Raw genomic sequence first — 288,358 nt, 5'->3', positions numbered from 1 at the left:
GTTGATAATTCAACAGCAGCCATTCAAAGACAAGAAATTTATAAAAGAAATAACCTAACTTCTTGGTAATTTTTGATATTAAAATAACTTGACTTTTTCCATCTATGTACAAGTTATAACTGTTACATTAAATTATGCAATGTTTTCTTTATATTTTGTTTTAGATTTTACTAAAGTTAAGCATCTACATACTGGTGAAATACATTACATGTGAAATATTTATGATAAATAATTAAGTAATAGCTCATCAAATTATAAAACAAGGAACAGATTTATAAATAATTAAAGTGAAAATATCCATTAAATAATATGTTAAAATAACAAAGTCAAGTGTAATAACAAAAATCAAAACAATAAAATAAATAGTATAGACCTCTAAACAAAACTTGTTTTTTTTTTTTATAAAAAATGAAAAGTTAAAATATTCATTAAGCATAATAACAAAACAATTACTTAATGTTTATATAATATGTTAAAATAAAGTAACTATAAAATAAATGATCACTGTTGAACTTGTAAATAAAAAAAAAACATATTTATTATAATTTTTCCAGTTTTGATTTTTCTATTGAAATAAGTGTTTCCATGTAATTTTCCAATTTTTTTTTGGAACGGATCTCTGGACTTGCGGTCTTCTTTGAATTCTTCAAATAAAACATCTTAAAAAATTTTTTCTTCTTTTTAGGCATAATACTAGTTAATTCATCGTTTTCTTCATCATTCAGTTTTGATATTATGGTGGCTTCCTCATGTTGATTATCATTTCTAGTCTTTTTACAATTAGTTAAACTGCTTTTGTTCAGAGTAATTTTTTTTTGATGTTATGGAGTCTTTCTTTCCAAAATATTCTTTCATTTTACTATAATACTCCCAATTAATGCAACCTTCTCCAGGTTTATTAGCCTTTTGAAGATTGTCTTTAAATATTAACATTAAGTTTTTGAATTTGGTATGCAGCCTGGCCCAAAAATATCAATACCACTCTTACGTAATCTTTCTAATATTTTTTCCCAAATCTTAAAATTCTTTTTATTTCCATTGAAATCTTATTCAAGATCACTTCTATTTTCAATAAGAAGGTGTATAGCTCTAGAATTCCACGTTTTTATAGATGTATTAAGCCAAGTATAAATTACATTATTAACAAGTTCATACCAGTTGAAGATTGGGTGGAATTGGTGGATGTGTTTTTGGACGCTTGCTTTGTGTCTTTAAATGTTATATCATAATTCATGGCCCTAAACAGTTCAAATATTAAATAATTAGTATTATTTGAGTAAAATGAAATAACATGTAGATAATTAAAATGTATTTCAAACAAGATTGTGAAAATCGGTTTTTAAAAAATATAAAGTGTTTATTAAAGCATATAAATATACCAAATAGATTATGTGTACCATTCAGGAATTTCAATAGATATTACATCATTTTCTTTTAGCACTACACCATCACTCGCTAATACTGATTCTATACTTGACTGTATAATATTGTCATCAAGATCTAAAAAAAAAATATAGATAAATTATTATGAGAGTTTACTGAAATAATATATTATACCATAATAAAATGAAAATACTAACTATGATCAAATGATGTATAAATTGTATTTATGTCTAAGTACTTTATGTAAGTACAATCATGATGAATAAAATGAACTTCCATATTTTCACTTTCCATTTTAACGCAGTCGACTATCGAGTACTTCAGTGCTCGTAACTCGATTATCATATAAATGTGAAATACTGAAATATCTTGCAAATCACAAACATCTTGAATAACTGAAATACTGTAAATGATCATTTACAGTATTTTATAACTGTTATTCTGTCTTCACTCTTCAATCTTGTGCACGATTAAAGATATTATTATATTTATTATATCTTTAATCGTGGTCTTGTGCTAGTTGTGCATGATAAATTAAATATGGTGGTCTTGTGTCAATATCGATAATTATTATTGATAAATTATATATATAATTAGAATTTGGCGTGTAGTTTTTATCAAATCCATCTAGCTTTTTGTTTGTTAAGTCGGATAATTACGGATTCCTGATAAAGCAATCCACTTAATTACCTCCCCCGCCGGATTGAAGAAACGCTGAAATTAGGAACACTAAATTCTAGCGGCTGACCAATCTGCTGAGTTACGGAACACATTGAATATTAATATCATTATCATTATATTATTATTGTTATTATCACCATATAATTTTTAAATAATAACCAACATTAAAATTAATTTATGATAAAATAATGGCGAAAAGTTTCATGTCTCAATGAATAATAATTTTTGTTTAAAATTTAAAAATCCAATCTCATCAAAATTTATACTTGACATGTAGATAAGAAAATCATTGTGCATAATACTATTGTGATTTGCTTAAATAGGAAAATTATATTGCATTTTAATTCTCAAGTCTTAGCAATTAAAATTTAAAATTTTACGTTATCTAGACGAATATAATAACGCTGACCGTCAATCGATATTTATTTTTGTAGACACGCCGATTCCGTAATAATCTATTATCTTAAATCATCTTTTTTAAGATAATATCTTAAAATATAATATTATTGTAACAATAGTATTTTGCGCGCGTACTTATAAATAAACCATCTGTTTTTTTATCACTATATTGGGACTAATCGTTAATTAAAACTGATGTTGAAACGAACGTATCCGCCAATTTGGTTTATACGTCCATTGTTATTATTCAGAAATGGCTGATACGTCCATAAAATGATGCATACATCTAATTTATTTTATACCTGTTAATTAAATTGTCAAAAAGGCGGATACAGCGTTAAGAAAATATGGATACTGCTAAAAAAAATATTTAAATAACCTTGGGATGGTTGTTGCTACCTGTGGCGGCTCGAAGGAGGTAAATTTGAATCACGTGATTCACAGAAATGTTATGGGTGGGTGGGTGTCCTATGGTTGGAAAAGGTAACTTGAAGTATTTTTAAAGGTTTGTAGTTTGCAATTAAATTAGATTTCAATGTTCAGTTGTATATTATTATTGTATGTGTACTCAGTGTAGTCGTACAGTAACAAAAACCCAGGAATTGAACATAAACAATATTCTATTTATTAATTTAAAGAAATTATCGATGAAAGACGTTAGTTATAATAGTAGGTTATTATTATATAAAATAGTTGTTACTAGGATGTTATCTAATATGGGTAATAATATTTATGTCATACGTATATTATACGGGTATTGGGAACGTATGGTTATTTATAAATAGTCTGAATATTTTTATAAATAAAATGATATCTGCTTGATATTTTGATAGTCCACTTCGTGTTCATTGGCGGATCAGAAAATACGAGTGAATGTGTTTGATTCTTATTTAGTTATTTGTTCAATGTCTACCGGCAGGCACTAGGCTAGGCAGCGTGATTTATGAATCGTAATCCGCAGAACTGTACTTGTTAATTCTTTTAAGACTTTAAGTTCATCATTTTACCCACGTTACCCATATTATACTTTTACATTTTAAAATAATATATGCTATGGATGAAACAAAATGTGCGTGTGGTAAGATTAAGACATTAATGAACTTGACAAACTGGAACAGGCATTTAAAGGCTTGTAAATTGAAAAACCTTAAAAAAAGCGCTGGAAAAACGCAAAATATCAAATCTTTTTTTTCATCACATTTAAGTAAGTACCTATTATACTTCTATTTACACAATTTTACTCTGTTTTTAACTGAAATATTGGTAAGTATTACATGTTAAAAATTACAGAAATATTATGAAACCTAATTTACAGGGATTTTCAACATATATTATTTTTTATTGTCTTTATGACTTATTAGTAGGGTAGAGGACTTTTAGCATTTGAATATTTGTTTAACACAGTAGCACAGTCACAAAAATAGCAGAGTATGAAAAAATACCTCTCATGTTTTCACAAAGCTAGTTTTTATTTTGTATATAAATGCATATTTTACTTTTTTATTATAAGGCATATTTTACACTTAAATATGCACTTTTATATTTTTCTATTAAACCAATTAAACTATTAACTTAAATAAATTTTTTCCACAGAGAAATTTTTATATATATTATATTTTTATATATTTGTTATATACTATGGTTTTTGACTGTAAAATAAAGATATTTTAGAAAAAAAAAAAAATTTAAGTGCTTGCATCAAATGTAGAATGTATCTCAATAAATGATTCTACTCAGTGTGCTGGTAAGTAATATTTAAATTGTCGATTAATTTATATTCGTTTATTTTATATTTTTTATGCTTTGTAGCTTTGCAGTTTTGTACTAAATTACTATTGTTTTATTTAAGGAGGATCTACATATATAGAAGTCAACAAATATGCAAATGATCTAGCTTTGATTCCTCAATATGTGTCAAGTTCATTATTAAGTTATCTTGTTGACTTAGGACCTTGTCAGCCATTACCCAATGAATTAATTGGTAATACATTTCCTGTTAAGACAGACTCTATGGGTAGAAGCCGTTCTTTCCACGAATCATATTATTATATTAAAGAAACTGTAAATCAATTACCAACAAAAAGATTATGGCTTTCCTACTCTCCTTCTTCTGACCGAATATATTGTTATTCTTGTAAGTTATTTGGATTTACTAAAGCCAAAAAATCAGTCATGGCCAATGGATCAAATGATTGGACAAACCTCAATAGAAATACAAAAAATCATGAATGCAGCACTGAACATTTGGAATCCGAAATTAGTCGGGGATTGTACCAAAAAAATTATAGAATTGATTTGCATATAATGGAAAATGCAAATAGAAATGTTGCTGAGAATTGAGAAGTTCTTCGTGTCATCATTAAAATTATAATATTTACTTCACGACAGAATATAGTCCTTAGAGGACATGATGAAAACTTAACTTCAAACAATAGAGGTAATTTTTTAGAATTAGTAGAGCTTCTTAGTCATCATAATGCTGTTTTAAAAATACACTTAGATAAATTAAAAAATTAAATAGACTTACTTTTTTATCACAATTAAGTCAAACTAAAATTCTTAAAATTTTGGGAGAATTAGTAAGATGCTCAATTTTAACTAGAATTAAAAAAGCTGGATTGTTATCAGTCATTATTGATACAACCACTGATGTCGCAAATATTAAACAGTTTTCATTTATTATAAGATTTGTTAATATACATGGAGCTATTGAAGAAAGGCTTGTAGCATTAGAGGCTGCAGCTGATGGGACTGGAAAAGGATTGTATGAAAAGTTTTGTGAAATAACAGAGAAACATAACATTGATTGGAAGAAAAACTTATGTGCGCAGGTTTACGATGGTGCTGCTGCAATGCAAGGAACTTATTCAGGGTTACGTACATTTATTCAATGCGAAAACTCAAAGGCAACTTATGTATGGTGCTTTGCATACTTATTCAATTTAGTTGTGGTTGATACCTGTAACTCTTGTAGTGACACAAAAAATTTTTTTGGTCACTTGCAATCAGTGATTGAATTCATGAGGGCTAGAAAAAGAACTGCTGTGTTTATTGAACGTCAACATGATTTATATCCAGATGAACGGATTTGTCGTATTAAAAGTTTTTCAAATACGAGATGGACATCTCATGATCGTGTAATTAATGTTGTATACAAACGATTTAAAGCATTATTAAAATCACTAAATATTATGGAATCATTCAATGATAGAGTAACGTCTTCAAATGCTAGTATATTTAAAAATATTTGTTCAACATTTAGTTTTGTTTTAACATTAATTTTTATGAAAAAAGTTTTTTCGGTCACCACACCACTATCCAACTATTTACAGTCAAAATCACTGGACTTTATTGAGGCATTAAGACTTGTAAATAACGCAAAAGAAAATTTACTATTAATGCGCTCTGACATCATATATGAACAAATTATAAATGAAACCAAACAATTTTGTGAAGAACATGATCTGCCTGAAAAAGACTTTAAAACTATTAGATCGAAAAAACGGAAGAGGCAAATTGATGAAGATGAAAATACAAAAGAAGTAAATTTAAATTCACCATTTGAAAAATATAGAATAAACACATATTTTATGGCTTTGGATAAAATAACAACATCATTTATATCACGATTCAGTGGGGCTCAAAATATTTTAAACGACTTAGCTTTACTGTCACCTGAGCGTCTTATTGAATTTGGAAAAGATCCTGAGCAAGAGTTACCAAACAATTGCTTTAATTATGTTGCAGAATGGATAGATGGTATATCATTAGAAAATTTAAAAAATGAATACAAAGTGTTTAGTACTAGTGTAGTATCTTTGCATGATGGAAATAAATTTCCGGCCAATCTTCACAACACATGCATTATTGTTGTTTCATCAGAATTAAACCCAGAAACCTTACAAACCAGTGAATCGGAAATTGACCATGATGAAAGCGAATCAATATGTTTCAATAATACTATTACTGTATCCAGTATTTTACATGTTTTAACAAGTTTTGATTTAGTATCTGCATTCCCAAACTTATATCTGGCTTACAAGGCATTAGGAACAGTCCAGCATCTTCAGCATCAGCCGAACGAAGCTTTTCTAAGGTATATTAATTTTAAAATATTTATATTAATGTTTATTGCAAATTGTAATAACTGTAAACTATGAGTAAAGATTATTTATGATTGATGACACACTATTTGATTTATATCTAGGTAAAATTAGTAAAAACGAGACTACGCTCAACAATGGGTGAAGAACGACTTGAAAATCTCATTCTTTTAAGTTGTGAAAAGGATATAGATATAAATATTGAAGAAGCTATAAACAGATTTGGTTGTTCTTCGGATTTACTAAAATCACACCTTATGTTTAAATAAATAGTAATTTCATAATTTAGTTGAGTTATTTACTTTATTTTATTATTCCAAATGCCATTATTTAGATAAAAAAAAAAAAATTATATTAAAATTTAGTGATGTAAGTATGACCAAAAATGAATTGTCTTAAAATTTTCAAAAACTAGGTACAGTGCATATAAAATGTATTAATTGAATTTTTGTTATAGAAAAAAATACATTTAGATAATATGTATATTGATTTGTCATGCAGATCCTATAAGTATAATTTGTTTAGGGATCTAGAGAGCTTCCATGATTTACTGTATATACCAATATTATACCAATATTAAATAACCATTACTTTACCACTAACAACTTATCAATTCACTATTTGGAGAGCAGTGAAAAAATTTTAGGGTGGGTGGTGTAAAAATTATTAAATGCGAGTCAAGAAAAAAAAAGTTCAAGCCGCCACTAGTTGCTACTATTAGTTTTCCACAGGCACTTTTCTTTTTCAATTTTATGAATTAATAAATCAATGTCAATCATATTAAAAACGTTAACTTTAACTCTTTAAAAAATAATTGCGAAAAACGGAACCGCGTGTTGTAACCGCTGTAGTGTGTGGCGTATCAATGAAAATAGTATGTTTCAATAGCAAGCGACAAAAACGCAAAACCGTAATACACAGCGGTAGCACGCTATAGTTTGGCGCACTCTATTACATGGAGTGCGTTATCGGTTTCGGTAAATAAATTATTTCCCAGAACTCTAGTAACATTTAAAAATCCTAAACAGATTGGTTCTATACATTTATTTTATTTTTATTCGCTGTATTCTCTCAAACTACTCTCTAAATCATATAAATTGCTATTTTTAAAATTTAAAATTATTGTCGGACTTGGTGTTGTTTTTTCTGTTGCACAGTTGAAACATTGTCGTTTTTCAACGGCGGATGGCACACTTTACAAAAAACTAGTGACTATATAACTCACGTTGCATCTCGCGACCTCGCGTCTATGAGTTTGATATCTGTTACGCCGGTGTCTTCTATGAAAACATTTTGAAGAAGTGTTAACCGCTCTTTATATATATTTGTACAACACAGTTTAGTGGCTATAGCTTTTGACAAAATTTAAGAAAAATATTTGAGTTTATATCTATACAATTTTTATATGAAGCTATATGCCTGTATCTATGTATGCCATTGCAATTAAAACAGAAATTGAATCAAATAGACAAGTATTGTGAATCAGGTAACGTTTTTTTTTCATTGTTATGGGTGTAGTCTTATTTCCGTTGACTAAAAAATTATTTTTGGATGAACGTGTTGGTCTATTTGAAACAATTTTTTCAATTTCTGGTATCGATCCATATATTTTGTTTGTCTTCATTTTTTTTTAGCCTTCGTGCTTTTGACTGGAAATATTATTTCTTCGGATCCTTTTTTACGCAAATTTTCAATTTCATCTAGAGAATTCGTAGATATTTTAGATTCTTCACTTAAACTTGTTCCATCGTCATCTGATAATGTATAATCTGATTTTTGATTACCAATTACAACATTTTCATCGCTCAAAGTACAATTTTTTGTTTTTTTTTATAATTTTTAACAATATCTGTTGAATTTGCCAAATAAATATTTTCACAAGTCATATTTAGTCTAATTGTGGTGTTATATCATTGTACTGTAAAATTATATTTATAGGTTTGTAGAATATAATAAACAGAATTACAAAAACAATTTTATCTAAATACTTTGAAAATACTATTAAGTACTTGTACGGGCCGGGAACGTATAATATTAATACGCACGCCCGGTTACCTAACTTTATCGTGCGTTGCACTCACACACCGACCGACAAACGTGTATATGTGTGGATAGCACTTAACAGGAGTTGGACAGGGTCACCGAGCAAAACCTGTGAGTGCTTGTATGTGGGTGGTGTGTGTATACTTAAAATTAATGATAAAAGGGTAATTCAATAATAAATGATGGCAACTCAAATGTAAATAATAAAAAATATGTTGTATAATAGTAGTAATAAATACGGCCCTTTTGGCCCAACAGGTAAAAATGTAAATAATATAATAAGTTGCCGGTTCGGCACAACCACTAATAAGTATAATTAAAATAGTAATGTAAAAAATGATAATAATTGGCTATTAGAGCTGTATATAAAATGTATAAAATGCTAGCCCTTCTGACATAACAATAAAAGGATATATATAATAATATAAAATAATAGGTGGCCCTTCTGGCCTAACAATCAAATATAATATTATATGCAGCTAGTTGAGTTGTAAATTCGTATGTAATTGTTTAAATAAAATATTAATGTACAGAAATATAGCCCCTTTAGCTCAATATAAATTATAACAAGTGCAATGCCAATAATAATAAATTAAATAATAATCAAAAACTCACAAATTTGTCGGTGCGCTGCTGGCCAATCGCTACTTATACAGCTATAATAATTACACACACACAAATAATAAAATAAATAATATAATGCGGCGATTAGCGCCTGTAAAATATAATGAAAATGCGGCGATTTGTGCAGGCACAATATAATGAAAAATGCGGCGATTTGTGCAGGCACAATAATAAAAATATATAAGATAAAAGGTGGCGATTCGCACCCACGACGATAAATATAAAATAAGTTGCGATTAGCGCCACGGCAGAATATATAAATTAAGTGGCGATTTGCGCCCACAACAATAATTTTGGTCCGCGTAACAATAATGACTACGATCGAGACTGGTGAAAATTACGGCGACCGTGCTAATCTGTGCGCACCGGCGAGCCGGTACGGCGGCAGATAACACGCCGATATGTATATTTCACGTAATGCAATATTATATAATTTACAAGACAATAATAATTATAATAAACAAACAAAAATAAATATAAAATAGTGGCTGGTGCGCGTGAGTGTGTGTAACAGGTCGGTCGGTGATGACCGCGAATCGGCTTATTTATATTTGTATATTATAATTAATTGACTAACGGCGGCAACGATGGCGCAAACAGTACCTATAGGTACAAAAAATTACAAATAGTTACAAAAAATAACAGATACTTTATATTCACACTCAGTTTACCTCAAAAGTAAAAAAATATTCAATAAAAAAATCGTTATAATAAAATAATATAAAATATTCGAATAGATATCGAAAAAATTTTAAATTTTAAAACCCTGATACCTATTTCCAATTATGGCTAAGTAAATTTTCTGGTGTTTTATTTTTTAGATATTCTTCGTGTTGTTTACTCACAAATTCGATTTTCTTTTGTTCTTCCTTTGATTTTGGCTTGATTTTTCCTTTGAAAATGGTTGATAATTTAGTGACGGTTTCTGCCTGAGTTTCCATAAGCGTACTTATAACAACAGATGTCGGAGGATGAGCACTAATAAACTGGGCGTTGAATGTTCTATGGAAACTTTCAGCCCCGTTTGTAGTTCTGAAAATGTATGAATATAGTAAACAATATTTTTTTATACTTATTAGTATAAATATATACCTAGGATTAAGTGATGGCGTTTCAGCCCATAAAATAGGTGGAAATAAACAACCAGGTTCAACATACGTCTCCAAAACATAGTCAGAAAATAGTTGTCCATCTGCAATATTTGGACACGTACTTATAAGCTCTACAAAAGCATCCTCCACGTCATCTGAAGCGATGAAAGAGAGTCCAAAAATGATTTAAGCCATAATTGTAAATCGTTCTTTAGATCGTTATTTGCCATTCTTAGCTTTGTATTACCATTAATCTGAAAATTGATTTTGATTAATTATTTCTAAAAATATTCATATTAATTCAACTTACTTTGCGCCACCAAGCTTGTCCTAAGTGAAAACGGCATGTTTTAATTTTGACAACTGGAAAAACTTCTTTTGTTGCTTAAATAGCACCAATTTCAAAATCAATGTGTAATATTTCAATTTTAAAAACTAGTGATTGCTTTTCACATATATTAAATAAATATTTCCATACAAATGTATGTGTTTTTAAATTTATCCTTTAAAAAAAAGTATACCAAAGGTATGTAAACACCGTTTTTATAGCCATGAATGGTGTATAATTGCAAAAAAAATTTTGGAGCATAGTTGAATGTTCCGTCCGTAAATATATCTGTGCAACTTGTCAAACATTGAAGATTCTCTTCAGTTGTTAAGCAAATAAAAGTGCAATCATTGGGTAAATGTATAAATTTTTTCCCTCTAAACATTAAAAAATCTTAATTTTGTAATTCGTTCAGTTGCGTAATGGCATCTTCTAAAGATGAAGGGTAAAGAGGAAAGTTTTTTCTTCGTTGAATATACATAGCCTTTCTAACTGATTTTATATCATTATATTCTAACTCGGTACTCACGCTATTCATAAGTTGACATCTAATTATTTTTATTGGCCGGGTAGCTATGGAACTTATAGCTTTACGTTTACAGTTTTCTCTTAAAACTTGCCTTTCAATTGTTTGAGAAGAAACTACAAGGTGGTTATGCTAACCTTGTGGTCATTTTTTTTTGGTACCAAACGGATTTATTTTTGTGTACGTTAGTCCCGTGGTTTATTCACGTCTCAAGCTGACTACAATAACGGTCATTAAATTATTTAAATATTATTTGTGCTGTGCCTTCCCGTTTGCGAGTCCCAATTGTAAAGGACTTATACGTGTCCCCTACTTGCCGTCAACCAGGAAGCTGCTGCCAACCAGGTCGTCTTTTCTTTATTATTTATATATATTGTTTTGTATTAGATTTATTTCATTATTACTAATGTCATCGCAAGCTGTAACTGGACACCCATATAAAAGTTAGGTTAGGTTAGAAAAAAATTTAGTGTTCCTTATAGTGATTAAAGATTAAACCGTGTAGCCAAAAAAATGTAGCCAAGGACCTAAATACTTAATAGTTCTTTAAAATAATATAACTTGTTATTTTGAGCTATATACATTTAAAAATTACAAAAATCGAAATTTGAATATAAAACAAAAAAAAAATACAAAAATGGAGGGAAGCATACTTAAAAAATTACCTTATATATAGTATACTTATATGAAACGTGTTGTGGCGGGTAGTGCGGTGCGATAAACTATTAACATACGTTAATTTTATACAAAATCCTTCTGTTTTTATATAATAAATAATAATGCTCCTATAGTCTAAATTTTTTTCATTTTGATGAGACATATAATAAATTGTAACCATAATAATATTTAGAAAAAAGTTCCAAATAGTTCAGCCATAGGCCTATTGTTATAAATTAAATTTGGGCCCTAAGGTTTTTAAAACCCCTAGCACCCCCGGTAGTTGCGGCACTGCATATACGGCTAAACAGTATAACATATACAACATACGAAAACACTAATAACTAGGGTGTGGATTTATATGTATTATAAATTTAAAAATGTTTACACATATATGTATTTATTTTTATCCAAAAATGCAATTAAAAATAAAAAATATGTAAAAAAAAAAAATGTTTTTATTCTAAAAAAAAAATTATAAAATAAGTGTATAGGTACGTAATTATAAATTATACAACACTACATTAGATTATTATTTTATTAACATTAATTATAAATATATTCAAATTAAGTAGTTATTCATTGGAGTTATGACATTCTTTACAAAATATTGATTAACACTCCTCAGAAAATTAGATTTTCTGGAAAATAGGTGTTGCAAATTTCAAAATTAACGTTGCAAATTATTGCATATCAGTTGTAATATTGGTGCCAATTTTAAGTCAATATAGCTTAAAGTGGGGATAGAGAATATATACCGTAGTTAAAAGACACAAATCATAACTTACAAACACTAACGCTTGATAATTGATTGGACTCGACACTCCAGAAAACCAATTAAACTTGAAAATATAAACAAATTTTCAACTACTTGCAAATTATTTGCGAAATTTTGGGATTATATCCTTATTTTCGATCTTATTTTTTTTATACTAGGCAGAAATGTTTATACTGGGCATAATGTCATAATTGATGAATCGATTATGTATTATTCGTTAAAAATAATCTATTAAATTTATATTAATTAAGCTATGCATAGCTATAATTTTAATTGTTTTTAGATTTGTTATAAAGTACCAAAACTTCGGGAAGGAGCTATTCCTACAATTAGTATTACAACAGAGCAAAATGTATTTATTTTTATTAACTTCAGAAATGGTACTGTATTAAGTGTTATTTACTAAGAAACATATAATATGTAAATGTGAATGAAACTTGTTAATTAAATAGCTAGATGGTATGAAGGTGATTATATAGATTATATAGATAATTATAGAAAGAAGTGATCAATCAATGTTTATCAATTCTAATTGTAGACATTGTAGTAGCTCAATCATAGTGATGTCTGATAGTTGTACCATTTCAAGAAAAAGAAAGGTATACTTAACATATTATTAATAAACATATTAAAACAAAACTATTAATAATTATTCTAATTTTATTTGTTTGTACATAATTCAGATTATAGATTCTGTTTGACCAGTTGACCTTAGATCATGTTATCACATTTCGTCATCTAACCAGTATTATCTTAAATTATGTATAATTTCAGTGGTATAATAGTACAGAACAATAGTTAAGTGAAGTAAAGAGTGATAGAGCGATATTTTAATTCTTAAATTTATTATAACTATAAGAGATAGGATATAAATCACAAGTAAGTTTAAAACTTTCTTACAAACTTTGACATAACTTTTGTTATTTTTATTTGTTGCATTAAATTTGATATTCATTAACAAATTTACCTGGAATAAAATTTTAATAACTGAGTATTTCAGATTTTGAGAATGGTTTATTCATATTTGTTTCATAAGGTATAACAATAATAATAAAAATTTTAACATTATTTTTAAAAGTATTATGTTTGAAGATTTAACAAGTTATTATTACCATTTATTACCTATTATTTTAACATGTCACTGAAAGATGTAAGTATTATTTCATAAAATCGAATACTTATGAATTTATGATGTATTTAATTCTTTTGTTCTATTTATTTAATTTTCTGGTTTTTTAAAACCAAAATATAATGCAAAAATGTTAAAAATTGATCACCTGCGATAAGATAATTCACTCATTTGATTACATTTAAATATTATTATATATCTATAGCCTATAATCTAACCTATAATATTATAATCTTGTCGTTCTCACGCTGGTGCCAAGTTCGTTTTTTCTATATCAAACGGTTTGTACCTAATGGATGTACCTGATATTTTATCAAATATAAAATTGTATGTTCCTTAGGTTCCTTCTACTGTTCTAGAAATAGCAGAAACCATACATTTTTCTAATATTCTATATTCTACACATTTTTAATTTAATTTCTTATAAATACAATTAAACCAATTTGAAGAATGACATTTTAAATACACGAACAAGGATTATTTATTTGATAAAATTGTAATATACTCAATTGATTTTATTTTTTAAGCTATTTAATTTATAAAGTACTTAACAAATTACATAATCAATTAAACATAAATATTATTTCCTTAATAAAACATATTTACAATAATAATTACACAAATCAAAAAAAATATTCATTACATATTATAAAATTTAATCTGGATTCCGGAGATAAATACTTAATATTTCATAAAAATTATATAACACATAGTATATTATTTACAATTAAAAACAATACAATAACATAATGTAGTCCATAACATAAAAATTGGTCTATCACACCAGTAAAATTCCATGAATGGTAACCATGAGTTCTTAGAATAAATTAATTACCCTGCATATTTCGACTTTGAGTTTAAAAGTGTAAAATTCCTGGAACATCTGGAACGAGTTCAATAGAGAAGGTGAAATAAAATACAATGTTAATGTTGAATATAAGCATATTGGTCTACATGATTTTTAATTAATATTTATATTAAACAATTTTGTTTTAAGTGTAAAAATATTTTTTATATTAATTGATTTTAAATAAATAAATAAATAAACTAAGTACTAATCTAATACAATAACTAAATTCAAAGTTAATATCACAGCAGAAAGAATAATTATGCATCTCAAATATTCAAATCTTTTTTTCACAACAGTTTCCCACATATTTTTTATTACATTGAGATTGAAAATTTTTGTACCCTGCAAATAAGACGCAATAGTTACAAAACTATATATATGTTTTACCAAGCACAGAATCCCCCAAAAATAGTTATAAGTTATAAGTTGTTATTTACAAGTTAACTACATTTAAATAGTATAATTGGCATATTTGACTAACATTTAAAAATGCTTATAATTTAATGATAATTCTATAATCTTTTGGGGGCTGTCTATCAAAAGACAAATTGTGCATTTCCTCACTCGTTTATTTGTTTCTGTTTCTAATCTCATTATCTACTTTATTATTGGGAAAAGTGCTTAGGGAAAATGCAGGGTAGGCCATGGCATTCTTTTGCGGCCTGTAAAGCAGTTTTTTTGTTCTTTACTACTTGTTAGTGCGGTATTTTATAAACTTTGTTATAAACAGAAATCAGTTAAGAAATTTTGTCAGTTAAGCCTAATTTTTTTTTAAATTCTTATTACAGCTATAGGAAGGTTTTTATAAAAATTAATGATATGAAAACACAACATACCATGACGAATATAAAGGAAAGTGAATTAAAATTTCCTGTTTTCTTTGCTGTACTGTCTCCACAATTTGAAAATTGGTCTGTGATACTGGCACCATCCCATGATTAGTAACCATGAGTTCTCAGAATAAACTTATTATCCTGCATGTGTTGACTTCATAACATTTAGAAGTATGAAATACCTAGAATATCTGGAACAAGTTTAATAAAGAAATTGAATCATAATAATATGTATTTGAATAAATTAATTCCATATTCAAAAAGCATGCTAATTATTCTTACTGTTATGATGACCATTGACCAAAAATTTGATTTGTGAAAGTGACGGGCTAGTTTTTCTAGTTAATATCGTTAGTGGAAGATGCTTTTATCTAAATGTTATGTAATAAACAATTACATGGAACTAATAACAGCATATATTCCAAACACTATATATGCTTATGACACATCTTTTATTTTAACTTCACTGAAAGCAAACTTATTCCTCTGTTCAACATTGGACAAAATAAACTGATATATTTTAATCAAAAACAGCTTTTCTTATTAATTTAAAAAACAATAATCATTGGATCCTATTATGCGTAGCGTTTTATTTGATTGTAATTTAGAATGGTATTTTACAGTATGTTTGATATCTCTTGTCAAAAGAATGGTTTTAACTTATAATAATTGCATGTACCAAAACTGAATATTTACTGGAGTACAACTATATAGTATCATACTCAACATTTCCAAAAAAATACATTAATCATTTAGAGTATGAAGACAATTTTAAGTATATTAACTGTCAGTAAACATCATTGGATATAAACATTGATTTTTAAAACATAGATTTTTTTTTATCACGAGTTAATAACATTCATAATGAACGAATCAATATCTTTTGCATCAACATCTACATCCACTAACCTTTTCACTGTTAGCTCATATGCAATCAATTGCCTAAATGATTTCATGTTTTTTTGAGTGAAGTTGAACACAGCCCCTCTTGCTAAATATTCAGCAAAGGTACATACAAAAACTCCACAATCATGGCCATTCTCTTGATGAGGGATATTTTCTACAGTAACTAGTCTCCAATCTTTTGCACATAATGATGATCCTGTTTGGTCTAAATACTTATTATTCAAATAGTTGAATATAATATGTTGAGCTTCAAAATTATGCCCTCCAAGACTATCATAATATTGAATTTCTTTTGTCTCAAAGTTTACACACACCAAGACCCAGTGACTACTAATTTGTATATGTATAGGAATCATAAGTTTTTTCTTCGATAGTAAATCATATTTTCGAGCCCATCGTCTAACAAAATCATATCCTCTTACACTAAGATTACAATAAAAGAATGTGTTAAATACATATACATGTGGATAACGTTCATTAATTAGATCCACATAATCATTTATGACTTTGTCATTTAGATAAAATTGTGTACTTGAAAAACCTTTGCTGTTAGCCATATTTTATAAGTATTATGTATTTGTCCACAAACTAAAATTATAAAAATGAATTAATACATAATTTAATTTAATATACTTGTTATAACTAAACACATTACTAACATTAAAAAATAATAAAGTGTTAAATTTAAATTGTTTAAAATAAAAATAATATACAATATATCATAGATTTATACAGTATTCATACAGAAATATAATTATTTTACAGTCATTGCCAGATAAATTGAGATGGTGGCGGCGGCGCAATAATGAAAAACCAGGGGTTCTCCGTATTTAAATATTATTACCAAAAATATATCAACATTAGTTGTAATACATTTTAAAATTAATATTACTTTATGAATTTAAAATCAAATATTCTGATAATAATTAATTATTATTTTACTTTATAATAAAAAATAAAAATTGCATTAATTAATAATAATAATAATAAAAATAAAATAATAATAACCCACCGTGACTAGTTTGGCCTACACTTACTGAGAAGCGCTGCTGCTGCCTTTTTAATTTATCTAGCAACGACTGTAAATTATTAAAATAATATTATTAACTATTTTATCAATAATACAAGATGAAAAATAGTAATAGATAATATTATTTTCCATCTCAAATGTATTGTTTATTGTACAATAAAACTATTGTGTTACCTAACATTATTTTTATTACATTATATTCATTTTTAATTTTAAAACAAGGGCGTTATTGATAATAACAGTTAACAATTTTTTATACCATATTAGGCTCATTTACTAAAATAGAAAAAAATTTTTGAACCTTTCTACCTTTGAGTTAGGCAATTGATACTTGAAAAATGTATAAGATTTTATTTTAAAAAAAAATGTAATACAAGTAAGAATGTAAAACTTGGATAGATTTAACATGACTATTACAGTATTACACCACCACATTTTGAACAAATATATATCAAATTCTTAATACAATAGCTCTCATTTACCAGAAAAAAATCTGATTTAGTATTTCAGTATCTCTATTTTAATTTTAAAATGAGTTACGAATATGTAAAATATTAAATGCTTAAAACTGACTTCAGAACTGAAATAGAACTGAATTCTATAGTTTTACTGTTGTATTGTAAAAAAGTATAATACTGCATACAATAATAATTAATATATTTATATATTATACATTATAATATAAAACTTAAAATTAAAACAAAAAATTTAAAAATAATTGATCATGTTTCCTAAATTATAAAATTAAACTGAAAATTTTTAATTATCTATTTTTTTTTTTACATTTTTAAGTTTATTGGTACATAATATATAAGTACATATTTTAATGTTTTTTGTGCTTTAGGTCCCGAATACTAGTTATAACCTATTTTTTCTTCAATATTAAATATCAATGCTATTTCAAATTACAAGAGTAAATCTGTAAAGCATTATCTTCAGAAAAAAAAATATGTGCCTTTAACTTGGCAATATAGCATAGACTAAAATAGTAAAATCAATGAAATACTTTAAAACCTATAAGGCTATGAATTAATGATAAATACATGAGTAAAAGAATTTATCTACAAACAATAAAATAATAATTTTTTGTTTTTGAGCATTTATCGTTTTAGATTACGAGGCTATTTATTGCTTTCTTTTCTATTCGCACCTGAATTACCTCAAATAGTTTATAACCAATTATCTATGATGTTGTTCCAACTGCAAGTATACATTATTTACTATGTTTACTGGATTCATGTTTGACGTACTTGAACACATTATTCAATTTTTATTGTTGGTTTAGAAACTGATAAGACATACATTGACTTGATACAAATTTATAATAATTGTCCTAGTATCGAAGAAAAGTAAGTAGAAACATGTACATCTATTATTTGATAATAAATATATTTTCTATACTATAATGATCTATTTGAATAAAAACTTTGTTGACGTTGTTTATACCACATCACAAACATAAATAACTTAAAAACTCGAGTTATGAGAGACTGTGCACATCGACTTTTTAAAATCTCAGTTCAATTTATAATTACAGTCATATCATACTATATAATCTCAGACTGAAGATCATAGACCTTAAAACGATTCTAATTTGTTTCGTGGTACTTACTTAAAAAGATAGGTACGTTCTATGATCGTCGTACGCCGTTATCTATGTCTCTACCCGTTGGTTTTTCAATATGCAACAAAATCTAACATATATATTCTAATAAGCGTAATTTATATATGTAAAATAATAGCGATCTTTTTTATTACAAACTAGTCGTATTATCGTAAAAATGTATAATCATTAAGACGTAAAAAGAGACTGGTGTAATAGAATGACAAAAGTCTGTTCTATCGTCGAATTTTTAGCGAAATAGCGACAAGTAAACAAGTTAATAACTAATCGTTATCATGGTTATAGATCGTTTAGTTACTGTCACCGAATATGATGGTAATACATAAACTCTCTTATGGAGGCAATTCTTAAATCCGTGATTAAAGCTACTGAATTGTATTACCGAATTGGTACTGTTATTTATTAATGTCACCGTATTTCGTTTGGACCATTTTAAAATATTTTTGTTATTCACCAAATTAAATAATGTCGTTTCTGTGAAAAAAAATTTATGATGGGAGAGCGGTTACCTTCATCATTCGATTTTGTCAGAATGTGAAATTTTAAAAGAATAGAAAAAAAACAACATCCGTATAATACATCCTTATTTATATTAATTCTACGCGCCCAACTCGGCGAATGGTGCAGACTATTGACAGACTAAACTGCTAAAAAATGTGTAATAACTAATTGGTCTCTATTGTCGTCGTGGTCGGTCCGAATCGTATATAGACAATATAGTTATAGTAATATTAATAACAGACAAAAATTCAACAAATTATATAGCTGTGTTTTAATGGTTGGATGTTTATAATTTTGCATTTTTTTTCATGTTGTCCAATAACTTTCATTTTTATATAGAAATGTGTTTCATGATATCTATATTCAAATATCAAAATTTTATTTTGCATATAATTGCATATTTTACTATTTTTTATTTATAAGTGCATTATTTGTATTTTTTTTGTTTTTAAGCACGTATTTATCGGTTTTTGATGCAAAATGCTAAAAAATATATATTTTATTATCTAAGCGAATCTGAAATAAATCTGATTATCTGTATTATCAAATTATAACTTATTTATAGTTAAAATTATAATATGGTTATATGGAGTAAAGGTACCTACTTAAATATTACAAAATATTAGTATTAGCACCAAATAGACGAAGATTTACAACTGAACATTTAAAACAAACAATAATTACTGAATGTACCTCTTTTTAAAACATGTATTTTTATATTTAATTTAATTTTATATAATAAATAAGAAAATTCGTAAATGTAAATAATGTAATAGACAATACAACGAGCACATAATATTAATAATAGTACCGTCCCAATTTGTTTATATTCTATATTTTATGAAATATTTAGTTGTCCGTTTTGGGCGTTTCATTGGACACAAATGACTTCATGGGAATATGGATAACTCACTGACAACTGAATATTTTCATATAATTTCTTTTTTAATTAATAAACAACAATATTCTACACCCCGCATCGCTCAGATTTTTATTTGATTTTAAATAATAGTATATTAAATAATTAATAAAAAAAGATAAAAATCGTCTTTTTTTAAAGACTTATTATTAAGTTTGAGATTAAAATATTGAAAAAAGAAGTTCGACGCGGGCTGTAGAATATGTCTATAATTCTATAGGGCAGTATCATTATTCCCGTAAAGCGTGTTTTTGAAGACAAAATAACATTAACACCGGGCGCCTTAATATAAAAGTTTAAATTTTATATTTTAAATTTAAAATCAGTTCTACTGAATACAAATTTTCTACTGGGGTGAAACGTCTTCCAAACCCATATAATTATACTAAAAAAAATAATAATAATAATAATAACCTATAAAATATTAACGAGTTATATATTGTTTTATAATTTTAGCTCATCTTCAACAAAAAATTAATTCATGTTTAAACAAAAATTAAAAGTTTATATTTGATGAATAATTAAAACTTTAATAAAAGGTACTTAATGGCTAGTGATTTCTTCGTTAATTTGCAACTAGAATAGATTCGGTAACCAATTAAATGAATAGTGCGATCCTAATATTGCTCTTTCTTTATACAATATATGTTGTAAAATACTATTACATAAGTGCTAGCAAAATATTTTAGTATTAGTGTTTATTATAGATATTATTTGTTACTTTAATAAAATAAAATACATATTATTTTATAGTCATAATAAATAAAAGGTGGGCAAGTGGATATCGCTCTGCTGTATAGTAAAGATAGAGATGAGTAGGTCACTATAATGGATGTGTTAAATTTAAATGCAATGACATTGTATACGAAAAACGATTCTGAACTGATATGATTTGTCAGTCTAGGATAATTAGTAAGATATATTATATTATTAGTAATAATTTATTTCCTATATTTAAATTGTAATATATAGTTATTTTACTCGATTTCGTAAAAAAATCAAAGAACTATTACTAGGTACTCCAAAACGTGATGACAGGCACAAAAAAAAAAAAACATCATTGTAAAATCAATATATATTCCGTTCAGAATTTAAAAGTATCAAATGCTAATTTGAGTCAAATTTTGGAAAATAGTTATGTTCCTAAATTTCAACGTGATTTAATTTTTTAGATTGTAGAGATGAAATAAAATCAAAACAAAAAAGCGACCTAAAAGCTAATAATGTATTAGTTTTTATGTGGCAAAGTTTTGGTGAAAATGTGGCACAACCTAGTGCTGTTTTTACTTCACACGGTCTTGTATATGCTAAACACTATATTAATGACTAAAGATAATTGTTTAATATAGATTTTATTATACATAGGAATTGATCTGGCCAAGTTATTTGTCAAAGCAATTTTACTAATTGAAGATTCAGAAGAAGTAATCGGATTAACTTCTGATGGTGCTTATACCAACAAGGTTAAGACCATGTGTAATTCAAAAAATTGATTTGGCAAAAACTGATTGTGCGTAAGAATTCCCGTTTTTCCGTTACTTTTTTAGGATTTTTCCTGACGCTTATGAAAATTACTGGAATTATTTTACTTTTGACCCCCCCCCCCCCCAAAAAAAAAGTACCAATTAAATTAATTTTCCTTTTCAAACAAGTTCTGAAGTCAAAAATCAAAGCGCTATTACTACTCTAAGACACAAAAAAAAAATAAACAACATATAAATCATTATAAAATTAATACATTCATCACTCCGTTCAGAATCTAAAATAATATTATATAATTAATAATTAAAAGATTTATTATAAAACTTATTTAATTTTAATTTCTAAGTTAATAAAAAATAAAATATACAATATAACAATGATATAAGATACAATAGAAAAATAATTAAAAATATATATATTACATACATTTTAATTCATAAAAAGTATAAAAAGATCACAGATACAATATCATATAAAACATACCATGAGTATCAAAATTTGAGAATTTTTATAATATATATATTATAGGTTGTCATGCATAATCTTTGATAATAATATTATCATTAGTCTATAAAATTTAATATCATTAAATAAATACAATTTTTAAACATGTATTTAAATATAAAGTAAGTGTTCAACTATAATATAAATGTGTTCAATTTGTTTAAATTAAATAAATCTTCATTAAATATACAATATAAAATGCTCGAGTAAACTTGTTACAAAAAAAAAAAAAATTTATATTCTTTGTTCGATAATTAGTTTACAATTAATAAATCTTCTGTTTTGAAACTTTTCGAAAGTAAGAATAATATAATTCTGAAAAAATAAAAATTGCATTAAGTTGATAAATATTGATTATTTAAAAACCATTTAAAAGAGTAAAATAGGTTAATAATAAAAGGATAATAAAGGCAGTCAAGCTAAATAAAAATAGTTTACATTTACAGGCATTTTTTGTCTAATAAACTTAATTGTGAATACAACATATTTTACAAGATGAAATCAGTGAAATTATTTATAAAAATATATAATAGTAGCAAGGATAACAATGTGGACAGAAACAATGTCATTTTAAGTTAATCCATCTCGAGTGAAAAAAAAACTTTATATTGTCATTTGTATAGAAAATTTAAATAGGTAGTAGACAGTAACAAAAGGATAAGTCATAGTAATTGAAAAATATATAATGCTAAATCAAATATTTTCATTCACTACATTTAACAAGATTTTTCTGAAGATAAAACTATTCAAAAATTATTTGATTTTTTTCCATTGCTGTACAATACATTTTATAAACTAGGTTCGATTTGATTGCTCAGATACTTTGAAAAAAAAATTGATTAGCCAATATTATTAATCAGAAACAATGCTGTAACTGTCCTATAACTATGAAAATATTATTTTTATAGTTATAGTTAAATTATATTATTTTTAGAATATTTTCAACGTTTTTTTATACTAAGAATAATAATAAAAAAAAAATCATTTACTATTCATTATTTAAATTTAAAATAACTTACATGTATAAGCCTAAAACAAATGTGCCAAATACTGATGATAGGAGAAATATAAAATTGGCAAAATTATGGATTGTCATATTATACGCCGTAGTATATATCGGAGAACCAACTAATGTACCAAAACCTTCGATCACACTTATGAACGCATATATTTTACCTGTAAATTATTATTACTCTAATAACCAAAAGATAAATTTAAAAATGGCTTATTATTTATTTGTTGTAGTTTACCTAAATCTTCTGATGGAAAACTCTTGGATAATTGAGACCGAACTAATGGTTCACTGGTCAATACCACACAACCAAAAATCTTTGCTAAATAAAATTGCCATGTATATTGTGAATAAGCTAAACAAACTTTTTCTATGATTCGTAGTCCTGTAGCAGCTGTAGCAAGATACATATCTGGTATTTCAAGTTTAGTGCTCAATACATACAATCCAATTGCAGGAATACTAGCTAAAAAAAAAAAAAAAGCTTTGTTGATGCCTTATAGTTCATAAAATATTGACAAATACATTACAAACAATACAAACCACTTAATAATGTTGCATAAGCATTAAATAAAGTATAATTTTCTAAAGTCCATGAAAATTGTTTTTGTAGATACAAATACATCAATGAATCTTCACCTAAAATAAAATACAACATAAATGTTGAATATAAGTATATTTGTCTACATGATTTTTAATTGGTATTTATATTGAACAATTTTATTTTAAGTGTAAGAATATTTTTTATATTAATTGATTGAAAATAAATAAATAAATAAGCTAAGTACTAACCTAATACAATAGCTATATTAAAAGTTAATACCACAGCAGAAAGAATAATTATGCATCTCAAATATCCAAATCTTTTTTTCACAACAGTTTCCCACATATTTTTTACTAGACTGAGATTGAAAAGTTTTGTATTTATACCCTGAAAATAAATAAGATAAAATTAAAAACGCAATAATTACAAAACTATATATTTTTTACCAAGCACAGAATCTCTCAAAAAAATGTTTCAAATAAAATTTAATTTCTACTTTTAATTTAGAAAATAAAAATATTATAATTGATAAACATACTTTTTTTATGATAACAGTTTCTTTGAGAAATAGAGATGTGTAAAGAAGTCCAGCAATTGTGGACATTGCACTTAAGGCAAAAGCATAGGTAGACGATTTGCTGTTTAACATAGGACTTAGTATTGATCCAATAATTGAGCCCAAAGATATAAATGTTTGTAATACACCTAATCTATAGATAAAAATAAATTATTATATTACATATAAGTTGTTATTTAAAAGTCAACTACATTTAAATAGTATAATTTAAAAATGATTAAAATGTAATGGTAATTCAGTAATCTTTTGGGGGTTGATTATTGGAGACAAATTGTGCGTTTTCTCACTCGTTTATCTGTTTTTGTTTCTAATCTCATTATCAACTTTATTTTTGAGATAAGTGCATAAGGAGAATGCAGAGATCCCCTGTGATCTATAGAGCAGTTTTTTGTTCTTTACTTGTTAGTGAGGTATTTTATAAACTTTGTTATAAACAGAAATCAGTCAAGAAATTTTTCAGTTAAGCCCAAGTTTTTTTTTAATTCTCATCACAGCTATAGGTAGGTTTCTTTAAAATTGATGATGTAAAACACAACATAGGTACCATAACGAATAAAAAAAAAAGCGAATTGAAATATTCTGTTTTCTTTGCTGTACTGGATAATTTGATTAATGTTCTTAAAAACAGATTTAACCAGGAAACATAAAGTATTATAAGTGCAATTGGTCATTTAACTGAACTAAAAGCTGAACAATTTGACAAAGAATTGCTTTCATGAAAGCGACATCATAAATTTAAGCTTCCTTTATAAAAACCAAAAATATAATTTATTTTAATAATTTAAATACAAAAAATTATATTAAAAATCTTTTTATGAAGGAGGCATAATTTAACAATGTCGCTTATAATTTGAGTAAATAAACAGATGTTTTTTTTGTTTTTGTCGTCAAAGAAATTAATTTATGTAAGAATCTAATTAACATTGACCGATTGGTTCCTAAATATCTTTTACTTTGTTCTTTAGCTGATCGCCATGAACGCTCAATATTTTGAGTATGTGCTCCATATCTGGATAAAATTATATTTGTGATTGACCTGGCATATGCTAAAATGCATTATTATTCATATATATTAAAATTAATTATATTTTTGGTATTTATGTTTTACAATTTTTACTGTAATTATTTATAAAAATAAAGAATATTATTATTATTTTTATTATTTTATTTTTATCATACAGCACAGAGTATAATAACGTCTGATAACGGAATCGGTATTCTCGGCCACCGCGCTAGCCGTTGGAGTAGAATAACTGAAAAGTACCATTTTAATTTTAATTTATATTTTTTCTAATATTATACAGGAATATATATTGAAACATTTGAAACTAATATTGTTAAGCTCTTTTTTAAAGATCTATGTTAATCTACTTTATTACTTTATGTTTGTATTGGTGATAGGTCACTTTCATAGTTTCATCTGATATTAGTATCTAAATAGTACATAATAACTATACACAAAGGTAAATATAATTGGGGACAATGACTAAATAATTTTGATTTAGTAAAAGAAAACAATTTAGCATTTTTTATAAACTTATATACTAGGCTAATAAATGACCAGAATCATTCATGTCTCGATCATATATTTATTCACAATAGTTAAAACTTAATTACTTTAATATATGCTGGTATATTACAGACAGAAATTATTGATAATTATATTACTTTATTTTTATACCCACAGATACTCTTGATATATAATAGTAGATTTGTTTCTCAAATTCATCATGACAACATTAAAATATACATTACATATACTAAAAACATACTATATAAGAAAAATGAATTGAATTGAATGATAAAAATAATTTAAATGAGTGTTATTTTGAGTTTTAGAAAATAATTTCTAATCTTATAGATAATTCAACAATTTCCCTAAAAATTTGACTCAATGGATGAGTACTGGTCTATTACGCTTTATGCACAATAAACAATACCTATCTTTAAAATGCAAAACAACCTGAATAATAGGAAATCAGCCTTAAATTATAAAAAATATAAAAATAATTATAATATTTAATGTAAGATTTGCAAAAATAAAATTTATCAGAATACATTTATTGGTATTTCCAATAATTTCAAAGCTACCTAGTCACTCAAAAATGAAACTACTGATGCTAAAACTAATAATTAACATATAATCAAAATTATAATTAACAACCTACAAGTATGTAGTAAGCTATATGATACTAACAAAGATCCAAAGTGGATGGCTAATATTTTCAATGAATTCTTTATCAATGTAGGTAAGAAGATAGTTGAGATCTCTAGTTTTTTGACTATGATGTAATATTGTTACAACTCTACAATTCTAAAAATATTTCTTTTGTTTACTAAAAAAAAAATAGAAAACTCAAATATTATAAGCTTAGTTGATGGTTTGGAAAACAACACATTATTGAACTTATCAAATTAAAATTAGATTGATTCTCTTGTCAAGATTATATTTTTAGTAGGTCATGTTATATTTTTAAATAATACAATTTTTTAAACATAATATAAAAAAAAGTAATTTTATTTTATTGTGGATTACCAAAATTTCAAAGGGCCGTACCATAAAAATTTTGAGAACTTTTAGTTTAGTTGATGGTATCCTTCGTAAATTGCAAATAAACCAGAATAATATGATTAGAATTTGTCTAAATAAGTGGTCTATACAAAGATCTACAAAACTTAATAATAGGGAGTATGTTAAACTACATATTATATTTCTCTTTAAAAAAGTTGCCACTTTGCTACATTTTTAAAAATGTAATTAGGGGTAAAACTTGCAAATTTGTTGAAGAAAAAAAAAAGAAAGTGGACTATACATTATTTCCATTAAATATACCTGTAAATCCTTTGTTAAATATTTAGAGCCTATGTTTTACAACTCCATGCCATTTCAATTATAAAATATATTCACAATTCCAACAGTAATGTTAAAAAACTGTTTATATCTGGTTATTTTCACATCTAGTTTAAGTCATTAAGATTTAAATTTATTTTACTTTTGGTTATATATTTTTTGTTTATTTGATTACTTTATTTTTACTCTTTTTGCTGTTTTGTCTTTTTTAATTACATTTATATAATTTCTCAATTATTATTTTTTTCTTTATATTGCTAATACAAATTTTTAGCTTAAAATAGATATACATAATAATAATTTTATACAAATATAAAAATAATAAATGGTGAATTGGTGATATATTTATCATCTTTATACTTATTTATAGTTTTGTAGTTTTGTCATTGAAATATTACAATTGGACAATTTTATACACTATAATATGTACTACAGTGGTTCTCAACCTTTTTTGGTTCATATCACCTTAAATTACTAGCATCTAACACTGCGTCACCCTGACATAAATATAATAAACAATCTTAACTATATATTTTAGAATCATTATTTTATTGAAAAAGAATACAGTACGCAGAAAAATAATAAGTGTACACTTTATTTGAGTTTCTGAATTCAATAAACGTTGAAACTTTAAACTTTAAAGTGGCAAATAAAAAAAAATAATTATTTGTATAAATCTAATGGGAAATTTAATCCTGATGGAAATTTTGTGTCACTATTAAGCTGGGTCCATGTCTCCCCAATTGAGAACCACTGTATAAATACTATAATTATCATAAAATGTTGGTTAATCCTTTATAAATCTAAAATGTTTAATTCAATAAATGAAATTTGTTACCTGAAAGCTCTCGTTTTGAAATCAGTAATGTCAACAATATAACAAAATGAAGCTATAAACAATGCACCACCACCACCACTTATAGCAACAGGTATGCTGCACAGCAAAAACATAACTGGAGGTAGACTAGGTATTGTAGAAAATACACAGTACATACAGTTAGAAACTACTATACCTTTAATTTAAAAGATCATATTTTCAATAAATATAATATGCAAGTAAATTTTTTTAAGATTATTTCTCACCTGAGATCGCTGCTAAAAACAAAGGCAAACGACCATTTATATCACTCCATGGACCCAAAAACAATGCAGTTACACAAGGCACCAATGTTTCGATAAGATTTTTGATCATCTGCAAATCTGCCACAGCTGGTTGAACTATTTCTTGTTCTGCAGCAGTCATATTATAACAATTCACAGATTTATTTTTCCCAAGATCACTATGGAGGCATACACGTTCTTCAATTAGGTTAGTCTGCACCATCACTAAAATTATAAATAATACATTTAACAGATTTTCTTCGGACAAAATTGGTATTTACCAATATTACTAGGTTATTGTAAATTTGGGTATTAATGAGTCAAAAAGTTTATTTTATTTTAACTATTAAATTGACTAGTTACTTTTGGGTTTCAATCAATTTAATTATTAACTACATTTTTAATTAACGTAAAATCAACAAATTCAATTTTCATTTGGAAAAGTTTATTTAATTGATTTTGTTTTTATGTTAAAAAATATTAAGTAATGTTTGGTGAGAACTGTTTTTTTAGTTAAAAATATTTAGTAATAACTTTAAACTTAACTTAATTAACCAAGAATTATATTAATTTTTTCTTATTAACGTATATTAAGAGGGTTTCATACCTACATGTGTTGTCTTCATCTTACTAACATATAGCATGACAAATTTTTGTTAAGTAGGTTAGGTTAGGTTAATTTTGTGTGATAACTTAAATATTAGACTGAAATGACCTATTATCAAACTTAAAAGTGAGAAGATTATCACGTTCTCTCGTTGGATTTTTAAGATATTATAATTTTTAAGTGAGTTGTGAGTACGTAAAATACTCATAATTCACTTAAAAACTAAAATATTGTATAAAGCCGACAAAAAACACAGATAATCTTCTAAGTTTGATAAGCTAATCACACAAAATTGATCCTACTAAACAAAAATGTGCCATATTAAAGGTTTGTAAGACGAAGACAACTCATACAGGTACTCTTATTACTTAATGAAGTTAAAAAAAAAAATCATTAACTTGTCCAGTTTTTGGTTAAAGCAAAATTATATTAAAACTAAGAAGTATAGTCAGTATTAACAATTCAATTTTCATTAGTAAAATGAGTTTATAGTTGGGCAAAAAAGTTCTAGTTGACAGCAAAAGGCTGATGAACAAAAACCACATAGGTTAGATTAGGAAAATGCAAGACAAGGTTGTTAAGAGGATGTCAGCATAGTATTTGTTTTTATCTCTCAGACCCATGTGCAACATAAATACCTATCAGTTTTTTATTTAACTATTATTTGATTTAATATTTAACTTTAAAAATAAAAATATGATTTAACAGAATATTAAAAATTGCTTTGAGAAAATATTTAGACAAATCAATACATTATACCAGGAGTTGGCAACCTTTTGAGACAGCAGAGCCAAAAGTTACAATTTACATAATTTTCAAGTTTTAAAAAAAAAACCTAAAAAATGTTTATTTTAATATTTTAGTATTTACTTATATATGATTATAATTGATTTTTGATTTAAAATAAACTAATTTATATACAAAATAATATTTATTTATACAAAAACATACAATTATTTTTGGCAAAAAATATTCAAGTATTTTAGCAATAATAATAAATAATACAATTATTGAATAATATATGTATGGTAACATTAATGGGAGCATTGGCTTTGCATGCATTTGGAAAGTTTGGTACACACTTTTAATTTTAGTTCATTATAATAGCCTATATAGGTTAGGTAAAATAATATATACTTTTTTTTTGATACCTAATAAAATAATTATTTTTGTGTATAGACTATGGACCTAGAGAGCTGCAACTTAAGATCAAAAGAGTCGCAGGTTGTTGAACTCTGTGTTATACCATTAAAAATATTTTTATTTTACCAAAAGACATGAACAAAAATTAATTTGCGTGAATGCGTTGCCAAAGAAAGAAAACAAAGAGTGTGCTGAGCTGCTGATATCATAATATAATATTAACTCGGACCTCAAATACTGTTTTTGTTTAAAACAATATATGTATAATATATTAAATGGCAAAAGCACTCACTGCTGACATTTACTCCCAGTAGCAATAGCATCATTATAGGCTCCAAAGTCAGTCTGAATTTGGTCTTGTCTTCAGGCTCTAAGACTTCCACTTCACCATTGTCTTTCTCTGGCTCCTGGATGCTGCCCTCTAAGGACACCACAGCTGCACACTCACCGTCCTGCAACAATAATCATAAACATTAAAAATCGATGGCTTCTAAAAAAAATCGAAATTGTGGCGTACTCACATTTTCCATATTGATGAATGATGGGTCGATTGAAAACCGGAACAGTTTTTTTTAATGTTTTTACCTTGTCCGACGATAGGTATGTTGTTCTTCAAACGATACAATAGATGTAAAATAAGTACTGCACTCTTGGTATTTAAAAACCGTAGTACTATGAAATATTATGTTTTGTGTCGATACGGTAACAACAATATTACCTATCTATTAATAATATATTGTTATGTACTTGCTTTATAGATTAATGTTTATGAACAAAGAATTGACATTACGTAATATCAATGACACTTACAAACAAACGTCACGCGCTTTGTTCTACGGACGATCTACACTACTACAGTCGTACCTATATAAACCTAACCAACAGACGTACAACTGTTAATTCATAGATAACTATGGACAAGTAATAAAAATACAAGTTATTGATGACGATTTTGAAGGACTGTATCAGACATTCGTTGGTATCAATACAAAATAAGTTAAGTTACAACAGTCATTAGTTACTAGGTAGGTAGGTACTTATTACTATTGCCCTACTACTATAAATTACAATAGGTACTACGTACTACCACTACGTAATTACATATCTAATATAGTTGCTCAATAATATTGCTGTTATCGCGTCATCCGTTCGGTACTTCTGTCTAGTGTCTACGACAAGCTGCTGCTGTACCTCCATAATCCATACGTTACGATATTCCCTCCATAAACAGTTCGACCGCGTTTAGTAGCTCGTCTCCGTCGCTGATTTATACCTACCAATTGCCCGGAATGTTATATCCATACCACCAGTTGCTAGGGATGTCAAAAAATCAGTTTCTGAAATACAACGTAAATGATAGGTAGTACTAAGTATCTCTACTAGGAATCATAATCGTTATTCGTGGTAGTGTCTTATGAATAATAGATATGTCTATTAAACAATATACATGACGGACCTTGGACGAGTTGGACGCTTTATCGCTATTTAACCGTAAGAGTCGTAGACTCGTAGAACGAAGATCATTCGTGCCTGTCACTACAAGGTACACAGTACACGCGACAGCACGACAGCACTTCTATAGATTTATATTATTGTTGGAGTGATCAAATAAATAATGATTACTTAAATCGTCATAATGATATAATATGATTAGTTTTTGTTATATTATTATTAAATTTATAGAAAAATGAGGTGTAGCATGTCAAGACAATAATTTGAACTCAAATGTTATAAGAAATATAAATAAAGTACTTTTTAAATGCACGCAATTAAATATAAAATAAATTCACTTAAAATACCGAAGTATTTTCATTAGTTTTATTTAATGTTTTGGTTTTACTTTGTTATGGATTACCTAAAATATTTTATTTTGATTTTTAATGGCCCCCGAAAACTTTTTTAATTTTTTTAATGGACCTCTAACATAGTCATGATTACAAATATTTACTTAGGGGGCTGGACAAATTTTAGACATAGATCCATGGAGGATTTTGCCTCCTATACTCCCATAATACTTAGAATAATTTTTGACTAAGTCCTAAGTACCTACATACAATTTGCAATTACCTATTTGCAATTTTAAAATTATAAATTATTTTATTACACAATACAAAATTAATTAATGTGTTTTTCTTAATAAAACAGCAATTTTTAATAAACATAAGTATTATAGGTCTTACTTATTTATTTTTATTTTGCAAATGTTATTAGGCAGGTAGGCAAGAATGGTGATATAAAATCATATAATGTTAAAAAGCATAAAAATGTTATATAAGATTTTTAAACTTTTTTTACCACAAACGATTTTTGTTTATTTATTTATTATTTTAATTCAAAAAATATTATCGTAGATCAATCATAGTAACTTGAAACATTCGACATTCGGCATTCTTACTTTAATTAGGTAAGTATTTTTTTTATACATAATTATAATTTCAAAATATTTAGTCTAATTTTCAACTATTTGTAGTTATTATTTCCAAATCAAGTTTTTTTTTAGTTTTATTTTTATAAATTTTGATAAAAAATTGTTTTGATCAAAAAGCTGAAAAATGTAATATGTATAGAAAATTATTTTATAATTACGTGTTTTTATAAGCAGTTTTTATGAAACCACACTACTTGACATATGAAATTCTACTATTTATTGGAGTTACATTTTTATAATATTTAATTTGTATCTGTGAAAATATGCAATAATATATTCAGTTAGTCAAAATTAATAACAATATTTTAACGTCTCTGTCGAGTGTTTATGTAATGTATATATTAATATTATGTACACACTATAGTATTATACAGTATACATATTATACAAAATACTTGTCTTTTCGTTTATTTATCCACACAATTATTTTAACTAACATAAAAATAATTAAATTTATTTAATATAAACCATTTTTAGTGGTAAAATAATAAATGTAAATAATCAACCATTTAGTTAACCTAAATAGTGATCCCCTAAATCTAAATCCGTCAAATAATAATGATAACGATTTACGAATTTACGATGTATGAGATTCACCTTGTTACACGTATATATCAATCATAAACTATTATTTATATCTTATCTTACTCTTAATTATTTTTCGTTTAGTGTTTACATTTTAGCAGCGTATTGTTTATTATAGCACCTCCATTAAGTAATGCTGTTTTTAGATGTATATACGCAACATGCATGAATAAATTTAAAATATTGTATATTAGTATTATAATATGTCCACGGTTACTTGATATCACTTCAATATTCTCCGACATTATTGAAATTTTTTTAAATTTTTCGTTTATGTTGTCGTAGGCCAAACTAACAACCCGTTAATGATCAATTATCCGCGGATAACGCTGCGATGAAATAATGACTTTGTAGTAATCTCTCTATCTCCATCACAAGCTGCATAAGCTTAGACAGTTAGACGAAGTAAGTTAATAAAATCTATGACGTAATATCTGATCTGTAGTTTATGTTGGATCTTTTTTCAATAAAAACAAAATTAAATAACGCGGGATATAATTGATACAAGAGGTTCTCAAAAACAATCTTAAATAATTCATTAGTATTTTTGCGGTAAACAACCATGATGATAACGGGCGAGGGTCATCTTGGCGGAAAACGGTTACGTCCGTAATATATATAAATGTACAATATATCTAATATCTAAATCTAATAACTTAACCTTATGTATAATTACTGATCAACCAAAAATGCAAAATAAAAATTAGTTGTTCAGATTCACATGGCAAAGAAACACATTTGTGGCCAGGAGGGCATTGTCTAAAAAGTTTCAAAAAGAAATGTAAAATGCATCAACTTCCGAATCTAATAATCATTGATCATATTTTTTATAATTAAGTATAATACCTATAAAAATACAAAAGTGGTATTTTATAACTTAAAATGGATACTTTTAATACTTTTTAAATGGAGTGTGGACATTCTAAATAATTATCATAGTTATAATTGTACTTAGTAAAAACAGATAACAGTAAATTACAAACAATTTTAAATATTTGAAAATAATTATTAAAGGAGATAAAAAATTATGTATGTTTTTTTACTATCATTATATAAGTTCAATAATTCAGAATATTTTGTTTCCAGATTGATAAAAATCTTCAAACAGATTTGAATTCACCACGGAGGCCGATAAGATAAAATTCACTTTATTTTTATTTTTATCTCATAAAATTGTACAAAAGTCAATTAAAAATATTATTCTGTTATAATAACATAATCATTTTTAAATACAACAAATCTTTTTGTTCATCTCACCATTACTGGCATTTCTAATTAACAGAAATAAGACTGTACTGAAAACAATATAATATTGTATGTATTAAAATTTTCTGGTAGTAACTACGATATTTTAACAAACCAATTTAGTAACACGGCCCAATATATATTTTTTTAGTCTGTCAAGTATAATTACTCGATTTAGAGAGATACAATTAAAAACTCAAAAATCTCGAGTATATTTTGCATGCACTGAATTTAAGTTAGTACCTATTCAAAACCGCTTTACTGATGCATTGCTTTATTGATCGTATTGTTGAAATTAGATACGTTGCAAATTGTATACCTCGAATTGAGTGGGTCACTTGGAAATGTAAGGATATTGTATTATGAGAGTACATGATGAATACAATTTAACTTTATACTTTTAAAGTGGATTTTATAATTTTTTAAAAGTCATGTTAAAAAATGATTTAATATAGGTATATTTCAATATTATTTTTATATTTAACTCGTAGCTTTTTTAAAATTAATTAAAAAGTAGGTATTATATAATATATAATATATATTATTCACTATTCAATTCCTCGCTTCCTCAGCGGCAATATAATATAATAATATGTGACTTCTGTACAAAAAAAGTTGTAAGCATGTGTTTTTATTTTTTGACTGTTAATTTTTAGTATAAAGTAGCATTTAATACATACATATTACCTATAATTATTATACAATAATATTTGACCTTTCGCAGCTTCTGTTATTTTGCTGATTTTCTATTCAATATGTGACTCATTTAAAATTCTATAACCTATAGTTATATTATCGTATTTGTATAATAATTGTTTTATTTTTTTCACACATAACGATTAATAGGGTGCAAACATCAAATAAAAGAATATTATCATAGTAATAAATAATAATATTATTTTATCAAGACTATCGGAGAACACTACACTCGCATAGTCGTATGGTTAAAATTATTATTATAATTACATATATTATATTATAATATAGTCTAAAATCTAAATGGGCATGAAACTTTTTTCAACGTTGTATAATGCAATTCGGCGTATTTACACGAAGCAATTTATCTTGTACTAATTATCTCAAATAGGTATTCTAAAGTTTAGAATCTTAAGCCATCTATATATTATAATCTAAAAACATATGATATTTAAATAAAATGAATAAGATAAGTACAGTTGTAAAATATTATGCTTTATATGATACGTATGGTAAACGTATAAGTACAATATATTTATAACAGTTTTATTTTTAAATAATTCTGCATTTCTCCTAAGTTATTATTACAACAATTTTTAAACGTATGAAATTTTAGATTCTGAGCAGAGCGAAAAATAGGTAGGTATATTAGTTTTACAATATGATGTTTATATTTTGTATGTCTGTCATAACGTTTTTCAGCTAGAAACGTGTTCCAATGAGTTTCCATGTTTTGAGAATGTTTTCTAAAATAAAAAGTTTGATTTAATTGCTAGTTGGTTTTTTGGAGGATAAAAATTAAGATATTCTTAGAACATCCTTAAAAATTAGAAAAAAACTATCGAAAAACCACGGGAAAACTGGAATATAATCAATAATTGTTATAATTTATATTTAGAATGTAATAACCAGGGCTCGGGACTTAATGCATTTGCATATTTGTTCGGGAAGTAAATAGAATAAATCTGATCCGGTACAAATTTGTGTTGTAGTGTTTGGAGTTAAAGTTTAAAAGTTTATTGTGCATATGTTTGTATATTTTAGAATTTTTTTCTACAAATGCATATTTTTAAGATTTATTGATTTTTATTGCATATTTTAAAATAATTTTTGATTATTTACTCTTAAATCATATTTTTAGTAAATTAATCGATTTTATCTACATTGATTTTGTCGGCAATAATATCGATAAGGCGATAATCAATAGCGTTACGGGGAACTTATTTTATTTTTAGCTTTGAAAACAATATTATTTTTACTTACCTAACGCAGGTAAGTACATAATTAGAATTATAAAATTATTATTTTTTAATATATAAAAATTGTAATTGCTAGACATTTTGACATTTTTTTTTTAATAATATATAGTATATATAAAATATAAATTTTTAGTAATATGTACAAGATATATTTTTTTTTTAAATTAAATTTAAATAAGTATGTATTTTTTAATTAAAAATAAATGCATATTTTTAAGATTTTAAACACATAAAGTCCCGAGCCCTGGTAATAACCGTAGAGACTTTAAATCTAACCTTTTTAAAGATATTTTGGCTAATTTTAATCTATATTTATTATTTGTATTTTATATTATGATAAATTTACATAATAATTCTACATTTTTACAGTAGGATATCAGTATTGAATTATTATAAGTTGCATGCAATATTTTTGGTAAGTATTGATTCATATTAGTTTCCTTATTGGCTCTGCATAATTATTTATATTATTGTTTTTACTTTTTCGTATACCTAGGTATCTATTTTATAGTTTTATCAAGTATTCCTTAAATACGTTCGAATAAAAGTTTTAAGCAATTTTTTTCATTCTAATACTATTTAAAATAAAGTATTTTATCATGTACGCTTTTAAACTTGTATAGATATATTATTACTTATTAATTAAATAAAATTGAAGAATTTATTATATTGATGTATATATTATATATTACACTAATTACTAGTTATCGTTAATTTCCAGTATTATTATAAAACTAAAAAAATTAGTGGCGAAAAATATATGTCCTAAAGATATACTTTTTTAAATATTCAAATATGTACTTCATTAAAAATATTCAAAGTCTGAAATACATATTATATAAAACTTTTCTTTTCGTTCTATATTTATTAGATTTATTTTATTAAATTTAATTATTGTTAGTGTTACTTGCTGTAAGTCTGTAAACAATCATTCTTGTATGCATTTTTAATTATACTCAATGATAACAAATTACACTACAATTACTACCTATATATAATGTAATGTATCATTATTATTTCAGAATAAATGTGTACAAATAATATTGTAGATAGGTAGATATATTATATATTTATATAATATGTATATTGTATAACATATTCATATACAGAGTGTTCAGTGAGAATTTACTTATTGCGATATCTCCTGAAATAATATCATTTCATTAATCTCCTGAATCCTGATATTTAATATTTATCTAGTTTCGAGAAAAACACGGAAAGCGTTCGCCGGTCGTACGAGCACGTAGGCCGCATGGTATTTGATACATTAATACCCACCACTAAATAATTGGAAGTTTTTTTCGAAACTAGAAAAGATATTAAAAATCAGGAGATTAATGAAATTAAAATGTTGAAACGTCAATATTTTCAGAAAAATGAACTCTACAGAATGGCTATCTTCAATTTTTTTTTTGAAAATAATTAAATAAAAAAATATATTTTTTTAACTTTTTTACCAACATTTTAAAATTAAATATGAAATATTTGTAGTTCTTGTCCTTGTGAATCTTATAAAAAAAACCAGAATTATGATATTTCCATTATTTTTGCAGAAGATATCGCGATGGGTAAATTCTCAAGGAATACCCCGTATACATTGTAAACAAGAGTTTTGATAAAAAATTATAAAATATATAAATATTTGCATAAATTATTTTATATCTCTATATGAACCAGAAGTAATATGACTAATATAAGCTAAAATGAAATAATTTAAAATGAACAAAAAAAAGTTGAATGTGAAAGAAGATTGTTGTCAATACAGCCAAAAATAAAATTCACAAAATAAGATACGTATGCATTTAAATAATACATACCTATTAATATTTAATATGACTGCAAAATCTCAAACTATGACTGTATAATGTACAGTGTACACTCTCTGGCATTTATCATTTAGCTAAATAAAAATATTAAATAAAGTAATATTTATGAAATTATAGAATACAATTGTTGAAATTTTATAAGTTAATTGGTCTATTAAATATTGAATCATCATATAAATGAATAGAAGATTATATTATTATAATTTGGATATTTGCACCATTAGTGACGGCGTTAGGGGGGGGGGCTGGACTCCGTACAAATGACCGGGCTCCGTGTCTACTTTTATTATTATTATTATTATTAAGTATTTACCATCTGGTTCTATAATCATCAAGAGCCTCACCAAAAATATTGCCCAGAGCCCCAAAATACGTATATAGTGGCATAATGCCGTCACTGTGCACCACAATACCTACGTCAATGAATTGCGTGCAGGCGCGGATCCAGAAAATTTTAACAAAGGGGTGCTTGAAAAAAAAAATGTTACACCTTTCTATTTAATTTATTAGAGCTAACTTATTTTTCAAACATTAGTATTTATTAAATATTAACTTAAAAATAACATTTATTTCTTATAAATATAAATAAAATAAAAATATAAAGTTAATCACGAATAGCGATCTAATAATAATTATTATCGAATATCGATAACCAACTACCAATTTATAGTTGTACGACAATAGCGGAAAGTACCGGTATTATTATTTTTATTTAAAAATAATAAATAATACAATTTATAATATAACTTTATTCTGTTGGTGGTTTAGACGACAGGGGTGCCCGAGCACCCAAGCCCCCCCCCCCCCGAATCCACGCCTGGTTGCAGCGTGTGTCGGATAATCAGAGAGTCTTAACCTTAACAAATGGTGTTATTTATTGGCATGATAATTATTTTATATTATTATTTCCTAAGAAAATGTATATAAACCATAAAATATTATGTATGGGCAATGTTCGAAATTCTAAAAATCGATAAATTTTAATTTTCTTTATAAAAATCAACAAAAATATGCATTACGCATCCCTGCTATAAATCCTGCAAATACACATAATAGCGTAAACTATATCTATTACATATACAGTTGAATTAATCTTTATTATATATTTTATATATTATTATCGACAGACAAGACAAATGGAAAAATTAAACTGCTATACAAACATCATAAATCATAATATTATATCATTAAAGTATATTGTGAATAAGGATTTTATTATAAAAAAAAAAAACTAATCATGGAGGTCTATACACTGCGTATAACGTATCTTATAATGTGAAGTGTATATTATTATTAAGGAGTTCAGGACCATTAACTATATATATACTATACTATACTTTTTATAAGTATGCATATAAATTGAGTCCATAGAAAATGCTACCACTCAACGTATGTATTACATTGTACGAAAAATAGATTAATATACCAACATTGTTTAAAAAACAAAATTACGAAGAAATGCAAATGTCTGTACTATTTATTTATATGTACCTATATAAATATATGCAGTGTATTCAAAACGTTTTGGGAACTAGTTTATATATTAGAAATTCTGAATTCAGATTAATATAATATATAATAAAAAATAATGATTATTATAAAATGCATAGATATTTCAAAACATTTTTCAAAAGCCTCAAAGGTTAGGTAAAAAAAAAAATAAAAAAAAGGTTAAACTTTTATTTTACGAGAAGTCGTACTAAATTTTGACAATTATTTTGTTCATACCTATTCTTATAGATTTATATATATAAAAAAAAAATAATAATAAATTATTGGTTACAATTTTAATTTTGAATGTGCTATTTCTTTAAAAGTACAATTATTTAAAAATGGAAATAAAATAAATTGGTGATACTTTTTGTTAGTGTGTATTATATAAATCTATGATATTATTTTTTATTTTTTAAATTTAAATATTGTATTACATATCAGGTTACCAGTAGCCAATAGGTACTTACTTCAAGTCTTCAAAGAAAAATTAAAAATAACACTGCAGCTGTAACGGTGTACAAATTTATTATCATTGTGTGTGGTATAGTGTTACACTGTTACCTCATAAATTATATAATTTTATATGAAGTCCCAATATTAGTAAAATATAAATATACTTAAATTTAAAATAAATAACAAAATTAATACAACAATGCCTATTATCTATTATATGTATACTTCGTTCTTAACATGTAAAATGTCCTCCAATATATGTATATCCGTATTATAATATATAATCAATATGATCATTGGTATTTGGTGTGATGTGTAACCTAATAAATGTACCTATTTAGTTACGGTGTGTACCGAATTTCAAAACCATTAGTGCAAAAGACTCGACTATGGATCACTTACACACACAAACATTGCCTTTTAATAATTTATAAATAATATTGTATTGCATGCTTATATATACCAGTATTCGATAAAACGGTATAATAGCAGTTTAAGCGTCAAAGTGTATATTATATTATATAAAATATATACCTAACATTATACCTATACCATTCATACCTACTATATTAACGATATTAACCTTAGTTAGCTATTATTACTATCCTCATGTCAAATATCTTAAATATTGGTCGTAATTATTGTATATAAATAATTGTATAATAGTACTCGATGTGCGGAAACATTTCGAAACTACTAATAAATAATTAATATATAGTATATATATATAAAAAAAAATTATAGCATATTATGCAAAACAACAGCTGTGTTTTTTTTATCTTTCAATATACTCACCCCGGACACAGTGGTGCGAGTATTATAGTAGTGAGTATAGTAATCTCCTGCGGGTAGTGGCGGTTAGTATTTGTTGCTTGGTGGGGGTAAGGGGTGAATGTGACGCGGTGTGACAATAATAATTTTGGATAAGAGGACGAACGAACGAGCGAGCGAGCAATGGGGCTAGCGCGCGAACGCGAGCGGCTGCGGCCAATTTACTGGAAATCTGAGGGGAGCAGCAGTGGCGGCAAAAAGCTCCACCACCACTACCACCACTCTGTAACCGCCGCAATGGCACAGCTGACTCAACAACCGTTACGTTGTGACGGACTGCCAGCGCCGCCGCCGATGACGATCATTGTGCGTTCCTTTTCGCCATTGTAGGTATTGTATATATACGTATACAGTGTGTTCAACGATAAAGGTAACACGAAATATATAACGAACGCGTGGCCATGGATTTCATTGGGATTTTTCTCCACTGCATACAAATAGGACTTGATATTGTTATACACTTACTTTTTCAAAATGTTTTTTCTCGCGCGTTTCTCAGCAAAACAACAATTTTTTTCGCATGGAGGCTATACGTTATGAGTTGAATTAATTTTATCGAACGACTGACTTATAAAGATTTTTAAACATTTCCTCATTGAGAGCAGCGATTCGAGATTTCGATTTGGTATCAATAACCAGGTACCACACGTGTTTTATTTATGGTGATTTTTTTTTAACAGTCTGTTTTGATATGGTATTACAAAGTATAAGTACCATATTGTGTGATTTTGAACGATTTTTTTTTTAAAAAAAAACTCATGCGCGATGTCATAATTATTAGCAATAGAGCGCACGGAACTTTCTTTCGCGGAAAAAAATTTCCTGAAATGAGTGAAATGTCCTTAATTGATTCTGCAGTAAACAAACCTCGAACGAAATTTACGGTCATAAACGTTATTTACCTATATTATACGTATGCGTTTGAAATGTCTTGTGTTGCGTTTGAACACACTATATTATTATCATAACATTATTGGTGCTGCCGTATCTGCGTACGCGTTTGTCGTAATCGCATTATATCGTACAACGTAAGCGACTCGTAATTTCGTAGTATGCACCGCATTACCACTGTGTAGGGCGAAGACACCTAAAACGCCGCCGAGTAGTGGTACGGTTTGGTGAACAGAGGTGGCGGTCAGCGACTGCGCGCCGACGATGGCGCGATGTATTGGTTTGCGGTGGGGTGGTGTAACAGTGTATAGTGCTTTACGTCGTTGCCGTCTGGCGTAGGTACGAATACTATGTTTTATATGTATTACTAGCTGAATTACCCGTCGCTTCCAGGTTTAAGTATAAAAATGTATGTAACCTGACAAGATTAAATTTTGTTTAATCTATTGAAATTTAAATTAATTAAGATTGTTGAAATAATATTTTATTATACATATTAATTTAGTTTTTAAGAAAATAATTATTATCATAACCTATTCTATAAGTTATAGCTTTGGGCGGCCGTAGCTTTGTTCACGATAAATTTTAGCAGTGCAGGTTCTAAATAAATGTTTTATTAATAGTTTTTCAAAATGTTATTTACAAAACTTCTTTGTAGACAATGTTCTTCGCTGATCTATTAGTAGGCGACAAAATCACCAAGCTACTGGGTGAGCTTACGCGTGAGCAAGCTACGTAGAACTGCCCATGTAAAAAGCAGTTTTCTCGCAAATCTATTCCTGCAAATTTGAGAGTCTGGCCTTGGGACTTATTTATAGTCATTGCAAAACAGATTTTGAGGGGAAACAGTAATCGTTTTAAATCGAAGATCATTCGCAATTAAAGTGATACAAACACAGTTTTCCCTTTCGCACATCTAGTTAAAATTGTGGCTTCTACTATACTGCGATGTAAAGCTTTGGCTTTAAGCTTAGTCCCATTGCACAGTTTAGGTGGTTTCAAATTTCGCAACAACATAATAGGTGTGTCCACACGCAGAATAAGCTTATGATATGCAATACCTGGTGGTTTCAATGAATTTAAAAATTCAACCGGATAATTAGTGGCATCGTCTATGTTGACCACCGTATCTATCGAAGTATATACTTTTTCTTTCCCTTCAAAAGACATCAGAAATGTATCATTGATAGCCGCCGCTTGGTCATTTTTTGGAGTGAGTATAGCACGTTCACACAACCATTCCATAGGCTTATCATGAATATGAGCAATATCTGGATGCATTTTTAATATTAATTCCTGAACCGTAGTTACAACTGTGCATAATTTTCTGCTATTATGATAATAAATAATATATATAGAGACATGCTAAGTGTGAATGTGTAATCTAAACTTTAATTTTTATTTTAGCGTATTATCTAATAAACTTTCATGATTTACTAATAAAGATGAAATAAACTTTCAACTAAGTATTGAATGTATGATGTATCATGCGTGTTTATAAATAACCGAATATTTTTTGATGCAATGCCAACATTATTTAATATTTTCTAAGCTATTGTTTCAAGGTTAGGAGAACGATTCATTTGTTTTTATGTTAAATAAATTGTTTAGATATCTCCAAAATGCGTCCAATGGTTGAAAATACGTGAAAAGGGTATTGTCAGTTCACAGTGATTGATTATATGTTTGGTACATCTTATTCTTATTGTATCTAATTTGTTTGTATACTCACGTCTCATGTGTGTACATATGTGATTTGAATTCCAAGTTTGGCTGTTGTTTTTTCTAACAATTTCTTTTAATATGTTCTCTGAAAACTATATCGTCTTTTTAAGTCCAGCGTTTTGTATGAATTTTTCTGTTAATAACGATTTACGTTTTAAACAACAGTCATGTACTCATGTGTTTAATCAAATTATTTAAATTACTTTTAAAATATTTATCTATATCCTACAGTAAAATTAATACATTTATAACGGTTGATGTGATTAAAACGATGACAAATAAAGTTTCGTACCTAGAAATACCTACAAATTCACACATAATATTTACACATATCGACTGTAACTTATAAATAATAATATTATTTAAGACAATATCAAAATACGAAAATATTTATAATAATATGTTAGGTATTTGTAGTATCACAACCGCACACCTGCTTTATAATAAATTTAAAAATACGAAAAACAAAAATATAGGTACTTAGTTAATAAATATTTTGTAACATTTGTAATAGTCAAGTATAGGTACTGATTGTATGTTGATCAATATAATTATAAAATCATTAGTTATTAATATCAATATTGTATGTTATTATTCTAATACGTTTATAGTAATAAGTTTTTTTTAATAATATAATGGTATTTGGTATGATGGATTGCATCATATCTATATATATATATTATAATCAAAATTTAAACGGTTTTTTAATTAGTATTGTATAGAATACGCATGAATGCATAATAAATATTTTAGTAGTGACCTATTTCCCAATGATAAACATTGAGCCTCTTTAATATGTTATTTAGTAATTTATGATATAATTATTTCCAATAAGGTAACTCATGTATTTTATATTTTTATATTACTCTAAACTGGAAATGATAATTTCAATACATTTTTAATAAGCTCGATGATTGGATTCAATTCGTTTAACGTTGCGCATACAAAACAAAGGAAGTTTAAACAGCGGAGTTTGCCAACAGTGTTGGTAAATTCAAAATTGTATTCATTCTCAAACACCATCTGTTACCCGTATCAACAGCGATATATCGTTACAGTCTTGAAAAGCGCATTTCAGTTGTACGCGGTTAAAATAGTTTGTGTTTTTATAGATGGTGAAAGTTTAGTTACAACGTGCCTTTTATTGTCGCTAAATGGAAAATATACGGTCAATATATTCTTTTTAGAACAGAAAATGTAAACATAGTGCTTATACTATAGATTATAGAAAAAATAGTTATTAATAGTTGGCGTATAACAATAATTATTGTCTATAGGCTAAATGTTTAATGAAAGTAAAACAAAGTCATATCAGTGATGTACTTGTAATAGCCTACCCGAAACGCCGTGTGTAATTGTTTTAACATTATTAAAATTAGAAGAAAATGATATATTATATAATATTATTATGTATTGCAGTATTGGATATTATTGGACAGATGTATTGCTTACACAGTACTGGCGTACTAATTAATTGACAGCAATGTCATTTTGGTGGAGTTTAGGACCAGAGTGATACCAACCAACTACTTTTTCACAAGCATTTACTTTCTTGAACATACCATACATATTTTCAAGATAGTCATGATCGTGGAACCACACAGACTTGTCTTTATCGTTTTCATAAAATGGAAGTGCAAAACTATTAGAAATATCAAGCACTTTGTTTTGCTGCCAAGAACCAAGTAATACACCTACCACTCGTTTTTGATTGCCGATTTTTCCAAGTCGGGTAAAATGATCAACAACACTCAGCAATACCAATGGGTAAACTACTACTTTGGATATAGGCGATTCATTAGTCGAAATTGTTCTAAAAAAAAAAAAAAAATTAATTAATGTACAAATGCCTACAAAAATAACAATAATGAATTCAAAGTTATAATATCAATATTATTTAACATAACAATATTAATACCTACATCCAAAACATAATGAAACTAACAACACATTTTAAATAATGTAGATACAGTGAATAAAATATCATCATTTATATTTATCAATACATTAAAACATAACACATTATATTCCAACGCGGCCGCACTGGGGACGTAATATAATATAATAAAATGGTAGTACAATAAAAATAACAGCCCGCGTGCTACGACCACCTAGCCTCAGTTAGTACGATGAACTCAAAATGCACTATGCCTGCAATGACAATGATACAAATACGAAAACCACGACTCACAATAGCTGCTGGTACAATAATGATCACCCTAAAACTGGGGAAAAAATATTAATGCGTTGACAACATAGATTTTTCGAACGATAATTACCAGACAGCTAATTCACAAAATCACAACGTGGTTTTCAACGGCAGGCTTGAAAAACGAAGAACGAAATAACAGAAAAGCTCCAAAAAACACGTACTAAAGAAACAGATAGAAAAATGGAGGACGAGACGCCCGTACGCGCCGGCTTTTATAACCTTTCAGCCAAGTTCAATCTCCACAGTGTCAACCCACACCAAAGTGCAATAGACATGAACTTAGGCGACACTGCGAGAATGACTTGACTGAACTTGAGACTGAACATTGGAACTTTGAAGAAAACACGGACATATAATCGAGAATTTTAAATTAAAACGAGAATCTAACGGTTATTATCAAGCGACTGATAGTGCCACATCGCACAGCTAGCTGATCGCACACGATAGTGCTATCGCCGATCGAGGTCGCAACTTTCTGGGGCGACCCTACGTCACATAAAATGATAACATAAAACGAAATACATAAAGTGGCGCAAAATTCAAAAATACATAAAGCTCGAACAATATATATATATAAGATAGTGTTTTTATGTACCAGACTGCTGAATTACAATTTATTGAGATTTCAAATTTAATTAAAAGTTTATAATACATTTTCATTACCACACTACTAATAATTTAGAGATATAAACACAATTATGAAAACAAATACCCAGTTTTCACCGTAAGCACTTAATTTTCGGTAAGTTTAGCCGTTATCACTGGTCGGAAGTTTTTACACATAATTTGTACAGCAAAATGTATAGACAATTACAAATAGCACCTGTAGGTTGTAAGTCTTATATAAATACAATAAGAAGTGTGCAAATTATATAATAATTTTGAAATATTGTATTTATAGTGAGTTATTTGTATGTATATTATATTTTAATTTAATATTAATATTTAATATGTATTATATACGTAGTATTGTACCAAACAATATTAAATGGAAAAAAACTAAAATTAAAAATACATTTTATATTAGTAGTTAAGGGGACGTTAGTACGCTACCCGTCATCTATTTATGTAAATGTTGTTGCACGGAATAAATTCAAGCAGACAGTAAGTATTCACTATTCTCAATGAAAGGTATGCTACTATAAGGGTGGCTGTAAATGTATATCTCAACCTTACCAAACTTTTATCACATATTTAGAAAAATTAATTTATCTCGGAGTTTTTTTATTCTTTTGATAATTTAATGAATATCATAATTATTCATTCATACAAATTAATTTTTTTTGTTTTTTTATTTTTTTATTAAATATTATTTCGTTAGTTATCAAAAAAATAAAAATGCTAAGGTATAGATTAATTTTCATTTTATGTAGTGCGAACGTTTGGTAAATGCACTGCAAATAATGTAGGTACCCTTAAGTTTATCCCAAGCAAAATCATTTTAGTTTATAATTTCATTATTACGCTATAACCATTGTTAGTACTAACCCAGGTCTACTTTCAAAACATTAAATACTTTGAATTAGTATTTAAATATATTTAAGATTAAAACATTTTAATTATTCTAAAAAAATTTAAATTGCCTGTATTAAACCCCTTAAATAACGGGTATCTGGCGTTTTCTTAACAATATCTACACAAAGAGAAAACATTTAATGTTAATATTATTATTATTCTTTAAATAATGGCAGAGACTAGTAGAAAGTATAATTTGGTTATGGTATAATGGAAACTATTAAATTTTAAATCACCTAATTTTAGTACTTATTTAGACCAAATTGGATTTTTTTTGTTGATAAAAATGTGTATGATTAAGGAACACGTATGTAAATTATTAATTCTGAGTTTAGAAAAAACAAAATGTCTAGATAGTTTATTAATATCTTTAAAAGTATTTAAAAATAGTTAAAATTGTATGTACTGTCACAATTTTGTCTTATGAAGTTTATATATGTAGGTAGGTATTATAAATAACGAAAATATCTCGTCGGATATATTACTGTTACACATATTAAGTATTTAGTATATACTTACTATAATGTAAATATTGTGCCTATAGGATCACTATTCACTATTAATTCATATAATAAAAGGTTTTATTTTTAGACGTATCTAATATACCTACTTTTTATACAATACCCAAAAGTAAGATTAAAATAAAAATTCAGATAAAGATTACTTATACTTTGATATATTTATGAATTAACTAATTAAGTATTATAATATTATACTGCAAACATATAATTTATATAGTATTATTGGTGTATTTAATAATAACTACGAATTTATGTGTAAAATCATGTAGGTATAGTTGCCAGTTATTTTTGAAAGTGAATGACCTAGAGGCGTTAAGATCTACAGCCGTGTGTTTATAAATTATTATAAAAATCAATTATTAATTATAGATTGATGTTAGTGAATAAAATAAAAGTTTTTACGTAAACCTATATGTATAAAGATACGGAAAAGAAGTGAAATATACGTAAAAAAATTTAATAAAAATCTTAGAAAATTTTTTTTAGAATATTTTGAATTTTATTTACATCAAAATCCAAGCTATAATCCAGTGATGACCAATCCTTTTTCACCGAGACTGAGGGCCATGAAAAAAATCTTAGCGAACCAAGTAATCGTTTTATATTGATTTTTAAGAACACGATGATCGGAGTCGATTTTTCGTTTTTTTTTAAATATTATGAACTGCAATTATACCGGCCGTCTATACCATAACAATACAATAACAAGAAGCAACTAAATAATTTATGTTTAGTGAATAGTGAATAGTGATAGATGTTGACTAAGTATTCATAAAAAACGATAAATACAAAGTTATTTAAACTAAGACAAAATGTTAAGTTATTTTTTTCAATTTTGATTTAATTTTAATACTTTGGCGGGTCGGTTAATAAATGATCGCCGCCCAGATTTGGTCACTACTGCTCTATTCTCTAAAGGCAGTAGGTCATGACATAAATAAAATCACATAGTAATAATAACTAAAAAAATATCTCAGTTTTAATGGACAAAGTTAACACCTACCGAAAAGTGTTTGAACATTTACCTATATATAATATTATATTTAATTTTTTCATAATTTACCAATTGTTTTTATATTCTTGCAAAAAGAAATAAGATAATTTAAATTATTTATGTTAGACAACTTATGATTTAAACAACTTGACATTTAAAATTTTTTTTTATACATTCGAATTGTATTACTTTTTATTGCAACTTTACGTCAAGTTTTCATAAATACTTGGCTGCAGGTGACCGAGTGTGACTTCGACACTCCCTTTTTGTTTTTAAAATCGCACGTATTATTAACATTATTAAACAAATTAAAGGAATAATATTTTATTAAGAAGCATTTAAAGTTTATAATATAATATATAAACAGAGTGTAGATGAACTATAAATTTATGCTGTTTAATATTATTCGTTAAATATCGAAGTCTATAGTTTATTAAACTTGTGTGATTGTATTCTACATACGGTTATTTAAACAAGTCAAATCAAATAGCCAATTAAAAATGAAAAGTCGAAAATGTGATTTTACTATAACGCAAATTGGAGGATGAAAAAATAAGGACATTATTATGTTTTAATGTTGAAAGAATTAAGTGCTTATACCTATCATACATTTCCAATAAAAATCACACGGTGTTAGATAAAATTATAAAAGTATATTTAAACACCTATACAATACATTGTAAGCCTGAAACATATGATTTAGATCACTAAACAGTCACTAAGATTATTTAGGTCACATATGTGCTTACTGCCAAAAAAGTTATTAACAAAAAACACGTAAGTATATAGAAACATTATTAGAACTTATAAACAACTAGCATATAACTTCTAACTTAACTTTAGTAGACAATATTATTTATTACGGTATAAGACCCCCCCCCCATATTTATAATAATAGAAGTAATCTTAGCTGAGATTTAAAAGAAATAATTATTAAAATGATACCAAAAAACATTTAAAAAATCATGAACATTACAAATGTACAGCATTAAGAGTTATTTATGTACTCTTTTAAATATTATATTCATTAATACAATAAAAAAAATTATCTAAATTCCAAGAAGATATTATTTAATAATATTGACAAATTTTACGAAAAAACTAATAAGTAAATAATACAATAAACCATATGGTAAATAGTAAACACTGTCTTGTACTCTTATACATATATGCATAATAATTAAAATATAGACAGGTACATATTATTAAATATTATCATAGAAAATCAAATAAAGTAAGGTAGTGTTATTTGTTGACTGCTGTCATGTTAAAGTTTAGGTTAAATGTGGGTATCTATATAATAATGTTTAATATAAAAAATGTTCTTCTGAAATAATATTTAAATGAAAAAAAAAGTTAGTTTGAAAATTTAAATACCTACAATATATTATAGTGTTGTACATGTACACTAAACGTTTTATAAAATATAATTTGTACTTTAAAAAATGTATTTATTATAACATCATTAGGTAGTAGGTACTAGTGTAGACACTACACTTTATTAATGTTATTATCTATAAATTCAACGCGTAATAGGTGGTTCGAATTTTACCAGTTTTATTTTAAATTGATTCTTTTAGGGGGGGGGGGTATGATAAATATAATTTATATAGCACTGTTGGACTTGGTTTTTTTGTGATCGATAAATTTACCTATAAGCTCGTATTTTAGTTAACATATGTTTTTAAAATGTATTTAATAATTATTATATGTCACAAATAATCAGAAATATAAAATATATTTCAAGATTATATTAATAAACGATGTGGCTCTTTGCCCTTAGAAAATATATTTTTCATTAAACTTAGTATGTAGATAATAAATAATAATCAATAGATAATATTATAATATTCTTGTAGAAAAAATAATAATTTTACATTTACCTATACTTTTAGCTGCACATTATTCTAGCTCGAAACGTCGAGCTGTTACGAAAATAGTAATTATTACATTATAATCTAAAAACAAACTAAACATAATAATTTGGTATAATGGGCGGAAAATATTAAAATATCTTAATACATATTGGTATATTGAACAGACAGTTTCGGGGAAAAAAGGCTATATTATTAAACTCGTATAAAAGTAATTATTATTTATGATGGCGTCTGTCCGACAGCAAATGACGTGATATTTTAGAGAAATGTATTGTTTCTACTGGAAGAAAATAGGGTAGTACGCTGATTTTATGCATGTAAGCTACGCTCGTATAGGATGACTGTATACGATTAAGCGTTCAAATATGGAATTTACCGGTTAATGTTTATATTATAGTGGAACTGACATATTATATTATTCATAAATGATAAGAATAAAGTATCCGACGTTATAATTTATAATAATATTATTTCCCAATAGTTCTCATCATCGCTCTGTGTGACTGTGTACACGTGCATGTAATTCTTATACGCTAAAATTCCGCGTAAACATGATATTTTATATTATTGCAATGTGCGTGTCACGACTCACGAACCATTTGACTCTATCGATTTATAATTTCGTGTTCACGAATTTTTTATAAATAATATTTATTGTAACATTTGGAACTATGGGTAGGTATTGTTATACAGTGTATACTTTCATCTAAAAATAAAAATATATCCGAAAGAACGAGATCCTGTTGTCGCACAGTAAGCCATAAGATGTCATAACTCATAATAAGAGTGACGAAAGAATCTAGGAAAAAATACCCTAATAAATAGTTTTTTATTATTTTTATCGTCGCAGTTAAATATTAATTTGACGACAACTGCGTGATCTGTATTTAATCTATACCGCGTTAATATGCCGAAATATTAACTTATAGTCTATTTATTGTATAGCTATTCGTTAGTACATTTTTTCTACAAGACTAACATCTACAGTAGGTATTTAAAAAAAATATTTTTTCAATTTAAAAATATATTAAAATTTCAATCATTGCAGTTTTCTGTTATATTTATTAAATATTAACTATACATTTAATTTTCCATTTATTTTTGTACATATTATTATTAATAGCAGCAGATGTTTTTTCTTCAGAATTTTGAATAATTATTTGCATATTTTGCTTATTTTATAACTCCTGTAACTTTCAAGTCCTAGATTTTACGCTAAAATATTATTTGTTATTAGTTATAAAAAATATAGTCAATTATGCCTTACATACTTTTTTATAACTACACACATAAAATAGAAAATGAAAAATAATATTCCTTATTGTAAAAAAAAATAATTAATATAAATATAAAATATAAATTATTATTAAAATAGTAGTTTTAATTAATTGTTGAAAGATCCTAATTTATTAGTATAGGTAATTTCATATTTATTGTTTAAAAATTAAATGGTATCTTGTTCAACAAACAAATACTAGTTAAATCCGTTAAAGGATCCAGTTATTGTTGGCTTAATGTAGATCAAAGTTTGGTTTTTTAAATTTTAAGTTTTGAAAATAATCATTTACTTGTGTGCATTTAGAATTGTATAAAAACGTACCTATTTGAATACTATAATATATATAATGTGAATGTCATAATGAGTTGAATAAACCAAACTTTGTCATTAGTTCAAAAAAAATTTGAAATGTCAGTCACGACTCATAAATGATTTAAATATACACTCATTCATTTGGCTATGGGTCCCAATATTGAAAAATATCCAAATACCATCGGGTAGCCGGGTGGGCCAGACCGCGACACTGACGAGGTAAGTATAAATTCAATAAAATATTTAAAATATATATGTTATATATGGTACCTATATATGCTGGTATTGTATTGAAGTATAATGCGTTCTCAAATTTGTACGTGAAATAAACAATAGATATTATTATACATCTAAATATCTAATTTAGAAACAATAATGAGTACATAAAAATTTAATTTATAATGTTTCTCATTCCTCGATACATAGTCAACGTATGTAAATGTTTTATAGAGTAATTCTAACACCGAAGCATATGTGTTTATGTAATGGTACATTTAAGTCATCATCATATGCCCACTTGTTGGCAACGGAAAAACAATTTTTTTCCCATCAACACTTAAAGAAAGTATTTTTTAATTTTTATTCTTAAGGTTTTTGAGCTAAATCTACATTTTACATAAAATCACTTGCTAGTTACTAATAATCATAATATATATTATACAAACGAAATGACCATTTAAATGTATTATATATTTATATGTGTATATTAATATGGAAAGACACGAATTGAATTGCATTGTTATTTTAATATAGTGTTTTATACTATATACTATATTACATTTACGGTAGGCCCGGATTATACCTGTTTGTGGCAATGGTGCTAATTTTTTTAAAGGGCCCCGTTAAAAATTTTTTGTTTATACAACCAATATTTTTTCTTTGAAACAATTTTTTTCATTACAACCAAAATAAAACTTAATAAAAATAAAACTATAGTTCCACTAAATTATTAGTGTTCATCTATCTTATATAATATATATGCCATACGAAATAAATAAATAAATATAATATATATTATTAAATTAAGTTATATATTTAATATATATTAAAAACATTGTGTTAAGTTATTGTGCACTTGGAACATAGTTACAATCGTTGGATTGAGCTCCACTACTTAATTTTTCTCAATTCGAACACTGCGATATAGTATAGATTAAATATGACTAATTGAATATCTTTTTAAAGATTAGGATTAATTTAACTATCTTATAATTTTTATAAACTGTTAATTTTATAATACAATTGTTTTTTTAGGATTTAAAACATTTTTATTAAAAATTATTTTTTTACAAGAAGAATATTTATGCATTTATAAAAGATTATTTTAATGAAACTATAAAACATAAAAACATCTTATTTTTAAGGTACATATAAATCTGGCCTCTAGTTATAATAATATCTTGTAACATTTATCAATTATCACAAGTATTAATAATATTATACACAAATTATTAAAGTCTAAGTTTCATAATTAGATTATGTGGGAGATGAAAAAAATAATAATATAATTTTTAATTTGTAAAAGTTGTTTTATGGATTAGGAAAAGTATTAAAAATATTATCAATACTGTTATAAAAGCCGATTGGCGATAATTAACATGGATAAAAAATAAATACAGTTTATCCCTATAAAGTCCTGTATCACCCTTAAAATATATCCGTAGAAAATCAATATATTTAAATGCGGTTTTTTTTTACAGTAATAAGTAGGAAATTCCGATTGAATGGCATAAGATTCAATTTTGTATTCCTATTTCTTAATTTTAGATTCACTAACGAAACGTACGTTATCATACGTATCATAACGAAACAACGATAATTAATAATTATAATACTTAAAAATAAGTTACTAATTTAGTAGTTTCGCTTTTCAACTAACCTAACGATACAACACAGATATTGTTATTTTTATTCACGTCAAAACTTTAGATATGTACAAGTATTGTCAGGCTGAAATAAATTATTGTTTCATATTATTGAAATATGAAACAATTAATTTTTCTTAAATTATATGAATTGGCATACAAAGTATCGATTATCAAAAATCAAATTTTTTGTTTTTAACTGAAAGCTTCACTTATAATTAGAATAATTAAATTAGATAATTATAAATTGTCATAAAAAAATCAGCGTTCCTTTCGAAATTGACGAAATCACGCAATTCGTTTGCTTGGTAACAAAATTATTGATTCTAAAATATTATTGGCTCTAACTTGGTTAGTTTTTATTCAATTATAACTTTTTTTTAATCTTAAAAATTTAAATAACTTAATTGCATAACAAATTTTTTTGATGATTTTTAAATTTTTGAAAAAAAATTAATCTTATGGGAGTCATACTTTACATTACTATGAAAAAGCAAATTTTAAATATATTCATTTTATTCGGAAATATTAATTAAGGATGATACATGACTCTCGGGATAAACTGTACATAAGATTGTTTTCTTTCTTTATAGGGCAGTATACAGCAGGCTATAGACTCCTATTTCTCGTGCGTCCGATGGCTATGGCCCCCCTATCCCCCCCTAATCTGTGCCTTTTTAATGGTTATATTATTTAATTTTATAGGTATAGCTAAAACGTTTATAGGTACATTATACTAAAATTATGTCTTATAAGTTAAAAATACAATAAAATGAGATCGCAATATTTATAAAAATAGTTATATAATTTTAATTTGTTGAACACTTCAAAATAAGATGCAATGAAAAATAATGTAAAAAATAACCTAACCTTATATGAACATTATAAAATGTTTTTATAAAGCTCTAAATTTAATATAAATACAAAAATACTTTTTTCGTATTTGTTCTGGTTGATCTAATATATAATATATAGGAAAATGTATTATAGTATTATCGTCAGATGATGTGAACTGGGTATCGAGGGCCCCCCACGGGAGGGGGTTAATAAACTGGACCTATTATATTATCACATTTCAACTAATAAATATTTTTAGTTAATAGTGCTAATAACAATATTGTATATTTAGATATTTTAATATCTAATAGTAAATTAATTTATTTACTATTATTTTAGTATTACATTTTTTACACGAATATATATATAATTTTTTAATAATATATAATACTATCGAGATCTGGTAGGCGATTGTCCTTTTGTCTTATTGGGGGTTAAACGACAACATTTTTAACTTTAAATTTGTAATTTAACACCCGATACTCGACATTTTCAAAGTTTTTTGTAATATACTAGCTTGGTAAGTGAACAACAAATAACTGAAAAGCTTATAAAAAATAAATAGAAGGTAATTTACAAATTTTCGTGATTTGATGAAACAAAATATTTATTTATTGATTAAAAAATACTAATAGAATACATATAATCAGTGTCTACGATTATTCATTTTTAAATTATATTAAAATATGCTTAAACTATTTTCGTTTATAAATGGATCCATTAAATTACTAAAATCGGAATTTGAATAAATGTATTATTAAATAAATAAATGGGGGTGAACATGCTTGATGAATCACCCTGTATATACATTATACGCCATTATGAAATTATGCGATAATAATAATGTGTTGTATATATTATTTTTGCTGGCTGTAGTATAATATAGTATATACCTATCTCAACTCGAGTTGACCCCGGTTTGCTTTTATATACCTACTTAGACTTTACATTAATATATAGTGTATCGCATTTTCATACGGATGTAGCCATGTAGGTAGTAGGTACCCATAGCATATTTTTACTATGTGGGTGAATGTAAATACAGAGTGTGCCGGTCGCCATCGCGTTTTAATTCTGTAAGTTGATGACGAAAAAACGAAAAAAAAACAGACTCATTTTGTATAATAGATATGCAGTGTCCGTGCCATCAGTGCCGAATCGCGCAGGACTGAAGTGCAATAAATATAATATTTGGGAACACTATATAAAATGATATAAAAGAAAAAAAAATGTCTTGATTCGATCTTAATATTATATTATTATAATATCTATTAGTTTTTGTACATTTTTTTATCTTAGTTTTACTTACGTGATTATTTTAAAAAGCATCTACTAGATATTTCTAACTAACTAGTTTCAAGTTTGTATAACGTATCAGGTATAACTATATACAAACTACAAAGTACAACGTACAAACTATAAATCTAATTTTCTATACTAAACAACATTAAGCAAAGTGAAGATAATTTAAAAAAAATACTTGCAGTAGACACTTAAAACATCATAGACAATTGTTGATGAATATTAGGTATCGAGTTTTTGTTCCTCAAAGACGTTTTTAAGTTTTTATAATAATTGTCACGTAAAATCTATGTTAATATCATTACTTTATTTAAAAAAACATACAATGATTTAATGAATAATTCTGGGACATAAGACGAAAAAAGTTTTCGGGTGTTTTTGAAAATTAGAACTTTTTTTAATAAAAAATAAACAACAATTTTTTATGAAAACTAGGTATATTTATAATACTTTTTTAAATATAAACATTAATAACAAAATTAACATTAAAATTAAATAAGTAAAAAACTATACAAAAACGCAAATATTTCGGGGGATGTTTGAACACCCAAAATACCCCCTACGAGCTTGGAATAATTGAAAATAATAATTAATTTTTTTTTAGATTTTGATACATATAGTACCTAAGTATAATAATCGTGTAGTGACCAAGTGAATCCATTATAGTGACATAATATGTTTTCTATTTATATGTATATAAACTTTCTATTGATATAATAATAATAATATTCTAATATCAAATTATTTATAGGTATAATATATTATTATTAAATTATTTTCTGCGTAATTAAATCACGTAAGTACCTATATATGGATACATATTATATATATATGTATATTGTATATAGTAATTAAAGTTTTTTTTTTTTAATTCATAATAAAATATGAAATTAGTTACCAAAACATGTAAAAGGGATTGGAAGCGGTGACTTTCTGTCTTTGTCTAACACACGTGGAACATAGCTATACGCCTGACAAAAATTAAGGTACTTCTAAATTCTAGTTGTTCGATTTAAAATATGTAAAGATGTTTTACTTGGTATACAAGTTTACTTTGTATCAGTCGAAGCACTTTTTCGATTGTTTTATTATTTAAAATAAATATTTTGATAAGAATAAATATTTTAAATTTTATAAATTTGTTAATTTTTATTATTATATATTTTAAAAATATTAAAAATATGTTTCGACCGATGCAAAGTAAACTTGTATACCAATTCAATCATCTTTACATATTTTAAATCGAACAACTACTAGAAGTACCTTAATTTTTGTCAGGCGCGTATAGCTATTTTTCTATGTTCCACGTGTGTAAGATAAAGACAGAAAATCACCGCTTCCAATCCCCTCAAGGGTCCCGTTGCGATACTCCTCCTGTAGTACCCCATAGTGCTGTGTTTGTATAGGTAGTTCTATTTCTATACACAAGCATACGACTAGGGTATACAAAACGATATAATATGGAATAGGTACACGTCAACATGCTATATAAAAACTCAGTTTTTGCCGTAATGGGTGCATTACACGCACAACCTAACCTACGTATGCACAGTATGTTCAAGAAGTTTGGAAGCGGTCTTTTATCTTCTTTTTGAATTATGATTTTTGGATATTAATATAAGGAACGTATTTAACGCATATTTAAAAATATTTTTCAAAATCTCTCTTCTGTTTTTACGTGTACTACTTTTGTAATTTTTGAGTTTTAATAAATGGCTACAACATTTTTTTTATATTATATTATAATAATAGGCGTTAAAAAAAATAATGGTAAAAAAAACAATTTGATTTTGAATGTGCCATTTCTAAAAAAAGGTCTATTGAAAAATTGTAAAAATATATAGGTGGTACTATTTGTTGATATAGTTGCTTTTTGTTGCACTTTAAATATTATTGTATTGAAAATAGCAGTACCTTACTGTCACACAGTCATAAGTTGGGCCCAGATTTCAATACAAAGTGCATCTTTTTTGGTTGATCTTAGACAATGCTTTCCAAGTATATAATTTGTTTCATGTAATGGATGCTTCAAAGCTGAAAGTTTTATTTTGTTTTTTTTTTTTTAGAAATTTCGACGTTTTACCATTTTTAAAGCATTTTTTTTTTTTTAACATTATTGAGTTATTTTGTTAGTTTTAATGCATATTCGTTCAATATTCTATACAAATTTGGTCTATTCAAAATATTATCTAAAGTTAAAGTGTTTCCTAGATATTTAAGTTGTATTGCGTGTTCACATCAAGTCAGTTTTTAAAATTTCAGTTTTATTTAGTAAGATAATAATTATAGCTTATTTATAAATTAACAAATTGTATATAAAAAAAATTATAGTGCATTTTTAGCTATTTTTCAAACATATTCGTATGGTTTTAAGGGCATTTAAATCCGGACCATAATTATAACTTATAAGTAGTAAATAATAATACAGATAATACTGCTGCAATAACACTGTACGAGTATACACATTTATTAGCTGTCACATTGACATAGGCGCAAATAAAGTGAGGTTTAGGAAGGGGCTTAGCTCCCCTGGAATTGATATATTCTCCCCCAAAAAACTAATAATTTAACTACATAATACATTTGAAATCCAGTATAAAACTGAGCTACCCCAATTTCAAACACTATTTGCGCCTATGCCCATTAATTAATTATATTTCATAACGTTCAATATATTTATGAATATGATACCGTCTATGTCCAGCGATTGTTGGGTGTGATGTCTTATAAAGAAACAAACAAACAATATATTAGTTGGTTAGTTAGAACTATATCAAGGTCGAATTTATTTCCAGTATACTGAATTTTTTATTGTCCTTACCTAAGTTTGATATTTTGTTTTTATATTATAATAGTTTATTTAAGATAAAGAAGTTTTTAAAAATTCCGAAAGTCGAATCTTCGTTTCCCTATCGCAGTATTGCTGGCAAAATTGCTTGCCGATCAAAGAATTTAGATCATTTTTTAAGGGCATTATTTTATTGAAAAATATTTTCCTTTTTTTTTTTTTTAGGGTATTTAATTCCATATTTTACTTATAATTTTAGATATTTTTTGGAAACGCTGATAATTACAAATTATCGATCAAATTCGACCGCAAGAAAAATACATTTTTAACTATATTGTTTAATATAATCCACATCCAACACCTTGTTATCTGTCAAAAACCAATTTTATCTATTCTTGTCTTGATATAAAAAGTTTAAATGAAATGCATTTCTACATTAATAAACCTGCAGGGTTATTTCTTGTATGTTTTGTATTATTGAAAACTTTTTTCGTCAAATATCTAATGGTTATATAGGATCAGGGGCAGCGCTACACGGGGACCAAGGTGGGCAAATTCCCCGCCGATATTTAATTTTGCCCCTCCATTGCCTCTCTATAATTTCATGTTAAAATATGTAAGCAAATAAAGAAATTGTAAATAATTGTTAATATATAAAATAATATTAATTACTTTAAAGAGTTTTTAGACTTAAGTTATATATTATTTTAAGTTTGACTGTTATATTAAAATTAAAATATGTTTTTTTTGCACATTTAGAAATAAATATACTTAATAGAGTTAATATACTAATGGCACGCCTTCTAAAATCTTATACATTAAAAAATAAAAAGTTATGTATAATGTATTGTTACATACAAAAAATTCGGAATTTATATAAAGAAACTTAATAACTACGTTTTTCAAAAATATTTTAATTTATCATCATATTCATATTATACGCTAATATATATAACATAAACATTAATTTGGGTATAATAACTATAAATGTAAAAATTAATTTTTTTCTTTTATTCATCTAATTAAATTATCCATCACTTTCTTGATCCTATTTAAGATGGTTAATCAGGATTTTACTGTATATCAAAAAAACATATCATAAAATACCCATCATATAATTGTTGATATAGATTGAAGGCTGTCAGATGTCTCCACTCAGAGTTATTTTTCGCAAACAATGATATCATTAAATTCAAATTTAACACACCCATAATATTAACAAAATAACAACCCACTCAATACCTAATGTACAGCAGAGTGATACCCACTAGGCCATAACCCACTTGTATACAAATTTATATTTGACAAATGACGATTTATTTAACATTTTATGAACATGTAAATATTTTAACCTGAAAAAAGTTTTTCAATTGTTTTTAATTTCTTTTGTTATAGATTCTATAGACCATACCAATATTCAATAAAAATACTTTAAAATTATAAAAAGTAAAGCATATTTCAAAATAATTGGGAATTAAAAAGCACGAACATTTGTTAAAATTTTAATATTATCATAAAAAATAAATAATTCACGAATAAAATATCCACAAAACGCTATTGGGTATATATATATATATACAGTAGGTATTTTGTCTTAAATAAAACCAATGTCACGGGCGGCGGCCCTGTGCGTTATTCTTGATTTGTTCGTCGACCATGTTAAACTGGATCGACCCAAAATAAGTACTGTTTTAAAAAGCTTGGGCCGACGCCACTTCCTACGTTTTTTTTTTATCAAAAACAGTAAAATATCAAAACTCACCTGGTCAGATTTATGTGGCGAGACTGCGAGAGGAAACTGTAAATTAATCCCTGGGTGTAATGATTAGTATATAAATTGTTTACTTTTTATTTGTTGTTTAAAGTGTTTGTACATAAGCGAAAAATTGATTATAGTTATGTATAGCAAACCAAATTAAATATTTACAACATTGAAAACAAGATGAGTGAATTTCACAAATAATTTTTACATAAAAATTAACTTAAAATGCTAGATAAAATGCTAGATAAAAATAACATTTTCAAAATTCTCAGAAAAATGTAGAACTATATTATGATCAATATTATAATAATATATAATAATTAAAGCTTTTATTAAATTGTCAAATATTATATTAACAATTACCAATTTTATTAACCTTTTAAAAGTCAACGATTTTTCAAAATCTTGTATGAAATAGCTAAACAATTTGTAATACTACTTTTTGTTAAAGGTCTTTTTTAAAAAAAAGATAATTAAATAAAATTAAATCAAGAGCTTTAACTTATTATAATTTACTATTCGCCTGTAATAACGTAAAAATAAAAGAAAAAGAAATGTAAAGTTAAATGAACTAAAACAAGATATAAATAGGGATCAAGTCTAGGGGTTTTCCCTACACTTACAAGTTCTGGAGAATATTACCACCTATCAGATACTACTTACCTACTATATTACATTATTTACGCAATTACTTTCCTTTTAGTTTTCGAGAGGCTCTCGATGTCGTGTATTCGAGAGTTTAAATACACCGTTTATAGAATAGACATATAAATAATACTAATAATTTTATATTATTTAATAATATGAAGTATATTATAATCAAGCATCTAACTTAACTCGTAACTGTACATAATATATCATGATGCAGTAAAATAATGTAACACAAAAATCTTTGAACACGCGAATCCAAACAAATACAACACTGTTTTAGCTCGTTAAGTAGTCATTTAGTATTCACTCACAGGATTCGTTGAGACGTGTTGTTAATATGACTGGTGCGCATGCACTAAAAAAGATGTCAGTCAGAATGGCTGGTGGATTTATCAAAAACCTTTGTGTTTCAAACAATTATACGAATATATGAATAAAAACATTTATAACATTATAAATTTATAACATTTTAGTAGCGCAACGGCTGTCAACAATTAACATGTCAGTTAATAAGCTAGTTTGAGCTATTTTTAATATCCAACAATTTATTTTTTATTTTAGTGATTAACTTGCTTTTTTTACAATAATTATAGCAAATGGATTTAATAGATAGGTACTTAGTACTTATAACGTTACTTCTTAATATTTTATATATTTGTAAAGTGCACTTAGCTATTAGTTTAGTGAATAACACTATGTATATTTTATATTGCACAATTATTAGTTTCCTATATTGCATATTACAATAAAGTGAATAAAACTTGATCCTGCCCCGCCTTGTCACCGAATAAGCTATCATTATATTTCTCCTGTTTTATTTTCGTGTGAGGAACGTTTTGCTGTGATTAGGGGAAATCGAATGATAAAATCGCGCGGTTGGCAAATGGTGCTTAGGTGGTGGTGCGGTATAGATGAGAGGAATAGAGTCGAGACTTGAGTGATGATGATAATAATAATAGTAATAGTAAAAATAACGTAGGTATATATATGAAATAAATCATGCTTGCGTACGCACAACGAAATTGTTCGATTATTATTATTACAACGCAGAATTTATATTTTCGCTGGCCAAACGGCGCGGCAGTGACGGCCTTTATTTTATTTTTCTCTCTTCTCGGCTGTTTTGTCCGTTCGAGGCTCGGCACGAGCTATTATTATTGCTCGCGTCGGCGGTGCTGTGTAAATAATTCAATCTTGTCGAGAAAAAAAATAACAAAATGATTATTCACACACATACTACAAACACACAAACATACACACACACACACACACACACACACACACACACACACACACACACACACACACACACACACATACACACACACACACACACACACACACACACACACACACACACACGTCGTGTTTAATATTATTACAGTGTACTTTTTAACGCGTGTGCGTGCGCGAGCAGAACGAAATCTGGCAATCCGTCAGCGGGACCACTCGTTCAGCGTATAAACCCTGCTGCTGTACATAATTATAATGCGATATATTATGAAGACCATAATATACGTTTTGAGTACAAGAAAAAGAACAGCAGCTCTCTCTCTCACCCCGACTCAATATTATAATATATTTATTATAACAACGCCGCCGCACTGATTTATTCCGAAGTCCGTTTACCATTGCCATTTTATTATAATTAGGTACAAATAATAATTATAAATCGGCATATCGCCATCTCGTTTATCTAATAGTATAATAAACAATTATCATTTATCACGTAAACAGACCGTTGTATAATAATAATATTATTTTATGCAAACGACCGCTAAATGCTGGTATGTTAATCAATGATGTACAAATAATAAGTGCAATACATAATATAAGATATTAATATATTATTATAAATTATAATATTTTAATGTGCATTGTAAACACTATAGGCGAGACAGTTGTCGGCCGCGTTCCTTTTGCGTGGTATACAATATTATATTATGTTATAAAATATCAGAATACATCTCATTATATCCAATAAGTGACGATATTTTATTATGTTGTAGGAAGTGTTGCAGTGTTTGGTAGTGTAACTAGTGCGCGGTTAGATCCTTTTTACAATTTTCATCGGATTTTCCAAATAAAATTTCACCACGTCGTCGCTACCCACTCACACCGAATTATTAACATTTTCCAGCGCACGTCCAAAAAGCACCATAAACAAACAACGGTTGTTCGATTGCGTACGGGTAGGTAGGTAGGTTACTCATACTCTATAATTTTATGATCGATAGAGGTAATAAAGGTTTAAAACGTTTCGTACTTCTATAGTCGTTTCAAAGTCGCAGCGGCGGCTATAACATAGGTAATCATAATAATAACGTTGTCTGACGTCTATAGCCGTTATAATAACGTCGAACATATAATACATAGGTACCCCATGATATAAATATAATATGTAAATACTAAATTGTAAGTACATAATAATAATACTATATTGTATATCTTTGTATAAACGCCGCCGCTTGTGCGTGCACAGATACCGATTTCACGTCGTCGCCTTAACCCTTTTTTCCCTCCCCTACCCGCCATCAGCATCGAGGTCTCCGCACGGGCGCCTATTATTCCTTTGACCCTGCTGCCACCGAGTGCTGCTCGGCGCGAACCAGAACATTTAATCAATAACAAGATAAGGTGTTGTCCGCGCTGCTATCACGTCGAGTCTAGTCTCATCATGATAAAACCACCACTGCCGCCGCTTATTAATAATAATAATATTTAGATATATATAATTTTATCATATAAATTATAATAATGTAATATAATGAAACATCGTAATATTATTTTGAAAAAAAATATTTTATATTACCGGGCCTACGTCGCGGTCGGTAACGAATAGCCAGGATATGATGATAAGAATAAACGGGCTTTTGTCGACGATAGAAGAATCGTAGGTAATATTATTTTTATTGTCGTAGCGTCTCTACGGTACCAAGGCGTACGCAACACGGGAAATCATCGAATTTGTGGCCACGGGACGCACACGAGCACAGGCGCGCACGCGCGAAAGGTGTGTGTGCTGGGCGAATGTCGCGTGCCGCCGCCGCCGCCGCCACTGTCGATAGTGATAATGTACCGCGGGTTTTGAGAGGTTCTTTGCCGCAAACGACGATCGGATGACGTTCAGTTCGTTTCGTCGGCCTGACTACAATAATTACTGTTGATATTGTGAAATATCACTGTCTAACGATCGGTGAAATGAACGCACCTGTCGGCCACTGCTGCCGGTCCGTCGTTGTCTAGCGCGCCCTCATGTCTCGGTCCGGATCCGCTGCGGGAGGCGAGCAGGAGCAGTGATGTCAAACATCAGAAAAACCAAGTTTGTGACCGTTAACGACTATACCTAAGTCAGTCCTCATGGTGGTGGCCGACAGTGCTATGTTGTCGACAGCAAAGGAGGAGTTGTTGTCTGCGGTAGACGTGTATCAGCCGCACGTCAACGTGGATGGTATACCACCACTGCCAATGACACTAGCGCAGCCATCTACATTCCCTGGCAGTCCCATGTCGGCCAAGAAGCAAGCTCTCAAGTCGTTCAGTGACATCCAGAGCCTCCTTGCAGCAGGCTACCAAAAGGATGTCAAGAAGATATTGCGGGACAACTGCTGGCCGACCAACCATCCTATCAGGGCTCAATTATGGCCTGCACTTTGCAGACAACATGCATCCGAAAACAGTAACAACATGCAAGAGGGATTCTATTGGGATCTTGTACGACAATTGTTTGGGTCTACTGGTAAGAATAATATTATGCTTTTTCCAATATTATTATTTTTATTACCTAATAAGTAATGCAATTTTTTTTTTATTAGAAATCTATGCTGATAAATTTGTTTATCTAAATCTTTTCTTGGGTTGGTGTTATTGGTTACTGATAATTTAAAATTTAAAATTTAAAATATTTTTATTTTAATTTTAACAGATATTTAAAAATAAACAATATAATTTAATACTTTTATGAGTTATTTCAAATAATTAATTTACATACTCAATATTTTATGATCATATATTTTTTAAGATGTATTATTACACATAGGTATCTAAGTTTAAATGCTAATCAAAGATAAATATTATATAGGTATTTAGTAAACATTAAAATGACTTTTTTCATTTTATGTTTAAATATAAAAATTGCATATTATGCACTATCTTTTGTATTTGTTTTGTTAGACACTGATCTATCTATAAATTAATCTGGATTTACTGCATTTAACTAAAAAAAAAAAAACAATTCTATTAACATTTCAGAGTAAAACATTTAAAAACTGATTTAAAATGCCAATTATGATTACATTTTTTAATCAACCTTTTATTTTTGAAAATAATTTTTATATTTTTTACATACCAGATCTTCCAGATAAACCAATTATTTTACCAACATTTGTTGAGTCAAAACATAGACATTTACATCATCTTGATTCAACAGGCAAGAATATTACTGACAGAATTGTTTGTGTGCTGGGGTTTGCTTGTCCAGACATCACTTATAGCCCTGCTATATATTCGTTAACATCATTGTTGCTACATTTTATGCCTGGTTTGAATTTAATTTTATAATTATTTTAATGACATACTTTATCCAAGAAATTATTCATTAAATTTGTTTTTTGTATTTTGTATTATTTTTTTGTTTTTTTAGAAGAGGAATGCTATAATAGTCTAACAAGCTTAGTTTCGTCCAAGAACTTAGTATTTGTAACACAAACAAAATTATTGTATGAAGTTACATGGAAAACTGTATTAAATATATGTAGAAAACATGTTGTGCGTACCAACAATTCATCAAACTGTAAATGTTATAAGTGTTATTTTTTAATTTTAAAAATAATAAATTATAGAAATCTGCTGTGGGGCACATTGGCAAACATTGTCCTATAAAAAAAACAGAAAAAATGTACATGGATTGGATTTGGTGGATATTTCAAGGATTACCATTTCATCATGCAGTTAGTTAGATATAATGTGATGAAGATAATTTAAATATATATTATACTACACATATAATATTTTTATTTTAGGTTCGAGTTATGGATTGTTATCTTCACGAAGGCATAAAAGTGTTGTATCGTATTTCAATGGCTATCTTGCAACTTTTTTATAAATACTCAACTACAAGTAATTCTATTTGGGCTGAAGAAATAAATAGTCATGGAGTAGACGTGGCTTTGATGAATTTTTGCCGTCAAATGCCGGTATATAATTTAAATATCCAATGTCTTTAATGAAATAAATAATAGTTAAGATTTATACAATTAATTTTATTTTAGGCAAATCCACAGAAAGTGCTTAAAACAGCATTTAAAATTCGAGGTTTAAGTTCAGCATACATTCATAGAGTTTTTGTAAAAACTGAGATGATATTAAAGAGTAAAGCTGTTTTATCTGGTTCCAACAAATTAAACCGTTCCTGTTCTAGTGAAAATTTACCTACTAGTCAATCTCAAATGAATATTCAGATGTCCTCACATACACTTACTATACGCGAGGTAAGTTGTAAAACATAATATAATTTACTATGAATGTATAATAAAATAGTTATCTTATAATTGCTGAAAATTTTTAAATAGTAGTCATTATCTATTTATGATGAAAGAATCGAAATATTTAAATAATTTTTGCAAATTACTTTTCTTTAGTTATTTATAAATATTGTTAATCATGTTCTCAACTTACTGTTTATTCTATTTTACCAATTTCCTATTACATCTATATAATCTATATGAAACCTCTATAGTCCATATTAAATTTGAGATAGCATTTATAGGTACCTACCTACATTTAGGCGCATTATGTATTGTTTTCATAACTTTTTGCGTTATTAGTATTAATTTGACTAAGGGTTATTAAATTGTCAGCAATCATAATTATAGTTAATTTATTTTTACTTTATAAAAATTATAGTGTTGTCAAATAACAATTTTACAAAGAAGTAAAAAAACTTAAAAAAATTTAACAATAAAAAATAAAAAAATGTGTTTTATTTCAAATTAAAATTATGTAAAAAAAAATATTTTCTAAAACTTAAATAAAAATTAAATTAATGAGTGTTGTTTTATAAAAAAATCACTATTATTTTGTAAATTAATTTTATAAAAAGGATGTTCATGTATTTTCATATCTGCTATTAAATACTAAGTAGCATAGTTAATTGCTTCAAGGTGACAGGATTCAATGTATAAAATTTCAATTTTCATTTATAGGTAGGTACTTTGCATATTTCTGAGATTTTGTCATATTTGGTATATATTTTCATAATTATGCATTTTTCATATTAAAGTGCATTTAAAATTTTTTTAAGTTATTTTTAACATGTTAATAGTTTTAATAATAATCAAAAACTAATTTTATTTGAAAATATCAACATTTTAAAAGTCTAATCAATAAATGTATATAATTAAATATACCTATCCAGTCTATTATAAACAATTGCATGAACAAATAAAAAAATTATATTTATCATACAAGTTTTAAATAAATAAGTGTAAGGATGCAATAAGTTTTTTATAAATTAAAAACCATTTTTTTTTCATTTTTATAAGATTTTATGGCAATCAAAGGTTTTTACTACATATTTACTAATATTTGCATATTTTAACATAAACATACAAACCTTTGTTTATGGAATTATAACAAACTTATTTCAAAATAATAATATACCATATAAGTATAAGTACTTTTATATTTTGTTATGTTCATTCTATTATAGTTTTTAAATTATTGTTAAATAATAATATATATATATATATTATTGTTAAAATATAGCTACATAATAAACATGGTAATATGTATGTAAAAATAATAATTTCTTATTTGTAAAATGATACTACATGATTACATGATTACAAGACTACATGATTTTTATAAGAAAATTATATTTTATGTCTATAAGTAAACATACTAACTCCAAAAATTCATCTAGATTCTATTTTTCTAAAATACTTTCAATTGACCAAACAATACCAATTTGATTATTAATTTATTATGGTAAAAAAAATCTTAGTTTTTATTTTAAAAAGATCATTTTGATCGTAATTTTTTTAGTTGTATGCATACAATTTTTTTATAAATTTTTAGTTTAAAAATAATGTTTATTTCACTATTTTTACATGGAAAGTATACTTGGTAAAATGCGTTATGATTGGATCTATAAAAACTATTATATTTGATAATTTAATTATTTTAAGTTAATTTGTATTGTATCTTATATTTTTCTATAGCTGTTTTTTAGTCTTAAAATATATGAAATAATTATAATAAATACAATCTGGTTATTAAAATCTTCAAATGGTAGTGAATCATATTTGCATTTTATTAATAACATAACATTTGGTAATAAACTTGTGTGTGTTATGCTGACATTCAGGGAGAACATTCACCAAGCCCTCGGGCTTCCACGATGGCCAGTTATCCAATTAACAATATCAGATCTTTGATAGCTAATCATCAGGATGTAAGTTTATTATTTAAACTGCAGCTGAATTCAGATATTTTATACATTTTTATTTATTTATTTTTGCAGAACGTTTGAAATTAATTTATATTATTTTTTATCCAAGCTTTATTTTTTTATATTTTTGAGTATATGCAATTAGCTTATATTTTATAATTATGATTTTAAAACTCTAGAAATTAGATCTAGAGTGGTGCCCTTAGCAAAATATTTTAGTTTACTTTTTTAAATTTTAATTTTGCAAGATTAATTCCAGTGTTGTTATTAAATTGTTTTAGTAATTAGAATTTATATATATATTAGATATTTAGTATTATCTATGTATATGTTTACACAGACCAATTACTTAAGTAATCACTGTATATAGATAAATTTACAATTTTTATTTAATTACCATAAATGTACATTAGATAATTATAATTGAAGTATGTTATAAATTAATTTAGATTTATTTATAATTATTAATATTACAACTTATATGAAAATAAATGTTTGCATCTGATATTTGTTCAAGGATTAAGTATATAAAGAATCGTTTGTTGAGGTATTAATATTATTAGTTTATACTAGTTAAAGTATATTTTACGACAATTTTTTCAATATATTGGTTATTATTGGTGCTCAAATTTTGTAGTAAAATAAATAGTTAAAAAAATATTTATAAATCCAAAATAGCATGAATTTAATTTAAGCTTAAAAAATAAAAAATATTAAATTTATATATTAAGAAGTTAAAAAACAAATTTATTAACATAAATTTAGTTAAACTGTTTTCATTAAAATTTAGTTTATTGGGTAGGATTTGGGGTAGGGAGAGTGCTTATATATGTTTATACCTACATTAAAAATAGTAATTCTGTAGTAACCTGATGTTATGAAAGCACATTTCTTATAAACTAAGTATTTTAAATTATACACTCTCATTAATGTTTGATTTAGTGCTATTCATAGGTATTTACAGAATCTACAGCTGTATACTCTAAACGCAGAGCCTTCCTTCTAAAAAATAGTAAATATACTAGCATAAGATCCATATGGTTTTAATACAGCCATAAACATCAGATGTTTAATATTCATGAATAGTGTATTCATAAATATGAATTTATGATAATAATATTGTATTACAATTATAGTGCGTGGCTTAAAACTAAGTAAAAAATAACATAAAAATATTAGTTTTTTATTTAAACATTTTATATTGTGTATATTTTTTATCAAAACTTCAAATGCTTAAAATAATATTCAGGAGAGGTATTCTACGTACCCTGTAAAAGAGATTTGTGAACGTCAATGGTGTCACTAGGAATATTATTGATTGTATTTGTATCACTGATAAAATTAAAATTTGGGTATTCCAATAATTATTTTTTCAGACATTAATTATGTATTGACAATTCCATTTATTACCTAGTTAGTTTTGGCAATAGTATAGTAGTCTATTAAAATAAAATTATAAAAAAAATAGGTAAAATTGTACAAACATGGTTAATGGTTGAAAAAAGCTCATTTAGGGGAAGAGCAAAATTAAGTTTACTTCATTGTAATCACAATAATTTGAAACACATTTGTATTTAAGGAATTATTTGTATATATCACACTTATTTACGAAAAAAACTTGACCATTGTATTTCATTGTTTCATGGCTTAATATTTTCTATTGTTTTTTTTTTTTTTATCTGACTGATACTTTTTCTACGTTATTTAAGATGGCATTATATCCACATGTGTTGTCTATGTCTTACTAACGAACAATGTACATTATAAGAAATTTGTGTTTGGCAGAACACATTTTATGTTGTTAGCATATCATATGCTTTGATTGATATTATCATTTTAAAGTGAGTTATAGCAGTTATAGCTATGTAAAATATTACAATTTCAGTGGGCCAACAACAGGTTGTTGAAAACACAGGTTGTGTCGAAATAAAAAGTGTCAAAATATTACTAAGTGCCATTTATTGTTTTAATTGAAAATATTCTGAGTCTAAATGACTTAATTCTGATGTAGACTGACTTGAAGGTGCTTGTGCTAACTCTGGTAAATCACGTCTATCGGAGTCCTCTCCAGGGGCCCCCTTATATAGTCAGTGTCCCCCAACCTACTACTCGTGTCCCTTCTGGCCTATTCCTAAGTGCGTCATTTGTTCTCACATTAGACATTTTAGGATCCACGTGCGATGATAAATTCCAATATGGCATCCAGTGACAATCTGCCCACGCACAGGTGGTCAACCACAATCACTAAGTCCACGTGCACGTAGCACAATTTTAAAATGATAATATCAATAAAAGCATATACCATGTTCTAGATAATATTATAATATTCTTACATTTAAGTTTGATAATAGGTAAAATGACTTCATATTAAAGTAAAAACATAAAATGTATTCTGCCGAATGCAAATTTCCTATAGTGTACTTTAGTAAGACAAAGACAATATATAACGTAATGCATATAGTATTATATACTTTATGTATTGCGTATAATGTCCTCTTAATACATAAACCAAAAAAATACCTGGCTATAATTACCATAATTTTTATTCATTACATTTTTACTAAAACTAAGGTTGAATCAAAATAATCAATATTTTATTTTTTCTGATTGATGTTATTTGTAATTTTATTATTTAACAATAATTGTTACATGTTTAATTTTATTCAATAAAATTTGTTTGAAATATTATTTAATTTTAATAAATTGTGTATGTTTTAAATATTTATTCTACAGCAGATGTTTAAAATTAATTTAAATTACCGACAAAGCAAATATTATTTTATGAAATAGTTTTTATTTTATTGTCTTATTACTAAATATATTCTGTTAAAGTATTAAATTAAATTATATATCATATTGTACATTATTGAAAAAAAATCAAGGCAAAGCTTGTAACCAGAATTATTCATGCCATTACATGATAATATTTTTTTTTTATAAAATTGTCATTATTACATGAAATAAAAAAATTTTGTTTTGTTTATTGCATTGCAATATTATATTGTCAATATCCAAGATATTATTTAACAACATCAACATTTTAAGTGAAAAATTTACTTAAAATATGTACAGTTATTTCTTTAGTACATATTAGGTACTTTTGTTATGTAAAATATTGGTAAAAATACTGTGTATGATATTATTTATGTTACTTATTTTATTTAGCGTGTTGTTAAAACCTGAATAAATAAATTGTTTTGACATTATAGTTGATTTAGAGCCAACATTTTAATTGTGTTTTGATTTCTGATTTCATCATTGAATTACTATTCATGTTTTTAACAGTTTTACAAATTGATTTCATCATTATGGTTACATACCTTAAACTTAATATTTAAAATCAATAAAATTGTATTTTTATATTAATTAATTCCAGCTGTTCACGTTATGGTCTTGGTTACCAGTGAGGATAACAATGTACCAACCAATACTTCTTTACACAACTGAAGAGCATGGCTGTAGTTTGACTACATTCTATGTTAGAGTTGAACACCACGAACCAACACTTCTACTAATAAAAACTTGCACTAATGAAGTATAAAATAATATACCTATACTAAATAATATATTAGACTGTTTAATAATTCTTAAATATTGTATTTTTATTTTTAAGGTTTTTGGTGCATATTGTTCTTCAAAGTGGATCGAGAGAAATAAAAAGGATGATCGTGGGAATAGACAAGCTTATTTTGGTACTGGTGAGACATTCATATTCAGTCTACATCCTGGTAAAGCAAAATACCCATGGGTTGGAATGGAAGTTGATAATGTACATCATGCCAATGAGCTGTTTATGGCAGCTGATCAAAAAATGATAACCATTGGTGGAGGGTAAAATTATTGATTAGTTATTTCATTTAAGTACTAGTTTGAAATTTATCATGATTAATTTTATTATTGATGTTCTTAATACAGCGACGGCCAAGCTATATGGATGGATGAAAACGTTCGGTATGGAAAAACAGAGAGTTGTTCTACATTCAACAATCCACCACTGTGTAAAAGTCGTGACTTTGAAATAAAAGTTTTAGAAGTTTACGGTTTTGATGGCGTGTAAGTAATTCAAAAAATAATATGAATATATCAGAATTATTAAGTGTTAAATTTTGTGCCACAGGTTAATGTGACCTAACAAATTCAAATAGAAAATTGATTTTAATACAATAATACTGGTTTAATAATGTTGCATTGGTATAATGTTATACTATTTTTTTATTACAAAATTAACAATAATTTTATTTTATTTTTAGGATTCTTTAAAGCAAGTAGCAATTTAACTGAAAAGCGACAAGTCTACTAGTTATATATATATATTTTTTTTTTACCCGTGGTTACTTATTTAGTAAGTAAGAATAAGCAATTTTTGTAATACTAAATCCACTACAATTATAAAATGTTTGTTCCTGGATTTTTATAATAGGTACTTACTACTTAGTTAATAATTGTAATATGTTTTGAAGTTGCACAAGTACTCAAATTTAATTAACAAATTTGATCCAAGTTTGAATTATTTTTGATTAATGAGTACTTGAGTATGCAAATAGTTCTAGTACAAAATTTTTTTAACATATTAAACTATTTCAATTATTAAAATATTACTATCATAATATTATATGGTATATATTTTTTTATTGTAATAAAATAATAATTACACCTTAAGTATTCATTGCTGACATAGAGTTGGGGTTTTCATAAACAATTATTGTCGGTTCCTGCATATGATATTGAGTACAGTATTAACTATAAATGAAAAATATGAGTATGTGTGCAACTTAAATATTTAAAAAATATTATTCTATTTCATGTAAGTGATAAATACAACCTATTTCAGAAACAAAAAGCATAATATTAGACCAAAGAATTTTTGCTCTAGAGTAAATCACTAATTTATTAAATTAAATATACCAGTATTTTATCTAAAAATAATTATTGTGGATTATAGACTTGATTGACTAGTTCATAATTTATTACGGAAGATAATGTTTAAGTAATTTATACTAATTATATATACAAAAAAAAAACAATTTATTGGTTAGATATTTTTAATCCAACCATGTTTTACATTACAATATCTCTAAATGTGTTCAACAATTTTTAATTCTAATCTTAAGAAATTTTTGCCCATTAAATTAAATTTGAGTAGAATTATAAATCTTGTATTATGTTCCTGAATACATTTTTTTTGTGTTTTATTATTTACAGGCTGTATATAAAAAAGTATAGTCAATAAAAAATATTGTAATTTGTAATTGATAGCTTATTATATTAGTTGAAAACTAAAAAGTGTACTTAATTATTATTAAGTTTGTATGTATATTGTAAAAATTGATGCAACAGAAAATGATGAATTAGTGTTGAACTACTAATATACTGCTAACTTATAATAATTTTTAAATTAAGAATAATTATTTTCTGTTGCATATAATACGTCTTATAATTAATGTATTATTGGTATCGGAACACCAAGTAAATCACCATTTTATTATTTAATAATTGTTATATTTTATAATTACATTTCTATGATTCCTATTAATTTTTTTAAGGTATATCTTTATAATATTCGGTTTATTTCATATATTTCCATATTTGCAATTGGCTTATAAATGTTAAATAATATAATTTACATTTTATCAAAAAATATATAGAAGAGTTCTATGTATATTGGTGATTTATTAAAAATAATGGATCGATACTAATATAGTTTATTTGATCACTTGTATGTTCATTATGGGCATACAAAATTCATATTAGCGTGTGAAGCATTTTTAACTTATTATTTTGAGTATAATATACAAATTGCCTTTTCAAATTCGCCATTTTATTTGTTTGAAATGTTAAGTATTGTGTTTATTAATTTTATTATTCAGTTGAGTTTTGAGTTAAGATATAGGTTGATGATTTTAAATGATTCAAAATTGGAGTGTATTTAATTCTAAACAATTTAACTAATATTCAACTACTACTTTAAAAATGATTTTATATTTATATTATGTTATAAAATTGGTTTTGAACAAAATGTTATTTGATATAGGCTATTTAATATAAGCATGCGAGTGTTGTCGTATCCTAATTATTATTATTATACCATTTGTTAAATATTGAAAGTTAGTTTTCAATTATTATTATTATTTTTTTTTTATACATAAGTATACATATATAATACATTAGGCATTATTATTTGCTCGGCTATTTTGTTGTTACCAAGCTAATTCCAATTTTATATTTAAATATCAATATTATAATGGATTAAATAGTGTGTTTGAAATATCATGTTAGAATGTGAAATAATTTATATCGAGTATGAAAAAATTATACTATTTATGTTGTAAAATTGCATTTTGCATATTATATTAAATTATTATCATTATTATTATTATACGCTTAGAATGCTATACTCATAGAATAGTGATGTATATATATTCTATACATTATAGATGTTAAATTTTCCCATCGAGCTTTTTAGTTGGTTAAAGTATGAACTTGTTGATAAGTGCATTTAATGTGCACTTTCTTGTCAGTTTTGTGTTAATTAATTTTGTTAAGTTTTTTTTTATTACTAAATGTACACACCAATAGCTTTATAATATTGCGTTTTATCGTTAAACATTTATGATATGTATACCTTTGTTGTTTTATTCGTATTTTTGTGTGAAAATGTTCAGTCTCTGGTAAAATTGGTGCAACACAATCTCAACCTTTTTAAATTTAAAATTTTTATATACGTTTTATCATAACTATAATCAAGACTACAATATTATATGTAATATTATTATTCTGATAAGAAATAAAACTGTTGGTTACCTTTAAATACAATTTAACAATTTAGCTTTGTTGCGACTTCTTTACCAGAGACTTCCATTAGTTCCAACTGTATTGTTATAATATATACAGTAGAGACATTTTTAAAATATGTTTTTTATTACTATTATTATTATTATTTTTAATATTATTATTGTTTTTGAAGTCTAGTCGAGTCCTTAAGTGGTGTGTCTTTTTTAATTCCGCCCATTTTATTATATCCCACTCAGCGATACAATGTTGTTACCTTTTAATTGTTTTATATATCGTCGCCATCTGTGATATAACACCCATATTATAATATATTATGTTTTTCCCCTCCAGTCAATCCCTATTTTTTACATGCAAGTTTTTACTGTATTAATTTTATTATAGAGAGTGGGCTTTACTTGATTTTGGATGTATATCTCATTTTTTTTAAAACTAAAAATGTGTTATGTGTATCCCATCCAATAAGTTCCGTACAGTTTTTTATTATTATGTACCTCTCCTCACCATTGACCAACTATTATACGTGTCATTACTGTTTATTGCCGTACTTAGCATCTTACTGTACATTTTTGTTACAATTCACTTTGTTATTAATATAATATTATATTGATTCGTAAAAATGTTTTTTTTTTTTTTGAGATTTGTTACCAATTTAGTATTATTATAGACATTTTAATACCTTTATATGCATATATAATAATATAGAATCTGTACATAACATTAGGCTGTGTACTATTTGAAATGTGTGAGTTAGACCACAATGTATTCGAACTAAATAAAAATTGATTAACAGTATATTCGTCATATATATTACCTTGTTCTTTATTTCAAATAAAATGGTATTATTTAGTGGTCTTGGTGAATGTTTTTAAATAATGGCTTGAACTATTTATATTTACCATTAAAAATATCAATAAAAAGAACAGAAAAATAAATTTCTAATGAATTATAACACAAATAAATTTACCTAAATATTATGTTATACTGGAGAATATCAGAGCATAATTTTATTGTTCTATGAAACATGTTGCAAAACTAATCTTGTGATATTAGCTTTAATATTCGAGTGAATTAACTGATATATTATTATTTAAAATTGAGATCATATGTGTGATTGTATTTGTAAGTTGAAATGTTTCTTACAATATTTCAATTTGTATGTAAACACATAAAATATTACAATTTAAAAATGATCACTATTATCTGACAGAAAAAACTGAACAAATCCATATATTGGCATAAATAATATCTTCAATTTTAATTTTTTTTGAGTAAGTCAAATTCACTTTAATATTAAAACTATCAGCATAAAACATAAGATTTTTTCAGTTAAACTCAAATTTATGATAAGCTAGTGAAAGTGTGCTGATATCCTCTTATTAGAAGATTTGATCCTGTATGTTTTTTACCAAAATCCTAACTCATGCCAATTATCCTAGTTGTCGAATAAAACTTCTGAAACATATTTGAATTTATCATATTATTCGACTACTTGAAAACAAGTTTTAAACTTTTGTGGTTTGAGCTTTTAACCCTTCAAGATAATATTTTACAATTTTGAATATTAATAAAATTAACACGTATTAATTATACTGAAGTGAAAAAAATTAATTAAAAAATGTAAGAAGCTTATTTTTATTTAAATTCAAATATTTTTTTAGAAATTTTATCAGATAACAATATATTTATTGGTACAAATTACAAATTTCAAAGTATTAACAATAAGTATGAGAAAATAAAAAAAATAATAAAATAATTAATAATGCGTGATTGTGTGGAAATTCCTCACTATTTATTTTACTTACAGTAACTCACGGAAGCGATGAAAGTTAGTTTTGCTTACTAATGCGCACATATTTACACGATTCTCACACAAGTATTTAGAAAATCGTTTATATCGATCTCTTTAAAAACGATTGGATTCGAATAACTTTTTTGTATTTATTTTTTTTAATCTTTTATTAATTTATTGTATTTATGTACTAATTTGGTAACTAATTAATTTATCTGATTTGATTTTTGAAAAACCCATTCGAATTTGTCATAAAATATTCACGAAAACGGGTTTCTTACTATTTTTAATTTACTTTAGATTTTTAGTGGAGTGATAGATTTATTAGTTTTACAATTAGTTGTTTTTATTAATTTTTTAATTTTCGTTTCTAAAGATGCGTTTTTTCTAGTAGAAAAAATGCCTTGATAGAGGTAGATTCTGATATTAAATCTATAGTAATTGCAATATATATTTTAGTTTAAATATAACGTTTTCAACTCCTTTAAAATACAACCAATATTATATTATAAAGAGTTAAAATAATTCTTTGGTAAACTGCTGAGTTAGTAACCCATCTACCAGGTGGTATTGAATCTTTTTTTTTTGGATTGAAACGTTATATATTTTTAAAATATTTAGGATCTTATTATTATAGACATTTGATGACTTTTTTTAATAAACGATTGCAAAATTGCAATAGAAGTGGACATTAATTAATAAACACAATCCATTTAGTAATATTTAAAAACGTATAATGTTTTACGTTTTTGTGAAATATTTCCGAATTTAAACACTAAATATAATACCTTAACAGTATTAAATAGAATACCTATAGAAACACTAGAAACTTGTGGGTAAACCGTGGATTTTACTTATCCACACTACAATTTACTATTAGTATATTTTATTTAACCTTGCATATCTATACCTTATTAGTTATTATTCAATATTCATCATTGAATTCAAATTAAACACAACTATTAAAATGACTAGGGATAAGCAGTATTTTATGAGTTTATTTGTATCTTGTATATTTTTAGTGTATTTTATATAAATGTAGGTACTATCTACAAATCAAAATAAATTTTTCCAAAATAAACAAAATAAATGAATGATTTTAATTTTTTCAAATGATTTTCTTAATTTTCAGAACATTGGGTATGTAGATCATTTATGATTATTGGTAATACAGATACATTTAAATCTAGTCCTACATTTATATATTTATAAAAGATGTTTTGGAACTTGTCTTTTATAAACTTGCAAAAACTTATATGACTGTCATTTTTTTTTCATTTTTACATTGTACACATTATACACAAATTATATTTGTATTATATATATTTAAACAATGTAATACACTTCTGATATAAAAAAAAATCCAAAAATAATTTCAAATGCTTATAGGCAAAAATGTTTCCATGGACGATAATTATTTTATAACAAAATAATATAATAGTATAATACTATCATGAAAATTATCAATTAGTGCTACGAGCTTTGCAGACACGGGGCCCTGAGCTGTGAACTCTTTTTAATAATTAACCAAAATTGGTCCTCCTGGTGGGGGGTTTGAGCTACGGACTAACAACTTATTATATTTCAAAATCAATATCTATTGCTAAAAAACTTCAAACAGAGCCTCATATAGAAATGGATCACGAAACGGAAATAGGAAAAGAAAACATTTTTAAATGCGGATTGGAACTTAGGATATAAGAATATTATTTTTATTTAAGTCAAATATATACCTTATTATTGATAAAATCAAAAGATACAAAATCCCCATATAGTAACCATTCAAGAGGGCAACTCAATAGTGGTCATATTTAAAGTGGTAACTCAATAATATATTACCGTGGTCCACAAGCAAGGTAGAAACGAAATTTAGTTCATTTTGTGATTGATAAATCAGTGATCTAGTTAAAACTTTTTTTATTGCAGTAAAAAATAAATGAACGATAGATATGAATTTTGAATTAAAATTTATGTATTTGAAGTCTAATACTGACGACTGACGAGACGGAATTGTTTTTTCAATTGTTCGTCTCACCGAACTCTAACTTTTAAAAAAGTGACACAGATGGAAATAAGTGAGTCACATTATACTTTGTTACAAAACGGGTAAGTGCAGGTAATTAATAATAATAATAATTGTATTTATTTTCCAACTATAGTTCTGCCGTTAGCTGTGCGGAAGTGAGAGTTCATAACAATATTATATTAATAATATTTACAATAATGATTATTTATACAATATACATATGTGAAAAGCAAAAACAATATAATAACAATGAAATTAATTAATATATAATAATATTTGCTTGTACATTTTAAAGAACATAATTAAAAAGATAAATGAGAAATTGAGAATAGAGTATGCAGAATAATTTTTGATTTAAAATAATAGAATGACAATATATCTATAATGTTTAATGTAACTAGTTGGATAAACTTATACTAAGCTAGATAATATTATTAGATAATTGCAATAATAGTTTTTTTTTTTAATGGTGAAGATTATAAAAGTTATGAGGGTAAGTCCATGCACAAATAAAAATTATAGGTTTAAAAAAATAATAATATGATTTTACATAATATTTGTATTATTAAATCGAAAACGAATAACAATTTATGGTGTATTGATTTTCATTTTCCTTTAAATCCCGTTATAACGAATTTTGTTTGTTTGCTTAAGAGCAAAACGAATTTCGATGTAACGAACTTTCGATACTCCAAACTTTTTCTCAGTCCCTCGAGATAAGTTATAATATTAAAAATTGACTATATTAAACTTTTAACAAATTACAAATGTTCTTATTTTAGATTCTGAGTGGAGTGATGAATGTATTGATTTACGCAATAATGTGTTTTTATTGTTCACCATCAGGGGCAGTAAAAATGTTTTGACTTTAAATTTGGGGGTGTCTGGGTAGAAAATTGAACCTAGTATTCTAGTGGGTACTTTGAGAATCAAAAATGAAAAATTCCCAATAATCAGGGGAAAAATAATTAATAAAAAATAGGAATTTTTATGCTAAATAAGTTTTTGAAAAAAGTAATTAATTTATTTTTTTATAATTGAAAAACGAATAATCGTAGAAACTTGAGATTTTCATCAGTCTGCTTTTAACTTTAAAATTTAATAATATGTTAGTTATACCTAGTACGGAATAGATGTGCGCACGCATTATATAATATAATATATATATATATATATGTATGTATACGTATATTACTATTATTTTAATAATATTTTTTTAGTGAGTATATTGGATTATAACATAAGTAATTTTTATCTTATCCCGGTGGGATTTTATTTTACGGGCTTTCCTACAGCTACACGGGAATAAGTATAAGCTTCGTGTTAGTGACGTGAAAAAATAATTGTAATTTAATCAGAATAATATATAGACGGGTAGGGTTGCATAGAACTTTTTTTTTTGCCGAATTTCATCCAGGTGCATAAAAGGTAATGTTAAAATTTCACTCGTTTTGATTATTACATATATTATTTTTATTAAAAAATATCTGTCGAAAAAATAAATTTTATTTTTAATATTTAAAGTTTATTGTTTTTATTATAAGAATTCCATAAAAGTATAGTTACCTACTATTTAAAAATAATGACTAATGACGAGTAGGTATCAAGTCTGTTTTATCAGTTATTTATTAAATTTGAATTTAATAATAAATTATTTTGAGTGAAGATTTCCTATTTACTATAAGTATATTTTATGAATTTATGATATACTTATATTGCTACTATAGTTATTTATTTTACCACTAATATAGTAAGTGTTATAAAGAAAACAACATACATATAGGATTAAAATTAATCTAAATACTCGTATTTTAAAAATGCCATTGCGTATTATGAAATAAAATAATATTCATAAAAGTGTCAAATCTCATAATTAAATAGTATTAAATAAAAATAACTAAAATCATCATTCTTCATTTAAATTTCTTATTTCGTATAAATTTGAACTTCTAATATCATTAATAAAAATTTTGCTTGTGTGTTATTAGATTATTTTGGATTCAGTATGAATTTTTAACGAGGAACATTGAATTTGACTTCAATTTTCAAGTATTTTAAGCAAGTGAAACATTTTTTATCAAATTTTATTGAAAAATAAATAAAAAATTTGAAAAATTCAAGTGTTACATATAAATAGTTCAAAAACATTTCGCAACAATTTTAATTATAACAAGAAAATTGTTTGTTAAAAAACAAAGTGTAAAATATCTAGTTTTATCATAATTTAAACTTCAAACGCTCATAAAAATATTATTGTCGATTTACGTACATTTTTATTGCCGTTAATTTGAGAAATAAAATGTATTTATTAAGTTTATTAAATGTTTATCTTTTATATTAAGCGAAAAAAGTTATTCATTTTTGAATTACAACTGCAAAATAAGAAAATTGATTTTGTCAAAAACTGGATTTTCCCTAATTTTTTTTCTTTAAATGCTCCTCCCCTATAAAGTAACATGTTTTACATTTAATTCTAAATTAGTAACTGTGTGTTATTCATTGATCGGATCGAGTGTAATTCGTACATTATACCAATGTTTTGAAATTTAACGCATTTTGAATATTTTGGTATAGGTAATGGCGTAGTTCAAAAATTCCAATAGAGATAATTAAATTTTTATTTATTATATACATAGATTTATATAGGTAAAGTTATAAAAATATAATAACTTTTATCTATATAAAAATAATATAAGTTAGATTTTTTAGCTTATTTTACAATAAACATTTAAAAAATTATATTTTGAAGAATATTAGTGTGAAGTATTTTTATTAATTGCTTAAGACGTCTACAATTTCAAAACTGATTTGATATTTTAGTATTTAAAATGTTAAAAATCTCGAAATCTATAATTACTTTTAATTTCCCAAATTTGAAAAAGCTAAAGAATTTGAATAATTCATCATTATCAGTATGTAATAATAATTCACGTATTCGGTATAAATTTTAAAGTATTTAAAACTCGTTAATTTTAAAATTATGAAGAAATAACGAAACTTGGTTTAGACTAAATTGTTATTTTAGTTCATTATTCATGCTTATTTAAATAACCATAGTCGTAAAATGATGATGTCTTAAATGTACCAACTAGGAGTTTATACATTTTTAATTGTGTAATATCTTCTAATAGAAATATATATATTATCATGAGATATTAATATCTTATTGAGTGTAATTTAAATTAAATTTATCATGGTAAGAAAATTTTTTTTTTAAGATGACCATTGAATAAGTAAATAAGTTTATATAGGTAGTTAAGATATAGATGAATAATTTTGTATCTATAGACAAGTTATATTCAATACAGTATAATATGATGCTACAAGACACGTGCATATGAAATATATACTTGATGACGTAACAGTCACTAATTATTTTAAAAATTATAAAACTATAAAACAACGTATTTGATAATATTTTATGTTTTATAATACATTTTACGGCATCGAAAATTATTTTTATTTTTATCAACTTTTTTCATGACAACGTGTAGTTTTAATTCCTTGTTCCAACATTAAATATTTTTTGAAGTCTATCGACGCATAAAATAATAATACGTTATTTTGTTACCACTTACAATAAATGTAAAATATTTTCAAAATGTTACTGTTTTTTGAAATAATGAGTGTCTTTACGTTAAATGGATCACCTCGCATAATATAGTAATATAATAAACGACTTACAATTTATGTATCCCATATTATGTACCTATATAGTATATATATACATTTCCGTAACGGGGTGACAAATTGCTATAAACGCGCCACGTAGTGGCGTTTTAACTCATGGGAAGACAATATATTATTACTATTATTTTGTTTGGTATTGAGGCGGTACTGAATTATTTAGTCGGACTGTCACCATCACGTTTTAAAACATCTCCACTCTTCATATTATTCTCGGTTGTGATGTTCTCATCACATCCGGGTACATAAAAACTGTCAGGGAAGGTACTAACTATATAGTTGTGCAGGTACCTGTAATGATAATATTATATTATAATGGCTCATGACAAACTTTCGTGCATATTACATATATATATAAATTATACGAAGAAATAGACGGTACAGTTCGTGTTTATCAATCGGTGGCTGGTGTATAAATATTATTTATCGTATATAATATCATAAAGTCTTCTGTATTTTATAACGGTATTTGTACGAGTACGACCTGTTGGGGAATAAACTTTTTACATCTGGTTCAGATTCAACATTCAAAAATTAATTTCATCATATCTTAAATAAATTTAATTATAATATATTAATTATGAAACCACTGGGCGTCATTTCAGTTTTTAATTGAGAGACGCATCGACTGGAGTCCACGTGGGTGATAATATATGTTAAACCCAGCGCATTTTTTTTTTACTGTATTAACTTGTTTTTAGTTAATATAATATTTATCATTTGGATAAAAAATAATTGGGATGTGTGTCCTATAAACTTAAGATCACGCGGTTTCTATATTATTAAAGGTATAATAAAGATTTTTGTTTAAGATTACCCAGTGTTGTATGTGCCAATAGGGCATATTCTAAGCCTTAGAGTCTAAAGTAAACAATATTCATAGATAATTTAAGACTTTTGTATACGTACGCTACAGTGTTGCAGATATTTTTAATAAAATATAAACAATTTATAACACCAAAAAATATCTTTATTCATTAAGCACATTTATCAGTTTCTTGACCGTAGTATTATTTGTACCACGAATTTCGGAGAGAGCCTTGCGTGTCTCACATTTGTCTTCTCTTAAATATTTAGAACATTTTGTTGTCTCAGTTCATTTGCTTCATTGGTCTAACTCTATGAATATTGTTTACCTTAGAATATATCCTATTGGCACATACAACACTAATGAACTCTGATAGTATAGATGTCGTAGGCATATAGTCAAATCAGGCATTTTACTAAATGCTTAGGCATATATAGTCAAAGAATTTAATTGTTTTGCCATTTTACTATCCGCTTAGATATTTAATTAAATGCCTATTTTAAGTCAGGCAAATAATAAAAATAAAACATTTTGTATTATTTAAAAATTTAACTATATTTTCTATAAATTATTTATTGCTATTTTGTATAAAAAGAACTATGTATTATTTATTAACATGTAATACACGTAAATATATGAAATATGTTTAATTTTGTGTCTATCAGTATACTATTGTTTTAAAACTTAAATCATAAATATTTATTATATATAAGTAATTAATAATTAGTTGAGATAGACGAGTATATTATATACCTTATAATAGTCTATACTGTAGTGGTCTTCAACCAAGATCCGTTGGTTTTTACCTTGGAAAATTAACGTAGGTACATGGTTATATGAGAGCCTTATCTATATTGAGTATCGTGGGAAAAATTATAATCTTATCGATTATAACAAGGTTAGGTTAGGTTTATTTATGTTCTACCATATGAAAATTATTTTGAAAACATCGAAAAAAGTCATAAAGCAACTAGTCATGGTGGAAGGGCCGATAAAGTTGAACAGTATATAACAAGTATAAGTACAATATTCCTCGAACAGCAATCCAAATATTTATTAATTTGAGTACAATTTGTAACTTAAAAAAATCAAAACCTTGTAAAAGCGTCGTTGTAAACTAATAATATCGGCAGATTTTAATTCAAGGGGCGAATTGACTTTATTGTTTTCCAATCAACACCCGATGTGACTTGAAATAAGCATGTAACTAAATGTCTAGGCGGATAGTGAAATTGCACAAAAATTGAATTCTTTGACTATATGCCTATAGCCATTTAGTAAAATGCTCAAATTGACTATATATGCCTACTAGCTACGACATAGATACTATAATGACCACGATACAATTGGTATCATGAATATTATTGTAAAAATTAATTTTTTTTTTATTTATTAAAATTAAAATGTTTCAGCATATTATTATGCTATTACAAGTTTACTAACGTGTTCAATTACAAATAAAAATTACAATTACTAATATTTTTAGTTAGTGATATAGTGATAATGAATATACATGCTGATGTTAGTTAATATTTATTTTTTAGTGGTAATTTAAAATTGGTCTTCGTCTTCGCTTGATTGTGATAGAAGAAGATCTTGGGGTAGACGTGATTTTAAACGCCGATTTTTTGTTTTTTTCCCAGGTTGTAGAACCGTGCGCCATCAGATGTATTGAGATTCGCGTGAAAGTTTTTGAATTGTATTTTTATCCAGTCTTGGAGAAGAGGAATTCCTGTGTCGTTATGAATTTGTTTATTTCTCATAAACCATAGAGCTTTGAGACATATTCTCAACAATTTGTTTTGAAGGATTTGGATTTTTTTGATTTTTGTAAAGGAAGCTGCTGCCCAGATTGGGCAGGCATAAGTGATTAATGGCCGGATTATTGAGGTGTACAGTAAGATGGACGATTTCATTTGGAGGGTTGATTTAAAGTTAACTAGGGGATATAGGGTGTTCATTCTTGCATAGCCTTGGGTGAGTTTTTTGTTTATATAAATTGTCCATGTCAGTTTTTCGTCTAAGAACACTCCTAGGTACTTGACAAAGTCATCTTTATTGTTCCAATAAACAGTTAAACACTTAAACAGTTTTGGTTGGTTATCAATGTAGATGAGTTGGGGATCTTCGTATCGTTTTAATGAAAATATTTTTGCTGCGCTTTTTGTTGGATTGAGGTTTAGTTTCCATGTTTTGAACCAGGTGGTCACTGTGTTTAGAGCAGTTTGAAGATTTTGAATTGAAGATTCTAGGGAGTTGTTTTGGGTTATAATTAATGTGTCATCCGCAAACATCATTAGCTGTGAGTTTAAAGGAATTGGTATGTCGTGGCAGTAAATGTTAAATAAGGTTGGACCTAGAACTGAGCCTTGGGGGACTCAAGCTTGTATTTTGTGAGGTTGAGAAAAGTGTATCCCAATTCTGACTTGGAACGTTCGATCCGATATGAAGGATATTATGGTTTTTAGTAAATATTTGGGAAGAGATAGAGAATTCAATTTTTGTTCAAGTCCATGGTGTCATACCTTGTCGAAAGCTTGTATTATATTGAGGAAGACAGCCATTGTGTATAGTATTTTTTCGAAGCCACTTACAATTATCTATGAGATACGTTGAATTTGATGGCATGTAGAGTGATGCGTTTTAAATCCAAATTGATGTTTCGGGATGATTTATGTGAATGATTTTAGTATATTGAGCAGTATCCTTTCGTAGAGTTTTTATAATGAAGGAAGAAGGCTAATTAGTCTGTAACTTGATGGAGAGTGGGCCAGTTTCCCTGGTATATGTATTGGGATTATGATGGCATGTTTCCAGGATGACGGAAATGTTCCGAGATGCATGGCTGAATTGTAAAGGCTAGCTAGATAGGATAGTACTTTGGGTGTTACGTTTTTTAAGATTTTATTGGTGATTAGGACGTGGCCTAGGCTTGTTTTATTTGCTAGTTTGACAATTATTTGTTGTATTTCAATAGGAGATGTAGGGGAAATACTGTCATTTGGATCGAAATTGGTATCATTTGGTAGCAGGTGGTAAAATTAGGGTGCATGATATTTTGATCGTTGTAAACGTCATCTTCATCTACGGAGTTGAAGTAGGATGCGAAATGGTTTGCGAGGACTTCGGTCTTTTCGGCGTTTGTTTCGAATTTGGCTGGTCCGTTTTTCAGAGGGGGAATTACGTTACGTTGTTTAAGTTAACGTTTGGTGGCTAGCCAGAGACTCGAGTCATTGGGGTTTATTTTTTTAAGGTATGCACTATATGAGTTGTATCTAAGGTTGTCCAATTCCCATTTAACTCTTCTGGTAAGTTGTGGTTGAGTCTACGTTCGACGGCAGGGTTTCTAGTATTCTGCCAAATTCTTCTCGTTTTGTGTTTTTGTTTTATAAGATTTTGAATTGAGGTTGGAAGAGAGTCTGATGAGTGGTTGACAGTTTTGTTGTTTTTGGTCATTGCTCGGTTGATTGATTTTTTTATTGTGTTCGTTAAGTATTCAATACTAGTATTTATGTCTTCTGGATTTTTATATTGTCTGGTTCAGGTTAGGTTTATGTTTAATTTATCTCTGAACGTTTGCCAATTTATTGGAACAGTTATTAGTTTTGGGGGGCATTGGTTCATTATTAAAGGTTCGTTAAGAATACAGATGACTGGAACATGATCGGAGTCGAGCTCGTCTATGATTTGATGGTGAAGAGTGGTGGGCAGATTTGATATTAGTTCAATATCAAGTATATCTGGCATTCTTCCAGTTGGAAGGTTGGTTTAATTTGGGTTTGTTTTTAAGCATCCCCACATTTGTTTTTTGGAGTTTAGGTCTCTTAAGAGTATTGTTGGGTGGTTATCAAATAATTTTGATATGTCTTCTTTTTGGATTTTTTTGTTAGGCAGATTGTAATCCGAGATGATTTTTATTTGATTTTTGTTTGTTGAAATTGTTACTGAGGTGGCTTCTAGATTGATCATACTGGGAGTAATTGATTGGTAGTGTTTTATATTTTTTTTTATTAAAATGGCCACTCCTCCGGATGAATGAATGGCGTCTCTGTCTTTTCTATAGATGTTAGAACCATTAATCTTAAAGGTTTCGTGATTTTTTAGCTGGGTTTCCGTTATACAGGCAATGTCTATTTTGTGTCTCGCTATGAATTCCATAAGTAATGATTTTTTCGATTTGATGCCGTTGGCATTCCAGTTAATTAAATTAATGTGATTTAAATTAATTACAGACATTTAAATTTTGAAGAGATAGATTATTTGTTATTGAGTTGAAGATAGAGCTTATGATATTTTGGATATTTTGGAGAATGTTTTCAATAAATTCTGTGATAGTTTTTTGCAGGTTATCATTTAGTGGACTATTTGGTATTTGTTCTGAATTTAATAAGTATGTGCTGTTTATTTTTTCTTTAGTTATATCAGCATATGATGTGGGGTTTGGGGTTCTTATGGCGTAGTTATTTGCATTGTCCTTTCTTGCTGGGTTTGTTATGGGTTGGCTTTCAGTTTGTGGATGTTTTTGGGAGTTGATTGACTTTTTGCTTTTGATTGTTTTGGAGTAGGCACAGCCTTTGTAGTTTACCGGGTGCGTTCTGTTGCAGTTGACACAGGTAGGAGGTATATTTGATAGTTTTTCGCAGTTCGAGTAATGGTGTGGTTCGGTACATTTTATGCAACGAGGCTGGAGTTTGCATGATTTGTAAATATGGCCGTATCTCTGACAATTTGTGCACTGTGAAGGATCTTTTGATTTTCGGCGTGTTTCAATGGTAATGATGTAATTTAGCAATTTATTTAGTTTAAAAATGTCTTGTGATAAAGGATTGTTTTCCACCTGTATGGGGTTGGTGTCTTATCTTTGTTGTTTAGTCTTAAGACGGATTTGACAGGAAAGTTAAGTCTACTTAGTTCTTCCATAGCTTCAAACTCGGTTATTGATGTGGGTTTCTAATTATTGCGGAAAGTCTTTTTCGTTTTTTAATCTGTATGTAAAGTATTCGTATTTTTTGTTATCTAGGAATTTGGTTAAGGTGCGGAAGTCATCTACGGTTTCAACATTAACTTTTATTTTATCGTTCTTGGATGTGGCAGTAAAATTATTAGTAATAACTTCTTATATTTCAAGTCGAAACTGTGAGAATTTTGTTATATTGGCTATGAATAGCGGTGGTATTTTAGGAGTGCTATCATTTGTTTGTGGTTGAATATTATGATTGTTTTGATTATTAGTTTGTGACGTGTGTGCATTATATGCACGGATAACGTGTGGCCTCTACGGTGTCCAGACACGAACTGAAAAATTAATAAATACGTATGAATTATTATAAATATTATAAGACATGAATGTTTGTTTTTTTTACTTTTTATGAGTTGTGAATAATATGTAATATGTTATATAAATAACTCCCCTAGAAAATAGTCAAAGTTATACCACTCGAAATGGAAAAGGAGCAAAAGTTTTGACCAGCCCACAAAGGTAATCTAAGAAAACTGTTCCGCTAGCAACCTATTTTCCATTTACTTTTTTTATACAATTCATGTCTTGTATCATTTTATATTTATTATCATTGTAGCAAAGATCACCTAAATTTATTGTAAAATACACTTAGAAAAATTAAATATATATAATTAATTTTTCTGCAGAGGAAATATCTAACAATTAAAGCATTAAATAATTATAATACCAAACGTGCCTACTATAATGGTATTATACGGAAAAAGCGCAAAGTAAAGAAATTAAATAATTAATTTTTAAGTTAATTTTTTTATAAAGGAGGTTTGAAATTAAATGAAGACAAAATCATGAAAATTGGTTAATTGTTTTATGATAAGTAATTAATTAAATTTTAAATTTCAATACCTGAAATAAACTAGTAAAGCTTTATGTTTATGTTTTCTGGTATTCTCATTAAGTTGTTTTGACAAAAATAAAATGTTATTATGTGGTGATTCCAAAGATGTTACTCGTATTTGAGAGTTTAAAACTTTTTTAAATTTTATAGATACTATTAATTTAAGTTGTTTATGTATACAACGAACCTTTTCATGCTATCATTTTACAGTACGTCATTTTATAAGTATGTATTCACTTGTAAGACAATAACCGATAGTTATGAATTTATGATACACAAATAATATTATAAGAATTAATTGTTGATTTGGTTTTGCAAAAATTAATCAAACCTATTGAATTTTATTAATGAAAAAAAAATACATAAGTAATAACTCTCAATATAAATATATTATTGAGTATCCGCTGGACTCGGTTTTCGTGTGCAATATTGTATTGATCCTTAAATTAAAAATTTACTTAACCATTATTAGTGACCTTATAGGTGATAAGATACACTGGAAACCTACTATACAGCAGCAAACGAGTTTTCCGTTATTTATTTTTCACATTTTTGATTATTGTAAAAAAATAATGTAAAATTATTAAAAGATAAATCTATTATTGAAAACAATACACTGTTGGTTTTTAATGTGAAGATAGAGACGATAGAGTAAAGCTTTATGCGATAGGTGAATTATTACCTACTGGTTAAAAATAACCTCTTGATTGAGTTTGAGATATGCAGTACATACCTATAAGTTATAATGTGTTAGTGTGTTTTTTTCATCGAACGCCTCTCGTGATAAAATGCATCATGCTGTAGTGATAAAATGTATAAATCATCTGCAATTCGTTTAGCTATGCACCTGATTGTTTAATATTTTCATAAAAAACGATAATAAGAAAGCAGTGATGTGGAGTAATTTAACTTAAATTAATCTATTTAACGAAATTATACTTTTTAATTATTTTGATTATATTTCATCGTAAGTAATTTAAGTTATTTTTTATAGTTATATTTTACAAAATTACTCATTACTTTATTTATTCTTAATACATTTTAATATGATAATATTTGCAGCAAATATGTTATAAATATAAGTACAATTTTCTGACAATACATACAACATTTTTTAATGGTTATTTGACAAAAAAGTTTTAATTTATAAATACATTGTAATTTTAGAAAATGCATTGTTATTTAAAATAAATTTCAGACATCCTGCGACGGCTCAGTTTTTTTTTTTTTAATAACAAACCTATTTTAGTTTTTTTATTAACTTAAAACTATATTTTATTTATATACTAAGTAATACTTCATTGAAGTTTTTTGTCACTAAAAAAGAAAAATTCACACTAAAAATTACACCAAAATATTTGACATAAAAATTAAATCAATCGAAATGTCTTAAAAAAATTAAATTAAAAACAAAATAAATTAACTAAGTTTCTTAAATGCAAATTTAATTCATTGATTTCACATTAATGTTAGGTTAATGAGTTACGTAAGTTAACATAAAACTCAAAGTAAAAAATTAAAATAAATAAACTTTTTAATTCAACTATGAAATTAGAGGATTAGAATTGCTTTTAAATGTTATAAATCTAAAAATTATATTCAAAAATTTCAAAAATTGTAAGTTGACATTTTTATATTTCAATTTAGAATTTTGAGAAAATCATTCTACAAAAACTACAGCCTTTGATTTACAGGAAATAACCAAATACCTATAATTTGTATACTTAACTTTTAGAGGCTAGACATATACATATAAATAAAATACAAAATTATTAAAATTTATTTATAACATTTTTAACTAAATTAAATTAATGAACTGTAGTAAAGTTAATGAATAACGTTTATTTTAAAAGTAATACTAAGCATCTTATTTACAACTTGTTAAAAACGTATATTAGGATGAATTTTAAATTTTATATCATTATTTTTTATTAAAATAGTCTATTGATTTTAAAATTATGTGTTTTTTGTGTATGTTGTACGTATATATATGTACACGATTTTTGGTAGAAAAATGGCTTCAGTTTTTAAAAGAGTTAGTTTAGTAAAATAGAAATTAGATTTAGTTACTACTTTTGAGAGGACAAAATTGAAAATGTCAAGTAGTTTTTAAAATTTTTGAGAAAAATAAATAAAATGAAGGATAAATGAGATTTTTTATATGTAAAACCAATTATAATAAAATCTATTTTGTTTTTTGATATAACTTAAAAGTCAATTATTTTAAAAACTTAAAATTTTTACCATTTATTATAATCAATTCTTATACATGGTTAAATTACAAAAATTGTTTATGCCTCTTTGAGCTATTTATACATAAGCATGAGAAAGTTTTGAATTTGTTTTTTATAAATAGCGATAAAATTTTGTTCCTTGATGAAAATGCTTGAAAATTTAATGAAAAATCCTATACAAGTTTTTTTAATAGACGCATAAAAATATTAAAAATATTTACTGTACTATAAGTCTATAACAGTGTGAATAATCGTAATAACTGGCTTTAATAAAAACACTGCAAACATATATTGTCAAAATATATATTAAGTTTTTTTAAAAATTGCTATGATAATATAATACTAATATATTATAAGTTTATACCTGCACGTTATTTATATACAATAAGAAAGAGGTGTACGGTTCAGATAACTTTACTCTGCATAAGTGTAAAATAAAGAATTTTTATACGAAATAATAGTTTTTACGAAAAGCTTAAAAATATAATAGATACTTATCTATATATTATTATTAATACTCATAAAAAAAAAAAAAAAAACAAGATTATTTTATTAAATACATATTTTACACTCGCACATAATAATATTAGTACATAATGGCTGAAATTTAATAAATAGATAGATATTATACAAAACTACTATAATAATAATATATCTTTACCTATACTCTAAGCGCTTAAGTCCATGCACGATGATAGTAAAACGTGATGGTCGCAATCGTGACAGTTTATTTGATATTATTCCTATTAAGTATCTCGATGTTTACAAGTTAAAAGTCATCATTGTTATCATTAAAACGATTTGATAGTTGCTGTCACAATTCACAATGTCGTCAATGTCATATAATATAGGTTAGGTTAGGTCATGTACTTTGAGTATATCTCACTATGTGCATATAATAATGTATCAAATATGTATACTTACGATATATTATTTATTACTACCTCCCATAAGACCATAGTAATGTGTGATATATTCTTATATTATACATTTATATAAATTAACACGAGCCAGACCAGGAAGATGTGTAACATTTTTGATCAGCCCTACTTTGAAACTTATTATATTACAGGGGTCGCCATTATCTTAAATTTGGGAGCAGAAAATTTATGAAGCTATAATTTTAAGCGAGCCACAAATATGTTTATAAAATAGTTAATTATTTTACTAAGCTTGATGTTAAGAACCCACATGCGGTTCGCGAGCCTCGTTGTGGCTACCTCTGCTGGCTGTTATATTATATAATACTGCAGTAGCATAATTTTGGATTACGATTTCAATAGAGGGTAAGAGGCAAAAGCTTTGAATCTTTGATCAGACCACACATACATAGGTAACCAAAAAAAAAATCACACCTCAATACAATTCCCATTTTACTATGTATAACTAAAATTACTCTATAATTTATATTGCAAAAAACATGTAAAAAGAAGTTAAATAAAATATACCTAATACCTATTTCAGTGGCGTTATTTTAGATTTTTCTTTAGAGAGGTCTAATAATTTAAATTGTAATACAAAACACGGTTGCTAAAATGTAGGTACTGAAAAAGTGAATAATACAAAATAATAACAGATATCTTAGAAATCACAGATTAATTTAAAATTAATTATTTTGGTTTTAGAATTATTATTGTGTTAGTTGGTATACAGTACTATAGCTATTGTTAGAATGAAAAAATCAAGTTTAGAAATAAAATATCAGTAGGTACATAAATGATAATATTATTAGATTCCCATACACGAGAGGATTTATTGACGGATTTTGCGCTTAGAGGATTAAATCCTCCAAAAAGCTGTTTGTGTGTGGTGTTCTAAGGATTTAATCCTTGTAATATAATAATTTGACAGAGTTAGTTCAACGGATCAATAGTTTCTTGGTTCTCCACACATGTAAGAGACGACGAGTCCGGTGGGGCTTGGTAATTATTAAAATTTATTATTGTCATAAAATATAATCTGTTTACTTCTTAATAATTTATATTATCATTTTTATTCATCAATAACCATTATAATTATTATTTTTGTTAATCCCAATCCCAATGTTTTTAGGTTGATCCCTCTTTTTATAATTTATTTGTATTTAGTATATAAATCTCAATTATAACAGGAGGGCGCAAATATAACAAGTGCACAATTGCCCCACTGATCTAAACAACGTTTACGGAAAATATATTTTGGTGAATACACACAAAAAAAAAAAATGTTGTAGACTGTTGCTTATAATGAACTATGTTGATGTTATGTATCACATCCATTGACAGCATACAATTTGTTTTTAAATTTATACCTATATTGTAGTATTAGTATTATTTCGTTCGACAATAAAAGAAGTAGAATACATAAAACAATAGCTCGCATTAAAAAAAATATATAATATGTGGGGAGATTGCAACTTAAAAGTTAAATATTATGTTACTTTACACAATAAATACATGCACATAACACTTACACTAAATCGTATGTATACATGCCCCGAGCATCTATATTATATTCAAACATACATAAACTATAAATATTAATCATTATTATGTTGTATTCTAGTTAGTAATACTTACACATTACAGCCTTGTTAAAAAACTTTTAAAATTTTAATTAAATACAGTCTACAGATATAATAATTACATTCAATCAGAAAGTGTTAAAAATTAATTTCAAATGCTTTTAAGAAAAAAGTGTATTTAAGAAAAATTACAAATGATTAGAACGTATATTTACATTTTAAATACTTTTTTTTTTATTATTTAATTGTACAACAATATGAAAATTATTTTTTAATATAAGTAATTTTTAATTTAGAATTGTAATGTTAAATTTAAGTATTGTTAACCTACTTAATTGTATACTGAACAGTGAAAATGAATAAAAATGTATAATAATTTAGTTCTAAAATACTTTAATGTTTATTAAATAAAGAATTAATGATTGTTGATGAATTATATAAAAAATAAATATTTAAATATAAATATAAAATATAAAATAAAATAAAAAATATCAAAAAATAACCTAGCTGAAACGTGATGAAGAATAAATTAAGTTCGAAAAACATAAGTTTAAAATGCTTTCCATATACTCAAAGGTTCCTATTTAATTTAAAAACGATCCCGAATACTATAAAAATATATAAAACACATTTATTCAACTTCCTTTATTTTTTATATTTTACTGCTACGCAATATTTATTGAAATTCTTTTTAAAATTATAAAAATATAGTTTTGTATTTTTACTAATAACTCAGGACCATAGGATTACTTATGTCTTATAAGACAAGGGAAAATACCCATACCTTGCCCCTCCCCACAAATTATGACAGGGAATTGGGGAAAATAGGGAACAATACTAACGAAGATCAGAAAACCGAAAACGTCAGAATTTAAATAATAATAATATCGTTGTGCCTGCGTAGGCCGGCCGGTCTACGACGCCGTTGCCGCCAGGCAAGTTACGCGGGCGCACCGATTCCGTGGCGGTGCAGTGTTTCGGAGTAACCATGTTGGCCAACCACCGCACCGTGGTCGCAGGTCCACCACACCGGTGTGGGTGACGCGCCGGGTCATCTCCGCAGTCTGGTTCACGGTTTAGACCACGCGCGCACGGGGCGGCGGCGGCGGCAACGACACTTCACGTACACACACACACACACACACACACACACACACACACACACACACACACAAAACAACAACAACAATAACAACCACGGCGGTGATCTCTCGCTCGTTCCGCGCCACCGCGCCACCGCGCCGCCACCACCCCCGCGCGCACACCGGCACGACGATCCGTCGGCTGCATCGCCGCGTGCGCGTGCGCGCAATGTTCGTGGGAACTCGGCCGTCGTCGTCGTTCCACAGTGATGAGGAGTCGGCGCGCGCGGCTATCGACGTTTCGGGACATAGCGCGTACTATAGTACTCCGGCTACGGACTACGAATCCGTCGCCGCTTGATAGTCTTGCGTGTGCTGTTCATCCGTGTGAGCGTACGCCGTGTGTGTTCGCGGTTCTTGCAAAGTACGCACATTCTTCGCGTCCGCTCGGTCCTATCGTGCCATCCAGTGATTTCCGGCGAAGCACACGCATATATACACACGCGCCCGCCTGTCCGGACGAACCGTCGTGCAGACGCCAAACGAATATACCAGCGTAAGACACCGGTAGAAAGAAACGCGCGCGCGCGCGCGTTCACCCCCGGTCGATCTCGCCCGTTTTACGCCCTCGGCGCGGGGCGGCGCTTTCCGAAGCGCACCACCACCACCACCACCGTCACCGCCACACTGACACAGCACCAGACCATGTGGATCGCCCGCTGCCCGGAGGTGCACTACCGTCGTCGTCACCGCTGACCGTCGTCTTCAGAGAAACGCGATGTGCAGCCGATAACGCCGTCCGATAAGCGCACTGCTACAGAGAGAAGGCATCCCGCATAATATATTATAATATTCATATATATATATATATATTAATATCTAGTGGCCGCTGACCAAGATGTAGGCGGAAAATTCTAGACGATCAAGACGCTACTGAAGGTGAGAGTTTCGTAGGTATAAAACGGTCTATACATTAATAATATATATGTGATGATAAATATAACTTACTGCAATATAGGTACGATAGGAATAATAGCAAGTATTGAAATAATATTATATTACCTACCTCTTTAGTTGTTTGATATATTAGGTGTATTTTAGACAGTAAAAAAAAGTGTTTGTAAAAACTGTATATTTTTTTCATGGTAATGTTATGATGGTTTAATATTACAATATGTCATTTACCCACGACAGTAATATTTATAAAACCATCCATTACCACCGTAATATAGCAGTAATTACTAATATTTACTTTTTCAGTTTATTTCATGTGTATAAGAGATACCTAGGTTATATGTATTATTATAGGTATATGTATTTTGTATTACTTCTGAGGAACATTTCGAATATCATTTTCCGTAGATGGTCTAATAGAGCTACCATCATTTACCATTCTTTCCGGAGATGAAATTCTAATATTTCTAATATTATATACATAATTGGTTACTGGTTGTTAGGTGATATTTAATGTTATATTATGTTGCCTAGGGACTTTTATAGTTTTGATGTGTCCTCAAAAGCGCTTCTGTAGTTTGAGTTTCAGCGTCAGTTTTTGTGGGTCAATTAATTATGTAATTATGTGTAGAACCACATAAATCGCCTACGAATGAATAGGTTGTGTGATATCTGCGTCGATTAGGCGTAATAGTAATAACAAATTAGTATGATATTCATACGTAGAATAGGTATTAATATTACTGTTATGATATAATATTATCGTAGTCATAATATATTATATTATTTACGTTATACGCTCCCGGCTAGTGTTATAAGTGCTATTCTTATTATTATAATACACAGTCGACTCGCGATATAACGTATTTCAAAGGACCGGAAAAAAGTTCGTTATACATTGTTATTTGTTATGTCAAGAGTTTAAACCAACAAAATCCGTGACAACGAGATTTAAGGGAAAATTTAAATCAACACACTACAAATTGGTATTCGTTTTCGTTTTAATAATACAAATATAATTTAAAATCATATGCAAGAAATATGTAAACACGGATCAGAAAAGCTTATTTTCAAAAAAGTCTATAATATTTGTTTGTATTGGAGTTGCCTGAACTTGGCCATTCAATAGTAAAGTATAATGTGACTAGCTTCTTTTTTTCCGGGCCACTTTTCATTTTTAAAGGCTCAGTCAGGTAAATATTTAAAAAAAAAACAATCTCATCTCGTCGGTATTGAGCACTTTTTCGGCTGGTATATTCACATAATAAGTCTTGAAGTTTTATCTTCAATTGTCACAGATACCGATGAACCGTTTTTCGTAGAGCCATTATATACAATAATTAGTAACTCGTGTATATAGTATACTATCTTAATAGCGATAATGTATTCCAGCATAATATCGCTCCATAGTTATCTGAAAAATTTCATAATACCTAACTGCAGCACTATAAAATTGCGTTACATCACGAGAACTTTGAGCTTTGACCAAAAAAAAACTTCGTTTCATAGAGGGTATACCGTAATTTTTTTGATCTTTTATTAATTTGTGAGACTATTAAGGGAACGATAGTTTCAATCGTTATAACTTATATCGCGTAAACTTCGTTATTAGTGAGCTGACTGTACGAGTATGCATGGATATTTAACCACTTACCATTTTTAAATTTAATAATGAATTTATTAAAATTATGATTTTTGAAAATTTAAAATATATATATATATTAAATTATTAAAAAAACAATATTTTTAATTCTTGAGATTTTGTATGCTACTAAAAGAGCGACTTGTAGCGATATAAACTTAAGTTTTTAAAATGAGTAGGCACCTATATCTCTTCTTTTTTTTAAATAATATTTTTGAAAATATTGATGCATCTAATTCAAAATAAAAAATAACAGTTTCTTAGTTATTTGTTTATAGTAAGTATAATAGTCTTTAAAAATAGTTTTACTAAAATAAGAACTAGATGTAATATCGGATCTAATATTTTTTATGACACTATATTTTACAAATTATAAATTTTGATAGATTAATATTAATTGTGTAAGTCCTACGTATAACATTTTATTTGGTTTTGAACCTTAGCTTATTGCTTTTATTTATACATGTGAGCCTTTTATTTGATTCAATGTTTAAGATAAATTCACGAAAACCATCGATTAATTTTTTGATTAAAATGATATAATATGCTTTAATGGGTACATTTTGAGTCAACCTTCTATGTTTCGGGTTTTACACGTATAGATAACCCTAGCATTTTTCAAATCGAAAAAATACCTTTTATTTAGCTTATAATTATTACATATTGTCGTCGCCACTTTTATGAAATTCTTCTTTTCAATTGCGAGTATTTTGATTGTAATTAGTTCTTATAAATTTGTACATGGGCGTTTTGGTGACGTATTCCGTTTTACACACAATTATCATACATTGGTATAGTTGCAGTTAACTCGACATTATTAATCAATCATCACAAATTCGATACGTTTATAATAATATCTTGGTACTATCTATAATATAATAATATTTCCCTCATACAAATAAGTAAATTATACATATATACATCTTTATGCCACTTGGCTATCAACCATTCATAATTTTAATCAGAAATTTTCGCTTAAGTGTTAATCTCATAATTTAAAATTATTTAAAATTATATAGAATGTCTGGAATCATGATGAACATTTAAATCAATTATTATTATTATATCTATTCTATATTATAATACACATGACATTGGTTGTCTTGACTTATCTAATTATTTATTATTTACACATAATAATAACTTTAATATGTGACTAATACAGATGAGTTGATAGATATAGGTACCTAACTAAAACGATAATTTTTTTCCATAATATTATTGTTTAATTATATTTTGATGTACTTTTTTTACTATATTTTTTATCTATATAGTGTATGAATTATTATATTTCCAGTATTATAAAGTGACTGAAAGAAATATTCAACGAGTTATAATCTTGTAAAGTGATTTCATATAATATTATTTGTTCTCATAAAAATTAAGTCATTTGGACACGTGTGTTATTGGAAATCAATCGAATAATTCTGCATTATGTTGAACGAATTTAAACAGGTCGCTCCGCATCAGACCTACCTATACCTAATCTCCCGGAGAATATACTTTTCTTTTGATTTTCATCTCATACATAACTATATTATATTTGGCTGATTTTGGTGGTGTCTAAAAGTCATAGAGACTTGGTTTTATTTTGACAAGCGAAGAGACAGAAGCGCGTTCTCTACGCCTCGATATTATTTCACTGCAGTGTCTTGTACGATTTTCAGACATACACAAATCGTTGACCGTTGGTCTACGAAGCTATTATAATATGAACAATTGACGATTATGGTTTATTGTTTTATTTCTTGTTTTCATCGAGGGCGATACTTTGAATTACCTAGTCATAAATTTATTGTTTGAATTAAAATTGGCAAAATAGGTACACTAGCTATGTTACGCTGTAATGCACGTGTTAAATTTAAGATTTTTGATCATATAAACATTTTATTAAACTTTTACAAAGGTATTAGTCAAAAATTCAAATGAAAATATTTAAAAAAAAAACTACTTTTTATCTGAATATAATTCGTGTACCAATCATTTTGTCTAGACACAACTCATAAATCGCAAACCACGACGTTTATTGTGTGTTTCACCTTCCTATTGTTGTAAATATGCCTTTTTATTCAGTGTGTTTAAACGCCTATTGAGTATTGAATTTAAATTTTGTTCTTGTTGCCTGCTCGTTACTTATGGTTCTATCGAATAGATATATCTCAACTCTAAACCTTTGTTTTTTGCTGTGACTGTCTTTTAGTAATGTGTGATCATAGATTATTTTTATGTAAATTATCACATAGTGTTACATCTTTCTGCTGGTTAAAATTACAGCTGTCCGTGTTATATATTTTGTGTCTTATGGAGAATATTTCTCGTTAACGCTAGCGTCGCTAACTATCTAATATACCTACCTATAAGTTTATAACATGTGAATTACATGTATATTGCATGCTATAAAATATAAATGTATTTTTTTTTAAAGTTCAAATCGTTAGTTTTCAACACTCATAATATTATAACCACCACGTTTTTGAAAGGTTTTGAGTGCTTCAGTTGTGGCGCCATTTTAATTTTGCGTGAAGAGTGCAGCAGGCAATGTTCAAGCAAACAAATATTTATTATTTCGTTATAAAGGAAGTGTGGCCGAAAATCATGTGTAACAAGAATAAAATAACAAGAAGGCTATACTCGCTTTCTCATTCTTCTCATAAAATAAAAATGCACCCCTAGATTTTCTTAATGTGAAAAATAACCATTTTACTAGTTATGGGCAATACTTATTTGATTATTTTGTTATTATCATTGTTGTTGTATTTTGTGTGTGGAATTAAAATTATTTAGTTTAAAGAACAAATATAATATAATCCAATGTACGAAGTTGTTGTTTAAGCCATTTAAAGTCTGCTATATTAAAGTAATGTATATTGTCCATGTAAGAAACATAAGTACAAGAAATAAGTATGTATATATTTAATTTAGTATTGAAGCTTTTGAATTCTGTATAACTTAAGTTATTTGGAGAAATAAAAATTTCAAGTTTGAAATAATTTATATTTAAAACTATAATAATTACACAGAAACACTATTTTTTTTGTTAAAATTACTTTTAACTTTTTAGTGTACAAATAATTCACTTTAACAATGTTATTTTTATAAGGGTCACTTATCTTATGTGTTTTTGTTTGAGTAATAACATTTTAAAGTTCATATGAAAAACTTATAAAACTGTTCCGTACCTAATAATAGTTGTTGACCTCTTAAAAATACAAAAAATAGTTTTTTACAAGGCATATACCTATAGTTTAAATTAGTAATTAAATGTATATTTTATAATTTAAAATTATAAAGCCTTATGTTTTTATAATAAATTAAATATAATTATGGAGTATCTAATGAACAAATAATATAGTTATTTGCAGATTCTCTCGTGTAGTTTGATAAAATTGTCATATGAACACTATATACTAATATTTATTTAAGTACCTATATTTTTATTTATTATTAATAGTGTATTTATATTTTAAATCCTTAAAAAAATTAATGGATTTGTGTACCAAATATTTTAATGGATTACATTTTGATTGCTAGATTTTATATGCGTTAGCCTGCAATCATTATGAATCATTGAACCATACTTTGGTTCAGTGTTATAAATCCACTCTATAACGATATTGTTTGTATTTTTTAGTTTGCTTTGTATGTTGATGATTCAGTTGCTTAGAAGTTTAAATTATATTGTTTATTTTATGTTAAGTTTTAACTTATAAATCAAAAATGCATGTATAATACAGGATTTTGAGTGGAAATCTCAAAAAATATTCATAACGCAAGTTTTTCACCAGTTTATTATTATAGTATTATACTAGTATTATCCTATTAAGATTATAATGATTACAATGTTTGATTTTCGATAATATTATAAAAAGAAAATAATTTTCTTTTTCGATTATTTTATTACAAATATAAATAGTTTGACGCTATATAACCATTAAAATTTTAATTTCACCAATTACACGACATTTAATACGGACCATCATTATTATTTTATTATTTCGGTGTTATGAAGTACGGTTTTACAAACCGTTGTAATATCTATTAAAAATATATCATAATGATTTCTCAAGTGTGAGTTAATTTAATTATGGTGTTTATTAAAAAAGAAATATTTATATTGAATACTTTATACCATCATATGAATAATTATTCAGTTATACAGAGAATTTATATTTTATTTTTAAATTTTTTAAAACATATCCATTATCCACTTTTGAGTAAATGTAACAACGCATGGAGGACTTACACAGGCAGCATGTATTTAACCGATAATAATACGCATATGCGAGGACATATGGTTTCAAGACATGACTCGTGTGTTGATTTACTGATCTGAACTATAAAAACTCCCAACATTTTCCAGACGTTTGTACCCCTCTAGATTTAAACCATCGTGTTCAGAGTTTTAGTGTTTAATATAATTAATTTTATTGAAGTTTCATGCATCCTGTGATTTCTGATATACTCGATGCACGTGTATCAATACAGCAGTTTATCGATTTTTCACGAACATAGAAAACGTATATAACTCGCCACAAATGTATATTTCTTGAACTATATTAAAAATATTTCATTATTTAAATTTAACTTATCAAAATATTAATTTATAGAACCGTTTCAGATGGTACACAAGCGTGAATCGGTACATGACATGTTTTACTTTATAATAATAATTGAATTCATAAACGTTTAATTTCGATTAAAATGTGTTAAATCAAAGTACCTTTGAAATAAATTATGGAAACTTTCGCTTCCAAAGGAATTGTTAACCAATATTATATTCGCAACATCTTCTATGAAAATCGTGTGTTTCACTAATTAAAATTATATTTGTTTTAACCTATAATTAAATATGAGCACTTATTCAATGTTCAAAATCAAAACTGATAATCATTGCTCACATCTTATATTATTTTATTTACACCATATTTTGAAATATATTTAATTTTTTTATTAAATGATAAGTAGATAAATGTTTATATTGAAATTTTAGTTTTTTTAATATACAGCATCGGTTGGTATGTATGCATCTAATAGATACACTATAATTTATACACCAATGTATGTAAAAAAAAAATATATATATATATCAACATTTTTATGTTCATGGAATGATCATTTTATTGTGAATAATCTATATTTGGTTCATTATTATTTATAGTTTTATACTTTTATTAAAAAATATTTCTAATTCTTTGAATTGTGAGGAAAAAAAATTAAATTGTAGGTACACCACGGGTACCATCGTGGTTACTCGACCGAGGTACTTATTTAATTTCAATTAATTTATCATTTTATTATTGATTCCCCTTTATACTAATAATATAGAAAATAAATCAATTAATGTCACAAATTTAAAAAAATTGTCTATAATGAACGAATTGACTTCATAAAATTGATATTTAATTAAATTGCTTATTGATTATTTCCACTTATTATTATTAGTTTGGGTATTTTATTATTACAGTTTCTGATTTAATTAAATACTATATTATTATACATTACTTAATTTAAAAAGCAAAACTAGGTTTTATAACATCTATTTTTTAACTATAAAAATAATGTTGTAAAAAACGGAATAAAAATACCCCTTTGGTGAAGACGTTTAAAATATTTAAATAGCCAGTCGATAGGTAGCTTAATCAACTGAATCACGCAAGATGTGCGTTTCTTTAATTTTTTTTATAGGTATATTGCGTGAATATATTATAAATATTAGTTATAGAAGTTTTAAAACAATGACCATATATTTTTCGCCTAGTCATATTCAAAACCACTGAGTTAGCCGTATTCAGTTTATACTTGCTTATACCATTTAACACAAATATACGTAACTCACTATCAATACATCGGTACTTGGCCATTAGTTTTAATTAAATAATCGGCTACAAATAATCTTGCGATTCATTTAAAATTATTTTTAAAACAAATTCTATCTTTTAGTCATTATATGGTTCAATAAAACGTTAATGATTCATACAAAAAAAAAAAAAAAATGCTGCGTTGTAATGGTTTTTTTATATTCTTATATTTTAGCACGCATAACAAACTTTAAATATTTAATTCATTATACTGAAGAGAATAATTATAAACTTAACTTTGACAAAGTTGAGGTATATTGATTATTGTCAAAATGAAAAAAGAAATGTTAAAAATTAGTTTTGTAATTTTATTTTTAAAACAATGATAAATTCATAGTTGTGCAAATTTTCAGTATTTAGAAGCACATTATTAAGTTAATTTTGAACAAATAATGCATGTCGATCCATAACAGTTTTTAGCGCGCTAATAATAACTATCTCACTATGAATTTTTTAATTCAACTTTTTCATATAAACCTGCGTATGCTTACAATCACTTGTGGTTATGACTCCGTGAGCTTATGACCTATATATGTTCATATTATTATTAATTGCATTAAAATATGATACATCCTAAGCACGCCTATTCGTTTTTCCACATCTTTGTTGACCTATTATTTTTAATGTAATCAATAATGGTTTATTTATAATATCTCGTCGCTTATTGATGCCATGATAATATAATGTATTATTAATTTTGATAGTTATAATTAATTGGATATAGTTGGTATAGTTGATATAGGTAGCGCATAAATTGCAAACTATTCTTGGCTCATGAAACTAGCTTTAAACTTGATCGTTATAGTGCTTTTATACTTGATACACATTGCTGAGACTTTTAAGTTTTGATTTGAGCACGATAATTAAACGGGTATTATTATATTATAAGCATCACAACTCATCTCTATGTAGAATACTATATACAAGTGGTTTTACTTTTGGAAGTTCACTTTTTATCGAATAAAACAACTCTTGTTTAAACTTAGAATCCACGTTAAACATATACGTTTAAACATTCATGTTTGAAGTAAAATTATTTTTTTGACGTAAAAGGTGTTCTATAATATAATCTACTGTTGCTGCAGTAGTATACAATAATTTCTTATCGAATTGATGAAACGCACAAAACACGTTGTATAGTTTGAATTTCCTATTTTGAGTTAGGTTAACCATTAATTAAGTTATGATGATTGTATAATATATAAAGTTTAAAATATTCACGTCTAATAAACACCATAAAATAGCCCATTGAAATAATACGTTCGTTATAAAGTCACAAAATATGCCTACAGCGCCCGTGTATTATACGGTATTCTTTGAGTTTTTACAATCAATCGCATCAATATTACGTACATCAGCTCGTACTTCTGTGGCGGTTCCTATGGGCAGTTATAATATTATATTGTTCAAACAACACAATACGCGCTCAACATTCATTATTTGTTATTGAAAGAAACATAATTCATCTTGCACCAATCTTGTAATTTTCGTAGGTGAATGTTACATTGCCTGCGTGTGGGTGGTCACTGCAATGACTTAAGAGTAAACGATGAATATAACGTCATAAGCCACAGGTAATCTTAATCCAATATGTTATATAATGTACCTACCTATACGATGTACACTACACACATAATATACTTTCGTCTTATAACTCGCCGAAACTTCGTGATAAATTTCCTCCCAAAAAAACCAAATACAGATGAAGGTCACAATATATATATGCTTACATATCTATGCAATGCACAATAATTATCGCGTACTTATATGTATGATATTATATAGGATGATTCACCAAGCGTGTTTACCACCTTCCCTTTTCATTTAAATAATGCATTTATTAAAATTTTAATGTTTTGAATTTTCAAGTATAGTTGAAGGCCATATTTTTAAATACTTGAATTGTTCATAACCATATCAGGAATGTCGTGTGTCGATACAAAATTATGTTTTTCAAATTAGATCCATTTTTTTTTTTTTACAATAAATTGATTAGTATCGATTATTTTTTTGAAAACTTTGATGTATCTAAATTTCAACGAGTTATTTTTGAGTTATTAAAATGTTGATATCAAGAATAATAATCCTTAAAAAGGTTTTCCAAAAATATAAAATAAATTATGTAATATTTAATTTAGTATACTTGGTATAATTGGATAATTTTATCATAAATTATTGATATATTAGTATATTAGTATATATTAGAACATTAATTACTACAATTATTTTTATATCATTAAATCAATTATCATCATTGACTATTATCCTTGGTAGGTACATTATGTTAAATATCACAGAAATTACTCGTACTAATTTGAGTTTGAGTAAATGCATTATAAAATAAAAATGGGAGGAGGGAATAACATGGTTGATTATTCATTCTGTGTACACAGATATCCAAATCAATCACCGTCCATTTAGTGCGCCTACCTATGTCGTGCTTATTGTACGATGGCCATTGGTCAGTCATAAGAGCAAACTATATACATAATAATATATAATAATATCGTCGGATTCTTTTCGAGATAAACTGTTAAAAATGGAATGGCTGCAGTGACGATATCGCTGCGTGGTGTACAGGTACAATATAATATAGGTAGGTAGGTACTCTACATTATATTTGACTATCTGACCGTGAGGTCAGTCACGCGGCGCTGTCACGTTCTACGCAGATCTGCAGGTTATAATTTTACCAATCCCCGTCCACTACGTGAAGAGGACGTGGACGTACTGAACCGAAATTCCGAATCATCTGAATATACATAATATATATTTTATACTTGTTGTATGCTGGCATTCACTGTTATTTAACTAGGCGTATAAAAATATATCTATTGTACTCTTGCTGTGTTTTTATCATAATATTATGATTTAAAATCATTGAGTTTTCTAGTTTATATAGGTATAAGGTATACCGCATGTATTCTAAAATTAGAATATTTTTCATTTATAACATTATCATTTTGTTTTTTAAACAAATATTTTCTTTGTATTCTCATCTTTTATTGTTTGTGGTTATTTAATTACAAGGCATTATAAATTAATTTACAACTTGTGGTTATTTATCAGTTACCATATTATACTCATACTTTAAACGTAATTATTACATAATTGCCATGTACTGTACGTTTATACCAGAATATATAAATAGGTACTTACACAAATTTTGTAAATATTTTTTTTATAAAAAAATGCAATTTTAATTTTTAAAAGTTCTATACAGATATTGTCCTAAGATTCCTAAATTGGAAAACAAATTAAGGATACAATACAATTTTTGAAAATTGATTTGAGGTATCCCTGTGTCCCCTATTCCTAGTTATGCACGCGGCGTATAGTATTAACTGTGCTAAAATATTATTACTATATTAGCAAGTTGAAGGTTTGATTACTTTACAGTTCACACCTAGTGATTTCATACAAGTTATGTAGGATATAAAGTACATACATTTCGTAAATCGGTCGAGTATATAAAAAAGTGACAGCAGTACAACACCACTTCTTATTGGTGAGTTTAAAATTTTCATTTTTTTTTCAATGGTTGTCACCAATCATACATATTATTACCTCTATATAATATGCTCGCTGTTGTATTTTGTTTAACTTTCATACAATTTTTAAACACATTCCACCAATTTTGTATAATATGAATACATTTAAAACTTGTTATCAGGTAAAATCATTATTTTTTCTTAAATTTCTTTCTGAAAAGTCTTATTACGAATTTCAAAATTAAATATTATTGAAAATAATACACAAAAATGACTAAAATAATAAATAATACCTAATTTATGCAATATATCAACATTTCATCTGTTTATTGAATATAATATTTTTTCATTCAGAAACATAAGCGACGACTGCAGATAATCGTATTGTGTATAATATTTATACTGTTTATATTTCATGGCTTTTAAGAAATCGGTATAATTTCATTATTTTGTATACTCTATTTTATTTGCCTTTACTGACTTAACAAATAATAAAACGAGTAAAAATGTTCGTGACCCCTGAATAATTTTAAGTTTGGGTTGGAGTGCTCTTAAATTTTTCCGCAAAATCAGGAACTACGTATGTATACAGATATTATGTATAAAATATTGTACTAATTATTCCTTTATAATCCCACTAAACACTTGATAAAAATTGTTGAAATTCAATTCCTTTTATAGCATATTGCAATTATATTTTAGCATCGACTAAAATTTGTTGAATATTAATTATATTGTTTAAACAATCAATTATGAAAACTGCATAGTAATTTTATTATGGATAAGAGATTGAACTATTCCACGGTATAAGGTTATTGAGTAAATTGTACTCATGTAGGAAGATGATTATATTAAATTTCATTAATAATAATTAGGTGACTTATAGTTTATAGAATAGGAAAGTTCAGAGTTTTAATATTGTATAAATACTTTACTTTACTATAGAAACGAGATTTTGAGTTAAAATTTATACCACGTAATAATTATTCATAAAATATAACAAATGTTGGGTACGAATGTTAACCTAAGGTAATTAATTAATCTTGACTTAACATCCATTGATTTAAATTTTTAATTAATTTTTCAACGACTCTTATCTACATATTTAGGGTAATATTTGTAATCAAATGTTGTTTAATATTATTATATGGATATTTCTGATCTTGATGTTAATCATTTAATTAATATTTTAATGAAATCCTTATGCTTTTAAGAACCATACTTCCATGTCTGTAATGTATATCTATTTCCATACCTAAACGCGACACCAATTATGCTAGAAATCGGCCAATAATTACAATGACACGTAATGCTAACGAGAATCTATTAAACTATTAAATTAAGTTTACTTGTATATTATTCATATATTATATTATCTAATAACCTATTAGGTTTATATAACTGTCGTCGGCTCCTGGTCCGTATTGAAATAAAATAAGAATTTAAAGACTTTTTTGAAAATTCATAATAGTACTAATCCTTGTTAAATATCCTTATCCTATTTTATCTATTTTCTCGATCTGTCTTACGTTTCTATTGCTAAGTTATGCATACCTTTTGATGTGCATACTCAAAATCCGTGATTTCACCACTTTATAGGGTTTGAACTAATAAAGTTCAAGTTTTAATTAATGAAATGAAAACTTAAATTAAATTATACAATTACATGGTATTCTTGATTTTTATTCTTCATTAAATTATAACCTATTAATATAATTTAATACAACAAAATATGATATTATATAAGGAAAAAAACTAATTACTAAACATTTTTATGCATTGTTATATTGTTATTTCATGACCATATATATGCGATATGGATAGAATGGTTTTAGCGAAGTTACCCCTTATCATCTCTTTAGTATAATACACGCGTGCACACACACATACACACATACAAGTCGACTTCGTGTTTACCAAACGTTTTAAGAATTTAATCAATAAATTAACGAGTAATGTAACGCAGGCGTGACGAAGAATCTTTATGGAAGATTATATACCTAAGCACAGAATAAGAATTTCCCGTGTTTTATGAAAGATAATATAAGATATAAAAATATGTGTTAGCAGGGTATTCTATTTCTACGTTATTTACAAAATTATTTATTTTGTTAATATAATTTTTATTCACTTTGTTTTTTTTTCTTAAATCAAATACATAATTATTTAAAAAAAAAATTTTTAAAATTGAGATTTTAAATGAAAAATAATTGATATAACGACCGATGTTCGAATTATTAAATCTAATAAATAGATATAGTTAATGGAGATAATGTATATATACAACCGCTGTATGGAGTAGGTACTTGTCTAAAATTCGAAATTGTGTTCGATAGTAAATTATTAATAATTGATGTTTACTGTTTACCCTCTATATTATGGCTGTAAACAGTACTGCTGAAAAAAATATATTTTAATGAATGACGTAATCGAAATTATGAAGGGTGTAGTAAAGAGATTGGTAAAATCAATACCTAATAGTATTATAGCTAGAACACTCTCGTTGAACTATTAGTTTGAAACGTTCAACGCACTTTTGTAGGACTAGTAGGAGTTCAGCTGTACCATATGAAATCGCCATAGTATCGGGTGTTCACAAATTTAATAAAAACTTTAAAAGTTTAATTATTATTTTTTCAAAACAATATAATATGATTTATAATTTAGGTAGTATACGCACACACACACACATATATATATATATCAAGAATAGCACAGTGATTAATGCCAATATTATGCTACTTTAACAATAAATACGCTGCGTAATAATATAAGTTATAAAATATAATACAGTGGCATATTATTATGGCTAACGTTTTAAACTAAATCAGAGTTAATCACACATATATATAATAAAGTTCTCGATATTTCGTAAGGAGAAAACATATTAAATATGCCGCCTTTGAAGTAAAAAGTAAATAACATATTATAGTATTATGTGCACGCCGCACGGTATATAGTACAAACGTGTATTATATCAAATATATAGTGTGACTTGTGAAATAATATTCAAAGCTCTGTTGTATTCTGCGCTTAATTTAGTTAATCGTTTTATATTTTGATTATATATAAAATAAAGAAGGTAAATTTGTGTACTTATTTATATTTTATGCAGTTATTAAATTTAAATTTAAGAGCTTCCCATAATGTTTCATTATTTTCCAATTATATTGTAAGATTTTAACAAATATCTGCAAATTATTATCAATTGATCGAATGTTGTTTGAGTTTAATACACGGTACACGGCATACCTATCTAGTTGTGTCCAAAACTGCAGCAAGGTCGATATTTTACTTAGTGAAATATAATGTCTGTGAATAAATGTAATAAAGTAATCTAAAAATACAGTAATTTATACCTATATAGATACTTTTAACGTAGCTTGTTACTTAGAATGCACACATTTTGGAAAATTAATCGTCTGGACCTTAATTCTGTGCGTCTCAAAACCAAGCCGGTCGTTTTATTTGAATATTTTAAATTTAAACGTATAATACAGTGTTTTATTGTACCACAACTACAATATGTCCTATGTTAGCGTTCACCGTGGGGGGTATAATAATATTATGTGTTTGGGAATTATCATTTATTCTTTCAGGTTAATGTCATGAAACAAGATGCACGCCGACATCTCTATTCGGTACCTACTATCTTTATTATTAGCTGTATTCGGTATCCACAAACAAGAAATGTATTATTATAACATACAAACGACAAAATTTTAAACGTTGAGTTTCGATTTTTTGAGTACCTTCATATGACTTCATAAAGGACGCTTATTAAATGAATATATTATTTTAACCAAATCCGTTCCGTCGTTTTGTGTATATTATTATAATATATATTTAGGTACCTATACGGTTATTTGTTTAATATTTTACGAGCATTTATCGTATTATATTATTGTATAGATACATATACTTCAGACATAAAACGTAATGTATATATGCGCGAGGAAAGACGAGGCACAATTTTAACTATTTTTGAATGTTTATAATAAAAAAATGATGATATAATCATACGGGGTAATATAAATCCTATAACATGATGTTATGTATAATTTATAATGCGCGTTACAATTTTTGTAAAAATGTTGCGTACTTTCGAACTGTTCAAATCGCGTTTCAAAATTGAACGTTTTAAAGAACGAAAAAAAATGCCTTCACTCGTATTTAGTGACATGAACTAAAAACCTCGTACACTCAAAGCTAATGACTTTATTCGAAATTCAATTTGGACAGCACTGATGGCTTAAGGTAAGATACGATATACGTTTATCGTTTATGTACGACATTTTTTTTAAACGTGATGACCATCATACATGATATTAATACCCTGGTGTTGTTTGGACATAATATAGAATGGATCTAGAATGTCAAAAGATTGAAAGAAAGTTTAACACAATTTACGCCATTTATGGTCGGAAATAATTTTATATTACATTTGAGCAAACATAAAATATTTCACTAAGGTCTGTACGATAGTTGTTCGCAACTCTGTGGACGATAGTCACACAAACACACACACACATATTTACACATTCCTGCTGAACTCCATGACAGCAGCTGGAGTTTATTCCCACACACTGCGGTGGTGCCATTAAAAAAAACAAAGTATTATTTCACTTCAGCACGACTTTCTTCTTGGCCAACCCTCCTGACTTGTTAAAATATATATTATATGTCTATATAAATGTTTCTATGTTTTTCCACTATTAACTCAAGAACTACACTCAAACGTTTTAAATAAAAGTTATATCAATAGATTCTTTGAGACTTGGAAAGTTTTTACAGCTTATTTTTTCAACCTCTATAAATTGCAATATAAGGTGGCTCACACTACATGAATTTAGTTTTGGCTTCCAAAAATCAAATATTTTTCTGTTTATTTAAATTTTTATGACAGATTATGTTGCAATTATAATTAGTATATAATGGCATAAACCTATTTTTGCAAATATATTAAATAATAATAAAACTAATTTTAAAATCAAATAATCATGAACACTTTTGTTAAAATGATTACATTTATGATTTGTTTTTTTAATACTGGAGATATTTTTGACGTATCTAAACATATATAGATGAATATGAACCTTAACTATTTTGGACTTTTGTTAAATTTTAAGCATTTGTTGAATCGATCTCCGATTAGGTATTTTGTTTTTTTCAGAAATAGAAAATCATAAAATTAATTATTGCATAATTGTGTTTTTATTATTTATATAATTAAGTAAATCAAAACAGAAAATGACAAAAGATAAATTAATTTTACCCGAGCGAAGTTGCTTAATACAGATTGTATATTATAGTGTTTTATGTGTCTTAATGGTACATATTTATTTATTATTTAATATTTTATATTATAATGTTAATGACCATATACACGACAATATATAAGAACATAATTAAACCATGGACCTGATATTTATAGACGGAACATCTATATCCTTCATTGTATGAGATAGTAGAGTCAAGAAGAGTCGAGTTACAGTGATATCCATTCTTTGGAACAATATTATTATTATTTTTACATAATCATTAATTTAATGTTATTGGTGCATGGAGAACAGCTAGCTGAATACTGTTTTATTATACTTTCCGCTTATGGCTTTAAAAATATAAGATAATTGTACTTATTATCGATATATGATTACTAAATAGTAATTACTAATTATTTTTTTATGTAACACACTAACAAATAGTTGGGTTTTTGTTTCCTAAAATCTGTTGTAAAAAATAAAATATTATACAATATTATTTTAGGATTTACTCAAGTAGTAAAGTCTCAAACAGTAAAAGAAAATAATAAATACCAACATGAGCATAGGACATAACATAATATTAATATATAATAGGTTATATAGTAAAAAGTTAATTTGTATAAATTAAAACCTAGATTCAATTTTGCCACGTATTCATTACTAAAACTTATTGGTAAATAATTGTCACTAACACCTTGCGTTCCACCGGTTCATCATCGCTGATTGTATACAAAAAATTAATAAATATTTTTACAGTGTAATGGACATCGTGTGTATAAATAGTTGAAAATTAAACGAAACACTATAAACTGAAATGTGTAATAACAATAATGGGCTTAGATCATTATTACTGTATCACGTAAATAATACACAAATCCCCGATTCTTGCGATGGACTTAGTGCACATGGGGGTAGTGCTTCGGCGATTCGTGAAACGCTACTGCCTATTATAATAGTAACCGGTGCGAACTAAACACAATGTTCCGTCTATATGGTTTAAATTCGTATAAAACGGTAAAATATAACGATTTAATGTATTGATTTGTTGTATATTTCAGAGTAGAAGCGTCTACACTAGGGGTTGCCGATCGACACATTATAGAAGTTCAAGTACTGTTCATATAACCGGAAAACAGAAAGGGAAAGCGAGACGCTCAGATAGACGGACGAACCGACAGAAACGCGGGGGTCGGAGAGCGGACCCGCGATGAAGTCGTCGTCGTCGAGGACGTCGGCCCTGCTAACGGCCGTGGTGGCCGCTGTGGCCCTGGTGGCCATGTGTCGGGCACCGGGCGCCGGTTGTAGCGACGGCAGTGCACCGCTGTCGCCCCACATGCACCACAACATAGCGATATTGCCCAGCGACGTGTATCCGGGGTACGGCATCAAGCAGTTCGCAAGCGATAACAAGTACGCGTACTTCCGGCTGTTGGAGACCGGGTTCTCGCAGTTCTTCGCGGTGCTCAAGGACGGGCTGCTGATGACTACCACCGACCTGGGGCTGCTGGTCAAGCGGCCCGTCAACTTGGTGGTACTGGAGGAGTCGCCAAACGCCACGTTCACGCACAACATGCAGCTGTTCGTGTTGGAGAAACGCGAGATGCTGCGGTTCGCCGGCGACGCAGCCTACCCGGATGGAAAGGTGTCTGAGAACAAGCCACCGGGGACGAGGGTTCGAGGCGTGCCGGTGCTGCACGCGTTCGGTGAAGGCGTGGCCGGACTTCCCATACGGTACGCGATCGTAGACGGCAACGACGACGGAGCGTTCGCGCTCAAGACGGCCGAGAACATCATCGCGGGAAACATCACCAACAAGTCGTACTACCGAGGCGTGCACCTGGTCACTAAGCGGCCGTTGGACAGGGAACAGCGCCCTTCGTACGACCTGATTGTGCAGGCGGCTGACGGCAGCGGCATCGACAAAGCGTACGCCACCGTGCACGTGGACGTGTTGGACGAAAACGACAACAGCCCCGTGTTCGAACAGGCCCTGTACAAGATCAACGTGGACGGATTCGCGCTGGGCATAGACAACGGGACGGCGGGCCCCGGTCGGTACTCGGCCGTGGGCCGCGTGTCCGCGTCGGACGCGGACGGTGACCGGGTCGCTTACCGACTGTCCGCGCCCAGCGCCGCCGTCGTTGTCGTCCCGCAAACTGGTGAACTGCTCGTGTCTGACGACGTTCTCCGGTCCCGCGAATACTTTGAGTGCCAGTTGACCGTGGACGCGCACGACCTGCGCGAGCCGTCCCGAGTTGCCGAACGACCGGCCACCGTCTGGATCCAGTACAACTTCGTCGTGCTCGACGACGACGTGCTCATGCAAGATTTTGGCGCGTACGACGACTCGGCCGATCATCGGGTGTACAAACGCCGCGTGACGCGGGCCGTGCGACCGACTAAACGGATAGAGTTCACAGAGACCGACGGCGAACAAGAGGGCCGGAGCGTGTTTCCGCTGGAGAAGGAGACTGAGAAGGAAACGTTCAAGATCCGAGACGAGAATCCGTGGGTAACGGTTGAGCCGAACGGCGCCGTCCGGGTCAAAAAGAAGTGGGACTACGAGGAGCTGGGCCCCGAGAAGACTATCGACTTTTGGGTGACCATCACAAACGCAGGCGTAGGAGGTAAGTGCTTTCTTTCATTTCACCGTTTTGTTATTTTCAATATGAGACCGACGTTTTTTTTTTGAAAAATAAATTAAATTTTACTAATTATATAGGTAGCCAAAGATAACTGAAAATATGCGTATATGTTGGGTTAGCAGTATTAGCACTTATTAGTTTCTACGATTCAACTTATCGTTGAACTATGAACGATATTTAAAATTTATAATATAATTTCAAGTTATTCAAGTTGATTTCTAAGAACTAATAATCATACTTAATCATGGTGTATAAAAATGAGCGTTGTTGGTTGACATTTTGTTAATAACAATTTATTATATAATTGTATGTAATATTTATACTCAGCTACATACAAATTTTTTCCCATACATAAAAATTGACATTCAAATTAGTTTTAACTAGGGATGTATGTGGAGGTCAAATCCATCTATGGTTTTTTATTTTTTAAATAATTTTTTTTATAAATTAATTATTTTTATAAAAAACTTAAAATTATTATAATACCTATTATTCATATGCATACACAAATATGGATATCTACAGTATACGCATAATACATTTTTGTGCGTTCATATTATACATGATTTTATTAACCAATTGTTACGTAAAGTTGTTACTTTTTGTAACAACATATTATTCGGATATATCTACTTTCCGTAGTAAATCGAGAATTAACTAAGACGTCTTGGAAGCAATTAAGATATTTCAGTATATCTCTATTTAAAGATAAATACTTCATACAACTTATTTAATATTTACTTATTTATTTACAGTCAATACTACTATATTAATTATTACACAAACAATAAACATTAAACAAATATTTACTGTCTAATATGTTCAATACCTATTTGGATTTTAGTTATGTTCAAGATAAATTAGATATTGAACAATAACACAAAATTATTAGATTTTGATTTCAAAATCAAACTACATTTAAAATGATTGAATAATATCTTAATAATTTTTTAATTAAAAATCTATGCTCGACATATAGCTTAAATAGTTAATAATAATAGCAAATTAATATTTTTATAGTATTTAAAAATAGTATTAATAAATATGTGTGACTTGAGAAATGATGAGTTTGCATTATATGTTATTAATAAAGGTTGATTTGAAAAAAAGATTTTAGCGGTGCATCTTAAAATAAAATTGAAACATTCTAATTAGTAATTTTTACGAATTTATTTAAAATATATAGTAATACATCAGGGTAGAAACTTAATGAAATTACAATATCTTAAGTTAGAATATTTTAATATTTTAAATTAAAATAATTCACTGGAAATATTGAAAGGTATACAAAAGTAAACTCGCACTTTATAATAATATTGGTTATGGATGTAGTTTATTTTGTAGATTAGGATGTAGGAGGTAGTATTTTCAATAAATTCTAGTCAATTAAAATACTTTAATAAAACTGTATGTGAGCAAAATTGTAAATTTGTAGATGGAAAATATTTGGGATTATATTTGTTGCTGAGTAAAGTTAAATTAAATTTATAAACAATTAATATTGTTATACGTAGTTGTAATATGATAGGGGTATTAATACGTCATCTATGTTTGTTATCTTATATAATAAACTATGATTACATAATAATTGTAAAATTGATTGGAAATGTTATTAATTTTCGTAAACAATTAATAATATTGATTTAATCAATAAAGATTTAGATAGGTTAAAAATAAAATGTTAGAATGTTTTTACGGATTTAAATTAATTTTACAATTTAACTGATAATCGAGAATCCATTTTTAAGTTTGGTTTTTAATTTTAAGCTATACAATTATTTGTGACACTCAAATAAACACTGGAAAACAATTAAATAAAGTATCAAAATGTTTAAAATTAGAATATGTATTATTTAATTTAGATGACTATAATATTAGAATGTAGCGTAAATGAAAACAAGTCCATTTTCATTCAACATAGACCGTTTTTTTCACTTAAAAGTATTTGAACCTAATCCTAGTTACAATATCGTATATCGTATAGGTAATCATAATTCATCATTAATCAGTCATGATACAACATAATATTACATAAAACGATTAGGTGATAAAGTTAAAAAAATCACAAAAAAAAAATTGTTTGTTAATATAATTATATCATAACTAATACTTAAATAAATAGATGATAAATATTATAAATCTTTTGAAAAAAGAATTATTATTATTTTAGACTCTGATGAATTTATTGATTTTACAATAATGTGTGATTTTTTCGTACGAGTACACGAAAAGTTGGGTTGATAAAATGATTCGATTTTAAACTTTAGGGTAGTTTTTGATTGTAAATTGGATCTATATAGTTTGTACTTTAGAGAGGAACTTTTTAAACCAGATTTTGACTATCTAAATTGATTTTTTTATTTTGTTAAAATTTAAAAATAAATAACTAGAAACTTGAAAATTTCACCAAGTATTTATATTATCATTTTCTATATAAGTATACAAAATATTTTGAATTTTAATGAAATTAAATAAATTACATTTTTATCAATATTTTTTTTTAAAATTGTCAATAAGAAATTTATGAATAGGTAATAATACTTAAAAATTTGATAAAACATTTTTAACAAGTAATTTGTTTTGCAATAAAAAAGAATTGCGAATTCATAAAAACAAATTGAAATTCTTACATAATGTTTATATTATCATTTGTCATATACTAACATTTTTTTTTTGCAAATATCGAAAAAAAATATTTATTGGCCATTGGGTCAAAGTTCTTGAAAATTTAATGAAAGATTTTTTATAAGGTGTTCTTATATCTGTTTAAAAATATTAAAAATTTATATAGGTAGGCACAATTTTTTTTTATGTGTATTTGAAATTATAATTGTGACGAAATTTGTCAATATCACAGAAAATTATAAACTATTTTGTAGTTAGAAATAATTCATAAATCCTTTTTTTTATTAAAGTTTTAAAAAATTAATACAAGATTCCTCATAAGTAGTTCATATTGAAATCATAAAATCTAAAAAATATATAAAGGAAATTATTTTGTATAGAAATTCTAAGTTCAAATTTAAACGAAATTACTTATTTGAGCATATGAATAACAATGTTAATTATTTTGTTATAATTTAAAAATATTATTTTTGGTTAGGTAGTTAGGTTAGAAAACTTATATATATATAATAAGTATATATCATAAAAATTTTACTACACACGTTTATATTTTTGATTTATTTTAAGATAATACTTATTTATATTATGAATTTATTTTTGATTTTTTACAGTATTTACAGAAAGATAAAATGAAATTTCAAGTTATATATATTTCTATTATATAGTTCTGGATGTTACCACTGAGTAACCTCCCTAACCTTAAGACTTATTGTTATTTATTTTTATTGTTACTTATAAAATCTATTCATTGTACAAAACTATATAGGTTATAAATTGTTTTAATAAAATAAAATAAAAATAATAATAATAATATGGTGCAAATGTAATGTACATTATTATAATAATTAAATACTAAATTATCAGAGAAATAATTATACCAACATACCGTAATACTAAAAGTAAAATAAATGGTTTTAATTGCTGTATAAAAAAAATATTTTACGATATATATTTAGTAATATTATAGATTCACAGATTGTTTCCATTCAAAATCGTTTTTCGTATACAATGATATATTATTGAATTAAAATTTAACACACCTATAATAGTGGCCCACTCGATACCTAATGTACAGCAGAGTGGTTCCCACTTGTCTACCTTTTTTATAATTATAGGTATACACAATAAACAGCGGAAATCAATTTCGTAAAAAACCACAAATGCCATACATTATTACCATAATTATTTTTCATTTTTCATTTTCTATTTTTACCTATTCAACAAATCAAAAACTATTCAGTTTTAAGTACTTATATGGTATATTTTCAAATAATTTGTGTTTAAAATTTTTAAAGCACCACTTCAGCTAGAAAAAATTATAATAGATAAAACTGAAAAACCCTAATCATTGTATATCTTAAGCGCATATTCGATATTTTCTATATGTCTATCTACTGTTTAGTACAAACAAGCTATTGATTTTTGTAAGCTTTTTATTGAAAAAATCCTGTGAATGCCACTGCTAAAGTACCTACGGGTTGGTTAATTATTTGTAATATAAAAAGCTTGAAATGATACTGCTGAAGATAGGCTTTAACGGTTCTTTGATTTAAAATTGATACATCATCCGGAGCTCATATAAATATGATATGGAATTATTTAGGATTAAAACAAAATCATATTCATTTAGTTATTTAATTACCAATACCTTACTGTTTATATCTATTCACAGAGAAAATATTTCGTTTTTTTATTTTGTAGGTTAAAACAAAATCAAGAGTGTTATACAATTAAATAGCATAACCTATTATTATTTACAGTTTATTTTCTGTTATACAAAATACGACTTGTATTACTCTTTAGTAGAAGTATGACTGTGTGTGTGAGTAAAGCAATATAGTATCTATAAATCCATGTGACATACAAAATGTTGTAATCTAAGCGTCTGTCGAGCGTACGGGTGGTATGGCAACATGCATTTAAAACTACATGGAATTGCGCATAATATATAATATGAAATTTTCAAAATCATATGTGTGTGTAGATAGTTATTAAAATTTACATAATTCCAAAGAAATTGTGGGATCATTTTAGTCAAATTTATTGCACTATTTTATTATAGTTTGTCAACGTACTAGTGGATGATGTATGCACCTAATATTATTACGTGAAACTTACCACACGTTTTATGGTTTATTTACAATAACTAATATCACCGAAGAGCTTGTATAAGACTGCTAGGTAATTAATAATTATATTATACCTTGTTTATTTAATAACAACTATTACAAGTAAATAATATATTATTTAATTAATAGCTGACCTTTTTGGTACACAAGCCCTTAAGTCTTATTCCAGAAGTTAGTAGTATCGACTGCCAACTCATTTAACCACGTCAAGTGGAGCAAAGTCTTTCTCTCGAGTTCTCATAGTTAATATAAATGTATAAAGTATAAAACTATTATTTAATCGAGAGCAATAATACAAGAAAACGGGAAATATAGTAAACCGCGGGATAACACTTAAAATACATATAATGCTGAGTATACAGACATAGGTACTCACTAGAGCAGCACAAATTTATAAGATTATCTGATTATGCGTATATACATTATACACTACAGACAATATGTAAATACCTATACAAAGATAATAATCTGCCATCACGCGCTTTTTAAAAAATTACGGTTTTAGATTCGCATAATATTCATATAGTTACTACATAGTATACATATATCACTACGTTTACTAGACCATTTGATCTAGGACAAATGGACGTAGCTGTTTAGACGTGGACAATAGGACGTAAAAAAATGTATATATACATAAATTAATAAATAAAATTAATATAAAATATTAAAATTAAAAATATATCTAAAATAAATTTTTTATTATAATAGGTATGCCAACAATTATAATAAATATAAAAAAAAGTTATTTATACTAATTATATTTATTATAGTACGTAAAAATGAATATAAAATATATAAAAATTATTTATTGTTTAAAATATCTAAAAAGTTTTTGAATGTCAAACATTGTTAGGTATATTAATTATATATTACTTATTTTATGTTATAGTACTAAAAAATGATCAAAATTTTATTTTAATATAGAGAAATATTTTCAGGGATTCCGCGTAAAAATGATATTTTAGTTCTAGTGTCAAAACTTAGAACAATTTTTAGGTTAGGTTATATATATTTTGATAATATAATCTATTGTAAAATTATTTATTTTCTTTATATTTTTTTTTACGTCCAAATGGCTACGTCTATTTGTCCCTATCCGTAGACCATTATATTGTAACTGACAACTGGTGTAATTGACACGCCCGGATTAAGTCTAGTAAAGGTTCAGGGCCCGATACCTGGCTGTGGATGAGCCCCAGTTGAGGAAAAAAAATTATACAATCCTATTCTTATCAAAGATTGAATAACATTGTGGGAATATACCTACCTATACCTATTATAACTCTATAATTATATACCATTACGGTAATTCAATTCAAATGAAAATACTATAAAATCGAAATAAAATTATATTGGTAGTTATTAACTATAGAAACAGTTTAGAAGTAATAATACATACAATAAGTATTAGACACCACAAATATGAAAAAATTATAATTGAAATTAAAAATATGAACCAAATGTATGACATTTATACGGCTAAGTTATAATAGGTATTTGTATCATACATTGTAGTTGATGCGATACATTGGTCTTGACATTAAAATAATTTGTGAGACAATAAAAATAAAATGATTAATGATATTTTTAGTAAAAAATAAGTATAAATGGTAATTGATAAAAGTTTAGGATGGTTTTAAACAGCTTTATATCTGCTAGACCCGTTGAAGTAATGACGTATAGACTTCTTCCATAGCTTATTATTATTAATTTGGCAATTACTGAGTCAGATGACCATTTGTATTCGTTTTGGTGTTGGATCAACGATGTTATAATCTGTACATTAAAGGTTTATAGAAACGGGTTTATAATGGTCTAAAAGTGATTTGAAATGCATAAAATCTAAAATTAAAGGTTACGGTTATACTTAGAGATAGAAATTTAATATTGTACAAAAACCCAAAAATATTTTTACAGGACTAAATAATTTCTGACTTTAAAAATGATAAAATAATTATTTTATTTTCATTTAATTTCGCCGTTGCTACTGGTAATCTCAATTCTAGTGTTAAGTATTCTAAAAAATGGAATTAAAATTGAAAATTATTAAAATAAAAATGCAAAAAAAAAAAATACTTCTCCTTTAACATTAAATTTATATTATAATATTATAAAACGAATATCATGTAACCGCAGCCTGGGAAAATAATCCTAATTGCATCAAAATCCTAACCTTACACTTAAAATATCACTATTCGTTAATATGCAATTTATTTAGAATTAACTTAATTAAAAATACAAATTAAAACACTGCTTACAACTGGCTACTAAAATATGTATAAGAAATATACATATAAACAATAAACATAAGATTAAAAAAAATCATCTTAATAAAAGATTTAATCATGGCATTAATAATAAATACGATAATATTAATTACTATTAAAACAAAATATGTATTTCATATTATGTCTATGTATAATGGGAACCAAGAGTCTAGGCAATAATGTATTTTCATAAAAATCAACAACGATAATGGTGTAAGGGTGTAACTATAGTAACAAAAATCATGATGAACGGATGGACACAGCGGGAGTATAATAAAAAACAATATTCTTCGTACGGTTCGTAAGTACAAGTCGTACAAATGTTATTAAATTTGATATATATTATATTATATTATCATTGCGATCGAATAATAATAACGATATGAGCGGCCCCAAACGGTGTGTATGTTTATGAAGATATTTTTAGATTTTCGATATTATTATCTATTAGAAGATATAAAATACAATAACTTGCAACCATATTTTTTTAAATTATTAAGTACAATTAGATTATAATACACAGTAAAAGAACATAGTAAACATTGTAGTACCTACTTAATAAAATTGCAATAATTTAATAAACTATAGAGAATAAAAAACTCGTGTACAGGAAAATGTCTTCTGTAAAACGTCTACAACTTGTGTTAACATGAAAAACTATCGATTGAACTTTACGGTGCCTGTATGGCGTATTATAGGTATATTCGATTACGATAAAACACGAATAAAAACAGAATAAACCATACATATAGCTTAGGTATAATATGTATAGACAATTCGAGGAAAAATTTAAGGTGACAACCATTCACGCACATTTTTGAAATTATACTTAGAATTTAATAAACCGTTAGTGTATACATTTTTAAGAAGTCATTGCAAGTTTGCATCGTCTGTGGACATTTTAGAATATAAACTCGAACATTTCAACAGACTCAGTCAGCACAGATATCGCGTAATATGTATAACCATTTAAGTATGTACAAATAGTATTTGGAACTATCTATCAGTAGATACAATAGAGTTATTTCTTGGGTAAAATGTATACTGTTTTGAAATGTTGATTTTAAGAATATCGGATCCGTCGCACCACGAATTCCATGATTGGTTTTTAGTCGTGGGCTTATAAATGATATACTTTTACCATAATTAACACATAATAAGACTTGATATTTAGAATTAAAGTGTTGTTGTAAAAATTATCGTAAGCACGTCACGTGGTTATTTAGTCAAGGTTTACTTGGATTTCTCAAACCTATCCATTAGTATATCACAATAGTTTGTAAGACAATATTCTTACGTGATAAGGGTTGTTGCCTTCCGTTTTCCCTATAGAATTTGTGTAGTGCAACGAAATTCCTGTGAAACCAGTCTTAAACGAACAACCTCTTTAACATACTTTCAACTAGATGAAAATCGCCGTCTGTTTCTTGATGATTATGATAGTGAGTCGCCCGTAAAGGTACATCACAACATCAGCCACCTGTATTATTATTTGCAGGTTCCTTGTATAGGAATAACGATCATTTCAAAAGCCTCTACGACACTTCCTTAGAATTTATTGTGTTAAAGTATAATATGCAGTATGCACTATTATTATACCTATTGCATTCAGCATTGGTTTGAAAATTTAAAACAAGTAAAGTCTTTGTAAGACAGTCGTACACCATATAAATATTAAGTACCTATTATTGAACGTAACAATCGTACATTATCGTCGCTTCACATCATTCATATATATGTATAAATAAGGCATATTATATGTACAGACTGCCATCGGTGTGATTTGGTTTATAGTACGCGAATTTAGCGGGTCGAACAAAATAAACGCCATAAATTATGCAATTATATTATATCACGCGCTTTGCTTACTCTTTGTATGCGCGAATACATAAAAAAATATAACGCGACACATCTATACGATTCCAAATACAATATCCAAAATGTATGAGCATGAAGATGGTTGACAGTCAACTGCATTTTTTGTCGAGAATTGGACCCCGTACTTATTGTGTGGTATACGTAATACCATTCATGCAATTCGGTGTGACGATTATTATTATTATTTTTCTTTTGACGCAACGGTCGTAAAAAAGGGAATAAAAAATATGTTACAAAAAAAAAATTAGTTTCGATGATAGCGCGGGTGGCCGTAAAGTCGCGAGGTGCGACGGATCGGGGCGAGTCTCGACATGTTCGCTCGCTGCACCTGGAAAATTCGGACGAACAAGAATAAATAATATATCATATTATTATTATTACTACTATCATCGTTTTGTATCCGTATAGCGTGTAATAGCACGTATAATATGTATATAATACCTCGTTTGCCGTGCCGATCGTCGTTCGTTGACGATTATTGTTTGTGGTCCGTCTAGCTGCGGTGGTGTGCCGGCTGTGCTACTAATATTATATTTCATCCGCGCCGGGCAATAGCTGTCGACCGTAGTCGTCGTCAAAGAGGATTTTTTTCCACTCTTTCTTCCTTCCTTTCTTTCTGCCGACTAGATAGCCACTATATATATATATATATTATATAAACCATATATATCAACACTGCAGCGAGGACGATGACTGTGAAAAACTCGCGAGCGCACACACAAACAAACGCGGATATTTCTCTCCGTTCTTATTCCATCACACCGTACATATTATACAGAGTGGTCTACCAAGTATGCTCATCTCCATTTTTTCCTTCAATAATGCACTTATTTAAATTTTTATTTTTAATATTTCCAATAGTATACTTAAAGGCCCTATTTAAAAAAAAAAATAATAATTTACAAAAATATTAAACAGCTGATATAATATTTAATTTAGTATTAATTGGATGGATACCTACAAAATACGTGTATATGATATTCAAACAATTTTTACAAATTATACAATATTAATAAATTTATTTTTATTAATTACTATAATTTCATATTATCAAAATCCCCATACCTGTAATTCCATCATCAAGGACTATACTATCCTTCGTATATACTTATATAATATTTAATATGTAACTCGAAAATTACTCGTTTTATTTCAAATTAGATAGATATTTAAATACAAATAAAAAAAAAAAATTCCATTAAATAATTCACAATAAAATATGGTGATTTTTATTTGAAAAAAAAAAGTTTGTACTGCCACAACTGGACATTCCTTATAAATACTATAAAAAATAAAAGTAAATGAAAATATAATAATTATTAATCAACATACTTAAAAATTACAAAAATTATAATTTAAATTATTACAGTAAAACATAGGAAGAGAGCATGCTCGGTGAATCACTCTGTATATAATGTAATTATAGGTACGCACGTTATATATATTTTTTCGTCTGTACACAATTTAAACACTACAACTAATTGTAATTGGTCAAGCGGATCCTGGACAGAACGCGTACAACAGCGACACGACACATTACCACTTCTGGCGGCGGCGATAATTATTATTGCCGTACATATATGTATATATATAACATAATACAATAATAATAATAATAATAATAATAAAATGGTGGCTAAGGAATATATTGAGGACGTGCGAGTTGTACGTGCGGTCGTGCAACATCCATATCTCTATAGATACATTTGTTTGAATCTCATTCTGCATCGGTAGCACCCGTGTACCAATAACATAATAAATAATAATATTACAACCGAAACAATATTATATTGACATTAAACGATCCGTTAAAATATATATAACCATGACTTAATTATACAGGTTATTGCACTTTAATGAAATCCTTATCTTCTATAGTATCAATATTGTATATATAGTGTTTGGGGATTTCAGTTTGGTTTTTATATGCTATCACATCGTTTAAATTGTATAATCGATGTAATATTTATATTACAGTCTAAACCACGACTGTTTATAGATTAATAATGGTCTCGGAGGTTTGAAATTTACATTGATTATATAAATATTTGTAATTTATTATTGCATTACAACTATACATTCAATCACTGAACCACTGAAATCACTATTGAACCTTTTTATAATTTGTAGATTAAAATCACTAGAAATAATAACATATATTTTTATTATATTTTGAATCATTTTTGATAATCTTAACTTCCACTTAATTCTTTTGACTTTTTAGGATGCATTATTTCCATAAAATATGTAATGATATTTTTAATTTCATTGTATAATGCCAAATATTTTAATTTTAAAATCGCTACCAATAGTAGTGGTACAATATTGACATTTTAAAACCCATACATCAAAAACGTAGGAATATGATATCCAATAATAACTTATTATATTAATTCATGCATAAAACTGAATCGTCTCGGGCAGTTTAAAACGTTTTTATAATATTTGCACAACGAGCATCTAGTGATAACCGGGAAAATGTTTCGTTGGCCGGAATGACGGGTAGTCTGTGAGAAACTGGTAATGCTTCAACGTTTCCGAACGTCGTTATAATATTTGTGATCCGTCTGCTTTCGAAAAATAATATCGTCGCAGTTAGTACACGGTGTAGACTTTTCTATTAGACGTTTCCCAAACGCGGCGTACCGTTATATTTCGCATACATCGACCGCCGCTCCACCCCAATCTATTCGGCAAAGCGAGTGACGCCCGCGCAAAGACCGATCGATTCTAAGACGCTCCCGCTTTCGACAAATTTACGACGTCTCTGAAAAACGAGTGATTCCTACGTTTCGTTTACTGTATGCCTATATTTAGACTTTGTAGGGACAGAAGCCGGGCTCCACATAAAATAACTGTTCACATTTAAGTGTACATAGATTCTTTGGACTGACGAAATAAAAATGCAATTTAATTCTATCTTATTTTAATTATCAGGTCAGTTCAGATTTGCCACTTTATAAGTAAGTTTCGCCTTATAGCTCAACTTTGATTCTGATTTTTCGGACATTTTTTTTCAAAAATAATGACGACATAAAACTCACATGCCGCTTAAATAACGTGTACGTAGATGGCCTTGTGGAAAAATTGACCGTGGATAGGTAGGTATTACTGCAGACGATTTTCGCACGAATTTTTCTGGCTATTCGTTCGGCTAGGCGTCGATAATAATTCGGCTGATTTGATAATCTGAAAATGTCCACGGGGGTCCTATACATAGGAGGTCATCCATATTACACGGACACGTAGTATATGTACCACCCATTACTCTCCCGTCGCGACGGCGTCTGTCCGGTCATAACCGACATACGAACGTACATTTATAATAATACACATATGACTATAAAAGCGAGTGTGCGTGCGTGAGCGCGTAATACGAGTTGAACGTTTTTAATGCGATTGTAATAATAATTACGGCCGCGTCGGGCTTCCGGTGTATGCGTGTGTATACCGTGTGTGGTGCACGATGACGATGATGAAAGATGATCGGACCCGACCGGTGCGCGGTGGTGGGCTGACCATCCAACGCTTGTCATGTTATACCAGAGGATGCCGAGTGTGTACGTATATAAATAATATTTAATATATATATACATATATATATATATATATACATATATATACAGTAATCGTACGGAGACCGTTGTCATTGTAGGCAATATAATATGTATATATATATGTATATATTATGCGTATCTGAGTATATGTATATTATGTATCCGTTTCGTCGCGCGTGAAGGGATCGCGGACAAGAGCGAATACATGTGCATCATGTTTTAATACTAAAATAAAGGACAAAATAATATTATGATTATTAAAACCCTACTGACACGGTTATGATGATAATAATAATACGATCTATCCTTCATATTATCTATAATATATGTAATGAAATGGCAAATAATCCGTATTCCGCGTATACAATATGCACTGCTGCAGTGCGATGTATTATATTATATTTATGTATGAGTGTACTAGATGTATATACATTATATTACCTTTACCTATAATAATATGACGTACACAATGTGTGTGTGTATGGTTAATTATTATTACGTTATCATAAAGGCACTGCATTATAAGGCTCGTGCGGTCGTAATAATATTATTTTAATTACAATTTTATGCGGAGGACTTGATAACCTGATAATACGAGTACGTAATTATTATACTGAAGTGTATATTTCTCTACGCGTACCCTCTACACGCTCTCTTATAATATGCACTGTCCCTGTTTATAAACAGTCTTGCCGTCGTTCAAATAATAATAATATATACATTACGATTTGTGGCATTTGTAGTGAGTTATGTAGGTATATGCGCCACATCGTCTACTTATATATGTATCACAATTTAATAAATATTTTAGATTTTAGAATGAATCTACGAACAACAGATAATAAATATATGTATTATTAAATATACATGCGTATCCGTCTACAATTGTAATTCTACTAAATTCGAGACTTTTAAGTTTATAGTGTTTATAATAGTATTCCAATTTGTACACGCGTACATATTATATAAATACCTATTTGATGTTTTATCTTTTGTTTTACTAAGAACATATTAAATTTCATGAATTATTAGTCAAAATATACTTTTAATTAACTTTATTTTGTAATGTCTAAAAGTTAAAACAAACAATAATTTATCTTATTTATTCGGATGGTTTTTTGGACGCGGCTCACAAATAAATAATAATTATTAAAATTACTCGTTTATATATTGTTTTGCACATTTAAAATGAATACTCGCATTTATTTGTATGTCTTTAAAGTGTATACACTTAACAAACATAATAAATATGAAATATTACGGTAGAATATAATATAATATATAATTTTCTAGCCATGTGTTTTTAAGAAATTCGTATGTCCAACATGAGTTGTACAGATTGAGTGTATATGTTGTTAAATATGATGTATACGTGTGTTTGTCGATGAAAATGTTCCATTTTTCTGCGTTCGAAATTTTTCTCGTTTGGGATAAAAGTATAAGTATTAGGGAGAATGATTCAGAGTGGGAGGAGACTATAAAGAGAGCCACCCTAGATTTTGTGAGGACCGAATAGGGCGTAATAGCTAGGGTGGAAAGAAAAACAGAATGCGCTCTTTGCTCGTTTTGTTAGATGTGCTATTATTGATGACGAATAAATAAGCATTATTTCCTCCGTATTTTCTTTTAAAGTAAACTTCAACCGTCAACAAACACGTCTTCTCTGGGTTTATAAATTATATATAATAAGAAATGGACTATTATTCGATTTTAAATTATTATATTCCGTTTTTAAATATTATTATTATAGTACAAAATATGTATGCTTTTTGTTTTGCAAACATACAATATTATTTCTAGGTAGGCACCTCTAGATAGTTATTTCAATTACATTTTTTTTTTACATATATTCTACAATTACATAAAATAAAAATTAACTTTATATAGAATTTATTAGTAAAGTACTATTATTAAATAATCAATTATCAATTATTTGAACAGACAATTAAAACTGTGTAGATATATTACTAAACATTATGTTTCGTAAAAAGGTTGAACCCCAATACATAATGTCATGTAGTGTAAATGATATATTTTTTGTTGTTGTTATTTGTGACTTGAAAAATAACTCATACACACACACATATACACACATATAAATATAATTGATAATTGTCTTACATTTCTTCCCTGATAAATGGGTAATAGATGAGTTGTACTGAAAAGATGTTGACTAAAAGTCAAAATTACGCAGTAATAATGTTTATAATGCTATTTATTTATTATATTTTCTACTTATTCAGTTTTACTAGCGCATTTCCATTTAACAACTCTATACTACTGCAGTTGTACCGCTGTCTTTAATATAATAAAATACGAATGACTTTTAAATACTATAATTTGTTGAATTAAATGATACCGAGAGCCGAATCTCAAAGACATTGTGATATATGAACTGTATGTATTGTATATTATACTATACAATATTAAACACGCTCACATATAACATAGGCATGCGACCGTGTAGATGTTTGTATAATTTAATGATAACCATCATCAAAAAATAATTGACGTGGGAAAACAAAATGTACATGGCAGTTTCCGTGACCTATAGACAAATTTCAATTCGATATCATAATAATTATAAACGAAAAAATAGCGTTTAAAATAAAATTAACAATTACTTACTTCTTTCTGGTTGATATAATTAAAATTAACTTGTTTCCTCGTAGTACCTAATTGTGTGAAATATGTTTGGTATACAAAGCGTACCTTACTATGTATGATTGGGAATCGTCTTTGTACAGGTGTTTATCGATATGTATAATTCGTTACGACACCACCGGCGAACAATAACAATAAATTCAAATCTTATAAATGTCGTCGCATTTAGACCGTATTATTCGGTTCCAACCAACAGACCTTGTTCAAACCTTCTAGCTTAATGGTGTATAATAAATATAAGGACCCGTCCATGTATCTGGATATATATACACACACACACCTCGACGAATGTTTTCTTTCAATTTAAAAATAGGTATATAGTAGCCTATGCAGTGCTATTGTGCAGTTAAATATTTGAAAACCATGAGGCCATAATGTATTGTGTACCGTATATTTACTTCCAAATATATACTTGTACATAAATGCAGAATGTTTGTTAAACATTTCTTTTGAAATAAAAATAACCGGGGTCTTGTACCGCTATAATGTATGTATACTTATATATACCTTAGAATTGTTTAACACGATATCTTCTTTTTTACCATATTCAAATATTTCTGACAGGATACATATAGAGTTTAATCCTGTGAAATATCTTTATTCGTTGTGTTAAAATCATTTGATCAAATAATAATAACCTTGCTGTTTTGTCCCCGCTACAATAATCACAATAATATACGCAAAATCTCACTTGCAAATGTTTAAAAACTGCCAGATGGTGTCGTATAGGATATACGCTCTTTACAGTAATAAAAAAAAACGTTCTAACCTTCACCGAATGTTTATAAATGAGGGTTGTTAGATATTTTTAGGGCATAGACGTGAAGAGAGGTTACATATACGGTAGCTAAAATAGATATATGATATACATAAATACCTATTATAGACATGAACAAAAATAAATGTTAAAATATTAACAAGAATAAAATATTTAAAAAAAAATGTGTCACATATTATAGTTAATTACTATTTAGCTTATCTGAATTTTAAAATAGAAAAATATTTGGGGTCTAAAAACTAAATAATTATTATTTTATTTATTGAAGTAGGTATAATAAGAGACTTTATTTTAACATCAAAATTATTAAATAAATACAATTATAGTTAGATTATTTGAAATATTTAAATTTTTATTAAAATTGAAATGTTTCATATTTTTACGGTATTTAGTAAAGTGCATATTTTTATATTTAAGACTCAATTATAAGACAGAAAATAATATTATGTCATAAATATCTTAAAAATATAAAAATATGTACTTTACTGAATACCGTGAAAATATGAAACATTTTATTATGTTAAATAAATATTATAATAAAAGTCGTGATACCTACTCTAATAAAAATAATTGTTTATTATAGTTTATTATAAATGGTATACTATTAGTATATTTAATATTATATAATATTATATTTTAAATCCGTAAAGAGTATTATTGGTTACTGATTATTTTACTAATATGAAATTATTGCCTATACTCAATTACCACAGTTTTTTGCTGTATGTAAATAACAACACATTTTTTTTTCATAGAAAAAATACATGTTTATAATACTTTTAACTAAAAAAATAATGTCTCGAATCGTAAATCAGTAGTCATCGTATAACACGGAATATTTCGATTTGTTCTTCACCGCAAAAACTACAACCGGTATGAAAGCGCTAGGAATAATCAAATATTATATAAAATTTAATATATTTAAATTTAAGCTAACTCGTTCAATTATGGAATTCCCTGTAGAAGTAATCCAATTAATTTATAAGTACGATTATAAATGATAATTATAGTATAAAACAATTAGATCAAAATTTATAATAATTCGCATGGTGCGTTGTATATTTTAAATCAACAGTGAACCATAATAGTAATTTTATAACAACACAAATACGAAAGCCAACGTTCTTTATAAATCTTAATTACATTCTTACTGCACTTATATCATCTATAATAAGAAATATTAAAAAAAAAATCACTTTAAAGATTAGAATTAACTTTTATCAAGTATAAGTATATAATTTAATTTTGAACCATAGAAAACACAATAATTAATACTATCATCATAAAACGAACAAAAATATTTTTGTAATTAGAAAAAATGTTAGTAAATATATGTATATTATTTATATGACAACGTGTATACACATACGTTATATGCGTAGATATAGGACTAATCACACAATGATGATATGGTCATCGTGTGTATTGTGTATAATATAGTAAATACACAACAGTGCAGTTTAGTCGACTATGCGTACGCATAGGATCAACTATATAATTTTACACTCATATTATTATGTGTTTCGGTATTATACCAACAAACCAATTACGCCTTCATTCGCCACTCATTGTGCATATTTTATATAAACAATAATGTTATGTACATCTGCTAAACGAATGTTTAGTTCTGTTTAAATACGAATAACACAATACCGTATTGTTTGGTAGTGGTCCGTGCACGCGTCTACAAACGAGGGATTAAAATATGTAATCATTACTTATAGGTACTGCGGTCGTGTGTGTGTGTATACGATTTATTATTAAAAATAATATGTAAAATACGAACAGCCATTGCAAAAACGGAAGTCGTCACTAATTTTAGTGTGTATACTGGTATATTCATAATAATTTATACTATACATTATACGCACAAATATAAGTGTATAACACAACACTGCACGCGTATAATAAAATAATATTATCGTATTCGTTAATTTCGCCCCGACCTATTATGATGTAGTATAATACAGAGTATTTCCACCGCGATTTCGTCATGTTTCTCTGGGTGCGTTAAATGCTATTGCACAGTGCACACCCTTTTTCGTAGTTTCTGGTAGATATTTTCGCTCCACGAACACACACATCCGGTGTTCCTATAGCCTAATATAACTACTGTATTTTACATTACTGTTGTATTTGTTCATAATATTATGAAATACGCAGTTAAATAAACTACATTATATATTCAGGCAACGGTTGTATAGCGTGCAGTGATGTAGAAAGGTGAATCCACAAACGTTGAGTTCAAACGGCCGTATAACGCGGTTCACTGTAAAGGTAAAAGGTGTATTACACCCCATGAAACTGTACACAATATGGACGCTAGTTAATGATAACAAATTGCATCCCGGAAATTGATCTCACCTAGGTACTATATACTGCAATACCACAGTTAAACTTTGGTCACCTTTGAATTAACTAAATACCTACACCACAACATAATATATTATAGCGTATGCATATTTTAGTTATCTGTATTAATCATATTATTATTATTATAAAAATCACAATTTAATATTCCAATAAAGGTGTATTAGAAAAATTCTTATTGAGATAAAATAATTTTAAATATCTTAATATTTGTCATTTAATTTATAAAAGATATTATTTTCCTCGTATTTGCGCGCTTCAACGACAATCCAAAAATAGCCAACATTTCTCGTAATGTATTCAAATTCTTAAACGAGCTGTGCTTTTTTGCAATTCAGATAAATAAAATCACGAGCAATTACGAATTTCTGGGGAAAAAAATGTTTACTATTTTTTAATTTTCTTAATGTTTAAAATTTTTCGTTTTTAACTCGTACTTATCGTCATAACGAAATCATACGGTTTAATAAAATAAATAGTGGGGACTGATACGCAGAATACCACGGAGCTCAATACTCAGGATTAAATTTGAATAAACTAAACAGCGGGAATGCATATTATGCGGTGAAGATGTCGCATAATATTAACTTGCTATAATTTCACTGAACTCAGCTCCAGCTCAGTGGGTTTTTTTTTTCTCGTTGTCGCGGCCGAACCGTAGTGGCGGCTGTAGCAACGGGTGTTTTCTTCTCGCACAAATATTATTTTCTTTTCACTCTCGATCGACTCACTATAACGATTCGGACCTTTTTATAGAAAAAGCCGCGAAGGGAAATCAATGAACACGATTTGTCAAAATTATACTCGTGAATTGTGATAACTATCAGATCATCGTAGGGTTCAATCCTATTATAGGTGCAAATGGCAAATCACCTAAAATCATCAGGGTATTTTAAGAATTAAACGAATCATAGAGAAAACAGATCCGCGAGGAGCTTTTGTCCATTGTATTCTTCGTTTACCCTACTATATCAGTATAGTACTTGTTTTCAGCATGTTAAAATAAAATAGTTTAGCCGTTGAAGACTATATAATATATCAGTTTTATCAAAGCCTGCAGATATGGTTTATTTTGAACCATAATGGCGCGTTCCTAAGATATTTAATTATTATTTAAGATTATCGCAGAACTCGATGTACTAAGTTCTGTGTGGTAAGCACCTTCAGCACCTCTGCAATTTGCGCCAACGTAGATCATATCATAATACATATATTGTTGGGTATTAATTTCGATGAATAGGTATAGTAATAATTAATATATTGCACTGAGCGATAACCGTTGTCGGTAACCATCAGGGTAGTGGTCTTTTTGGTACGCCCCGGGCACCAGCGCGTATTTATTTAATATGCTCACTGTTGTTTCGAGTCACCACCGCCGCCGCCACCGGTCCTCCAGATTTTGATTTTTGCGCCCGTGCCGCCGAGCCGTTTTGGCCCGGGGAAAGCGACCGGCGGTGCGTGCGTACGGGCCAGCGGTATGGTGCGCGGCACGAGTTTACGGGTAGATGGGTAGTCGCGGCGGCTGGTGGGTGGTAGGTAAGAAGGGTACACTGTAATGCGCATACAACGCACGTATTCATATACGTATATATAACGAGTGAGAGAGAGTGAGAGAGTGAGCGGCCGCTGTCGTCGCGCACCACCCCACGCACACGCACGTACACGCACGTACACGCAACCTCAGTGCGCGCGCGCGCGCGCTCTCAAACGCGTGTGTACTTACAACCGTATAGTATAATATTATACGATGCGGCCGCGAACCATTCATGAGGCGCACACGCGTAAACGCCGGGCGGTGGCTCACCTAAGGAAACTTTTACGATATTATTATTATTATTATTATTATTACTGATATTAAAAACGGGATAAGGCACGGGCGGCGGTCATGGCATCGGTGGCGGCGAGGGGAGTTTTCACACCGGCGCGAAACGAATCAATACGCCGGCACGCTGGCGCACGATCAACGTCGCCGCGCGCACGGCGTCGTCCCGGCGTCCTACGACCCCGCCCGTGTACTACCCGCCGGTCTATTGCCCACTTTTCCGCCGCCGCCGACGTCGCACACATGCGTTTTTACTATTTACGCTACGTCCCGCCTGCCCGCCGTCACCCCGCCCACCCACGTCGTCGCCGCACACCGAACGTCCGCGTTCGCCGACCGCGACAACGACGGCGTTACGTTACGTTACGTTGCGTTGCGCGTTGTATGTGCTTATTACTGCGGCTACAATATTATTATATGTCGTTGTACAGCACAGTTGTATTAAGTTTTTTTCCCACCACATATTTTTATGTTTGTATAGCATGTGCATGTACGATCTATATCATATAGGTCATTTATCACTCGATTTGGACACCGGATCATCATTAACGGACCGGCCGAGCTCGGGCTGTTGGAAAACTATTAGAAACAAACAGAAAGACAAAACAAAACAAAAATATGAAACCAAACGCGTTATGTAACAATAATAAAACTTATAATACGTCTGCATCAGTGGCGAACGGTGTACGTGTAGTGTATCCAACTATAGTATAGGTATAACCGAATTTTGAATAATATATTACATACCATGTAATGTCTAAATAGGTATTATTATGAATAATTGATTTTCTTCCCGAGGGCGTAATAATAATACGCGGGAAAAAACGTAAACGGGCGATATCTTGCACGCCAGTGAACTCAATCCGCCCATTATTCACACATCGCCACATAATCGTGGTTTTATTTTTTTATTTTTTTATTTTTTTCCACTGACGACGAACGAAATCGAAAGATAGTTTAACGTTTGAACGCGACTTCTATACTATTCAATATACACAATTTATAGTATTATAATAATATTATAATTCGGAAACCGACGTTTGTGTTGTTATACCCATCCGCTCATATAATTCACTCGATACGATGAGGTGCGTGTACACTTTACAACGTCTGCCTAATTGATACGAATAACCCGTCCGAATAGTACTACATAAATAAAAATATATATGAGTATTATAATTTATATATTTTTTTATATTATTTATTGCGTAGGCGCTCGGGGTTGTGTATTGAAGAAGCATCGTCGGCGTCGCTATATAGCCATGGGAAAATCTTTTGGTTTATATACTTACCCGCGTATACGATATTATGATATATTATACGCGTACATGCATATTATTATGTATTATATTGTACATACACGATTGGATTAATAAATTGTTGTTATTTATTCCGGGGAGGGGATGTACGATGACGTGCGATGCAATGTTTCTATGTACACGCACACGCGCATAAGAAACACACATACGTGGTATTATAATTTAAGTGATTATGTATATTATTTTATTTTCACATTATTAAGTGTTGGATCAGTGGTTAAAGATCTCCCTATATAAAACGCCAAAACGAGTCTTCGCACATTGACGTGTGTTATTAGTATAGCTGATAAAATTGAAACGTGATTTGTACACAGTCTAAAGATAGTACGAAACGCTAAGAGTTTTTTGATCTTCGTGGTTCGAAAAATCATATGTACGAAGATGCTAGTGAAGCTGTACTTCACTTATTATTAGCAGGTTGCAGGTGTATAGCATGCTGTTGCAGATCACTGCATTCGGTCGAACGTTGTTTAATCCTTCTGTAATATATATAGGTATTAGGTGCGTATTGAAAGGAAATCGTTAGTGACTATGCTATAAGACTTTAAGAGGACGCATTACCCACATTTGTTGTCTCTGTTTTATTAACGTATAAATCATAACGAATTTGTGTTAAGCAGAACAAAATTTGTGAGGTCATTTAAAAGTGAGCTATAGCTATGTAAAATATTACAACTTTAAAATGGTAATATCAATAAAAGTATATGTTATTTTCTAGATAATATTCTTACCTTTAAATTTTATAATAGATAAATTTACACTAATATTAAAGCTAAAATCTTTGAATAAAATACTAAAACTAATGTAGGGAATATATTTATTTTTTATTATTTTTTATTATTATTTAGTTATTCTGAATTAAGGAATGCACATAAAAATAGATAAAATATGTTGGGTGAATGAGTGGCTGGGTGTAACAGAAAAAGTAACTACATTTTAAATGTGAAGGTTTTTTGTTTAATGGAGTGAGATAATTACATGATAGGAACTTTTATATAATATATCGCTCAGTCAATGAGAAAATAATACATCATTCCAAAAGTTATTATTTTTGCGTTAAATTTTTTTTTTCTAATAATATTACTCCCAAGACATTATATTATTATTGCATATTTGTATTAGGTATATACATTTTAAAAAGTTTTACAATTTGTATAAGTGTTATCGGAAAATAACAAAATAAATATATGCGTATATGTATAGCTACGGTTTGTTTAGTAATTTGTTAAAAATACTTCACCTGTTTATTTGAATATATAATATTAAAATGGTAGTATTATTTATTTGAATACATGTATTTTCTATAAGAGTTTAGTAAAGTATCAGAATGTTAAAATATTAAATTGGTTTTTGAGAAGTAGTTTATTACTAAAAAGTTTTAGTATTATAAAAATACAAAAAATACTGGCAATTATTAAGTTTTGTCTGGTTTACACGCATTTTAGTATTTTAACCACAATATTATAACTTAATATTATTTGGATCTATGTCTATATTTTCAAATATACTTGAATAGTAATATTTTATAAAATAAAATGCTTCTTAAGATATTACACAGGTACATTTTAATAAGTATATGTTATATCTACCTAAACATTAAATGTCTATCTGATCGAAATCACCTATTAGTGATTATCGATACTTAAATAATAAATAATATTATTAAACATGTGTAATATGTATATAGTAAGTAGTAACCTTAGTTCGGGGTCAAAGTGGATTTTTGTATGGTAAACGAGATACTGAATAGTGACTTAAGTTATTATTCATTTATTATGAAGGTTTATTGGATCCTTTTCTAACAAGAAAAGTATCTAAAGATAATAAATATTATATATAAATAAAAAGGTATTAATTTATTTTATTTCCATATAATTGTGTACAGTGTCTTGATAATTTAATGACAATAATATTATAATATAAAAATGCATAATTAACGATGTAGCGATGTTTCAATTTAAATTATTGAATTCAATTATTATTACTAAATCTAAATCAACATTTGAAACCGTTATTATTCTGTAAATATACAATAATGAATGATTCAAAATGGTTTTATTTTTGTAGCTTAGGGTTATGATACTTTTTCTATTAAAAACAATGGTTTTTACACACAGGTGTAAAATATTGTATCTACGTGTATATGTTACATTATCTGTAACAAAATAATTTCATTAATAATTTTTTATGACATATTTTAGAAAGATTTGCATTTTATTTAGTAATGACAGATAAAATAAGTGACCCAGACTTAAAGGCTTAACTTTTAGGGTCTAAATTACAATATTTCATGAGGATTTCAAGCACACCAGTTTTTGAGTTATTTAGCTTTATGGTCCATAATAATAGGTTTGGAAGTTATAGGGGTTATAATGATTTGAAAATGAAAGAAAAAAAGTTTTTATCGTTACATGACAATCCTTAAATGGTGTAAAAAAAATAAACTATTAAAATATGGTCATCAAGAATTCTTATAAATTGTAAAAGTCAGAATTTGAATAAATTTATTATTAAAAAAATGGGAGAGAATGTTCTTGGTGAATCACCTAGTAATATGTAACTATATAAGTATAATATACTTAGTATATAACTATTAGAACTATAAAATTGCATAATATATTTACTATTCAAAGTATTCTTAATACTTATACACTTTTTATTATATCATTCTTTTAAAATGTTAAAAGTGGAATAGCTAATTTATACATATAATACAAGTGATTATTTTTATTATCTATATCATAGTTATATATTTTAATATGGAAATAAAAAATAAGAATTAAAATTATATAAAACAATAAAAAATAAATAATTTTATAAATAATAATAAAACATTGATAACTATTTTATTTTAATATAAACACACCAATTTCGTGAAGTGTAGCTAAAAATAAATAATTTAATATGTTCAGTGTGCGTCACAATACTTTATCAGATTTTGTACATTAAAATACGTAGTATTTATTGAATATTAAGTAGCTCATTTATGGAATTAAGAATTGCCTATAATATACAATTTAATTATTGGCATACACAAATATTTCTCTGATAAATTTGTATAAACATTTTTAGTCTTGTGCGAATGAGTTCTCTCCATGTTTACCTTTACAAAATGTATTAATTTAATACATAAAATAATTCATATTGTTTTATAATTACCAGTTGTGTGCCTGTGTATCAGTATCGCATCGTATTTACGGGCATTGAAGTATAATATGATATTACATTAGTGTTCGCTGTGGAGCATTTCTCGTTGTAAACTAATAACAATCACAACAATGGATATTTTTAGTGGGCCCTATTTTTTATACAATAAAAATAGAATATTGGAAATATTATGTGAAATCGATACTAAAAAAGTACTATGCGCCTGTGCTCATAGCCGTTTTATAAAGTGTATAAATAGTTTAAATATTAGTAAAATATTTATCAATACATAATATATTATATCGGTGTACAAAATATTTAAAACACCCTCGGTTCCGCTATCATCTTTTAGTGAATGAAGGTGTAAGACGCAAGTTATAGATATATTATATAGTTTATATACGGAAATATGAGTTTTTGACTAAATAAATTTGAATTGTTCATATAATACTTACGATTATTACAATTAAAGACGCAAAATAAAATATGATATGAATATTATATATAATATGTAATAAATGCACCTTATTCATTCTATAATATTATACTAATATACCTCATTCTAAACTATACTAATAGATTAAAATGAATTATTCCATACAATCATATGCTCGTAAATTTAATTATTATTGTTACTGTTAGCAATTCACTTGAGCGAAAGTATTACAATACTCGAGATTATTTGAAAATTCGGTTTATTTGAAATAGCTGCACATGTATTTCCTCGTATATACTTTGTACATATATTATCTACACACAAGGTACACTAGTTACTTCTAGCTTTGTGCCTTTATATTTGTGTGTAATGTATAGATATGTACATATGATATATTGTATTAAAGCGATACACTGAATTTAATGTAAATTCGTGTACACGTACGCAAAAACAATAGTGATAAATAATAATGTACAACAATATTAGTGCCGGCGTCAATGCCTTGATAAATTGCCCTTAAAAAATCAATCATCTAATAACACAGACAATTTGAAGTATGCTTAAAGTTGTTAAAATTATACATAAGTAGTTATTACTTTTTTAAAATTAATAACAAAGTAAAGCTAGGTTTTAAAAGTTAATGATAAGATTTACAAATATCAAATTGAGTTGGTAAAAGTTAATGCTGTTACAGAGTGTATTAGAATAAATTTAGTATAAATTTGTATTTATAAGTGATATGTTGCTTAATTTTTGAAGTTATTGACAAAGAAGTTGTAGTTATTTGCCTTAAAATGTTGATAAATAAAAATTAGTCATCTATATTTATGATCTAGCTGATTAGATGATATTAAAATACGTTTTTAATTAGAAAAGAGTCGTTTAAATTCGTTGATACATTAAAAAAAAAAAAAATAAAAAAAAATATGAAGAAGACAAGTTATCTATCATCAATATATTTAGGTTCTAATGATAAGTACTTACTGTATTTATACCTTTTTGAATCGTAATACAATATAAGATAGGGCAGGCCACCATTTTAGATGGTAATGGAACCGATGGAGGATGTATGCTATATCATAGTATCGTGTATTGCATTGAATTTGAATGTGGTTATAAACTTATTATATTATGCATTGTATTGAACACAGAAAAAATTATTAAAGACGTTTTTAATGAACGTTTAAAATTTACTATGGAATGCATGCTCGTGTTGTCAGTTCAACTTTAATACAATACATGCATCTATAAAATACAATTTTGACCAATGTGCCGCCATTATCATTCAGATAGTTAACGGGTTTTCGACATTTTGCAAATTTCTTTTATTACATCTTCATCTAATAAGATATAAAAATATATTTTACTGCTGACTTTCAATAGGATATTCGTACCTAGTACTTTTATGGCTTCCGAAAAGAAAAACAACACGTCATTGACCATTGTACACATTAAATGGGTACTATAGTTCGTTGTTACTTCGTTCCGTTAGGAACCTTTAGATGTGTTGTAAACACTTATATTACGCCTGTTGGATTAATTTACGTTTTCCGTATAAAACACCCTATTTAATATTTGAAAATGAGAAGAAAAAAATTGTTTATCCGTTTAAATTTTCACAGACGATGATATTATTATAACGTAACTACTGGTACAGTGCGTATTTATTGTTTATACACTCTCACGATGAGTGTTGAATAAACGCAATGATTATTACATTATGAGAAATTGTGAGCGATGTCTACACTATACAGTGTAATATACGTCATACACGTCGAACGCAATATTTTATTATTCCAGATTATTCGTTCCACTGTGATGTTTGTAATCCGATGGGAATTATTTAGATTTCATATACTCATATATATATATATATATATATAATAAACCTTTATAAAAACCCACACGTATACACACACGTGGTGTGTATTAATTCGTTGTGCATGTGACGTGATTAAGTGTCATTATATTATACCACTGGTCTTGTTGGTACAGCGGATAACACCTATAGCGTGCTGTCGCTTAAAAATAAATTTTTATTTTTGACTACAACTGTTTTATTCGTTGTACAATACCTGCATTTCAAGGCATTCATAGACGCGCTTCCTCGAATTGAAAATTGAACAAAAAGAAGAATGAAAATAAAACCGTCTTATATAATAATAATGGAAATGTTTTTATGTTTATAAAGAAAACGGAACACGAGTTGTATAAAGTGTTTTGCTAACTTTTAAGGGGTGAACTTATTTTAAAATTACTCGTTGCACTTAAAATGATATTCAATTTATGAAAATGCGTACAACTCGACTCCAGAAAAACTTTCTAGTCTCTGTAGTCTTAAATTCATGGGTATATGTATATGCACATAACATTGAATACATAATAACTACGTTACACGGTTGTGAGTTTTAAAATTTTTCGACTATTACACGCCACCGAGAAACCGTCGAACCGCTATAATATTATTTTAGACTCGGTTTATTACACGATATTATTATTTTTTACAGAGTTTCTATGAAATGCTATAATACAGGAGGGTTTCCTCTGACCCGCCGGAAAACCATATTCGTGCAATTTTCCTGGGCATTTCTACAAAATAATATATTTTTCGACCGCATATATATAATTATCATGCTGAGAAACCGTGTTATTATATTGTGTCTTATCGAGTACAACAATTTTTTCGTTTTAAGTGCCTCCGACGGCGGTACACGCGTTGCGTTAAAGGTATAGTTTCAAGTTATGGTTATACTCTGCGTTCGCGATGCCCAAACGCTTTACGGTAAACACGCTCGTTTTATCAAAACATAATTTATTTGTAATTTATACGTAATAAAGCGACTCTAGCGAGTAAAATAATATCGCACTGGTTCACATAAATCACTTAAAAAAAAAAGAACGGCTGATGTCGTAGTCATCATGATAGTAGTATAGTAGTATTGTATTGATACATATTGTCCACCAACTATTAAATGTAAGTCGTTAGGAGAAAATAACGCAGATTTTATAACTAATACAACTATTATGAGTTATGACTTTTTAAGCATACGTCTACTGGTTATATAATGTCATCACGTTGTGATATAATGAGGTATTATATAATGTGAACTTGTTATTGACGTTCAATCGTTTAAACTTTTCTGGTTCGTGACGTTTTTTCAGTCATTGTAAGGATATGTTTGATATAAAATATATTATTTTGTGATATATTATATATTATGTAACCATGTACTCCAATTAAAAAAAAAAATGAAGATGAAGACCTTAATAAACAATTTAAAAAAAAATTATTTTATGTGTAAAATTATTTGATATGCACCGCTAAGTCACAACATAATATAAAAATTTCAATATGTACCAGTAACAGTACTGGCTTAATAAATCCCATGCATAGTTAATGCCAATAATAATGTACTAAAATACGTTTTTTTACACGATTTATCCGAAATAATTAAAATTTTATTATATATAGTTGATGATTGCAATTAATCCTTTTGTGAATTTATAAATAAACCATATTATTTCGGTCTTGTAGTCATAATTATGAAATTTGAATACTTTTAAAATAAAATGTCAAAAAATTTAAATTGTAAAAATGATGTATGTTTATATTAAAAAGTATTTTTCAAATAGCGAACGCCGAACGTATTCCACGGTTTCAAATAAAATAATTAATAATAAGGGTGATTTAAAAATATTAAAACACTGCAGTAGAAGAGTTCGTCCCTATCTAAATTTCTCCTCCAAACTCGAGTGTTGTATAAAATAAGTTACACAACTTTTTACAAAAGATATTGATTAATTTTAGTTTAAAACAATATTGTAAAGTATGCGATGGTATTATTGTTTCAATTTATATAATAATACTGACAACTACTATGTATCTAACTATATGATATATATATATATTGTGATTAAAGTTATTTTTTAAAGTTACTTCACCTATGAATTTGTGTATTATAGCTATATAATGCATTATGTGTTACTGCACTGTTGCTTGACGTATACAAAATATTATATTTACACGTACATGTATATTTGAAAAAAAATTCGATCAAACAAAACGAAATCGAACGTCATCATATAGACATGATATTATGATAATAAATATTTTAACCGCGCGCAATATGCATTCGTAGAAATCGTCATCGTATAATATTTTGCGAACGGGAATGATGGAACGGTTGGTATAGCGTTAAAGAGTGAAATGCTCTCATCCATATACCGCACGTACCTACCGTATATACCATATATTTTCTGTATTGTGTATAGTTGTACAGAGAAGACGTCATTCGTATTACATTTTCTTTCCACGCAGCGTGATGTCATGTGATTGTTGTGGACCACTATCGCCATGTGTTGTTAGTGATGTGTAGGTTTATTTGTGCGTTTTTTTCCCTTTCAAATTCGTTCAAAAACCATTGATTGATGTGCGCTCATATACATATATGTATATACGTACATGCATACATACATGTGTCCTACGCGAATAAACAATAATAATAATATTGTTATATCCATTGTTGCGCGCGCGTGGATACTCGTCGTCTATGTACAATAATGTACAAGTATATTATACACATTATGCATTAAACATTATACAAGTTGATTCAAAATGCATGTTCAGTGCTCACTTCTCCCTCATTGTATCTTTAAATTGCGCATTTTTTAAGTATTATGAATCATATTATTCCAGAAGAAAAATTTTAAAATATATGAGGTAAATGTGGTTATACATAAAATATAGAATATATTATGTAGTTTTTAGATAAGTATTGGTATTTATCATGTCCAAACAAATTTTACAAATTATAAAATACTAGTATACTAATACTAATATATGATAACTATGATTTACAAATAATCATGTCATTATATTGTCATTCTTGGTATTCCAAAAATAAAAATCTGATTAAATTCATATTATTATGTAATTCCAAAGGCTAAAATGGCAAGAAATGTTGAATCAACTTGTATTGTGATGTATCCAAAATGAATTACATTTACAGTTTACACACAGTATACTCGACACCTTTTATATTAAATATATTATAATAATATACTTTCGACTTGGTAACATTATTGTAACATACGGTAGGTACCTACGGCCTAAGTTATTCAATATATGCGTATACATATAAAATATATAATAATATTATATTATAACATATTATATGGTGCAGTTTATGTTATATATATATAAATTATTTTAATATTATATACGTATATATAGCCACGTATTTTCCACCTCTTTCCGTTTGTCCGTCCGTTAGCAACCGACCGACAGCCTCCGCTGTAACGATAGGATGAAACGGTTTATTTATTTTTTTTTTTTTTTTTAGGTGTCCCTACCTGTCTATCTACCTACACACATACACATACACTTCCATAGGTATATGCCGACTGTACAACGTACAGCCAATGATAGACAGTGACTATATTATATACACTGAAAAAAGCCGCATACTATTAGAATGTTATATGTATGTATATACTAGATTATTACTCGTCACATTCCATTGACACGCGTTCTGCTCGAAGACACGTAAAAATTGCTCTCCACGCGCGTTAAGCGCAACGCGTTTTCCCGTATATATTTAGCGATGAAAATGTATAGTGTCCACGCGAGGGTGACTGCCGCTGTTGTGTAGATTATTTGTTTAAATTCGTCTGAACCACGATCACGTGTTTATGTTTTAAAAATGACAATTAGTACAGATGATAAAGTAGGTATGGGGCTCAGAAATTCACAAGACTTGTCGAGAGCAATCATAAGACAATATGATTCAGAGCGTAGAACAGTTTATCTGTAAACCGTAATCGAAATGTTTTCATCGGAGATCCATATGGGTCGTTTGTATTCTTTCAACCTCACTTTTCTGCTTTTACTGGATATTCTAGAAAACTATTGCAAAAGAACGTTTTAAAAATGACCTCTTTAGTACCAACCGTGTCCAATTACCACTCTTATTTATGGAGTTTGAAACTTTCCGAGCACTCTTTGTGCGCGCAAAAGTATTAACAGAGTAAAGAAAAATATAATAAAACACGTCATATTGTGTAGGACCGATATATGTGGTGCAGAGCTGCAGCGTCCCCGCACCGTTCCAAATCTAATAATATTCTTAGACCCATATATAGACGTGGTCGTATGAATTTCCGGGCAAACATTTTTTCCACTCCTCTCTTCTCCGGCATTCAAGTTGAAAATATGACCAAAGTAGTAGTACAACATTATGAGGTATCTAAAATACTACGTCTCTATACATCATTCAAGTTTCAATAAAATTGTTCGTCTCGTATATATATATATATATATTCGAATTCAATAAACATACATCGTGTATGGTATATAATATAATTATTGAATTATTGTGAAAAGCTAGCGCACGCCGCATAGTATTATTATATTCTCCTTAGACGGATTTTGATCCCAATAGTGCGCGGGCTAAGAACCAGCTAAACGCAATTTCGTCGTGCCCCGGAGCCCACGTGTATGTGTGTGGTTACGACTGCAGTGGTACGAATATACATGTATAAAATATACTACACGTGATATTATATATACATGCGATTTGTGCTTCGATAAGAACTGAAGAGATCCGACGGGGCTGTCGTCGCCGTCGGTTGTCGCGTGACAAACACGCACGCACGGACACACACGCGCGTGCACATGTCCGCAAGTGTGTAGGGAGAAAAAAAATAGAAAAAGAAAAAACCCTGCAGATTTCAATCGATTACACATCGCCCGGCCGTCTAGGTCTGCACTTCCTGCTATCGTCGGCGGTGGTGGCTGTGGATCCTATTCACCTCCCGTCTCACGAACCCCACACGCGTACGCCCCTCATCCGACACCCTACCGACACACACACCTCCGTCCGCCCCAACAACACGTTTATACGGTCGTCCGGGCATAGTATATATATATACGGCTTAAGTTTTACGTCCACCGTCGATTATAATATACAGGGTGATTCGCTGAGTATCGTTCACCCCATACTATTTACTAGATAATATATTTATTTAAATTATGGTTGTTGAAATTTTTAATATATGTGCTTATTCTACTTACTATATTGAACAACGTATTTTTAAATATAATTGTCTTTTGTACACAAAGTTAAATGATTTGAAAAGGATACGTTCAAACTTTGATTTTGATATGCAACATGTTCAGAAAATGTATTCGTTAAATAATTAATTACGGTAAAAAAGAAGGGTTCTTATTTAAAAAACAAAAGTTTGTATTTTCACAGAATATTTTTTTTATTTAGTATAAAAAAAATCTCAGGAATTTAAAAGTGCATAGTTGAAAAAAAGGGACGAGTATGTCAAGCCAATCGCCCTGTATATAATACACGTATAATGTTTATATATCATCTAACATTTTCGTGACTGTACGATGCGAATCGGTGGTGGTATACTAATTCTCGTATATACGCTCTTACGATCACACATGACACGTACATGCAAATCAAAAGGTATTCCTTTCCTGTTCTGACTTATTTTTATAAATATTTACCTGTCACCATAAAATTGGTAATAAAATTAATTTGTTTGTGTATACTATATATACTACATGACTTATTACTTCATTCGTTATATAAGATAATTTTATAGTTTTATTATTAAGAACCGAATGGTATTAATCACGATAAATAAATAAATAAAATATACTTATACAAATATAAAAATATAACAGATCTATATAAATACATCGGAGCATTAAGGAATCGAATACAATTATAGTCCAATTTTTTAATGGTAATATTAATAATAATAGTACAGTATATATATATATATAATTATAATATATAATGTTGAATAGATATAAAGTATATTATAATATAGTATTATATGCGAGGATGCTGCAGATCATTTAATTACAAAATTATTTCACAGTCAAAGGAGAAAATATATTCTTATCATCGAAACCGTTTTGTTTGTTCTTTCCGCCGGCTGGTTTATACGTCACGAACACTGCAACGTCATATCAGCAGTAGTCGTCCGGCCGCGGGTGATTTTATACGTCCGACTGCGGTAACCGTCTGCAGTTAATATAATAATATATGCCGCAGTGTCGGCGGGCTTTTCGAGGGGTGCAGTATAGTTGCCAGCTGGGGTGGGACGCTACCCCAGGCTACTGCCACATGACTCGTTTTCTAAACGTCTAGTAGTATACCATCGATCTCATGTAATATATAATTATAAATATTACAATAATATATAATTTTGTATTAGTCTATATTTCACTACGAAACGTTAATAATCGAATGGTAGACTCTTTTTTTCCAACGTAGATATAACACAGAATAATTGTGATATTATTAATATTGCACACTAGAGAGTAGATATAAAGAACAGGTTAGTTATTAACTGAAAGTTAGCAAAGATCACAGCTTATATTACTGTTGCTTTTACGTAAATTTCAATTAAAAAGAAAGATAATACATTTCTTAAATTGCATAGTGATTTTAACATTTGTAAGTATGGCCTTAACCTAGGTAGGGTGAACTTAAAAGTTTCAAAAATCGAAATTCGAACAGATACATTATTTAACGATGAAACAAGGCGAGTGCCGTCGATGAATATACAATGTTTTCCCAAAATCTTTATATCCACAAACAATGCGGTGGTGGTATCGTCGTTCATAACGATTTTCCACATACTATATTGTACGCATAATAATATATTGTACGTGCAATTTATATGTATGTATATTATATTATATAAAATGCGCGTATTATTCGCCAACAACCGCGGATTATCGTACCACCCTTCCGTTACACATCGTACATATGCATATTATGGCGTTTATATAATATATATATACAAATATATGCGTACGTGCATGTGTGCTTCTGTTTAAGTAAGACTCTTGCGGCGTCGGAAAATTTTCATCATTTAATTACGAAATTATTGCGTGAAAGCATGAGTTCGACACGGATACACAATATTATTATTATTATACATCCTTTATAGTATAATATTGTTTCGATTAAAATGAACTTTTAACAATATAATTACGCTCTAAATTTAATTCTAAGTTCTTGTCTTGTTAATTTTTTTATTAAGATGGAAAAAACATAAAACAAAATAAATTTACTGGTTATAGTAATTATTTTCATTCTATGCCTCTAACTGAATTTAATTATAAAAAAATAAATACCCGTTTTTTAAAACATTCGTGTATTTTATTTTATTTTTCAATAATTAACGTGATATTTTCTTTAATAGAATAAAAAAATACTCAAATTCAAGAAAAAATTGATTATATTATAGCTTTCGTAAACATTTACTTGTTCATGTATCTTTACTTTTATCGCATGGTGAATTTTGAATTGCTATTTTTTGGAAAAATATCTAACCTAGTTAATTATCTAAGTTATATAAGTTTATTATCTAAGTAATTTTTCATCTTTGATCGAAGTGATTTTAAAGCATTTTTGGGGCTTTAAAAAGCATGTATATGCCACTGATTCCACTTGATATCATTAAAATGTTTTCTTCAGAGAATAATCAATTTCGATTATATACATAGTAGATATCTATTACCTACCTATAAATTCAACGATTTTGTGGTGTTGTCAATGCTCTAACAAATTTAACAGAGTGCAACTGATTGTGTCTTTAAAAGGTTCATTATTGCTGTAGCCAAATTTTTTTGCAAAATTAAAATTGAAAAATCTTAAGACGTTTAATAAATTTTCAATAGAATGTTACCAAGCGGTCTCCCCTACCACATATCGGCTCCAATGCTTTTATTGTTGCGTATTTGTATATACATATAAGCTGTTAATAACATGCAACACGCACTGTATTTTATAAAACAGGAATGCATTATTATATATGAATGCATTCGTCAATGGTGTTATAAAAACAAAATACAAATCTTTGTTGAAATAAATTTAAAAACTCGCAATAAAAACATTAGTGTGGCGTTTTCTACTTCAAATGCTTCTGAGCAAAAGTATGCATTAACATATTTTATTACAATAGTCTCGATGAAAAATTATGATTCTATACAACTAAATACTATTTCGTATTATCCATATATCAAAATTGCTTATTTTTAAAATATCAACAATAATTTGTATTTATTTTAATAAAACTGGGTATCACATTTTTTTTAGTCGTGTCTTGGAAAATAATGAGTAGCTAAATATATATTATACAATATTATGTCAAATAGACGTGGGCCTACTTGTTTGGCAAATGCCACTGCTATTTTATGCGATTACTTTTCCCTTCTCCTACATGCACAGACACGCAAAATATGCTACTATGTACTGTTTAAATAACAAGGCATCTGAATTTAGTTAAAATTTATTATAATATATAAGTGCATCATCTACAAGGAAAAAAATAATATATTTTAAATAATCTTCGTTAGATACCTAGTAGATACAAATAATGAATATTATACTAAATGTTCTCGAAAAACAAAAAATATGTTCAAAACAAATACCTTCAATAAGACACCGGCTCTGCGCATGTCCGTTTTTCGTATAATTAGTACAGACATTTTGTTACAAAAATGTCACCGATCACTGCAGCCGAAATACTTATAAAACCTTAAGTACACGTCGTGTCATCTTGCACAATTATAATAAAAAAAAAATATTAGGCCAGCTACAAAAATCGATTTAATTTAAAGTACATTGTACAGCGGAAGTACATTCACTAACATCTAAACGTGTGTATTTAATAATATTTTATTATATTACAGGTTTTTTTATTATACATATTTTATACAACAGCATTCGTCGAATCGGATATGTTTTTACGCCACTTGTCTCGTTATGGCATTCGTAGAATTTGTCATCTCTTCGATAACAGTGTGCCCCCCCAGGCCCTGCTATGGATCCACCACCCACACGTACACGGGTTGTAATACTTCTCGAAACTCTGCAAAACCCTGTTCACGGTACCAATTTCGCAAAATCCATGATCATCCTGCATATATTTAAGTATTTAAAAGAATAAAAATAATAATAAATCAGTTTAATAGTGTTCAAAGATGGTAGTTACAACTGCAGGTATCATTAAAATGGTTGAACAGCTTTGAACGAACAATATTATATCAATCAGTCAGTATATTTTATTTTCTAATTCACTAATAGTAAAAAATTTCTGGTCAATTACTGCAATGACATGAAAAATATTTTTATAATAACATATAATAATATAGTTTTTATTTTCAATAAAAGTCGTCCTTGTAAGCTCGTAGTTTCGACATTATGAAAATGGATTTATTTTGTCTTATCAACGGCGCATTAGCTATCACTACATTAATGTAATAACATTTTATTGTAATATCGCAATACCAGATTGCATGGTGACTTGCGTCCTATAGTCATTGGGACGCATCTTACATTCTGTAGCAATGGAATTTCCAATCAATATTTTTTTCGGGAAGAATGTAACACATTATGCAGCCCGCTTGACTTTTACATTCTTTTATATTCTCTGTAAAAGTTTTACACGTATAATACATTATACTGTTACTCCAATGAATTTCAAACCAAAATATATATATTTCTCGTCTCTCCGGGAATCTTTTTTTTTTTTTTTATAGAAATATGGATAGCTACTGAGAATTATTGTATTCTCTTTAGTCGATTTTCACACTACAATAAGTTGTGTTTCGTGTTCTTTTTACAATGTCACCCCAGATACCAAGAATATTATAAGGTATTTATTAAGCGTTTACGTATAAAATATGCTGTATTGCTGTATGAAGTGTTTCTGGGTGTTCCGTAGAATGTTTCTAATTTTGTGTCAGTGGGTGAAAATGAAAACAAATTGATGGCGTTTTATGGATTCGAAATAGGTGTAATTACTATATTTTGTTTAATTGTATAAACTTATCATCGCGATAAGTGATTATAGTGTATTATGTCATCTATTATCAACCTCCTATATAATAAACATATTGAGTTGATGCAATATTACATATTTTTATATTTTTGTAAATCCAATTAACTCGTTTAAATTTTTATTTATGCACATAAAAATTGAAAAAAAATTATCGCTTAAATAATTTACAATAAAAAAAGGATAGTTTTTATTTAGTTTTAATTTAAAAAAAAGAATTTCTTATCGCCATTTAAGAATTTTAATAAATGTATTATTAAATATAAATACGGGGGTCAGTGTGCTTTGTGAATCATCCTGTATATATATGCATAGGTTTATAAATAGACAAGTGGTCTGTTTGGAGGGGTCTTTAGTATAGACGCTACGATAATAATAATGCATAATGTCCGATTTTAATGTGACATCTGTATCTCGTGACTTCCGAGTCATGACCGAATAGAGAACTTATTTATTTCGTAGGGTCACAATAGTACGTTCACATATATTTAATATTATTATATCAAAATGTCTGCAGTCTGCACCCTATATACTAAAAACTACGTCACCGTGAAAACGATTGTTAGGCGATAAGTCTAAATATATCGTAACAATGATATTTATGCAGTATTATATATACACTATGTATATCCGTCACAAAATGTTTTAAATATTGTAAAATACGAATTATTTTAATGATTAGATCTAGGTTTCGAACTTTCTTAATTTCGTTACACATTCCGGATAAGGTCTAAGGATGAGACTATAAAGTTAATCTGTGCTAGTAATTCAGTAGAGTCTATTATATAATACCATTAATAGAACGCCTGAGAAAAGTTAAAGTACCTTCAAACCTCCTTTTAACTAAAATATTCAATCCAAGCTGGTACACAACTGGTAAAAAGTCTTGTTTTGAGTGACCAATTTTTAATATAAACGTGACAAAGTTAAGAAATTTGCGTCAAACACATTTTACTTCATTCATACTGCAAAAGGCAACTTTATTCCACACAACGGCTCCATACTCCAAAATATACATTTATTAGATTTTATAGGAGTCGTTTAAATTCATCACAAACTCTTCCTATAAAACCTAAAGCTTTTAATATGTAAATATTACATTATAATTTGTTTATTTTATTTATGCAATATTATGCTCTAACCGTTGTATATATTAGTTTATTACATTTTGTAATATTTTGTAACTAATGATGTTTCAATCAATTTCAATATTATAATTCTTTTAAATTATATAAATTTTACATGATACAATATTTTAATGAAGCTCATACAAACAAAATATAAATAACAGTGTCATTATTTTATTGATAACTTGTTATTTTAAATGAAGTTTCTATAACTGTAAATTGTAACCTGCAGTTAATCTACAGATCGAGTAACTCACCCATCTATATTTATAATTCATATATTATAAAGATGTAATAATAATATTTGTAGTGATCTATTTTTGACTTGTTATATGCTTATATGTTTTCAGTCCATTTTTCAGGATATTTGGCTAACTCTGCACATTTACTTATCTAAACGTTGAAACTGTTCTCGTTCAATTTTCACTACTCACATATCGTGATATACGCGTAAAAATATGTGGATTGTAAATATCCTGAGCACAAAGCATCAGCGTGTGGATAAAAAAAAAATGGCTTAGTTGCAGGTCATGAAGGATCTCTGTATGGACTATAGTATAGTCTCTAAAACTCATACTGTTTTTATGTACCATGACGTGTACATTACATGAATATTAACAATACATTAATATTAATATGGGTTCCTACCGTGTTATTTAATGATGAGTGTAATATAGGTATTATATCCACCTAAACGACCCTAAAATTATTATCGTCATCATCGTCGGGAATGTGGCACCGTTAGCAGTGGTGATTTTGATCGAAGTTCAAATAAGTATTAATTATTGCGTTCATCATTGTGACGTTATGTTTAGTATCCGTAGCTATATAATATGTTATGATTTAATATGAAATAGTTAATTTTCCAGTCGATTATTATTCACGACACGTCACACTGTCACGCGTGTAACTTACTTATATATATACATATATACATCATATACCTACGATTTATTATACCTGCAGTAGCCGTGGTGAAATTAGAAATTAACTAACAGGGTGGAGGTGTTAAACTCAATATAAAAGTACGCTTATAAGTTATAAGTTATATAAATTGAACATTTACAGCTATAAAAAGTGATTAATATAATTCACATTATATAGCATATTGTAAATGCCTCCAACTACTGTTAAATACTAAAGTAGGTAGGTAATAAATATATATTTAAAAAAAATGATATACCTAAATTTAATATCTAATGGACTAGAAAATTGGATCTTTTAAATAATATATTGTAATGGGGGTGGAGTGATAGGCTAAAACCCTCATAAACCACGCCTTGTCTTCGTCAAACGTGCTTGTGTTGTAGTTGGTTTGATCAGTAAATCTTTTCGTTTTTATATTAGTCGTTAACATATTAAAAAATTATATACGACTAGTATAATTATTCAAAAGTCAAATTTTGAATAACGTGCAGCTATAATGCGTCATCTAAATAGCTATTTAAACATTATATATATATATATATATATAATATTGTATGTATAATAATACATAGTTAAGTAGTTTATAAAGGGATTGGCTATTTCCGCAAGAATGAATTACACGGCAATATTAATGCCAAACCACGAGCAAGATTGGTACGTTATATCAATCAGATAAAACGTATCGAACGTGTTTAATAATATAACATAGTTATAAATTATTCGTTCGTTCTAATATACGAGCCACATCACAAGTTGTGATACCTAAAAATACATGTGTATTGTATACCCGTATTTTGACAGTAAAATACTAAAGACGGAATTTCAATTATCAATCTATCTATTACAGAACTAAGTCTAGAAGCATATATGTTAAGTGTAATACAGTATTTTCAAAATATTAAATTTTAAAAATTAACCTTTATTTTATTAATTGATGGAGAAAACGTTGTGAAAATTATAAACAAAGATAAAATTAATAATACGTTAAGATCCATATCAACTAGTAAATTGAAAATACTACCATTTTAACAATGATTTATAATTGATTCAGGTAAATTATGTTATATTTATGTTCTTTGAATTTTTTCTATCTTATACAAATGAAAAATAAAATAGTGTAAAACATTGTTGATTATTTATTTTTTTTAAATATCAAATAATTTCAAAACAGTAAATAATTTTATTACAATGCATTAATCGGTGATTAAATTACTTTAAGCTTGTACGGAGCCAATCATGAATCTTATCAAAATTGATTATAATAACTATGTCTACTGTGAATTAAAATGGTGTTTTTCTACATTAAGAATAATTAAATTATTTGTACATATTAGAAAAGAATTATCAGCATTAGTGATGATTATAACAGTATTTTTTTAATAAATATAACTAATTTGAATCATATAATCATAGAACAGTTTGCCAATATTCCAAAGAAAGATCTGTATGTAAAGTTCATATGTAAACATATTTAATTTTTCTTATTTACTAAATTTTAGGTTTACAATTTACAACAGATAATATTTTAATAATTATAAATAATTAATAAATCCCAACTAGAATTATAATAAAATTTTAAATTTTGACTTGGCTAAATTTTGTTTTTAATTGATTTTTGCAATAATTAAACATCATCCACTTTGAACATAATAAGCCACCACCGAATCCATAACTTCATTTATCACTGCAACACATAATATTATTATTGTCGTCTTACAACAATATAAATTATGATATATTCACCACGGCTCACACGGTCCATGGATATGACTTTTTATATCCCATATGGCTATAAATGTGCGTACCTATATACACGAGTGTGTTAATATATCTGACTATAACTAGCGAGTGCATCAGCACTGTAACGGTATAGCTGCGGGAAGGAACATATTATAAGCGCCAACGGGAATACTTACATGATTATTATCATTATCGTTATTATTATACGTTTGTTACGTCGGATTCCTTTCGGTATTTCTCTTTTCGGCGATCACGATTGCGGTGCGAACGATACTATCTGGACGATAAATGTTATCCAGCATCTGTGGTGGAACGTCAATGCGTATTATAATGATTATTATACCAGCGAAATTTCTTATGTACACCTACCTATACGTCATACGAAATGATACATGATTAAGTAACGTCATAGACTCACTAGTTATAGAGGTACCTACGTATAATATAATTATGATATAATAATAATAATAGTTTGCATTATGGTAATATAATAACGATAATGATTATTATATAATTGATGGGACAAAGTTGGACAGCACATCTAGTTGATCGGTAGTTCATATTATTATGTTATATTGTACGATATTGCAGTAGAAAAATTATGCACATCGTATCATACGACGTGTACTATATAACCACAGCACCGTATGACTTGTAGGTATAGGTAAGCGTAAAGTACTTAAATTTGAGGCGGGATTGCCCGCCGCCGATCTCATCCCCATCTTAATATTTTACAAATTTTAATGTATCCTTTACCCTGTATTTAACTTAAAATATGCACATTAACTGTATTTAGAAATCTCTAACCGGTCTCTATTAGGGATGTTTTATAACTTTCAAGGTGACGGTCAAATAATATTGTACACGGTAGCGCGTTATCGCAAGACTGGCCGATCTACATCACAACGGCTACAAATATGCAGTACAAGGTCCTAAATACTAAAATATGTCGTTCGGTTTTTTAAGTTTATGTGCGAGTTAAGTGCGATGTATACGAGTTTTTTCCTGACAAAAAAAAATAAGTTTACACAAATTATGTGCTAATAAATTTAAATTTAATTTTCTTTTCTATTACAATATTATACATATATTTTGCACAAGAATAAAATATGTTGTTTCGATATATTTATAAGTTATGAATAATATAAATTAAACGTAAAAAAAATATAATTATAATAATTACGTATTTGTCAACAATTTAAATGAAACTATTTTTAAACATTTAGTTTTCCCCAGGATACAGCACGTGTCTGAACAAAACTTGTTAATTAATATTACAAATAACCACTTTAATAAAAGTTTTAGAGGGAAAATTGGCGATGTTTTCCTCTTGTCTTAATACTTTTTCAAAACAGTAGTTTCGCGAACAAAAACCGATCAAATATTCATCGCTTTTGAGATTCGACGAGAGAACATATTAATATTGTAATACATATTATGGTATATACTGCACGCGCGCACGTCTATGACGTTATTTTGTTTAGGTATAATCATTTTACCATAGAAATATGAAACGACCGAACAGTTTTATTACGATAGCGTACGCGAAGACCTCTCTATATTATATTATAATAGTATGTATTACATTCGTCCTGATATGTATTAAATCGAAAAAGAAACTAAACAATACGTGTAGAATAAAACGAAACCATTAAGGTTTTTTTGAGAACGGCGAAAAATATTTGGCTGCTTAATGGTAGCTTAGACGTAAGTAACTATATACGACGTTTTTTTTCTATTATATACACGAACAATTTTTAAATAATCTAAAAGATGTTTATTTAAACTCTCTAATGCACAGTAACGTTTTTTAAAAAATAAATTGTATTTAAATTATTAAGTAAACGTTTAAAGTTTAAATAGGGAACAATAATTATAAAAATTATATTTTGAAACAACGAAGTTATGCGTCAGGGTAAGTATAATTGGATTTGTTTTTCATTAATAATGATTATATAATTGTATAATATTTTTCATTCTGTGTGTCACTTTTACAATTAATATGTGTAGGTGTACCTTCAGTAAATAATAATAATAAAAATATAATTAAAATAGCGTTTTAATTCAATTTTTCCTATCTGTGTTACAATAATGCACTCAATGTGGCACATTAAAATATACATTTTAGCTGTACAAATTGTAGTGAAATTATAATAATATTTTAATTTACTTTTATTTCAATTAGGTTCGTAACAAAATGCATTATGCTATTAATAAACTGACTTCGTACTTATTTATAAACGTTCAACATTACACACCGTTCTATCGATAAGACTAAAATGTTTTATTTCGCTTGAATTAAATCTTATTTTATGAATTTATTTCGAGTTGTTGATATTGAGCTTTACAAAGGTTATTATTTTATACTTTTATTTCAAACGATTTATCTTTTCAGTGAAAATATTATTCATGTCGTCGTTGTTATAGACAAGTAAATTATTATACTACTCATACATTGTTTACGAAATTTATAATAAATATTTTATCGAGACAAAAAGGAAAACTCAATAACAGTGCATGGGAAAGCTTCGTTACGCGTTGAGAGCGGTTCGAGTATTACAACGTTGTTCGAAAATAATAATATAGTAGGTAGTAGGGTATGAAAATAATAATTATTTACAATATAATATAAACTTTAAGTCATTAAACGTCGATTGATAAGCTGTAAAATTGTTCGCAAACATCGGTACTGTGTAGTACAATGAAACGTTTGTCTCAACTCTCAATGTCCGGCAATAAGTTGTTCGTTAATGCACAGTGTTCACGTGAATAAAACGGCGTAAGAACTTATAAATATCGGTACCTACCTATTAAATAAATGCCAACAAAAGGATACCTTATAATTTTTAATACAATAACATCATTCATTTTGTATGCATTCGAAATAAACCTCGGTGTAATAATGATAATAGTAATAAAAACTATATATATTATTCATAAAAGCGTATTTAATTATGTTTCCCGCAGGTAGTAATAAACTGCCGTAAAACGAACTTAATACCATTCATAATGTATAATAATATACGAGACTGTTCATACATTATTTCGTGTTAAATTATTTAAATTCACAGCCATCGTAATGTACATCGTAATAATATTTCCGTGTTTAAGTGCGCTATAATAGGTTACATATACACAAATTATAGTCACTAAATGACAATCATAAAAAAAAAGTAATAATAATATTTTAGGACAGGCTTTTAAAGATTTTTCAAGTACCTATAGGTGTGCATAACATGCGTCAGCCCATTTACTCAAATACTCGATACCGAATAAAACCAGTAGCGTACATTTTTTACTCCATAAAATAATAAACCGAAAATAGTAATAATAATCCTGAACAGGCGCCACACTATATATAATATTATTATAGCTGCCAGCCACTTGTACACGGCAATGTGTTGTGTGTTATAGGTACATGTATTTATTTTTAATTACATTTTTTTTTCATGAAACATCAAATCCACTATAATAATAATAATATAATATTCTGTTATTATTATTTATTTACATATTACGCGCCTTACCGACAATGCCGATGAGTGTGACACGTCTCGCCTGCACGGACGTCCTTTTGGCTTTTATACAACGATCGCGTATAAAACGAATAAATCTTATCTTAAAAAAAAAATGTGTTTGATGTTTTAATTTACTTGATTGATTTTTAAACGAGTCGTGTATGGTATACGGCTAGTCGGCTACATATGGCAGCTTATTATTATATTATAAGGAACCCATATATACTCACAATATATCAGTGGTTACATCAACGTATCGCTTCGGGTAGTTGTTGGTATAGATATTAGGTGCGGATAATAATTGATGTAGGCAACAGATATATTTAATGTAACAGGTACATATTTTAATACTTATTTATACGTGCCTATACACATCGTTAACAAGACTCGTCGATTATATTTTTTCCCTTGGGCTTATAATATTTGACCGCAAAATGTAATTTCTAATACAACAGAATCAACATCGATCCAGTCGTTATGAATTTTTAGAGTTTGACAAAATGTCAATAAAATAAAATGTTTAAGAAGGTATTTTAATTGGATTTTTGTTTTAAAACCAATGTCTTAAAAACCAATAACAATTAATTAACTATTATGAAAACGATTTATCTTTTAATTATTGGGTAATACGATTCCAAAAAGTATATTTATGAACAATCGATACGCAATAGTATGGTGTACATACTATTTTATTAATTCACGCGTTGATATAAATTATTTATTTGTTTTCTTTAGAAACCTAAAATGGTAGCCTTAAATTTTTATTTTGAATTCTGACACAAAATGTACAGTATGCAATATTTAACGAGCAGTTTATTATTTATTAAAGGATTTAAAGTTATAAGATGAGCAAGTTTTTGCTGTTCAAATATTAAACCCTGATTAAAAAATTATTTGCAGTATCTCCGCTCAGCGTTTCATTTTTAGGACCTTAAACATTCTTTATTGATGATATAAACTGGATGGACTATCTACATTTTTCGTAAGATAATTAAACAATTAGTCTACATAAGTGTTTAATATTAAATAAAAATAATTGTCTTTTTTTTTGAAACGAGAACAGTCTTTGACATTAAGAGCGTATAACAGTGGATCACGCCTACGAAAATCTAAAGGTGGGTAGGTGAGCTAGTATTAATAAAGAATAAAAATACTCGAGTTTAATAATGTCAACTTAGATAAAGTTAAGTTATAATTTATAAGAAATTAAGAACAATAATAATAATATGATAGTTTTCTATTAGTAAAAAGCAATATATACTGTACTAAATATATTCTAAAAATTTTAAGTTAACACGGAAGAAAATATCTCAGTTAAAAAGAACTTGATTAACTTTTTCTTAACATCACTATGGATCAAAAATAGTGTGATTATGTAACTTTCATTTTTTTTTTTTTAAATAAAAACTAAATGTTTTATTATATTTACACGTAAAAATAAATATTAATTAGCCATGCATAATATTATATATTGCAATAATGTATTTAATATTTAAGAATAGGACGTTTGGCAAATCTTAAAATAAATAAAATAATGCTGCAAATTAAAAACGGTTTCTGGATATGCACGTGTCTTACTGCGGAAGTCTTTGAACTAAAATGTTCAACAGACAATAATATGATGCACGGTGTTGGAGAAATTATATTGTGAAGCCATGTAAATCTAATTCTACAAAATATAACACCGCCGTGAACTCGCGAATTCAATATCGTATATGGTTTTTTTTTCCATTGTAGTTGTGTTTGTATAACTTTATAATAAGACGAAATACACACCATTGGAGAATATGATATTATAATACCTACCGTCTGTGAAATATATATAGGTATAATATTATGGTTGTCACATTTGAAATGGACATATAATATTGGCCTACCGTAAAATGGCTTACGGTTGGCCACCGATACCGAACTTCCGTTCTTATTTGGAGCTTAAAAACTCATTACAGATTAAAGAAAATATTTTGTTTGTTGAGTATGTAAAGTTTAAAAAAATTTTAATTGGATTTACATAGTTTTTTTTTTCATAAATTTTGATTAATGGCGTATAACCTCTAGCTATAGTGTTCGTGAATACTTATTATAAAGAAGTAAAGATCAAACAAAATGTGTTTAAACTGGCTGTCTTTAGATTGTTTTACGGTAATTATTAATCTCTTTTTCTTATCATAGTTATACAAAGTACCTTTGTTATTATCTCAGTAACATACTATTAAAGTATTTCAGTGAGTGGGTGGATTTCGACAATTTAGTGAAGGTGTTTTTATTTTAAATACTCACTATTTTATTCGTAAACGTTGGAGTTTGCAAACGCTCAGAATTACATTACCTACCTATATATATTTGTTTTGAATATTTATAAGTTTATAACATACACTAGTGAAGGAACTTTTGTAAGAAATGTATTTAAGGGGCCTCGCTACTGCCGTCAATTTTAGCTTAAAAGACCTTAAGTTTTGACAAAATTAAAGTTGGTTAAAGATGTTGGATTTTGATTTTGAAAAAAAATTTGAACTTGACAGAAAATTGTTAATAGAATATAGATCGTACTATGAATACTTTATAAAAATTAAATCTTATATTATAATAAAGTGTAAATCAAAACTTGAAAATATGAATTTTCCTAGTCATCATTTAAATTAAAAACGGATAGTGTTTTGTACGATATAAAGACATTTTTCTGCTAAATTTAAATATTTTTTTCAGAATCAAGATCAAACAACGTTAACTAACTTCATTTTGTCAAATTAAATAAATAAATAAGTGAGTTTTCATAAAATTCGTTTAGTGGATTTTTATTTTTATCGAGTTATTGACATGTGAACGCGCGTACGAAAGTGGCATCCGTTTGCGGCTCCAGCCGGTACCCGTTTGAATATCACTCAACACTAATAATCATTTACAAATAATACTTAGATCCTGGGCGGCTAAGACGATAAAATAAATTGCCTAAATTTTGCCACTTAAATAATAAACGTAGCGTGGCCACTTTACGCTTAAGGTCAGGCTTTTCTGTAACAAATGACTAGAAAAAATTTGTTATTTTTCAACCCCTCCCCCTCCAAAAGAAGGTTTGAATACTGAAAATATGGAGTAGGTAATTAATTTAATCAACACCACAAAAGTTATTAAGTAAATACTCATTAAATTTAGTTGTCTAATATGTAATGTAAGCGGATAAACAATATTATGGATGTAGATGGATTTTAATCAGTCATTGGACCAATGACCACTTCTCCGTATCGTAATCGTAGTCATTATAGAAATTGAATGTTGCAATTGATTAACTCCGTTGTAAGCGTTCAACTTTTCGTCGTGACTCGCAAGAACTTTTGAAGTAGAGTCTCTGATCCGGTTATAGTGTCTCGGCTTGCATCTTACTTTTTAGATATTTCATCAGATCTAATGGTTGATAGTTACCGTGCATATTTGGTTGAGCTTTCAATGTTTGATTTTTTTTTTTTTAGTTGTATTTTAAATAGTTTTCAAATCTTAATCTTTGTCGATCAAAGATAGTTTAGTTATGTGTGACACAAATTGCATTTATATTTCTAATTTAACAAATTTATATAATATGTTCAATTAAATATTTATTTCTAATAATTATCAATGACTGTTGTTTTTCATCCTCGTTATCTGCAAGGTAACTTACAAATCAACAAACATTTTTTTATTTAATTAAGATTTTTCGTAGATCACATAAAATGTTTAACTTTAATAACTGTATTTAAATTATAGTTATTTTTTTTATACAAAAAAAAAAAAAAAAAATGATTGAGGATAAATAATAATTTTATGAATGAATATTGAGTCGTAAAAATTTTAAGCTCAGTCATAAAAAATTTATTTGATTTTCAGTAGACATTTTTTTATTGCTATACGTTTCAAAACGTACAAAGAAGTAAGAACCGTGTATTACATTTGAAAATTTTGGGTATAAAAATAATATTTTTTATGAATTTCTAACTACAAAAGAATTTATACTTTTTTGAGATTTTAACGAATTTCGTTAAGATTCTAACCTTAAACGTTTATAAAAGACAATTTGGTATGTATAAGTAAATATCGGTTTAAAATATTTTGGAAACTTGTTAATATTATTATATATATATATTGTTAATATAAAATGATAGTTTAAACATTAAGTTAAAATTTCGTGTATATACGGTTATTAATTTTAAAGTTACACAAAAAAAAAATCGATTTTGTTTTGTTTATCCTGATTATATAAAAAGAGAATGGTAATTTTTTAATTATGACCTATTGAAAGTACAAATTAAATCCAATTTTCTATCCAAAACCACCCTTAAAGTGAAAATTGAAGCATTTTATCAAATATCTAACATACATAGACACAAAAAGAAACACACATCACAATACAATTAATACATTCATCGCTCAGAATCTAAAATCTAAAATATATCTTATATTTATAATTTTAATTATATATGTATATGCATTCATTCTCATAATAATATTTCAAAAATAAAAGTATACTTGATAACCCTTCAATTAGTTTAGCTTGTTTTTGTAGTGGGTGAATATAATATTGAACCGAGTATGTTTTATTATACTTGGATTATTTTTTATAAATATTTATCGATTAATATTATATATTAGTATATTACTAAAATATTGAAATTACCATAGCCCTCATATCTTCTAAACTCATAAGTCATTATCACGGATCAGTTATTTTTTACTAGATAAAATTAAACAATTCAAAAACTACTCGTTTGAATATTGATTTTAATACTTCAAAATTTTCAGAAAATTAACCACTATATAATGTAAATACAGTAGAAAAAAATAGGTTATCGTTTGAAAAACAGATGAAGCGTTACCCATTAGTAATAACCGATAATATTAAACCTTGTAGCATTATAACACTATAACCGAACCAATAACTTTTAATATTATACGGGGAAATGTCGAAATAATCGGTTTTTTTTTTATTCTCACATACCTATTCGTATTATTTTCAGTCACAATGGTGGCGCCACGACGTGTGGCTTTGACGTTTTGTTTCCATAGGTACACATAAAAACATTGCAATGCAATAGTGTGGGTAGGTTAGATAGAGCTCGTAACGGTATACTTTACGCACAATGTTTATTGAAACAGAGCAACCGCATATCAAACATGGTGAATCCATTGAGGTACCGTTTGTATACCATATAAGTATTCTGTATACAGACTATACTGCAGTAAACCACTTTTGAGGGGTTAATTTTATTTTTTAAAACAAAAAAATCGTTTGTAAATACAAATTCATAATCTCTTTATAATCTCTCATCAAATAGTGTAATTAAATTTTACGCAATACGTCGCTCTCTCTGGAAAATGAAAATATTTTCAACCCACACCCGTGACATTATGTAAAGCGCGTCAAACGGTTTGGTAAAAATAATTCTTCGGTGATGTTCAGTATAATTAATATACGCGTACCGTCATCCAATTATTGTCCATCTTTTTTTTTTTTTTTTAATACGTCTACTTTTTTTCGACTTAAGTCACACAATAATTGTTATTTGAGTAATTATTAAGCGGACTTTTCATCGAACATTTTTCATACGCCTACGCGTTGACGTAAATCGGATTTAACTGATTTTAGAATAGTTGTAAAGAGCTAAAACACCAACTACTATATGAAGATAAAGAATTAGAATGGAAGTCTAATCAAATAGTTTAGGTAATTACCTAACCACATGCCTGAATCCAATAATTTAGACAAAATATTTTATTCACTCGGGCCCAATTCGCAAAAAATTTAGAACTACAATTATTTTATGTGCGCTTCCCAATGAGAATTGTCTTTTCCGATTCAGAAAAAGATTTTACAAAAGTTTCTGACTAGTCATATATTCAGGACTATTACACCTTGGTACTATTTTTATTTAACTCCACATCCTTCGCCTTCTTATAAATGTTTAAATTGTATTGTCAAAACCGTGATCGCAGCACTCTGTTGCAGGACACATGATGTTTTTCCGTTCGCCGTTCATCGGTCCGGTAACAAAAAAGTTTTTTTAACAACGCATTATTACAAAATATATAGCTATGTATAGTAAGTAAAATCACGAACACGCCCGTGTATAAAATTTTCGCTTAAGGTTGTCGCCTCTCCAACACCTTCCACAAAGTCTGTCCTATAAATACGTTTCTGTTTTTGACAATAACAATTTTTTATGCTATGCGATTGTTTCACTCTATAATAATATTATTAGTACTTCTACCTACGCATGGTCTTGTGACAACACGTTTAAAGTTTTTCGACGTGTACATTATTATTATTCTTTTAATAAATATAATAATAATAATGTGTATGTTATATTATATATAATAGGTGTACAGCCTTTGCGCAACGCGATGCGGAGCGAATAAAAAAGCGAAACAAATTTATAACAACTTTAAGCCCTATTTAATATGTTTGTTCGCGTATGAAGGTAACTCGTGACTTGGTGTGCGTACCTATATAATATTATATTATACTACAACTACTACTTTTGCTGAAGTACATACTTCACTAATAATTCTGTTCGTAATACGCGCTATCAGTTTGTTTCATTTTATTTTCGGGCACGTTCCATGCTGATAACTTTTAAAGTGAATTTTTCTCGTTAGCTTATATACACTATAAGCTGAACCGGGAAAACGGAATTCCATTTGTATCTTATTAACTCGCTTGGAATGTTACCCCTCCCCCGACATCAATGCAATGTTTTTCCACTGCGCGTTTCTTCGGTACAGCTTATATAACTACACAAACACACGCATATTATTATATATAATAAATATCATCGTACTCTATTCGCGCATTCCGAAGAATTCCATTATTTAATCCGAAAACTTTTCGGTTCCCGACTTCCCGACTTATGGATGCTGCCTGAGTCCAACTCCTGCAATACAGACAGACAGACACACACACACACACACACACACACACACACACACACACACACACACACACACACACACACACACACACACACACACACACACACACACACACAGGTGTATTGTATACGAACAAACCCACGCCGATTCATTTGTTTGAAACTCTACAGAAACATTCGCTGTGTGCAAACATGTATAGGTATACTCGTATATATGACAATATTATATTATAATATTACGCGTTCGTAGTTCGTATAAGCTGCCGAACTTCATTCTTTCACTCCGTACAGCATTAATATATTAATAACCAAGCACGCTCATCCACTTTTTTTCTTTAAAAATAATTTATCTGAATCCAGATCTTCGAATTTTTAAGTATATTAATTAAGGACTATATTTTAACATAAATATTTAGATTATTTAAACCGTTCCGTGGTCATACAAACTATTATTTTTTTTTTTTTAGTATAAAATCTGCCTTTTGTTTTACTATAAATCGCTGTAAATTGATAAGCTGATTATTAGTTGAACATTTTGATGCATCTAAATCAAAATCAAATCTAGTAGTATATAATAATTTAATAGTTTCTTGATAATACATTGTACAATATGGGTACCGCGATGTTTTGAAAATCATAGTTATTAATATTAAACTATGATGATTATATTTTATAATTTATAAAATTATAATTTATAATTGTATGCAAGAAAAATTATAAACTAAATGTATTTAATGCAAAGTTATTATTAACAGCCAAAGGATAACAGATTATTTAGTATATAAAGTTTAATAATTCAGAAACTACTTGTTCAATTTATGTACATCAGCTTAAAAAAATTCTGTTAAACGGTTTACTATAAAATAATATTGTTTTTTGTTTGAAAGAAAGAGGTTTTTTATCGCTGCAGGTTAGAAACTCTTGGAATGGAATAAAAAAATCTGAATATTCTCATATCAATAAAAGTATTAAAAATCAAAAGTTTATTAAAAAATACTGAGTGATCTATTTAATATAAAATTCTCATTATTTCAAAAAACACTAACATTTTTAAAAATATTTCTATTATAATTTAAAGTCGTTACAAAACAACATTTTTCACTATTTTTGTTGTTATGATTTTTTAAGTTTATTTTATACTTTTGAATTTCAACATACATTTTCAGTTTTATATTTTACATCAGAATATCATTCAGATTATTTTGATCAATAAAAATAAAAATTTGGATATGTCACAAGTAGAGTATAATTATAAGTAATTATTCATTGTTACGATGATGAGTGGAGTAGTGGACCACTATAAAGATACCTCTGTACCACTTCACTCAACTCATCTAAACTTTAAATATGCATAATAATTTAAAAAATATTAAAATATGTTTTTATATATTTTTTGTTTTTAACGACTTAAAATAATGGAGTAAAAAAATATTTTAAAAAACAATTATTTTTTTTTTCAAATAATGAGAGTCCCAAGTTGAATGGATTACTCGGTTATGAAAACATTGAGACAAGCATGCTTGGTAAATTGCCATGTATACACGTAAAATTTGACTTTATATTAGATTGTGATCGAACGCAATATGCTGTATTGAACCGATCGGTTATTGTAATTTTGTTAATAATATTATTCAGAACAGTCCACTCGTATGTTCTATTATATTTTATGTACGCTAGCGTGTATTGTAATAAGCAAACACACGAAATATTATTATTATTATTACTCTTTCATATATAAAATTTAATCTCAGGACGGACTGCTCACAAACGTATAACAAGGGCAGCTTAAAGCTCATCGTTATACAAATAGTATTGACCTATACACACATACACACACATATATATATATATATATTTATATAGGTAGGTATAATGTGAATGTATTTGATAATGGATGTCGTCCTATGCGTATAATATAGTATGAATTAATAACAGCACATATATATAATATGTAATATTGTATTGCTTGTGTACAGTCTGACCGTCTTTTTGTGGCGCATCATTCGTATTCATGTCTTCTCGTTGAAATAATTTAATAATAATATTAATATTAATACTAATAATAATGACGAATAAGAAAATATAGACAACTCTATTACATATGTATAGGTATTGTGTAGGTACTTAAGACTCGGGTATAGTTCGAAACCTGCCGATGGTGTGTACAATAAGAATAATATTATATTATACAAATATAAGAATATATGAAAATATGTTTGTCTATATTATGTTCTTCACCGGTAGAAATATTCTGTATAATATGTACATAAATATTCGTGCCCACCGAACGCCGTTATTATGACGCTTTATAAAGCTTATACCTATAGTTAAGGTATTGTGCCGGTTTCATACAGATATAATATATTATATTATTGATTTTTTCCCGCCCATCTATACGATATCCCGTGAGTCTGCTGCGACGAAGGGTTTAACATTTATATACACTCTATATAATAATATAAAGACACGACGAATTTGGCATGCGCGCAACTATATTGTAATATTATATTAAATTATTACCGTTTACCGTGTAAATAATATATTTATAATAATATTACACAAGTATAGCGTTCTAGGTAGCTGGTACAGCATCGCTGGCCGGATTAAGTGTCAAAAGCCAAAGTGTATTTAGAAAATAATATTGTTCTAGGCAAACAGTTCAACCACTCATCTCCTGCCACATAAAAATAAAATTAAAATGAACCCTTTTGTTAACCTATATCAGTGATCATGTATATGTTATAAATACTTAAATAAAATATACACTAATTAAATGTGTGTAATTTTCTTTTTAAACGAACTATGTGTATACCTATTTAAATATAACATGTAACTATACCTATAGTGATCTTATGATTACTTTGCTTCGAACGCCTATATACATTACATTCAGGCTCGAACATACCTACTATTGCTACAGCATACTATATTAGGATATTAGTATACAAGGTATATTCACCAAATATGCTCACCCCTTTAGTACCTACATATTATATTTAAAATTTAATTTTTTGAATTTTCTAGGGTAAACTCTTGAGATTTTTTATACTACTATAAAAAAGAGTGTCTTGTGGAAACACAAACTTCTGTTTTTAAAACAAGAGCACCTTCTTTCTTTTTATGGTAAAAAATGAAGCAAATAACTTTTCTGAACATGTTCAATGTGCATGTATCAAAATCAACACTTGAACGATTAGTTTTTGAGTTATTTAATTCAGTGTACTTGTTATAAGGATAATATATAACCTGTATGAATCATCCTGTATATGTAGGTACACGGTGTATAACATAATATGCATCTACCTATGAGGCTACGACCTAACTTTATACGTACGCTGCAGATCGTTAGATTACAAATGTCTAACGGTCTGGAATCACATTAAAGTATTTTTAGACGACGTCATGATAATATACATGCGCTCTATACGCATACAACACTATATAATTCAATATATACGTCATATATAATATAAGTCATAACCAAAAACAATTAAACGTTGCATTGTGTACGTGCGCATATATTATTATTGTCATTACTATTATTACTAATATAACTATATTATTATAATGCTAATCCGTTTTTTCTTTTCTTTCTTTTTTCATGCTAATTTCAGGAGTGAAATGTGAGTATCAGTAAATCTATTTTGTGTGTGTATTTTACAATATGTAGTTATTTTAACAATATTATGTTGTGTGTAGCCATTGTCAATTGTCATGTAAAAGCACAAGTAGTATATCGTATATTGTATTATATTATATATATATATATATATATATATTATGTAGTATACACTATAGATACCTAGAATCTGTAAATAATAAAGCGTAACTAGTAGAAGTAACGTTTTATTTTATTTTATTATTCACCACGATTTATTGTATAAAAGTATTAAGGAAAATATGTCGCACGTTGCATGTTATTGTACACTGTAATTTAACTATAATTTTAGTAATACTATCGGAAGGAAATGATAATATTGCACAAATTCTAGTACTTTGATTCGCACCACAATAAGTGAGGTTGTATTACCTATGTAACTATGCAGCATAATATAAAAATAATAACATGACATTTTTACCACATCTAAATATACATTTTAGTAGTTTGGTAGTCTTCGATTTTCCAGGAAAAGAAATAGCATATTGTGTAATTTGTACCATATTTTAAATTTAAATTTTCGAAATTTACTTTATAATATTACCAAACTTGAATCAGTTATCACATACGACTTGAATAAATAATATGGACCATATTAATAAAATGAACAGTATTAGATAATGAATTATAATATTTCTGATTTTTACATATTTTATTATCAACTGAAATAAAATAATATATAACTCATTTATACACAAAGTATCTATGTATACCTATAATATTAAAATTAGTTTAATTTTTTTTTTACTTTATATACATTTTAATTTTAAATGTATTTATTAAAATGAAATTTAATAAATTAATGAATGATTTAAAAAAGATATAAATATGCTAAAAAAATTATTTTTTCTATTTTAAAGTGACGCAAATTACATTTTTTTTTTTAGTTATGGTTGTTAAATACGCCAGAGGGGGATTATTTTTATTTTTTATCATTTAGGGAAACATAAATCCAAAATTTAGATTCTAAATGATACATAATGATCTTTTTTTTTTTTAATAAAAAAATAGTTTCTTTGGTATTTTATGTATAGCTACCAACAGTTATTCTATTGCACGTGTTTAGATCTTAGACAATAAAGCAACAAATCTAGTATAAAGTTATGTTGTAAATTAATTTAAAATTGTAAAACTTAAAGTTTCATAGTTAAATACATCATTACAATGCATAATGATCACTTCAAAAAGTTTATTTTTAAAATATCTGACACTTGATAGTTATAGACTCCTTTTATATTTAATTGTTTACATAATTTATTCATCAAACGCGTTGTATTTGGATATTTTTTTTGCTAAAAGTTAGAAACATAAAAGCTTCTGAATTATTTTTACCCGTCGAATTTCGGGAACAAGTTTTATTAACTTTTATAATTGAAAATGAATTCCTTCAAACAACCAGCTCAAGTTCTAAAATAAATATTTAAGCTAGCGCACTATAAAAACCTTAAACAATAGAAATAGTAATTAAAAGCTTTACTTGAGTTGAGTTGAAAGACGCGTACAAAAATACAGTTGTATACAAATGTTCAGGTTGATATTCATCACATAACTTTTATATCATTAAACCGTAAAAACATGGAATATTACAATTTTTACATACTTTGTTTGGCCCCCAAAATGTTTGTAAATTTTACAACAAATAAGTTTATATTGACCATATAATTTTAGTTAAAGGTTTTCGTTATGATCAAAATTATATGACTCAAGTAGTGATTTTTAAATCATATATTTCTAGTTGAACTAAAATGTAATAACTATGATTGTAAAAATACATTTGTATCACCTATTGATTTTTTATGGATTTTCTCTCAGCGCTTTTAATAACTTTATCCATAAGACTATGATGTATTTTTATATGTCAACAGTGAATTTGTTTATGAATCGTATAAACTACAAAATTATTATTTTTAGTTAATTGTGTCGATTCGAAAGTTGACAAATACCCACATACCTACACAATGTTGTAAAAAACATGTGATTTGCAAAATAAAGATTTATTGTCATAATATATTAATTATGTGGCCCCAAGTAGTGCAGATTTCATAGCTTCTCTTATTTTGGAATTGAAAAAATGTGTTAAATTTTGCAGAATTTGAATTGTTGAATTTTATTTTGTTTGGTTGATTGGTTTATCGTAATATTCGTAATACTAACCGCGTACTAATCATTCATTCGTTAAACCAGTGTGTGTAAATTCATATTATGATTTGATGTGTATTACACAAGGTGATTCTTTTAAAGATCTTTAAGATAAACATTCATTTCCTTAATAATATGTGTTTTAGGAATTTTAGGAATTTTTAAACTTTTAACTTTTTTGAATGACATTATACATTTTTAAATTTAAAATTTAATATTTCTATGCAGAATATTTTTTTAGAAATTTTTATTATAAAAATATAATTTATATAAAACCTATAAGTATTTAATGTTTAAATGATTGGCAAATAAGTATATCCCTGCAAAATATCGGTCTATTAATTTGTTCATTTGAACTTTGAATAAAAAAAATACTTATAAAATATAACGATTAAAATCAGTAGAAAAAATATGATTTAAATTAATTTTTTTTTTTTAATTTAATTTTTTTTTTTTATATACATTCAATTATCTAAATAACTATTATCAAAAACACTTTTTCTAGAAAATTGGTATTTATCTTTAAAAAAAATCCTTTGTATAACTTATGAAAGCGATTTTTCCAGCGTAACCAACGCTTTTAAATTAAAACCGTTTACTCCGGTCGATAAGGAAGTACACTACTTTATATTTATTATATATACTAACATACTTGTATCATGTACTGTCAGAGAGAATAATAATTTTTTTTTACTTTTCAATTAATTATGTTTACATTTAATATGAAAATTACTTTTTCGATTAGTTTCTTCGAAAAAAAAAACGTTTGTATAATACTTACATACAACTTGTTTGATTAATTTGTTTATAGTTTTTATTACTTGTTGTGTATAGTTTGCGTCATAACGAAAGCTCTTCGAGAAAAAACTCATGCTTCCAATAGTTTCGACAGCACCACTTAGTATAGTGACTATACTTTTAAAATTAGAACTTTCAGTTATTTTTTTCAGAATCCAATTAGTTAGGTACAAGAGTTTGACATTTTACCTGGTTATTTTCTATTAATCACATTTTATTTTTAGGATGGACTTTTTAAGCCATTTTATATTATCTGCAGTAGTGTCTATACAAGATTTACTTTAAGAAATTATTTAAACATTTTATTTTTATATTCTGTTTATTTATTTACCCTTATATATAGATACATAAAATCTTTCAGAAATGTTGCTCAATGCATTAATGGTTTCGGCTTCTGCTCAATTCTTATTTGTATGTCAACTGAAATTCGCTTTAGTACCATTTTTGGCTTTTTTGTGGTTTTTTTAATCAACAAAATTTAACTAAACCAAAGCAAATAACTTTACAATTTATTATTATTATTACTATTAATGTTATTTTTTTTTTAAGATGCTCTGTAAACGTTAGTGCTTTACTTCGCTTTACTTTTTAATAGGCCAGTAGGTAGAATTTTTATATTTTTTTCACTCTTTTAATTTATAATACTCAGTTTTTATTTTTCTGACGTTCAACGGAAGTCTTGTGGAAAGTTGATTAAAATAAAAATAAGATTTATTGCTTGAAAAGGACGTATACTTATTATATACATATATATATATATATATAAGTACGTAGGTACCAGAAAATACCTACGTGTCATTTTAACTGTACACGGACTGTACAATTGTATTTTAAAGTTAATGATTATTTTTAATGGGTAGATTTCTAGGTAATATGTTTAATGTTTATATGAAACATTACCACTTTATTTTAGTCTACGTAGTATTTTTTTGTTATGCGACATGGGTTTAAATAATATAAGCTTTTTTAGATATGAAAATAGCAATATTAATACTAATATTACGATTATGAGTTCAAATATAATTAATGAATAAATAAATAAAAATATAAATCAAATAACAAATTTACTCTAAAATTAGTTACTTAATCTATTCCATATTGATATTTCAATATCGACTTTTTTTTTCATTGTTTACATTCATTAACGTAAAAATTGTGATAAAAATTTAAAGTGGTGGACAGCAGTGCGGTCGATACAACTTTTATTATTTTTAAGTATATATGCATGCATACCAAAATCCTTATAACAGGTCACTCAAGAACTTTAACATCATTGTTTTATAATCTAAAATTAAATCTATAATTAAAACAGAAAAAACCAATGAATTATTTTTTAACTTTTAATTTAAAATAAACCTCGGAAAATAGTGTTCATTTAGTGATATTGATAATATTAAATCACATTTTACTATAGATAACGTATAGAATTATAGTTGAATAATAATACAAAAATTAAAACAACAAAAAAGAGACTATTTGTACGTATACTACATTGTGGAGAGATATTGGTGAATGAATTGGTGGTAAAAATAAATTTGATTGATACGAAATTAAAACACGGGTCCTGAAAAGTACGTATAAAAAATTCGAAATCAGAATTTGAATAAATTCTGGAAAGGTGAAGTGAGCATGCCTGTTGAATATATAGGTATTATAGGTCTTCTGCTACGGGTAATTTCAAATATACGCTGATCGTTCCGTTTGTGAAATTCCGAGTACATTGTTTATCTCGTTGGTATACATAAACATCTAAAGTTATTCTGTAACATTTCTGAGCAATTATCGCTGTAGCCAATCCGTTTCCGTTACACTTGATCCATGTACGTTTAATATATTATAACGAATGTCTCGTTGTGTTTCAAAGGAGCACAGGCCCCATATAATATTATCGTCATCAAAAGGCGGCGGCCAAATAATAATTTACCGGTATTATATTGCTTACCAAATATTGAATAACGTTGTTTCGTGTATATATATATATATACATATATATATACAATTCGAGACGAAATCTCGTTTTACATTGAACGGTCTACGAAAAACGTATTATAGATATATACGCACGATTCGTAACTATATACGCGTTTAGCCAATAAAACGCTGTAGGACCGTAAACGTATTTAATATCATATGTTTTCGTTAGCTTATTAAAAACACAAAATATTTTACGACTTAGGAAAACAACATTGAAATAAATTATTATTTAGAGTTTCGGTTTTAGCCCTGAGCGATAAAAAAAATATGATATATACTGCGAGTTGTTCTGTAAAAATACCCTTATGAACGCGCATGAGTATAATAATTCACATTGATTATGATTGTTTATTTATACGACAGAGGTCATTTTTGAAGAAAAATATAGATAAATAGATTATATATATATATATTACTCGTTACAATAAATTTTCGAAGAGTACCTATAATTCTATATGTACATAGACAGATTTTATATCAATGTTAGTGGAATATTCCTTGTAATAGTTTATACATTTAAAAAAAATAAAAAACTATCTGTATTTTAATTATCTATTATAAATAAAAAATTGTATTTCTATATCTATTGGAAACTAATTGAAAACAATTACGCGTAATTGAAATATTAGGTATAAAATTATACGGAAACTAACATCTTAAAAATAATAATAAATAAGATGATTAATACAAAACTAATATTATTTTATCAAAGGTATATTAAATTAATATATTATAATATTATACTTAAGTCATATTTCGGTAAAAATTGTTAGAACTCCAATATCCACTGATTGTAAGGTCCGCATTGATATCAAACATATTTTCACTGGATTTTATATATTATGTTAATGCGCCCGAATCATTTAATTAACCATAAGAACCATATTTTCATTAATTTATAATTATTTTAACATTTATATTGTCATATGGCAATATGAATTTAATTTTTCGAATGAGATCCAACCTTTTTTACTGTAAATTGTTAAGCAGATGTTTTTGATTAAAAAAAACCTTTAATTTAGGTACATAACAATTTAAAAATAAAAATAAGTAGTTTCTTAGTTATTAAAATGTTGCGCTATAAGGATAATATTCATCTTTAAAAATCATTTATTATACCATTATGACAAATTGTTTATTTTGATAGATTGATATGATTATTAAGATTTTAAAATTAACATACCTCCCAAATATCTTCCAAAATCATTAAAATGGATTTCTCAATTCTTAGTACACAAATTTAAATAACTAAAAAAATACTCGTTTGAATTTTGATTTTGATAATCAAAATGTTCATAAAAATTATCTACTAAATAATTTACATCAGAATAGTGGTGTTAATATTTGAAAAACACAAGTTTAATTTCCACTGACATTTTCTAAGTAGATACTTCCGATAATACAATAATACTAAAATTTAAAAATATATTTTTTAAGTATATTATTTAAAATCCTAAAAATCGAATTTTTTCAATATTGAGGAAATAAAAGGGATTAAGCATGCTTGGTGAATTATTGTTCCGTGATGTAATATGGTCCATTTCTCTATAGCCTTGTCATATTGATAGTATACAATTTTAAATAGAATATTTAATAGACAATTCAATCATTGCGTATCTTGTTATTATTTCTTGAACGTTTTTTTTTTTATTTTTATGAAATAACGATATAAAATTTTAAAAAAAACTATTAATTTTGACATTTGCTCATCGGACGCATCGGTTAAAATCTATCAAATATGGGCATTAATTAATCAAAAACTTAAAAGTTTAAGTCAAGTTAAAACCTTTCATTTTTTTTATCTTAGGTTAATTGACTGTTGGAAAAATATTGTTTTTTTCATTTGATTTAAAAATATTCCATTAAATCAAACATTTAGAACAAAATGGAAATTTGAAAAAAAATTTTAAAAAATTGACTTTTTTAAGATAAATACATAAATAACATAATATCGACAACATAAAAATACCAACAACAATTTCTATATAAATTGTTTACTTACAATATTTTAAAAATTAGGTTTATTTATTAACTTACATACTGCCTATATTTGAAACATGGAACACCTTTTTATTATTACAAAACGAGTAAAAATTGCAATTAACGAGTGTAATACTTAAATACTTAATACGCGTATATTTGGATTAGTAATAAAATATAATAGTACATACTATAACTAACCTATTCACTGGGAACTTATATAATAGCTAGTAAAATATTGATTGGACTGTTTAACGCCATGATTTTGTTAGTTTTTAAAGTAGCTATACATAAAGATATTTCATGAAATAGTACTATTTCATATACGAACGTGAAGATTAAGTTAGGTAGGTGCTAAACGTAGGTTTGGATTCGAAAATAGAAGCGTACTCGTAATGAAAAAATACATTTTTTTTAATGAATCGCGATTAGATAATGTATAAATTAAGGGTGCACTACGGAGATCTGACATATTACATTCAAATTGAATTTCAATTTAATGTAGGTAAATTTTCCAGTTATGCCCTTCATTCCCCATGGACGGCTAGTTATACTTATTATTAAGCTTGTGTCATAGACATATTATATACATATATTTATATTAGTGTTGCCTATTGATACGTATTTGTGGGTGCTTATATGTCGAAGAAAACAGAAAAAAAAACCAAGATTTTGGGAGCGGCTGCATGCTTGCCCTCGACCTTGCACATACCTCTATATATTAAATAAGTGCATAATATTATACCTTGCACGATATTATATTTTTACTTATTGTTTTACTCGCTGCGCCTCTTTAGAATTATTTAGTTTCGATTGTTTAGGGTTTACAAACGTCCATTAGACGATCTGATACGGATCGGATGTATAATATAATGTATTTTATGCTTCTAGATACGGACAATCAGAGAGTTATAATACATGTAAAAGACGTCAACGACGAGCCTCCATACTTCATCAACCGACCGCTGCCAATGCAAGCCGTAGTGCAGTTAAACGCGCCACCGAACACGCCAATATTCACTCTTCAGGCACGCGATCCGGACACCGATCACAGTATACATTACTTCATCGTTAGGGACAGAAGTACGTATCCGACAATGGTCTCGATTAAAATATTAGGGAATATTAGAAAGACTCGTCCATTAATTAGACGGAGTTGTTATTTTTTTTTATTATTTTATAATTTTCATGATAAGATTACTAGCGAACAAATCTCTTACCGAGTTTGTTCACTTTACTGATCTTTATATTTTTTTAGTACTTATATTATACATATATATTAAAATACACAATGAACAAAAAATACATAAATTTACTGAAAAAATTACATATGACGGTTACAATTTTTTTTGCTATGTACCCATTCTTATTTTTTTTTTATTTATAAAAAAATTTTTCCATCATGGAATATAAGTGTGAACTTATATCACGTGTTATAATATTACAATTTATAAAGATCGTGGTAAAAAAAAATCAAACAATTTTAGTAATGGTAGTGATCGCTTTATATATTAAATAAGAATACAAATGTAGAAGTTATTGGAAGAGGGATAGTCACAAGGATAGTGATGGACAATGAAAAAGAAATAAATTGAATTTTTACTTAAAAATACTTACGAATTTCTCACAAAATTTTTAAACTTAAAAGTTCGAAAAGCTCTATAAAGTTGGGATAACTTTTTAAAATACATATATTGTATTAGTTTTGTTATATTTTTTATATTTTTCTTGAGCCTACATATGCATTTAAATAAATAAATAAATAAATAAATAAAATAGGAGTAATCAAGGATGAAATATATACAAAATTTGAGTTAGTGTTTATAAATATTTGAAATATTAACGAATTGTGCATACAATTTTAACATAGACATTACAAATGATAAAAAAGAAAGTTGGATTTTGAAAAATTTAGTCGTGGTATACATTTATATGTTTAAGTAAAACGGCTACGCTTTCAAACTTACAAACAAGCTACTTTCAATCAAATATTACATAATAATTATTCAAAAAATTAAAATTAAAGATTTACAAATTTATAATTTGGATGTCAATAATCTGGTTATTGTGACAAATAAGGCTCGAGAAACACGGGTGAAAAGAAATTTTGAGTGTTAATGCCGGCAAGCTCAAAGAAAGCGAAAACCATATAGATTATCAAGCTTTTCAATTTACTTTTTATGTATTATATATAATTTGTATGATATATGTGGCATAAATAATGTGGTTCTTTCGTCAACAGCTGGTGGGAGGTTCGAGGTGGACGAGCGGTCAGGTGTCGTTCGAACCAGAGGAACCGATCCGTTCCAATTGGACATGGAATACGTTTTGTACGTAAAGGCTGAAGACCAGAACGGTAGGATGGATGAACGCCGTTTTCAGTCGACACCCGAAGAACGTTTATCGATCGTCGGTGGCAAGAGAGCTCCGCAGTTTTACATGCAGTCATATGAAGCGGAAATACCGGAAAATCAAAGAAAAGACTCCGAGTACGTATACTTATAGTAGTTTAACTAACCGTCGTGGTTTACGGGGAACGAAAAAAAAAATAAATAATCGCAAAATGGTCTTTTTTTGATATATTATTCTTATTTTCTGCAGCATAATATCAGTAAAAGCTAAATCGTTTGCTGACCGAGAGATACGTTACACGCTCAAAGCCCAGGGCCAAGGCGCTGGGACGTTTAATATTGGGCCGACATCCGGTATCGTGAAACTAGCTAAGGAATTGGATTTCGAGGATTTGAGACAACCGCATGTATACTCATTGATCGTCACTGCTACCGAGGATTCTGGTGGATTTTCAACGTCCGTCGAGGTACGTATTGTACACTCTATAGTTTACATTATAATATTATAATATATTAACTTTTATTAAATATCATTATTTGAGCTTAAATCAAAAACAAAAAAATATAGTGTATAAGTAGGTAAAATATTTTAAAATATATTTTACACTTATTAACATTAGCCATTAGGTGAGAGCCGCATAATATGCCAATCGCCCTCAAAATTACTTTTTTTTTTCATACAAATTCTCCTTTGCCCCCAAACTACTTAAAGTAAAATGTACCAGTTACCCTCAACCAAATGTATTAGGTGTCTTCAACACATTATACATACGACCTAAGTAAAACATTTGACGTAAAATAGAAGAGGTAAATAAGTAAAGCACCACGTCGTAGACATAGCTATATATTATAAGTATAAATAAAAGAATAAATACAATATTTTTAATGATAATAATAAGCAGCTACCTACATCGTATTCGGTCAAAAAAACAATTGTAATGTAAACAAATATTGCTAATATTGCTTTCAACTAGTACATTTTTGAATGTTAAAAAAGTCACTGAGAGGGTAACTGCAGGTTTATACTCAGGTGAGAAGATGTGATTCATTCGGTATATTTATCATTGGGGGCTTAACACCAAACAAATGATATTATTTATTTACGCATTCATTTGTGCTTACGCGCAATTAATTATTCGATTTGACCAACCCGAAATACATAATATGTTATTTTACCGATATTAATATGTCATAACTTACTATTTGCATACATTATTAGCTCACCATTCGCGTGACGGACGTCAACGACAATGCGCCCAAGTTTGAGCTTCCCGATTACCAGGCACACAACGTGGACGAAGATATCCCGCTTGGAACTTCCATACTAAAAGTGAAAGCTATGGACGCAGACTCTGGTGAAAACGCTGAGATCGAGTACCACGTGAGTGACGATCATTTTGCAGTCGATGCTTCAGGAATCGTCAACAACAATAAGCAACTGGACGCCGACAACAATAACGCCTATTACGAATTCGTTTTGACCGCTAAGGACAAAGGTATGGTCGTTTTTTATAAAATTACTTTTAATGAAAATGTATTTTTCTCGTTAAAAAACAATACATTGTTGACTTCCTTTGAAGTCCAGTGGTTCCTAAGAGACGATCGTCGTCTACTAGTTACGATATTTGGGGCGAGGTCAATGGTTGTGTTCGGCCGAACGAAACTCGCGGTAAAAGAATTTTTCTTCATTTTTATGTGTAAAAAAAAACTTGAAACTGTACACGCGCAGAAAACTTCCACACATATATTATACGAAAAAATAATGGATTTTCTAGATTCAATTTATTCCCATAAATCAAGTGTTAGCTAGGGGTCTGTGCAGCCTTAATACTAAATGGGAACCACTATAATTTAGACAAAGTATCAAGAACACTTTTTACTTTTTTATGTACACAGTTATATATTTGACGAGATATATTGTTATTAAAACTATATATTTATAGTTTAACAAAGTTCGAAATCCGTACACGTCTACCACTACCCGTCAACGACCCTCATATTTTATTGAAACAATTATATTTTATCTTCTACGTGTATGACATCACTATTATGATTATTATTGCATCCGGTACAATTAATAATATATCGTTATCATCTTGTTTACCAATGCAATCGTATAATATAGCAATTGTAACTGTTCAATCGATTTAAGAATATGTAGTCTCGACGAAGTAAACGGATTATAACAACAATATAACAGCAATAAGTCGCTCAGCTGTAAATAATAGTGTAAAGCAGTGGTGACCAAGTATAGACCGCAATCATTTATAATTAACCGACTTATCAAAATAATTAAAATTTAAAAAATATATATTATATTCTAAAAATTTAACGTTTGTAAAAATATCTCCTATGTCTTATTGTATTATCATCAGTTACGTCTATTTATACTTAATATTTATATTTAATTTTATAACAAGCAATATATAATAATAATAAAATTTATTAGTATGCCTATATTAAGATGTGCCTATCGTATATTAAATAACTTATCAACGACGTACTATAGAATCCTTTAAATACCTAAAATAAATTAATAATATTATGTATAATAACATATTCATATTATATACCGTAAAATTAATTTTAATACTTTGAAAATTCCGTTGTATGAATTATAGTTAAAACAGTGGTTCTTCGTTTATTATTTGTTGAATAGAATTACTAATTTTTTTTTTTGTCAATTTCGTTATAATAATATTTGAATTTCAAATAGTAATAATAAAATTATTAATATGTTCATGTACTTTTGATATTTTTTATCTATATGCACTTACTGTATTTGAAAATACTACTCAAATCTGTGAGCAATTGATAGATATTAAAATTCATATCGTATTATATAAACATTATTAACAGACTAACAATAATGTTCAGATGCGACGAGAAAAATAAAACATATTTATTCGTAGAAGATTATAAAGACACAAGTCAGTTTAGCTGAATCTGTAGCAGACTGACAACTTTTATAAATATTATATATTATATTCTTGTAAACTTATATTTATTGTAAACTATTTTCAAATATACCGACGTAATAGAAGAGTGTATGGGAAATATCCACATAGATTAATAAGGAAAAAGTATGGGGGCTACAGATTTCCCAAAAATTTCATCTCAGTTAAATCAATGAGGGTGAGTTACTACCCCTCTTTATATACCATCTCGGCATACTATAAATTTGTACCCGGAGCAGACATAATTTTATTAATTAACTACACTGTACTTACGTCAGAGGTAGACGATGGATGGTTGTCGCCCGCATTAAATTATAGTGATAATGATAAAGATACAACGATAATTATTTTAATAATATAAAATAAATGACGATGACGAACGTGGCAACAACTAACTGTATGATTGTGCATTTTTTGTGCATTATAGGGGAACCTCCAAAGACAGGAACGGCCACCATACGGATTTACACGAAAAACAAAAACGACGAGGAACCAAAATTTTCACAGCAAGTGTACACGCCGAACGTTGACGAAAATGCCGGTCCCAATACGCTTGTGACCACGGTAGTGGCTTCCGACAAGGATGGTGATAATGTCAGGTACACATACTTATTCTACATGAATTTTATTAAACATACCTACTTATTATTAAGATTAGTGCAATTAAATAATAATTGCGAAGTCTTGTAAAATATACTTTTTAAAAGTATTCAAGTGCTATACTAGGTACATACTACGAAAAGTATTTAAAATATGTATTTGAGTACGAATGCTGAGTTTTTCTTTTTTAATTTATAAATCAACTGTATCTAATTGTTTACACATGACGAGTTTTTTTGACTCGTATAATAAAAACTATAATACGTTATATTGTCATGTCGAACGTGCTTTCAGATTTGGATTCGTGGGTAGCGGCACGTCCTCTGGTCAGTTTGTCATCGAAGAGATCACCGGTGTAATCCGGCTGCACTCGAAATCGATATCGCTCGAGAGGGACAAATACGAACTAAACGTAACTGCCGTGGACGATGGAGCGTGTTGCGTGAACGGCGCGGCGACCATCCACACCAGTACCGCGGTCGTCGTGGTTTTCATCACCGACGTCAATGACAACAAGCCGGTATTCAGGGAATGCGCCAAGTACAACCCCAAAGTCGAAGAAGGCGCGCCAAATGGCAGTCCGGTGCTTAAGGTATAAAGGCCGTGAAAATTCGTGTTATAATATTATTTAAAAGAAAACAATATAATGTACAGCTTTTGTGTAGTAGGCGATCTACCCTGTAATAGTTGTAAATTGAATGGCAGTGATCTACTTTTAAACTTTAAGCATTGGTATAACCCGATTACCTTTGGGACTGAAAAGATTATAGTTATATACTACATGTATTGCGATTTGGGTAAATTTCAAAGAAATATGCAGTAATACAAATTATATTAGTCCGAAAAGTCGGGGAACAAAAATAAGAAGAATGATACAGTAAAAATGAAAGAATTGCAATTAAAAAAATAATTGTTTGTTTGAACTTTTTGCAGAGAATCATTATACGAATTTTGACCACTTACTTAATTTTTTTATAAATTATAAACAACATTAACATCATAACCAATATTTTTTAACCATATAATAACAATATTAATGCAATTCTATTGCCTGTAATCTCAAGTTTCAAAAATATTGATTTAATAATTAATAATATCCCTAGCTATAGACATAATAATTATAAATTGAAAATATAATTTACATAATAAAATTACAAATAGGACGCAATTTATAGCGATATCTGTTTGTATCAAAAAAGTCAATTTAGTGATAATTGTATATGTTTATGTATAAGATGATGCCAATGTTTCATATAATAACTTATGTAATAAAATCATATGATAATAATGACCCACAGGTTCACGCGACTGACGAGGACAAAGGCGTCAACGGACAAGTGAAATACTCGATTGTCCAGCAGCCGAATCAAAAAGGCACAAAGTTCACTGTCGACGAAGAAACAGGCGAAGTTTCTACCAACAAGGTATGACTATTATATTTACACCTATCTTGCTACGTTTTTTCACACTTTTGTATTGTAAAAATACAATATAGATACTGTTATAATATAGTGTATTATAGACGTCTAATGTTACAATTTTAACCATTGAATTTTTTCTCCTTTTCGCTTTTGTCTCGTATACAAATATTTTGACATGCACACCGTTTTCGATATAATTACAATTTATCATTATAAAAAGTAAAAGTAAATTTATTACATTGGATCCATTATCGATTGTTATGTGATAGATATATTATTATACATGTTGTATGATCCTATTTTATTTGTTTGGGTGCGTTTATTGGAACTCACTAGAACTGATGAAACGGCGTGACCAAATGATTATAGCTGAAAACGATTCAATATGTTACAAAGGATATAATCAACTATTCATTTTTAGAGAGCCATTTAAGGAATTCAGGAAATTTTTGATAGTTTATTAAAATTGAATGTACACATTTATTAAAAAAAAAAATAAATAAATAATAAAGACAAAATCAAAAGATAAAATAAAACCTTATTGTATTCACAATTAATGAATAAATAATTTAAAAAATAAATTTCTTATTTGCGGGTCAGAAAATTTGTTCGCCAATCACAATTTGATAATCTCTGTGTTACGAGATTATCTTAATGTTGTTTGGACTCGAGAACTTGAATTAAAGCATTATATACTTAAATGTCCCTTTTATATCTTATACGCATTCTTACAACGTCCTAACCTTTAAGCGTTCAGTTATCGCATGTGCCTTTAAGACCCTGTGTTCCTTTAGTAAATATAATTATTTACCCGACAATTACGTTGATACAATTATGAAACTGGCAAAAATGTCTGATGAAAACCCTTCACTTCTTAGTTTTTTTGTGTAATGAATAAGATTATTGTATTTATTTCATGAACGATAAATTTAATTTATTTTATTAATGTATTTGATTTACATCTAAATAGATAAAGACGTATGTAATCATTTAAATATGATTTTAATGCAAAAAAAAATTTTTTTTTTTAATTTTTATTTTATGAATTATAAATATATTAGCTTACAGGCCCATATATATATATATATGGAATTATTTATTTAATACTATAATAATAGGTGCACTTATAAAATTCGTTCTCCAAACTAAAACTTATATGTACACCTCATCATACTTCGGACATTGTGCACGTACCTACCAACCTCATTTGATATTTTATTAGTTATTAATTTACTATTACCTGTTGTGAATTTCAAAGTTTTTAATTTCAACTTAATCTATTGATTATTTGGAAAATAAATTTTAGGTGTTTGATCGAGAAGGCGACGATGGCAAATTTGTATCGGTCACAATTAAAGCTACCGATCAGGGAGATCCGTCGCTGGAAGGCGTTTGCTCTTTCACAGTCGAGATCACTGACGTAAATGACAATCCGCCGTTGTTTGACCGTCAGGTAATATAATAATTATAATATTATAAGTGCTAATATTATGCCATCGTCACGTTTTGAATTCAATGAATTACGGACGAATTATTTGAAACATTACTTAGAAATACGTGGAAAACGTGAAACAAGACGCCAGCATCGGTACGAACATTCTGAGAGTGTCAGCTTCCGACGAGGACGCTGACAATAACGGCGCGATCGTTTATTCGCTCACCGCCCCGTACCCGGGTGATGATTTGGACTACTTTGAGATTCAACCGGAATCCGGGTGGATCGTTTTAAAGAAACCACTCGACGTAAGTTTTCAATAGTCTCGCCGAAATGTTTATATTAATTAACTACTAATATTGACAGTTGTAATAATTTAGTTTTTTAAAAAAAACTACAGCTGAAAGCGAAACAATCGAATCTATTACGATAGCTCGCGGCCGTGCACCAGCAATAATCACAACTTTTTGTTAAACGTTCAATCACGACTGTATTTCGTATGTATTTTCATTACGATCGTCGTTTTGTGCAAACAATGTTGTTCATACACATTATAAACAAAATATATTACCTATTGTTTCACGGTTGTTTGATGGTTTCGCTGTCAGCTGAATCAAAGAGTCGGGCATGTCGCATAAGTTAGTCGATTTCAAATCAAAGTATCAAACTTTCGCGACACGCCCTGTACTGAATTCTAACATTAGATACTAATCTAACACTTGAATAATATTTATTCGTAAATTTAAAAACAACTCGATAGATAACGACACAATATTCAACTGCAATCAAAAATGATAAATAATACCTAATTTATAATTATTTGTATAACTCATTTAAAAATTAAAAATAACTCGTACACATTTTTATAAAAAACTGTTAGGTGTTTTATCTTCATTTTTATGTAATGGTTTTCTCAGATACATTTTGTACTGTGATTTGTTTTCAACTATTTTTCGTTAGTTATTTAATTATAGCTCAAAAATCTTACACAATACACATATTTTTATAAATACTTAATACTTCTAATAAATTAAACTACTTAAGTGAATGTATGCATATTTGTAATGAGACTAAATAAAATTATATTTATTGATATAAATTCACTATAAATAACCTTAATACTTTTATTTGTTACCTATTAACTTTTTAAACACAAAAATACTTAAATTACTATTATCAATTCATTTTTTTTCGATACACTAATGTTTAACGTTTTTAACATCTAAAATTATACATACATGTAGGTAATAAAGGAAAACGTCTGCAAATAAATTAATAAATTTGGTCTTGTCAACGGGTATTAATATAATCTTCATCAAAAAAATTGTTAAATATGTGCAGTTGAATATTAGGTTTAATGTGTAAATATAATTCAAGCTTTTTTTGTTTTACTATACATCACTTTTCTTTTGTGTTTCTTTGATAATTTGAAATCGCACAAGTCTGATTTATTATTTTCTAATATTAATCGCACAATCCTTGTTTAATATAATAGGCCACCACGGTATTTGAATTTATAAGCACACCATTATTTTCATTTTATTTTTATTTATTTGCATAATATTGCATTACCTAATTGTTTATTTTTCTAAACTCTTAAGAATCTGATATTTATATATATATAATATATATATATATAAATATATAGGTACATTTATAATAAATGTACCAGTATTTTGATTTTTAATTTTTGTTTTCTTTAAAGATTAAGCAAACAGGAAAAAAAATAATACTTTTGGAATTTTTTGTTTGCAATAATAATACATTATTATTGTGAACGTTTTTATTGGAGAATTTTTCAGGAATGCTCCAGAGGTGATTTTTAAAAGTCGATATGATATTTTTGAGACTTTCCTCTGAACGTAAACACATTTTTAAAATTGTGACATTTTTTTTATAAAACTGTGTTGGGACCACCGTACATGGTCTGTGTAATTAGGCAACAAACAATGTTTTTACTATAATTTTGTTATTGCGCTTTTTCATTTTTAATAATCCCTCTTTTTTCATTTGGTTTTTTAATTTTTTTTTTTTTTTTTTTTTTTTTTATTAAAACCTGTCCTGTAACGATCAGGGTAAATATAGTGAATTTTATGATTTTCTCCCGTGTAGTTTAATATGTAGATCTTCCCGATAAATGCCAAGTATACGTATGTTTATTAAGTAGCATTAGTACCTATAACTATTTATCACTAATTAGTCGACCGGAAATGTTGTAATTTAAAAAAAAAACTAAAAAAAATCAAAAATACTCGAAACATTTTATTATAATAATATACAAATGGACGATATCGCACCAACTATTTTTAGGATATCTCACCAAAATTATTCAGTACGTAAACAAGTTGACAAAGATCGACAACATATAATATAATAACATAGCTAACAATTATATGGGTAGAGTTATAATACTTCTTATAAAAATAAAGAATAATAACATCTTGAAATATCATATTCATTTTTTAGCTTAAATATTATTTTAAAAGAAGTCTCGACCGTTAAAAAAACACTTAAACAATTTAAAAATTAAATATTATGAATAACTCAGTCTCAGTGATAGGAGTGAGTCCTATGATTAACACTATTCCTTATTTGATCTGCTCCATCTTTCAACAAAATCAAATTAAAAAAAAAATTCTTTTCTTTTTTTTGTATGCTAAATTAAATTTTCTTACATCAATGATATTATTCTTTAGTAAAGTCGTCTTAAAATCCGTCTGAAATTGTATAATTTTCGTGATAAATAATATAATGTAGGTTTAAAAATGCAAATAACTAATTAATATACGCTGTCTACGTATGTTTGATATTTATAATCTATTGTGTACACTTTAATGATGCACATAATGATTTTAAATATGTAATAGTTATTATCAATATTAAAACTTTTAAGCTCGTGTATAATTGTGCAAAAATTTAACGTGATTTATAAAAACCGATACAATATGATGTCTCAAAAAAGGTTACCACTGATAACTTATCAGTCTTTAACTATTGTTTCTCAGCTTTTATATTAACGGGAAGTATATTATTATTAAGTAACAGCCGATCTGCGTTAAAAAGGTTTAGTAAGTACCTACCTACTTACTATACAGGATCTCGTAATCAAGCAACAATAAAAAATGCGGCTATAAAACGTACCACCTGCAAAACATATTTTTAAATTTTGATGCTGGATATTTTGTTAAATTTAACTGCAATAAATATAAAAAGACGATAAAAAATTTCCAATCAAATGGGCAACCATAGTTAGCTTTTCTCTTTACATTTTATTTTGTAAGTTCCGCATAGAGAATATGATAATTTATCGCTGTAGTTTTTGACGGTGAAAGAGGTGTCTTTCACCCGAGTCAGGTATCAATAATTTTTGTTATAACTAGTGGTTTTTTTACGGATATAACACGGGTTTATCATAAATAATTATATTTTAACAACATTTCCGGTTTAATTTTTGCAGAACTATTCCATTAGAAACATTCATACGTTCGATCAGAGAGAAATACTTAATAATTATATAATATATATTATCGTATTTCTACACTAAACCGCCATGTCTTCGTTGGCTGTATATAATTGTCGAAGACGATTTTCCAAAGAATTATATTAGTAGGATATTTTTCTGCAAATATAAAAATTATATAATTTTATTTTAAAAATACACGTCATTAATTTTACGTGCACAACATTAGCGAAAAGAAAAAATAAGTCGTTTTCAGCACCTATTGACGTTGTTGCTTACACAAATCGATGTACCTTCTAAAAGATTATTTAGGTTGTGGAAATGACTTATAGTTTTTTTTCTCTGTACGCCTACGCGAAAATACTGCTGTTCGTCTAAATATTTCCACGACGAATTGAGTGAAATGAACAAAGTATTGCTTTAACAGTATTATGTGGATGATAATGGAATAGTTCAGTAGGTACCTATAACTAATGAAAATTGGTATTACTTAGTTGTTTTGTTTGAGTTGTATTATTTGTCTGATTGCTTCACTGATTTAATAGAGTTTACAGCATGTGTTGATTGCGGTTATCCATACGAGTTATAATATAACAACGCCAAAGCATGTTTCCAGATACAAAATTATTACGAGCATCTACCTATCACTCGTATACAATATAACTTACTATAAATAACATTATCGACAATTTAATTTATTGTTTGCTTTGAATATCCGTTTTAATTTATTGATTTTGATTATTTTTTTTATGATTTCTAGAATAAATTATGTAAAAATTAATATCTAGCATGTATATATTATAATATATTTATAATATACTTATATATACCTACTAGATAACGACATCGAACGGATTACAACCATAATACTATTTAACAAATAAACAACAATGACAACTGAGCTATAATAACCCGTTTAAAATGCTAATTATATTATCATTATTTTATAATTCGCTGAGAGTTAAATGGTTATAAAATAACTTACAATAATACAATTGATTTATATAGAGTCATTATGTGATAAATTGTATTTTATCGTTATAACTTTCAATTAATGAAACTCAAAAATATGTTAGTAATAGTATTTTTATTAAATCTTACTTACTATTAATCGTTAGCATTTCACATTTCAATTAAAATGATTGTTTTAAAACTAAAAACGTTATCAGTTGATTGCACTGAGTATAATGTACTCTTTTCAACTCATCTCAAATGTTGCGAATAAAACGGGTAAAATACCTAAGCACAAAATGTCGTTTTTCAAAACACTTTTTCTCTCTCGATATTTTTGTATCTAAACATACAACGACGATAATGCCGCCTTACAGTTTTCTGAACGACGCCAAGACCACTTTATTTGATTCGTTTTAAGCCGCCTTAGGTTAGGTGTTATGCCTTATAAATAACGACAGTTCTCTCGAAATCTACAGCCTCGAGCGAGGATACCAACGACGAACGAGAAAAAAGACGCGAAATAAACAGACGTGAGTAAGAATAGGTAGTATAGTGCGCAGTAATAGTATTATAATAATAATAGTATGACAACGAATGGAACACTAGCAAACTTTTTTCGATCTAATATACTATACTGCAGTGCTAAAATAAAAAAAAAACTGTTTTTATTTCTGGAAAGATGTCATTAATGCAATGGTCTAATCAAAATTCAAAACATCTTTTTTCCACCACATATTATGATAAATTGCCAAATGAGAACTAAGGCCACGGATAATAGTTGAGCCGTTCTCTTCTTTGAATATTATATAAGCAATAAGCATGCAAAGGCGTAGTCCATTTTGCCCAAACACTCGTTTCGCCTAGACTATAGTTTAGATCAATTTAAAATTTAAGTTGGCAATAAAGTTTTATAAAATAAAATAAAATCATTCTTTTTCATATTTTTGGTATAGTCAACATAATATGTACCTAGTACGTAAATTATTTATAGTAATATTTGGGCATATTTAGCATTATCCAGATAACACCACGAGAGAGCGGCTTAAATCAAGTTCAATTTAATATGTAAAATATTTTTTTTACTATTTAAGTATGGAAAATTTAACAAGTTTGAATTTAATCCACAATATTTATAAATACGCATAATTAAAAAAAAAAACTACACTTACATCAAAAAGTTTTAATTTAGTTCAAAATATTTTTATTAATACAATAATACCTATTACCTACATATTTCAAAAATATTACTATAGGAAATATACTACATTATTTTAACTGAACCGATCAACCGATAACAAATTGATTTTAAATTACTATAAACAGGAATCGTACGAATGTAATGTTTGGGTGAAAACAGTCCTGTCCACATTCGAATGTTATGTATATTTTAGAATCCATAGATTCATCATCTACCTACTGATCGACCGGCCAACCGACTAACCGACCAACCGACTTACTATCGACTCAATCGACCACCGACTCAATATCCTATCATATTATTATAATATATCATTATAATATTATGTCTGTATCATATTATCTACATATATAACTATGTATTGTACGTATATGTGTACTATTGTTTTTGCTTCGATTTTTCTTTTGTGGCAGATTATATGTATGTTTTTTTTTTCAATGTCATTATTTATATTTTGTTTGTGTTTTTATTTACTCATTTATTTATTTTTGTTTTTGTTTTCATACGTTATAACTTAACTTCGGGGGCCTTGGTATTGTGTATGTAGCAAGAAAAGTATCGTCTACGCGTGAGAGCTTCGGATTGTGGTGATCCACCGTCGTACGCTGAGGTCGATATTGAATTAGACGTCGTTGATCGGAACAATAAACCTCCTCTGTGGGAACGGAGCGTGTACGGTCCTACACACATCAAAGAGAATGTCACAATCAGTACCATTGTGATCTCAGTCAAAGCCAGGTTTGTATTCCTGGCCTCAACCGCCTTCCCTGTTTACCGCGAGAGCTTTATTTAGACGCCCGACGGTACTCGTGTGACGTCGTGACGCCACTATAACAATTTAATGTTTGCGGCATATACCTATGTAATATCGATGATATGTTTATAGACTTATAGTACAGTACATTTTACCTACAAAAAGGTAATGAATAGGTCCCGTGTCGGCGATCCAAAAGTATTAATTTTCATCCGTTTTGGTTCTGTTATTATAAAATTATTATATAATATATGGTGTGACTATAAATGAAGATAGCATAACTGGCATTTATAAAACAATATCAATATACATAAATATATGCATATAATATATATATATAAATACATAAATATATTCAAGAGTAAACACCTTCGACTCTTGATCGAACTATATACGTATACATTTTTTATTTGTAAATTATTCGAAGAGAAAAGTGACAGGCACATATGCAATTAGAGGTGTGAATTAGGTAAATTTATGTATATTTTACAAATGTTTTTTTTAGCGGTTTAATTAATTTATCCTTGTTAAAATTGATTAATACCTCATTTCAGTTGTTTTTCAAAACATGTTCAGACGTGCCTTATCTATTATAATTTACTATTTTGGTAGTCATAAGACTACATACAGACTGCATTTATTATTATTTATTTTTACACTTTGTTAATAAATAAATGCCATATTAAACATAATGGATTAATAATACCGTTACCTATTAACATAGTTTAAAATTATTTCAAAATATATTTAATACTATAATTCTTATAATGTTATCGCATTAATGATATAAATAATTACTTAATGTTCATGTAAAAACGGTTGTAGGAATAAATTAATAGGTAGGTAAAATAAAATAAAAATAAATTACTTTAAAAATTACCAATTAGCTATATTTTACCTTTACGTAGGTACATTTTACAAGTAAATTTATCGACTATTTTATCATTAAATACTGTATCTCTAAGTGCAGTATGCACAGATCGCGTTAATATAATATTATTATAGTTCGATCTCTGAGCCGGACGATTCATTGTTATTTTTCTCACGGTTTAGTTAACAATATAATGATGACAATTATGACAAAGTAGTTACGCTTTGTCTTTTAAGACAAAAACAAAACCTTTGAGATATATATATATATATATATTTATATACATATATTTATGTGTGTCTGTGTACACAAGGTGTACATGCATTATGATTGTATTTTATGTTATTCCCCTCCCTCATGTGCGTGTGTGATTATACCGTTGCGGCGTGTGTATATATATAGCGCGAGACGTACAAGCTGGAAGCCACTGCCCAAGATAAGGGATACCCTCCTTTGTCTCGGAGTGTCGAGGTCCAGATCGACGTGGTGGACCGAGCCAACAACCCACCGGTCTGGGACCACGTCGTGTACGGGCCCATCTACATAAAAGAAAACAAGCCAGTCGGGGCAAAAGTGGTATCTATTAAAGCCAGGTCGGTCCAACAATTTCCACAGAACAAAAACTCTAGTCATTTATTAATATTATATATTAATTAATAACAATATGCTACTATACATTGTACGTCAGATTGTAATAGTATAATATGTTTAAAACTATATAATGTTGATGCACGGCACTAAAAAAAAAAAAAAAAAAATCTATAATAATCAAATATAGTGAATTTAAAGTAAACAAAACAACGATTCTGAGCGTTTTGAGCGAAATCCGAAATACCCGATTATAAAACCCTCGATGATTTCGTTTGAAATTCAGTACTAATTGTACATAGTTGTATTATTATTAAATAAAAATATCGATGAAAGCTTATATTTTCAACCAATTTAAAGTTATCTTTGCTAAAAAAAAAATAACGGTTTAAAATTAAAAATTTGCAATATATTTACTAAAAGAATAATGTATACAAATAATAATTTAGGTACATTTAACTTAATTTTTATCACCTGTTTAATAAAACTCGTATTAATATTGAATTCGTTACAAACATTAGTAAAAATATTAATTTATTAATTTTCAATACTACATGACCTCTTCTGCGTAACACAATTCGAAAACTACTGATCTAAATAATTTTGCGATTTACTAACGTGATATAAGCATGATTAAATCAGATCCGCTTCTCGTTTTATACCATACTATACCCATACCCTTAAAAAATACCAACCACTGACGTAAATTGGTCGAAAACTACCCTCGCTTCGCTCAGAATCTACAGAGTCGTAATTTTCACGTATATTACGATGTAATGTATTACTTATCTAGCAATATAAATTGTATTGCATTTTACGATTTTTTTTTTTTTCAATAATATTATTACTTTTAACCCGTTTATAGAGATATAATGTATTATTTATATAGTATATAAGTACGAAGTGTACAGAGGATAGACGCGTGTCGAATTTGTATCATATCCAAGCATATAATATTTTTTTGATTATATACAGATTGTGACCGAGATTGTTTGTAACTATAATTTTTATTATTATTTATTTTCCATTTCGCAAACCACGTTCATGATATAATATGAGCAAATACATTATACAGGGCGTTCCACAAAATACGAGTATAATGAATTGATTTTGAATGTGTATATATTTTTAATGGTGAGAGATATTCTAAAAACGAATTTAGTATGTCATGTTACAGGATTCTCATTAATATTCCATTTACCATTATACTTACCCCTCTTAAAATCGTAGATTTGATTATTATTTTTTTTTTTTGGGAGGGAGAGGGCTTAGTCAGCATTCTCTATCCATTTCTATATTCCGTACCACCACATAAATGATATTGAGATTAATCGAATTCCAGCTATACCAATTCTAGCCGGTTAGACTGTGTAAGAGCAGTGGTCGTCAACGTCCGTAGAATTGGACCCCAATTTTGACCAATTGGCTCCAAAACCATATATGACCAATAATTTGCAACTTGTATTTTTAGATTTGTAATTTCATTCATTCATCGCAATCGAGAATCTGTTTTTTTTTTGGGGAGGGGACAACGTCACATAGTCTTTGATTTTGTAACTTAATATTTTATAACTAACTTGCAAATACAAGTTGCAACACGCGAATTGAAATTTTTAACTTCATTTTATATATATATATATATAGATATTGATATTTTGGCGAGGAGAGCAGGCCTTGTAGGTGGAATGAAAACAAAGTGATAACTGTTAATAAAGTTGATTTGGACTTCTGCGCTATTTCGATGTTAAAATGTACCTACACATTTTTTGTAGAACGCTCTGTATATTACATCACGCGTGACGTTTTTGATTCTCAACGAATCTATAAACAATATTTATGTTATAGTTAGGGTATCATATTATTTTACTATTTTTAGTCATACGAAGTCCAATCTGTACATTTCGTGACACATATTTTATATAGATACTTATATTATATACCTCTGCCTGCGTTTGACTATAGGTAGTTAAATATTATTGTTTTGTCATTTCGAGATATTTGCAATCCGACCGATCATATCGATTTCCGGGTGCGTCTCTAAACGACAAAACAACGCATGCAGGTCAAGACATTTGCACGTCCGCACTAAACAATGCACGTTGTGTATGTGCGGATCTTGTCTAAACGGAATTACATTTTTTTGTTCAATTTTAGTTATATTTTTTGTTATATCTCGTTTTTCGTTAAGAATATTATTATAATTTTTAATTATTTTTTTTTATCATTCATTAAATTTTCCGCAGTTCATTCGTTGATAATAACGATTTCTAAAGTTCGAAATTGAACACGAATGATCGATTAGATTTACATATGTTTTATTATTTCTGAAAACTTATAATAGACTTCTCTCGGATCGTTAAGATGTTCAATTTTTCGATTAGGTATTCGTTTATTTTTCCGTATATCCGTTTATAAAACCGACAAATCGTCATGTTAATCTTTACATACACTCGCACACTGCAATTGCAGCATTATATATAATATATCTAACCATAATTATTATTAAATTAAACTAACAGTGTAAATGCGTATCACACAGTTTATCCTTTTTAACGTCAAAACTCGAATTCCGAGTTAATTATTACATATTTTACGACAAAATACACTAATTCACTAAGCTAGCTCACGCTTTTATTTACTTTAATAATACATTTATTCAAATTTTGATTTTTAGAATTTTTAGGTACCTATACCTACCTACTAAAATACTATATTTTCAATTAATTAATTATATGTATCTATATTGAAAATTTAATTGTTATTCAAAATTATGGATAATAGTCCATGTTAATAAACTTAATTAATATATGGGACTTTGATAATTCGACGACAATCATAGTAATTAATACAAATATTTTAGTATTTTATAATTTGTAAAAATGTTACAAATATAATAAATACTCAGTTCAATAAAATATCTATTTAATATTTTTGTGTAAAATCACATTTATAGACTATTAATGTTTGTATTACTCCTGATATGGTATAGAAAATCTAAATATTTAAAAATATTACCTTCGAGTATAATCAGAATTTAAATTAATGATTAAATGTTAAAAAGAAGGCGAGCACGCTTGGTGAATTCCCTTGTATTTTATAAATTCAATACAAAAGTATTACGAATAACCGTGGTATATCTGGCAAATAATACTATAATAATATATATATTATCGTATCGTACCAATGCACATTTAATTGGAATTACGGGAGTTGGTGTTGGAAATATCACATAATAATATGATTATTGTAGTAACAAAACACACATTTTAATGATTACCTAAAACGTTGTCGAAAGACGCCCGTTTTCCGAATCGAATTCGAAACGCGACATCCTATTACGACGATCAGACATAATTAAATAAATTAATATGTATATATATATATATGTCATTAATATATATCGAATAATGTTGTTTAAAGTTTTCGAGAAAACATTACCGCGGAATCAATGAATGTTCTTTGATATTTTTTTAGATAATACTGCGTAGGTGTATTTTTCATTTTCATTTTTATTTTTATTTATTTTGTATTTTTGTATTTTTGTATTTTGTGTACCTAATCGATTTTGACCAGTCACATTGTTTTTTGGCATGTCTGGTTGGTTTTATTATTTTTTTTTTTTCATATCGCTATATTGTTACTTATTTATATTATACATAAATAATATTGTGTTTTGTTTTGTCAGTATAAGTACTAAGTTCATTGCTTTATTGCATAATATATACGCAGAGAAGATCGGTTTTTTTTTTTTATTTTTGTCTATTGTATTTTGCTAATGTCCCATCCGTTTTTTCGTACGTCACTTTATTTTTTCGACCAATTTTGTTTTTTTACGCTCAAAATTTTTTTTTCTACGAGTGCATGTTGCATAATATATATATATATAAAAATATATATTTGTGTATATATTTTTTACAGAATAGCACTTAATATGACTTACCGTACCGTTATGAGTCCACTAATTATTATTTATTGTTATATTATGCGATTCGTATGTGACGATTTTTATTTTTATCGATATTCTAACAAATGTAGATATAGGTAATACGCGTAACACGTTTTATTTTTTAAGTGACTAAAGAGTTCAATCGCGATCCGATCGACATGATCATGTTACACGTGAAACATCAACAATTTTATACATTATGTCAATCATCATTATGACGTTATATTTTCAAACATTTTTTTTTTGTGGGATGGAAATGTTTTAACCGCGTTTTACGTTAGTGTAATATATCTAATAATATTATGTTACGTGTCACTGATAGCCAATTTTTTACAAATTGTTTTGATCATATCGTATGTTCAAAATTTCGTACATATATTAATATTACCATAGTATAATATTGTACTCATCCTATGTGTACTTCATATAATATTATGTAACTATCACAAAACGATTTCCGGTGCCGTATTAATATTATCATGTTTTTTTCGCGATCGATCGATTTTGTCTATATATCTACTAGCTAATGACGATAGTCATCGCCGCCGTCGTCATGCAGCGTATACGAATATAGGGCCGTCGTTTTGCCGAACATCGAATACGGGATCTGACGATAATATCGAAACCTCACCGCAGATCGTGTCCCACCGTTCGAATATGTTCGCTCACAGACTGATTGGAATTTCGGTGTTTTCAGCTCGGGCATCGAGGGAAATCCGACCGTGTTCTATCGGCTAATGCCGGGATCCACAGCACAGACGAACAAGTTCCATACGTTCTACTTGCAACAGAGGCAAGACAACGGTTTCACTTGGGCTGACATAAAAGTCAATCATCCGCTGGACTACGAAACGATCAAAGAATACAATTTGACTATTCGCGTGGAGGTTAGTACTTAGTCTGTATTGTTGGTACATAATGTTTACGTGTATTAATAATAAACTAATAAAAACGAGAAAAGATAAACCTTAAGTAATATACTTTGTTATGGGCACCCATTGGCATAAATAAGGATAGGGCTCCTTGTTCTCTTTTTTCAAATTTGACCTGTTTACATTTTTTTGTCATATTTGTTTTCTAAATACGCGTATCTTATATTGATAATTTCACCTGTTATACTTAAGTGGTATGATGTATTCATATTATATTATTTCCCTAGACACCTAGAACCCTTAGATAAATACACTGTAACTGAAACACGGGCCTCAGAAATCATCACCACTGCAGTGTTCTCAGTCTAAATTATGCACATTTATCAAATACTTCTAGATAAATTTTTAACAGAAATGATGACGCTCTACACTTTAAAATTTATTAACCTAACCAACCTATAATTCTTCAAAGAGTATTAATTTTATATTCTTTGAAGAATTATATTTCTTTAGACATTTAGGTAACTGTATCATTGTAGCAAATCTACTGTAATTGTGCGCCAATTTTTCTCATAAATTTATCATGCCGAAATAAATATATCATAATGTATGTTTTATAATCATTATTCAATTGCATCCGTCTCGTTTTACAGAATAACGGAGCTCAACAACTTGCGTCCGAAGCGACAGTGTACATTATGCTGGAAGACGTGAACGACGAAATACCGTTGTTTACCGAACGTGAACAAGAGACTGTCCTGGAAGGTGAGCCGATTGGCACCAAAGTAACTCAAGTCAATGCGATCGACAAAGACGGCACGTTCCCGAACAACCGGGTACGTCTTACTCTTGCTACTATTTACCCATACGATTTACTGATGACGGTGACTTAGTTGTCACGAAAAAACTTCGTGATGACTTTCTAGAAATCAAAAATTTTATCATTTAGCAGAGACAAAAACAAAATATATTTTTTTTAAAAATGAGCTTAAAAATATTTTTACGGAAGGTATAGACATTTTCGACGAGATTCGTTGAACAACAAACTTACTATTTTTGTCTACATTTTTTTTTTTTTTTGCTGTTATCTAATATTTATCTTGAGTTTTGATGCTCGTTGAGAGTTTGCATTAAATAACGTTATCATTAGAAATTTTCTCTAAAATAGATAGTAAAAATTATATTAAATTTTACCATTTAAAATTTGTGTTGTACAGCTTTTGAATAATCGTATAATTTTTCATCGAATATTATTTCAAAAATAGTTTTATTATCTAGTACCTATTTATATTTGTCAATACTTATTATTGATACTTGTAAATATTTATATTTAAAAGGAGGAGGTATACATTTTAAATCGTGATTTAAAATTTCTAATGAACTAAAAAATTTTCGCTTCCTTATACGCTTAAAAAAAATAATATGAAAATCTCTAGTATTTATGATATTTCTATGTTTACGAAAAAAAAATCACGTTAAATATTAATAATATTATATATTATACAATGTAATATTATGAATGATATCCATAAGGGAAGACTGAACTATAATATTTAATAATATTTATTATTGGCTGCAGGTATATTACTATGTGGTCGATTCACCGCGGAATGAAGGAAAGGATTATTTTGAAATAAACACAGAAACCGGTGAGGTGTTCACGAAAATAGTTTTTGACAGAGAAAAGCAAGGCGCGTACGCTCTGGAAGTTGAAGCCCGAGACGGAGCCCCATCTGCCAGGCCCAACAATGGCGAAGCTCCGAATTCAGGTATATTTTGCACTATACACGAATCTATTAAATCGTTACCACTACACCCGTAAATAATTAAACCACCTCCCTCACTCACAACCAATCTTTTCACTGACAACCACATTTCAAGCATTTGCCTCTGTGCGACGTCAAAGGGCGGGGCGATTCGCTTATAATGGACAGGGCCGGCGAGAACTTTGGTGGGCCCCGGGGCGAATCAATTTCGGGCCCTTTTACTTATATAACTTATTTTATACCTAACCTAACCGGGCCCCGGTGCTCTGGACCCTTCTACCCCACCCTCTCGCCGGCCCTCATAATAGTATACACTGATTTTATCGACATTTTTAATAGCTTTTGATATATTTCTTTTACATATTATATACACGAATATGTAATTTATGGAAAATTATTCTGTGTTAATATTACGCATTTACGCGTAAATATATAAAATAATTAACATTTAAAAAAAAAATAGTAAAAATACTTTTTTTTTAATTTAAATATTCTGTAATGACTTCAAATTATCAAAAAATAAAAAAATTAATACATTTTCAAAAACTTTAATAATATATTTCGGAAAATCAGTTATTAGTTATTACCTTTGAAAAAATGTCGTTTCTCTAGCTATAAGATGTGCGCGTCTCTAACATAATATAGGTATAGGTATTATTATCATTTAACCTAACCTATTAGTATACATTTTATATTAATGTTCTCGCAATGTGTTTTCAGTGTCTAAGTTCATACGAATTGGTATTGCTGACAAGAATGACAACCCACCGTACTTTGACAAGGCCTTATACGAGGCTGAAGTCGACGAAAACGAAGACATACAGCACACAGTTCTCACCGTGACAGCGAAGGACCACGATGAATGTTAGTATATTATTCGACTATATTATACTAATAATTATGTATTGTACTTAAATAGATGAAGAAGAAAAGTGACTAAAGAAACAATCTTATAAAAATGTTTAGGTCAAACAACGAAATTCCCCCCCACAAAAAAAATATACTAGATCCGCCACTGTTATACAAACCACCCACATATTTCCACATTTCACATAAGATTTTTTTTCGGAAAAACTATCGCTTGTCAAACAACGACTTTGTGTTTTTGAAAGAAAAATTATACGAATATTTAATAAAAACGTATAATTCTGGGTAATATCCTTTACTAACGTAGTAATTACTAATTACTTCTTCGTCTCTAGTATAATAATAATTGTATACATACCATAATAAACAATACGTGACTCAAGATCGTGTGTCATTTGGAAACGTTCGGGTGTAAAAATAAATGTTTTTCATTTTTCGTGTCGTTTGCAGCGTCCAGAATACGTTACGAGATAACAGGAGGAAATCTCGGCGGGGCGTTTGCAGTTAAAAATATGACCGGTGCCATTTATGTCGCCGGTCCGTTGGACTACGAGACGAGGAAAAGGGTAAGTCAAAATACGCATTATTGGCCGTCACCCGACGTATCGCCGATTCATTGTTTACTACCTAATGAATTAATAAACATAATATTATTATTCAATAGCCCAGTTGTAGGTATACCGATGTGAAACTGGGGAAATTGTCTTGTGGGGAGGAATATTCTCAAGAATTTCATTCATAATAATATTAATAGTATTGAGTACTTAAAAAAATGTTTTTCTACAAAATCCTTATTATTAGTAACTATTACTTTATCAGGAACATATAAATAATTCACCATTTTTTTACCTAAATACTTATCAATAACAAAAATTATAAAATTAGTTAAAATATGACTATAATTGCTGTATACTTATCATTAAAATATAAAATATTTTCTTGAGAATATTCCAGTTACCTAAAACATTCCCTGTTCACATCACTAAAGTTTCGATTAATTCCATTCAACTTTTATTTTATTTTTTTCATTTATTACTTTTATTTAACACGTTAATGACAATTACTGCTAATTTATTTAATAAAAAAAAATATCATCAAAATAATAGTTAAATATCAATACAAACACAAAAACTACACACTATATTTTTTAATCAGTTTGAAATGCAATAAACATAATAACATCATGTAGAAGAACAAGTACATCCTGTTTTTACAAAATTCACTCGTTTGCAATCAGCGCATTATGTTATGAATAAAAATTCACCACTTGGTTTTCAAGTGATGTGGGTCTGGGATATATTATAATAATGTTCAACCCATACGTTTAACAGACTCAAATTAAAACTTACTGTACCTCTTTGTTGAAATATTATAAATCATTTGAAAATAAAAATGTTTCGTGAATTCCATTTTTACTATTGTGGCACATATTTTATTCACGGTTAATAAATAATAAGTTCAAATGTTGAACAAGTCTTCCGATATGAATAGACTAAACCCATAGGCAAACCTTTTACATTATTATAATTATCTATTTCTTTTCAAAAAGTGTTGTTGTCGCCAAACCGTTTTGGCTCCCCACGATATCGCTGTAGAGCTACATTGTATTATTATTATTTATCGTGATGTTACAAACAATGATCCTCCCTACCTCTGCCCACACCTGTAGTGCTAATCTGGCGCCAAACGAACTTGTGCCCAAAAATTCTAGTCATAGGTACAGGTTTTTATCCGGTGCAACCCCGTTGGGAGTACATCACGATAATAATATAATATTGATGTTATTTTATATTATATCTCTTTATTTTCGATTTATATTTTTTGTCCACGAGATTATGATTTTTTTTCATTTTCCATCAACACCGTTTGTGGTATTTTTATTTTTTGTTTTTCTTTATTTTTGTTTTTTTTTTTTTAATACAACACTTGCGCAATCGCTATATAATCGAAAAATATCAATATTTACAATGTTTATGATCAAATATTTGACTTTCGAAAAAAACACCATGTATACAGTACGAATTACATCTATCCGCGTCGGACAACTTGAAAGAAAACCACACGATAGTCGTGATCCATGTGAAAGACGTTAACGATAATCCACCGGTGTTCGAACGGCCTACGTACAGGACACAAATCACTGAAGAGGACGATCGGAACTTGCCCAAACGCGTCTTACAGGTCCGGCGCGTTTGCCAAACGCACACGTAGTTTTTAAGGCAATTTCCCGTTGCATGCAGCATGACGTATTTCACCATGCATATAATATTATATAAGTATTATACTTATCATTTAGTTAGGTCTAGAGTGTTGCAACTCGCGAGTCGACGGCCGCTGCACTGAAATGCGCGTTTAATGACAATGATAATATATATTGTTGTACTATACATAATTTTGCACAAGCGGCATTCTAACCGTTAATAGTTTTCACTTATATATAATAATAATAATAATAAAATAATATAATAACGTATAATACATTGTTTTGTACGAGATGATTCATCGTGCATGCTCACTCTCATTCTTTCTTGTAGTGGATACATTTTTTCAAATTCTAAATATTTTAGAATATTTAAATATATACTTATAGACCTTATTTTTAAACCATATTAAACATTTTTTCACTACTGAAATAGTGTCCTGTGTGACTATAAAACTTCTGTTTTCCAAATAAAACCACCCAATAGTATATATAATTGATTAGATAATATTTTTGAACATCTTAACGAATCAAAATCAAAATTAGAACGATTAGTTTATTCGGTTATTAAAACTTTTTATATTAAGGATAATAGTGCTTAAAATTACTTTAAAAGAATTTATAATCCTAGCTGACCTGGTAATGCTTTGCTATACATAAATAAAAAGTTAAAAGTTTGATGTAAATTATTGCATTTAGTTAATATTAAATAATTACTTTTATATTATTATTATAGCTGTACCATACGATTATAACCTATACCCTACGCCTTCATCTGAAATTGAATGTAAAATAAATTCGTTATAATAGTGTTTATTTTGGACCATTGTTACAAATATTAAAAATATTGATAGATTAATTGAAATTATTATTGAAATTTTAAGCCACCATAGTCTCATATCTTCCAAATCTATTATCATCAATCGTCAATGGTTAAAAAATTTAATTTAATTTTTTAAAGTTCTCTGAAAAATTATCAATTAAATAATTTTTAGTAGATATGGGGTTCTTTTTTTAAAAATTAAACAGAAGTTTGTATCTCACAGGAACTTTTAGTAGTACAAGCAATCTCAAACATTTTAAAATATATTCTTTTAGTATCTATAATTAAAAAGTCCGAAAATCAGATTTTGAATAACTGCATTACTGAAGAAAATAAGGGGGCAAAGCATGCTTACGATGATTAGTAATCCTGTTTAGCATTATTTTATTATTTCTACGCGGCATGTTTATAATTGTATATAATTGCCGATTTATCAGTAAAAATCGATAATATTTTATAAAATATTAGCACGTGTAGTAGTGTTTATTTATTTACTTGTTCAAAAGAAATGTACGTTTAAAAACAACAGCAGTAATGGTATATAATAACATAGCAATATTGCTATTTATAAGTACAGTATAATAACTCTCCTACAATCCCCCCCCAACCAATGACGGTCAACAACCCTTTTCATCGTTTCACTCTTTTCATGCGCCCCGTGTAGTTTAATTAAATAAGAACACAGATAAGTGTATCTACATGTTTGCATGGTTGTAATGTAGTACGAATTGATATTGGCCGCTTCCGACAACTTCCAAGATAGTAAAACGACAGTGGTGATTCACATTAACGACAAAAATGACATGCCGCCAGTATTCAACTCACCGCTGTATGCCACGGAAATGGAAGAAGAACTGGTCGGAGCGTATCCACACCATTTGTTACAAGTACGTATCCGATAGATCGAACAAACAGACGGACGCCCGCCAATAATAACACCAGATTACAGTCTTGTAAAAACTACTTTTTATAACTATATACAAGTATTAAGTTACAGATACTATTTGGAAATGTATTTTAAATACACATATATATATATATATATATATACATATATATATAAATACTGAGTAAAAGAGGTATTGAGTACAAATGCAGATATTTTCAAGTATTTTAAAATTGTTTGCAAACATTGTTTTCCACCAAATAAATCAAATGAACCAAATTTTTTTTGGCATTTTCGTGATTTATATTAACTTTGTGAGCGTTTATGTACTTACTTGGTACAACTTTAAATTATTCATCTGTTTTCTTTTTAAAACTTGTTTTGTTTTATTTTCTAAATTTTCAATTGAGTAAAATCACGTATAAAAATGTATTATTTTATACCTACAATTGTTATATAATATTTTCGTTTTTTTTTTATTATTATTATTATTATTATTATTATTATTTCACATGATTAAATTGTATTAGTATTTGATTTTAAATTCAGATCATTTGAAAGGGTATTTATAATTCATATTCGAATACTTACTTAAAGAGTATTTGAATATTTTTACTCTAGTACTTTACAAGACTGCTGGTTTATCATTGAAGGGGTATATATTTACTGATTTGTTTATCGCCCGTTCGCATATAGATCTTGCTATAACCAATCGGATCCCCACAGGTAAGGATACCTATAAAGTCTTGTCGCATCCGGTTTTATCCAGCACTCGTTTATTATAATAATATAGCTGTAGATCATTGTTGCAACCCTTTTTATATTTTATACGACTTTTTTAAATATTTGTCAACTTGTTTTCTGAAAATGGCAACGGCAATCTTAATAATATATCTAATATGATATAGGTAACGGCCACTGATGGCGACAAAGATCGTCCGCAGAACATCGTTTATTTCCTCACGGGTCAGGGAATTGATCCCGACAACCCGGCCAACAGTAAATTCGACATCAATCGTACATCGGGAGAAATTTTCGTTCTCAAGGTAATGATAACGGATCAAGGCGATATTCGCCTGCTAACTACAATATATTTTATTAAAATGTCACGCTTGAAACGCGTTCACAGCCTTTAGACAGAGATCAGCCGAACGGTAGACCACAGTGGAGATTTACCGTGTTCGCGCAGGACGAAGGGGGCGAAGGATTAGTCGGATATGCTGACGTCCAAGTGAACTTAAAAGACATCAACGATAACGCGCCGGTATTCCCGCAAGGAGTGTACTGGGGAAATGTAACCGAAAACGGAACAGCCGGTAAGTATTTCTCACGATTTCATGTGAATCCATAAGCCTGGGAAAATTAAAGAATGTGTAGGTACATACATGACAAATAATGTTCTTTATTTTTGTTACATTAAGTAATCAAATTTACTCGATTTGTTCAAATAGGTATATTAGGCAGGTAAGATAGTCGATAATAAATAGTATTATTATAATATTATAGTCATCGGAATAATTTGTTTTGACGAACTTGTCGGATGCAGATAGATAATTATTATACCCAGTGACAGGTTATCGAACTATTATAAAAATCTCGACATCCAACTTTGAAAAATTCGAACAAATCAAAATTCGTGGGTAATTAATAATCGAATTGAATATTTTTTGGAATTCGAACATCTCGAATAGTTCTAGAAAAATCAAGTTTAATATCCATAATACAGTATATAATTAATCCATATATAATTTATATTCTGTAAAAATACAAAATTTAAATAACCGTACACTAGTATACTATATTTTTTCCGTTTAGTTCTTATAAGTTTGTTTATATTATTTTATAACCGAATAGTCATCCGTTTAAAGTTCAAAAATTAGAAAAAATCGACTAAAAAGCGGACTAATTTCAAGATAAAGAATTTGAACTCGAGTTAGGGTTTGTGAAATTAAAGTTCAATCAATTAAAAATTATTATATTATAACAACACTCATTATTTCAAAAAGTATTAATGTTTTTGAAAATATTTTTTTACATAATTTCAAATTGTTAAAAAAACAACGTTTTTATTAAAAATTATATTTTTAAATATTTTTTATCATTTTAATTTTTTTACTTTTTTGAATGACAACAAGATTTTCAATTTCATATTCCAAAGCAAAATAATTTTTTGAGTATTTTGATACATAAAAATTGAGTTTAGGGCGAGTAGTTTATGAGTTATACGTATTTAAAGTTTAGTTGCGCGGAGTGGAGTGGTATGGGGTTACCCCGCAAAATATTTATCCACTATTCCGCTTGTCTAAACTTTAAATAAGTATAACTCATAAACTACTCACCCTAAATTCGAATTTTATGTATCAAAATACTTAGAAAATTATTCTGCTTTAGAATATGAAATTAAAACACTATGTTGTCATTCAAAAAAGTAAAAAGTAAAAAAATTATAAGGAAAAAGATATTTAAAAATATGAATTTTTAATAAAAACGTTGTTTTTTAACAACTTGAAACTATGTAAAAAAATATTTTCAAAAACATTAATATTTTTTGAAATAATGAGTGTTGTTTGATAAAAAAATCATCCTGTATATAATTACTAAGTATTACCTAATTATGATTAAAATTAAAATAATACGGGAAAAATTGATAAAAACATAAAAAAAGTTAATTATTTTTTTTAAAAATGATCTTTAGGTAATGGATAGGTACAAAATGTAGTGTATTCATTATACTACTCATATTTTACTTATAATATTATGGTATATCATTATCACTATTACTACCATTGAAACATTGAAAATTGACATTACAACGTATATCACAATAATTGTGTGTGTTCGGGATTGCGTTTTTAGGAATGGTGGTGATGACAATGACGGCGGTGGATTACGACGACCCAGCCGAAGGCACTAACGCTAAATTGATATATTCGATCGAGAAAAACGTGATAGAAGAAGAAACTGGTACTCCGATATTCGAAATCGAATCCGATACAGGTGTCATAAAGACAGCTGTATGCTGTTTGGATCGAGAACGCACTCCAGACTATTCTATCCAAGTTGTTGCCATGGACGGTGGAGGCCTAAAAGGTTAGGCAAACTATATATATTATTATGCAAGGCAGGGTATTAATGAGTTAAAAAGTTTATTTAATTTTAACTTTTTTAAATTATGTTTAGTTACTCTTAGGTTTCCGTTTATTTAACTATTAACTTATCTTAATTGTTTTTTAATTAACGTGAAATAAACGAATTAAGTTTTGATTTTAAGAAGTTATTTTTATTTATTTTGTTTTCAATTTTATTTTATTACATTTCAATCGATGTGTTTATATGTCAAAAAATATTTTGAATAATGTTTGGTGGGAACTATTTTTTTTCTCATGAAAAACTTAAACGAAGTACTATAATATATAAATACTTTATGCATACTATATAATTTTGAATAAATAAAAAATATAAAGTAGGACAACGCTATTATAGGCAAAAAAACTTTTATTACTTTACTAAAAAATGGCATATTAACTTTTTCTTATTAAAGAATATTCATTTAATTGAGTTAAAAAAACTCATAGGCTTGACTAGCTTTAAATTAATATACATAATATGTGAAAATTTAACGTCCCGAATTAGCGTCACGTGTCCTCCGAAAAACTTTCGACTGTTAATTTTCTATACAACAATTGTTTTGGCACAGGTACGGGCACCGCTTCCATTCGTGTGAAGGATATCAACGACATGCCACCGCAGTTCACGAAAGAAGAGTGGCTCACTGAAGTCGACGAGACCGACGGATTTAATTTCCCGGAAACTCCCATATTGACCGTGACGGTACACGATGAAGACGAGACCAACAAGTTCCAATACAAAGTGAGGCCACGTCGTAATAATATTTGTGTAGAACCAATCATTTTTTTATCGCATTTTAATATCTGCTCATTTTTTTCACGTTTTAGGTGATAGAAAACAGCGGTTACGGAGCGGATAAATTCACCATGGTACGAAACAATGACGGCACCGGATCGCTTAAAATCGTTCAACCATTGGATTATGAGGACCAACTACAGAGTAACGGATTCCGTTTCAGAATCCAAGTCAATGACAAGGTAATAATAACGTGGTTAAACGTGGTCAACAGGTCGTGTGCCTCTTGACATGTTTGTTACAACCAAATGTTTACTATAAAAATATAAAGATAAATATTGATTGTACAATTGAAATAATATATCGTTTTCGATTTTTTGACATCACATATTATATACAAATAAATAATTTATTATTGTTGAATTTATACTTACGAAATTTAATATATCTAACTTTTTTCGTAAAGTGATTTTTCAAAAATACTATACATATTATGCACAGTCAAAATGTTTCTTGTCTATATTATTATATAATTCACGGATGGTTTGTAATTTTTTCCAGGGCGAAGACAACGATCACGATAAATATCACGTTGCTTACTCGTGGGTTGTCGTCAAATTGCGCGATATCAATGACAACAAGCCACAGTTCGAACGACCCAACATCGAAGTGTCGGTGTACGAAAACGTGGAAGTTGGCAAGAGCTTGGAAACGTTTAAAGCCACTGATCCGGATCAAGGAGGCAAGAGCAAAGTGTCGTACGCTATTGACCGTGTATCCGACCGCCGCCGTCAATTCCGCATCAGTCAAGAAGGAACTGTTTCCATTCAACGGCAACTGGACAGGGAAGAAACTCCTAGACATCAGGTACGTAGCTCTAACTATTATACAGATACTTATATAATAATAACGTCAGGAAATTTATATTTCACGTTTAATTTATAGCGCCTATAATTTATTCGTAAATTGCTATAAACAATTTTAAAAAGTAATATGGAAGATACAAATTTTAAAATATAGCATTACATAGATAGGGTTCAAGGTTATAACTAATGTGTAATTGTTATTGTATAATTTTAAAAATCAATGCAATACCAGAACAAAATGCATGAATAAAAACCAAAAAAAAGTATTGCAGTATACCACAAGTCCAAAATAAAGTTTAAAATACTTTACTTAAATTGTTAATAATTTTTAAAGTATGTAGTAACTTATTTAATAATCCGAATATTAGATTTTTTAATAATATTTTATGACTACATAAATATAATTTATTTTATTAGTACCTTAGCTTAGTATATAACATTATATAATTATTTCTCTTGTCTAGTATAGGAATTGTTTTTTAAAAGTTTTAATTCTATAATAATTAATTTGAGTTTTATTTTTAGTTATATTTATTACTTGTTTAACAACGTATATAATAGATTTCTTACGAAACAAGCGTGTAATTATCATTAAAAACAATAAAGTAAACTAGATATAATCTACCTGTCCTTTTACGTTATCGTTTTCTTGGATTAAAGGTGAAAATTTTGGCCATCGACGACGGCGTTCCACCAAAAACAGCAACAGCCACCCTTACGGTTATTGTCCAGGATATCAACGATAACGCTCCAAAGCTTCTTCGTGATTACCGACCTGTGTTGCCAGAACACGTACCAGCCAGAAAAGTCGTTGAAGTCTTAGCTACCGACGACGACGACCGTTCGAAAAGCAACGGGCCGCCATTTACATTCAGGATGGATCCAAACGCGGATGACGTGATCAGAGCTTCGTTCAAAGTTGAACATGATCAAAGTACATATAACCAGCGCTATTTGTCTCCATCTGCTACAGGCCTGTAGCAACAATAAAACACTATGACTGGGGCAAGCCGAATTTTAGAGTTGAGGGAAATATTAAAAATCACAATACCGTAGCTTATTTTTATTTTATTTTCACATAACATTAACTACAATTTACGAAGTATTCATAATTTAGTTTATTTTATATTATCGAGTATAATATTGGCATAGGGCCAATTTTAGAACATATCTCACTGTACGTTTTATTAAATATTAATAAATAATATGAAAGTGACTTAAATAAGAGGTCTAAGCTACCTAAAAAATATAAAAGTTCCTTGAACAGGTAAACAAATACTCAAAAAATGATCTATATTAAATTTGAAAAAAAATTCTCAAGGTTGATCATAAATATTTTTCCTGTTTGTAGATCTGTTAAGGATAGACATTTTAAGCGCAAAATCCTGCTAAGGAGTAATAGTTGGGTCTAAGTGAAGTAGTTATTTCCAACGTCCACCCAGCTACGGGCCTGATTCATTACCAATGTAATAATTTTATCTTGAATCATTCATAAATTTCGTTTTCAGAGGGTGCCAACGGTGACGGTATGGCTGTAATCTCGTCGCTCAGATCATTCGACCGAGAACAACAGAAAGAATATCTTATACCGATTGTGATCAAAGACTCCGGTAATCCTGCAATGACGGGCACAAGTACTCTAACAGTTATCATTCGAGACGTGAATGATAACAAAATGCAACCGGGATCCAAAGAAATATTTGCTTATAATTATATGGTAAATAATAATATTTAAAATTTATACTATGAATATTGTCATAAATATGGAGCGAGTTATTTAGGTGTTTTTAAATATGTATTAAATATATTATATAAAACATGCTATTGAGTTACTAAAATAGCCTTGTTGTAATACATTTTTGTAGAAGAGAAGTGTCTTGTAGTGAAATTTTCCGTTGACATTATTTGAGGTGGCTAAACGATAGGTACTTTTCCCTTTCTAACACTAGAAAATAGGACGTTAAGTGATAGAAGTAAAACTAATGGTTTATGACTTATATACTAAATTTTAATGTCATTTTTTTCAATTTTCATTAATGTTTATAAAATATTTGATTACAGTCTACACATAATAGTTATTATAGACTTAAAATATACATTTAAACAATTACTAAGTATATTATTGTATAATATTTTGTAAATATCAACTTCAATATTTTCACACATACTATAACAGTATTTAGTTGATCAATTGTTGAGTATGATATCGATAATAATAATTATTGGTATAATACTGATTCAGTTACAACTGAAAAGAGATATTAACATTGAACCCGATATTTTAATACCACATAACTTTGAAAATGTTTTGATAACATTTATTAACACATTTTTTTGTACCTATAATTAAATTAAGTATAGGGTTCGGAATTTAAAAGTAATATAAACTATAAAAAACAAATCATTTAAAATGTGAAAAAATGCAAAAAAAACATTTAATTTTTATAAAAAACAATTACAAAATTTACTAAACAATATAATAGATTTATGTCAACTTAATATATGAAAAAAAAATGAGTACCATACCTATACTTAGACAAACAGTCTTCTGAAAAATTTTAACAGTTGGACTTAAAATATTTTTGTACCCAGATAATGGGTACTTTCTACGTTCACCGAAGTTATTGGTGCGTATTTCATACATAAATAATTAAAGTACTATATCAATACGTTCAACATGGTTAATAAAACCCACTAAAACTAATTTTAATCATACACTTCTATCGATTTGCACCGTTAAAATATATGAAACTAGGTATCAGATAAATTGATAATTATTTTTTTTTATTTTTAAGGCGTTTGCCTTATAAGTATTAATTTTTAAAACAGTTTGGAATAGTTAATTTCTTATATTATATTACACAATAATAAATATTACTATTCGTCTCTATCAATTATCACCGTTTAAATAATATGATATTACCTACCATATTATATCGATGTGAACTAATATTATAGGTACTTATAGTATAAGAAAAAGCAACATAGAAATTGATATATAAATTATAAATATTTTACTATACATAAGTGATGTGTGTGCAAGAAAACGCATTCATATTATTTTTTGTGTTCTCATTACTGTGTTTAATAATTATAATTATATAATATTATTATATTAATAATCATACTAATAATATATTGCTATAAATCTATTAAGGGCCAAGCTCCGGACACAGAAATCGGTCGCGTGTACGTGTACGATTTGGACGACTGGGATTTGCCAGACAAAAAATTCTACCCGGACGGCACCGAACATCCGCGATTTAAGCTAAACGATACCACGGGAATGATCATGATGCGCCATGGTACAAGAGAGGGCCAATACCATTTGCGATTTAAGGTGTATGACCGCAAACACACACAAACGGACATATCTGCGAATGTCACTGTCACGGTTAAAGAAATTTCGCCCGAGGCAGTTATGAACGCAGGGTCAATACGTATCGCTGGCATATCCGACGAAGATTTCATCAGAATATGGAACTATAGAGTAAATGCCGAACGCAGAATAGTTAATTAAAAGTTGGTACGCTAACACATTTTTTTTATTACATTATTAGACGCAGAGCTTAGTTAGGAGCAAAGCCGATAAATTCAAGGATAAACTTGTGGACATTTTAAACACACCCAGAGAAAATATCGACATTTTTAGTGTTCAGTTGAAACAAAAGTACCCTCCGTTAACCGACATTAGGTTCTCTGCTCACGGATCGCCTTACTACAAAACGGTGAAACTCAACGGTCTGGTACTGATGCACCGCGAAGAGGTATGACGGTCGTTTTAATATCCAGTACTTATAATATTATTGAACAGTCATTGAAAGTTTAAAAATTAAAATTAAAAAACTTTAATGGTATAGACATTTTTATAGTATTATTGTATATCAATCGAATACATTTATTTTATTCGGGAATATAATATTATTCTAAAATATTATTTGACGTGACGGTTGTTCCATCTCTGACCACTTATCTGTTCTGTCTGATTATTGTCGTGTTCAGACCATATAATCATGTTTTTCTAGTACTAGTTTCTGATTTTAGTTTACTAGTTGTTTTTATACTTAAGAGAATTTTGTTATAAAAATCAAATATTGACTTCTAAAACTGATCGCTCTGACACTTAATAGTTAAAGTCCTTGGTTTTTAAGATATAAAATATGTCCAGCTTTATTATGTGGTTTATTAACAATCATAACAAAGCTTAAGTTCCCGTAACAACTCGTCACAACAAGATAGGATTTGATCTGCAGTATAGAGTTCATTTACAATATCCTTGCAACATTTGTAAATATAAATAAAAATATCGAACACTAAAATATACCACTGAAAAATTAGACAGGCTGTTAATTTTGGAAAAAAATATCGGAATTGTATAATACGTAATTTATTGAATTCGTTAATGTGTATTTATTTATTTTTTCTACGTTCAGATTGAAAAAGATGTGGGAATAAACATCACTATGGTCGGAATTGACGAATGTCTGTACGAGTACGTAAACTGCGAGGGTAGTTGCACGAACGTATTCGAGATTAACACGCTACCGTACATGGTGAACGCCAATAAGACGGCGCTGGTCGGTGTTCGAATCGATACTTACGCAGAATGCACCTGCGGAGCCCGAAACTTCACGAAAATCGAAACGTGCCGATCGAGCCCATGTTTGAACGGTGGTCGGTGCACAGATACCAGAAACGGGCCGACGTGCGAATGCTTGAATGGCTTCAACGGACCCAGGTGCCAGCAAACGGCCAGGAGCTTCAAGGGTAGCGGATGGGCATGGTATCCGCCCTTGGAGATGTGTGACAACTCTCATTTGAGCCTCGAATTCGTAACAAGAAAAGCAGACGGACTAATGCTGTACAACGGTCCCATAGTGCCACCTGAACCCGAAGAAACACTTGTATCAGGTACGTGATGTGTGTGTGTGTGTGTTAAAGTTAAAATTGGAAAGTGTTTATATTTTTTTTTAAGAACAAAAACCATTAAAAAATAATAAATTCAATTTTAAATAACTGTTCAACGATCATCTACTTGTGAACTAAAAACATAAATATTTCAAATTTGAAAAAAGTAAAATTTTTAATTAATTTTATACTAAAATGCAATTTAAATGTTTATATAAATATTATTATAATAAACTAACATAATCTACCATTATTCAATGATTGCTGTCAATTTTTCTGATTTAAACTTTTTATCAAAATAAAAAACAATTACCAATATCTGCACAATATCTTGAAAATACGCAGTTACTGTGAACATATATATATATATATATATGTATAAAAATATGAATATAAAATAAACGTGCACAATAAAATGTCGTATAATATTTATTAAATAAATTATAAACTTCTAAAAGTCATACAATTCTTTTTTTATTTTTAGCTCTATGAAAATAACTATTTTAATATTAATCAGTTATTTATGTAATACTTGATAGATATAATATGCCATCTAGTAGAAAGAAACTACCCTGTATAATTAATGTAGTAGGATTTAATTTTAATTGTTAATATTCGTCAAAAGATTTGATATTTGAAGTTATCAAAAAATAAATTTTGTAGAACTTTGTTAGACTACATGCTCATAAATTAATATTTTCAAACGTGTTTATTCACAGATTTCATATCAATCGAGTTGGATAGGGGTCAACCGCGTCTGCTCATCGACTTCGGGTCTGGTACATTAGAGCTTAAGGTGAAAACAAAAAAGAGTTTAGACGATGGCGAGTGGCATAAAATTGACGTATTTTGGGACACGGAGGTATGTATTACTCACTCACATAAATTATATTATTATATTTTACTATTTATACCTATAACCTCGGATGACTCTACAACGAATCTTCCCGAATTTTAGAATATCCGTTTGGTGGTGGACAACTGCCGTTCAGCGGACATTTCCGAACTAGAAGACGGTTCGCATCCGGAGTTCGACGATGCCTCTTGCCAGGCCCAGGGTACGATACCGCCGTTCAACGAGTACCTTAATATCAATTCACCGCTACAAATCGGCGGCCGGTATGTACAGGACTTTGACCCCACTCACTATCATTGGCAATCTGCCCCGTACGGCAAAGGGTTCGACGGCTGCATCAAAAACGTCTATCACAACAGCAAGGTGAATGACTTTTGATTTTATGATAATTTCGCAAATTATTATATTTTATATACGCATATATATTATTATTTTTCCGCCACCGCGTTCGTGTTCGAATGCATCAGCAATAATAATAGCTATACGAGACTGCTGTAAAGTTCTATTAAATTATACTCTTTATACCTTTAATACTTGTTTTGTTTTATACGTTCTCAACAAAAATCCACCGCATTTAATTACATATTATATGGTTATTGATCGTATTTCCCAAGAATGTGTCAAATTAAATAACGTCATTGATCCGTTATAGATAGATAAAAAAATTCAATTATCTCCGAAGTGATTATTTTTCCGTTTTCGTCTGCCTACTCGTATGTTATACTTTGAATTTTTCTTTTTATTCCTACTAATAATATTCAATCAACGTTTTTTGAACAGCGCGCATTTATCATGTGATAGGTAATTATAATATATAATAGATATGATATTTTCATTTTTATATTACCATATATATTGTATTATGTATTATACACCTACAATACATGAATTCATATAAATATTAATATTAAAATAAATAAATTAAGTACTTATTCAACTTTGACTTCACCACTCTAAAGAAAACATTTTGTTTTACATTTAGTACATAATATGGATAATATAGTTATATTATTTATAATATAATAAATGCATATAGTTATATTATAACTATTGTTTTTATATTTTTTATTGGAAATTTGGATAACAAAACATTTGACGCATATGAATTATAATATTTTAAAATGTTATTTTAATATAAAATATATTTACTATACATTTGTTATAAGTTAATTTGTTTATTTATTTTTCCAAAATACGAATGTGTGCAATTCTAATGTTTCAAGTATTTACTATTTATTTCATTTCTAAGTCATATATTATACATATATATAACCATGAAGGTTTTTCATTGTTTTATTATGCATAATTTCGTATATTTTGGAATATTTATAATAGTTTATTATATTATTATGTTATGGTACCACGGTGCATTATAAAATATAAATAACCCTAATAATAGACATAAATTATTATACAATTAACATCTGTCATTCGCAGCTTTATGATCTGGCCAACCCAGGACTCACCAGGAACAGCGTTGCCGGATGTCCTCAAACCGAAGATTTATGCATGCAGTTAGTAGGCCACAGGTGTTCTGAACACGGATCGTGCGTGGGTAGTATGGTGGAACCGCGGTGCGAGTGCAACCCTGGCTGGTCGGGTGCCGATTGCCTCACACCCACCATACCAACCACGTTCCGGCCCCAGAGTTACGTGAAGTACGCCCTATCGTTTGACGCTGACAAATTCATGACCAAAATCCAATTACGGTTCAGGACGCGCGAAGAACATGGAGAGTTGTTCAGAGTCAGTGACCAACACAACCGCGAATATGCTATTCTCGAAGTGCGATATTGTTATTAGAATTATTATAATTAGTATTAGTAATTTTAGTAGGTATTACCTGTACTATAAGTACTTCATATACGAGCAATCGTCAAAATGAAAGAAGTTTCTGGTCGTAAAATAAGTTAAACTCAAAAATATAATACTAGCTATTTATTAAAATTTTCAAAATATTTCTAAATGTTTTTTAACATAAACATTGTTTTGAGTGACGTAAAGGTGCTTGTTCTAACAATTTGAAAAATGAATGTATGGATATGGCTCCTTTAGACCCCTTTACATCTGGTGTTCACCACTTGGAGATCAACTTATGGTCATTTTAAAATGTCATGATACACATTTTTCAAAATCAAACCAAGATTTTTATCATTTATTTCTTTATTATTATTATTATTATTATTACTTTTTTTTTAGTAAGAATAAAATTTTTCAAATTTAAGTTCATTGCCAGGCCTTTTAGTATATTATTGCCCCTAATTTTAATATAGATTTTTACATAATACGTATAATAAAACAATAAAAACAAATGATAAATCTCTAAGACTTAAAAAAATTATTTTTGAAATATGAATGGAAATATTTGCACTTACCTAATAATTATACCGCAATATCTTATCATGTTGGCAGATTAAAGACAGCAAACTGCATTTCCGGTACAACTTGAACAGCTTACGGACTGAGGAAAGAGACGTGTGGCTAAGCGCCGTAACCGTTGACGACGGTAAATGGCACACAGCCAAAGTGTCAAGATACGGTTCATCGGCAATTTTAGAATTAGACGGTGGCGAAGGAAAACATTATAACGAAACTTATCGATTCGAAGGGCATCAGTGGCTAATGGTAGACAAGCAAGAAGGAGTGTACGCTGGTGGAAAGGCCGAGTACACAGGTGTTCGAACATTTGAAGTATACGGTGACTTCCAAAAAGGTAATGTGAAGGAAGAAAAAAATCATCTATAGTGTCGAGACTCGAGACTATAAATTTCATAAAAAAAAAAAAATACTAATATGCGAGGGCGTCATTTATTTGGTCGAATAACCCAAAATTTACCTGAGTAGAGCATATATCATTTGGGCGAGAAATTAACCGATCGTTTAGGCGGATTAATTTATAAATTATACAGGGAATAATAGAGAAGTAACATACTTACCTATACAATAATTTTTATATTCGTATTTACTACAATGTATTCAACTCAATATTATTATTATACCGTTTCGGTTGATTGGTGATAACTATTTATAACTTTATAAAAATGAATTCTATTAACACACAAAAAATCAATATATTACGTAAAAATACTAAAGAAAAATAAGACTATACATTAAAATCACGGGAAGAATATCAAATCGGAAAATTAACAATAATCGATTATAATAAAAAAATGGGCATGAGATACCATACTAATTATTAATTATTATAATTAGTTAGGATTTTTAATACAATATATTATTATAATAATTTATACATAGAAATATAATACATTTTTAACCATACCAGTTCGAGTTAACTGAGAGTCCTAAATCTCTAAAAATGGCAAGGAAAACGTATTAGTACATATGTATTATATACATTTTTATAAAAATATATTTATAACTCGCCCAAACGATATATTAAATAAATTAGGGTTCCGTGTAAATTTCGCCCAAATGATATGTATAAATTCGCCCAAACGATATGTTATTTTGGGTTATTCACCCAAATGAAAACCGCCCACACGCGATGTGAATAATTTATGAAGTTATCATAAGATTAACTAAAGCTATTTTTATTTTAAAATTTTGTAAGAAAGGCGACATTCTTGTTGATAATAGCTAAAAGTCCAATTTTATAATAATAATTGTTACCTATACGTAGATGTATAGTTTTGAGTTAAATCGTATGAATAAATATCGTAACTAGAATATTGTTCAATTTATTTAGTGAATTAATAGAAATCGGGCTTTTAGTCATCTAACTAGAATTTCCTCGTCTTTCTGGTATACGAACAATTATAAAAATTGTTCAAATTCATTTCGCGAGTAAAACAAATATGAAAGTGAATCTTACATTGTCTATTAGTGGTGTTTCCTGTCAAATTCGTATTACCATGTGTAATATGTATATACATTATACATCATATATATTGTAAAATCTTTCAAGGTTGCTTGGACGACATACGCTTGGAGGGAAGATATTTGCCATTGCCGCCAGCGACCAACGGAACACAATGGGGTCAAGCTACCATGGCTAGAAACGTTGAAAGGAATTGTCCATCAAACAAACCGTGTGCCAACGTCATTTGCCAGGAGCCTTTTGAATGCGTCGACCTTTGGAACTATTACGATTGCACGTGAGTTCTATAATCTATTAATCACCATCATGAAATCTGTCAAATACATATAATAACAATTATTCTTTGAATTTTTTTTTTTTTTGGGAGGGGGGATTCAAATTTGTAGTGAAATTCTAAGAGGTTTTTCTGATATTATGAAATTCCTAAAAAAACTGTTTTCGCTACGTTCCAATGAATATAATAAATATTCAAACATAAAATTAAATTTATAATAATAATTAATAATATTAAATTTACATTTACATTTTCATTTTAAATGTGATAGGAGAGATAGATGTTTTATATTTTAAAAACTGAAGCCAATGTATTAATAAATATGATTTTATTAGTTTTCGTACATAAAAGAATCATAATAATTATCGTATAAATTGTATTCGTCTCTAAAATTTGTTTATCACATTCATACTATGAATTAATTTTTAATAATAATGACGTGATTTTGGTAATTTTTGTTTCGCCGTTCTTATATAATAGAAAAATGAATACTCTTTTTATTCTTATATCCTTAAAATTCTTTTGTAGACTGTAGAGAATAAAATATTCTAACTGTATATATGTACCACTGCTTACCAGCAAAAATGTGGTTAACATGCTCATTTCATTGTTTAAAGTTGGTCAATTATTTCACTACCAATTTTAATGTAGAGATGAACATATATAATAAAATAAAATCTTAAAATCCCGGTTATAAAACAAATACCTCCTTTTTATTTGCTGGTATAGCAATACTTACCAATAATATTATACTCTTGTAACATCACAATCGAATAACGAAACATATTTCTACTTTCCGCATTGTATTATATTACAGTTGCGGTGAAGGCAGGATCATGACTCCGGACCGCAAAGGCTGCGTGGATAAAAACGAATGCCTGGACAGTCCATGCCGGAACGGTGGCGTTTGCCTAAACCAAGACCCTAGGATACGTTACCGCTGCATATGCCCGGACGGCTTTTGGGGCGAGAACTGCGAACTGGTCCAAGAAGGCCAAAAATTGAAACTTGGCATGGGTGCACTGGCCGCTATACTGGTGTGCCTCCTCATCATTCTCAGTAAGTGCAGTTTCGAAATGTTGTAATCCAACCTAGCCTTAACTAAGCACAGATAAATGTATCAATTTTACCGATAATTTTTTCCAATTCGTGCGCGAATTATATTAGTGACATATTTTAAGTAAATCAAAAACAGTATAATCCGTTAGAGCTTTTTAAAAAAAAATTATTAATGAGTATCACGCACGCAAAAAGTTTAAAATAGTTGAAAGATGTAATAATGTAAATAAATATGTTAATTGAAATATTTACATTTTATTCGTAGCTGTGCTTAAAATTGAAATGAAAAGTTTTCGTTTTAATTTCAATTTTTTTATCGATATACCTAAGTTTTTTCTTATTTCAATTAGAAATATTTAATTATGATTTATAATCTAACTCTTTTGACACTGCAATAAAAACGATTTTCCATAGCGCGTCACTATTAACACGTTTATCCGCACAGCTTGTTTACCTCTTTTATTTGTCTTTTCTGCCACGCAGTTCTAGTGTTGATGTTTGTCGTGTACAACCGGCGACGCGAGTCACACATTAAATACCCTGGACCAGACGACGACGTCAGAGAAAACATAATCAATTACGACGACGAGGGCGGCGGCGAAGACGACATGACCGCGTTTGATATCACGCCGTTACAGATACCCATCGGCGGATCGATGAACAACATGCACCCGCAGAAATATAAATGTACGTATTATATAATAATAATATATATAAGTACTTACCTAGTTACCCACAATATACATAACGATGGATGGGTAGTGGAAAGAAAGTATGACTATTAGTTATATATTTAACCGACAAAGTAGTAGTTAAAAAATATTTTTAATTAAAATTAATTTGTTAACCACTCATCACATCAAATCTACACGATCGTCATCAGTATATTTTTACCGCAGCATCACGGTTTATAGATAAAGTACCTAAAGATCGATTTTTATAGATCCAGCAATGCCCGTGGGCGTGGAACCCAACGTCGGCATATTCATAGAAGACCATAAGAAACGCGCGGACGGTGATCCAAACGCCCCGCCGTTCGATGACTTACGCAATTACGCTTATGAAGGAGGCGGCAGTACTGCCGGATCATTGTCATCATTAAACACAGGTAAATTACACGTTGATCACATCGATGATGTTTTATATATTATAAAAATGTGAGGCGATTTCTATGTACCTGCATATATAGACATTTGATTATACTTCACTAATTTGCGTGATTTTATTTTTTTAACCTGAGTGTTCAGCATAAGGACAAGCCATTAAAAAGAAAATTTCAAATAACTAATAATTACATAGTTATTATAATATAGTTAAGTTTTCTATGACGTTACATCTATACTGCCGTGTCATCGTCGACATGGTTTTAAACCTTTTTATTTACAAGATATAAATTTCAAATAAGAATAGCATATATGGTATGACAATATACAAAACTCAGGGCTAAGCCTTGGATAAAGTACGATTGTATTTACCCCATGGTAAGTCATAGAATATGACTGATATTTAGTCATGGAAAACTATATTAAAATGCCATCATACTCCGAGTTAGATCTATTGAAAAATTGAAAATATGAGTACAAATATACTATAATCAAATAAAAAAAAAAATACAATAAACATAGTTTATAAGGAAATTTTATGACTTTAATACCCAAATTAATTAAAAATTTTATTTGGTTGTTAAAAATATCGGGTGAAATATTTACAATTTTCTAGATGTCTGCCTAATGTAATATAAAACATATTATTAAAACTACAGAATTCAAATCATTTTTCGTTTTATAATTTTTTCTAAACAATTATTTAGATATGCATTTTAATAATTGAATATGCATTTATTAACTTATAGCAGGTTAGGTTAGGATAGCAATTTCAACTATTCTAAAATGTTGTAATGACTTAGCTAAATAAATTATAATATTTACAAAATTATCAACAATTTTTTTTTTAACATTTACTAACTATCAATTTTGTTTATAAATAAACGTAAAATCAGCAGTGATGAACTAATCAGTTAATATTATGATACATATCATGTATTTTGAATCACCTATAAGAGGACATATATCTAGTGCTTGGATTTGTATGAAATCGCAAGATTTTTCTATCTATCCAGGTTAATGTTTATTAGTTAGTTACAAAGTTAATTCGTGAGCTACGTACTGAACCTAATTATATCATTATTGAATAAAAGAAAAATGTCTAACTAACTAATTCATAATCAACGTAAATCTAAAACTTTGATAGTCGTATCCTTGAAATGTCCGTGGTACTTTCATACCAGTATACCATCATGTAGAGGTGTATTAAGAAAAGATTTTGTTAAATTTTAAAAATATTATAGAAAACTTAGTATACTTTCTGTATAACTATATAAAAAATTATACTAAAAACAGGCAAAATCCTCTCTTGACAAATCGTTCACAATCGTTTGATTTTTAAATATGCCTATAAAAGATTTACTTTCTTTAATGCACCGATGATTGTTCGAAATCATAGGTAACAAAAGCTACTGGTAATACTGGTAATTGACACAATTATATTAATTGTACTTTTTCGGTTGCAGGTACCGAGGACGATCACCAGGACTACGAGTACTTGGTATCTTGGGGTTCGCATTTCGACAAGCTGGCCGACATGTACAGCCGGGACGGCGAACGCGAGATGGACGAGGAGCAGTAGAGGAGACAAAAAGCACGTTTACAGCTAACTGTTGTGTAGAATATAATATTATTATTGTCTTCATCATCACGACGTATCGCACCACAACATTGATAGTACGCGTCGTGTCGTATACTCGTATTTATAATAAATAATATGCATAATAATAATAATATTTTCGTTGTACATACACACAGGGCCGCTATAATTGAACTGAAAATCTAGTCATGATTAATTTTTTTTTAATTAATTTTTTTTTACTTAACTCACTTTATACATTATTATTATTAGATGATCTCAACTCCCATTTTGCTGCCATTTTATTATAATATTATATAAAATATGCTTACCGTTTATCGTTTGTGTTTTACCGTATTATAGTATATTACATTATATGATAATAATATTATAATACCCATCCCAGCAATAATGTACACTGTTGCGTTACTACTACTACACCCCACTGCAGGACTAAATTGTAATAATTATTAAAATATATTACGCATAATACTATAGAGCCTCGTTGTACCCTCCTCATACTGTGACTTTTCGTTAACATTTTTTTCTATCATCATCAACCCCTTTCATCATTCTTATAGTTTTTTATTTTTCTTACAAGTAATGTCGAGTGTTTTTATATTAAGTAATATATATATTATCTCAATATAAGAGCAAATCGTTTTATTATTGATTGATTTTCACTCGAATGTTTTTACTATTTTTATTCATACAAAACTGAGAAAAAACATTGTGTACGTCAAATTATTGCCATTATACTCGTATATTCAGGGCAAACGCTACTTTTTTATTGTATGCTCAATTTCTGTTTAGATGATTACACAATATTATAGTTGTTTAACAATATATTGTATAAATTTGACACTGAATTATATTTGTAAATCGAGTGAATCAATATATAATATAATATTATAATTACAGCTGTAACATATAATAATATTATAATATACAATAAACGTAACACGACCCGAGTCGACAAATCATAAAATCAATTTTTTTGTTCGGTCGAATATAATATAATATTATGTTGTTATATTGAAATCTTTTCGTACATATCTCTCGATGGAAAAAAAAAGATGAAAAAAATGTTTTACTATACATTAAACATAATAATATAATAATTATCATTTCTATTTTACGATAATATTGTACATTATATTTGGAATCATATAAATTATACATTAATTAGTTCACTATAATATTATAAATTAATAATACCACATCACGTTTTGTTTTCACCCGGCACATTTATAGGATATTCAACTGAAATCGTTAACAATATTATTATAGTACACTGAACAAAATATCATCACTATAATAAATATATAGCTGTACTATAAATATATCGTATAGTTGTATACGACACACCATACGACCCCTTTTTTCCCCACGCCCACATCACAACCACAGATCCATTATTTGTTATTATATTTATATATTATTAATGTATACATATATATTACGAAACGTAGACGGTATATATATTATATATATATATATATATAAAGAGAGAGAAATCTTGTCCTAGTGCGTATTAACCTGATGTTCCAATTTTATATATTATTATTATTATTATTATTATTATTATTAAACATGAAAAATTAAAACAAGCAAAAAAAAAACAAAAAAAAAATTAAATTAAATTAATAATTTTGATAAGTTTACGATTAGTTTTATTTATATAAATTTTAAATTACCTATAATTATATTATGATAACTATTATTATATTTCATGTAGACATTAATTTATTGATAATTTGATTATATTATATAACATTACGGTATACCTCCATATATATATTTATTATTAATATTATTATGACCGTGTCTACAATTTTTTTTTCACACTATCTTTAAGTTTTTTATTTTGTCCATTTCGTTCGACGTTACAACCACCACAATTGGCGTCAAAATGTAAATTTTTTTTTTTTTTTTCATTTTGTATTGTATCTGCAATGAGATGGTGGTGCTAGGCTGGCCGCCGTCCCGTCGTCGCACTGTACTAAATTCACGACCGTGGCGGCCGGTTTGCGCCACGATAGTATTATAATAATTGTAAGTCTCGTTGTACTTTAAAATGTCGTCGTGGTTGTCGAACGAATGTCATCGCATAATATTATCATAGCGTATGTTAGTATATTTTGTGTATCGCTACCAAATGATCAAATTACGTTTTAAACCACCGAAAATGTAATATAATATATAATTATATCGCATGCAGGTCGAACATAATATTACTACTAACACCTATCGATAATAGGCGTACTTACTATTATTATATAATAATTTTTTATTCATTGTACGTCTAAGTGATCGTTTTCAATGTAAACGAATAAAAACAAAAAATAATCTTAAACCGTGTGCGTACAACGACGCACTGTCACGTGTTGCATTTAGATATATGAAATGTTGAGTACACAAAATTATTTTTTTCTTTCTTACATAATATGATTTTGTTTTGTATTGCGGTGTAGCCTATGATAATCAAAAACACAAAATAAAAGAATGATAATAATAATAATAATAATAATAATTTATTATAGGTTAGTTATTAAAACAAGACATTCCATGATAAATTGCGTCTAACATCGTAATAATATTGTGTATTATTATTATTATTATTGTTATTGTGATGTTATTACGATTTACGAGTCGCTTTCCACCTACATATACGACCCGCGCGCAGCGATACACAATTCATTAAATAATATTATAATGATAATTAATATTAATTAATCGTTAAACTATATTATGTACTTAAAATTTACTTTTTACACACACACACACACACCGTATTATAATATCATCGTTGTCGTGCGACTAACCCATCACTCACCCGCCCGTCAACGCTCACCCATTTACCCGTTATTTCGTCTTCATGTTAACCAAAGTTAAACTAAATACGTCGTGATCGCACCACCCACTTCCAGACAGATTTGTTTCTCTCCTCCGGTTTTTGTCGATAGTCTCCAGCCGAATCACTGCAAGGATTTTTCGATGAACCTAATTGATTACTTACGGGGTGACACATGATCCTACAACTAAATGCAAAATTTCGCAGATTTCTATCGTGCAAACGATTTTTTTAATTTTACCCAAACATTACTCAATTTCGCATGAATACTGTAAAATATATTATTTTATTGAAAATAACGCGAAACGCGTCATCATCGGTCATTGCCAAAACGTTTACTGTCTATAGTTACATACATCTAACTTTCTGCGTTTTCGGCTTCTATATCGTACGGTATAAGTATCATATCCTGAATAACCTTAATTACTATAATACGGATCGCGCGCGTGTATATATATTTTTATTATTATTATTATTATTATTATTATTATATGAGAATGTACCTGTGTTTTTTGTATTTGAATTTGTTTTTTACTTTCAATTTTTACACAGAAGAAACCCCCCTCCAAAAAAAAAAAAAAAACTCGCCCCCAAAACGCGATTTTGCGCTTTCTTCCATGTACCTATACATGTATATTATATTACATACCCTCGAATAAATACGATCTGTATACGGCGATCGTCCTCTGATCGATCACTACTCCTCTACTAACACATGTTTATTTATTTAATCATTATTATTATTGCGTTAATATTATAATATAATTATTTTTATTTATATATTTCTAGTCACCCATCCGTCGTATTATAATATTATATAATAATATAATATACCTACCTACCAACTTTTGTATACCAACCGTTTGTTTATTTTATTTTCAACATGTAACTATATATTATTATTATGTAATACATGCTAAGACATTTTATTATATACATATTATATAATATGTATATATATATACTATTATTATACTGTAGATTTTAGTACTTTAAGTTAATTATTAATATATCATATAAGTTGCGTAGTGTTAAATTAAACGTATTATATGAAGTAAAAAAAGGCATTAGAAAAACAAAAACCGATTTTTGAACACTCGACGTTTTCGTTGTGTTTGATGTTTTTAATATACACACTGTAAAAACATATTACTGATAAATAATGATTATTAGGATAATATAACATTTATAAGCATATACACATATCGTGATGCGTACAGCATCGAGTGTTTTTATTACGTCATTGTTACCCCGACGTTTTCTTCAAATATTTTAATTTTTAACACTATAGGTACCTTCCTTTATGACAGTTGGTGTTCACCTTATCATGCATACGAGGTAACTACTTAAATATTTGTAAATAGTTATAATAATAAATTATGAAAAATCTTATAACACATATAGGTATAACACTTATGACACCGAAATTTATATAGTTGCTATATCAGAGATTGCTGATCCATATCGGATTTGGAAATGACGCTCTGAGAGGTAAGATTTAATGAGGAGGTAGTAAGCAGAAAGAAGACATGTCTTAGGTTTATGCAGAAGGCCATCTTCCATACTCGGTTGAACGCTTGTGGTATATATATATATATATATGTGTACAGAACAATTTATTTTCCAGAGTATACGAAATAACATCTATAATTCAATAAACTTAATGAATAGTTGAATGCAAAAAATGAAAATTAGTTAGATAAGTATCAAGCAGAATATTTTTTTATATGATTATAGATTAAGTATACGTTTAAGAATTAACTTTTCAAGTATTTTAGTGAAAAAAAGACAAATGACTCATAAGTCAATAGCTAGGATGACAGTATAGAAGTTTACTTGGCATTGGCACTAAGATTATAGTTGACAATTTTTAGAGGATTATAACATCGAAATTGTGACTTATAAATGAATTGAAGTGCGTGCAAACGAATGACTTCCACTTTGGGGTTAAATTTATCGTAATTATTTATTATTATATTGTTGTCGGTCTAGAGTACCTATGGTCCTCATTTTTATTGTGCAGTCTGTATGTGAAAACGAATCAAGTGCCGAATGCCGACTCTGAATAAAAATATTCCTATAAATAAAATAGTTTGAATAAAATTAAACTTAACAAAATAAATTATACAGTTTAATCAAGATTGAAGTTGCATATAATCGGTTCATCGTTCATATTTCGGTTACACTATCGTCTCATTTTCACAATATACATTAAAAAATACCTATTTTAATACTAAACTGTAATTAATAATAATTAATTTAAGTATACCAAATAAATTCAATATTTCTGCCCAACTGTCAGTAATTTATTCATAGTATTCAATAAAAAGACATATTTGAAAACATTAAATTCGATTGTATACTGTTTTTATATTTATTATACCTAGTTAATAAATAATAATTATTAAATTATTGTAAAATACCACTATTTTAGTATAATTCAAAAAATATAATATAAATTATAATGTATTATAATCATAATAAGTATTTGAAGTTGAAATTTTGACAAAATCACGAAAGTTTCTAAAATAATACAATGTAGCTCATGTTAAAACAAATAATTTAAAATTTATAAAAGCACGATTTATAAAATATGTAATGCTTTCGGAAAGAGATAAATTAACTTGCTGTTATAATAACAGTAATAATTTTACTTTCTGGGAGTAAACCGTCAGTAAATATACCTAAGCGAACGGTATACCCGCATATTTTGTCTGCGTCTAGACACAGACAATATAAGGAATTGTAGAACTAATTTTATGCTGTTGAGTTAGACTGAATTGACTCACGTAAAAGTTAAAGGTAAGAACATTATCTGTGCTTAAACATTAGTTTTTTTTATATTTCCGTTTTTGAGCAAGATATAAGTTTTGTAAATATTACAAGTTGAAAATGCTCATACCTAGCTTAAAAATTAAAGTGTCAAAAAAATTAACGCACATAATATATTATGTTCTTATCTTAACTTCGAAGGTGAAAATATAATCTATAGAAAAAGAGAACCTTATGGTATAAATGTATTTATATTTTAATTTTAAAGTGAGTAATAATTAATTTATTGGAATTTTTATTTTATATTAGTAAATTATTTTTATGTTACTTCATCTTTAAATGCTATAGAATATTCAACAACTGTCCACGAACACTTAGCTTGATTAACATAAATTCGTATAGATTAGTAGGAAACTAGGAAACTACCTACTCTAAATTGGCTTGATGAATTCTCTTCTCTATGTTATTTAAAATTTTCTAACATTTAAAAATCATAAAAATTAAAAGATATCGGTTAACAAACAGTACAATCGTCATAACAAATCAAAGGATTTAACACGATTGCGCCCGCCCTAAATTTTTACATGCGAAAAACGTACGTATTTTCTCAATTTATGTATATAAAATAAATACAAAAATTACTAAAATTATATAGGTATTTATTTTATATATATTGGGAAAATACGTTAATAAAAAAAAAATATGATGTATTACTATTTACATACCTATATAAGTATTTATAAAGTATACAGCTGAACTTGGTCAACTCAAACTTTTAATTTCGATTTCGAGTTAATCAAGTCCTACTGTGTTTTTAAATAGTGCATTGGAAAATTGTTAAAAGCCTATACTATAGCAAGATTACAGTTGTGTGTTTTTATTGCAGGTAAAAAGGAGGGCGAACGCAATTGTGTTTTACCATAAATTAACAATTAACTATTGATTACAGGAACGCAACTAAAAAAAATTTCGGGGGGGGGGTAACACCCACTTAACCCCCCCGGTTCCCCCGCTGATTTATTACAAGCAATGCGTAAAAAATGTCGATGCTCAATTAATTGGAATTGAAAATATTTTTTTAATGTTTTCATAAAAAAGGAAGCTGAATTAGATAACATAATAATATATCAAATAATATCATTCCTAATGTTATTATATTTTTCTAATATTTTTCATGAACATATTATATAATATATTAGCTGGATAAACAAATGTTTCCACTATAGTCCAGATGGTTTATACTCTATATTTATGATTTTTACACAATTTGTATTTATATTATCTTCAATAATAACATAATCAATAATTATTAAATCAATCGACTAAAAAATACATAGGTACCATTTTTTTTATCAGTTTTTTTCTATAAATACCGATATAAAATATCTTGCTGGACCAAAAACCTCATTTAAACATAGATCAATATTCAAGTACTTAATACAAGGTCCCTAATTAGATTTTACCATAGCTATTTAAAAGTATTATAGATACATAAGAACTACTTTTTTTATAATACGAGTTAAAGTTTATCAAAATAACGAAAATATTCAAGTTATTTTATAGGTATTTAAAAATAAATTTAACGTCAAATTTCTATAACTAAGACTTGTAAATACATCACAAAGTATTCCAACTGTTAACAAAAAATCTAAAATTATATAAGCACATATTTTTTACACATCATATTTAAAGTTCAAATTTAAACGAAATTAGAAACTTAAACGAAGAATACTGAATACTTATTATTAGGTATGTTGAAATTTAAAATCATTATTTGTGGGAAATTAAAACTTTTTATGAATTTTACTATATTTTATAATAAAAAAGAAATTAATAATATTTTAAAAGTATTTTGAGTAATTTTATGCTATTGTAAATTTATAGCTTATTCAAAATTACCTGATCAATTAATCAATGATATTATTATAAATAATACAATATAATAATATATTTTATTAATATAAACATGTTTATACATATATGATAATAGACTGTAAATAATCTGGTAGATCAATGGGCCATTGTTACCTAAAATCGTTTTTCATATGTAATCATTGAATCATTTGAATCATTGAATTCAAATGTAACACATCTATACAGTGGCCTACTCAGTGACAAGTAAGATACACTCGACTACTTACTGTACAGTAGAACAATTTATTACAGCCCTTTTTAATTTTAAAATTAAAATTATAATAAGTTTATAAACTTCTAGACTTTTGATAAGTAAGTGGGCTATATTTTATTGCGTGATTATTATAATACAAATAAAACACTAAATAACATAAATATCATTACTTTTATATAGATTAATGCAACTATTGATGGGTTGAAGTTTTGAAGGTTATTGCTAAACTCCTCTTGATTATTTTATTTAAAGTTAATTATTAATTTATGAAATATAATCTGATAAATGAAAGTTCTCTGAGTTATTATCTATATAACACTTTTCAATCATATAGAACATATTGATGCGAACCTAATCAATAAACAATCGACTGTATAATGGTTAAAGAAAAGTGATATTAAACTATTAAAGTAATTATATTACATTATAAAATACATTTTTTAATAATTTTCAAATAGAAATTTAAGTTCAAAACTTATATAATAATATAATAATATTAATACCATAATTTATCTGAAAATTCACGAGTTTCTATCTCTCTTATATATCTTGGCCTAACAAGTAATTCAAAGGTAAATCTGTTATTTTGCATTTTTCTACATTTAAAGAATTTTTTATGCTATTATTCAGGTCATTGTATTATATATGTGATGATGTGAAAATTTGGTTGAATTGATTCATGTAAAGATACATAATATATTATACTGCTTGAATTTTACCTGGCGCTACACTCCGGCCGATGTGCTCAGATAAATATTAGATATTGTTACAGATTATAACAATTGTAGTAATTATAAAACATTTTATAAAATTGGTTCTACTTTATGTATTATAGTTACGTACTATTACATTTTGTGTAGAAATGACTACTCAAACAACCATCAAAATATTAAACTATAAATATATTGAGTATTTTGATTTTAAACCGTGTTATATTCATCTTCTGTTTTCCTTTGATCAATGATGTGGGAAAACATTGGAAAATCGTCCACGTTATTAGCAATAAAATTCATTAAAATTGTGTTTATTTTTTCTCCGTACAACTGATCAAAACGCCTATCGAAATAAGTTGACCTCGACAACCGGGAAATCTAAATAAAAACCCAGTAATACAGATTTGATACAATATTATGTATTAGACGGGTGATAGCAGGTATTGAATTTTTACCGTATTGACTTTCAAGTCAGACATCAACGTAGCAACATCATCAAAGCACAAGAACTTTTTGATAAACTGTATACATATATTATAAAGGTTTACTCTCAAAATAAATTCAATATAATAAGGTGGTACTTTATTATCTCGTTTCAGTTTCGTTTCGTCTAACAGCTTCCAAAACTTTTCCGAGTACAAAGGGTACGACCAAGGCTGGTTGAAATAATCAAATAAACATGGAATGGAATTCGTTTTAAAACGATACATCATATCGTTGAATAAATTAACATGTTTTCCGCATAAATTTATTAAATTTGAATACTTAATATCCTATGAAATAAATATATAAATTACAGAGGCATCGAAAAAATATAAATTTATAATAATTTTTAAAGTTAGGCAAATAGTTATTCGATATTACTCACTTTATTTGAATAACATGATAACGCTACTACGTCGCCATTAGTGTCTACGAGAATTTCAAAATATCCATCAGTAGCATTCCCGGTACTGATTGTTGTCTTTCTCGTATCAGTCTTTGGATATCGCAGAACGGGCACTTCGGCGTGCAAATAATTGTACTTTCCGGGGAGTTGACAGTAAACGAAAAGTGGACGAACGTACTCGTCGTTTGATTTGCAATCCTCGACAATTCCCAAACGTTTCATCAGCACGTTGGCCACTCGAACTCCAATCTCTAATCTGTTATAATACATATGCTGTGATACGATAAAATATTCATTATGCATGAACCTCGCCATGGGTCCTGCAGCATACACAAATTCGATGTTAGTTTCGAACGATGTATTCACCACTAAATGTCCATCAAACTTCAACGCGGACTGTAACATTGCTAAAAATATAAATTCAATCAATTTTTAATAATTACATTATAACATTAATGTAAATTATAACTTTAAATTAAAATATTTACAATCATAATAATTATCCATTTGAAAATCCTAATCATAGTATATATTGTAATATAGTTACTTTACAATAATTAATTTTACGTTTCAATGTGAATATTAAATAACATATTTTTCTGTGCTAATATTAATATATTTATTATTTAATTAAAAAATTTATCATATATATCTTTTATATGCCACACTAGTACCTAGATAACAGCTAATTTTTCAGTGTTTGAATTCACAATATTATACAATGGTCAAAACACACAGTGTCTAGTTTTACATATACATTTTAGGTACTTACACCACTTCTTCGTGATGGTAAATTTTTTTTTATATTTTATAATTATTATATAGGTAATATCATTGGAATGCATAAAAAAAATATTAATATGTATTTCTTCAATAAACTTGAACGCACGTCACCCCGGGGAAAAAACTGAAACTGATAACTGTACACACAAAATTAATACATAACCTAACTCTTATTCATATAAAACTAAATAATATATAAAATTATATACGATATACACTGTCTTATCCACTAACCTAGCCACGTTGCTTTAACATTGAACAATTTCTTAATTATATTTTAATTACTTTATTACCCATAACGATAGGTACGCTTCAATTGAGTTGCACAGTGAAATTAGTTAAAAATAAAGCACTTACCTACGTAAATCGAGAAAAATTACTTACTAAACCAATTCACTTTACTAATTAACTTCTGGTCGAACCAAAACAATGCAGCACAATCAATCGCAATTTGAGCATCATTCGATGTAAACGTCACTTTCCGTATACGCGTACGATCTCCGTTTAATGTAAATTTTTCGAATACACATTTTTTGTACACACGTACTCCTTGCTTTTTCAGTTCATTATAAACAGCATTTCTAATCTAATTAGGTGTGTTAAATTATGCTTAATTATTGTATACTTTTGAATTCTATGCATTATATAAATGGAACTTTCCTGATAAGGTACTTACAAACTTATTAACAATAAATGGAATATTTTCTTTGGCATAAGTTTCAACATAAACTATTCGAGATCCATCAATATTGCTCTCAAGAAGAACATTAATCACAGTTAGTGATCCCAAATATTTTCCGAGTACAATAATGTCTATTATTTTACAAAAAAATATTTATTTTTACACCAAAAAAAAAAAAAAAAAAATAATCAACAATACAATAATAATTTAATGATTTGAAAAATTCATTCGATATGAATTTTTACTACAAAAACACTAATACTAAGTAGATAAGTACAATAACTTTGTAAATTCACTATTCAAATTGTTTCATATCAATTTTTTTTTTCTAATTTTTTCATTTTAAGAGTGGCGAGAACATTTATTATTTTTCCGCATAATTCACTATAGGGAAAGGGAGCTATAAACAGTAATACAATTTCTTATAGCTCTATTAACATTCAATGTAAACGGTCAAATATATGGCATCTAATTTATTAGATTTATTTTACTGTCTTTAACAAATGACAGTTAAGTTTACTGAAAAAAGTTTTTTTTGTAACGAAATATAATAATATATAATATAGGAATCTACCTAATTTATCATTGATTTTAATTTTAAAATTATAATATAAAACTAATATGCGTTGAGATAAGCTAAACAATTTTATTGTTCATTGTTCTATTATAATATGATAACTCAATTTAATCATACATAATATTTATCTTGTATTCTTATGATTTAAAAAATTACCTTTTTCGTTATTTTTTATTAATTCAATATATTTATAAGCATAGGTGACATCAAGTTCAGAGTTTAATAAAAATAAATTTTCCAGTATGTTATTTTCATCACTTATTGATCTATTATATTAAAATAACAACCGATAAAAAATAAGGTATGTATATTAAATATTGTACATTCATTTTACTCGATAGAATTTTTAATTTCATTTTCCTCAGCAGTGTACCCAAATTGTTCACCATAGAATAAAAATAAATAATCGTAATATATTTTTTCATCTTCATTAACGGTTACACATTTATCGGCTCTAAACAAAAACATTTCTATTAGTAAATTTTTATAATACTACTAAGCAAAAATAATATAAATTAAATACTAAATAATCGAATTGAATGCATTGTTTTTGCATTTTACTGAAGCACAATAACTAATTTTTGATTTAACTAATACTAATACTATTTATATTACTATAAACTAATACTAACTACAGTAGTACAGTCTACAGTTGTAGATACCTTATTACTTTATCTATACAATTTTAATTTTTTTTTTAAGTTATTACACAGTGAATTTTACAAACTTGTTGATTGCTGTTACTGTGCCGGTGATGACATCCACAAATGAGTTAAAACCCATAGAAATCATGTACTCTTTATTAAAGTGAGCTACTTTTGGAATCATTTGATCCTCCAAATCAGTTAAAGTAAGTTGATATGGTGTACCACAATCAGAAATGAGTACTATATCGGAGAATCTAATGTAATAACTAAATGGGCTAAAAATAACAAATTAATTAGGTACAATTAAAAAAAAAATATTAAACAACTATGTTATTATTTATAAAAAAATGTTCCTACATTTTCACAATCCTTAATAATATGGTTGATTGATAGTGTACCTATAATATAGTTGTATGTCATTTTTGGATTTTTAATAAACACACTATTCAAGTATTTAACTATAACTCAATTGACAATCAAAATATTATATAATTATTGTATTGTTTTCAACAATCAATGAGTTATCATTTTTTGAAGTTTCAAATGTTTAATAATAAATTATAGTTTAATGTTTTTATTCATTTCATTTTTTATAAATGGCTATAGAATACTAATTACCTACTCGTATATTTGTTTATTGAATAGTGTAGGTATTTACTCTAATCTCTTGACTGAGGTGTGATAATTAAATACCTATCTAAAAATGATAGTAGCACAATAAGATCGAATAATATTAACGTACAAATAAAAGCGATAAAACGTTTTTAAACATAAGACATAAACATTTTGTAATCTAATAAATTTTATTTATTCTAAAGGATAATTTATTGTACATTTTAATCAAAGTAGATTTAATTCAATTTTAAAATACCTACTTGAATAAGAGACTTTCTAAAAAAGATAAAGCTACTACAGATGCTCCAACCACAACAATCTTGGCGTCTATTGACATTGTTTGAGTACTGCATAATCGTGTATTTATATGAAATAACGCAAACTTGTCATGGTCACCAGACACATTTTCATGATCATATTGAATGCGAATCCGAGGTTTAACAGGAATTAGTTCTTTTATTTCAGTAATATAAGACAATTCACACTAAAGTTAACAAATATTATTAATATTTTAATATTATATTTATTATTATTATTCATAGAGTTAAAATTAAAATGTCAACGTTTATTATTTGTCTTATATACTTCTTCCATTATGGTTAAATCTGTATAAAGCTTATAAAACAAACAATTGATGTCGCTGTCTTCCATTACAAGCTTAAGTAAACCACGAGATTTCTTAATAAATGTCCTCTGCACATCCATATTCAGTAAAATAGCCATATGATTACGAGCCAGTTTGGGATACGCATAACAGGCCACATCAAAGTAACTATTCAAAAATTTAATTTCATCGTTTAATCTAAAAGAAAAAAAGATTTTTTGTACATGAATAATTATTGTGCGGCTTTCTGGCAGTTATTGGGTTGTGATTTTGTTGATTTGTTTAGATTCTTTAACGTTTTGACCAAAATAGGTAACTAATATGTCAACATATAATTCTGTGTTAAAGCACACGTTTTCAGAATGAATTACACTAACCTTAAATTTTTATTTTGTATGAACCGCATTACTTAATTTATGTGAGTATAATTACTATGGATTTCAATTTTTTTTTTTTTTTTTGTCTAAATCATATATACTAGCTAATACTATTACGCAAAATATACTGAAATAAATAATCACCGAATTACACAATATCCAATGGGTTGATCGTTACATTGAAAAATATAAGTTCTATATCTCGTATCTTCAAAAACCGATTTAGATATATTATTTGAAATTATATGCTTGAGGGGGTGATTTTCAATCATAAGTTCCATGAGTTCCAAATGTTCTTTTGTAACGAATACACAAGAGAATTTTCTAAAATAATAAAGTTAATTACAGTGAACAAATTTAAAACTAAAATTGAAATCAACGAATTATTACATTAGATGTAATTATATTATATGCTTACCCAGTTAAGAAAGATCGATGCAGTATGTAAAGTCCCATAGGATAAGTACGATTGGGTTTCAAATTGGCATTCTGAAATACATTCGTGTCATTAATAAAAATATAATTTAAATAAATTAACAGTGTTTAGCAATTATATGCTTACACAAAAAAACTTTTTAAGTTCGGGAGGAGTTGCAATTGTAAGTAAGTTCATTAAGCAATATTCATACTGAGGAAATTCGGTGAAATAAATAAAAATTGAAATCAAATAGTCCCATGTGGCTCTAAAAACATTGTGTCAAATATGCTCACCAATTAAAGTAATAATTTTAATAAGAAATCGTGGCTACTTATTTTCTTCGTTGAGGTCGATCAACATTAATTCGATTGTAAAAGCAGTTCTTTTATAGTCTATTTTTGTATAATTCATGTTATCTGACGAATCATAGTATGAACTGCTGACATAATAGGACATTTCATTTGCTTGTTTAGACTCTTTATCTTGAAACTTTAGGAAATCCTTGATTATATCTGTAAATTTAAATGAAAATTAAAATAATTCATAGCTATTATATATAATAATAATTAAAAGTTTATTGCAGTGGTCGGCAACGGGCGGCCCGCGCCGCTATTGTATAATGTATACAACCCGCTTTAAATTTTAGAACGACAAAATTTTTTTTTATTCATTTCATAATTTCAAAATATTAAACAGTTTTTATTTTTTTCCATAGTAAATAATTTAAGAATGTAAAATTTTTATTTTTATTATGCTCGCATACTTTTTAATTCGTTAATATGGCACCACTGATCTATTGTCATTATTCAACGATATAAATTAAATAGTATATTTCCATTTAATATCAAATTACATACCTACTAGTAGTATTTAATTTTTTTTTTTTTTGCATATTATGATATCGGCTATAATATTCTAACTTACAATACTAGATATAAAATACATAAATAAGTAAATGAATAAATAGATAAATACATAACAGGCATAAATATAAATAACTATATTTATAAAATGTGGTTAAGTGTGTTAAATATAAATATGAATAGGTATAAGTATGTTAACAACAAATAAATAAGTAAATCAAGCTATACAAAATGTAAGCCTTGTACTATCAAAATAACAACAATTATATCTAATGCCTTAAAAAGAATGACATATAGAGGCCAATTAAAAACAAGCTGAAATCTAGAAATAATATTATAGCAAAATTGACGGATACAAGCTGGGGTAGCAATGCGTAAGTTCTGCGAATATCTACACTAGCATTAGTTTACAGCGTGGTGAGTTTAGTGGTTGCTGGTGTTGGTGAACAAAATCTCTCAAGAATTTAGGAGGCTAATGAAATCAGAGCAGGAAATAATGAACAACCCTGAACTTCCACTATATAACGACATGATCTCACATCCGCCAAAAAGATTGAAGTCAAGGCATCCTATCTGGGACCTGAAATTTCCGATATTTGAGTTGTGGAAAAATCGTTGGAAAGAATCAGGAGTTCAAAATTTAATATTGATATAAAATTCAATGATGATATTTCCGGGATTCAATCTTCCTCAACACGTGTGGACAGATTTAAACAGAACAAGGACTGTTGACTAAGAAGTAAAAGTCTCCTCTACAAATAGAGTATGATAAACTCTCCCTGTGTTTGCTGATACAACACATCATTGAAGTGTGTCTGATTCTAAGTTTAATGGGTGTATAGCAAGACTGCACAAATCCGAAAAGGAAGCAGTAACATGGATAAATAACTCGAAGATACGTTTGTGAAATCACTTATATATAATTTTAAATCGTTTGCATAAATATTATTTTTATTTATAAATATATAAATGATATACACGATATTAACGCAATCATACAAATTGTGTATGATCGCGTTCACCGTTTATCAAGTGTAACATCATTAGAATATTTATTAATTGCTATAAATTGGTTAAATCTTTTAAATACCAACTTTTATTTTCCGTATTGTGTATTTCTTTGAAAAACGCCATATTTTTTTCGCTCCCGGAAGTGCTAGAAAGGTCTTGTTTGAGAGGTGATTCCTGTTCTACAGAAAATGTGTCACTATCTTTTTGAAGAATATTACTTTGAAAAAACTGTTTCATTGGCTTCATTGGTTTATCGGTAAGTTGTTTGAACTGATTTGATATAAATTCACTATAAAGACACAGGGTATCGATATTATAATCTTTAATAGGTACATGTATAATGATACAATTTAAATGAAAAATAATCAACCTGTCCAAATTGCAACACAGTCGCACAACGTCTACATGCAATTTGTTCGATATAATTAACCAATTATTAAGATATTATGAAGAAACGAGAAACCAATACATTTTGTTTCATTTTAAAAACACTAAATCTTTATACTATTGTGATAATATCTTTATCGAATTGCATACATCGTCGTATGTAAAACTATTTATTTCCATTTGTACTCTTCGCGGAATCGTGTAAAATTCACTTAAATATAATATTTTCATTTACTATTGGAAATTTGTAGCGATTTCGGACTGAATATTTGAATTGTTCGCCTTTTTCATCATTCTGGAAAGGTCTGTAGCTAATCGCAATATGATTTTAGGTTCGGTTACTCTTTTTTTTTCGTCTTTAAACTCTATCAGTCCCGTGTATTGGTACAAATCAAATACATTGTCCATAAAAGGATAGTCCAAATTCGTGTATATAGTCACCAACCCATTAACCTTGACCTAATCAATAAGTACCACTAAATAAGCAATAATTCGTGTGCAATGTGTGTATGTGTTAGTACATTTTTTCTCAAAAAAATCCTCATGGTTTTGGCATTTTTTATTTTTAAAGTTTAATATGAAGTCAAATAATAATAAAATATAAAACCGATTGAAACTCAAAAAATCACAAAAAAAAATGATTTTATGTGAATACGTAATATATAGGTACTTTATGCGTGTGCCTAATAAAGAAAACAAATAATGCGTAGAAATATTCTTAAAATATAATAATATAAATATTAAAAAAATGAGTACGTTATGAATTTATGATAGCTACCGCTTAATGATTTTTACTTTGATAGTGAACATAAAATAATGTTTGAATTCTTAAAAATAAATTATTTACATATAGATATGTATAAGTTCATTAGTCATTAATCATTATATCGTATATATAATAATATAGTTGTTATATAATTATTTATTTTTAACTCACTACTAATTGAATCCTTACATAGTTATATTTCAAACATCACTATTCTTGTTTTTTTATACAAAAGAAATATATAAAGAATATGAAAAATTGTATTCAAACAAATATATAATCTTAAAAAAACGAAGCCCGAGCTACTATATATAACACTTTATTGTGCAAAGAGAAAAAATAATAACCCCCGATGGAAATAAATTAATATTTGTGAAAATGAGGAAGGAAGATTTAGACAAATTTTATTTTTTTAATTTGTCTGCCTTCTGCTGTACGAATGTACCTATATTATTAAATTTTCGTTCTTATGAATAAAATAATAATATAAAAAAATAATATGAACGTACAGCATTCGTATCGTTTGTATCATGTATGTTGTAGATGACCTATAAAATATTTTTCACTTACATTAGGAACTAAATTAATACGGTCTTCGCCCGGAAACTCGAGGATTTTCGCCAAACTATACTGACCGTAATAATTATCCAAAAAGTCTAATCGGTGTCTCAAGTAGGCCCTCAAGTCAATGAAGTCGTCTACCCTATTAAAGAAAATATAAATTTAATATCGTGTTAGTTCATGTTACAGCGTCTCGAGTATAAACCACTCGCGAATAGCGTTTATTTTATTATTGTTTTTGTAGATGCTCGACACTCGTCAAGTATAATAATAAGCTACCTACTCCACATATTTTAGTTAAGTATGATATCTAAAATTATTTCTTATATCTACAGACTATAGTAATAATATGAATTCTCGGTTTCAGTATAATAGTTGCATTCATGTTACGCAAACGTACAATCGTATAATCATAAATAAGAGTTGTTAATACTTTTAATTTTTTTCAATATTTTTGTGTTATTTTTTTTAAGCGAAAACATCAATTTGATATTTATCTTATCACACGTAATTCACGATGAATAAACTTCCTTGTATTTTTTAAATGACAGAGAAGCATACTTACTTAATGACATTAATTTACAATGTGTAGGTAGCTTACTTAACGAGTACCTACTATTATTTTCATCGTTATTATATTGGTATGTACTCGGCAATCCGTAAATTGATTTTATTAATACAGAACTCTCTAATGTGGTAAAGAATCTCGGGGCATCCGAATTCTGGATCGATGAAGACGCTTTTGGCGGATAAAGTGAAAAATGGTAAACACATTTCTGCGCCTATATTACATGGAAAAACGCGGTGTTATTTAACTGCCAATAAATATATGATACGTACAGCAATAGTGTACATGCATGCTAACAGATTTTCGTTCCTGGTGGTTTGATGAGTATGATAGTTTTAGTCTCTGGAATCTGGACGTAAACCATTTCGAGCAACACCGGTAAATTAATTAAACTGTCCACACACCGGTACAAGAGCACGTGAATGAACATTGTGTTGTTTAGCTCAATGTTTTTCAGACTAATGAACAGGAGAAATCGATGTTTTTATGAAATTACCAATTATAATATTATCTTAATATAAGTAGTCTGTACTCATAAAAATAATTAAGCCACTCTGTCCAGTTATCGGAAGCGATACAGCTGACGTTGGGGCGATCGGATAGTGACATAAAAACAGTAATTTTTCCATTGGGATTGATCTGACACAGCGACAACGGGTTATTGGTGCTAGAAAATTGACAGATTATAGAAATAAACACATATTCATGCATTTTACGGACGAAAAATATAATACGTACATTATCCGCGCAATATCAAACACGCCAAACAATTCGTTCGATTCTTTGTTTATCATTTTTTTTAATTTCGGCAAATCCGTCAATTCCACTCTTCTCCAATAAATTCCATTATTCTAATAATAACAAATAATAGTTATATAATGAGTTAAAAATATTTTGTATATTTTACATTGATACTACCTCGGATGATGTTACTTTAAAATGTTTACGTGTCTTGTACATTTTAAAAACAAAAAAATATATCGTTTTTAAACGAATTTATTCTCAAAAACTATCAATTGTGTTTTTATAAAACTACAATTTTAATATTTACAATTAAATACTTTAAATAGGATATTTATTATTTTGTATATATCTCCGGGACAACTGGATTCTATTTATAGCTCATCTATATAGAAGTTTTATATTTGCAACTTATTTTGCATATTTTAATTTATTATCTTAACCCCTCAAAATGTGTTGTTAAAATATTGTTTTATGTGATAAATTTTACTAAAAATAAATACTAATTTACTAAAAATGCAATTTATATGAATAAAAAATAATTAATATGCAATTCTTAAAAAAACTAAAAAAAATATATGCATAAAAACTACAAATATGAACTCACTAGGTTATAGAACATATTTTTTGCTCACCTAACTACAAATAAAAGACGTAGAAAAAAATAAGCAATTTCTATGACTTCTCATCCTTTGTAATAACACTAATAACCATTTATGACCAACAGCGATCACGGGTGGTGTTGACTTGATTAGAAATTATCTAAATTGTACCCCTTAAACAATAGCCATCTCATACTCAAAACCATCTGTACGAAACTATAATTTTAAATGTCGAGTATCTACTTTATTCAAGTACTATGAGTGTATGACTAATGTGCACATTAACCACTATTTGGATATAACCCATAACATTAAATATTATACATTAGTATTGAATATTGATATAATATAACGTATTTATTACGATTTATCTTCTAATTCACCATCCAGAGGTAATTTCTCCAGGTAATTGCACACATGGAGACGGTAATTTCAACGCTTTTTTTTTGAGCAACCGTATTAACTACGTATATAAAAGTATCACATGGGAAAATTCCGATTACATCATGTTTTTCTTTATTGGTGTTCTTATCGTTAAATGTTTATTACACCCATCAAAATATACATAGTACCTACTTATTTTACTATATTGTCACAATTATTAAAAATAATATAACATATAGTACTGAGTATTAACAAAGTGACTTACAAATAATTACTAAACATGGTTATTCTTCTATCAAACACTCATTGAATATGTATATGATAAAAATAATACGCGCGTCCGGTTACCTAACAAAGTTCGCACGATACAAACTCATCGACCAACCTGTGTAAATTTGTGTGTATGTATATGTATATAGCACTCAACAGGAGGTGGACAGGGTCGCAGAGCAAATCCCGTGGGTAGTGTGTGCGTGTGTGTACGTGTGTAAACTTACCGGTTTGCCGGTTCGGCACAACCAGAAATAATAATAATATCTAAAATAATTAGGTACCTAATGACAGCAAGTGTATACACAAATCAAATTAATAGAAAAGTATAATTAATAAATAAGTATGAAAATTGCGTGACCCTTAATAGCCCTTATGGCTTAACAGAATAAAATAAAGATATAATAAAGTATAACAAAAATAAGTTATGGCTTTTCTGGCTCAATAACACACTATAGTATAAAAAAACAGCAATTAGAGCAGTAGCTTTGGATAGTTGATATAAAATATAGAAAAGAAAAGTCCTTTTGGCTAAACAGTAATAAATATATAATAATATAATAATGAATAATAACAATGTAAAAAATAACTCACGGCTTTGTCGGCGCACTGCTGGCCAGCTGCTTCCCACGGCCTATGCCTATACGCTAAATAAAATTCATACAAAATAAATATAATCACAACGGTATAATTGAATGACAATACGACGAAGAATTGCGACACTAACATATATATAATAATAATATAATGTAAATGTGGCAATTCGCACACAAGTATATAGATATAATAGAAATTAATAAACGCAATATGGCAATTAGCACCCACACAATAAAATATAAAAAGTATAATATATAGAAAAATATTTATAACAAAAACAGCAATTTCGTGCGTATAAATGAAAATATTACTTAACGGCCTTTTTGAACTTCACGCGACGACGTATGGCAGAAGACAAGATTACGGTGGCCGTGTTAATCTAAGCGGCATCGTTGGTTATAAACAAGAAAAAAAGTATTTATTAATTATATTATATAGGTGCTATTGTTACTTTTGAGTCAATACCCACTTACTGTAAAAATATTTTAATAGATTTGTGTTATAAATAGACGATAGTATAGAATAAACTTAAATATTTAAAAAAAAGTAAATATTTATATAAAATATAATAATATATAAGTAAAAATTTCAAATTAACTCAAACATAATATTTTAAATTATGGCGAAATAAAATAAACTAAAATCTTCATTCGTTCAACAGTCTAGCCTTTCGAATTGTAGCGGAAGTCATGTGTTATGATTATTAATCGACGCATTGATGTACCTATATTGTCTATATATTACGCCGTCCAATCAACCAATTTTTAATTAAATATATAAAAAATAAATAATAATCAGTCAGAAAAAACTATATGTTACCTACGCATGTGAAAGTAAAAAAAATATTGTATTATTATTAAGGTAATACACTTTTATCTAAGTATTATCTATTTGAAAGAAAAAATTTGTTAGGCAATGACGTTCTTAATTTTTAAACCATTTTTTTGCAACCAAATTAAATTGTCACCGGTTGGCTACTCGCTTTGCGCTTACAACTTACTAATTGACTAAAACTCCTGATTACTTTAATATGCATACTTATTTTTTAAATACAAACCCTTTTACATAACATAGCTTGATTTAAATTCACATCCTACTTTTTAAAATACATGTTACATATTAAATATTAGGTGTTGTATAGCTTGGAAATAATAAATTATTATTTATAGGAAAATAAAAAATAATCTCTAAGTTTATTTTTACTTTATTTAGAAACAGAAAAAAATATACACACGTTACGCTAGCAAAACTGCTTTAGTAATAATAAGATTAATATTAACATATTATTATACACATACAACTAAACAACATTTTTGAAAAGAAATAAAATATAAATAAGTTATGGAAATATTAGATGCAGTTTATAATGCAAGTAATAATTAATAAAAGAATAAAGTTAAGTAATTATTATATGTATTTCTAATCCTTTGTATAGTTACCACAGTTGTAGTACTGTGACAGTACCACACTGCATTTATATTACTCGACAATTTTCTCTGGTTCTCGTATATCACTTTTTAGCATTCTAGTTGGCTAAAGTGATTGTACTATTTCTAGTATTTCTGATAGTAAACATTGCAGATAAAACCTAAAACAAATAATATTAACCAAATATATTTATTTGAAAATTGTTGATTACTTATAGAATATCACCAGTATAAAATAGTACAATATTGGGGTTTAAATAAAAAATTTAATCTTGTAGAATTGTATACTAACTATAAATACTAATATTCAAAATATAAATTAACTATAATAGATCAATTATATTAAAAACTGATGATGTTTTAAATTTTAATTTTGTAAAAGATGTCTTATGGATACAGTTGTACAGGTTTGTGTGTAATGGATATGCATTTAATAATGCATAAAAAAAATAATGTAAAAACAAGTAACTACTTCCCTGAATTTATCAAAAAGGGGGCCTTCTACAATACTGAGGACAGTAAGCTTTTACTGGCCCAGTCCGCCTCTGGTCTTGAGTTATAAATTAATGACTAAACAAATTTACAAGTTGGCTATTTGGGAAACTATTATTATCTGAGTGAAAGAGTTGGGCATCATTCGAATAAAATTTTATTTAAATGATTATTTAGATAATATTTTATTCGAATAATTTAAAAACAATATTATTTGAATAATTTTCAGTAATTTTATCTTAGTTAACATATGATTGCTATTTTGGTAATTAAAACATTTACGTATTAAAAAACAATACTTAGCATTGTATTTTAAGTTCATGATTGTAAATCTTCTTTTATTTGAAATAAATAGAAAAATAATATAAACGAAACAAATATAGAACTATTTAAAGAAGAAACTAGAAAGTAAAGAATTCAAATATATTAATTGTATTTTGTATTAGCATTATGTTTGAAAATTATTCTATTATATTTTTATTCGAATGATTATTTAGATAATATTTTGTCTAACTCTGCAGAGTGGTATAAGAGTTCAAAATTATCCACTGCACGGGTAAAAGGTAAAGTTATCGGTTTTTCAGCCGCTGAATTCGCGTACACTCTAAATCTATTCTATACTACAGATCGAGGTTCCAAAGTTTTATTTAATTCAATCGATGGTTTGTGGAAAAAAATCAAAAATGATACGATAATATAACAATAATATACGAATACGGCGAAATCGATTTATTTCGATCTCCTTCAGAGTAGTAAGTTATTAAATTGTATACTCTGATATTGTATAAATTAAAAAAATAACTGTATAATAGAATACGAGCTAATTATGCTATAGCTATATTATACTATTATGGCTCTGTAGACCATCGAAGTATCGAATACTACATAAACTCAAGAATTAACATTCCAGCAATATAACTAAGGCAGTAACGTTTTTAAACTATCTCCTGTAATAATATACTGCAATTTTACGATAAAACACGTGTATGAATACAATTGTATTATCTCAATTTAATTTCGAAACCACAGGACAAAGATTTCAGACAATCATAATATTATGTATTATAAATTTTAATGCTCGAAAACATGCACTTTAAATTCAGTAAGACCAACCTTAAATAAAATGATAAAAATAAAAAAAAAATAATAATATGCACACAATTAATAATTATAGTTAACATCCGAAAACGACAATAGTAACAATAATTGTAATAAAATAATTATCGATAGCGTCGGCCGGGTATAAAGTTTACTCGTATTATCTTCGAAGCTGCCATGCTGGAGACTTTAACTTTTTGTATATAATATTATCATATATCTACGTCATACATATAAAACAACTATACATAGTAGTTGACTTCGTGATAATATTGAAGTTGGTAATCATATATGCTAACAGAGCTATGCTCTGATATTTTACAAAACCATGAAAAGAAATTCATTATTTAAATAATCATCATTCGTTAGTATAGGTATATTATCATATATTGATTTATTTTGTAGACATTGACCTATTAGCAATATTAGCATAATATGATCACACGACTTCAATATTCGTACAGGAATGTAGTATGCAATTGCTTTCTAGTTGTTTTATTTGTCCATGAATATATTATTCACAAGTTAATACCATATCACACGCGGAAGTTCAATAAAAATTCCCTAACCCCTTAGCTACATTTTTCCAAAATTTATTTTTTTACTGCATATAACAATGCTTAATCTATCAAAAACCTTGTTTTAATTTTGTTGCTATATAGTACCTATATTTGATATAGTTATTATTGTTGTTAAATATATGAATAATATTAATTTATTAATTATCAATTAATACGTTTATGATTATAACTAGGGAACGGATTTTAATGCAAATTGCATTTCTTTCCGAAAACATTGATTTCCAAGTACAAAGTTCATTACATCAAAGAATTAAAAAAATTAACTTTGATTTTTGATTTTTTGACATTTTTATACTTTTAAGTTTTTTTTTATTTAACAATAGATTACATTTTATAAAAAAAATTGTAAAATTAATTCTAAAAGAATAAAATTAATAATTATTTATTTTGCCTGATCATACTTCAATTTTGATTATTCGCTATGTTTTTTTTGGGTCACGACTCGTGAGGTTTGTAAACTTATTAGATGACTATATTGATAATAATATATAAAATAACCTAGGAAAATTTTTATAGTGGGGGTCACATACTTAAAAAACACTAAATTTGTGGGTCACCATCATTATAAAAAGGTTAGGAAACATTTCTTTGGACCATGGAATCATATTATACTAGTAGTAAATTCAAAGACTAAATAATTAATAATTCTAATGATAGTAGTTTATTTAATCATGGTCTATACCTACTTAAGACTTTTGTAGTTAAACTACGTACATGTTCAACTTCTGTGGCATAGATTTTTGATCATTTTTCCGTTTGATTGAGTTGGTGGAAATTTAAAACGAAATTTTAAACATTTACAGTTCTATGAGTTGTATGTATATTGTATCGCTTCCTCCATGAGTCAAACTTACCTTCTCCGGTAACCTGACCGAAACCGGTCCCACCCATTTTCTACAATTAAAGAAAAAATCTATCTGCGTAATTATCGTTGACTAGCAAATAACGTCCGCCATTTTCACGGTCATTTCATCCATGTAGTGGTTACGAATCTCACTTTCATTTTGTTTTTGTAATTTAAACATTTTCCGCGCGCGTTAAAGTTGTCACGTGATGAATACTATCGTTCGGAATTTTACACACATAACCTACAGTGGATTTAGGTGTTTTTGGGTGTGCGGGAAGAACCAGTTGTAGCGAACACAATACATTGACAATGAGCTACACCAATAAGCCGTTAATTGACGACATGGTATCACTGAAAGTAGAAAATATCAGTTTTTTGACCACCCAAGACCTTAATCGAGTATTTCGGGTTTATAGAGAAATTGGGGATATCTATATTCCCCGTTGTAAGTATTCGCGAGAAAGCCGAGGATACGTGTTTGTCAGGCACATACGGACTTTGCTACACTGTAAGTTATAATAGAGTAATAGATAGGTGCACGTTACCGCAGCTGGTCGATCATGCAAAAAAGATTATAAAATCAAGCATTGAGCTCATTACAGATTTATATATACCAATATACCTACCGCCTCCAGTAGAGCTTCCCTATTATATTCTAGTTAATATTTCGTTTGGAGGAAATATAATTCTATGTTGTGATTCGTAACTTTGATCATACATTTATACCTAATTTGCAAGGCTAATTATTCTTATTGCACTTTCCAACAAATATTTTATTACTATATAAAATGTATATATTAAATATATATACATATACATATACATAATATATAGTTAATGTACTATATATAAAGTGAGTAAAAAATATAGTATTATATTTATTATACTATATCATATTATTTTGTTTTAGATATTATGATGAACGTGATGCATACGATGCAATACATTATCTTAACCATACCAAATTAGATGGCAGAATGATAAGTGTTAAGATGGCTCGCTATCGAACGTTCGATATCCCCAACTGATGATGGATACAGCAATTATAGTATCTTAATAATAATAAATATATAATTTAATAAAACAACTTAATGTTTAGATTTTCTTCAAAACTAAATGTGTAGCAAACCATATCAAATCTAACATTAATTCAACTACATAATATTATATAATTATTGATATTATCAAATATTTTCATTGCTTGGAATAAAAAAAATTGAGATGTAATATAATAAGCAAAAACAATGATTCTTTCGATTTTTAAAATTATTAAAATATCCATAAAACAAATTAGTATAAAATTGCATTGTATATTTTCAATTAAAGAAAATATTTTATGAGAGATTAAAAATTAAAAAATTAAATATTTAAATATTAAAAAATAATATTAATAATATTTTATGTCAATCATCAATATGACTTCTGACAAGATTTATGTTGTTAATTTTTACCTAATGCATTACTTCAACTTAAAAAAATTACATTATTATATCAAAAGACTGAGCATTGTTAAAAAACTATTTATAGTAGTGACACTATTTTCAAATATAGGGCATAATTTTTAAATTATACTACTACTTTATACTTTCTACTTTAGTAGAAGCTGAGTGCTTTAGTTGAACTAAAGTATAATAATATTGCTGACTACAATACAAGGCAAGAGCAATGTTCGTAAAAATGAATTATGTATGCTGAGTATTCAGTATTAACTAATTACTGGTCAGTCAGCAAGTTGCAAATTTCAGTTTTCTGAAATAAAAAAAAAAACTATATAAACTAATCCTAAGTCATCATGGCTATTTTACTTAGGTTTACGAAACAACAATTTTTTATTTTTCTAAATGACCCACATTTTTCTTTTTATGGTGCTTGAAAAGTTATCAGTTAAATTCATATTAATAAAGAAATTAACCACAATTTGATGAAATTAATTTTAATGTGTTTTTTTAAGATAAAAATTGATGTACGAGTGATTTAGGTATTGTTCATCTAGACGTTCGAGACGTATGGATGACTCAAGGTCCAGGTCTGGTGACCGTCGTTCTCGCTTTTATTCTAAATCACGTTCAACTTCATATTCTGACAGTTTAAGTTTAAGAAGACATCCAAAGACATAAATTATTCACCAGTAGAAACTAGATATTTTTACTCTTGTATCATATTTCAGTATTATTTTAATTACTGTCTATATTGATGACTTTTATACATTTTTCAAATCATGATAATCATTTTAATAAATGTTTACTATTTTAATTTATGATTTTTCATATTATTTAAATTATTCAGTATTTTAGTTATTGTACTTGATTGTATTGACTTATTTAACATGAACCTGTTAAATAAATATACCTAGATAGGTAGTAGAGATGAATAATACTATTATCAAAATGATTTTTATTCAGGTTTATTATAAATTAAGCTTTCCGTGTAAGAAAAGGTTGTCTAATGTCTATAGTTAACTTGATTTAAAGTATAAATAATAGCATGCAAAACTTAAGTTTCTTAGTGCTAAATTTTGATTTAATTTTTACAGGTATGATTTTTCAAAAATTATGAAAAAACTGATGAAACAAGCTTTATTATTGATAAAAGATGATAAAAATATTTCATTTAATGTTAATAAATATATGATCATCGTTTTATAACAAAAAAATCAGTATTAAAGTTTTTTAAATATATACCTCCAATTGATTTTATAATTATACAGATGAGCTATACTATAGGAGTTATTGGAAACATGTTTTTAATTCTATTAAAATCCGAGAAGTATCGACAGTATCGTTATAATATTTGAAAATAATTATATTTTATTTAGTAAGAAATCTATTTTTATAGACAATAGACGTCTCGAAAGTTGTTATGCCGGTATCATGCTACTATTATACGAATTGGCCGACTTCGTGTATTATCAGTTTATTACAGCCTGTAATATTGTATAAACAGGAATACCACGCTTCTAGAGTGAACCTTTTTTTCATTACTTTTACGACGTTAGTGGTCAAATATTTTTGTCTACAATAGATTCATAATATCGTGAATGCGAATCGTGTTGTACTTTGTATTATCTGCTGGTGCGGAAAACACACTTGCATTTAGTTGCCGGTACTTTTTACACGTGCGGCCATGCACTTACAGTAAAAAATAAGTGCACAGATCGCCTACTTTTTTTTTATCAGTGTAGTTGTTTTAATAGTAAATTATCGTTGCAACGTGTGTTCAAATCGTCAACACCTTATAAAATTATATCTTGTGTGCACTAATCGCACAGTGATTAATTGTTATTATATTTCTATTATTTAACTAGGAGCCGTCTGAACAGTCAGCGCTCCGAGCAAGTTTTTAAATCGTGAGTGCATATTATGTAAACTATTTATTTATTAATTTACCTATATATTTTATTATTTTATTATTTGTGCCCAAAAGGCCGTAATTGCATTGTAAACGTTTATAGAGGTACTTATAATATGACTTTATGTCTACTTTGATAAATGTTTAACAATGATATGGATATCATAGTTAACATATTATACTATATTATATTATATTATCTTACTAAGACATGCATAGATAGATTATATATATAGTTAATATATAAATATTTTCATACTCATAAAATAATACACTCAGTATTTGCTCAACAAACCCGTTCACTATGGCACTATACTGGACTATTATGATTGAGTTACATCATTACAAACAAACATGCATACATTTCTTCTTTTTTGGCTTTTTACAGGCCTTTCATTCGCATTGCCACAACGCACACAACAACTACTTGTCTCCACTCTTCTCTATATTTTGTTGTTTCTTCCTCATTCCTTACTCCCAGCATCTTCAACTCTTATTTAATTCTATCTGTCCATCTTTGTTTGGTTTGTCCTCTAGGTATCTGTGCGTTTGGTTTCCAAGCAGTTATTTGTCCAATTAGACCTTTTGATCTCCATACATGTCCGTTCCACCTATTCGCACGCTTACATACATTTACACCTCAATTTATAGCTATTTATCTATCTGTAACTGGTAATATTATGAGGTAATAGGTAGGAAATTATAAAATGTTGTATTATTAACAATATGTTTTGATTCAAACAATTTTTAAATAAATAAAAAAAATGAAATGTTATTAGTATTATGTATTATGTTCTAATTTTATTGTACAATGTTAATTCTTAATTTTTTAATTTTTTTTTATTATAATATATGCAAATCAAAATGCCACCTTGCAAAGAATTGAATGTATAAATTTATTGCTATATAATATACATGTATAATAAAAAATAATTTATGTGTGTTTGTAACATTTTTTGACTGACATTGTGATTTATTTGGGTGAAATCCTTGTAAAACAACAAAATACTACCTAAAAAAGGTTTATTTTTGTTGTGTAGTCCAAAATGGCATTGATAAGGATATGGAGACATTCAATATAGATCAGAATAATAGTGATAGTGAACAATTTGTATACTACTAAATAATACAAACATATTAAAATTTCGATATTGTGAATTATATTGAATCATTAAAATTATCAAATCAGACCAACCTTTGCTTATTTTTATTTTGAATGTATATTTTCATAATATTCAGTATATTCTAATACATTTTAATTTTATGGGAATATAGATTCACTAAAAGTATGCAAACCTACTATTGTATTGTATTTTAGTTTTAGTTTTGTATATTAGTAGTAGTAAGTATAATTGATTGTTATTTAAAAACTACTTATTTCTTAAAATTAATTCAAAACAAATTTGTTGTTGTTTTGGATAGAAATTATTAAAATCAGTGATTTATTGCTTAGATAAAATTTGACATAGTTAACAAACTTATCTTATTATTCATTAAATCAATGTTTGAGTAATATATATTTCTTATTAGGTTTGCGATTTTATTTAAAATAAAAGATAAAATAACCAAATATATAATAATTTTAAATTTATTCATTTATTATTAACTTAAATAATTTTTTATTAAATCAGTGATTATTCTGAACAAAAAGAAACTAAAAATAACATTTCAGAAAAATATAAGCTTATTCTATATTTTTAATAAACATCCAGTATGGTACAATAATAGCATTGGTATTGGCATATTATATTGTATTGATCTAAACTAAAGTTAAATTATTAGAATAAATTGTTATAGCTTTTACAAGTGTTTTCAATTAAGTAAAAAAAAAAAATATAATAATTAATTAAATAAATAAAGGATGGAAACATCCAGTTTAATTAATTATGTGATACATAAAAGTAATAAGTGCACTTCCATTGAAAAATAAACATAGGTACTGTTATTTACAGTTATGCATAGATAATACATAATATTTTAAAGAATAATATTAATATAAAATTGTTGATAATTACCTAGTAATACTTATAACAAAAGATATATTCATATATAACATTCTATTAAAATATAATTAAATATAGGTCTACACACTGTCTGGTGTAATCAAAAAATACAAAACGATTTTGAAATCAACAATAATAATATTCATCATACTTATAAAAATTATACTAGGCGAATTATTAAATTTAAATGTAATTATGTTACTGTCCATTCTTTGGATTTGATAATATATGATTAAATATGACTCAAATAAACTAGAAAAGCAAACAACTATTAATAATATTTTACATGTACTTCAAAATTTAAATCAAATATCTTCATATTATTTTTAAGTATATACAGTGAAACCTCCCTTAACAGTCACCTCTAAATAGCGGACAAAATTTCAGCGACCAAGGGTGTCCAGTCTTTAGAGGTTTCACTGTATATATATAATAGAATTTATGAGTTAATAAGTAAATGAAGAATTACTATTAATTAATTAATTATATAAGTTAATATAAAATTTTAAATTTTCATACTTTAGCCTTTGCTGTTTGAGTTAAACTTTGTTCACGAGTTGATGTACCTAGCTTATTAATATTACAACTTTAAACACATATTTTGAATTTTAGGTAGTTGTGGTTTTTGTGATAATTTCATCACCTATTTTTGATGGCTAATTGAAGAAAAACAAGATTATTATTAAAGTTTTTGAACATCAAATTCCAAAATAAATATATTAATTTACCTTTGGTGTAGATGTTGTAGAAGTTGATGAAGTAGCAACGGGTTGATTACCAAGAGATTTCTTACTTGATTTTTTAGCTACATATTTGTGTTTTAAATATACATGGTTTTCAAACTTTGTATACATTTTAAATGTTAAAATGCAATCCTTACATTTGTAAAATAAATTTGCTGGCCTTAATGAAATAGAGTGTTCACGGCATACATGATTTAATAAGTTACATAGTAAATCTTTACTACATATTGGACATCTATTTTTGATATTATTAAAAATATTAATACATGATATCTAGATAATTATAAAAATAAAATAAAATAATATTACCTTCCACCATCTTTCCCATTGTTGGCAGCCTTTTGATAACGAGATGCGACCAAACCATGTGAACCTAGGAGATGTCTTTCAAGACCTTTATCAGTATAACATTTAAACTGACACATTGAACAATGTATTATTGGTTCATCATAACTCAGGTTTGGACGAATTTTAACTTTATGTATAAATTGCATATGCTCACGCAATTTTTCTTTGTTTTTTATATAGTCGTCACATATTTCACATAATAGAAAGGTTGATTTTTTGTTATTATTTGTTGAAGAGGATGATAACTGAGTGTAATGGGGTTCAAGTTTATACATGGTAGACGCATCAGTTGATTGTGTGCTATTTAATGGAAATGATAGAGGTAGATGAGTTGTAGATGTAGTTGCCTGTTGAAAACATTTACTACTATTTGAATTTTGTTGAAAAAAAAAACAGTTTTTTAATAAATTAACTAATCTATCAAAATAATTACTTATAATATTTTAAAATAAGTAAATTATTATAACCATTATAACTTAGATTATTAAGCAATTAAATGTTTTAATTTGTTTAAATAATGTACCTTTTAGATTATGAGTAAAATAAATTATTTGTTTATTTTATAGTTTTGTTTTTAATTTTTAATATACTTTTTTGTTAACATTTTCATAAAGAGAATACATAGAGAGATATATTTTAATAATAAAATATAGAGAATAATAAATTAAAAGTTAAGTTTATACTAAATCTTTAAATAAAATATCAACTTTCACAGTATCTATTTATTATTAATAAAAATAATAAATAAAAAATATATATTTGTTGAGAATTTGAAATTTAAATTAATTTGAATTTTAATGTTTTAAAATTTTTACTTTAACTATAACACATAATTAAATTAAATTTGTAATACTTCAATTTACTTTTAAAGAAAGGAACATAACCAAGTTATATGGTAAGATTAAATAGGTACTTAAAAAATATTTATTTTAAAACCTCTAATTTTAATTTGTAATATAGTACAAATTTATTACTTGATTTGTGTGACTGTTCATTGAATATGGTGCTGGGATTATATTTGGTTGATTGGTTGACGTAATACTAGTATTCTTAAATACAATTCCTGTGAACAAATGTGATAAAATAAATGTTGATTAAATGTTACATTTATATTAATTGAAATATAAATTATAGTTAATAGTTCAATTTTAAATCATTCAAAATACTTGATAATTTTTTCCAAACTTAATCTATTAATTTATTTCATTTTATTTACTCAAATAAATTTAGTAAGCACTAAATCATTAATATTTTAAATTAATAATTTATGGCTATTTGTTTTAATTGATTGGATTTATTAAGTAAATGACAAACCTTCAGAAATTTGTTTTGGCGGTATAGTTAAAAAAGAAGGTGCCAATTTAGGAAACTGCTGTCTTGGTAAAAAAGTATGATCATTAGCTTTAATATCAGACATAGGTAACATTTTATTATATTGTTGTTGTTGTTGTTGTAAGTTCTGCACATTAAGATTATAAAATTGTTTAAATCTAGACATAACTGCTTGGTAAACAGAACGCTCAAGATTAGAATTCAGCGAAGCTTTATTTTGTAATACTCTAGGTATTTTTGCTGGAGGTTCCCAATCTAATGGAGGTGCCTACAAGTAAACAATTAATAAACATAAATAAAATGAATTTGATATTATACACAATAAATAATTTAATATAAAAAAAAAAATGTAAATTATATTCACCTGATTGAGTTTAAGTGGATATTTTTCCAAACAAAAATATAAATGCCGGTTTAATTTGCCCTTATGACCAACTTCAAATGGACAATTTGGACATTGATGTAAGGCTGGACCTTTTTCTAAATGCCTTTTAATATTTTGTGTATCCATGTGCAGTAATAATTTATGTGAACTGTCTTTTTGGAAAGTATCAATATTGTAGCAGTGATTGGCTGTCATATTATGTGAAGTTTCTAAATGATGATCCATTACTAAATTTGATTCAGATTTGAAATTACATAGTTCACACATTTTTAAATCAAATTGGAATAGATGATTATTTTTTTTACTAATTTCTAAAGTTTTAATTAAAGAATTAATAGCCATGTGATTTTCTTCGGGGCATTTATTACCCTTGCGATCCTTTTTTTTTCTCTGAGCTTTTAATAAATCGAGTTGAACATGCTCTTCGACAAGGTTTGTACCTATTTGCATAAAAAATTTGCCAAATGGATTTTCAAAGTAGTTGAGACTTTGAATCTTTGGTTTAACATCTGTTTTTTCAGACATATTTTTTGATTTAGAATCAATTGTATTAGACCTTTCTGATTCATCCACAAGCATTTGTTCATCAATATTTTTTTTACTACCATCCAATTTTTTTTTGTAACCAGACACCTTATTTTCTGATTCATTGACATCGATTTTTTCATTTGTATCCAATTTTTTGCTACACTTTTCTTCGTGATTATTTTTATTTCTTTTATCCAAAGATTTTTGATTTTGATTTTCATCTTCATCTCTTTTATTATTTTTTATGTTTAAAATGTTATTAATAAATTCTTTTAATGATGTTTTAGGGAGTTCTTCATAAATAAAAGGCACATTCAAAGATGGAGTTTCAACAACAAACACATCATCAGTTAGATTTGATAATATTATTGAAGGTTTAGGAACATTAATTGTAGTCGCTAGATTTGGTTTAGTAGGTAAAATAGAAGACTTCGTAGTACTTGATGAGCTTTGCACTTGATTATTGGAATTTTGAATCAATTTATTACTAACTGGTTGGGTGATATTCATTGCATCACTTAAAGTATTTGATTGCATGGATAACGCAATAGGTAAGTTAATTAGCTTTGTTAACATGTTAGTGTCAATAATAACCAAGAACGGTTCATTTTTATTACCTTCTTGTTTTGTTTCAGCAGTGATCTCCACCAATTGTTTAGTATTATTAACAACAATCGGTTTGTTAATTGATAGTGTTTTTTGAGGTGAAATTTTAGTGTTTTCACTTGCTAGTACACTATCTTTGTTTGCTTCGTCTCTGTCTCTAAAACTTTTGAGCTTGTTTATATTATGCATACTTTCTACATGGATTTAAAGTTATAACTGGTAAACTTTAAATATTTTTATTCAAATGTACTACCACAATTTTTTCTGGATCTAAAACTTTTTAAATAATCATTAGTTACAAATTTATTCAAGAATCTTCTATTAATTTTTATTTTTTTATTTTATTTGACCTACTTTCAGTATGATTTTGATTATATTTATCTTAGTTGTCCTCTACATCTCATTTGTAATCTTATAAGCTAGTTAAATAGTTAAGCTAATAAAAACGAACCTGAAAAAAATACAGCGATATTAAATATTTTAAATAATAAAAGCTACTTGAGTATACCTACAACATAATATATGTTCATTATAAAGATAAGACAGTAAAACTATTTAGTATTAATAATTTAAATGGTTAGTTAATTAAATTATTAAAATTAAAATGTCTTATTGATATTATTTGTTAAGTACTTATTAAGTATTTCATTATTAAACTGCAACAATAAAATTAGGTTATAGTTATTGTTATCTATTTCATTTAAAATTTGAATACTATTAAGTGCTTAAATTAAAATTAAAAAAAATATTTAAACTTTGTAATAGAATAAGTTAACACATATTTTTAAATTCAACTAATTAAAAATTTACAATTCAGTAATTATTCAAACATTTTAAACTATAATATTAGGTATTTGTTATTTATTATGAGTTATGACTAGGGATTGAAATTGTATATATTTGCATATTCATACTGAGTGTCGTGTACAATTATGAAGGTTTGGTGTTAAAATTAAACAGATTTTTTGGCCAAATTTTATTTTGTATATTTTATTGTTAAAGCTTATAGTTTATATACTTTCTTTTATTCTCTTTACAACAAAAATGATAATTATGTTGATCAACAATTGGTTTGAGATTATACACTAATGGTATAGAATTATATGTGCAACACTGCATAACACTGTATTAATAACATTTATACAGCTATTATTTATCAAAGAAAATAAATAATTACATGGTGCTCCTAATGAGGTTAATGATTTAATCTCTGGTTGAATCCAATTTACTTGTCTTACTGGGCTTGTTACATTTGTTTATTGATATCAGATATCAAGATTTATACATTTTTAATTTTGTGTACAAACTTAAAATTATAGATAGCACTATCTACAGCCTATTGCTATTTTAATATTTTAAAACCTAGGTATTTATTTTTATATATTAAAACGGCGGTTTAATTAACTTTAAAATTAAAAAAAATGTCATATAATATTATGTTTCACTGATGATACATTAGTCTTAATCAAATATAAAAATATTGATGAATCATATAACTTAGCGAATAAATGTATTAATGATATAAAAATATATATCCATATAATTCCAGTTCCTAAATATGACTAATATAAATTTATTTATATGTAGTACAAGTTGTAAAGAACTATGTATAAGTATTAACACTAATAAGGAAATTATGTATCTACCAAATTAAATGATTTACTCAATAAAATTAGTTTGATAGTTAACTCTAAACATTTTGAACATAGGTACTCAAAAAAGATAAAAAATGGTTTGTTATCAGATTTCATATTGAATAATATAGTTTTTTCAATTTGGCCTCAACCAAATATAGATGTCCAAACGCACTACTTAAAATTTGTTAAGAACTCCAAAAAACTACTTGTATGTACCTATATAACATTAATAGCAAATAATAAAAAATTTGAAAATGTCTACTCACTCATTATACATTGTCATTGAATGGAAGCTGAAACCAAACTTAACACCATCGCTAATGACCGGTATAATGCCAACATACGTAGAATTAATACATAGTACAACTCATAATTATTTACTAACCAATATTATTGGTATTTTCTACCAACGTCGTAGGAGGTGTCTCTTAGTCGTCACGAATTCACAACCCAAATGTTAAATGTGTTTTTTATACACGATGATATCCTATAATAGGTTGCCTATTCTTAAAAGAACGATTGACCATTACCAGTCTACGTTCATTCTTGAATTACGTACGTGTAAACAATTAAACGATGATTCGTATATGCTACGAACTAAGAATTTAAATTTACAAAATCTAACTTATTTTTGAACCTTGAACGTACTGGGTTGTACACGCGACTGTTACATACGGTACTAGCGGAACTACTAAATGTCAGTAGTTAGTGTCATACTAGTTAGTGTCACACAAAGTGTGTTATACTCTTGATACAGGCGCGACTTAAACGCCATCTATAACTATTACCTTTTTCAAATTAATGTATTATCTTTGTACCGTGCTGCATGAATTGGTGCATCGGTGTATTTAATAGTTTATGGTTTTTATTAAGCCTAATAACTTTTGCTTATATAAATTAATTCAATAAAAACAAATAATAATACATAATATAGGTAGATTTTCTAGTAGTATATAAGTGGATATCACTCTGCTGTATAGTGGAGGTGGAGAGAAGGTCACTATAATGGATGTGTTAGATTTGAATGCAATGACAGGTACTTATCATTGTATACGAAAAACGATTATGAACGAAGATAATTCGTCAGTCTAGGATATATTATATTATCACTTATTTTATATTTTAATATATATTTTTTGATACAAATAATTTATTTTTCTCAACTACTAGTGAAAGTTTTAAGTTTCTACGACTTATACTTTTTGAATAACAACAAGTATTTTAAATCATTTTAGGATAGGTATATCGTTATTTTACGTGATTTCGTAAAAAATAAATTTTTATACGCAGATATGCTCATACATTTTTTTCATATTAACGCTAGATTTTTTTTACAGTTATTTGAAGAAAAGGTTATAGAGAATCTTTTGTTGGGTTTTTTTAACCTTCGGTATAAATCACAACAATTTTATGAATTTTCAACTTCAAAATTCCTTGCAAATATTAACATATTTCGTAAACATTTGAACAATAAATGCTTATAAACATATATTGTGACCAACGATTTTTGATTTTTTTTTTTTACTACGATAAGTACAACTTATAATAAACTTTGTATTTAATTTTAAAGATTTTTCCAAATTGTTTTATCGGCATTTCAAAAAAACAACTTAGTAATATCAATAATTTAAATTGTCAATAAATAGCTTAAAAAAAGTCAAAATATTTTGAAAATTTAATCGTAAATAGATAACGACATAACGTTAATATAAATATCTGGTGAAAATTTCAGACACACAAAAAAAACGAACTCATCATTGTAAAAATGTAACGGAAAAACGGGAATTTTTTTTTACTTATTATAAGATGATTTGGGCAAATTTTTTTCGATGTACTCCATAAATAATATAAAATAAATTACTATTAGAGCAATATACTATGATCATATAAATAAACTCAGTCTTAGCCTATCGTTTTCCTTAATATATTACATGATTTATTGTTGAATTCGAATTTTTAATTTATAAATTTCTATTTCACGAATAATATATACAATATATTATTTTAATAATAATATACGGAGTTTCCGTCTCAGTATATTACCTATTGTTAAATATAATCGTCTGCTTTTAATCCCCTTAAGAAAAGTCATATAATTGCAATACGTTCTTATATTTTATAAACGAAATAAAATAACTATTAAATACCATACGGCTCTGTGAGACATCGAGTTACAACACTACAAACAGGATTTGAAATTCCAGCAAGTAGCTAACGCAGTGACGTCCTTGAACTACCCTCTACAATGTACTGTAGTTGTACAAATAAAAATATATATGGACAATTGTATCTCGGTTTCGAACCCCAAAGCCATTATTCATGCAGACGATGGGTCGATTATCGACGCCACTGGTATCGAATTGAGTTAGTTTGTATACGACAAATATTTCAGACCTTTATAATATTATTATATCTACACTCGAAAATACTTCGTTCAAATTCAGTATGGCCAACCCTAACTGAAATAATAAAAATACAAAATAAAAGAATATTCACAATTGTACATTATAGTTAACATTCAAAAACTACAGCTGATAGCAACAATAATAATAGAAAGTTAATTTAAATTCTTACGGAAGAGAAAATTATTACATATTTAAATTTTAAACACTTCGTACTTTATTATTATTTATTAAAATGTATTATCTACCAATCTCCAATAGTAAAAACAAAAATACTTCAAATATAAAGTATTCTTACTGTGATAAGAATCTTTCTATAAGGAATTTTAATGATAATAATTATATATTTGTTTAGGTATTTATATGTTATAAAGGTGTTGCACACATTTTAAGTCTCTAAATATAATATAGTTAGGTATTAGGTATATAGAGGAGTTTATTTTAATTATTTCTATGAAACTATTTATTAAAATTGTTAAATGCAGATTTAAGATTAGTAACTAATTAACTAAAAATTATAATTATTCATCAATTGATTTTACGCATTTAGTTATTTTTCAGACACTTATATACTGGTTATTCAACCAGCTATAATATAATTAAAATTATAATAATTTATGTAAAATAAAAATATGACCAACTAAATAATTGTAATTATTTATAAAACTATTGTAAATCATTCGTATTGGCACTCCGGATAATCTTTACTTTTTTTTCTTTTCCTTAGAGGACGAATTGGAAAAAAAGGTGTTTCAGATAAATCGGTCGTTAAAGTCTACGGAAAATGTATATCGTCAATTAAAATATAATATATACAAGTTATAGGTATGGTTATAATAGATGGTAATTAAAAAAGTATAGCGATGATTAATTATACATATATAGGTAATCCATTATAAAATAATTTATCTTAAACACATTTATACTAATTGTCATATTGGGAAACATAAATGTTTGCTTAAAATGTTTTTTTTTTACTTTATAATAGTTTATAATAATAAAATAATTCAGAATAATATTATATAGCTTATAATACCGAAACACAATGTTAATATCGTTAGTCGTTACAGACAATGTATACTATTATGTAGCGACTAGCGAAGTACCTACCCACCAAAACTATAATTATTACTTAAATTTGGGTCACAAACTCACAACCCATAATTTGGGAATTTCTAGTTAATAATGTTAATTTTTATAATACGGTGCAAACATTTTAGACTCCATAGCAGACCACAAATACACAGTATATTAGGTTGTGAATAAATTTATTGTTTGTACAACGCGGTATTGTATCGAAAGCGACTTGGTATTGGTTGTAGGTATTTAGTATTTACCCAAAAATCAAAATCCATAATAATAATTATTGTACATTTAATAAGAAGCTAAATTAACAGTTATCTTATATATACATATATAGGCGCTCCTGTCTGTAGGGCTTTTTAATACTTAAGTGCAATAACCGTTATAAAAGAGTAATTTAATTTTTTTACTCTGGAACACTGATCAAATTCAGTAAAAGCGCAACCCAAATTTGTAAAAAAAATTAATTTAATTAACAGTATTGGTGTTTCCAAAATGGAATTAATATATTAATATTATCCTGCTTTAAGTGATTCGTTCATAACTAAGGATAAAATATTTTAAATACGTGAGTGTCTTTAAAAATGATAATAAGAAGAATATAACAATAAAACTAATAGTAATAATAAAATAAATATACATTGTTTTTTTTTTAATAAGAATAACGTACCTACCTAGTAAAAATAAAAATAAAAATATTATATTATATGTTATAAGTTATAATATTGCTAAAGTATTTTGATACAACTTTAAAATCACAAATTGTTGACAGTTTTTTATTTGTGAAGGAAGCTTTACGTATAATCTTAAGCTACTTATTAAAATACCTGGTATATTTTGAAGTGTGTATTTTGTAAAATACCTATAAGATTACCAGATCTTGTGATATGGTTATGAATAGCTTTGTTAATTAAGTTATTTTGTATTAGTTAATACAAAGTTATTTATAGCATAATTTTTTTTGGATAAGAGTTTAGGTTCTAAGTATAATAGAAAAAGCCTAGATTTATGATATATAATTTTTAGAGATGTATATTTTGTTATACTTGTATGCTGCTGGTAATATAGGATAATTAATTGAATTATTTTTTTAAAACATATATGATTATGTAGAGCAGTGATTATAAAGACCGTTGTACGCAAATATATATTTAGACTACATAAAGAAGGGTACAGTATATTCCTCTTATACGTCGAGATTAAAACATCTGATATGTTATGTGAAATTATGATCATACCTTCATTTTTAAAGATTTAAATTTTGTTTATATAAATTATTAACCATTTAAAATATTGATCATTTTTAGGTTTAGGATATTATACATAGTAAATAAAAATAACCAAACAAGGTTTTTTATTTTTTCGATTGATAACTCAATTATTGTACCTATACACTATGTATAAAAGACTTATAAATTAATTAATGCTTACAGATTATTATATTAATATAAACGTTAAAATTCTCTACTACAAAATAGATAAAAAAATAAAAAACATTGATTTTGTCAAAAACTAGTTTTGCATATAAAAATTTACGTTTTCCGTATTTATTTTGAAAATAAATAGATATACTAATTATATACTAATTAGATCCAATTCATTATCAAAAACCACCATCAACATTTAAGACCTGTCGTTAAAAAATCATTACATTCATCATTCTACCCATAATCTAAAATAATTAATTTTATAAATTATAGTATGTTAAATACGCTAGTATATAAATTCCTCGAAGTAAACGTTATCATTAGCTAAAATATATAGTTAAAATGTCCTAAATAAAATGTAGATAATAATATAATTGTATCACATTTGAAAAGTAAAATAGTATTATCATTAACGATTTAAATTTAAGCAATACGTCAGTATAATACATATATATTAGATTTTTTATATTCTAAAATTATATTGTCACCAATAAATCGAAAAAAAAACGAAAGCCAATATTGACGAAATACACAGACAAGTAAAATACTTAAAGATCTATTTAAAGACCTTATTGGATACCACATTGTAGTATATAATATAAAGTACGAGTATACTCATATTCGTGGCTATAGTCTTTCAAAAAATTTATGTTTATGGCCTGAAATTGCTTTATTTTAATAGTATATTATACGCTAGGTACCGGTAATTAATATTGATTACCTATATTATGATATTTTATCAAATTATTTCGAATAATAGGTATTAGGTTTTTAAATACTGCATACCATGCAGCAGATATACATATACAGAGTGATTTTTTTGTCAAACAATACTTATTATTTCAAAATCTATTAATGTTTTTGAAAGTACTTTTTTCGTAATTTCCAGACAAATAAAAATATAATTTTTTATATTTTTTTTTAAGTTTCTTACTATATTAAACAACGTACATTTTTAATTTCATATATTTCATCGAAGTAGAATATTTTTGGGAATATTTTGATATTACATAAAAATCGAAATTCGAACAACTTTTTAAAAAAAACTGACTGTGTTTATTCATATATCGTATGTCCGCAGAAACAGAGTATACTGCAGTATCACTCATAAAGTCATAACCTTGTAATTTACTTATTTTTAGATTCTGTTTTTGAGACATTAAACTAGACTAATGGATCAATTCCTATATGAATTAAAAAAATTTTAACTCATGTATTTTTTGCATATGCAACAAAGCTGCATTTTTTTTATGGCAACCCCTAATTTGAATATTTTTTTTCATTTTTTTTTTCAAATTAATTTTGATTCATTAACATGTATTCTAAACCCAAAATAGTGAAATTAAAGCTAGGTGTAGTTTTTAAAAATATATTAAATTTGATTTATTTTCTTTTAGTGGTACATATTTTTTTTTAATCATCATAATATGATACATTATATTATTATTGAAGTAATACATTATTCACTATTTATGAATAATTATTTTAATTTTAAACATTATGAAATTACTTAATTAATTATACAATCATGTATTTTTTAAAAATACGTTTCTAAATTTCTATTTTTTTTTTTTTTTTTTTACAATACTATACATTTTTACTTCAATTTAATTTACAAAAATCACTTGATACATTTTTCGAAAGCCCCTAATTACGTAGCGTTAACTGGGACATGTCTTAAATCTAAGTAACATTTAAATATTAATTATATTTATAGGTGTGTATTTTTTTGTTAATAAAAATCAACTTACAGGAGTTGCAGTTTTCCGCCAATCATTAGTACAAAATGACTGTGTACGATATTAACAATTAACCACCGCTGTGTTAATTATTACCACGTCAATAATTAGCTAGTATTTTACATTTACATGCTTATACTAAGGAAACTTTAAAATTTTACAATAATCTATGATAAGGCGTAAACATTAAATTAATATAAACTAGGTGTCTTTTATAATAACTAAATATTATCAATGTAATAAATGTGATGTTTTAAATAATTTAATTAAATCAACTTATCATAGTTATTAGTAAAATAAATTACTAACGGAAATATAAGTACCATGTAAAATATTCTAGGCTAACTCATCTAAAAATAATATTTAGTAATATTGACTGAAAGACTGTCCCGAATCAGAATCATTTTTCGTATAAAATTATAAAACATTGAATTCAAATTTAAATTTAAATTTAACATATCCGTTACAGTGACTCTCTCAACATCTGTTATACAGCAAAGTAGTACCTATTTACCATTTTTTGTTTGTTCATAATATACTTAGTATTTTTTTTTAACAATTTATTGTAAGTAGTTGGTTAGTTAGTCATGTTTTATTATAACATTTTTGAAGTAGTTATTGTTATTTTAAAATTTATGAATTATGATTGATGATTACTGATCAGACAATGTACATTGTATAAATATTCAATTTATAAACGTATATACATATACGTATGCATATTTATGTATATAATGTATGAATATATTAATTTAAACATAATTATTATTAAATAACTTTTATGTGTCAATACGAATGTAATATATATGTATAAATAAATATTAAATAATATTATATAATATATTAAATCCATCTTTCTTTTTCACGACCTCTTACATCTACCGATCTCTAGACAACCCTCCGTTTTGTTTGCCGTTACAATATCTATATTTTATATAATATACTAATATACTGTACACGAGTGGATCATTTTGAAACTACAAATTTAATTTTATGTGTGCCTTCCACACGATGAGCTAGGTTCAACCATATGTCCTAGCCGGGCGAGAAGCCGACAACGAACACTTTAAATCATGTCAAGCCTCCTGTCCAGACACGTATACAGGGGGCGTCAAGCCTCCCCCCCTCGAAATAATTTCTAGTAACGAGGAAAATTTTTTTTGTATACGTGCCTGCTCCTGTCAATCCTCCTTATATTCTCTTGTATTATGTTACTTACAATTATACAATTATAAATGGTTTATCACATGCCCAGTAACCCGTAGATGGGACCGTGATCTAATATTATACATTCTTATATTATATCACTCTATATAAAATTATATCACCTATATTTCCTTTTATATTATATCATAGTCTCCTATTATTTCATATTATTATTCACCTGTGGTGCCAGCCATTTATTTTATAACTACAAATATTGTAATATTATTTTTATTTTGCAATAACAACCACGAAATCTGTTTTATTTCTCTTATTATTATATTATATTTAAAAAAGATAAAAACCTTTGGGCTCAGTCAACCTGCCCTTACAGACATATACGTGGTCCGGCCTTTAGGCCATAGATCTGGTGTCCCCACAGATCTATGGGAGCAATGTAAGCCCCAAATAAGGCTGAAATGTCTCATGTTAATATATTAATATATTATTATGATAAATTATGCCTTTAAAGCCACTAACGTATAGTAACAGAAAACCGAGCTGTACCATTGAAAACCCGTGATAATTTGTGTTAATCCATCATCCAGCTCTATGCTGGACAAACGGCTGAACATAATATAAAGTCGTATAAGGTAAGGTGTCCATCGAACAGAAATATTTTGCAGGTTAGAACAAAAAAACTCGCAAGCAGATTAATTAGATGGCTTGAACCTAACCAAAAATGTATAAGTATTTTTTAGATCGATTTTTCGTACGTGACGAAAATATAATACGCCCGATCTGCCGCTTATCCATCCTATTACTCTTATTGCTGCTGCAGCGGCGGCGACGTACAAGTGATGACGACGCCGGACCCACGGTGTTGCAGTATCGCCATTGTTATAAAACTTATTACTCTGTATATTAATAAATAAAAATGATCAACATTTGAAAATTTATCTTCAGATTTAATTAACAATCAAATAAAATCGTGCCTTTTTTTATAAAAAAAAATAGTTTACATCACACCAAAAACACTTTGTTATAATTCCATAAAAAAAAGCTAAGTTAAAAAATTCCTCTAGTGACATTACATTTTAATAGGTAATGATTAAACCTATAAAAGAAGTGATATAAATTGGAAACTAAATAAAATGCTATTTTGTAATATTATAAATACTTATGACGACAAATAAGATCAATTGTAAATTTGTAAAGTTAAACACTTAGTCAAAATATTGCAGTTTATCTACTTGGCAGGATGTGCAAGTATACAATAAATAAGTAACCACCATAGTAAATTTCATAAATAAATTAATAACTTATAAACAATATGTTGACCAAAAGTTTAACTTTATAATCGATCTTATTTGTCTTCATAGGTATTCGTATCATTAAAAATAACATTTTAATTAGTTTCCATATTATTTTATCAAGTTTTTTAAATGTTTAATAATTAACTATTAATTAATGTAATGTCACTGCAGACATTTTTTTAACTTAGCTTTATTTACACAGAAATATAACGTAGTGCTTTTGATGTGATAATATATAAACTGTAATACTTATGTATTAATATAAAAGTTAATGAAATTGGAATTTAAAAAAGTTTAATTCAAATGGAAAAAATTCTACAATAATTTTCAAATGTATTGTTTCTTATGAAATGTTGGATTTATTTTGTTAAATATATACATTATATATGTTGAAAATCTTAGTTATATTCAAAATAATCGGGAAAACATACAACAAGGTAAGGGGAATTCTAAAGCAAAACCATTAAAAAAAAAATGGATTTGGTTTTTTTGGTGTAACTGAAAAACCTATAGCTGCAGATATTTAAAATTATCACATTTTTATAAGTTAAATTTTAAAAAAAATTCAAAAAAATTATTTTTTAGCTATTTACAAGCGTAAGAAACTATTTAATTTTTATAAGTTTTTAATACAAATATCAATGAAAAGTATTTGTATATATTAATAGCATTTATTAGGTCAAAAACCTTGAAAATTTATTACAAGACCATAAACAGTTGTACATAAGAATAACTTTAAAAATATTGATTTCGTTAAAATCACGGAAATTAGAAATTGTTTGTGGTAGAACTGTAGAAGATGTAATATAAAATGTAATAAAAACAAAATAATATGTATAGCTACAAATATAAATAGTACACTATGAACGACTGCCGAAAATATTTTATTTCTTTGAAAACTACGGAATTCCATCGCCTGTATTATGTAACCAACACATAAAATATACAATCGCGTAGTGTGCGTTAGACCTTTATTTTGTACAGAACACGTTTGGTTTGGATTGTATTATATATATAAATACTATATAGGTTTTAGGGAGGGTTGTCGTAATAAATTATAATGCATATAAACGTGTTGTGTGTTCTTTCTTCTTTATAAAACATATGTTGAAAATAATTGTATATAAATATTATATTTTTATATTCCATTATCCAATATATGTATATATCATATAGATTTTCAATACAAAAATATTATCAGCAGAAAAAAATAAATATGAAAAAAATATATGTTAATATATTATAATATATAATAATTTAATGTATGTTCTAATATAAAAAAAGAAGTTTGTATCTCCACATAGGACATTCCTAAAGTAGTACAAAATGAATATATTATTTGAAAATATGGTCTAAACTATATAAACTATACTTAAAAATTCTATAAATCACAATTTAAATACATTTATTATTTAAGGAAAAAATGGGGGAAAGCATAAACGATGAATCACTCTTTATATATTATTAGTAAATACACATATATGTTAATATGGCATAGGTGTATATATTTAATATAGGTATGTATAGTGTATACTATACGTATATATTTTTAATAATTATTGTTATATTATTTAATAATTAAATATATTTTTTGCTTTATTAAAAAAAAAATATTTTACTATGAGTTGAATGAAATAGTTTTTATTTTTCAATGTTTCAACCGGCATCGAAAATTTCTAGTGTAAGCGTGATAAAAGCATGATGTTTCTAAACAGATAAGTGCATTCAATAAGTGTATCATAAAATGAATATTATAAGAATAGAAAATGAATTTCTATCTATGATAATTAAGTTGTACTTTAATACATTAAAAATTAGGACGAGTAGTTTATCAATATTATTGTATTATTGTAAAAATTGCATATTATATTATTTATATTAATTATATAATTCATGAAAATATGAAATGTAAAAACATATTGTACGAGTTCAAATTACATTTGAACCGCGTTAATGTGTTCATACGCAATATGATTTATATAAGAAAGTACATTTAGACATAATATTAAATATTAATTTATATAAAAAATTACATATTTTATATTTTTATTAAGTTATAGTTGTATTATTAATTAAAGTAAAATGTAAGTTTACGTTTAGTTTTATTTATGAAATTTTGAAAATCAAAAGTTTATAGTGGTCTTACTATTAAATATCAGAAAGAAAAAAAGAAAAATATTATAAAGTTTTCGAAAAGCATGAAACAAATTTTTTGAAAAAGTCAATACTTGATGAAATAATTATTGTTTAATGATAAAAGAATCACCTGTTTATACAGGTTTATATTTATATATATATAGCTATATATACATTTGAAAATTTGGATTCTTCTATTTTCCTATCAAACAAAAAATGTTTATCCATCTACAAATTTATTTATTATATAATACTAAAATTATTATGGTATGAAGAACTTAATATTATATTCTGACGTTAAAGTTGATTCGTTGATTTATAATAATATTATTATATGAAAAATCTAATGATAGTTACCGTATTGAGAAAACATCTTTACTTACGTCTTGTTATTTGTTATAAAATATTAAAATATCTCATGACAAATAATAAGTTACAGCTTTTTTATACAATTTTAATAATATTAATGGTGACCACAGTCCACCCTAAACTTGAACCAGGTCAAAGCCTTGGTATTTTGCATGTTCAAGCGGTTTCTGATACATCAGAAGCTAGCCGTCCTGAGCACCTCTTTTCAGGTCAGCCTTAGCCCGTCACCCTCTATATTTGTTCTGTATCTTCACCGCTCGTTGGCCTCGGCTGCTCGCCGCATCCTTTCTTCCTGCTCCTTGAGCGTCAAGATATCCACCACCATCTTGTAGAAGATTCTAAAGTCTCTTCCGCCTCCTTTAGTGCGAGACACCTCTCCTGTTGGTCTACAGAGAGGTCCTCGGAGCCTGGCTCGCAAAGGATGTCAGGCATGTCTTCGACCGCGGGAGAGTGGCCCACACGTGCGCGGAGCTCTTCCCGCAGACCGTCCCAGTTCGGGCTACAGAATAGATTGTGCTCAGTGGTGTTCGACATGCACGGGTATTGCATGCACCTCGAGGTGAGAGCCCGGCCCATGCGGTGGAGGTACTGTTGGAAGCAACCGTTGCCAGAAAGGGCCAGGGTCATCTGGTACATCCAGGGCACCTTAGGGATGGTCTGGTATGAGCCGGTGGGTCCACGGCGCTTTCCCGGAACGCATCAACCTGCTGTTTCACTCACTGAGGGTGTTCTTCCTATCAGCCATAATAATCACACCTAAAACACTTAGTTATAACTCTGTGTAAAAAAAGCTAATCCCACAAAATTTTGGTCAACTATATTTTGCTCATTTAAACTTTAAATACTTATAACTAATAAACTTCTAGTACGAAATTTGATTTTTGAAAATAAATAATCATTTATATTCTGCTATTGAATACAAATTAAAAATGGATGTTATCATTAAAAATAGTAACAACAACAAAAAGTAAAAAATGTCTATGAATATTATTTTGCAATAAAGCGAGTAATAATGTGTAGGTACCATAATATATGTTCGAATTGCAATTAATTGTAACATGGAAACTATTATTTTTTTTTCAATATTAAGTGATTAAAATAAAAATTTTACGGCAAGCGCCAGCCTCATAATATTACGATAGATAATAATATTTAACTACGTTTAACCGATATGAAACTACATTTATTATTATTTAAGTACGCAATTTACATGTAAATTATGTCCTTAGCAGGCCTAAAATTGTGTGCAGTATCTAATATTAAGTGTGTAGTAATTTTTCGGATTTTATAAATTTTTATTTTATTAATATTCAATATTTATTATTGAAAATTATTAATTAGTAAAGCACGGATGGAGTACTAAAAAATTAGTAAAACTGATTGCAGTATTACACTATTACACTAAAAACTACCAAAAATTGCATTAAAAAATAAAAGTGTTTTGTTATAAATGTTTTAAATTGACTGTTATAATCTCAAATTCTACCAAAAATATAAATATAAATAATTTAATATTTTATTTGAAGAACAAATTATAACGATATAACGCATAATTGTTAAATAGTCATATTTTACAAATTATTTTAATATTATTATTTCAATAATTATGTTTATTTTATAAGCAGTGCCGGCGCTAGGGGAGGACAAATGGGACAAATGTCCAGGGCCCCGCGATTTTTAATTATCATCTTAATACCGTGAGACACATTGACATTTTTCATAATTACAATTTAAATTAAAAAATTACAAGTCTATACATTTATTATTCTATACTACACATCACACATGTATAATATTAGAATGGGGTACTCTGGAGTACCTAATGGCTAATACCTTATCCAGGGCCCCGCAATACCTAGCACCGACACTGTTTATAAGATAACATAGATATTACGACAGTTGAGTGTCGACTATATAACTAAAATAGTTGTATATAAATCAATAAATTCAATAAAATTGGAATAAAAATCCAAAAATTGCACTTCAAACTTTTAGATTTTAATTCGTACTTACGTAAAAACGTATTTAGCAATATATTGTAAAAGTAGAAAAAAAGTTGCAAATGCAACAACATCTGTGCCCTAATTTAAATAATCATTAATAAATGCCAAAAAAAATTATGCAACAAAGTTATATGTGGCATGTGTATTGTGCACTACTAGGTCTATGTTTATTGCTAGGGCTCCAATTTATAGGTATAATATGTATTTACGTTAGCAAAATATGTACATAAATATGTGCTAAAAATATCAAAATATGTATTTTACTAATATGATTTATTTATTAATATTTAATTATATAATATATCCATATGAGTTTCTAATGAAACAAATTATATTTTAAATAGTAAAATTATTTAAAAAAAAGGTGTTACAAATTACAAAATATAAATAAAAAAAAAATAAAAATTTTAATTATCTTGATTATAATTTATGATAACAGCCATTTTGAAATTTAGAAATTCAAAAGATCTTCGATTTGGTCGTAAAATTACCTTATACCGACTAAATTATCTGATATTATTGGACAGTATTGAATTTTGACTATGTCTTAAGAAGTAAGTTATATTTACCGTAGATTAAGTCCAATAATTGATATTATTTTGTTAATATTTTTTACTTTTGGAAATATGGGAAATTGTCTGTATTGAAAAATACAATCGTACATAATTAATAATTATTATAAATATTGTAAATGAACAAATTGTCAAAATATCTAGGAAAAAATGGAATTATTGAGAAATATATAAAAACATGTACTTAAGGCAAAATATGTAAAATAAAATATAGTTAATTTCATTGAAAATCCCTTGAAACAAATTTATCACTCATTTAAATTAATATGATATGACTGCAATATAATAATATATATTATGAATTATGATACTCAAATGATATACAAGGTAATTCACCAAGCCTGTTCGGTGATATAACTCCTTTAAGCTTTTTTCTCCATTTTTGGGACAAGTGCCTCGGTTCATTCCCTCCTCCTTAAATCCGGCCTGTGTAGTGAAACATACATAATTTAATAGTATTATTATTTATTGGTAAGGGTAACCGGTGGTGAAAATAATGGTCGTTTAGTTGGTAAATGCCAACAGGACACACAGCATAAATTATATTGTTCATTTTTTAAACACAAAAATAAATTTTATCATTTTTTAATAACAAAATAATTTAAATACACGGGAAATACTAGTAAAATAGAAAATATTATTAGTGAACACAGTAGAATAATAAATCTCGCATAATAAATAAACTGGATGATTATTTTAATGAAGAACACTTTTTTTTTAAAATCTAATAACGTTTTTGATAAAAAAAAATTGTTATCGTTATACTCGTAATTTTAAAGGTTTTCTACATTTTTTGAATGATAACATACATTTTTAATTTCATGTTGTTAAGCAGAATATATTTCAGAGTCTTTTGATACATAAACATCGAAATGGACGAGTACCTAGTTTATGACTTAAAGAGTTAAAGAATTATAACTTATAACTTATAAGTATTTAAATATTAGGTGAGCGGAGTCATAAGATACAGGGATTCCCCCTCCAAAAACAATGCTGGTCTACTTATAACTGTTAAACTGTCAACAGTTCATTATTCATTCGTGAGTTACTAACTAGGAAAATCTGTTATTTGATTCTAATACGACGTCACAACAAGACACAAGATAAATAAAAATAATAATTATTAATTTTGTTAGTATCTATACTTGTAATTTTTTCATTACTTCAATAAGCGGTGCTGCGACAGAAGACTACTCGTATTTGTAGCCAATATCAGATTCAAGGGGGGAGGAGCAAGGGACCGGTTATATTGTTTTATTAAACTTAACCTATCTGTACAGGTTGGGAGCGTATGATATGATAATACGCGAGCCCGATCACCAAAATGGTCGCATCCGACTTGGGTCCTGAATTATAAATTGTTAAACTATAGTTGGTAGTAGATCCGGGATTTTTCCAGGTACTACACTAGTTAGGTTGCTATAATATAATTGTGCAATTTTTCCTTTCTCGACCAGACTAATTTCACCACGCTTACGCAAACAATTTGCAACACGATTGTGCCCCGATTCATTTTTACCTGTTAAAATCACAACACCGTTGCGCATCAAATAATACGTGTATATACTGTATATACTATAAACGATGTATAATAATTAGTATAACATAAAATAAATAATGTATGCAATCATATTTTCTATAATTTTCATATAAATGCATTCAAACTTATTACCTATTAATTCACAATTTTCCTTCCCAATTATTATTGGCTTGGACTGTCAACAAATTATCATCGTTGGCATTGTTAAAAATTGTTTTTTTTCTATATTACTTTTATGTTAAATATAGATACTTACTGATATTACTGTATATACTATGTATTCCTATACTGACATTATCGTTAGTCGATATTTTTTTTGTTCATATAAAAATAATCAAATAAATGTAATATTGTTTACTTACCCTATTCGTAATTTATTTTTTTCAAAACGTTTAACACTTTTTATTTTTATATATATTAATATGTTTCAGTTTGAATACCTAATAATATGTTAATTATTTAGAAAGTAGATGAATGCGAGATATTATACTGCGAAATATAGTGCATATAAAAAGATTTTGGACCATTAATAATTGTTTTAGCTTCTTCTGACGGTTTATCTGCCCATAAAATTGGTAAAAATTGTAATTAATTTAATTAATTAAACAAATTATCTTGTATATAAATAAGTTATTATACATAGTAATATAGTATGTACATATATCATTTAGTGCGTAATGGTATTTCGGTTTTAAAAGGTAAAAAGGGATCTGGGCGCAATCGTGGAGTAATTAGTCGGGTCAAAAAAGGAAAAAATGCACAACCGTGTTGTAATCTGCAGCTAGATCCTTAATTTTTTTATATAAATCAAATATACAAGTATATATTGAATAATATAAATAAAAATAAGATAAATTGTATAAAAATATCATAATATTTGTGTTGGTAAACATTTACAAAATAAAATTGTTTCTGTATTTTGTAATTTATAAATTTTTCTTTTGGTAAGATATAGTTTTTTTTCATATTTTCTGAGCATTTTCACATTTTAATATATGTGATAAAAGTATAAAATATAATATAATGCGTAAAAATAACCCGAACGTAGTTTTGAGAGGATTAAAGTAATGAAATTATTTATTATATATAAAATATTTAACCGCCCGCGGAAACAGCCCTCTGTTGCCCCCCCCCCCCAACAATAAACAAGGCTCTGAGTTAGGTCCGGTTAAAAAAAAGCCACCAAAATGTACTCTGTTTAAATGGGCCGATCCTGCTTCGAGATAATAAACACAGTCATGGCGCCGCTATATTTTTTTTACTTAGCTTTACTTACCTAACTTAACCTCCCGCCACGACCGTAGCGCCGGATTATTATTGCTAACCCGTTATTGTGCCGCGAAAGTACCTCCAAAATGTTACTAAGTTAATAGGGGCCCATGCATCGGTATGTTATAATCGTGGACCGACGGTGGCGGCAAACTCGCCGTCAGAAAATTATGGAGGTACGCACATACCCTCTGGCTAGGCCCCTGGTACTCGACACAACTTAAAATTATCGGTTGACCCTACGAAATCCACGAAAACAGTCCGTACCAACTGTTGTGCCAATTTTGTATAATATTGCTAAGGAAAAAAACAGATTCATGTGATGATTGCGTCTGAACGGAAATTGTCAGGAATTATATGACATAACCAGCTGATAACCATCTATTTACTTATGTGTTCACATCTACGTAGCGCGGCATCTGTTGTGTCGAGACCTTTTTTTGTATTCTCATTTCTCAATCGTATCGGCCACTGTAATCCAGTGACGTATTTATGATTTTGTTAAGAAGGGATATACGTTGGCAAACATATCATAATTTCCTCTGCGAGGGGAGGGGGTATACTTACCATCACCGCCGTTTCTCAAAAATGTTGAAAATATTATCAATAAGTATCTACACATAAATATATGTATATGGCTGTATTCTTTTGTCTTGAAGATATATTATTCATAGTCAGTTTTTTATAAAATGGAGAAGCCCACAGGAATACAATAGTAGTACCTATTGATAAATATTCAAATATAATATATATAGAACGAAAACAGTAAAAAAATAATGCACCAGCCAGTGCTTCTAACTTAAAGGTCTCAGGGTCACAATACAACTACTAAAGAAGGGCCCTTATTTGGTACTAGGCGAGAGGCCTGTACCCCGTGAACTTAAAGGCCGCTAGGCAGCTGCTTAGTTTGCCTAGGTGAAAGTTCGGCACTGGCACTAGCGCGAGTGTTCGACTATGATGAGTAATGAATTTTTATGCTAGATTATTATAAACTAATGCAATAATCAATATTATAAAATTAATTAATAACTCGTATTTCAGTGTTTAAGTTTGATTATTATTTGTACTCCATTTAATTATTCAAATTTATTGTTTAGGATGCCTATTTATATATACATGCCTTCGCCTTGCAATATGTTTTGAAATAGCAACCAAACGCTTATTATTAAAAGCATGATAATAACCGGGTCATTATTGACAATAATGACGGAATTTTACGATTTACCATACGAATTGTTTTCAATCATTTACATATTTAGAAGTAAGTTGTGTATTGACTACGGGCATTAATCATAATTTTTTCAAATTCTTATTTCAATTTTTTAATAAAATGTAGCGTTTTCAATAATTGTATTCTGTAATTTTGTAATATATGTACTACCTGTGATATATACTATATACTATATGTATTACATTATTAAACTTATCAGTAAAAAAAATACTAATGGGGGGGAGATCTATCCCCATATCCCTCCCTCCCCATTGTAAATACGCCACTGCTGTCCGCGAAGAGGCTCCGAACGAGATGTCTAGGTTGGTCCGAAAAGACCTCGCAGCTGTATATATATATATATATATTTTTTTTTTAAATGTTATATAAGGGGATAATGTGAGGCATGTCCCGTATATCCCATTTAAGTTGTAAATACCTGTTCGCCCTCTCGAGCCGTGTTCTACTTATACATACCAGCTTTCGCTGAGGAAGGTAGTTACAGGACCCTTGAGGGCTGACCATATTGTATAAATTGTATGATTCTTTTTTATTCAATAAACGATGCTGCACGGGAGCTAAGCAAAGTGAAATCAGTTCGGCCCTAATGTATTGATTTACAAGGAAAAAAAGGTTTATTAGATTAAATTTGATTGTATTGGATATATAAAAATAACATGAATAGCGTAAGGAAACCAGTGTTATTCAGGTTACTATATTTATGTATACTGAGTAGCATAATATAATAGTATATTATAGTTATAGACAATTAATACATTTAATATTTATTAGATTGAGCTAGCCACATCATATGAGTTGAGATTGATTATAAATATATTTTTACAAACTTAAAACTATATAATAACATTAAAAAAGTATTTTTAATCGCACAAGTATACAAGTTATATTATTTATAAATATAAATTAGATTGTTATATTCATTACATTTGTTCTTATTTTTTGTTAGTTAATATAAGTATTTTTTCTAAATAATATAATATTTTAATATTTTAAATAAAACCTAACCGGATTTAACATTTTATCGAAATCGTATATAACATATTACAATCAATTTATTTATTTATAATTTATGTTTGGTTAAATATAATATGCAGTAGTAGAAGTAATAGTACATTTTTTACCTTACACACGTGTAATCTAGTTAAAAAAAATCGTTAAAAATATATCTTTGTTAAAAAGAATACGTCATCTAAAAGTCATCGAATTCGATAGCTGGCAATTCGTAATTATTAGGCAATAATACATTCATCCTAGATTTGATAGTATCCAGGACTTCTTTCCGTTTTCGGGATTCCTTAATCACGTCATCCTTAAAGAACCAATTTTCCAAGTGAAAAATTGGAAAAGTGTAGTCGATGATCGGCTTCTAAAAAAGAAATTTATCCGATTTATGTATAATGAATAATGATACGATAATATTATTAAACTTACATCAAAAAACATTTTTTAAAAATGAATCATATATAGACTAGAATCTATTTTATTAGATTGCTGAGGTACTTTAACCAAAGATCCTTTCATGACCTTAGAACTAAAGTCTCTTACTTTGCTGTTATGTTTAGCAATATATTCTTCGTGTAACCATAGACGTAGCGTGGCTATGACTCTAGCACGATTAAAACCACCATACGAAGAGTCGAGTATTAAAATGCAAGGCCTAAATAATAAATTAACATTAATAACTTTAACTTAGATTAATGATTGATAAATTTACCGCTTAACTAGTACACGTCTTTGGCTTTTCAACATGAACACATCCAATTCATAAAAAATCCCTTGTGTATCCTAAAAAATATCCATGCTCCAAATTAAAATCAAATGTGTATAAAAAATATCCAGACAGATCAAATAACACAAATTACTAATTTTAAGTCTTAAAAATATTATTTTTATTGACCTGAAAGATAAATAAAAAAAAGTCTTACTCTTCTACTCCAAAGAAACATCTTAAAATCTTCAATATTAAGATCAGCTTCAGAACGATCTTCATTTATTAATTGAATTTTATTCTGTGGATACTCATCTATAATTATTTTGATATAAACAATTATAAGCCTTCAACTACTCAAGATCAAAATATTGTTATGTTAGTATAATATGATTATCATAAATAATATATAGATATTTTAGCAAAATGAATACTATAATAATATTATTTGTATGAAATGCAATGTCATTATTATCTTTATGAGGATTGATTTGATTTTCTCATTATAAAACCGTTGATTACAATAATTATATAGAATAGTATTTTTAAAAATTTGAAATATTTTGTCAAAATATGCCCCAAAAAATTGAAGATACATTTAAATTTACAAAAATATTTATTTTAAGTAGAGTTTAATATAGAACAGTATACACATATACCTTATACTCTAGTATTATAAGGTCTATTAGTATACATCTAACTTGTTAAGTAATTATGTGAATTGTACGTGCGTTGTATTTATCGCGTCGTCGTATAGAACCGATTTTTATTTTTATATTTATACAAAATTCCATGTATATTGTATGTAAACAAATGGTTTCACCATCTTAAACAATCCCTTGCTGCAAATGTGGATCAAGTTTTCATACATCATGTACAGATTTTTGTAATATCTTAAACTTTTATAAATTAGGTATACATATAAACCAGTGAAAATATGATATGTGCTCTTCTACACAAAATTTTACTATCCATAAAAAAATAAAATTTTAAGTGATAATATTGATAGTCCAATATAATGTGGTTGATTTGACTTATATGCACTCATCAATTAAGTCCATTTTAATTAAATTAAAAAAAAGTAAACACGTTTGCTAATTCGTTTAAGGATATATTAGAATCGACGACATTTTGATGAAAAAAAATTGATAACTTCTAAATTAAATAGGATAACTCAATAAACCAATTTAACACTAATAGTGAACAAATCATTAAAATTAAAAATAAATATTCGATAATGAAAGAATCTTAGTTTGATAATAATTTACTTAAAATAAATTTCGATAAATCTAAATTCTTACAATACAAAATTAAAAAAATAATAACACTTCGACAAAATTTTAAATATTTTTCTTACATATTACATGTGCAAGCATAGAGATGTAAACTTGAGAATTTTCAATTGAAAATTTTAAATATTAGTTTTAACGTATTTTTCTTAACTTCAATTAATTTTTTAATGTATTAAATTAATTTTTAAATATATTCAAATACTTTATAAAATTTCTGTTTCATTTTTATTTACATTGTAATAAGTATAATGTCAGAGTATATTATATAATATCATAAGATTTATTTGATAAGAATTTAATATGTTAAATATTAATATGCAAGTAGTATGCCGATAACTGTAATAAAAGCGCTACATTTTTATTAGCCCTGGGCGTCAAATATCCTAAATCCGGCACTGTGTTTGTAAATTTTTATACTAAATTTAAAATTAATCTCCATAACTTTTATTGTCTAAACCATTTCCAAAAAAAATGTTTACCGCCATTATTGTAATATAATTTAAGACAATTTTTGTCAATCATATTAGGTTTATATTAATTTATCCTTCACAATAATATATTTAAATTTTAAATACTTACTAATAATATTATCAGATACGTTGAGTAGTGTTCCATCGAGAAAATTAACTGCATTTGATAGGTAAGGAAAACATATAACCGCCAAAAACCATTGAAATCTAAAAAAAAAAAAATTAGTATTAATTTAAGTTTTATATTATATAAATAATTAAAAGTTATGTTAATAATTACTTTTCATTAATAGGTACAGAAATAAAATCTTTCTGGAATATGTTTACATTTTTAGTTGTTTGTCTCACTCTTTCATATCTTTTCTTTGATGTATTATCGTCTTCATTAGAAAATTTCATTGTTAAAGAATTATAAAAGCTTGTGCTGAAGACCCATGAACGGCGTTTATTCGCTTTACTTAATTTAAAATTGTACCAAAAACTATAATACAAATAATATTTTTATAACAATATCTTACGGTAATGAGATTATAGACTTACTTCCATAAGTATTAGTATTTAGTTATGCAATTTTAATTAAAATCACTTACTTAATATAGTAATCAACAAGCTTTTCACTCATATATTGTCCTGAACTCAATGTTTTATATTCACGTATATTGATAGTAAATGTATGTTGATTTATTTTTTCATTAAGTATCCTATAAAATAATATTATATATTTAAAAAAAAAATTTGTAACTTTTAACAGATTTCAAACTTACGTAATATGTGATTCTTCTTTTTCAAATTTCTTGATCTGAAATAATAATTTGAAATCTTTCCGTTTAAAAAATATGGTAGTATTATATATATAATAAAATAAAACTCGTTTAAAACGCTCCTCTAGAACTCTAGAGCGTCTTAATCAAAAGGAATTATGAGGGAATTGAAAAAATATTAAGTTGTTAAAATATAGAGTTTATTTACAGTTGTATTATTATTAAACATAATTGAATAGGTATTATTACATTTATAAATTAACTATAATTATTTTTTTTATTGAATTTAACTAAAACTAAAATACATTTTATTTGAATTATTGTTATTTTATTCTTTTTATTTTATATTAATAAATGTATTTTTTTTTTTTTTGCTATAAATTGTGAGAATATGTTTTAACAAAGAATTTTACTATAAGCCTTACATTTTTTATTAATTCCTATTTTCATTATCTCACAATTACTAAAATGTATCATTACCCGCTGAACAAAGAATGTCTTATATATAATAAGATAGAGAAAAATAAAGTGTCCAACCAAGGTGGTTTTTACATAGATGGACGAGTATAGGAATAGTCTAGGGACCGACAAAAACATATTTTGCATAATATTTAACATTTCAAAGTGCTATAAATAGCGCATAGAATAGGATATTTTTAAATCTATATTATTATGTTAAATAGACAAATTTTTAGTGCAATTAATTTCAAATATAGTCATTATAGTCTTATGATCTGGTAACCATTCAATGTAGTGTAAAAATATTTTACCATTACTAAATACAGTAATATACATATATATCATTTATGCTGTCCTGCTAGAAGTAATTATATTTTAAAATTATATTATTAATTTTCATATCAAAATATGATTATTATTTTTATTTTTAAAGCATACAATCTGTAAATAAGTGAAACAATAAGCATGTGTGTTAAAAAAAAGAATATTCTATGATATGGACATTCAACATACATGAAAAAAGCAGCCACTCAATAGCGACACTTAATAAAATGTTAAATATGATTATTTAAAAATAATTCCCTTTAAAGAGAATATTGTCTTGTAAAGTGGTGTTTTTAATTAAGCAAAAATGAGGTACTTTTAATGTGACATAATTATGACAAATAAATTATTATCCAACAAATTACCATATTTATCATGACAAATAAATTATTATCCAACAAATTACCATATTTATCGATGTTTTATTTTTGAGATTTAGATCGATCGACTAGGATTTGTAGATGACAAAATTTTCAGTCAGTAATGGCCGTGATTTGTTAACTAATAAGAATGGTACAATTTTTATTTTGTATGTTTTTACATAATGTAGAGTCTAATGCAAATTTTTGCATCATCTATTATTTATTTTATTTGAGCTTGTAATAACTAACAAATTAATGTAATAACGTACATAACTTGGTTTTTCTGCCAAGATAAACGTTTTTAAATTTTTAAACGATATATACAATCTGTACCCTAAGCTACAATAAGAATTTGTGACAAAAAAGTAATATCCAGTGAATAGCTTGATAAAGAAAGATTAACATAATTAAAGTACCCGATTATGGAAAATATCAAATTATAAGTTAAAAGTATAAAAATGTTTAACCAATATATTATATAGTACCTATATACCTATATATTGTTTGACGTACTCGGACACTTAGTTTGCAGGCCTTAGACTGGTAATCAAGCATTTATTATCATTATAAAATAATTATTTATTTAAAAATGTATTTAATTAAATTTAACAATATATTATATACATACATATTATTAGATATGTAGAAAATAAAACCTAACCTAACCTAGATTGTAGCTTTTAGTAAATTATAGTGTATGTTATTTGAAATAATATATAGTGAATGAATAACTTTAAAAACATACCTCCTTTTCATCCATGTTATATAATTCAAGGACTTTTATAACTCGATCTAAAGAAATAACCGTTACCTTTTGTTCAGGTAATTTAGAAAGTAATAACTCGAACTTTGTTTTTTCGTATTTTTTAATTGAAAAAAACGAGGTCATTACGTTTCTATTGACATCTAAACCAACAATTATCAAAATAATAAATATAATAGATAAGGAAAAATAAAAACGTCTTATACTTTTAAAATGCTGGTCATAAAAGTCGTCATTTTCCTTGATTTTGAAAGCACTTAATATACTTTCAAGAGCTATATCATCATAACTTATGACCATTGCACAATTTTCGCCGGTATAGAACATACATTGTATAATATTTTCTATCTTTAAATCAATATTGACTATCTCCAGCGCTAATAAAAAATATAAATAATACATATTATTTAGAAATAAATTCTACAGCAGCCTACTGGGCGCAATTTGGGAGAAAGGATGCTTTTATAATAGTATCAGAAAATTTTTATTGGATATATTATACATTCAGATTCTTTTATTTCTAAGATTTAGTTTTTTTTTTAATAAAAATAAATACTTGGTTGTATTAATAAATTTTGTATTATTAATAACCGACAAAAACTTAATAATACACGATAAGACAATAATGATTATTTTATTATAAATAATTATAATATTTTGTCAATAATAAGGGGACTTAGCTATTCACACATATCACATTAATCGACGTAAATCTATCTTTCCCATACATTTAACCCAAATTGCACCTATGACAGTAGATACTACTTTCCTTTGAATATTTAAAGATTTAGAATCAAGTAGTTAAGATTACCGTTAATTGAATTAAAGTAGGATGAGTAGATACCTATAATTAAGTAAATAATCAAAAAATTAACAGTTATATATTTACAAAATTCTTATAATTTATTCAAAATTAATAATTAACTTATAAATGAATTATTAATTATAAGCAAACTTATTCAAAACTTATAATTTGACTCTTATTGAAATACCAACTAGAATTTAAGTACCATTTAAAATAAACAAAAAATAAAAGTAAATTTTAATTATTTTGAAAAACCATTTATTTTTAAATTCTGAGCGAAGAATGTATAGATTTTACAATGATGTTTTTTTTTGTCTGTCATCACTTTTAAGCGCAATAAAAATGCTTTAAGGTTAGTGGTTTCTTGTAACAACTTAAAAATTTTTGGTACTTTGAAGGTATGAAAAATAAAAAATCCCCATTATTTTTAAAATATAGTTGGAAAATAAAATAAAAAAATTAAGATAGAAAGGGAAATTTTATACAAACCAGTAGTCGACAAAATATTGACTCTTGTTGTTGTATTTATAGAAATATGATATTTTTCAATTTTATTCTATAAATGCCTATAGTTTATTACAAATAAGCACAGGCTTCGGCGGCCAACTTGTGAGCATGAGTGTGGCTTTACAACATAGCAGGCATACAGGTAGGTGGGAGATAGGTTAGGACAAACGGGTGTTGTCTGACCGCCGCCCGACATAAACTGATCGCCGTCGAAGCCTGTTCATATTTGAAATAGACTATATAAAATTTTTTTCAATGCGTTAATAATTTTTTTTTCTTAACCATACTGATTGGCGAGAAGTACAAAAATTTGTGCACAATTTTACGATTTTCCTAAAATGAACTACCTGTTTTTATTTAATTTGTGGTAAGTATAAATAATAGTAAAATTAATTAGTTTAAAAGTATTTCAAACATATTATTAAATATAGACTGACGTCCAAGGTCTAACTGACCATCTTCGCTCAGAATCGTTTTTCGTATGCATTGATTTATTATTGAATAGGTATTAATTTAATGCATATATAACTCTGACTAATTCAATGCTAAGGTTTATTCGATACTGTACAGTAATGCGGTTATCTATTTCGCCTCTTTTTATTATTTAAAGCTAATTAATCTAAATTTAAAAATGGTACGTGTGTTATCATACCTCAGAAAAAAAAGTATTTAGTATATTATTATGTACAGCTGTTCCACCGGGACTAGTACATAAACGTTATCGGGTGCATACGTGTATCCCTCTATTTAATATCAAGGATGACAATTAGTCACTCCTTCGACTGCTGATTGCGATTGCCAAACACGATGTAGGCTCAGCCCGTAAAACAAACGGAGTGTAAGTAGTCCACCATTTATCAAGGAAGCCTATTTGAGATTGGGTTGTGTGAGTGTAAGCTATATTTCAGCAGCTTGTTTCTTTTTTTTTTTAATTTTATCGCCAGTTTAGATCGCAGGGTGTAACATTGTTGCTAATAAACTATTGCAAGTAGGTAGCACTTAACTCTCTGACGGCTTTAATTACAACTCATTTATAATTTATCTAGGAAGTAGTAAAAACAATATATTGAAGTGGGACGTAATGAGATATGGATTATTAAAGCAAATTATTATTATATCTCAAACAATGAAATAAAGTATTTGTTCTGGGGTACGATAACATATAAGTGCCTTCAAACAAAATCAGTCAATAGTTATTAATAACTAGTTTAGTATGAACTTACTACACAATTTTACAGTCACAAGTACTCCATTCTCAGTAATTAAAATATCACTAATTGGTTCAGTTTTGAAATTATTTGCAATGTATACACTATGACAATCCTTAATTTTAAAACCTATATCAATAGACGAGTATAAATGCAATGACTGATCTTCTGCAATTTCATCCACTAAAAAAAAAAAAAATGATTGATGTGAAAAATGATTTGATCTATAACATATAAAAAGTGAACCAATGAACCATTTAATATAACTTTATAAGGCACTCATTATTTCAAAAAGTATCAAGTCATGTTTTATTGTCCTATTATATATATATATATATATATATTATATTAACCCTAATTTTTGTAAGTGAAACGATAATTAATTTTTGATTTGAATATCAATTTACAATTTCAAAAATGTACAAAACTATTTTTATCATGCATTTTTATAATATAATTTTTGTTTTTGAATAACCTGTTAATAACATATCATAACTCTTTAAAATTGAATATATTTATATATATTGCCTACTTTATATTCACCTACTTTTATAATATCGTAGCGATTCAAACGTCTGTAGTCTAATGAATTCTTATTTTTCCGATTTATAGCTTCAAGTATCTCATTTATTATTTTTTTTGTAATTTTCTTCATTAGCTATGGCCATTGAATTAACACTTAAATTAATATTTTTAATTTTTTCATCAAACAAATTTTTAAAATTAATATTATTTTCAACTTCACTCATTTTGCCCGATTGTATAATACTATAATCACACTAATGTAAGTTGAAATATTGCAGCAGTTCCGCGGACAATGCACTAGTCCATACTAAAATCTATTTAATTATATTTCTGAAAAACAGTATCGTAAAGTCGTTTAGATAAACTTTATCATTTTTATTGTATTAAACCTTTACTAATATGTTAACTGTGAGTCCCACATAACGTGGGAAACACAACTCATAACTCATAAGACTATAAGAGATAATATTATATATACATTACTATAGAATCAGGTATTTTATTTTATATCACAATGTGTACAATGTACAGTAATATGTAGTTTTATAATATTTTTAATACGAAAAACTGTAATTTTTATAATATGTTTTTAAATTTTGTGATTTTTACTTACAATAATATTATACATTTCGCAATTTGTATAGCAACATTTTACAATTCCGGAATTTGTATGTAACATATATATATAAATAGAGAGAGGGAGAGAGACCAGGAGTTAATTATTCTGTTTAAATACCTGTATAGAAAATTGTTATGTTATAAGTAATAAACATTATATTTATAACAATTTTAATGTAATCAATATCATTTTTCAAGTTTTTAGTTTTTTTATTTCAATTATCTGCCAAAATTTCCACTGTTCGATGCACACGTATTATTACGCTCCGCAAAATTGTTATGATCTCGCTTTGACTTTTTATTCAAAAATTTTAAATTTTATACATATTTATATATATAAAGAAAAAAAACACGTCAACCGTTGCTTTTATTATCAAAATTGTAAACTTAAGTGCGCCTAAAAGTGTTTCTTTCAAAATATAAATAAATGCAGTGCGCAAAACGACCAGTACCGTTATATAATACACGTCGCGTTATCGCCGTCGAACAGCGAGACACGACCTCTGCCCTTGATAAACATGTCGCAATCTCCAAACAAAAATACGAATAAACAACGAATT

At 27.5% G+C, this 288,358-nt stretch overlaps 5 protein-coding genes and 6 pseudogenes across 14 annotated transcripts; 4 read left to right on the top strand and 7 right to left on the bottom strand.

The window, feature by feature from the left end:
- LOC113559018 overlaps positions 1-69 on the top strand; it is a 1,442-nt pseudogene extending 1,373 nt beyond the window's left edge.
- Positions 70-539: 470 nt separating this feature from the next.
- Positions 540-1,800, bottom strand: LOC113557582 (annotated as a pseudogene).
- Positions 1,801-10,006: 8,206 nt separating this feature from the next.
- On the bottom strand, positions 10,007-10,554 carry LOC113557581 (annotated as a pseudogene).
- A 3,853-nt stretch (positions 10,555-14,407) lies between these two features.
- Positions 14,408-19,220, bottom strand: LOC113556850 (sentrin-specific protease 1-like). 2 transcript variants are annotated; one of them, XM_026962038.1, is made up of 4 exons: positions 18,974-19,220; positions 15,708-16,919; positions 15,429-15,616; positions 14,408-14,625 (listed from the first exon to the last, which is right to left on the bottom strand). In XM_026962038.1, the coding sequence occupies exon 2, from the start codon at positions 16,886-16,888 to the stop codon at positions 16,268-16,270; it is 621 nt and encodes a 206-aa protein (XP_026817839.1). In that variant the 5' UTR covers positions 16,889-16,919; positions 18,974-19,220; the 3' UTR covers positions 14,408-14,625; positions 15,429-15,616; positions 15,708-16,267. The 2 variants fall into 2 exon arrangements, with proteins under 2 accessions (XP_026817839.1, XP_026817840.1); XM_026962039.1 differs by lacking the exon at positions 14,408-14,625 and adding an exon at positions 14,665-14,934.
- Positions 19,221-22,645: 3,425 nt separating this feature from the next.
- LOC113556167 (proton-coupled folate transporter-like) lies at positions 22,646-31,306 on the bottom strand. Its single transcript, XM_026960957.1, has 11 exons — positions 31,037-31,306; positions 30,748-30,948; positions 30,519-30,678; positions 28,459-28,701; positions 28,214-28,388; positions 24,486-24,657; positions 24,196-24,334; positions 23,947-24,042; positions 23,642-23,869; positions 23,411-23,567; positions 22,646-22,706 (listed from the first exon to the last, which is right to left on the bottom strand). The coding sequence occupies exons 2-11, from the start codon at positions 30,754-30,756 to the stop codon at positions 22,646-22,648; spliced, it is 1,440 nt and encodes a 479-aa protein (XP_026816758.1). The 5' UTR covers positions 30,757-30,948; positions 31,037-31,306.
- Positions 31,307-45,087: 13,781 nt separating this feature from the next.
- On the bottom strand, positions 45,088-46,197 carry LOC113557580 (annotated as a pseudogene).
- Positions 46,198-63,889: 17,692 nt separating this feature from the next.
- LOC113557413 (GTPase-activating protein skywalker-like) lies at positions 63,890-74,002 on the top strand. Of its 4 annotated transcripts, XM_026962913.1 has the most exons (11): positions 64,214-65,313; positions 65,926-66,114; positions 66,217-66,341; positions 66,416-66,523; positions 66,596-66,769; positions 66,845-67,063; positions 68,941-69,027; positions 72,401-72,559; positions 72,638-72,855; positions 72,940-73,077; positions 73,275-74,002. In XM_026962913.1, exons 1-11 carry the CDS (start codon positions 64,935-64,937, stop codon positions 73,282-73,284), a joined length of 1,806 nt encoding a protein of 601 aa, XP_026818714.1. In that variant the 5' UTR covers positions 64,214-64,934; the 3' UTR covers positions 73,285-74,002. The 4 variants fall into 4 exon arrangements, with proteins under 4 accessions (XP_026818715.1, XP_026818717.1, XP_026818714.1 ...); XM_026962914.1 differs by lacking the exon at positions 73,275-74,002 and having other exon boundaries at positions 63,890-65,313; positions 72,940-73,081; XM_026962915.1 differs by lacking the exon at positions 68,941-69,027 and having other exon boundaries at positions 64,216-65,313.
- Positions 74,003-96,141: 22,139 nt separating this feature from the next.
- On the top strand, positions 96,142-225,190 carry LOC113556877 (neural-cadherin). Of its 6 annotated transcripts, XM_026962084.1 has the most exons (40): positions 96,142-96,739; positions 105,748-105,828; positions 114,068-115,636; positions 170,349-170,357; positions 178,175-178,366; positions 179,526-179,772; positions 179,885-180,101; positions 180,854-181,130; positions 183,019-183,190; positions 183,486-183,783; positions 184,490-184,615; positions 185,919-186,065; positions 186,164-186,355; positions 193,687-193,877; positions 198,516-198,705; positions 199,344-199,526; positions 200,270-200,459; positions 201,177-201,320; positions 201,774-201,889; positions 203,340-203,504; positions 206,141-206,278; positions 206,362-206,548; positions 208,089-208,322; positions 208,930-209,102; positions 209,189-209,338; positions 209,658-209,963; positions 210,623-210,896; positions 211,471-211,679; positions 213,120-213,452; positions 213,523-213,729; positions 214,396-214,873; positions 215,590-215,732; positions 215,829-216,089; positions 217,164-217,511; positions 218,139-218,439; positions 219,655-219,844; positions 220,659-220,900; positions 221,384-221,587; positions 221,844-222,008; positions 223,470-225,190. In XM_026962084.1, the coding sequence occupies exons 3-40, from the start codon at positions 114,217-114,219 to the stop codon at positions 223,583-223,585; spliced, it is 9,135 nt and encodes a 3,044-aa protein (XP_026817885.1). In that variant the 5' UTR covers positions 96,142-96,739; positions 105,748-105,828; positions 114,068-114,216; the 3' UTR covers positions 223,586-225,190. The 6 variants fall into 6 exon arrangements, with proteins under 6 accessions (XP_026817885.1, XP_026817888.1, XP_026817884.1 ...); XM_026962087.1 differs by lacking the exons at positions 105,748-105,828; positions 203,340-203,504 and adding an exon at positions 205,069-205,233; XM_026962083.1 differs by lacking the exon at positions 105,748-105,828.
- A 23,955-nt stretch (positions 225,191-249,145) lies between these two features.
- Positions 249,146-249,864, top strand: LOC113557579 (serine/arginine-rich splicing factor 2-like). Its single transcript, XM_026963153.1, has 2 exons — positions 249,146-249,321; positions 249,747-249,864. The coding sequence occupies exons 1-2, from the start codon at positions 249,146-249,148 to the stop codon at positions 249,862-249,864; spliced, it is 294 nt and encodes a 97-aa protein (XP_026818954.1).
- A 4,836-nt stretch (positions 249,865-254,700) lies between these two features.
- LOC113557578 lies at positions 254,701-268,048 on the bottom strand (annotated as a pseudogene).
- A 3,583-nt stretch (positions 268,049-271,631) lies between these two features.
- LOC113557577 lies at positions 271,632-272,008 on the bottom strand (annotated as a pseudogene).
- Between the last annotated feature and the right edge of the window lie 16,350 nt (positions 272,009-288,358).

The sequence above is a fragment of the Rhopalosiphum maidis genome, chromosome 3 (assembly GCF_003676215.2).
Source record: "Rhopalosiphum maidis isolate BTI-1 chromosome 3, ASM367621v3, whole genome shotgun sequence".
Taxonomy (NCBI): domain Eukaryota; kingdom Metazoa; phylum Arthropoda; class Insecta; order Hemiptera; family Aphididae; genus Rhopalosiphum; species Rhopalosiphum maidis.
Note: the sequence above shows the minus strand (reverse complement) of the source record. Positions and strands in the feature narration are given on the sequence as shown.

Coding starts and splice junctions, on each gene's coding strand:
- LOC113556877 (XM_026962087.1), top strand. CDS start 114,217: ATGAAGTCGTCGTCGTCGAGGACGTCGGCCCTGCTAACGGCCGTGGTG. Junction 210,897..211,470: donor CAAAGTTGAACATGATCAAA/GTACATATAACC, acceptor TTTCGTTTTCAG/AGGGTGCCAACGGTGACGGT. Junction 221,588..221,843: donor GCACCCGCAGAAATATAAAT/GTACGTATTATA, acceptor CGATTTTTATAG/ATCCAGCAATGCCCGTGGGC.
- LOC113556850 (XM_026962038.1), bottom strand. CDS start 16,888: ATGGCTAACAGCAAAGGTTTTTCAAGTACACAATTTTATCTAAATGAC.
- LOC113556167 (XM_026960957.1), bottom strand. Junction 24,335..24,485: donor AAACTGTTATCATAAAAAAA/GTATGTTTATCA, acceptor ATTTATTTTCAG/GGTATAAATACAAAACTTTT. Junction 22,707..23,410: donor TTTGTTTTAGGCTTATACAT/GTAAGTTATTTT, acceptor TTATTTTTTCAG/AATTATATTATTCTTACTTT.
- LOC113557413 (XM_026962913.1), top strand. CDS start 64,935: ATGGTGGTGGCCGACAGTGCTATGTTGTCGACAGCAAAGGAGGAGTTG. Junction 66,770..66,844: donor ATTTTTGCCGTCAAATGCCG/GTATATAATTTA, acceptor ATTTTATTTTAG/GCAAATCCACAGAAAGTGCT. Junction 72,560..72,637: donor TAAAAACTTGCACTAATGAA/GTATAAAATAAT, acceptor TTTATTTTTAAG/GTTTTTGGTGCATATTGTTC.
- LOC113557579 (XM_026963153.1), top strand. CDS start 249,146: ATGAGCTACACCAATAAGCCGTTAATTGACGACATGGTATCACTGAAA. Junction 249,322..249,746: donor CGAGGATACGTGTTTGTCAG/GCACATACGGAC, acceptor ATTTTGTTTTAG/ATATTATGATGAACGTGATG.